At 34.0% G+C, this 288,358-nt stretch overlaps 1 long non-coding RNA gene and 1 other non-coding gene across 2 annotated transcripts; one reads left to right on the top strand and one right to left on the bottom strand.

Annotated features, from left to right (window-relative positions):
• Positions 1-58,583: 58,583 nt before the first annotated feature.
• Positions 58,584-211,721, bottom strand: LOC105711840 (uncharacterized). Its single transcript, XR_010343922.1, has 3 exons — positions 211,697-211,721; positions 150,661-150,723; positions 58,584-58,633 (listed from the first exon to the last, which is right to left on the bottom strand). It is a non-coding gene; the product is annotated as an uncharacterized LOC105711840 (long non-coding RNA).
• Positions 211,722-248,970: 37,249 nt separating this feature from the next.
• Positions 248,971-249,040, top strand: LOC135276423 (small nucleolar RNA SNORD74). The gene has a single exon (XR_010343965.1). It is a non-coding gene; the product is annotated as a small nucleolar RNA SNORD74 (small nucleolar RNA).
• Positions 249,041-288,358: the final 39,318 nt, after the last annotated feature.

Below are 288,358 nucleotides of genomic sequence, written 5' to 3'. Positions count from 1 at the left end.
ATTTCTTTTAAATTCTAAACTTTAAACTTTAAAAGTTTGAAGAAGTCTACTTAAATATAGAATTGCTCCATTCTATCACACTTTCCATTTTGTTTAAAAAATTTTTGCTCATTCACCAAAAAGTTCTTGAATCAATCCTATAAGCTAAACATTACGGTAGGAGCTATGAGTTTGAAACGGACATGCATTAGGGGCTTAGAATTATTACAAATAATAGTGATTAGCTAGTTTCCTAAATCATTTCAAATGGTATATCACACGCTTAATCAAGAGTGGCCTGCAGACCTAGACACCATTAGCAACTCCTAATACCATAATAATATATTCCAGAGAGTCTAGAAATATCTTGGGTAACACAGGACCTTACTGCTGAAGCAAATTTATTGTAAGGCGTATAGAGGTTCTCGTCCTTGCCCATAAACGATCTGAAGTTCAACTCAAGATGACAGGCATTGATTCAATATATCTATAGTTAAAAAAGTAAAGCATGTATAAGATGTACCAAGGCAAGTCACGGTCCCTTTGGACACTTGTAATTACTACGTATAGAAGTCAGAGAAATCCCCGTGGGAATGAAAGTGGCAAGGGTCTTGAGGATTCAAAACTGGGAAATTCTTTCTTAGAGAATCAGTAAAGGATCTGTAGACGAACATGGTATTATCAAGTTAAAAGGCATGTTAATAACAGGTACTAGCTTTGCTTGGGCAGTAGGAATTAAAGCAAGAGTAAAGCATTCTCCTGGTATATCTTTCACAAGCATTCTCAAAGGGTTTTAGAGGTGAAGCACAGGTAGAGTCAAGATCAGTTACCTCAGGAGTTATTCATCTACTGTGTAGCAGAGAAACTAGCCATGGGTGTGAAATAATGCTCAGGATGATGGAATCCTGGATCAGATCATTTGAGTAACCTTGAGGAATCACCTGTGCTCATTAGTCAGCATTTGGTAATAGGGAATAAGAGAATCTAAATTATTATTTATAGAAAGTCACTTATTTATTCTAATAACATAGTTCATGGACTGTTGGATTGTTTTCAAAAAGACTCAGTCCAATTGCCAATTTATCTGATTCTCTCATAGTTACTTTCTCTCATTAGTTCTTATAAACTAATATCGGACTTTTCTGGTAAGGCTCAATTTATTGCTTTGCACTTGGTCTTACTTTTCTTCCTTCCTTCTCTCCCTCCCTCCCTTCCCACTCTAAAACTCCTTCCTGTTTCATCCCACAAAGCATTTGGGGTAAATCAACCAGTATGAACATAAAGATATATCCAACTTTGTGCCCCAAAATATCAAAAGAAATATTGGATAAATGAATTATGATTCACTGATATTTAATAATTTCCTGAATTGCCGTATTCTGTTACCAGATGTGAAAACCTCAGTCTACAGTTAAACCTGACCACTTAAAATTCTTAAGGGAATTATTCAGTGTGTGTAGTTGTTTCCCCATAGCTGAACGTAAGCCGTCTATATGAACAATCTTTCCCTTTGATTTCTTAGACATAATTTAACTATTTTTAATTATTGACATTGGCAGTAGTCCTATATTTGGTTTCTTTAAAAATCCTATCAATTTGTGCTGGGCACGGTGGCTCATGCCTATAATCCTAGCACTCAGGCAAACTGCCTGAGGTCAGGAGTTAGAGACCAGCCTGGACAACATGGTGAAATCTCGTCTCTACTAAAAATACAAAAAAATTAGCCAGGCGTGATGGTGGGTGCCTGTAATCCCAGCTCCTCAGAAGGCTGAGGCAGGGGAATTTCATGAACCAGGGAGGTGGAAGTTGCAGCGAGCTGAGATCGCACCACAGCACTCCAGCCTGGGTGACAGAGACTCCGTCTCAAACAAAACAAAACCAAACAAAAATCCTATCAATTTGTGTATTTAATATTTGCCATTTGTTTGTAAATATGTAGCAAGTTACATATCCCTCAAACCTGGAGTAGCAAAATTTTATTACGAATCCAAGGCAAATATACAATTCTTCCATGTATTGTTCTCATCCTACAGAGAAGTTTTAATATTTGATTCACTGGTACTAACTATATCCTCCGCCTTGCAGATTTTTCTGTTTTTGTTTTGTGTTTTTGAGAATGGAGTCTCACTTGGTCACCCAGCCTGGAGTACAATGGCATGATCTCAGCTCATTGCAACCTCTGCCTCCCAAGTTCAAGTGATTCTCCTGTCCTAGCCTCCCAAGTAGCTGAGATTACAGGTGTGCACCACCACACCCTGCTAATTTTGTATTTTTAGTGGAGATGGGGTATCACCATGTTGGTCAGACTGGTCTTGAACCCCTGACCTCAAGTGATTCACCCACCTCAGTCTCCCAAAGTGCTAGAATTATACTGTGAGCCACCACGCCCAGTCAGATTTTTTTCTTATGATTTCTGCATGACTAACATAATAAATCATAGCTACAGCCTCACCATTCTTCAGTTATTCTTCAGTTATACTCCTTCACCTTAGATGATAGTATTTAAAAGAGATGGTAATTCTAACAATTCATTATAGTACTTTTATAAGATTATCCTTAAACTGCACATCTTACTTGACCTTTGTGAGGCACTTAACTCCATTACACCGTAAGAAAATGGACATTTATTGGCAATCATATTCTTTTTGACCCATCAATAGATTTGGCTTCTAAATAAACACACCTAGTATGGGGAGACACACATACATAGAAACACATAGGAAAGGGATCCTAGGCTCTCAGGGAAAAATCTATTTATAAAGATATAATTGTTTACCCATTTAGTTGTCCCTTTCTTTCACCTGTGGGTTGAACTGCCATCATTAGACACAGTGGTGTTTCTCTTTGCTATGGGTCACTTTCCTTTTCATCTCTTCATGTCTTTTTGTGTGTTTGTGTTAGGTCTATGTCTACTGCTTCTTATCCATTGCTTCTTGATTAGTCCTTCACAAAGAGGAATAGTCTTTACTACTGGACACCAGTCAAATGATTTTGGTTGAAGTGATTGGTATTCACTTTCTAAGGCTCACATTTTCTACATGTTGGGGGTAGACGTTCCTTCTTCACTACATTGTTAGCAAATTCTAGGTAATAAGATATTTTGGATGCCTGAGTATTCTAGAAAGGCCATCACCACATAGCCAGTATCTTAAGATTCATTATATGTATTTGCACCTAAACATCTTTTTAATGTATTCCATGTTTCATACTTGGAGTTTTAAATTAAAGTTCTAACATCAACAACTACTTAATCCTGTGTTTGAAAGATGATCTATGTAAGATAGCATCACTACACAAATTATACCACTAACTGCTGCTAAAGTTGACAGCAAACTAAAATTCCAAAGAGACACATTTACTTTGTAACATAAAGAATATTACAAGTTGCCTTTTCTTTAGGCAAAACTGTGTTCACATCCCCAAATTATACTTTATATACATATTTATTATTAATTTCTTGACATGTTTCTAGTTTAGTTGCTTCTCGTTTATTCAACAGACATAGCTGCACAAAAATAAAGGGCAGGAGATGAGGGAAATATACAAAACACAAAAATCTAATTTTAAAAAATTATATTGTTAAATGAGACTTAGAATATTTAGATAAAATTGATGCTAAAAGAAAAACAATTCATCTGGAAACAGGTACTTAAAATTCAACAGAAACATAAATTATCTAAATTTAGGATCATAAACTATCATGAACTAATTAGTAAAAATGAATTTGCTCTTTTTTAATTCTAGGTAATAAGTATTTCTTAATATTAAATTATCTGATTAGGATGAATGAACACATTCAACACAGTCAAAAATTGTCACATATATTACTGATGTGGAGCAGTCCAGGAATTAAATTTAAACAATTTTAGGAGCAATAAATAAAACTCAGATGTTTGACCACTGCCGTAATTCATTCAAATATTCAATAGAAACTCATCACAGAGTGAGATCTTACACTCCATTCATTTATCCAATAAATATTTAGTGCTTATTATGCATAAGGCATTGCAGGGGATACAATGAAAAATAAAGCATGGACTTTGCCCTCAAGGGGCTTACAGTCTAGTATGGGAAAAATAAGCAAGCACATAAATAGCCATAACATAAGGTAGAAAGTGATGTGTCATAACAAAAACTCAAATAATGTGCTACAGGAGCTATTAACTCTAGCAGACAGGTTTTCTTATAGTGTCTAAGCAGTCAATATAAATAGACCCATGATCAATTTGAAAATTAAGGGCTGAATTTTAATCTGTAGATGATAAAAAGCTTTAATATTAATGCAGTTTAAGTCACTACCCACAATTTTCTTAAAATGTTTGAACATGGAGTGACAACCCATTAGAAATACCATTTTCCCAATGTTCATAAGCAGATGCAAATGGAATAATCTAACAGGGCTGAAATGATCATTTTATTGTAATAAAGCCTCAAGCCAATGATCCAAGATACTCATGACACATTACCTTCTTGCACAGAACTTGGCTCAATCAGATTAAAGTGATGAAGAATTCCTCGATGGCTCAAGTGTGCTCCAAGGAAAGCTAGAAGGTTGTACAGTTAACTCCCAGGGTGTAACTCTAAACCATACAACCTACTACCTCAACCCGGATGCACACAGCTTCCAATGTTGCTTCAAACTCCTTATCATATCTTCAGTCAGCTCCTCCAAATATGGCAGCCATATACCTAAGGGCTTGGCAAGGATGTAGATATAATATTCTAACATTTTACCAGTAAACTTTAACTGTTTCTCACAGGATTAACCTAAACATGTGGCTTTTCAGCGCAGGTCACGTAAAATGTCTTCTGATATCTCTCTTGCCATAGTTCTACTAGCAATTAATATTAAAAATCAATTGCATTCAGCCTCATTTTTTTCATGAGAAATAGGCTCAATAAAAACATTTAAATCCAGTGGTAGTCTTTAATTTTCTTACTGAAGTTGAAGAGGTACACTAACACTACAGTATGCACTGAAGTTTCTGAACAGGATCTATTCAGATCTTGGTCCAAACCCTGCTATAAAGATTCAATTTTATTATGCAATTTACTGCATATGGAATCGAACTTGAATGGCTGTGCTATAAACGCTTCCAAGTTGTTGAGAATTGAAGCTTGCCTTGTAAGATAGATGACGATTAAAATATACATGAAAAACAAAGGAAAATATAATTACTTCAAAAGTATATAATCAACTGGAGTTTAACAGGATTTTACTGAACTGATTGAACGGCATTGTGTATAGCATTTTGTCAGATTACCACACTGACACAGACCCATAGAAGCGAGCTTGTGCGGTCCACTTCACCACAAGATCGGATCTACGGGTTTATGCCAATGGGCAACATCCTGCATGGGCTCCCTATTAATATAGAATTTGTTGTAAATAGCTGATGCACTTAAAAGACGAAAATAATATTGATCCCTTAGTGTAAATGTTTTAAATGCTGAATTCTAAGGATGCATATTCTCCATGAAAGGCCTTCATAAATATTTGAAACTTAACACAAATTTATATGCATGAGAATTTAAAAAGTAGTCTGTTCAAAAATTGTTCACGAGTTGCTTTTGTTTCAATAGTAAATATTTTGGAATTAAACTATCCTAATTGATGATGGGTTTTAAAAGAAAAAAAGAATCCATACATGCATGTATGAATTATGTAATTGTGAGGCATGAATGTAGTATTACGAGCCTATAATTAAAACCAAATTAACTACTAAGTGAATTGTGTATGAGTTAGACTGTGCTTATTTTAATTTTTATAAAAGTAGTTTAGTTAATGGTTTCAATGAATTGGTAACATTTTAACTTTCTCATAAAATAAGTAATATCTTGTTCACTAGGTAGAGAACACAGGAAGTTATTATCAGCCTTAAATATATACATCCACGTCTACAGTTGGAATGGTGCTAAAATTTACAATATTTGGATGAGTTAATATAAAACTAAAATAAATGGCACAATAATGGCATGATTACTAATACTCCACACTAACATCTATACTCCAGATAAATTACATGACATAACATGTCTTCTTTTCTAAATAAAACATATTTAAATTTATTGTTCAAAATAGATACACTTAAAATACATAGCTACATACAACTCTCATCTGGTCAACAGGTTGGGCAAAAATAAAATGTAACTAAAAATTTTTTTAAACCATCAGACAACAAGCAAACGCACAAACAAGTAAACATAAAGCCAGCCACATGCATTTTTTTTTAAGATTCTAAACTCAACTGCAACAAAATTATAAGTTGTACAATCATTAATCATTTCACTTACATCTATAATCATTTAGCATTTTCTAATTATATCTTTATTGTGTAAAATAATACTACATACTAATTACTTAGTGATTTTGCATATTTTGAAATAAATAAAATGTTTTATAGACTTTATATAGCTACTGTGTTATACATAATTTTTAACCATTATTTATTCTTAAATTGTCCTTATAATTACTAAAAACTATAGTAAATAATCAACAATCATACATTCAGTTGTAGTAAAAATATTTCAACATATATTTATAAATGCAAATGTGAAATAAAAGGCAGCATTGGGTTTAATTTCACCATAACTATAAGAATGCATATTTTGATTTCATTGTCTTTTCAGGTCACGTAAAAAAGATTGAAAAGTATCACCTTATTCCCCTCCTCCTGATTTCACTTCCTTTTATATGGCACAACAAATAAGAAAATATAATTTTTTCTTTTCTTAAATAGCTTTCTAGTAAACCATATTGCACTTATCTTAAGCGTATGGATACACAGACATATATTCAATGGGACGCGAACTGTCCAACTGACCACAAGAAATTTTTCACAAAGGCAGGTCATATTACACATTTTTAGATGAAAACCTTCAAAAAAATTCAACAGCCAGACTCATAAAGAATATGAAATGAATTCTTATAACAAACACCATCAAAAGGATGTTTTCTTTAAAATATTAAATATTAATTGCTCTTTATTTTTTATTTTTACCTGAAATGGTTTTCTCCTATGATCATTTTCTTCACTTTTCATATCCATTTTAAGTTTTTCCCTAAAACAACCACAAAAGGAGAAATATCAGACAACTGCTGTCTAGGAGGAGCATCTGAGTGGATGGTGGGAATGAGGGTAGATGATCGAGAAGAAAACATGGTATCAAAATGGGCAAAACCTTTTAAAGTATTTTTTTTAAAAGGCTTGGAAGACTCATAGGGCCCCACCCAGGCTACTCATATGACATATAAAGTGGTTTCATAGTTTGCATTTATGCATTCATTTTGGTTGGTGTTATTTTCACAGTAACAGTTTTGAAAGTGAAAGGACGATGGCTGTTAAGGAAGCGACTAGGTTTTGCACAATGAAGTAGTGAAAGCTGAAAAGAGATTTGGATTTGGCATGGAGCTTAATAAGATAATTAAGAGTGTAGAGATTAATGGCTGCTAAAATAACATTTAAAATAATGTTTTTAAACTAAAGGATCTTGAAACATGGAAACAGGTTATCAATATTAATTAAGCCTGTGAAAGTTGGTGTGCCATTAGCTGAGGCAGCATGGAGGAATAAGAGCTATTTTGTAAATAACTAGTGAATAATAATCAACAAAAAAAATAGTGAATAATAATCAACAAAATGTTTTATTTGAATGTTATCAGTATATAGGGATTTTGTAATTTCCTATAATTGTTCATAGAATAGCAAACACGAAGGCAGAATTATTCAGTTCAATATTCCTCATTGTTTACTCTACATATTTTTAATATGATTTTAAAATCATAAGAGTACCAAATGTATTTTTTACCAAAATATTGTAACATCAATTCTTAGTATGAAAATTATAGTCTTCACTGATATATGCTGATTTTTTCAAAAGCATTCTCTTTTAAAAATATTTTAAACACATGTTTAGAAACATTTTGAATCAAAATTAAAATAACCAAATGCATCTCCTAATCCTTTCACAGTGAACCAGGCAAAACTGTTTTTTTAATAAAATGCTTAAATTGCTTAGCAATTTACTTTTACAGACAGACACAATAATTACAATGCAATGCATTTATCTGCTGAGCAATATTGCTCTAACTTAAAACAAGTTTGTATGTACTTTTTCTACTAATACACTTAATGAATATTTCCAATGCTTTTTGCAATTGCTCTAGGACAAATACTACTTTTAAAATGTATTTTAAAAGAGATTATTATTACAAAAGAAGCTTCTTTTCTACCTAGCAACCGAGAACATGCTCTTTTCATTACTATTTTTGTTCTGCTGAAATCTTTGTAAATAATTTGAATATAACTTCCCCAAAAGTAATCTTATTTATCAGTAATTTAATGCATATTCTAATATAACCTTTTTCTACAAGTTTAAAAAGTTTCTTTTTTCACATTTCAAATTATAAGTCACATGAAAGATTTACTTTTTTACCCACTAAGTCTAAACATTCACTTTTCTTAGATAGCAAAAACTAATTCTGGACACAAAAAGCACAGATACATTAATGTCCTTCCAAAACTTCTGTGTATACCCCACATAAAAACATGTATTGTCTTTTTCATAGAGATTTTTCTATGTTTACTTAAGTTTCTATTCTAATCAAGATTAGAGCAAGAGAGGAAAAGGAAAAAGTTAACAAGAGTAAAGTGGGCAATGAGTTAAATAAGAGTAAATGGAAAGTTCAAGGATTCCCTTTTCTATAACAGTAGTCTTTAAAAGGAAAAAAAACAAAAACAAAAAAGTTATACCTGATATGAAAGGTGCGATTTCACCAAGTGCAATGTATTGCTAGTTATGCCATATTGTTTGAAATAATAAAAATAAAGAAGGCTCATTTGGATATATTGCCTTAAAAAGCTGCTTTACAAAGCCCGATGTCTCTGTAGTTATACAGCCAATGTTTGCTTTTTTTTGGTTTGTTTTGGTTTGGATTTTTGTTTGTTTTTGTTTTTGTTTTTGAGCAGGAGCGTCTTTTTTTTTGTTTTGTTTTTTTTTTCCCCAGCACTCTTGCATGTAGTAGGACAAACTCAGATTTTTTTCTTCAAGGGCGCCTGTAATTTCTTAGAAAAGGACCAGGGTGCTTGTCTTCTTTTTCCTCCTTCTCGGTATTCCAGGCACAAAGCAATGCGCAGAAGCTGCACCAATCCTTGCCGTCACTGGCAGCAGAATGGTAGATGGTGGGAGAGACCAGGAATCCTTCCAGGCTGTGCTGACTTTAGAAATGAGGATTGCACACGTTTGTCTCCTGAACCAAAGGGGTGCAAAGGCAGGGTGCCAGTTTGCTACACTGCTGCAATGCAATGATCTCATGCTCACTGCTGCTGTCGTCCCGTTTGCCCAGTTCAAATGCCTGTTTCATTATAAACCAAAAAAAAAAAAAAAAAAAAAAAAAAGACCCAACTACTTGGGTTCTTCTACAAGCAGAAAGGGTACTAAATTAACACTTAAAAAAAAAAAAATTACAGTCAGAAAAGGCAAAAAAACAAAAAGCACATACAATTTTTGAATTCACTTGTTATGCCTCAATATTCTGTTATTATTTTCCTTTTTTTTTCTATTTAGAGATAAGCAGCAGAATTTATCAGGCGTGAAAGGGACAGCCTCCTGGTGGCCTGCCAAAAACCCAGAATAAAGACGAAGTTGTGCTTCAAAGCTCAGTCGCTTGCTGAGTCTGGCTAAAGTCAAGTATTAAGATCCACCATTTTCTGAGCCATGTTAGAAAAGAAGAAAAAAGTCAGGACGGTTGCTGCTTTCCAAGTCTCCGTTGGCACCATCACAAAATCTCTGCCGTAAGGTCACATGATTCTCTGCCAAATGTAGAGTGCATTCCCATCAACCATTCTGCTGATACTGCGAAGGCAGCTATTGTCTCGTTTAGACCCAAAGTTCAGCCCACTCTTCATTGAATTAGCTGAAAAACGCATCACCTTTGGGGGCTGGGAGTCATGGAAACGTCTACCTGGCAAGCTGCCCACTTTTTCTGCCCATCAACCAGAGATGGAATCGTGCTGCCTAACGCAATGATGACTTGGAATGTGAAGAGTCGTCCAAAGTGAATCTGATTCTTGCAATGCCTGTTTCGTTTGCACAGAAAACTCTGGCTTCTTGTAGTGAAGGGGGGGTGGGAGGAGGAAATCTTTCCTACCAAATGTAGCAAATAAAGGTCTGAACATGCCTACTCTGCAACTTTTTTTCCCAACACACCCAAGTGGTTCTCAAATGAAAAGACTGAGAGCCCGGCAAGTTTTCTGAGTTAAAGGCATCCCTTCATCTGTCTCCTTTTCCTTACAAGTGAATGAAACAAGCCCAGAACATTTGTTTTCGTCTCTCACTTTAAGATTTAAAAAAACTCCGAGTTTTCTTCTTGCTTTTTGTTACTTTCTGATTTTATCTGGCACTGATTTTGTAGTACATGATCACAATGTCTTCTAGCAACAGTGGGGATGCATTATTGCTACAATCTCCAACAAAGTGGTCCCCTGAGAAAGCCAGTTGTCTCTTTATCCACACAAAACCCTGCAACTGGGTCCTATAGTCATCCTCATCAGTACCTAGCACAGCTGCTGTACAAGTTTCCTGAGATTGACATATGTGAGAAGGGCTCTTTCTGTTTCTTCGCTGGCTACAGTTTGCCCGTGTGGCATGAAAGATGTCTTTGAAAGATAAAGGGACTGTATCAACAGCTCTTAGGTAGTAAAATGAAATGGTTTCCCCCCTCCCCAACGAATTTCCATTCTAGCAGGCAATGAAAGTTCCCATGTACGAACATTTCTATACTTCATAATAAAAGTAGAGTGAATTAAAATTTTCACAATTTCCTTAAGCAGAATTTAAAGCCAGGCAGGAAAGAAAGCATGATTAGTACTGAAACCAAACATACTGAGTAGCACTAAAAAGAACTGTGTCCTTTGACTTTATTTTTTTTAATGCTCCAATAATTGGATAGTCTTTAACATACGATTATGTTTGCACAAATTTAACATTATATTCAGTGCCTTCCCAAAATGATGAATATTGCCCCTCTTCCACATATAAACACATATGCTGCACAATATATAACAATGACTTTCAAAGATATTCAAACTGTGACTTGTCTAATAAAAACAAATCTGAAAAAAGGAAAAAGACTCAGGCATCTAGGAAACATAACCTAAAAATGATTTGTGGTTGTTTCTGTGCCATGTCCTTCAGGTGACTTTCTTTAACAATTATAGGAGTGAATGTGCACACACACATATACACACGTAAGAACCATCATGTTTTCCTTCCCAATTGTAATTCAAAATAATGCAATTCTAAACCATAAAACAAAAATTTTCACACTTGCTAAAATTAAAATTGCTTTTTTTCTAGATTGCAAAATTCTGGACAAATCTGCTAGTGTCCTGAGCACATGCTTAAAGAGTGTTTGGTAGGAACTTAATTAAGCCCATGCTTCAGCAAAACAAGAAAGTAGATGACCCATTCACTGAAATAAAATTTTAAGTTTCCAATTCTCATTCACTTATTCAGTAGATTATTTATGAAGTACTAGTATGTGCCAGGCCTTCTGATAGGCATAGGGGAACAGCAATGAAGGAAACTGACATAACTCCCAAGTGGAAGTCATTCAGTAAGTACTTTTTTTTTTTTTTTGAGACGGAGTTTCGCTCTTGTTACCCAGGCTGGAGTGCAATGCTCTATCTCGGCTCACCTCAACCTCTGCCTCCTGGGTTCGGGCAATTCTCCTGTCTCAGCCTCCTGAGTATCTGGGATTACAGGCACGCGCCACCATGCCCAGCTAACTTTTTGCATTTTTAGTAGAGACGGGGTTTCACCATGTTGACCAGGATGGTATCGATCTCTTGACCTCGTGATCCACCCGCCTCGGCCTCCCAAAGTGCTGGAATTACAGGCGTGAGCCACCGCGCCCGGCCTCAGTAAGTACTTTTAAGTGAGAAAAGCTCACTACTTAACAGAAATGTTACAGGTCCTAAAAGAGACAAACTTGTCAAGAAACAAACTGATGACAGAAATTGGAAAGTAAAATGGATATTAAAAATAAATTACAGATAGTGATGTTTTCTCTGTCTGAAGGTTTCCTTTTTAATATTACATTCATTATTAGTTTTGTATAATTCTGTTGAATTTTCTGAGAGAATCTAATGTGAAAACTACATGCCACCCTCCCAATTAAAAACAATTTTTTTTTTTTTTTTTGGAGATGGAATTTTGCTCTTGTTGCCCAGGCTGGAGTACAGTGGTGTGATCTCGGCTCACTACAACTTCCGCCTCCTGGGTTCAAGTGATTCTCCCTGCCTCAGTCTCCTGAGTAGCTGAGATTATAGGTATGCACCACCACGCCTGGCTATTTTGTATTTTTAGAGACAGGATTTCTCCACGTTGAGCCTGCAACCTAGAAATGCCAACTGGTGCAGACAAAAAAAACAAAGTTCCAACAAAAGCCTGTTCTCTCTAGTCAAAGGAACAAGAAAGGGGCAGCTTAGAAAGACAGAAAGCAATACCATTTTGCTCTAGTTGAACACCAGAGAAAGAATTACGGTCCCATTGCCATGCACACCTGCAAAGACAAAGTAGAAAACACAGATGCTGACCCTTGCCAGGATACTCCAACACCCTCTCTGTCCAGGACACAGAGTACTATAAAAAAAAGTCTGAGCAGGAATCTAGGAGTTTCATCCTGTTGAGGGTTAGCAAGATTCTTCTCTTACCCGACATACAGTGTCTATGTTGACTAAATGAACAGTCTGCATTTCCACTCCAAACTCAACAATAATGAGGCATCCATCTCCCTCTCCACTGAGGCAGTATCAGAGGAGGCTTGGTGGAGATTCAGAACATTTGAAACTGTCCAGCTGTAACAAAGCTACCCTGCTATCCCTCAACTTCTAAAGCACTGGTAAAGACCACAATAAAGCATCAACAAACTACTCCTTTATTCCTAGCCAGGAAGATATCAGTGGAGGTCAGTTTGGTAGCAGAAACCAGTGGAGGTTTACTGAGGAGCATGAGATACTTCTATCCATATCTGGCAGTAACAAGATGGCACCCCCCACCCCTGACTTTTCCCAGCTGCAGTGGTGGAAGAAGAAGCCAGATAAAACAGAAGGTTTAAATAAGAACCATAGCCTCATACATAATACCTAAATGTCCAAGTTTCAACTGAAAATCATTTGTCACACAAAGCAGAAGGGAGATCACAAACTAAATGTTTACAAGACTGTTGATACATGTGAACATCAAGATGACAGAGGTGTTAGAATTATCTCACAAAGATTTTAAAGCAGCCATCATGAAAACACTTCAAGGAGCAATTATAAACATGGTCGAAACAAATTAAAAAGGTTAAAGTTGTGACAAAGAAATAGAAGATACAAAGAATAATCAGACCAAAATTTTATAACCAAAAAATAAAATAATTGAAATTATTAAAAACTAAAAGGATGTACTTGACAGCAGAGTGGAAAAGGCAGAAGAAAGAATCCGTGAACTGGAAGAGAGAATAATGGAAATAACTTAATTTGAACAACAGAAATAAACTATACTTAAAAATGGAGACTTGGGCAACTGTGAAACTGTAACAAAAAATAAAACATTTGTATCTGTGTCACTAGCATCCCAGAAAGAGAGGAGAAAAAGGGCAGTGCTTAAAATATCCTCAAAGAAATGGTGGCTGTAGTGGCTGGAAACTTCCAAAGTATAGCAAAGAAGACACAGAGTCAAGAAGCTGAGCTAACCACAAACAGAATAAAACCAAATAAATTTATACCAAAGTGTATCACAAGCAAACTTATAAAAACTAAAACAAAGAAAAAGTCTTGAAAAGAGCAGGAGAAAAATACAGTCTTACCTATAGGGGAAAAATGATTCAGATAGCGGGTTTCTTGTCAGAAACCACGAGGCCAAAAAGAAAGAACACAACCATTTCACTTGCTGAAAGAAAAGAACTATCAACCCAGAGTTTTATATCCATAGAAAATATCCTTTAGAAATAAAGGGAAAACAAAACATTGTTAAAGAAAACTACAATAATTTTCAACTATCAGGCTTAACCTGACAGAATGGCTAAGGAAGTTGTCCAAACAGACTGGAAATGACAAAAGAAGGAATCTTGTAAGTTTAGAAAGGAAGAAAGAATTTAGTACATATAAATATGGGTAAATAGAATAGGCTTTCCTTTTCTGGAGTTTTCTAAATTATGTTTAATTGTGGAAACATAAACAGAGCACAGTTTGGTATAGTTCTAAATGCATGTCAAGGAAATATCTAAGACAATTATAAGTGGGTAAGAATAAAGGTACAAAAAGTAGGTAAGCTTTTTTAACTACTTGAAATGGTAAAATGAAGATACCAGTAGACTGTGATAAGTTATGTATATGTAACATAATACATAAAGCAACCACTAAAACATTACATAAAGAAATTTAGTAAAAAAATTTCTAGATACGTCAACATTCTAAAAATGTTAAAATTTGTTCAAGTATCCCACAAAAAAGGCAGAAGAAAAAAACTCAGAGAAATAAAAAACAGAAAGAACAAATAGAAAAGAAATATTTAAATGGCAGGCTTAAATCATACAAATAAGCTATTGAATTAAATGTTAATTGTTTGAATACACAAATTAAATGGCAGAGATTTGCATAGTGGATTTAAAAACCATGGCCCATGGATGAATCTGGAAGCCATCATTCTCAGCAAATAGACACAAGAACAGAAAACCAAATACCACATGTTCTGGATCATAGGTGGGTGTTGAACAATGAGAACACATGAGCACAGGGAGGGGAGTGTCACAAACTGGGGTCTGTTGGTGGGGCTAAGGGAGGGACAGTGTGGGGTGAGGAGGTTTGGGAAGGAGAAGGGAGGGGAGAAATGTCAGATATAGGTGACAGGGGGATGGGGGCAGCAAACCAGCATGCCATGTATGTACCTATGCAACAATCCTTCATGATCTACACATGTACCCCAGAACCTAAAGTACAATAAAAAAATAAAAACCATGGGCCAATTATATGCTATTTACAATAAAAGTTTAGATATAATAATATAAACAAGTTGAAAGTAAAATGATTAAAATAAATATGTTAGGCAAACATTAGTCAAAAGAAAACAGGAGTGTCTTTAATAATATTAAATAAAATATACTTCCAAGCACAGAAAATTACGAGAGACACAGGTAGACATTAGACAATGATATAAGAAACAATCCAATAAGAAGACATAGCATCTCTGAATATGTATGCACCAAAACAAAGCTTCAAAATATGTAGAGTATGAAACAGAAAAGAGAAATAGACAAGTTCACATTTATAGTTGTATACTTTGACACACATCTCCCTATAATGGACAGAACAATTAAACAAACAATTATCAAGGATACCGACTCCAACAAATCATTCATCAATAGAATCTAGTTAATATTTATTAACCACATCACCCAACCACAGAAGAATACACATTATTTTCAAGTGCCCACAAACATATTCCAAGATAGGTCACCTTATATAGCATGCAAAGCAAATCTCAACAAATTAAAAATAACTGAAATCATACAGAAAGCATTTTCAGACCACAATATATTCAAAACAGCAATCAGTAACAGAAAGGTAACGGAAACATCTCCAAATGCTTGGAAACTAATTAACATACTTTAATAAGTCAAAAAGGAAGTCTCAAGTGAAAGAAAAATAAATTGAAGTGAATGAAAATGAAAGTACAACATGTCAAAATTTGTGGGATACAGGTACAGCAGTGTTCACAGTGAAAGTAATAGCAATAAATGCATAAACTAGAGAAGCGGAAAAGTCTCAAATCTATAATCAAAGCTCCAATGTCAAAAACCAAGAATAAGAAGAGCAAAATCAACCTAAAGCAGAAGAGAAAGAAAATAAGAGCACAAGTACACAAAAATGAAAACAGAAAAACAGCAGGGAAAAATCAAAGAAAAAAATGTGCGTTTGAAAAGATTAATAAAATTGGCATTTTCTCAACAAGACTGACAAAAAAATACACAAATTATCAATACCAGAAATGAAATGGGATATGACTACACACGGCAAAAGATAATATGGGAAAACTGCAAATTACACTAAACACATAAATTAGGTATCTTAGATGAAATGAACCACTTCTTTAAAAACACCTATTACCACAACTCACCCAATATGAATTAGATCACTTTATTGATCCTTATAATGAGCCCTGAAATGAGTCCTATTACTATTAAGTAAACCGAAGGCCAGGCATGATGGCTTATGCCTGTGATCCTAGTGCTTTGGGAGGTCAATGCAGGAGGATCACTTGAGACCAGGAGTTTGAGACCAGGCTGGGCAACATAGTGAGACATCATCTCTACAAAAACTAAAAAATAACAATTAGCTAGTTATGGTGACACACATCTGTAATCCTACCTAATTAGGAGGTTGAGGTGGAAGGATGGCTTGGGCCTCAGAGTTTGGGGCTGCAGTGGGCTATGACCATGCTACTGCACTCCAGCCCTGGTGACAAAGCAAGACCCGTCTCAAAAGAAAGAAAGAGAAGAAAGAAAGAAAAAGAGAAAAAGAAAGAAAGAAAGAAAAAGAAAGAAAGAGAGAAAGAGACTGAATATGTAATTTAACAACTTTCTCAAAAAGAAATCTCCAGTTAATTTAACTGGATAATTGCAACAAATATTGAAAGTTGCTTTTTTTTTTTTTTTTTTTGAGATGGAATTTTACTTTGTCACCCAGACTGGAGTGCAATGGAGCTACCTTGGCTTACTACAACCTCCACCTCCTGGGTTAAAGTGATTCTCCTGTCTCAGGCTCTTGAGTAGCTGGGATTACAGGCGCCTGCCACCACACCCAGCTAACTTTTGTATTTTTAGTATAGATGGGGTTTCACTATGTGGGCGAGGCTGGTCTCAAACTCCCGACATCAGGTGATCCACCTGCCTGGGCCTCCCAAAATGCTGGGATTACAGGCATAAGCCATCTTGTCCAGCCATTATTGAAAATTTTAACACCAATTCTACATAAGCTTTTTGAGAAAACAGAGGAAGAGGGAACATTTCTCAATTTCTTTCATGAAGCTGACATTACCCTGATACTTAAATCAGACAAGACAGTGTAAAAGGAAGAATCTACAGACCAATATCTCTCATGAATGTGGACACAAAATTTCTAAACAAAATATTAGCAAATAAAATTCATCAATATATAAAAAAATTATATTAGGTAAGTGCATTGTTGGAATTTGCCATTTGATATTGAAATACATTCTTAAATACATGTGGTTATGTTATACATCATTTTAATAGGCATTTCTTGCTTTATTTTTTATTTTGCTAATGACTTATAACTTGCTATTTATTTTAGAATATGAAAATAACATTAATCAACAAGCAAATTCAAGCAATTTTCTTATTTGAGTTCAAAATGAGTAGTACATCACCATCAACAATGCATTTGGCCCAGGAACTGCTAATGAACGTACAGTACAGTGGTGGTTCAAGAAGTTTTGCAAAGGAGACAAGAGGCTTGAAGATGAGTAGCATATTGGCCAGCAGTTGGAAGTTAACAATGACCAATTGAGAAGCTGATCCTCTTACAAATACATGAGAAGTTGCCAAAGAACTGAATGTTGGCCATTCTACGGTCTCTTGGCATTTGTAGCGAATCGGAAAGGTGAAAAGCTCGATAAGTGGGTGTCTAATGAGCTGAGTGAAAATCAAAATATCATCATTTTGGAGTATCATCTTCTCTTATTCTATGCAAAAACAACAAACCATTTCTCAATTGGATTGTGATGTATGATGAAAAGTGAATTTTATATGACAGCCTGTGATGACCAGCCCAGTGGCTGGACTGAGAAGAAGCTCCAAAGCATTTCCCCAAGCCAAACTTGTCCCCACAGATCATGGTCACTGCTCTGTGGTCGGCTGCAGGTCTTATCCACTACAGCTTTCTGAATCCTGGCAAAACCATTACATCTGAGAAGAATGCTCAGCAAATCAATGGGATGCACTGAAAACTGCAAGGCCTGCAGCTGGCATTAGTCAACAGAGAGGGCCCAATTCTTCACGATAATGCCTGGCCACACGTTGCACAACCAATGCTTCAAAAGTTGAACTAACTGGGCTATGAAGTTTTGTCTCATCTACCAAATTCTCCTGACCTCTCACCAAGCGACTACCACTTCTTCAAGCATCTCATCAACTTTTTTTGATAAAATGCTTCCACAACCAGCATGATGCAGAAAATGCCAAAAGTTTGTGGATTCCAAAGCTCGGATTTTTACACTTCAGGAATATACAAACTTATTTTTTGTTGGCAAAAATATGTTGGTTGTAATGGTTATTTTTATAATAAAGAGGTGTTCAAGCCTAGTTACAATGATTTAAAATTCATGGTCCAAAAGGTCAAGTACTTTTGCACCAACCTAATACACAGTGACCTGGTGAGGCATATTCAAGGGATGCAAAGCCAGTTTAATATTCAAATATCAATCAATACAATTCACCATACCAACAGGCTAAAAAAAAAGAAAGAAAAACAAAAATCACATGATAATATCAATCAGAGCTAACATAAAAAAAGCATTTGACAAAAATTCAGCACCCATTTATTACTAAAAATTCTCAGACAACTAGGAACAGAGGTGAACTTTCTCAACTTGATAAAGATCTTTTACAAAAAAAAAAAATCCTATAATTAACATTATGCTTAATGGTGAAAGACTAAATGCTCTCTCCCTAAGATCAGCAAAAAGGCAAGGAGATAAGAATACAATACTATCTAGAATGGCTAAAAAAAAAAATCAACTGGTTAGGTGTAGATAACAGAACATGTACAGGACTTTTGTGATGAAAACTGCAAAATGCTGATAAGAAACTTAAGAGAACTGGAGAGAGATACTGTTATGTTCATGGATTGCAAGTCTCAACAAAGATGTTAGTTCTCCCCAAATTGACATATAAGTTTAATTTGATTCTGACCACAACCCAACAAGATTTATTATAGGTATAGAAAAAATTATTCCAAACGTATTTGGAAAAGCAATGGAACTAGAATAACTGAAACCATTCTGAAAAATACATAGTAGCAGTAATTAGTCTATTTGATTTAAAGACTGATTTTTAACTAGTATAAAATACTAACATTAGACATAATATACGTAAAATGAATTAGTACTAATAAAAATAGATTACTATTTGAGTCTAATCAAGACCGTGTGGGAGTATTGGCAGAGAGACAGACACATCAATCAATGGAACAGAACAGGGAATCTAGAAAGAGACTCATATATACATGCCCAACTAATAACTGATTTTTGACAAAGATATAAAACCATTTTTTTTTTTTTTGATACGGAGTCTTGCTCTGTCACTCAGGCTAGAGCACAGCAGCATGATTTCAGTTCACTGCAACCACCACTTCCGGGTTCAAGCAATTTTCCTGCCTCAGTCTCCTGAGTAGCTGGAATTACAGGCATGCACCACCATGCCGGGCTAACTTTTTGTATTTTTAGTAGAGACGGGGTTTCGCCATGTTGGTCAGGCTGGTCTTTTGAACTCCTGGCTTCAAATGATCTGCCCACCTTGGCCTCCCAACATGCTGGGATTACAGCCATGAGCCACCACCCCCAACCCAAAACCAATTCAATAGAATAAAGATAGTCTTTTCAGCAAATGGTGACACAGCAATTGTACACTGAGAGGGAGAGAGGGAGAGAGGGAGAGAGAGAGAGAGACCAAAAAAGAGAGGAGGGGACCGAAGGGTAAGCGAGGGACAATCTTGAGCTATATATCACTTCTTACATACCAATTAAATCAAAATGAATCACAGGCCTAAATGTAAAACATAAAACTATAACACTTTTAGAAAATAATAAAACAAGATCTTTGGGACCTGGGACTAGGTAAAGAGTTACTGGAATTCATACCAAAATCACTATTGATATGTTGGTTAATCAAAATTAAACACTTTTGCTCCATAAAATATTCTGAAGGAAAACAGAATAGGGCACTGCAAAATATGCCTCTGTGACATCAATATTCTTGAGCTAAAGACAATCACGAAACAGCTAACAAAGGAATAGCTCTGTCTATTCTCCCCCTTTTCCATGTAAAGAGAAGATATAAATTCTTTCTGGAGACAACTTTTATCAGCTCAGAGATGGCACCGGAAGAGTCTACAAACAAACCTTACTCCACTAGTTTTTTCCCCCATATATTTACCATCCCACAGTTTCCTGCCTCTGGAAGCCTAAAACTGCTTTTCTTTGTCATGTCACTTCTCTAAAATGTATTGTTGTTTGTTGAAGATGGTATACAAGCCAGAGTTCCACGCCACTCCCTTGCGTTACCTTTCACTGAAGTTTCTCCCGCGTGATAGGCACTGTGCATGTTAATAAACTTGATGGTTTTTCTCTTGTTAACCTGTCTTTTGCTACTGAAGTCTGTTTAAACTATGAATTTATCAGAGTTAAGGAGAAATTACACTTCCTCCCCACAATTCCATTAAGAGAATAAAAAGAGAAGCTACAGATTAGAAGAAAATATTTTCAAACCATATATCTGAAAAAGGACCAGTATCCAGAAAATATAAAGACTTTTCACAACTCAATAGTAAGAAAATCAAACAGTCTAAATGGCAAATGGGCAAAACATATGTTTTGGTTAGAGGCATTCTAACCAAGAGGCTATCTGAGTGGCAAACAAGCACTTCAGGGAAATGCAAATTGAAACCACAACGAGATATCACCACGTATCTGTTAGAAGGTCTAACACAAACAAACAAAAAATAGTGGCAATACTAAATGTAGGTGAGGATATTGGATCACTCATATGTTGCTAACAGAAATGTAAAGTGATACAGCCACTCTGGGGATTGTTTGACAAATTATTTTAAAAACTAAACAAACACCATATGGTCCAGCAATTTGACTCATGGGAATTTATCCCCCCAAAATAAAAATTTCTATAAAACTGGAAACCACCTTTATGTACTACAAATGATGAGTGGTTAAAATGTAGTATTTACATACCTTGGAATACTACTCAGCAATAAGAAGCACACTATTGATAAACTGAGCAACCCGGTTGATTTCAAAAGAATTATGCTGAGTAAAAAAGGCCAATCCCCACAGATGATATTCTGTCATTACATTTCCATATTTTTGAAATGACAAAATTATAGAAATGGAAAGCGGGTAAGAAGTTAAGGAATGAACGCAGGGACAAGAATGAGTAGGTGTGTCTAATAGTAATGGAAACATTCTGTATTCTGTGTTAACATCTGGGGTATAACATTGTTTTCAGTTGTATTGTTGTGTACAACTGTTTCATTGTTTTTCAATTGTACTACAGTTTCCAAGATGTTAGCACTGGGGAAACTGGATAAAGACTAATGCTATCTCTGTTTTATTTCTTACAACTGTGTAAGTCTACAGTTATCCCAAAATGAACAGTTTATTTTTTTATAAAGTAACAAATACACAAAGGTAACTGCTCTTACTGGTTATTTGTGCCCACCCTGTGTTACTATAAAGAAAAACTCTAATGGAAAAATCTGAAGATACTCCTTGGTTTATTTGAACTCGAAATTCCAGAGCTGATAGTCAATAAACAATGATTTAATCAGCTGGGAAAACTGACTTGGGAGAATGTTCTAAAACTGGAGACAGCAAGCTTTTCTATGAAGGGCTAGATAATAAATGTTTTATATGCTGCATGTCATATGGTCTCCATCCCAACTGCTTAATTCTGCTGTTAGAGCATAAAAACAGCCATAGACAATACATAAATCAAAGAGTGTGACAGTGTTCCAATAAAACTTTATTTATGGACAACAACATTTTAGTTTTATCAATTTTCACATCTTAAAGTATGACTTTCTAAACATTTTTCTAACATGTATCATTGTAAAAACTATTCTTAATGTGTAGATTGTACAAAAACAGACCTTGAATTTGGCCCATGGGCCATAGTTTGTGGAAGGCTGAGATAAATTGCCATTTTTTTGGACTCTTCTATGGTCTCACGATTCAGTTTTGCTTACTTTCTCTTTTCTTCTTGAATATCTACATTTCCATAGCTGTTAACTGCTCCTATTTAGGAATTCCCTCTCAATGTTCTTCCATCTGTGTTTTTCTTTATCATGTTGTTAAAAGATAAAACAGAATTTGTACTGTGAAAATGTAGAGCTTTGACTAAAGTAGAAAATTGGATAAAGTTATGTCTTTGAAATCACATTTGCTTCAATTTCTTCAAATTTTAGGAAAAAATAATGCTTCCTTTTTATAAGTCCTCTTTGATGGTTCATGCCTTGAGAATCAATAAAGGAGAAAATTTCATGAGGTAAACTGTTGAAAAATTCATATTTATTTAGACCAGAAGTTGGGGGTGGGGGGAAAAAGATTAATAAAAAAGGCTATAAGAGGCTGGGTGTGGTGGCTCACACCTGTAATCCCAGCACTTTGGGAGGCTGAGGCAGGCGAATCACTTGAGGTCAGGAGTTCGAGACCAGCCTGGCCAACATGGTGAAACCTTCTCCCTCCTCAAAATACAAAAATTAGCTGGGCATGGTGGTGGGCACCTGTAATTCCAGTTACTCAGGAGGCTGAGGTGGGAGGATTGCTTGAGCCAAGGAGGTAGAAGTTAAAGTAAATCAAGATCGTGCCACTGCACTCCAGCCTGGGCAACGCGGGTGGGGGTGGGGGTGGGGGTCGGGGAAGGCTATAAGAGCCGGGTACGGTGGCTCACACCTGTAATCCCAGCACTTTGGGAGGCCGAGGTGGGTGGATCACGAGGTCAAGAGATCGAGACCATCCTGGTCATCATGGTGAAACCCTGTCTCTACTAAAAATGCAAAAAATTAGCTGGGCACGGTGGCGTGTGCCTGTAATTCCAGCTACTCAGGAGGCTGAGGCAGGAGAATTGCCTGAACCCAGGAGGCGGAGGTTGCGGTGAGCCGAGATCGCGCCATTGCACTCCAGCCTGGGCAACAAAAGCAAAACCCCGTCTCAAAAAAAAAAAAAAAAAAAAAAAACGCTGTAAGAAACAATGTGCTGTGGTGTGTTGTGGTTGTAGGTGGCACTTCATAGTGATGGAAGGAAGAGCAGAGATGGCATGAAAAGCAGGAGGATAAAGTAGTTGATGACAATAATAAGGATATTAAAATTAAATCAGAAAGAAAGAAAACCATGTCAATCACAAAGAGAAACTTAAAAGCAAGGGCTAAATGCAGCTAACAATAGTAGTAATAATGTATATTTTGAAGTCACAATATTCCATTGGGGTCATATGAATAAAACGGTAGACTTCTAATGCGATTCTTATTTTTAATTAAAAATAAAATTTGCCACAATTATGTTTAATCAAAGACATTTTATGAAGCTTTTTTAAAGTAACTTAAATGAAGAATATTCCAAAGTCCTCAGACAATATTGTCTGGATTTTCTTTAGAAAATTAAAATGTACAGAGAAGAAGGCCTTTTTTAAAAACAAAAAAATTAAATGACTCCAAATAATTAATGTAGAAAACTAAACTGCATTATTTTTATCCTTATGGTCAATTAAACCTCAAAATTCATTAAAAACTCATGACCATTATTTTTTGTATCAAATGAGAAATGATGAAAATAATTTAATGAAATGAGGAATTTTATTTAAGTTTTGGGATACATATGCAGGACGTGCAGGTTTGTTACACAGGTAAACATGTGCCATGGTGGTTTGTTGCACCTATCAACACATCACCTAGGTATTAAGCCCCACGTGTATTAGTTATTTATCCTGATGTTCTCCCTTCCCCGCCACCCTCAACTGGCCCCACTGTGTGTTGTTCCCCTCCCTGTGTCCATGTGTTATCATTGTTCAGCTCCCACTTATAAGTGAGAATATGCACTGTTTGGTTTCCTGTTCCTGCATTAGTTTGCTGAGGATAATGGCTTCCAGCTTCATCCATGTCCCTGCAAAGGACATGATCTCATTCCCTTTTATGGCTGCATAGTGGAATGAGGAATTTTAAATAAACGTAAGTTCTTAAAATACCAACTAGAAAGTAAAATAAGGTTTTATCATTACTGATATGAGTTAATATATATTAACACACTTAAAAGTTATAGTTCAAACGTTTTAGTGAACAAACACAAATAGAAAAATAGTAATGTTTTTAAAGCAACTCTAAAGTATAGATATTGTGCCAAGCAATTTATGTGAATTGATTCAGTTAATAAGAATAGTTTCCCTAATCAACTTACACAAGTATGAAGTTCATAAAGTACAGTTATCTTTGCTAGTATAATGCTATCCATCATGCATTGGGGAAAAGAGTTCTGTGCTTAAGTGTGTGGTAAAACTGGTGTTTTAAGTGGTTTAGGGTTTTAACCCTTACTTTTGAAATAACTATGAAATTGAACACTTAATTTTTAATTTTCCAAAACAGAGAAACTGAATAATATGTAATTTTTAATATAAGGGTCTTTTCAAAGTAATTTTGTATATTGTCTCTTTTGCTACTTTTGGATGTTTGGGTCTTTTCACATCTAGGATTTGGCCTTCATGTAACTGGCAGATTCAGTGGGGTTTTGGCTGGTTCAAGGATTTGGGGTTCCACAATCATCTCTTTAGAACCATATAAGCCAGATTACAATGATCTGAAATAAACTAATTTGAAATTAAAAAAGAAGTTATCCAATAAATTTTAAATATGTCATAAATCCTTTCCTTCCATGAAATTGTAAAGAGGTTCTAGTGCTATATTAAGGGTTAAAAATGATAAATCATGTCAACTTCAAAATGAATAAATTTGGGTAGTCAAAGATGTTGCAGACCAGTGAAACTATTAGTTGTCTTATTAATTGGACTTTGTTTAAGAAGACATTTATGGTAACCATTCACAATATTTCATTTTCTGGTTTACACATCAAGTGAGGTTTACGTATTAAGCACAGTAGTCTTGGAAGTCTGGCATCTTTCTTGACCACTTAGGAGTTATGCTTTCTGTATTAACTAATTTCAGATTTAAAGGAAAAGGCTATAATAACCATTTAGCAAAATGAAAAGTTTTATTCAGAGTTAAATTTAAAAAATCATAAATATTCAAGACATTTCGATTTAATGGGAGGCATCATCAGGGCTTTCTTGATTCAATATCAAATGTACGTATGACTTCATCAATTGCATCACCTGAAGTAAGTGGAAAAGCCTTCAGAAAGAAGTGAAGCTTGAGCCAGAGCTGCCCAGTCAAGAACCAATCCCCTAACTGAGGCATTAATTGGGAGTACTGCTGGGAAGTGTATGACCTTCAGAACTGAAAATATCTGTTCATAAATTATTCCCTTATTGCAACTGGATTATTTGATAAATATGTTTCTCCACAGTCAAATGAATATGCTCAAGTAATATCTAGGTGTAACATGAGATGTTTTGAAAAGTGAACAATGAATAATAATTAATTAATGCCATCCTAGAAAGGTAGAGTGAATCCTGTCTACAGCCCAGTATGGTGTCTGAGTACACAAATGGGGCTGCACCTCGGGTTCTGTTTACTACATTTCACCAGGCACTCTTACTCTTTCTGTTCTCAGTTATAGATAGTATATTCTGTTTTTGAAAAGTCACGTATGACCTCACTTTACCCTCAAGTACGTACTTTCAATTTTACAATAATTTTGACTTCAGATGAAATAATTTTGACTTCAGACTTTAATCTCCCCACTAACTTGAGGTTATGCTCATATAGTGATATCCTCCAGGCCTGAATGTCTTCTGCATGTGTGATGACAAATTCTTCTTCAAAAGCATGTGGTTGAACCAAGAACAGGCAGAATTCGCAAAACACATGGAGTTTTCATACACTGCCTTCTGTAGTCAATTGTGTTAGATTTGTTCCAGATCCATAATGAAATATTCCAGGTTATTTCCATATTAATGGCCATTGGACTGAATACATCAGTTTTTAAGCCTCCCTTATCTCCAGGAGAACCAAATGGAAATCTCATAAGATTTGTACTTGCAATCATCTCATGGGCTACAGTTTACTGTCCATGTTCTGCATATAAACTTTTCTAGATTACCATACTAATATGGGTGAAAACGCTGATTTTTGCTATGACCTTCATTTTTAGAGTAATGCAAGGAAAATTTTATTCGTATTATGTTCGTGAATTAATAACTTCTTTATTTTACAAAATACCTATGTAACTAAAAAGAAAAGGAAGAATGTACGTGATTTGTACATAAATTCATTCAGTAAAGTTTCAGGATACAACATCAACACACAAAAACCAGGAGCATTTCTACAGTAACAATCTGAAATGAAATTTTAAAAATTCAATTTACAATAGCCACATATAAAATTAAATATGTGGAATAACCAAAGAAATACCTAGAAATTAACTTAATCAAAGACTATTTAAAATAATTTTAAAATTGTTTAAAAAACATATTTTTAATATGTAAAAAATACATAAAATTATTTTATTTAAATATATATGTAATATATATTTAGAAAGCATTGTACATTTGCAGTTACAAAACAGAAAACATTATCATAACTTTAGCTTTCTAGGTCAATTTAGTTTTCTAAGTGTCATGATTATAAGCTTTGTTTTTACACTTTGGTTGAACACAATATCCCAGCTCCTTAATGGAGCAAGATTGTCTTTCATAAAAAAGAATGTGCTCCTTTAAAATGCTGTGATAGTCAATGTCTGTGTAGCCTACTGCCCAGAGTAGAAGGTCCATACAGTCTTTCAAAAACAGAATTTGTTAATTCACCCCTACACTGCATTGTCTTTTATATTCTTTATTATATTACATGTTATATTTATTTTTTATTTATATTTTGAGTTTCATTATCTTCATTTATACTTCTTTCTTTGTCTCTGTTAGGATTTCAACTCTCTCCTATCTGTCAAGCTTTGTGCCAATGCCTTGTTTACTCAATTTAATTTTCTGTGGCCCAGAAAAAAACATACAGATAACATAACTATAGAATAGTGTCAAGAGGGCTTTCACTCCTTTAATATTTAATAAATAATGAGTACTGCCTATGTGTAAAGTGCTACACAAGAAATAGTTCCATGTCTTCATAAAGCTTTAAATCTTGTAAAAATGATAAAATACGTGAAAAAGTTCTTTAGCATAAGGCCTAATGTTTTTCCTCTGATGATTTATGTTAAGTCATGTATACTTTAAAAAATGTAAAGTGCTGTTCATAATTGAGAGCAGTTGCAAAAAGAAGGTTGGGTGAGAAGGGGTGAAAACAAAATCTGAAGGAGTTTCATGTACACCTAGACACTGGTGGTTAAAAATGAAGAACACTTGTGAAATATTTTAAAATTTATTCTGTTTTTCAAGTACTACAAAAATCACATACTTGATGGAATATGAATTTCAAGGCTTTGCCTGACATTCCAATGATGTAATATCTAGAAGGCTTAAAAAAAAATAAGCAGTCACTGTAGTGTCTATTTTGGACCTTAGGGAGTAACATATCCCACTTTGGGCAGAAGACAGAAAGGAGAAAATACAAAGGTAGGTGTAATGTATATACATCAATACATTTATTATTATTTGCATATTTTCGATAGAATAATTAAAGTATGCTATCAAGTGCATTATGTGTCTTGACCATGTTTTCAAAATAGTTTTGAAATGTATTTGCAATGAACAAATCCCAGCACTACTTGGTCAAATCTGTGTTTCCTTATTACTTGAAAATGGAGCCAGGCATAGTGGTCCAGCCTTGTAGTCCCAGCTACTTGGGAGGCTGAGGTGGAAGGATCACTTGAACCCACGAGTTTGAAAAATGACTGGGTGATACAGTAATACCCATGTCTCAAAAAATGTTTTTAAAGAAAACTGAAAATGGAAAGTTATATGAAAGGAGAAGAATTTATGTACATATATTTGTGCGTGTCTATATGTATATATGTGTGTATGTAGAGTTAAACAATTACAACATTTTATATTATGCTTTCAATTTAAAAAGAATAATATATTCCTATTTGTTATTTAAAGATAGAAAAGAAAACTAGATTAGCAAAGCAAAAAGTACTATCTAGATATGCTGAGTATATACTTTGTTGTTGTTGTTTTTTTAAACCGAACAACTTAAAATCGAACTTGTATTTGAAAACGATTTTGTCTATAGCAGAGTTGGGGTCAGAATAGACTTCTGAATTTCATTTGCATTATTCACTTTACAGACAATGCATTAGTGATCATTGTGTTTAACTACAGATATGTGAATTTGATGATAATTATAGTTCACCAAAGACAAATTTCTAGGATGTGGAGAACAGAACTATTTTAGTATTTAGTCTGAGCTTCTGAAATAACACGTGCATGTGTGTATACAAAGATTTCTTACATATGTTGAGCAAGCATGATTAATATGTTTCATTTCAAAATGTTTATTGCTCAGATTATACTACAAAATGCCTTTCTCCATGTACATAATACCAAGCATCTAATTTTACATTTATAAAGTCTTGTTGTGATGTATCAGAATTTGTTTTAGAAATATCCCCTCCTACTCCCTTCACTATCATTTGTCCAAATTATTACTGAAATTTCTTTTTTCAATAGAAGTGATATATGGTAAAAGTGTTTTATTCTACAGTTTCAGATATTTATGCTTGTTAGTAATAAGTGAAAAATAAGTATCAACTTAATTCAAGAAAATGCTTCTTTAAAGCTTTTGGTAAAATCCAACATCCTTTCATGACAAAAACCCTCAGGAAACTAGGCACTGAAGGAACATACCTCAAAATAATAGACGCTATCTATGACAAACTCACAACCAACGTCATACTGAATGGGCAAAAACTGGAAGAATTCCCTTTAAGAACTAGATCAAAACAAGGATGTCTACTCTCACCACTCTTATTCAACATACAACTGGAAGTGCTAGCCAGAGCAATCAAACAAGAGAAAGAAATAAAAGGCAGCCAAAAAGGAAAAGAAGAAGTCAAGCTATCTTTCTTCATATATGATATGATTCCTTAACTATTAGAATCATAATTACTATAATAATTATTGTAATAGTGATTACTATAATAATCATAATCATTTCCATCATAAGTAGTAGAAAACCATAGAGGCCACCAAAAGACTCTTGGAACTAATAATTTCAGTAAAGTTTCAGTATACAAAATCAATGTACAAAAACCAGTAGCATTTCTATACATCAATAAAGCTCAAGTTGAGAGCTGAATTAAAAATAAAACCCCATTTACAATAGCCACACAAAAAACGAAATATTTCAGAATACATCTAACCCAGGAAGTAAAAGATCTCTACAAAGAGAACTACAAAACACTGCCAAAAGACCAAGATTTGGAAAAACATTCCAAGATCATGGATTGAAAGAATCAGTATCATTACAATAGCCAGACTGCCCAAAGCTATCTATAGATTCAGCACTATTCCTATTAAACTACCAATGTCATTTTTCACAGAATTAGAAAAAGCTATTCTAAAATTCATATGGAGCCCTAAAAGAGCCTAAATAGGCAAAGCAATCCTAAGCAAAATAAACAATTCTGGAGGCATCACAATGACCTGACTTTATATTGTGAGGCTATAATAATCAAACCACATGGTCCTAGTAGAAAAATAGACACACAGATCAATGGAACAGAATCAAGAATGCTGAAATAAAGATGCACACCTACAGCCTATGTGATCTTCAACAAAATTGGTTAAAAAAATAAGCAATGGAGAAAGGGCTCCCTATCATGATGCTGGCTAACCATATGCAGCAGAATGAAACTGGACCTCTGCCTTTCACCATATACAAAAATAAACTCAAGGTGACATAAAAATGTAAATGTTAAGAACTCAAACTAAAAGAATGCTAGAAGAAAACCTAGGCGACACCATTTGAACTTTGGCCTTGGGAAAACAATTTATGACTAAGTCCTTGGAGGCAATCACAACAAAAACAAAAATTGACAAAGTGGGACCTTAAGGGCTTCTGCACAGCGAAAGGAAACTATCAACAGAGGAAACAGACAACCTATAGAATGGGAAAAAAACTCAAAAATTACTCATCAAACAGAAGTCTAATACCCAGGATCTATTTGGAACTTATACAATTGAAAAATCAAAATAATAACCCTATTAAAACGTAGGCAAAAAACACGAACAGACACATTTTAAAAGACATACAAGTGGTGAAGAAATATATGAAAAAATGCTCCACATCACTAATCGTCAGAGAAATGCATATTAAAACCACAATGAGGTACTGTCTCAGGCCAGTCAGAACAGCTATTACCTAAAAGTAAGAAACAACAGATGCTGGTGAGGCTGCAGGAAAAGGGAACACTTATACACTGTTCATGGGAATGTAAATAAGTTCAGCCACTGTGGAAAAAAGCAGTCTGGTAATTTCTCAAAGAACTTGGACTATCATTCTACCCAGTGATCCCATTACTTGCTATATATCCAAAAGCAAACAAATCATTCTACGAAAAAGACACATGCATGTTCTAAAGGAAGGCATGTTCATCAGAGCACCATTCACGGTAGCAGACATGGAATCAACCTAGGTGTCCAACAACAGAGGACTGCATAGAGAAAATGTGGTTCAGGCCGGGCGCGGTGGCTCAAGCCTGTAATCCCAGCACTTTGGGAGGCCGAGGCGGGTGGATCACGAGGTCAAGAGATCGAGACCATCCTGGTCAACATGGTGAAACCCCGTCTCTACTAATACAAAAAATTAGCTGGGCATGGTGGCGTGTGCCTGTAGTCCCAGCTACCCAGGAGGCTGAGGCAGAAGAATTGCCTGAACCCAGGAGGTGGAGGTTGCAGTGAGCCGAGATCGTGCCATTGCACTCCAGCTTGGGTAACAAGAGTGAAACTCTGTCTCAAAAAAAAAAAAAAAAGAAAAAGAAAATGTGGTTCATACACACCATGGAGTACTATGCAGCCATAAAAAAGAATGAAATCATATCCTTTGCAGCAACTTGAATGTAGCTGGAGGACATCTTAAGTTAATTTACAACCAAATAGAAATAGAAAACCAAATATCACATGCTCTCATTTATAAGTGGGAGCTAAATATTGGGTACTCATGGACATAAAGATGACAATGATAGACACTTGGGGTTACTAAAGGTGGGAGGAAGGTAGGTGGTCAAGGGTTGTAAAACTAACTATTGGGTACTATGCTCAGTACTGGATGATGAGATCATTTGACCCCAAACCTCAGCATCATGCAATACAACCAGGTAACAAATCTATACATGTAACCCCTGAATCTAAAATAAAAGTTGAAAAAAAGAAAACAAAAATGTGTTTTAAATCTACAGAATTACTGTGGAAGGCAGTCTTCACAGAACAATGAGCATACTAGCATGTCCTGTTTCATTTACTGGAATAAAGTTCAAAAGGGGCTGGAACATTGTGTAAAAGGATTCTATAGAAGAGATTACCTGTTGAAACTAAGAGTAGACAAGATAACCTGAATCCCTTTTTGCACTGTAACCTGGGGTAAGTAATTTAATCAACATGTGTTCACTTTCCTCTACTTTGCAATAGGAATAAAAGGAAATAATTAACTAATTGGGTTGTTGAAATAATTAAAAATATATCCATCTAAAAGAGTCAGAACATGTCTAGCACATACTAAAAATTAAATAATGTTAGCCATTATAGTCATTTTTTAAGCCTCAGGACTTTATACCAAATTGAAAATATTTATAAACAGAACGCTATCTAGCAAAATTTTTCAGCATCATTTCTTATAAAGGGCAATGATGCTACAATTATTATTATACATTTATATGATGTACACTATTGTACATCTATATGCACATAGTATATCACGGTACATTTATATGATGCTATATATGTTATGTCAGTTAATATCTTTGAAGGTTTAGCAGAGCAGCTATTATTTTCTTTTACAAATCAATAAACTAAAATAATACTTAAAATAATAAACTATAACCATGATGTAAAACTCAGGATCCGTGAAACCCAAGGGCTAGTTTTGTTCACTGAGTGTGCTTTTCAGGTAAAACTTATATTCGATTGCATTTATCTTTCTTTCTCTTCCTCTATTTCTCTCTCCTCTCTCTCCCTCCAGCCTGCCTGCCCCACAAGGCTAATGGAGATAGGAGAAGGCATACAATATAAAATTATTTTCACTGTATAATTTTATAGAACACTTTTTCAGTCTGGTTTAGATCACTAGATTTTTTAAGGGGGAGTAAAATTCACTGACAGTAAGTAAAAGTAAACAGTTTTGAGTTTGGTGAAATATGGATTATCTGGATGGACTGTTGCTTGGGCAGAGACGAACAGGAAGAATGTACACAGTGCTGTTTTGCAACAACTTCTGGAAAAGCGTTCAGTGAGAATTGAAGTGAAATTGTAATAAACAAGCATACCAAAATATGGCTTTAAAAAAAAGAATTATTTTCCCAGCCTAGGCAACATGGTAAAACCCTGTCTCCACCAAAAATCCAAAACTTTTAGCTGGACATGGTAGTATACACCTGTAGTCTTAGCTACTCAGGAGGCTGAGGCGAGAGGATTGGCTAAGCCAGGGAGGTAGAGGTTGCAATGAGTCAAGAGGGTAATACCGCACTCCAGTCTGTGTGACAAATTAAAAATTATTTTTCACAACAAAAGGCCTAATTTTGAAAAGCATTTTTATGTATAGATTTTATTACATAATTTGGAATTGTCATTAAATTTTATTTTTTCAAATGTAATTCATTTTTGTTGACAACTTCCCCAAAGATCAAATTAATTGTATAAAGAATAATAGGACTGTATGTATTATTAAAGAGGACTACATGAACCCAGATGTCTGTATAACCACTTTCAATGGAAACTTGAGGTTAAGACCTAAATTCAACCAATATCTCTATATAAGCTAAGGTTAAAGTTTTTGTAAGCCACAAATAACATGTAGGATTTTTAAAGATTCTCCAACAAAATACCCACTTTACATTGATTAAATAACATTTTATTTATTTAAAATATATGGTGTTGTCTGATATTTTATTTGTTAAGAAACTTCATTAATCTCTAATACATAGTCACCTAAGCCACATTAGAAATCCAGAATAGTCAAAAGAAACATACAATTATCCTATAAGACTACATTGCATGTATTTAAAGAATAATTACAACTTAATATTTTGATGGAAAATTGTGACACTGAAGTTATCATCAGATTTTTTTCTTTCCTAGTGGAATAATATATTCTCTGTTGTAATCTACATTAATCTGGTATGGTTTAAATATTATGAAGTCTAGACAAAATGCAGTATCAAATTTATGTCTATCATGAAACCTCAAACTTGGACAAAATGCTGCAGTTATCATTAATATATCTGTAGTCATTCATGCTGAAAATAACAATTGCAGCTATGCAAATATACTCCAAGAGTCTTTCTGTATATATCACAACAGAGTAAAAAAATAAAAAACAGCATCTACAAAAAGCTGTTAATTATTATTTCTGCAACAACTGAAATGCTATTTCTACTTAATACACCGTGAATTTATAGCTTTTTAAAGCAAACATCATTTGAGGATAAATGATCTATTTGTCATTATTAGGACACTAAACATCATAAAACCTTACTACAAGGAACTTGGTCACATTACGGTTTTAATTAGTGTTTCCTAAACTTAAATTACCAAACACCAGTTACATGAGATCATTTATCCAAGTATGAAAAACACTGTGATAAAGTTAAACATTAAAAAGATGAAGTGCATTGTGAATCCCTAAAGGGAATGTATCCCACAATGTTTAAAGGATATATTTAACAACAGAACATTTTTTTAAAAAAAGCAATAAGCTATCTCATTAGACTAAATGTTATGTTGAGTTTATCATTAATGATAATGAATTGGTAAATGGATGATTTCAGCAAAATATTTATTTTTGGTTTGGCCCTTCCATCATTATTTGTAGGTATTTCCAAATAAAGCATTTCTTTAGGGTCATGATATTTGTGATCACAATATGGCAGGCGACATCATGAGAATCACCTACTCGCAGAAATTTGGGAGACCGTGAGGGAAGACCACCACACTGCAACAGAGATACACTGATTCTCAATAAGTTCGCAAGTTTCTCTCTACCACAATGAACATACAGTTTAAGCTTCAGTTTCTGGCACTTTTCTTGTTTTTCATCTTACACTGGCCATTTATCCAATTAAAAAATAAAATGTTTAGTTGAAGATGGGGGTGGTAGGAATTATATTCTACTCTTGATGTTTTCTTTCATATGGAACAATCCAGGCCTCTCTCTTTCTCTCGCTCAGTCTTTCCAGTGGCCTAATTTATATATTTGTAAGAAAATAAAACTGTCCATGTACGAATCAACACCCCATTTGTCCTCCCTTTTTTCCCTTGGAGATGACCTTCCTACAAAAAGAGTTATCAGGCCACAAAGTAAGGCCAGTCGCATTCGGGAGACCTGTGTTTTCTCAGTCTATGTGAGTGGGTAAATTTCTCTAATTCTGAGGTTAGTGTTAAGGAGCCTATTTACCTGTGGATCTAAACTATCCTCTAGTCCAGTCTTTATCTGCAACAAATGTGATATATTGGCCTTCCATCTGCCTTCTCACCTCCCTCCTTTGTCTTATTTCACAGTTGATTTAGAAGTCTTCATCCAACCTCCTAAAAACCTTTACAATCTACTAAGGAAAAATAAACACGTGGGAATGACAGGGGTTTTGCTTCCCTTGCCATTTGAAATAGATTCTATTTGTAGTTATGAATTAGTTATTTCCCATGCTCTCTTTAGGTAATTCTTAGTATTACTTATTCCTCGATGTGTCATTTGAGGCCACAGAAAGTTTCCTGTGTGTCTTTTTGTAGGAGGACTGAGTTCATAACTAATGCTTCTCTTCATAAATTAACAAGCAGATACTGTGTATAGTTTGAAGATCTGTTCCAGACTTGTTGAAGTTACTTTCTCTTGCCCAGTTTCTTATGGTCAGTGGCATGCAGCCATCAGATAGTTGGCCTGGGCTGAACTGCAGTCTATGACCCAGGAATAGAGCAAAACTCACCAGCCCACGCAGAGATCAAACCCAGGCTCTGGCCTCATTAGCTCCATGACTCAAACAACTGAGCTAATTAACCACAGATGCACAATTATTATCAACTGCTAATTCCACTTCTTGAAGAAGTATAGGTTGACAAATTGTATCAAAATGTATTTAGAATAAATTTGTATGAGTTGTATTAAATACATTTGCAGAAGTAAAAAGTTCTCATTTCCCTCCCAGAAACTTGAATATCTTTATGGTAACCACATACAAATAAAAAACTGACCTTGAATAAAAAATACACCGATGTCTCCCTCCTTCCCAACTCCTCATGACACACACACACACACACACACACAGATACATATACACACAGGTGTGTACAAATGTCCAGTGGCACTTATAAGCTCTCCTGTGGATATCTGGTATTCTATGGTTATATCAACAGCATGTTGAAATAAGTTCACTTTGTTCTCATTATCATTTTCTCCTATTTATGAATCAGTTCCTTAATCTCTTCCTAAAAATCTTACACTCTACAGTTTCTTCACTACTCACTCACCATGCACCTTTTAATTTCTGTTCTCTCCATTTTTTCTTCTTGCTATTATAAACTGATGGAAAAATTTTTTATGACAAAATGTACAATTTCTTGAAAAAAACAGCAGTAACTGTAAATCGATCTAGTAAATTAAGTTTTCCAATACAAATTACTACTGATAGAGTGTCCTGAGAATACAAATCTACACATCTGCAATTTGTAGAAACAAATAAGCATAAATCAAAATATATTAAGTGGTTGTCCATGATGCTTAGGTTACTTAGAAGACCTCAAGTACATTATAAGCCTTAAATTGAAGGTGAAAAATGCCTTGAACTCCTATAAATTCTTTTGTTTGTCCTATTTGTTCTTTGATTACAAAAAGATTTTGCGCCCTTTGAGCTTAAGAAACACATACAAGTTTTTTATGACATTCTCTGAATGAAAATTAAATTATACATAATTATAATTAAAATATAATAAATTATATTAAAAGTTCTAACTTGTGAAATTTTAGTTTCTCACACTGATTTTAATGATCTGAACTTTTCTCATGGAAGTAGATTATTTATATGAGCAATTTTCAGATAAACTTTATGTTCCTATTTAGGGTGAGAATTTCTGTCAGGTGCAAGTGGCTCATGCCTGTAATCTCAGCACTTTGAGAGACTGAGGCAGGCAAATCACTTGAGGCCAGGAGTTGGAGACTAGCCTGGGCAACATGCTGAGACCTCATCTCTACTAAAGATACAAAAATTAGCTGGGCGTGGTGGCACACACCTGTAATTCCAGCTACTCAGGAGGCTGAGGCATGAGAATCACTTGAACTCAAGAGGCAAAGGTTACAATGAGCAGAGATTGTGCCACTGCACTCCTGAGTAACAGAGTGAGACTCTGTCTCCAAATATATATAAAATAAAAAAATCAATAAAAAAGAATTTCAAATTCCTGGTTTGAATCTATACCAACTTGTATTAATTCAGCATAGTTGGAATTTTTTTAAGATACATCCACTTTGAGATTTTTTCTCTCAAATAGCTATTTATTTGTTTTCTTTTTAGTATGTATAATCTGGTACTGTCAATTTTTGGTCTTTGTCGTTTGATTCAATATTTTAAATATGCTTTATATTTTGTTCATTAATGTTCATTTTCTGAAGTTGCCATCAAAGATATCAAAACACATATTAAATATTGCTATGCTATTTATGCATCACTTGTTATGCTGAGTGTTGAGGAAGCCTGTGATACCTTCTCCCTCTATCCCAGGATCCCGGCACAGCTTCACTTCTTCCATCTTTATGTTCCTCTAAACTACTTACAACTTTCTCTTCATCATTAACAAATAAGTCCTTTTTGTTCTTTAGGTAAGTCATTGCCACTTTGATGATTATGTTTCAATTATCACCATATCCACAGGAAAGTGATAAACAAGTTGTACCCAAAACAATGAACTCTCCATAAAATTCAAGTCTATTTTCCCCCTCAAGATTTGTTAGGTATTTTAGAGCCAGGGATGATGAAGCTACCTGTCAGGATCATACCAAAGCTTTCGTGTAGTTTTTCTATAGACAAGTACAATTCAGAAAGTGAAGATTTATTCTCCCCTTTTAAAAATGAAAACACTATATTGCCATGAGAAAATTCCTAGAGATTTTCAAATGTGAGTCCCTAATGTCTTTCTAAAATAGAAGTTGCAACCACAAGGTCAGAGAGCTCTAGTTGCTTCATTCAATAAAATTCACACAATATTTTACTTACATGTCTAAAATTCCTCCCTGATCGACAAAATAGAGATAATTTGATTACAGCAATATAACCAATAAAGATCTATTACATAAAAATCATACTTTTCAGGGAGGCTTAACTGGCCAAAATATACTAATAATGAATATGCGGAGACTTGGTATAAAGTTGTCTAAATGTTCAAGGAGAACAAAGCATATTAAAAGCAATTTTTAGCCAGGTTTGTGGTTCATGCCTGTAATCCCAGTATTTTGGGAGGCCAAGGCAGGCGGATCATGGATCAAGAGATCGAGACCATCCTGATCAAAACGGTGAAACCCTGTCTCTACTAAAAATACAAAAAAAAAAAAAAAAAAATTAGCTGGGTGTGGTGGTGTGTGCCTATAGTCTCAGCTACTGGAGAGACTGAGGCAGGAGAATCACTTGAACTTGGGAGGCAGAAGTTGCAGTGAGCCGAGATTGCACCACTGCACTACAGTCTGACGACAGAGCGAGGCTCCATCTCAAAAAAAAAAAAAAAAAAAAAAAAAAGAGCAATCTTTTTTAGATTGGTAATCTGGATAACTTACTTGTCAATTTACTGACAGAAGGAAATCAGTTATCAAAACAGGACAGGTGGAATTGACCAGGCTGTTGCTGACAAAATTTATGTAACATTGTTACATGAAAACTTTCCTATATTGACACTTAGGTTAGAGGCTATATAGCAAAAAATAATACACAATGGTTAAGCTCTGTGATACAGTTCTAAAAACAAACAATAGCAAAACATTGTTTACAATGTTCACACTCCAATTACAAAATGGGCCTCATCCTTCCAATGAGCAGGAAAGAATTTTTCCATTTAATAGAAAGAATTCACATGCTTGTATTACTGAACCCCATAACATCATAAATGACCCCTAAATGGCATTCCAATTAATTAGTATGAATCAATACTTTAAATATATACAATGTATTCCTTTATCATTCATAAGACTCATATCAGAATCAACCTTATGTCTTCCTCAGATTTGCTATAAGTTTAATTTGGACCTTGTAATCATTCTTACAATCTACAGAATTTGTGAGAAGTTCAAAAGTGCTGAACAACAAAGAACTCAAAGATAAATTCTGTTAGTTTACCTTTCTGCCATCTTCTGGCAGCTAACTTGCCTTCCATACTATACATAGATTGGTTCAGCTGCTTAGAAGATGGCATTAATAACACCACTGGAATACGGTATCCATTATGTATCAACTGCCTTTTTCTATATGATAGATGCAGAGCTTTTAGTCCCAAGCCATCAAATGGGTCACCAATTCTTGCCAACAATCTCAAAAATACCAGCTATTGTTTGTAATGGGAATGGATTGAGAGCATGTGTCTGTTTCAGCAAATTCTTCTGCAACAGTTGGAAAATAATTCAAAGTACATGCTCTTAGTGGATTGTAATAGTGGACAGTATTATGTAGTACTATCTTTATATAAGCAGGACAATGTAGATTTTCAATAATGCCTTTAGCTGAAAGATAAGGAATGCATTAACGGTAACCTATTTTTCTCATGGAACCAAACCAACTTTCAGACCAAACATGAGGGTAGTTATAAGACTAAAATATAAATATATAGTGTTATTATGAATTAAATGCCTCAAATGTACTTTTCAGTGCTCTAATTGCCACCACCTAAAGCTAAAAGCTTGTCACTCACTTCACACCTGCATTTCTGGAAATGCTTCCTATGGACTTTAAGGGCTGGAGCTGCCTCCAGATTCTTTCTCCATCCTCCAACTGTCACCTGTATATTGCATAGTGCTTCTGGAATAATCCATATTAAATGCTGCTTTCATTATATTTTAACTCTGCTTAAAAATCAATTATGGTACCCTATTACAGACCACATCAAACACAAACCTTTCTATCTAGATGTCAAAGCCATACATAAGCTTTTTCTACAATTCTTATCTGATTTTTTTTTTTTTTACTGGAACATATAAAGAAATACTTCAGGGTTACCTTCTCACTGCTCCACCACCGGAAACTGCATTCTTTCATTCATGAGATTCTCTCATACAAAATGGCCTCCACTTTTACCCTCGTCTCACTAACAAAGCTCTACATAATCTTCAATACTATAATCCTGATGCTTCTATGAAGCACTCAGTCATTATTGCCACTATTATTTGGCTCCATCTCCTGTCAATTTCTAAACTCTAATAACACTTCCTGGTGAATGACTTTTTTATAATTCAAGATTCTTTTATGTCTTTTAGAGACATTCCCATAATTATATCAAAACATATCTGAGGAGAACTATTATGTTAATTACCAGTAACTTTTATGATGATAAAAATGGTACGGAAATACAGGAAGCACTCAAAAATTATTGATTACAGTTCATTGCTGCAAGCAATAAAAAACAGAACATGATATTTCTACCCATTTTTGAATTCATAAAACATTTTCATCTTGCTTTTCCAGTAATAAAAGTGGTTTTCAAAATATAACAAAATAGTCTTTGTTATGAAAGTTAAAATTTGTTACAAGGTACTATAGGAGGTACAACCCTTGCATATAAAAACATTTAAATTTCCATACATATGTGTAGCTCAAAATTTCAAGGCAATGAGAAGATATGTAAACAGCTTAATTTCTACTAACCTCAAGAAATATACATGTCCCTTATTTAAAAATGTAGAAACTAACCCCCAAACACTACATATCACTTACAATCTTTGCTATTTCCCCCAAAGTAGCACAACTCTTTCAATAAATACAAGGAACTTGGCAATAAATTAACATTTAATAATTCTATACTAAAGAATTATTTTTGGATTTCTGAAAACATTTATTTTCTGATTCTTTTCATTCTTTTGAACCAAATAAGCTAGCAATTAAGGTTTTTCAACCACTATAATGAGTAACAATACCACAAACCTCAAGGGTGATCAATTTTTGTTAAACTACACTAATAGGTATTGGATAGGTTTAACCATTTTGAACGTGTTCTTGTTTTTTGTAAAATACTCAGTGTATTATTTGATCTATACATTTCTTTAAATGTCACTTGCATTTCCAGAAATGAACTTACATTGACATTCTTGTATAACTTTTACAGACTTTTTATTTTTATTATTTTTTGAGATGCAGTCTCACTCTGTCACCAGGCTGGAGTACAGTGGCATGATCTCAGCTCACGGCAACCTCTGCCTCCTGGGTTCAAGTGATTCTCCTGCCTCAGCCTCCAGAGTAGCTGGGACTACAGGCATGCAACACCAAGCCTGGCTAATTTTTGTATTTTTAATAGAGATGGGGTTTCACCATGCTAGCCAGGATGGTCTCAATCTCCTGACCTTGTGATCCACCCGCCTCAGCCTCCCAAAGTGCTGGGATTACAGGCATAAGCCACCACGCCCAGCCAATTTTTATAGACTTTTAAAGAAGTGACATACTAAAGTCAAAAGGCAGAACACTTCTATTTTGTAATTACTACTTTAAAAGCACAGGGATCACTGCTAACTTATCCTGCCAACCAAGTATCTCATCCGGTAGAAACTCTCCTCGATAAATATCCAACTTTTCTGGACCTCATTATTGCACTGTGTACACATGGCTTTATTCTGTCCATTATTCCTTACGATTTTAATCTTCCTGTCCAAATACTTATGCATATATTTTAAGAGTTGCACATATTAACACAGTTAATATTAATATTGATAATTGATATTTTGATGATAGATTTTATTAATACATATATTAATAGTGAGATGCCTAGTACTCTGAAATGTAGCTTAAAAATTGTTCAAAACACATAGAAGTAGGAGTAGAGAAATATGAGCTCTTACATGAATATATAAAATGTAAAGAAAAGGCAGAAGTCATAGGATGGTCTAGGGAAACTAATGCAACATGTTTTTTGGTGTATGTTACATAAAAGTGAAAAATAAAGAGGAGAGCTGTGGTAACCAATTTATTTCTTTATGCATTCATTTCAATGTTGTAGGATTATTTTCAGATACCTGATATTTTTCTCACTTCAAGTTTCAATTAATAATTTTCAAAAACAACCTCAAGTGAAGGTATCTGTTTCTTCATAGAATACAGGGCTACTGTTTATTTTTTATAAACTTTACTGCAGAGAAAAAGCTCAGGCACAGAAATAAATCAACAAAATCCCATCAATCTACAATCACCAATCTAAAATATGTCTCCTTTGTACTTTTTTCAAATTACTCTGGGTGTTAAATTTAAAATTCTCTTCCTACTTATACTGTTCTTAATTCTCTAAAACAACTTATTTCTATGTCAGCATTAAAGAGAGAAGTTATATGAGTATTTCTGTTCTATTTGCTTTGAGAAAAATCTAAACAATTAACAATGCAATCACTAACATCCCCTTGTCTTATCCTAAGTTCAGCTCAGCAGCCTTTTACCGAACACCCAAGATCAGTAACACGAGGGCATCCACTTCCCTGGAACTGCCTACACCTAAATTATTTCTTTAATAAACTAAATGTACTGGTGCCTGAAACTCAGATCAATGACTTCGTGTAGTAATGAGTCTGTCTTGTTCCCGGCAATATTGCACATGTTTTTTTTTTGGACGGAGTTTCACTCTTTCACCCAGGCTTGAGTGAAGTGGCGTGATCTCGGCTCACTGCAACCTCCGCTCCCCAGGTTCAAGCAATTCTCCAACCTCAGCCTCCTGAGTAGCTGGGAATATAAGTGTGCACCACCACGCCTGGCTAATTTTTGTATGTTTACTAGAGACAGGGTTGCCTCATGTTGGCCAGGCTGGTCTTGAAATCCTGACCTCAGGCGATCCATCCGCCTCAGCCTCCCAAAGTGCTAGGATTATAGGCGTGAGCCACCGTGCCCAGTGATTATATTCTTGAATTTCATTTTGTGAGCTCTATTTCATTCTCTCTTCACATGAAGAAGGGCAACATTCAGTTATGTATTATGAACTCAGTTACCATTTGCAAGTGTCAAAGCAGAGAGGATGGCAGCTTGGGCCAAAAGACACTGTCCTTTAAGATGAGCGAGTGCCAACCTCACTGCACAGTTTCTGCATGAATGCCCTGTTCATTCTGAAAGGTTTCATTTTTTGCTTTGCTCTATTTAATGAGCATCCTCCACCTCTGTAAGAAAACTATTTCTATGATTAAAGTATATGCACTTGATGCCAAAACTACCAACCAAAAGGTAAAACAAAATATTTTTGGTGGGTTACATTTTATTTGGTTTTGGCTATAGAATTTATATGCAAAAAAAAGGTCCTTTAACTTAAGCGTTAATGAACATTATGTGGCCTGAAGTAATGTGGTTTGGTGCCACCTAGCCAGATGACTTTGTACTCTACTTAAACCCTCAGACCTCTCTATATTTCCCGAGTCCAGAATGTATTTCCTACGTAATATCTTTTTAAAATAGCAGAAGTAATTCATAGTGATATGAGATGAAGCACTAGAAACATGTAATTTAAAGATGGAAACTGTCGCTTCTTTGAGAAGTAGGAAAGGATTCTAATGTTCAACATCTGTCAAATTTAAGGATATAGATAAACAACACTCCAAATTGATACTGAGAATTACAGGAAATGTAATTTTTATGTTGAGAATGTTTACTCCAATTACACCTACTATGGTTTCATAAATTATGAAAATAGTAGAAACGGAACTGAGAAAGGTGAACAGTTTTGTTTGTGCATGCCTATTCCGAGCAGGCAAAAGTGCTAGAGCGCTAGGAGGTCTAATCATTAGATTCAGGAAGGAAGACATAGGGGAGGATGAAGAAAAAGGGTGATGGAAAAAAGAGACTAAAGAGAAAAAAAGTAAAATTAAAAGAGAGTAGAGATCAAAGAAAATAAAAGCAGGAGACAGACTGTTTAAAAAGAGAAACGCTATTATGAAGAAAACAAAAAAGCTTGCAAAACACAGTACTTAGGTTTGGCAAATTTCGTTTTCTTTCAAATGGGAGTTACAGAAAAAAAAAAAAAAATGAGGTTTGAACTGTTGAAAAGCCAACCTGTGAGGCTTAGGATTTAATTTCAGACTCAGCTTTTCCCCATTTTCTAGCATGGAGGTTTTCTTTTTTTCCTTTTTAAAAAGAGTCTTTGATCTTTTGGCTTAATGAGTTTAGTCAATATGTAAAGAATCAAAATTGTGAGTGTTAATGCCCTTATTTTGTTAAACCAAGTATTAAACATTGTACTATTTGTGTGGTCTGAACACTATTGGAATTGAACCTTGCGTGATTGAGGTGTTTGAAGACTCGGGAAATAAATGGTCTAATCAAAAAGGCGAAGTCATGTCTTGCCAGAAAACCATTTTATTTATTTTAGATGAATTAAGCTAAATAAGAAAAACATCACTTCTTTCCAGCTAAGAGTTAATCAAGAATTATATTTGACAAGGCAAAGTCATTAATAAATATGGATCCTTACAACTCAGCATATGGTCTGTTAATCTAAACCAATAACTATACTTTTAGTCCATTGTTATAAATTAATAAACACTTGAAAAAATTCAAACTCTGCCACTGGTTATTAAAAAAAGGACTACCACAATTTGCTGATTAACAAATGTAAAAACTATGTTAAGACATAAGTATAAATAAAAATGCAAATGTAAATATAAATATGTGTCCAAACGACATAGATGATATCAACATATGGAAAAGAAAAACCTTTTGATTCATTTTCTAGTTTTGAAGTAACAACCCTAAACATAAGCTAACTGATTATGAAACCAATTGATCTATTTTTTCACTCGTTATTTACTTATAAATTGAGTGCATATCTTATTATGTTCTCAATTTTTTCTTTGTGTACAAACATATGTTTGGCTGAACAGAAAGCAGAGTATCAAAAATAAAACACTTGTATTCCAAGAATGCTACAAAAATAAATAGGGTTTAATGACTACTATTTGGTTACAGTTAAGCAAAGTTAGTTTGCATAATTTTTAAATTAAACTTAAATGTAGATGTATATAGAACATAACTACCATATATACATTATTTTAAATAATCTTAATTTGTTCAAATGCTTAATATTTATATATCTTTAAGCTATTTTTTGGTGACTCAGCAACCAAATTTTATAAACATTTCTGAAAAGCTCTGTACATGTAGACCTGAGGTTATTTTAAAACACAAAATATTAATGAAATTGAACGGTTTGTAAATTATATCTTACAACAGTTGAACATGCTTTCAATAATCTTTTAAAATGCCTGTCTCTCTCTTTCTCTCTCTCCTCTCTTTTCTTTCCACCTTCCACCATGATGCAGCATAAAAGTCATCACCAGATGCTGGCACACTAATCTCAGACTTTTCAGTTTCCAGAATTGTGAAAAAATTAATTTTTGTTCATTATAAATTACCCAGCCTATGGTATTCTGTTATAGTAGCACAGAAGAGACTAACGCAAAATTTTACATAAACGTTGGGGCATATTTACCAAATATTAAACCATAGGTAGGATTTCAATTAGTAAAAATGAGAGAAATAAAGTTATAGGGAAAGGGGACTAAAAATTATACCAGCTTGAAACAGAAGGTGTGGAAGAAGAGTTGAGAAATTAAGTGAAGAGAAAGGAGATTGGTACTGGGCTGTAAAGAACCAGTAATCTGGACCATGCATTTGGAATTTATTTTGTGAACAACTAGGAATCATTCATATTCTCTGCACAATGCAGTCAGAGGGTGCTATAAAGAGAGTTTTGTGGGAGTAGTGGATTAGAGGCAGTAAGTGGAAAGTCGAGAAGCTAGAAATCCATCACAAAAATGGTGTAAAACATTTTTAAAATTTACCACTAATTAGTATAAAAAATCTAGTTTAAAATGACAAATTAACATTTTAAATACTTGTCTAATTAGCAGACATTAAACATTATGAGAATTTCCAATATTGGTGAGAGGTAAATTTGGAAATCTCACAAATTTCTCATAATAATACAAATAGAATACACGAATAGGAAAATGAAAAACAAAAACATTAGCTATCTGATTCCTTTGAATATGAGGAAAAATCTAATTTTTACAGATAACATTTACTTTTCCTCATGTAACTTATTGTTAGTAGCCTTCTTAGAAATTTTCATCTTTCATGAATACACAAATTCCTTATTTTAAATCTAAGATATCAAAAGCATGTATATTTTAATGTGTTCTTGACATTAAAAATACAAACTTTTGCTCATGAAATTCTAAGCTGGAAAAATATGTTAGTAATTGAATTTAAGGAGTGATTTATGTTTAGGTACTAAATTAAAGATATATTCCATAAAAATATGATAGAAGTCTCTTGGTAAAAGTAGATCAAAGCAATATTAAAATAAGCAAACATTTTAATTATATATTTCATCAAGAAATGAAGAGAGTTGTAGATCTGGGATGGCCATAGGAATGGGAGAAAGAAACCTCTCAGAAATGACAGTCATGAATAACTAAGAACCAGATGGAATCATGGAATCCTTGGTGAATAGCTGAGTAGACAGATGACTGAATGGACCTGAGGTCCCCTACCAGAATTTAGACTAGACATCAGGCAAAATAAGGAGAAAGTCTGAACTGATTGCGGCGGTTTTTACCACCTTGAGGACAAACAGGAACTCGAAATAAAAATTATGTCAAGATTTAATAAAAAATAAAGTCAAATTTCTTACAGAAGAAAATTTCCTCCTTTAGAAAAGTTTTTTTTTTTTTTAATTCTCTAAGTTTTTTATTTCCATAGGTTTTAGGGGAACAGTTTGTATTTGGTTACATGACTAAGTTCTTGGTTACATAAGTAAGTGGTGATTTCTGAGATTTTGGTGCACCTATCACCTAGGCAATATATACTGAACCCAATTTGTAGTCTTTTATTCCTCACCCCTCTTCCACCCTTTCTCCTGAGTCCCCAAAGTCCATTGTATGTGTATGTCTTATGTCTTATGCCTGTGCCTCCTCATAGCTTAGCTCCTACTTAGGAGTGAGAACATATGACGTTTGGTTCTTCATTCCTGAGTTACTTCACTTAGAATAATTGTCCAGCTTCATCCAGGTTTCTGTGAATGCCATTAATTTGTTCCAATCTATGGCAGAGTAGTATTCCATATATCTATATCTGTCTGTCTGTCTGTCTGTCTATCTATCTAACTACTTATCTATTGAGAGAGAGAGAGAGAGAGAGAGAGAGAGAGACACCACAATTTCTTTATGCACTCATTGACTGATGGGCATTTGGGCTGGTTTCATATTTTTGCAATTGTGAATTGTGCTTCTATAAACATGTTTGTACAAGTATCTTTTCCTTTGGGTAGATTCCTAGTAGTGGGATTGCCGGATCAATGGTAGTTCTACTTTTAGTACTTTAAGGAATCTCCACATTGTTTTTCATAATGGTTGTATTAGTTTACATTCCCTTCAGCAGTGTAGAAGTGTTCCCTTTTCACTGAATCCATGCCAACATCCATTATTTTTGATTTTTTGATTCTGGCCAGTCTTGAAGATGTAAGGTGGTATTGCATGGTGGTTTTAATTTGCATTTCCTTGATAATTAGTGACGTTGAGCATTTTTTCATATGTTTGTTGGCCATTTATACATTTACAGCCAACTGATCTTTATCAAAGCAAGCAAAAACATAAAGTGGGGAAAGGACACCCTACTTAACAAGTGGTTCTGGGGTAATTGGTGAGCCACATGTAGGAGAAGGAAACTGGATCATCATCTCTCACATTATATAAAAATCAACTCAAGATGGATCAACTACTTGAATCTAAGACCTGAAACTATAAAAATTTTAGAAGACACATCAGAAAAACCCTTCTAGACACTGGCTTAGGCAAACACTTCATGACCACGAACCCAAATGCAAATGCAACAAAAACAAAGATAAGTAGGTGGGACTTAATTAAAGAGCTTCTGCCCAGAAAAAGGAACACTGTAAACAGGTAACCTACAGACCTACAGAGTGGGAGAAAATCCTCACAATCTATACATGTGACAAAGGACTAACATCCAGAATCTACAAGGAACTTAAACAAATTAGCAAGAAAAAAAAAAAATCCCATCAAAAAGTGGGCCAAGGACACGAATAGATGATTCTCAAAAAAAAAAAAAAAAAAAAAAAAGATATATACAAATGGCAAACAAACATATTTAATTTTGTTTTGAAGGCATTCAAATGCTCTTAATGTTTGTTGATCATACACAAGTCAGAGCTATTGTTCTGCTGGTCAAGAGAATATTTTACTAAAGGGAGAAGTGGATAGGACCTGAAGGAGAATGAGGTGAGGATTTGGGTTAATAAAGGATCTACCAATCCAATATACTTATGAGTAATAACTGACCTTCAAATTATCTCAAATTACTTTGTTGGCATTGTAAAATTTTTAAAAATTCAGCGTTTGAATGTGACTATAAATGACTGTTATAAAAGATAGAGGCTTTTATATGTTTATCACTTGGACATGGCTCAACACATACATTTTAAAATGACAGTTCTATAATAAAATATGATATAAAATTTTTTGTAGCATAAATTAAAAAATTAAGTAATCAGGTTTTTATCTCTGGTTTTGTTAAAAGTTTATTGATTTGCTTGCATAATATGGTGATCATGATGAACTATAGTAAAACCTGAGTGATAATGAATCCTAAAAGATTTCTAAACAATGAAATTGATGCATCTTTGTAACATTCAACTTCATTTTCCTTTAGTAATATTGATCCCACAGAGTCCTCACTAATGCTTATAGTTCTAATCAAAAGTCAAACAACAGTTTAACTAAAATATTGGCCTAAAGTATACTTTCTAAGATTTAATGACTGCTTAAAATCTATTTAATTCTCAAAGAAAAAAATACCTTCTCAGAGTATATTTCTTTCTGTGGTTATTTAACCTTACTGTAACTTTGGTTCACAATGTAGAAAATAAAATAATTCTTATTTCTTAATTATGATAATTCATACGAGGGTGACATTAAACATAATAAGAGTTGAGCAATATGTTATTAAGGTCAAATATTTAATTTATTTTGGCTCCAATTTATTTTTATGTCATTGGCATTCTTTCTGATGAGCTAATGCAGGGAAACATTGCTGTATCCGGGCTAAATCATTGAAAATTTCACACTTTGAGAAGGCTGTTCTTCAAGCAAGTTGAGTGCTATAAAATTATATTAAAAAAAAATCTGGTAGGAAGGAGTGAGATCCTGAGTGCTGAGAAAACTTTAATCATGTTTTCATGTTTAAACTCACAGTTGAACAGAACTGATTTGAAAATTTACGAGTCAAAATACAAAGTGGATTTAAGAAAAATAAGATTTGCAGAAATACAACAAGCATCAAGATTTGGATACTCGTTCTTTTATTTAAAAAATATTTTTCCTAGACCTTGCATTTTTGTCTTTAAAAATACAAGGCATCTACTAAAGAAATCATGCCATATTAACATTCAAAGACATTAAGATTATGGTTGAGAATTTTGTCACATAGATTCTGAATTTGTAATTTTATGTAATTTATTGGCTCACCAGGTTTCAAGCTCTGTTCACTTCTTGCCATAACCATAGTGCCAAATTATCCCATTTACATCAATGAATTAACTTCCATCTACATCATTATAATGATTACAGTCTAAGTTTCTCTAAACCAGATTTGTCTATTCAGAACAATCTACTTACATAACTAATTGAATGTACCCCAGCCATACTAATCTCTCCATATGTTCATAATTGAACTTATCATCTATCCCCAAAATCTGTCCTTTGTAAGAATCTTCATCTACCCAATCTTTGTTGCAAATCTTTGGGAGTTGTAAGATTCCCAGCTGTGCTAACCTCCTACAAACGAATGGCAAAGTACTGTCAATTTGATATTTAAAACATATTTCTTGACTAACCGACTCGTCTATCTTCTCACTCTTCTCTTCTTTGGCCACACGCTTCTTCCTTTATCTTTCTTGCTTGATCAACTTACACAGCTATCGCAATTGCACATGCTTCCAGATACCAGTCTAAAATGTAAATTTGATCAATTCATGCTCATTCTTAAATTTATTCATTTGTTCTTTGCTGTCTTTAAATTTTAGTTCAAAGTTGTTATTGCACGTAAAGCTCTTGTGATCTGGCATATTCTTACTTACCCTGTCTCTCCTCCTCCTACCCTCTATATTTCAAACACATCATATTGTTATTTCTCAAGAGCATTACTATTTGTTACAATGCCTGGAACTCTCTTATCCATTTTGACCAAATGCCTGACTTTTGAAATCTATTCCTTCACATTGCCTCCTCTGGGAGGCTACACCTGAAGCTTTCACTCAAGGTTAGGGATAATGCAATTTCCTTTAGGACAGGTAATATAACTTAGACCTACTGAGTCTTCAAAGCCTACTAAAGCGCCTAATACATAGTATATGCTCATTGCTTTTGATTTAACTCATAAACTAATAGACACTTTAATAGATCCAAATAAATGATGGGGACTACTTATGTGTTTTATGACATAGGAATGCTAAATATTTTTTATTTTTAATGTGCTCAATTTAGGTTTATATATGTCAGATTCTACACATTTTAGATATTTAAGTGATTTTGACCACTAAAACTTAACATCTGTTTTACTGACTGTGCAGGGAAAAGGAGTCGCATTACATAAATTTTGTCTACTTTCAAAAAGATCCAAAAAGGTATTTTGAGATGGTCCTAATTTATTCATGCACTACCTTACTGTTCTGGCTTTTTCATTAACTAAATTGAAATAAAAATACTGAGTAGGCATTATGGATGAAGTATGTAACAAGGTCTGCGCTGAAGAGTCTCCATTTAGTTGAAATCCTTAGGTTTTGGGCTGCTAAATAGAAAAGCTGAGGTTGTGGTTGGGGGATAGAGGAGTAAGTCTTCTCTTCCTAAGGATTCAAATTCATTTTGAGTGTCGCTTGCAAGTGCTTGAATTGACTGGTGACTTAATCTTCACAATAATGACCCAAATATATGGAGAATCCAAAAGTGTATTTGGTCTCTTCAGACATCTTAAATCAGGAGATGCTCAAAGGTCACTACGTATAAGATTGAATAACTAACATTTGTTGTGAAAAAGGAGTAAGAGGTAACTTAACTATCACATGATGACTGTGAAGTAAATACTAGTTAACTGTTTTTCCTTTCCTCCATATACTACTCTCCAATATAGAGGCTTTATAAAATGTTAGTTTTTTGAATTGTAAAATATATTTTAAAGCTTTTATGAAACCACCAAAAAAGGAGATAAATTTTCCTTTCTAACAATGGTATTAATAGAACATGCCCATGTTCCCAAAACAAGTTAAAGCTGAAGACTAAGGCAATTATGAACATACATGAGGAACGAAGATTGTTTCTGCCTTGATAATCCAGGTAATTGAAACCGAAACAGGTTCAGGCATTTAATTGACACAATTTTCCCATTGCTTTGGTAGTAAAGACACAAGATGTTTTTACATCTTGAACCAGTTTTAAGCTATGTCTTCTTCTCTGTCTATAATACATTTTGAAATGTGGGACAAATTGCTGAAGTTTCAAATGATATGATCAGGCAATAAATGAATATGATAGCAATAAAGGAGAAAGTAAAGCTTTCATATGATTTTGCACAGGCAGAACTTGCACGCAGAGCTCTTGTGATATATGCATAAGCTGTATATTACAATTACATACAAAAATACATTCATACGTTTCTCCAGTTTGAACTTCTCTCTCTTTTTTTTTTTTTTTGAAACAGAGTCTTGCTCTGTTGCTCAGGCTGGAGTTCAATGGCACAATCTTGGTTACTGCAATCTCCGCCTCCCTGGTTCAAGCGATTCTACTGCCTCAGCCTCCTAAGTGGCTCGGATTATAGGCACGCACCACCACGTGCCACCACGCCCGGCTTATTTTTGTATTTTTAGTAGAGATGGGGTTTCACCATTTTGGTCAGGCTGGAATTGAACTCCTGACCTTGTGATCTGCCTGCCTCGGCCTCCCAAAGTGCTGGGATTACAGGTGTGAGCCACTGCACCCGGCCCCTTCTCTCTTCTTCTACAGCACCTCAAATTTAATGTCCAAAACTGGACAGCTAAAAAACTAGGTAAGATCAAGATTACCCAGTTCTGTGAATGTATTATGCACATTCCCAAATATACACATGCACATGCAAATACACATATGCACACCCATGTCTCCCCACATGTACAATATATGTGCACATATATAAGACTACATGTGCACAGATAACAGTGCATAAAATGTTCACATATACAAACATGCATACAAGTACACACATGAACACATATATACTCTTACATTTTATTATGCATAAATTCTTGACTTCTATACTTTATACACTAGGGGGATTCTATCCATTCTTAAAGTCCCACGTAAAATCCCACCACGGTCTAGATCTATCTAGACCACTCTAATCCCCCTAAAGCAATGAAGAATGACCCCCAACTGTGGTAAATATTTACATTTTAAAATTTCCACGCAATTATGGATCAATATAATGGAAAAATACAATGTAAATTAATAACCAGCTTAGTATCATAAAAATAGATAAAATGTGAGATGATTTTGGAATTATTAGACAGCAAAAATAAAATTATTTTATCAAAATGCTCAAAGGTTTCTAAATTCTTATCTCCAGTTTCTCTTCTTATGTCATCATGAATCAGAAACAACTTGTGACCTGGAAGCAGACCACAACCACATTTTGAGAAGCCCTGCTCTAAAGAAACTAGTGTTAATTTACACAGTGGCTAGCATATGCCTGTTCACTGTACACATTATAGAGCAGATCCCAATGCTGCTAGGAGAAGACACCAGAGTCTGTGTTTCTCAGGGTTTCTTTTTCTATTTTAGAAGTGTGTTTCCTATTTTTGACATTTTTAAATAAAGTTTGAAATACTTGGTATTAGCATTAGCCTGGTGATTCAGAGTCAGAGGTGCACAATAGATATTTTCAATCGTAAGTCCATTCTTCAGTTATGAAACACAATCTCTATACCAAATACTGTCTCAGATGCTAGGATTCACATTAGCATAAAATTTGATCCCTGAATTAAACTCAAATTAAAATCATTTTAACAAATAGTTGGCATGTAATCTTGAAAAGTGACAGGGTCAAGAAAGTCGAGAAAAGTCTATGGCACTTTCCTGCAATGACAGAAACTAATAAAACAATACTGCTAAACAATGCACATTGCTCAGAAACAAGTTTCTTACACCTTAAAGGACAGTAATTGGAATTCACTTGGACAGCCCATAAAATGTGAATGGAATCTGTGGATTAAATGGCAGTCAATGTTATTTCCAGACAGGTTGGACTGTCCTAGCACAATGCCATAGCTTAGGTGGCTTAAGCAACAGTAATTTTTTTTTTCCCTCAGTTTTGGAGGTTGGAAAGTCCAAGATCAAGATACTAACCAATGAGATACCCCAGTGAAGGGCCTCACTGATCCTGCTAACATTGGCTTTCTTGCTGCATCTTCACATGGGAAACAAGAGAAAGAAAACAAGCCCTCTTGTATCTTTTCTTATAAGGGTGCTGATCTCATCATGAGGGTCCCTCATAATCTTGTCTAAACCTAATTATTTCCCACAGGCCCTACTTCCAAATGCTATTGCATTGGGGGTTTAGGGCTTTAACATATGAATTGCAGGGCAGGGGGCATAATTTAGCCACCAGCCCTTGATATTGCTGATTTCATTTTAGTTATTACATAGAAAATATCCTTGTTTGCAGGAGACATACCCTAAAGTAGCTGAAGATAATGGGACATTAGATTGGCAACTTCCTTTCAGTGGCTCAGTGGAAAAAGTTTTCTGTGCTAAACCTGTACATTTTCTGTAAGTTTATGATTGTTTCAATAACAGAGTTAAAGATACTGTTCCTGGCCTCAAGATTCTCAATTCTACTGGAGAAGAGAGTTATGTGGGCAATGATAAGTATCATCAAATAAAGTAAAATATGAAGTAGTATAGCACAGGATTAAAATAGAAGATAGAAGGATGAGCCTGTTCAGAGGAAAAGCAGGAGACCTCACAAAGGAAGTAAATCTTAAATGTATCAGAAGGTAAAACTACCCTGTGTCCATTGGACTCAGTTTATTCAGTAATGATTATGTGACAACATTTGCATGTCTGATTTTTTATTTTCCCAGGGCATTTTACTTCCTCTTAATCCATTATCTTTATTCATGATTCTTTAAGGAATAATAAGAGAAGAAAGATTTGTAGAAAACTTGAATAAAGAAAAAGATGGCAATAAATTATTATCATAAGGTACACTGCTGGTCAGATAAAAATGTGTCCAAAAATGATGCTTCTTACCCATCATCCTTTTGCATAACATGATGCATTTTTACAACATCCTCTTAGCTTACTTGATTCACTCTTGCTCTCCCCCTTCTGGTATTCCTGGCTTCAGAAATTCAGAGATAGGCTTACCTTAACTCTAAATTCTCTGCATTTGTTGCTATAAATATGGCCCTCCCTAAAATGCTGTATGAAATTTCTAATAAAGAAAGGAGCACAAGAGTTAGGGTGTTCTTTTATTTCCTCATTTAGCCTAGAGATATATGATCCATTCATTGATGGAACAAATATTTATGGACTATCTATGCAAAGGTGGCAAATCTTCTATGTCTTCCTTCCTTCTTCCCTTCCCCTTCCCCTTTTCCTTCCCTTCCTTCCTCCCTTCTTTCCTTCCATTCTTTCTTTCCTTCCTTTTTTCCTTTTTTTCTTTGAGCCAACTTTCAAAACCATGATATTTTACACAAAAATTCCAATACGCAACACCATAAATCTTCAGAAGTGGTAGTCACTGGAACACACAATTTGTCAAACATATGACTAGAATATTTATTCCAGTATTCTAGAAGTAGCCCTTATAGCACAGATGTTAACCATAAGATCACCTGTTCCTCAGTACCCACCATTTCCTATTATCAGGTATTTGTTGTTACACTCATTTTTTTTTTTTTTTTTGCATGCCATAGGGGCTAGAGGTACTTGCATTTGTATCCTTACCAAAATAGAAAACAATGAGATCAGAGCTTTAAAAAAAAAAAAAAAAAAAAAAAAAAAAAAAGACATTGCTAAGATATGCACTTGAAACACTAAGTTTCAGGCTCTGGGTTTATAAAGTTCAGCAACAAGCTAAAAAGAAAATTAGAAAAGACTGACCGAGATACTTGCCTTCTTTCCAAAGACTTACTGACTTGACCAGTACAAGGTATGTAAAATCAGAGTTGGAGCTAGTGACTTTTGCAAGTGAGATAAGAAAAAGAACTCACTAGGCATTACATTCTGTTTCAAAAGGGATATTTTTCTCCCACTAATTTCTAGTTTTTTCTTAAATGAAATTGAAATTGTTGCATCTGTTCACTGCTGTTTTTTAAAATTTACATTACCAATGAATTCAGCCTAAGGTGGAAACAGGTTCTTTCAAGCATGATTCAAATGGTAAGCCAATTTCAGAGATTTAAATGGCACAAGTAGCAATCTGCATTACACAAAACACTGAAAACAATATTCCCTTTTTTTCCTTATAGAATCTGTATAAATAATTTTTTCTTTTGGTATTACTGCTTTTTGTTCACAAATATCTACATTTTTAATCCACAGAGGCAATTTTATTACAGTATTAACCATAATGTCTTACACTTGCAAAATGCTTTGAAGCTGACACAATGTTTTTATATTTATATGCAGTAAAATATATCCATGTTCAGCACCATACAAATAACTTTTTCATAAATTTATTAACAGTTTTCTAAAATGCTTGACTTGTAGGTATGGTTTTGAACATGAATACCACAAAGAAGCATTAAAATTCAATTTAAAATAATTTCCATTGTATATCAAACCCATGTGTTTATACTATTTGTGTCTCATCCATTAAGATAATTGATTATAATTTACTCCAGGTATAACAGCAAAGTATAGAGAGGCATCTTATAAAATCTGTGTAAGATTTAACAGTTACATTTGATTATTTTCTTTCTCTTTTTCCTTTTGTTTTTTTGAGATGGAGTCTTGCTCTGATGCCAAAGCTGGAGTGCAGTGGTGCCATCTCGGCTCACTGCAACTTCTGCCTCCCGGGTTCAAGTGATTTTCCTGCCTCAGCCTCCCAAGTAGTTGGGATTACAGGCTCCTGCCACGACGCTCAGCTAATTTTTTGTATTTTCAGTAGAGACAGGGTTTCACCATGCTGGCCAGGCTGGTCTCAAACTCCTGACCTCAGGTGATCCACCTGCCTTGGACTCCCAAAGTGCTAGGATTACAGGTGTAAGCCACTGCACCCTACTGATTACTTTCTTTTCTTACACTTTGTTCCAATTTAATTGAATGAGTATTTTTTCTGCATCTATTAGGTTCAAAGATAAATAACATACAGTCATTACCCTCTGGGGGTTAACAGCCTAGTGAGGGGGAAAAAAAAAGATGCATACAAAATGAATTTGTACATGGGACATAATATGAAAAGGTATATTTTTCCCTGAATTTCCATGGAGATGTAAGACAACTGGTAAGAGTTGGAATGAAGGGAAAAGTCTCCTAAGTGCTTACGGAAGGAGGTGCCATTTGAGGTAAACTCTGAAGAAACTGGTAGCTGTTCCATTTTACACACCTACCACACACTTGCATGAACATCTGTATTATTAGCTTTTCTTTACCCTGCCCACTGATACAAACTTACCCAATACTATTTTCTATGACTTTTTACTGTAACACTTTGTCCTTATTCCTTAATTTCTTGATTCAATATACAAATGGGAATTATTCTTTTGTATGACTGCCAAACATGTAATTTAGAGAGGCCTCTTTCTATTCTATTTTAAACTTCTCTTTCTTAAACAAAAGCTTAGAGGACCTATTAAATAAATCATGATACATTCAAAATATTGACTAATATGCAGCCATTACAATGGATGAAATAGAGAATGTATATAGACTTAGAACAATGCCCATAATTAAAATGATAAATAAGAAAAAATCCACAGGATCATGCATATGATATGTGCATATTGATGTGTCTGTGTATAAAGAAGGAATCTGAAAGAATAAATACCCATATTCTTTCAAAACTTTAGTAGTAGCTAACTTTGAGGGATATACCATTTTCTGTTTAGTATAATTCATTATCTTTTATCTTAAATAATTAAAACAACAAAGATACTCATACTGAAAGAAGCACAAAGGATACACCATCTATTTCACCCACTTTAAGAACGAAACAAACAATTGCCACTTTTTTCAATAATTTTTAGAAAATGTTAAATATCATAAATTATATGCAAATATAAATTCAAATCCTTGAACAATCAAATTGCAGTGATAAGTGACAATAAAAATTATGTTTATATTAAGGCAAAATGATAATTTTATTATCATTAAAGCCATAAAGTACTTTTCATCAATAGGTAGCAAAACTATTTTCTGTCACTATATCAAAAACATCAGCAATAGTCACCTAAAGATAAATAACAACAGGCTGGGCGCAGTGGCTCATGCCTGTAATCCCAGCACTTTGGGAGGCCTAGGCAGGTGGATCACAATATCAGGAGTTCAAGACCAGCCTGGCCAACTTGGTGAAACCCTGTCTCTACTAAAAACAAGAAAATTAGCCAGTGTGGTGGCGGGCACCTCTAATCCCAGCTGCTCAGGAGGCTGAGGCAGGAGAATTGCTTGAACCTCGGGAAGTGGCAGTTGCAATGAGCTGAGACTGTGCCACTGCACTCCAGCCTGGGTGACAGAGCAATACTCCGTCTCAAAAAATAAAAAGCAACAACAAATATAACACATTTATGCAATGTGCTTTATGATTTTTTAACATATCTATAAATGGAAATAAAATATTTGAAAGTACAGCAGACAATAAATAAAGGTGAAATAAAATCAGAAAACTTTAGCCATTCCTCAGAAAATAATACAACGCTGCATCACAAAGGCATTCATAGATTAGAACTATAATGTAACAGCTCGAAAAATAAAAAGTTTATTTAGTTTCTGCAATTGCTCTGTATCTCAGTTGGCCTCACCTGGAGCTACACAAGGCATTCATGCCATAAATAATCTTTGATTCAATCAGAACAAGAAAAACAGCGTGTTCCTCCCATATGGGATTTGAGGAGTCACATTCATTTTACAGTCCTTGGTTTGTTTAATCCTTATTTCAGTTCAATGAATAGACAATAACGATGCTATTGCATGTACTTTACAGATGAGGAAACTTAACATTCTAGAAATACCACGAGTTTGCTAGCCACAAATCTCATGAGCAGTGAAGAAATTATTATCTACAAACATGTAAAGCCTAAGAAATAATCAAGCAAAGTCTAAATGAACACAATCTGCCTAGTCATTATTAGAGAGACTTTCTAACTCCTGGTTGGTTTTTATGTTACCATTATTTTGTTTTTTGTCTTATGTCTTTAGCCTGTACTGTTCTGCTCTTTTAGGCACCACAAAGTTGTCTTGAATTAGAAAGAGGTACTAGAATGTGGGAGTGGGTGTTGACCTACATCTGAACAATCTGCATATGATTCATCACAATTAAGCAATTTGGTTTGAAATAGCTACAATTAAGTCATTATCAGAGAAGTATTTACTAGGCTGGAAATTCTAAATTTATCTTCACATATACTCTAACTGAGAAAAGGGCCACATTTTCTGCACTCTAGTAAAGCAAATGCTGAAGTAAATGCCTTCATGTTAACATCTGTATTGTTAAGTCACTGACAGCTAATTATATGAATGATAACTTTAGTTATTTCTTTAAAAATTATAGGTTTGGAATAGCAAGAAATATATGACATGATGGTAGGCAAAAGAGCTTCAGTTTCTAACTATATACGTACACACATATACACACACACACACACACACAATAGCAAGAAATATATGACGTAATGGTAGACAAAAGAGCTTCAGTTTCTAACTATATACGTACACACATACACACACAGAATTGCCTTCCTTATGAATGGAAATTATATATAGTAATGTCAATGCATGATGAAGATAATATCAAATATTATCAAGGAGAAGATAATAAAGATAATATCAAAATTCAGGATAAAGAGTAAATTCTGTCTATAGTAAAATATAAACTGTAATAGTATGAAAGAAAAATTCAAACTGACAATTAAACACAACATGTTTCAAATTGAGCAGTAAGTAGAAATAACACATCACTTATTCAGAGTAAGCAACATCAATTCTATGTATATCTAACAAGGGGAATAAATTATTGAAACACAGATGAAAGAAGTATATTTTTTAACCACAAGAATTTTATTTTTCCTACCTTTGTAGCTCAGCAGTAAAACACTCTCTGATGAATTTTTATGGATATCCTGGAAAGGAAACAGAAAATAGATGAAACAGAGAATTTTTTAAAAATGGCTAACTGCTTTAACATTATTATCCACACTGAGTGTTAGTGGTCTATTTGCTGGGTAACCATACACTGTGGCAAGGCATTCTCTGTTCCTTCTTATACATACATGAGACTGGCAACACTGATAGTGACAAAGGGCACATGAGTATTAGAATAAAAGCATGCGTATGTTTGTGCTCTGTAGAGCATGAATATAGTGATTAAAACTTGGTTGGGCATGGTGGCTCATGCTTGTTGGGAAGCTGAGGCAGGTGAATTGCTTGAGCTCAGGAGCTCAAGGCCAGCCTATGCAACATGGGAAACCCCATCTCTATCAAAATACAAAAAATTAGCCAGGTGTGGTGGTGGCACCTCAGTTACTCAGGAGACTGAGGTGGGAGGATCACTTGAGCCCAGGAGGTAGAGGCGTCAGTGAGCTGAGATCACGCTACTGTACTCCAGCATGGGTGACAGAGTGAGACTCCATCTCAAAAAAAAAAAAAAAAAAAGAAAAGAAAAGAAGAAAAAGCAATTAACAACAACAAAAAAATGATTTGTTGGCTGAGCATGGTTGCTCACACCTGTAATCCCAGCAGTTTGGGAGGCTGAGGCAGGTGGATCCCAAGTTCAGAAGTTCAAGACCAGACTGGCCAAGATGGTGAAACCACGTCTCTACTAAAAACACAAAAATGAGCCTGGGGTGGTAGCAGGTGCCTGTAATCCCAGCTACTCAGAAGGCTGAGGCAGAAGAATGGCTTGAACCTGGGGGAGTGGAGGTTGCAGTGAGCCGAGATCACGCCACTGCACTCCAGCCTGGGCAAAAGAGTGAGACTCCATCATAAATAAATAAATAAAGACTTATTGTTCAAAATGATTAGCCAATTTAGTAATTTTTAAATTGACAGTTGATAAAAAGAAAAAGAAAAAAATCACTCCATATTTCTCAAATGAAACAAAATAACAACTAAATAACAAAATTATAAAACTAAGACTTTTAGATTTCATAACATCTTTTTATATTATTAAAAAATAGGTGCTGAGATTGAAATCCATTATGTGGACATGTTCATAAGATTTCAGCTCAAGTGGAACAAATTTTACGTCCTATAAATGTAATAGGCTATTATCTGGAATAGAGAATTACTATAAAAAATTCTGATGCTCTTAATTAAAACAGAATTAGTCTTATAACTAGAAGGAAATTTAAAAGTCAACTGGCTCAACTTTCTCACTTTACAGATAAGCAAAGCACGAATGTTAGTTCATGGCAGAACTAAGAGCAAAATTTCCATCTCTCTTTCTCATACTAATTTCACAACATTAAGTTTTTTAATCTTTCATAATTTCCAAGACTGGAAATAAGTAGACGAAGTAGAATTATATATTCTGTTCTTGGTAAGTTCCATCCACTGGATAAATCATATTTCTGTTCTGCCTGAACAATCTATGTCATCAACATTTACTGTATTCACCTCATCTAAAACTTGTTTCCTTGGCCATTCTTGGCTGGCTTTGCTATCTGCTGATTGTTGGCCCTTGAGGGAACATAGACAGTAGGCAGGGAGTGGTTACAGCAGGTCTGCAAGACCTAGCAGAATGCTATCTTTGCATCTGACTCAGTGCAATCACAGTGGTGGTGGCCACAGGGGTGCTTGTGTCACTCCATCCCCAGTTTTAGGTGGCTCAGAAGAGAGAGAGAGACTCTATGTTTGGGAGAAAGTAAGGAAAGAGGGAAAGAATTTTTGCCTGGTAATCTAGAGAATTCTCCTGGATCTTGTCCAAGACTATCAAGTTGGTAACTCTATGAGTCTGCAAGAACCACAGAGTTGCTGAGCCTGGGGTGCTCCCTTTAGCACAAACACCTTAGATCATAATACCTAAGTCCTTTCAAATATCTGGAAAGCTTCCCCAAGAAGGACAGCTACAAATAAACCCAGACAGTGAAGACTACAATAAATACCTAACTCTTCAATGCCCAGACACCAAAGAACATTTACTACCATCACTGCCTTCCAGGAAAACATGATGTCATCAAATGAACTAAATAAGGCACCAGGGACCAATCCTCAAGAAAGAGAGGTATGTGACCTTTCAGACAGAGAATTCAAAATAGCTGTGTTGAGTAAACAAAGAAATTCAAGGTAACACAAAGAAGAAAGTCAAAATTATATCAGAAAAATATTAACAAAGATCAAAATAATTAAAAAGAAACAAAGTCTTCAGCTGAAAATGCAGTTGACATAATGAAGAATACATGAGTCCATTAATAGCAGAATAGATCAAGAAGAACAAATCAGTGAGTTTGAAGACAGGCTATTTAAAAATACACACAGTCAGAGGAGACAAAAAATAAAAGAATGGAAAATAAAGCATGCCTACAGGATCTAGAAAATACCTCAAAAGGGCAAGACTTTAAGGCCAATATCTAAGAGGGTTTCTGAAAAGAAACCCTACAAACTAGAAGGGATTGGAGCCCCATCTTCATCCTCATTAAATAAAACAATTATCACCCAAGAATTTTGTATCTAGTGAAACTAAGCTTCATAAAGGAAGGGAAAATATAGTTTTTTTTCAGACAAACAAATGCTGAGAGAATTTGCCACTACCAAGCCAGCACTACAAGAACTGCTAAAAGGAGCTCTAAATCTTGAAATAAATCATTGAAATATACCAAAATAGAACCTCCTTAAAACATACATCTCACAGGACCTATAAAACAAAAATACAATTTAAAAAAACAAACAATGTACTCAGGCAACAAATAGCATAATGAAAAGTACCACAAAGCTCAATACTAACTTAAATGTAAATGACATAAATGCTTCACTTAAAAGACACAAAATCAGAGGATGGATAAGAATTCATCAAATAAGTATGTGCTGTCTTCAAGGACTTGCCTAACACATAAGGACTCATATAAACTTAAGGTAAAGGGATGGAAAAAGATATTCTATGCAAATGAACACCAAAAAGCAAGCAAGAGTAGCTATTCTTATATCAGACAAAATGAACTTTAAAGCAGTAGCAGTTAAAAAAGACAAAGAGGGACGTTATATCATGATGAAAGGACTAGTCCAACAGAAAAATATATAAATCTTAAATATGTATACACCTAACACTAGGGGTCCCAAATTTATAAAATAAATACTACTAGACCTAAGAAATGAGACAGGAAGAAATGCAATAATAGTGGGGGACTTCAATACTCCACTGACAGCACTAGACAGGTTAACAAGACTGAAAGTCAGCAAAGAAACAATAGATTTGAACTATACTCTACAACAAATGGACTTAACAGAAATTTACACAACATTTTATCCAATGACTGCAGAATATACATTCTATTTATCAGTGAAGGAAATGTTCTCCAAGATAGACCATATGATAATTGAGACAAAACAAGTCTAAATATTTTTAAGAAAATTGAAATTATATCAGGTACTTTCTCAGAACACAGTGAAATAAAATTGGGAATAAACACCAGAAGGAACCCTCAAAACCATGCAAATACATAGAAATTAAATAACTTGCTCCTGAATGATCATTGGGTCAATAATAAAATCAAGATGAATTTTAAAATTCTATGAACTGAATAATAGTGACACAAAACCACTGCTCAAGGAAATAAGATAGTACACAAACAAATGGAAAAACATTCCATGCTCATGGATAGGAAGAATCAATATCATAAAAATGGCCATAAGCTAGTTCAACCATTGTGGAAGACAGTGTGGCGATTCCTCAAGGACCTAGAAATAGAAATTCCATTTGACCCAGCAATCCCATTACTGGGTATATATCCAAAGGATTATAAATCATTCTACTCTAAGGACACATGCACACAAATGTTCACTGCAGCACTGTTTACAGTAGCAAAGACCTGGAACCAACCCAAATGCTCATCGATGATAGACTGGACAGGGAAAATGTGGTACATATACACCATGGAATACTATGTAGCCATAAAAAACGATGAGTTCGTGTCCTTTGTAGGGACATGGATGAATCTGGAAACCATCATTCTCAGCAAACTGACACAAGAACAGAAAATCAAACACTGCATGTTCTCACTCATAGGTGGGTGTTGAACAATGAGAACACATGGACACAGGGAGGGGAGCATGACACACCAGGATCTGCTGGGGGGAAATGGGGAGGGACAGCGGGGGGTGGGGAGTTGGGGAGAGATAGTATGGGGAGAAATGCCAGATATAGGTGATGGGGAGGAAGGCAGCAAATCACACTGCCATTTGTGTACCTATGCAACAATCTTGCATGTTCTTCACGTGTATCCCAAAACCTAAAATGCAATAAAAAAATGGTCATACTCTACAAAGAAATTTATAGATTCAATGCAATCCCCATCAAGCTACCATTGACTTTCTTCACAGAATTGGAAAAAAAACTACTTTCAATTTCATATGGAACTAAAAAGGAGCCCACATAGCCAAAACAATCATAAGCAAAGAGAACAAAGCTGGAGGCATCATGCTACCTGACTTCAAACTATATTACAAGGCTACGGTAGCCAAAACAGGATGGTACTGGTACCAAAACAGATATATAGACATATGGAATGGAACAGAGGCCTCAGAAATAACACCTCACATCTACAACCATCTGATCTTTGACAAACCTGACAAAAACAAGCAATGGGGAAGGGATTCCCTATTCAATAAATGGTGATGGAAAAACTGATTAGCCATATGCAGAAAGCTGAAACTGGACCCCTTCCTTACACCTTATACCAAAATTCACTCAAGATGGTATAAAGACTTAAATGTAAGACCTAAAACCATAAAAACGCTAGAAGAAAACCCAGGCAATACCATTCAGGACATAGGCATAGGCAAAGGTGTCATGACCAAAACACCAAAAGCAATGGCAACAAAAGCCACAATAGACAAATAGGATCTAATTAAACTAAAGAGCTTCTGCACAGCAAAAGAAACTATCATCAGAGTGAACGGGCAACCTAAAGAATGGGAGAAAATTTCTGCAATCTATCCATCTGAAAAAAAGCTAATACCCAGAATCTACAAATAACTTAAACAAACTTACAAAAAAAAAAAAATCAAAAAATGGGCAAAGAATTTGAACAGAATTCTCAAAAGAAGACATTTATGCAGCCAACAAATATATGAAAAAAAGCTCATCATCACTGGTCATTAGAGAAATGCAAATCAAAACCACATTGAGATACCACCTTGTGCCAGTTAGAATGACAATCATTAAAAGTCAGGATACAACAGATGCTGGAGAGGATGTGGAGAAACAGGAACACTTTTACACTGTTTGTGGGAGTGTAAATTAGTTAAACCATTGTGGAAGACAGTGTGGCAGTTCCTAGCAATCCCATTACTAGGTATATACCCAAAGGATTATAAATCATTCTACCATAAAGACACACACTTATGTATGTTTATTGCAGCACTGTTCACAATAGCAAAGACTTGGAACCAACCCAAATACCCATCAATGATAGACTGGATAAAGAATATGTGACACATACACACCATGGAATACTTTGCAGCCATAAAAAGGATGAGTTCATGTCCTTTGCAGGAACATGGATGAAGCTGGAAACCATCATTCTCAGCAAACTAACACAAGAACAGAAAACCAAACACTGCATGTTCTCACTCATAAGTGGGAGTTGAACAATGAGAACACATGGACACAGGGAGGAGAATATCATACCAGACCTGTCAGGCAGTCGGGGGATAGGGGAGGGATAGCATTAGGAGAAATACCTAATGTAGATGACAAGATGATGGGTGCAGAAAACCACCATGGCACTATGATTAAGACTCCCAGCAAAATTGGCATACAAGGGACATACCTGAACGTAATAAAAGCCATCTATGACAAACCCACAGCCAACATAATACTTCATGGGGAAGAGTTGAAAGCATTCCCTCTGAGAACTGAAACAAGACAAAGATGCCCACTCTCACCACTCCTCTTCAACATAGCACTGAAAGTCCTAGCCAGAGCAATCAGACAAGAGAAATAAATAAAGGGCATCCAAGTCAGTAAAGAGGAAGTCAAACTGTCACTGTTTGCTGATGATATGTTTACCTATAAAACCCTAAAGATACTTCCAGAAATATCCTAGAACTGATAAAAGAATTCAGCAAAGTCTCCAGATACGAAATTAATGTACACAAATTAGCTTTTCTATACACCAAAATCGACCAAGCTGAGAATCAAATGAATAACTCAACCACTTTTACCATAGCTGAAAAAAAAAAAAAATAGTAGTATACCTAACCAAGGAGGTGAAAGACCTCTACAAGGAAAACTACAACATGCTGCTGAAAGAAATCACAGACAACACAAATGAAGGGAAAAACTTCCCATGCTCATGAATGGGTAGAATCAATATTGTGAAAATGATGATACTGCCAAAAGCAGTCTGCAAATTCAATGCAATTCCCATCAAAATACCACCATCATTCTTCACAGAACTAGAAAAAAAAATCCAAAAATTCATATGGAACCAAAGTACAGCCCAAAGCAAGACTAAGCAAAAATAACAAATCTGAAGGTATAGCACATTACCTGACTTCAAACTATACTATAAGGCCATAGTTAGCAAAACAGCATGGTACTGGTATAAAAGAGGCACATAGACCAATGGAATAGAAAAGAAAACCCAGGAATAAAGCCAAATACTTACAGCCAACTGATTTTTCACAAAGCAAACAAAAACACCAAGTGGGGAAAGGACACTCTATTCAAGAAATGGGTGCTGTGATAATTAGCAAGCCACATGTAGAAGAATAAAACTGGATCCTCATCACTCATTTTATACAATGATGAAGACAAGATGGATCAAGGACTTAAATCTAAGAACTGAAACCATAAAGATTCTATAAGTTAACATTGAAAAACCCATTCTAAACATTGGCTAGGCAAACACTTAATGACCAAGAACCCAAAAGCAAATGCAACAAAAACAAAGATAAATAAATAGAACTTAATTAGAAAGAAACAAGTGTCAGATTAAACAGACAACCCACAGAGTAAGAGAACATCTTTGCAATCTATACGTCTAACAAAGGACTACTATTCAGAATCTACAATAAATTTAAACAAATAAGCAAGAAAAAAACAAAACCATCAAAAAGTGGACTAAGGACATGAATAGACAATTCTCAAAAGAAGATATACATACAAATGATCAACAAACATATGAAAAAATGGTCAGCATCATTAATGATTGGGGAAATGCAAACCCAAACCATAATGTGATACCATCTTACTCCTGCAAGAATTGCCAGAATCAAAAACTAAAAAATTAATAGGTGTTAATGTGAATGTGGTAGAAAGGGAACACTTTTACTCTGCTGGTGAAAAATGACAACTAGTACAACCACTATGAAAAACTGTGGAGATTCCTTAAAGAACTAAAAGGAGAACTACCATTTGATCCAGCAATCCCATATGGGATATCCACGTAGAGGAAAAGAAGTGATTATAGGAAAAAGAAAGATACTTGCACACATATGTTTATAGGAACACAAATTGCAATTGTAAAAACTGGAACCAGTACAAATGCCCATCAATTGATGAGTGGTTAAATAATTTCTGGTATATATATATAGATCATTGAATACTATTCAGCCATAAAAAAGAATGAAATAATGGCATTCACAGCAACCTGGATGGAATTAAAGACCATTATTCTAGCTAAGTAATTCAGGAATAGAAAACCAAGTATTGTATGTTCTCACTCACAAGTGGGAGCTAAGCTGGGAAGATGCAAGGGCATAAGAATGATACAATGGACTTTGGCAACTTAGGGAAAATGGTAAAAGGCAGATGAGGGATAAAAGACTACACACATTGTACACTGCTCGGGTGATGGGTGAACTAAAACTCAGAAATCACCACTAAAGAATTTAATAGTGTAAGCAAACACTGTCTGTTCCCCAAAACTTATTGAAATTAAAAAAAAAAAAGAACTTACACCTGTCTTACTCAAACTATTCTAAAAAATAAAAGCAGAAAAAATGCTTCCAAATGCATTTTATGAGAGTGTTATTATCCTGATATCAAAACAGAAAGAAACATCAAAAAAAGAAAACTACAGGCCAATATGGCTGATGAATATTGATGCAAAAATCCTCAATAAATTACTAGAAAACAGAATTAAACAATACATTACAAAGATCACTCATTATAAGTGGGATTTATCCCTGGGATGCAAGGATGGTTCACCATATGCAAACCCATCAATGTGATACATCCTATCAAGAGAATAAATGATAAAAACCACATGATCATTTCAATTGATGCTGAAAGAGCATTTGATAACATTCAGCATCCCTTCATGATAAAAACCCTAAAATAAACTGGGGATAGAAGAAATATATCTCAACATAATAAAAGCCACATGTAACAGACTGAATGGAGAAATACTGAAAATCTTTCCTCTAAGATTGGGAACATCTAAGGATGCCCATTGCCATCACTATTCAACATTGTACTGGAGGTCCTAGCTACAGCAATCAGACAAGAGACTGACTTTTCCAAATTGAAAAGGAAGTCAAGTAAAATTATCCTTGTTTGCAGATAATATGATCTTATATCTGAAAAAACCTAAAGACTCCATTGAAAACTATAGAATTGATAAACGAATTCAGTAAAGTTGCAGGATACAAAATCACCATATAAAAAACCAGTAGCATTTCTATATACCAACAGTGAACAATCTAAAAAAGAAATATAAAAAATAATCTCATTTACAATAGTCACACATAAAATTAAATATGCAGGAATTAACCAAATAAGTAAAAGATCTCTATAATGAAAACTATAAAACACTGATGAAAGAAATTGAAGAGGACACCAAAAAAAAAAAAAGAAAAAAAATGCTCTTGGATTGGAAAATCAATATTGTTAAAATGTCCATTCCACCCAAAGCAAGCTACAGCTTCAATGTAATAATCCCTATCAAAATTCCAATGACATTCTTCACAGAAATAGGAAAAAAATCAATCCTAATATTAATATGGAACCACAAAAGACCCAGAACAGCCAAAGCTATCCTAAGCAAAAATAGCAAAACTGGAGGAATCACATTACCTGACTTCAAATTATACTACAGAGTTATAATAACCAAAGCAGCACGATACTGGCATAAAAACAGACACATATTAACAGTGGAACAGAATAAAAAACTCAGGAAAAAAATCCACACATTTACAGTGAACTCATTTTTTTTTTTTTACAAAGGTGCCAAGAACATTGGGGAAAGACAGACTCCTCAATAAAAAGTGCTGTGAAAACTAGATATCCATATGCAAAAGAATAAAACAGACTTCTGTCTCTCTCAAATCATATCAAAATGGACTGAAGACTTAAGTCTAAGACCTCAAACTGTGAAACCAATAAAAGAAAACACCGGAGGAAAATTCTCAAACATTGGTTTAGGCAAAGACTTCTTGAGCAATAGCTCACAAGCACAGGCAACCAAAGCAAACATGGACAAATGGGATCACACCAAGTTTAAAAGCTTCTGCACAGTAAAGGATACAATCAACACAGTAGATAGACAATTCACAGTATGCGAGAAAATATTTTCAAACTACCCATGTGATAAATTAATAACTAGAATATAAGAAGCTCAAACAACTCTAAAAATAAAAAACTAATAATCCAGTCAAAAGATGGGCAAGTTTTGAAGAAACCTTTCTCAAAAGAAGACATACAAATGGCAAAGAGGCATGTGAAAAGGTACTCAACATTATTCAACAGCAGAGAAGTGCAAATTAAAACTACAATGAGAGATTATCTCATCTCAATTAAAATGGCTTCTATCCAAAAGACAGGCAATAACAAATGCTTATGAAGATGTGGAGAAAAGAGAACCCTTGTACGCTGTTGGTGGGAATGTAAATTAGCATAACCATTATGGAGAACAATTTGGAGTTTCCTCAAAAAACTAAAAATTGAGCTACTACATGATCCAGCAATATCACTGCTTGGTATATATCTAAAAGAAAGGAAATGAGAATACTGAAGAGATATCTGCACGCCCATGTTTGTTGCAATACTATTTACAACAGCTAAGATTTGGAAACAACCTAAGTGTCCATCTACAGATGAATGGATAAAGAAAATGTGATACATATACACAATGGAATACTATTCAGCTATTAAAAAGAGTATCCTGTCATTTGCAACAATATGGAGAGTATTGGAGATCGTTAAGTGAAATAATCCAGGCACAGAAAGATGAAAATCACATGTTCTATTTTTGGGATCTAAAAATCCAAAAGATTGAACTCATGGACATAGAGAGTAGAAAGATAGTTACCAGAGGCTGGGAAGTGGTAGTGGGGGATTGTGGGTAGAGGTAGTCATGGTTAATGGGTAAAAAATAAAAATAAAAAAATAGAAAGAATAAAAGCTACTATTTGATAGTACAATATGGTAACTATACTGAAGAATAACATTTTAAAATAAGTGTAATTGGATTGTTTGCAGCTCAATGAAGGTGATAGATACTCCATTCTTCGTGATGTGCTTATTTCACAGTGTGCTTATATCAAAACATCTCATGTACCCCATAAATATATGCAGCTATACCCAGAAAAACAAATTTTTAATGAAATAAAACTCCATTCCTTGATGGAGGGAGATACCAATGAATTAGATGACAGCATTCTGGTATTAAGCATTCTGGTATTAAATCAATGAGAGAAAGCAGGAACAAAAAGTTAAAAAAAAAAAAAACACATGAGCTACAGAGCTGGCAAAATCAGTCAATAATACTTCTAGCTGGATATGAAAGAAGACATCCAGTAGTTCTTCACATAAAATCTGTTTTCTGGGTAGACTTCAAACAAAGAAGTATGTACCATTTGCTCTTTAACATATGTTTCCTCATTCTAAATTGATCTGTAAAATTGTAAGCAATAATGGAATTATTCTTTTCCTCTCTGGCTACAATTCATATTTTAAAAAATACATAAACATTTGTGATTATTAAATAATTTTTGTGACGATTAACAAATTGTTTCTGATGAATGGTTCCAGAAGATGCATAATAACCCTTGGCCCAGTTTGTTTTGCTATTAACAAATAGTAACCTCTATGTTTTCAGTGAGTACAATAACAGAATCAACATTATGTAAGCATAGATTCCACCACTGTACTATCATAACCTAGAATTCTAAGAGACTGGGAACTGAGCAAACAGTAACACAATAGCTGTGGGAATGTCTGCTTGTACTATAATCTCAGAAACAGCTTGTGTGTACCACATTGGAAGCTCACAGTATCAGGAAGATGCATCTTTCCTTGTTGGACAAACTCAATGATTAATTCATGTTTCCCTTGCAGAATGTCAGAGGATAAATGTAGTAAGCTTAAAAGTCATATCAGATATAAAAGAGAGATTAGATTTAAAACTGTTTTTCAAATGTAGGCTTTAAATTATTTGAGAGTTCTGGTCAGGGTACCCAGCTAGAGTAGCTAGTATCTGTAAGAAGAAAAAGCATTATTTAATAATAAGGTGTATTCACTGGATCTTATGACTCAAGTTTTTCAATTCTGCCTAAATCATTAAAAAAGAAAGCTGAGACAAATAGTTTTTGTGTCAAAATTTAAGTAACTTGACCCAACCATATTTAAGAGGAATAAAGTCACAGAATGAATTACAAATAAATGTGTTTTTTGAAATAACAGTAATTGGTAAAGTACAAAGTGTGTCTATATTTTTCTATAAGAAGTCACATGAACATAGTTCAGCACTCTTATTTTATAGGCATACAAATTTGTACACGTGTGTGTACTGTAAGTGGATACAAATATGCTTTGCACAAGCAAATATGCTTAAATACTGAAATTAATATGCTTAAAGACTGAAATTAATTCTTCTAATCCATCATCTCAAGTTAAGAATATTTGACAACATAAAACACATAATGGACTAGAAGAATATTTTTCTTAACTTGAGGTGAGATTTTTGGCTTTTTCACTATCTCCAAAGTAAAGATTATGATAAATAAACACATCTGCAAGTTTCAAAGTGACATACACGGTATAAGTGACTACCAATTTAAGACAAGATTACCATAATGTGCAAGGCAAGATTTTTCAGACAGTTGAAGGGCAAAGAGATAAATCAAGTTACTAGTTTATTATATAAATTAATTAGAAACCCTCTTCCTGTTCTCTGCTCCCTTTCTCTTCCACTGAAGAGACAATTATTTATGAAGATGCACCCAAAAACATCTTCAAAACAATGTCCTGTTTTAAAGATTAACAATCTCCTATTTTAGAAAATTAAAGTTTGAACAATCAAAAGAATTTAAAATATTGTGTAACTGTATTCTATCTTTCATTGCAAAAGACTTTGGTTTTTTCATCAAGATAAGAAGTCATAAGAAGTTTATATTCTACAAGGAGAACAAATTTCTCACAGCAGTTGAAGAACAGGAACAAAATAGACCTTAGCATTTCTGCTAAAAGTACATAGGAACAAATAAATAATATTAAATGTCTATACTATGTACCTTTGACATACTCTTTATAATGAATATATAGGAAATTATACTTAACACATTTATCAAAACAGAATTTTTAAATATATTACTCATAGGTTGAGTTAAAAACCCTTTGATTGTCTAGATAAGTCCTCTTACAGATGCATAAATGAAATAATATGTGTATTATGCTATTTATGAGTAAAGCCTCATTTTATTATCACAGCAATGCTTTCTTTTGATTTTCCAAAAAGCTCTGTATTGCCATTTTAGGAATGATGATTATTAAAATGCTCCAATTTTTCAGTTTTGACATTCACCTCCCAGCTCCTCTTCATAATTCAAATCAAGTAATGCCTACTAGAAATATATTTTTAAATTCAAAGCATACACTCTTCTATTTAATTAACACAGAAGGATATACATGCAAGGTTAAAAAATAAAGCTTAATTTAAAAATATAAACTTTCCCACATTAATTAACAAAGCACATGAACCAATTGTGAATGTCTGTTCATAAGAAGTAAATATATTTTTTTCCTCTTAGCCTTTTGTGCACTCCATTTTCTCTTGAATATTCTACAATTTGAATAACCCAATTTTGCACTTTAAATCCAAGTCCAGGATAGGATTAGAGTTAATATTAGTCTCTTACCATTGATCTCTCTGATATTTATATCAGGAAGTTGTGGTTAGTTAATAACACAGTTTTCTGCTCATGAAAGGGTGTAAGATTCAACACTTTTAGAGTATTATAACTATCTTCACTTCATAACAATCATAAGATGGTCTAAATCATTATAAGGCCACTTCTGACCTTTCAGAAGCTGCAGCTTCTTGGCATGGTGATAGAATGGTTTGAGACTAGAATGGTTCCAACAGTAACTTCATGTCCAAAGAATGCGATAAGGCCTTTTCCCCACAAAGGCTCTTTTGGAGAGAATGATATGACTGGTTTTCTGCCAAAAGACCTGCTGTACAGATTGATCTCAAGTGATCTTTTATTTCCTAGTGACAGTTGGAGCATGCCCATTAGGATGGTTCTAGAAGTGTTCTTAAGCAACTCACAGAGGCCCAGCTGAGGTCTTGTCAGCTGATCTGAGAATAACAGTGACAGTGTCCCAAGGACAGATTGCCAGATTGTCATGTTCAATACCTTTCTGGAATAAAAATCTCCATTTAAGTAAAATGTGCTGTATTTTTAAATCACAGTTTTAGTATAGATTTTAGCTATGTTTATTTTGTATATTACAAAGGAAGTTTAACATTACTTGTTGAAAAACACACATACACATATCCTCTTTTAATGCATTTTCTTTTGACTGCAATTAATGGAATGTGTGATATTTCATTTCTAAAAAGTATCCCAAATTATATCACCGGAAAATACAAAATAATTAATAATTTTTACTAAGAGAAGGCTACATACAAAATAAGAAACTCTTGCTTTACAGAGGTTATATACTACCAAAAATAGTAAGTTTATAAATAAATATGTACCATTGGTGGTGGTGAAGTGCTATGAAAAGAAATAATACAGGCAAATGTGGAAGTGAGGGGTGGCAGTCATATTTTTAGAAAAACTAGGAAGATTAGGAAGGAAAAGAACAAAAGAAGAGGTCACAATGCTTCCTAAAGGCTATCAATTATCATTTTGCTTCTACTATTTTGGACATTTGGACCTGAGATTCTCCTTTATGTCACCATCTGATCTCTCTGTGAAATGCAATCAACATATACTTTAAAAATTTTTTAACACGTGTTTGATTGAAAAATATCTGATAGGTGGAGCACGGTGGCTCGCACCTGTAAAAATCAGCACTTTGGAAGGTCAGAGTGGGAAGATTACTTGAGCTCAGGAGTTTGAGTTTGGGCAACATAGTGAGATCCCATCTTTATTTAAAATATTAAATTAAATATCTCATCAAATACTACATGTAAATATCTTAAAAAAAACAGCAATGGGGGATGCGACATTGGTTAATGGGTACAAAAATACAGTTCGAATGAATAAGATCTAGTAATTGATAGTGCAATTGTGTGATTACAGTTAACACAATTTATTGTACATTGTAAAATAACTAAAAGAGTATAACTGGAATCTTTGTAACACAAAGAAATGAAAAATTCATGAGGTGATGGACACTTCATTTACCCTAATGTGATTATTATGTCTTGTATGACTGTATTAAAGTATCTCATGTACCCCATAAATATGTACAGCTACTATATAGTCATAAAAATTAAGAATAAAAAAATTAAAAAGTAAAATATAATAAACAGTGATTAAGGAGAAGGGATTGCAATAGTTTCATAGCTTAATAAGCTTCACTGAATTTTGGACACTTAGGACACTTGCATCTGATAGTTAAAACTTGTAAATATTATGTCCATTATATAGATAAGGAAACAGACACTTAAAAGAATTAAGTAACTTCCTAACAAAACAAAAATTGTAAAGGAGAACAGCAGAGTTTTGACCTGGGTCTCTGTCACTCTCAAGCCCAGTTCCCAAGCTCCACCATTTTGAAATAGAAAAGTGAGGCAAAGCCTCTGCAAATGAGACACACAATCCTGTTTTTCCCTTGGGGTTGAACCTATATAATAACAAATAAAAGAACTGAAAATCAAGTTTTTTTCTAAAATTAGCATTCTCACTCTTTCATAAGCTCATTTTATTCTTCCTTTATAATATATATATTTAAAGAAACAAATGAAATAAACCAACTTAATTCTAATTTGGAAACACATAAAGTTATCTTTGATGTAATTCTACCAATGTTAGACTAGATTTAATCCAACTTGGTACAGTTCTGCTAATAGTTCTGGCATTTGTATAAAGACATATATGATTTGTTGTTTCTATCACCCATGATTATCTTAAAAGCAAACATCTATATTAGTGTGTAAATATATAATTTTAAAATATAAACAGTAATATTTATAACTAAAAAGAAATAGTAATATAAAATGAAAGATAAACTCAAAGAAGTATTAAGCTCTAAATTGACTCCTAAATTTGTTTATTTTCTCTTGAAAACTAAACATTTCTTTTCAATTTTAAAAACAATTTTGTCTTTACTTGGCATTCCAGATTTATTGTAAAAACATTTAGTTACTAGACTATAAAAATGAAGAAGCTTTATCTGCCTGCAGTTATCAAATTGGTAATTAAGAAAAGCATAAATATTTACTGGCTTTTTTCTTCTTCTTCAGAATTAATTGATAGATATTATGGTCTGAGCACTAACATCTTTTTTCATCATATGATAAACTGAATTTTAGAAGAGCCATATATTAAGATAACTGCTTTTGTTTTACAATGAATATAAGGAGCAATTTGAAGTACTTAAATAAAATTTAAGTTGCTACCAACTTAGGTCCAATAAATCACTTGAGACACCAGAGTAACCTGTAGTCCCATTTTCGATGCAACTAAAGAGAAAGAGTCAATAATCAAACTTGACTATGACCCACATTCTCTCCATGGGAAACAATGGACCTCATTTGTCTCTAGAGATAGATCAATTAAGTTTTGTGGAAAATGACAAAACTCCAGGAGAATGATGTCAGATCAATGGGAAATATCAGAGGGAACTGCTCAAAAGAAAATCCTAAGCCAATCTTTTAAACTGGATGGCATTAACTATGCTCATATTTCTTCATTGAGAGTGAATCTTTATCACTTCTTCCAAGTCCTCAATAATAACTAATCATTTAGAAGATATTTCTTGTACAGAAGACACAGACTGCCTCCAAAATATTAAAAGTATGCTTATCATTAAGACTTGAATTTTAAATCCACTTTATGGCAAGTGCTGAAAATTCCAGTTCTTAAATGACACTCTAAAGGAGTGTGTTTTTTGGCTCGGCTTTAGCAATGAGCATGCACCTGATATGGTTCTTCTGTCCTAGGCCCAGGCCTTCTTGATGTAAATTATTAGAAGCCTTAAGCTTGGAACAGAATCACATAAAAATTGCAGATACAATAGAAACTGATAAAACAATATAACCACTTTACAGACACAAAAACAGATTTTTCTCACTAATAAATGAACTAGTGAGTTATCAAAATTCTCAGTCATTAGAATCAAGATAGTTGCTCAATCTTTGTCAAAGGGGATAATACACAAGTTGTGGAAAGTGCAAAGCAGCTTATAAGGAGATCTCAAAATATTTAGCTAGATCCATAGATGACATCAAAAGCTTCATCTACCTCTGCACTTCAAGTTCTCTGAGTGTAAAGGCCTACCTGGTTTTTTACAAATAGATCCCCATATACTTGGAATAGAACCTGACAAATGGTAGCTGCAAGCTTAAAATTTCTTGAATGAATGGAAATTTTTAAATTCTTCATTGCAATCATATCATTGTTACCCCTGCATAAAACCATTCAACCTCTTTCCATTGTTTCTAGAACAAAGACTGAACTTCTTAACAATCTACAAGGACCTGCTAGCTTACTGCCTACTCACTTCTTTTGTCTCATCCCACATGGAATTCTTACCTGTCAGTGCTAAAGTGCATTCTTTCAGGACCTTACAGACACCAACTTCCCTCTACCTATCACAATATTATCCATCCTACTAGGTGGCTGAGGGGATTCAACCAAACACGACCATGGAAAGTCCTAACCTTCTCAGTCACTCACATAGGCTGAATATGGCCCCAACTGGTCACAAAGATATGCATAAGATGACTTTTTAGGCCAGGCGCAGTGGCTCACACCTGTAATCCCAGCACTTTGGGAGGATGAGGCGGGTGGATCATCAAGTCAGAAGATTGAGACTATCCTGGCTAACACAGTGAAACCTTGTCTCTACTAAAAATACAAAAAATTAGCCGGGTGTGGTGGCATGCACCTGTAGTCCAGCTACTCAGGAGGCTGAGGCGGAAGAATTGCTTGAACATGGGAGGTGGAGGTTGTGGTGAGCTGAGATCATGCCATTGCACTCCAGCCTGGGCAACAAGAGCAAAACACCCTCTCAAAAACAATAAAAAAATTACTTTTTAAGTACTTCAAGATATAAAGGTACAGAAGAGTCAAAAATAATAAAATGCAGGCTCTAAGTATAAAATCTAGAATTAATAGGTATTACCATTTTTCCATGCTTGCTTTTATTATCTTTTTCTCTATCTCTTAAAAAAAAAAAAAAAAAGAAAAGAAAACCTAGCTCACTATTTACTATCTCACTTGATTCAGGTATCTTCTCAGAAAGGACTTCCCTTAACACTCAATCTAAAACGGCATCACTCCTAACCTTTCATCTTCTTATTCTGCTTTCCTATTTTTTGTATCATTTATTGCTATGTTATATATTTGCTAAATGATAAAATGTTTATTGTCTGACTCTCCAGAATGTAAGCTGCAAGCTGAATAAATGTCATATTATAACCAAAGTTTCACCCAATGCATTCCATTTTCCCTCTATCCCACCCAAATACCAACAATATGTAGCTTTTACCTTTCCTGAGAAAGCATGTATCCATAACAAAGTTACTGTACAGCTCTCTTCCCTTTTGTTGCCTGGTTAAATCCCACCCATTCTCGAAATTTCAACTGAAGTGTTTCTTTCTTAGGCTTTCCCCATCACCCTGATTATTCACTGTTTACTGTGCTTTTCTTCTCAGCAGTGTGACAGTAAAAATTTTACTTTTGTTTGTGTGGACATTGAATAATCTGCCTCTTTCTGCCACTAGACTGTAAGCTCTACGAAAGTGGTAAATTCTGTGTTTATTATTCCTAATGTGTAAAGTACTCAGGAAATACTAGTGGATAAGTGAGTTAAGCTGTAACATATAAGAAGTGATTCCTGTCTGTTCTATCTCACATGAAGATACATACCTAATAAGAACAGAAATCAGTCAAACTCATGGCCAAATATTTTTTCTCCATTTTCCTACAGATGAAATTCGTTTGTCTGGCTAACTTGAAAAAAGGATAATAAAGTACTATTTCTATTTGCCACAACATTATTTTTCCCCATAATTTTTTATTTTACTTCTGGGGAGTTTTTCATTCATCTCTATGAGTAGACCAGTTCACATGGTATTTCATATTTTAAAACAAACAAATTTATTTCAACACATTCTAAATGTAGTAGTCAGCAAATTACATTCAGGCACCTAAGAGAAGACTACTTTGTTCTATTTACTGATGTTTCAGTTAATCAAGTACAAGTATTTCAAATTGCTGTCTCACAATTCTTACAAAATTTCATGAAAAATATGGGATCCTGTTCATTTAAGTTCCTGCTCACAATCTCATATTACTGGATCAAATTACAGAGCATTTGTATTGTGACACTGAGCCGTTTTTCTTTTGGCTTCTCTCTTCTTATACTTCTTTCAAACAATGTGTACTCACACATACACAACATACACATATACACACACACCTTGATCATAATTGGGACTTGGACAATATGGAAATCCTTTTATCAGCATATAATTATTTCTGTTTAGTTTTATAAAAGCCAATTGAGTAAAATTCAAGAAAACTAAGAAAAAATTCTTAAAACCTAAGGACTCTAAAATATGTTGATATATAACAATAAACTTTAACAGCAAATTTATCCAGGGCATATAGACTTGTTTCATGTTTTTCTTTCTTTTCCTTTTTGGAACAGTGTCTTGCTCTGTTACACAAGCACCCAGGTTGGAGTGCAGTGGTGTGATTGTGGCTAACTGTAATCTCAACCTCCCAGGTTCAGGAAATCCTCCCACCTTAGCCTCCCAAGTAGCTGAGACTACAGGCACATGGCACAATGCCTGGCTAATTATTATTGTATTCTTTTGTAGAGATGGGTTTTCACCATGTTCCCCAAGCTGGTCTTGAACTCCTGGATTCAAGTGATCTAACACGTTGGCCTCCCAAAATGCTGAGATTAAAGGCATAAACCATCATACTCAACCCATATAGAGATCTTATACCTAATTCTAAATCTGCAAATCATGTATTTTATGACTAAGAAAACCAAAAAAGTAGTATGAATTACAGTATAAAAATTTTTGAAATACTTTTATTAGATATTTCTCAACCATACGAAACCAAAGCATGTCTCTGGAGTGAATCAATAGTATATACACTGCACAAATACTCAAGTGAATATGCATTTTATAAACATTGGGAAGGAATAAAATAAAAACATAAATGGCTTTTAATATATAATGTATAATAATAATTCATGAAAAAAGAAAACAGAATTTAGGTATTTGGGAACAATTTCCCAAAAAAGCTTGTTTTCTTTACAGTCTTTAACTGTTATTGTTTTTGAAAATACATAATTTTCTTCAGAAAATGTATTTAGCATTTCTGTGCTTTATGCAGGAGTTTAAACCTCAAATTCCCACAGTATTCTAGCAATGCAAATTAATTACGTGGATTAGGGGTAGACTGGATTGCCTGAAGAGTGAATGTCAGAAGTCTGTGAACTGTGCTTTAGGAAAAGACAAACAAATACCTCTCCTAAATAAATCTGATATGTTACATGTGCAGCAATATTTTCAAAGTTAACTGACTAATCTTATATGGTGTTGCTGATGTGCCTGTTACTATATAAGTTTTCCAAAATTGCTAGGCTAACAAAATTGTGTTTCTAGGTGCCTAACTGTAGGCTAAACACATAATTGGAAAAATAACTAAGTATAGATATACTAAGAACAATAACAGACATTGATAGAGATATGCAAAGATTATTACAGGAATATGGATTAGTGGCATAACCTTTGGCTGAACTCAAGAAGAGGGTGAGAACTAGGCTGACTCTATCAACACAGGTAAAAATTAATTGGAATTGGGATTGGCAAAAACGTAGGAGTATAAGGAGAAAGCCTCCGAACAAAGGGAACAATATAAGTAAAAGCCCAGAAAGAAGAAACAGCACGGTGTAATCAAGAAACCATTATCACCAAAGTGTTTCATAGAATATGTTGCAGAGAGTGGCTGGAGACAAAGCCGGAGAATCTGACCAAGGTCAGAATGTGGATGACATAGTGCTGCACTATGGGGTTTATCCTAATCAATGTGGCAAATGCATTTACTCTTATTTGTCAAATCTTATACATTGCAATTGGGTGGCTTTTGTTTTGAGACGAATTCCTCAGAATCTTTCTTAAAAATATTAAAACCACAAAATATAATATTTTAATTAATTAGTAATATTTTTCATAGATAGAAAAATAGAGAGTCATGGCATGATGCTATATGTGCGATTTTTGCTATACGAGGATGGTGGACTTTCAGTGTATGTTACAGTTACTATGTCAAGATTTTTCTTTAATGTAGATTGAAGAAAAGGCAAGAGTTGGCATGGAGAAAAAATTTAAGAGGGCTTTGTAGTAGCTCAGAAGAGAGGTGATGAGAGTTCTAGACCAGGTAGTGGGAATACACAAGGAGAAGAGGGAATGTTTCAAGAAATATTTAGGAAACTATATTGGAAAAAGTCAGATATGACTGATGAGGCTTAAGAAGGAGTCATGGATGACTCCTAAACATCAGCTTGGTAAACTTGCTCATTCTGAAGATATCACCTAGAATAGAAGGCATAAGAGTAACCATAAACTTGAAGAAGAAAATGCTGAGGTATGACTTTGAGATTTAAGACATACTGGTAGAGCTACCTAGAGGAAATGGCCATGTAGCTCAGGTATGAAGTAATTTTGTTAGCAATAAAAATTGGGAGAAATAGCAGCATACTACTAAGAGTTGAAATTATGGAATCAATTTGCTCACCTAAAACCTGTATTTAGAATGAGGGGATGAAGAATCCAAGAATGATAAATAATAAATTATTCACAGTAGAAAGCAGCCCACGATGAACACAGAGAGGAGGAATGATGAAAGATTAGAAGGAAAAGAGTAGAGAGACTCACAGAAGCCATGGGAATTTCAAACAGAGTGGTAGACCAAGTCAAACACATAAACGAAGTCCAATAAAGTAAAGACTACTTATGCCCCTTGGGTTTCACAATTAAGACCTTTTCAGGTGAACATAAGATATGGGAGTAGTTTCGATAGCATCTTACATACAAACATACACACTATACATATATATATATATATATATATATATATATATATATATATATATATAAGAATATATTCTAATATAGTGTGTATATAAGAAAAACATTTTTCTCATATTTATTGGTTTGTTGTTCTTTGTATGAATATTAATTTGAAAATGGTTCACTTCTATGCCATTTTAAATATGCAGCAGATACATCACATGTTAATAAAAGTATGAGCTTGAAGGTACCTATAGTCAAGGGAATTAGACACCAGATATAAAGATGCTGTATACCTATGATTATTATGTGTTTATTTATTTATAACTATTGTTATTTATTTTATTATTATTGCCTTTGGAAAATACTCTTTAAATTATTTCTCAAAGACACATACAGGATATGCTAATACATATTATTTAAAAAACAGTCTTTCAACATAGTTTGAATTAGGAGTTGGAGATATTTTATGTTATAAAAATTCTCTTTGAAATATTATTGGGCAAGAATTGGGCAAGAAATTTAGGGCTTTAACTTTTTTTTTAAGGTCTGAATCATAGGTAAAAAAGTGAAGACAGGCAGGCAAAACTAAGTCAATCTACATCCCAAATCCCAAACTCATAAGGAAGCAGGCCACTTTTCTAAAGAATGGGGTTTCTGAACATTTTGTCCAACAGTGAATCCTTCAAACATTAGTGGTCCTTATAGCATTACTGTGAGAATATAAACCTGGTTTGTTGTTATTGATCCAGAAAATACACTGGGACGACCTGCAAGTCCTCTAAAAATGCACATGCCACAGCCCCACTCCAGGCCTGCAGAAAGAGAAGTATCCAGGAATGGGTTCAGGGAACATGCATTTTACAAAGTCTCCCTAGCCAGCTCTGATGTGCAAACATAGGTAAAAATTAGTGTCTTGCATGGGAGCAAGGATTGCTTACCCAGAGAATCACAGTCTTCATTCTTAATCTAAAAAATGTCTTGATGTAGATGGAATTACTCAAGTTTCTTCGTCCATCAGAAAAATGAAACTTTTATTCATCTGGCCCAGAAGAGCTACAAGGTGGGGAATAGATTGGTATGAATTTTTTACTTTTCTAGTAGGAAACTGAAAGAGATCCTAGGACCATCTCTGATAGGTTTCAGCTACTGTTTCTAAAATTTCAGTTTCTAACCTTCCAGGTTTCCTAGTTAAGCAAAAGTTAAATGGGTGGTTGTATAAGTTCGTTTTCATGCTGCTGATGAAGACATACCCCAAAATGGGCAATTTAGAAAGGAAAGAAGTTTAATAGAAAACTCACAGTTCCTCGTGTCTGGGAAGACTCACACTCATGGTGGAAGGCAAGGAGTAAGACACATCTTATGTGGATGGTGGCAGGCAAACATGTGCAGGCAAACTCCCGTTTTTAAAGCTATCAGATGTCATGAGACCTGTTCATTATCATAAGAACAGCATAGGAAAGACCTGTGCTTTTCCCATGATTCAATCATCTCCCACCAGGTTCCTCCCACAATACATGGGAATTATGGGAGCTACAAGATGAGATTTGGGTGGGAACACAAAGCCAAACTGTATCATTCTGCCCCCAGCTCTTCCCAAATCTCACATCTTCACATTTCAAAATCAATCATGCCTTCCCAACAGTCCCCCAAAGTCTCTACTTATTTCAGCATTAACTGAAAAGTCCACAGTCCAAAGTCTCATCTGACACAAGGCAAGTCCCTTCCCATCTATGAGTCAGTAAAATCAAAAGGAAGTTAGTTACTTCCTAGATAAAATAGGGGTGCAGGCATTGGACAAATACAGCTGTTTCAAATGGGAGAAATTGGTCAAAATAAAGGGGCTATGGGTCACACGCAAGTCTAAAATCTAGCATGGTAGTCAAATTCTAAAGCTCTAAAATGATCTCCCTTGACTCCATGACTCACAGCCAGGTCACACTGATGCAAGAGTAGGTTCCCACTGTCTTACAAAGACCTGCCCCTGTTGCTTTGCAGGGTACGGCCTCCCTCCTGGCTGCTTTCATGAGCTGGTGTTGAGTGTCTGCGGCTTTCCCAGGCACACAGTGCAAGCTGTCAGTGGATCTAACATTCTGGGGACTGAAGAATGGTGGCCCTCTTCTCACAGTTTCACTAAGCAGTGCCCCAGTAGGGACTCTGTGTGGGGTCCCCAACCCCACATTTCCCTTCCTTACTGCCTTAGCGGAGGTTCGCCATGAGGGCCTTGCCTTTGCAGCAAACTTCCTGGGTATTTAGGCATTTCTATACATATTCTGACATCAAGGTGGAAGTTCCCAAACCTCAATTCTTGACTTGTGTGTGCATGAGCAAGCTCAACACCACATGGAAGCTGCCAAAGCTTGGGTTTCCACCCTCTGAAGCAACAGCCTGAGCTGTACCTTGACCCATTTTAGCAATGGCTAGAGTGGCTAGGACACAGGGCACCAAGTCCCTAGGTGGCACGCAGCACGAGAACCCTGGGCCAGACTGACAAAACCACTTTTTCCTACTAAGCCTCCAGGCCTGTGATGGGAGAGGCTGCTGTGAAGACCTCTGACATGTCCTGTAGATATTTTCCCCACTGCCTTGGGGATTAACATTGTTTCCTCATTACTTATGCAAATTTCTGTAGCTAACTTGAATTTCTCCTCAAATATTGGGATTTTCTTTTGTGAGTCTTCAAATTTTCCAAAGTTTTATGCTCTCCTCCCCTTATAAAATTGATTGCCTTCAACAGCACTTAAGTCACCTCTTGAAGCTGCTTAGAAATTTCTTCTGCCACACACCCTAAATCATCTATCTCAAGTTCAAAGTTCCATAAATCTCTATGGCAGGGGCAAAATGCCACCAGTCTCTTTGCTAAAACGTAACAAGAGTCATCTTTGTTTCAGTTCCCAAGAAATTCCTCATCTCCATCCGAGACCACTTTATCCTCGATTTCATTGTCCATATCATTATCAGTATTTTGGTCAAAGCTATTCAACAAGTCTCTAGGAGTTCCAAACTTTTCCACATTTTCCTGTCTTCTTAGTTCTCCAAACTGTTCCAACCTTTCCTGTTACTTAGTTCCAAAGTCACTTCCACATTTTCCAGTATCTTTCAGCAACACCCCATTCTATTGGTACCAATTTACTGCATTAGTCCATTTTCATGCTGCTGATAAAGACATACCCAAAACTGGGCAATTTATAAAAGAAAGAGGTTTAATGGAGAACTCACAGTTCCATGTCACTGGGGAAGCCTCATAATCATGGTGGAAGGTAAGGAGGAGCAAGTCACATCTTATGTGGATGGTGGCAAGCAAAAAGAGAGCTTGTGCAGGCAAACTCCCATTTTTAAAGCTATCAGATCTTGTGAGACCCATTAACTATCACAAGAAAAGCATGGAAAAGACCCACCCCCATGATTCAATCATCTCCCACCAGGTCCTTCCCACAACACATGGGAATTATGGGAGCTACAAGATGAGATTTGGGAGCACAGAGCCAAACAGTATCAGTGTACACCAAGATGAAACAAAACAAATAGCATGTTTTAAAAAGGTGAGCTTAAAATAATTGAATTTAGTCAATATTACAAAAGCTATTTAGAAACATAGTACAATTGTATGAACTATATAAAAAGTAGATTTTAAGAATATTGGATATTATATGAATTATTTCATGTAAAATGGACAAATGACTGAAGCAGTTTATTGTTTATGCCTGTATCTTAGCCACACTCTTTTTCTGAATAATAAAATGGAACTTTAGGTGGGTATAGATAAACACATAGCTACATGTCCCCTCCTCCCTCCTTTCACTTCCTCACTTACTCTCCCAGTGTAATGCCCTGAAAAGTGGCTGGCTACACTTGTCCTCATGGGAGAATCCATTGGTAAAATGTGTGTGTGTGTGTGTGTGCGCACGCATGCATGTGCACAGTAGAACATAGTTTCCTTCCTGACGAAAGGGAAGCTGTATTTCCAGTAATCACAAATAGGGTGAACTGCTTATAATGCAATTAGCTAGAGATACAAATAGAGAGAGAGGTTCTAATATGTTGGTGTTTTGCTGATCCATAATACTCTTTAAGATTTTTCACAAATGTAATCACTATCATTATTTTTACCATGTTTAACCCACATACTGTTTAATACTTTCCCTGTCCATAAAGAAGAATGAAATATAATGTAGGCATCATTGAGAAATGTCAGACAGGGAGCTGTGAGCACTTTAACAGCGAGACATGGCCTAATCTCTGGAGTCAAAGCACACTACCTGAGAAAGTAATGTTCCACTTTTTCGTTGACTATAAAGGGCAGGAAGAGAGGTTTGGACAGCTTCTTTAAAATATTCATCCTATTTCTGCTGCAGCACCTCACCCACCCTACAAATACTCCCACAAGAACTCCTGTTCTGATGAATCCAACCCCTCCCAGAATCATCTGCTCTTGAATACAAATTTGTCTAAGCTGCTAAACGATCCTTCCTTGGTGCTTTTTATTTAAGCTGCATTCTGAGAACTTGGGAAACATTAATCAACAAAGACAAAAAAGATAAAGTTTGGACTTCTTTCATGGAAAAAAGAAAAGGATTGGATTTATGTAAACATATACAATGTGTTCTCCATTGAGAACAGAATAAAAATGAATTATTTGAAATTTTAAAAGGAATAATTTAGGTTTTACCTGTAAAATGATGGAAACTTGCAAATAGAATTGTAAATATCAAGAAATCCATTCTCATTGATTCTAAGTCTGATTCTAAGACCCAAAGCATTATCCTGACTGTATAGATTAATATTCCTTGGCTTTGTCTATGAGAACCAGGAAGTAAATGAGTTAGGAAATGACTAATTACAAGCAACCCAAATCTTTTTCAAATCAGAGATGAACAGCATTGCAAATTACTATCTAGATCCAAGTAGCCTATGAGGAAACAAATGAATCATTCTGTAGGTTAAATGGCATATTAGTCCATTCTCATATTGCTGTAAAGAACTACCTGAGACTGGGTAAGTTATAAAGAAAAGAGGTTTAAGTGGCTGTGTTCCAAAGGCTGTACAGGAAGCCTGTCTGGGGAGGCTTCAGGAAACTTACAATGATGGAGGAAAGCAAAGGAGAAGCTGGAATGTCCCACATGACTGAAGCAGGAGGAAGAGACAAAGTGATTGGGTAAGTGCCACATACTATTAAACGAGCAGCCACTAGGGGCATGCTGCTAAACCATTAGAAACCACCCCTATGATGCAATCACCTCCCAGCAGGGCCCTCCTCCAACACTGCAGATCACAATTAAATGTAAGATTTGGGTGGGGATGCAAACTCAGACCATATCAGATGATATTCTGTGATCTAAATTTTGGAGATGATCAAAATTTCATTTGAAGGCTGAATATGCAGAACATGAACACTGACAATGGAGTGCCAATTTGATCAAAATTAACTTTTTTCAGCCAATATATGTTTGTTTAGCTAATAATATTCCTGCAATATGGCGCTTTACTGTGAAATCAATGGTAGGTTTCAAATATAAAAACAGTTTTTTAATCTTAAGGCATTTGTTCTTCAACCACGTTAATTGACTTAGGTTTTAGAAAAGGTTTAGAATCCAGAGCTCAATAAAAAACTCACCAATTACCTTCTAATCATTAATATGTGTTATTTTCTCATTATTTTATTCAAAATTGTGTTTTTCCTAGTGATTGATTTCATAATTATTTTTAATTTACTTTCACTTCTCTTCTAGCCATAGTGTGAGAGAATGTTCTTCCATAGGCAATCAGCGTGAATCTTTGAGATGACTAGAGGCTGGGAAAGAAGTTTGAATCTATCTTAATTTCCCAGACCAATACTTCTTAATAAGATTAATATTATTATATATAAGATGGCACCTAAAAAAATTAGGAAGATTTAAGGTTAATACCTTATTCAAGTTCTAGTCTTAAGATTTTGTTTACTATCTTGATATTAATATTCATTTTTCTTGAAATATTAGCATTCAATTCTGTGATTTTTAGAATTACTAATGAATATTTGCTTTTGATTCTTACATGTTATAAGTTTGACAATTTTATTTCACATAAATCAATATCCCCTTTAAAAGCAATTCAGGCTAATTCGGTTTGGCTGTGTCCCCACTCAAATCTCATCTTGAACTGTAACTCCCAGAATTCTCATGTGCTGTGGGAGGAATCCAGTGGGAGATGAATGAATTCTGGGGTGAGTCTTTCCTGTGCTGTTCTCCTGATAGTGAATGAGTCTCACAAGATCTGATGGTTTTAAAAACAGGAGTTTTCCTGCACAAGCTCTCTCTTTGCCTGCCACCATCCATGTAAGACATGACTTTCTCCTCCTCACCTTCCACCATGATTCTGAGGCCTCCCAAGCCATGTGGTACTGTAAGTCAATTAAACATTTTCTTTTGTTAATTGCCAGAATCAGGTATGTCTTTATCAGCAGTGTGAAAATGGGCTAATATGCAGTCCACCTACCAGAAATGCCTTTGTAAAATTAAATGCTTCTAACTTAAGATCAACCTATAAAAGAGTACTTGTATCTTCTGAAGAAAAGGATTTTCTTGTTATAATAGTAAAGTTTACTGCAATCTCCCTATTGCTCCAGTTTATATTCTTTTTATTAAGTGATTAATAGCTAAATTTTTAAAAATTTACTTTCATTGCTTTTCAACTTCCATCTGCTCAGAATGTACCTGAGGACAAATTTATCTTGAGACTTTTCTATCTAGTTAACAAAATCGGGTTCACACAAGTTTCTGGTCTCTGAATTTCCGAAGAACTTGTACACTTTGTCACTCATTTAGTATTTATGTATGTAAGACCTTAAATTGTTTAACATTTCAAAGATTTAATCTTATTTCTTAACATAAAATACAAGCCATGAAGGTCAGAAACCTTTTTCTATTTCCTTTCATCTTAACAACACTCAACACTAATGAATACAGTTAGTGCTCAGTAAATATTTGTAAAGAAGATTAGCTAATTTGACCATGAACTGATTTAACCAAAATGAGATTAAACTATCTCCACTTAAGATCAGCATCAGAATTAATATGATCAAAGCATTGCATTGTTTGCTACAAACGAGGTTTAATTTCATTCAAATCATTAAAACAAACCTAATAAATTCCAAACACATTGGAATCCAAATCCAAAGCACAATTCCAAATACATTGGAATCCAAATCAGTTTTTGCCAAAACATACTATTTTAGGACATGAGAGACAGTGTGAGATGAAAAATGAGAGTCTGGAACTCTCATGACAACCAGTTCCCCTCAATGGGTTTGGCAGCAACAATGGCAGGATGGAATTCCATCCTGGGCAATTCTATTCTAGGAAGAGCTCCCTACTAAAATCCCTCTAGCAACCTTTGCAAAAATTATGGAAAAAAAAACAATGTTTGATTTTCTTCTCACCCTAAATTCAAACAAAATGTTCCTGTTTTGGGGGGATCTCTTTTCTTATTTGGAAAGGAAAATTAGAGGGGAAAATCCTATGAAAAAAATGCTTTGAAGTCAGGAAAAAAATAAGTATTATTGTATTACTCTTTTAAGTTCTCATGTTTCCTCAAGTTGTCTATATATGTGATATATGTGCAAACATGTACACACATACACATTATATTGATTTGAGATATGTCTCAAATACATATATATTTGAATGTATACATGTATATATTTGAATGTATATATACACACACATTTAATAAACATTGCCAAAATCTTACTTTGATTATTGTATGGGTTACAGGATAGAAAAGTGGAATTTGTGAATCTGCTCAAGAACATTTGAGCATTACAAAAACTTGCCATTTCATTGATGAATATTTAATATTTCAGTCTCTTTATCTTCTCCAAAGTTTGAAATATAAAAACAGATAACATGAGATCTGTTTTTGGGGATTATACAATCCCCAAATCTTGTCTTTATCACATGCTTAATACACGTCTGCTTTCTGATTATATATCGATTAAATTATTATAAGAATCAGTTTGAACTCAAACACTAAGAAGCAAACTAGAGAAAAGTATATGGCAAAAAAAAGCCTTCTTGAAATTAAGTTGAGAGCTTATATAAGCTGGTCAAATGCAAATATGTAGTTTGTATATAGAGGTATGAATATGTAAATACATAGATATACTTCTTGTTTTAAGAAGAATTACATATACACAGGTTATATAATTGCTACACATTGAATTAGCTACTACTAACATTTTTTATATCCTGAAAAAAAAAATGAAAATGAAAGTATCGCAAAATGGACCATCTAAGAGTCGTCTTCAGTGGTTTTTAGGTTCAATACCTTACTTTAGAAGCAAGGAAACTGAGGTCCAGACAGTTTAACTGACTTTCATTTGAAACCTGAAATATAAGTCTATTTTTGCATTCCATTTCTAACAACTAAGAAGTCCGTTTGGCAATTCTTTAAATAGTAGTGTTATTTACGGCATCCATTTCATTCAAAGTGATAGCCTTCATCTGCCTGGCAACTCATTTTCCAGAGTCATGAGATTTCACCAATGCTGACCCCTGTCTGCAGTTTTTGCTTTGTTCCTGTGCCCATTCTTCAAAGGCTTTCTCAAATGGTACTCCTTCTTAATGATGTCTTCTTTGGTCCTCCCTGCTGGAAGTGATCTTTACCTCTTCTGATCCACTACAGTAATTATCACATTATGCCTTGTAATTCAACATGGCTTAGTGCAAGTGAATGGATGAGCTCTGAAGTTAAGCAGACAGGAGTTCAAATTTTGATTTTGCTCCTCACAAGCAAATAAAATTTGGACGTGTCTGTCAGCTCCTCTGAGCCATAGTTAAGGGTAATTGTAATTATCCTACCTATATTTATTTTTGCCTTTGTTGTAGTATGGTAACAAAGCATACTAATTGGATAGATAAGTTATAAATAAATATGTCATATGTTTAAAAAATATTTACTAACTTCAGTGTACTGAACACTGAACTAGACTTTCCTAACACTTGAACTTTCGTCACATGGTTATTTATATAACCATATTTCCTATATCCCCAATCAGAACATTCACAGCTTAAAAACAGGGACTACAGATATTATCATATAGTATGTATCATATAGAACCATGGTGCTATGGAGTGTATTTACAAAATAGGTGAAAACCTAAATAAATGAAAAATTAAATTTATTATTATTGTTATTGGAAGATAGGTTGGCGAGCTGTCAGATAAATTGTTGTAAATTGTTTAATAGCTCATGCTACACAAGAATAAACTATTTTATTGCCAATGTTAATGTATCTAAAAATGACAATAGACTTGTTCTCAAGATGTAATGAATTTATCTTTTCACCAAGAAATATATATTTGATTCATTAATATATTGTATATGAAATTGTATTAAATGACATTAAGCTTATTAAAGTTTCTACATGAATTGAATAGTCACAATATAAATATATTTGAGTTCTCTGCAAAAAATTGCTCAAATAGAGAAACATGATTTCTACTGTTAAATATATCTATGATTTATTCTTCTCATATCAGCAATCATAATTCCTTCAATACCCAGAGCCATCTAGTAACTATAGATGAATTACAAATGTCTGACATAGCATGGCCTAATGCTTTGCTTGCTTAAATGCTCTAATGCTCAAACCCTACAACTGTAAAGGAGCGCAGTCAACAGAACCAGATTCATCTTTATGATGGCTTTTATTTTCTAAAAGGGTTAATCTCAAAGAATCCTTTGTTTTGTGACAAGTGTTATGTGAGGACCCTCAAAACCCTGATTTATCATTGCTCCTTTTTTTCAGTTTCTTTCCTGGCGTTATTTTCTAAGTACTTACAATCCACGTTGGATTAAAAAAAAAGACATTTGAGGTCGAGAGCTGTGGAGGTTGAGGGTGGGAGGGAGAAGGCTATTTTGAATCCTGTGACAGTGAGGTTTCGTTCACTAAGGAGCTCTCTGTGGGTTTCTGGCATTGTAAGTGTTTTGTCTGCTTGCAAGCGAGCAGCTGATGGATGGGGAAAATGTTCATTGATTTGTAGTGCCTGCACTGCAGCCAACCAGCACTAGAATGAGGAGGCACCATCATGAATCTCTCAACTATGCATATTTATATGCAGCTGCTGTACTTCTAAACCTCTAGTGAATACAAAGTACTTGTGTGGCCACCAGTTCACACAATGCCTTCCTGCCGCATGCTCTGATTTAACTACTGTATGAAAGAATAGACTTGGGGGGCTCCGTGGGTTATAGAAAGGAGAGGTAAGCACGGAGAGAAAAAAGACCTTTGCACAATTCCTTTTTCTTGGATAGTCAAGAGAATGAAATGAATGTGGGAACAAGTAGGGAACGTTCTAATAAATGCTGTCTGTGCTTGAATTTCAAGTTCTAAAATTGATTAATGGAAACTAAATCCTTTTAAAGATGGTGTTTTCAGTGAGCAAGGCTTTGGGACTACATGATAATGATGTGGTTAAAATATGCTGCCACCATTGAAATCATCACAGCACTGAGCAGTGTGTATGAGAAAGCTCCTCCCCTGGGTAAACCACATCTTCAGTACAGAGAAATAGATGAGATGCTATACTTGGGTGAAGGGAGAAATAAGGAATCTTTAATAGTGTTGGAAATAAAAATTAAGTAAAGTGCAGAATATGAGGTTGTTAAAAAAAAAAAAAAAAAAAAAAAAAGCAGATGAAAGAGAACTCCTTTTGGAATGGAAATGGAGCAGGAGGGGAAGTTTGGAAGCCTAAAAGCTAAAGGGCGAGGTTTGAGAGCTGAAAGCTGAGAAGAAATAAAGGGGTCTTGTGCGCAGGAAAATGAAATTAAAGGAATAAAAGAAACAAGGCAAAAAGAATGGTTAATGTGAGAATTCTTTCTTTCATATGACATAATCTGTACTTGAAATATAAAGATATATATTTGGGATTATAGATCCTAAATAGTTCTATAAAATGACTCAATTTTATTAGATTACAAAGTTTTAAAGCATAATAAATTTCTAAGGTTGGAGATTTTTAGACTTGATTAGTAGAGTTCATTTTCCCAGCACTTAAAGAATTAAAGAGAGAAGAGGGGAATAGGGGGAAATGTAGGGGAAACTGAAAAACATATAGACCTAATGCCTACTATGGAATTATTCTCATTCATAAAGTCCTGAAGGCCAAATTCGGGTAACTGCTATGAACAATAATAGTCCCACAGAGCATCGGAGAGAAGCTCATTTTATTATAAGATTAGGCTCAGCTCCAAAATAAGCTATATCAAAGCAACATGAAATAAAAAGTCAAACTCAATACCGGGGTACAGTTTGATTTCATTATCAAAAATAAGCTTTATGCTTTTCCGGTAGAGTAAAACACTAAATCAGACTGAATTGTAGTTGTTCTTTTGACCAGAATATAAAATGGCCTTCATCCACATAATTATCTCTAGAGTCTTCTAGGCATATCTCCCAAGGGTTTAAGGAAGATGGATTGAAACCTGAAAGTTATAATGCCAGAGCAGTCAATGTTGGTATTATATTCTAGTCACTTAGCCATTGTTAAACATGTCCAGATTTTAGAAGCAATACACAAAACCTCAAAATTGATCATGAGTTTCTCTCTCCTGGCACAGAAACACTTACCTTACAATACAGTAATATTAGTCTCTGGGCTAGCAATGTACTCCACCCAGTGGTGTGTGAGAGTAAAAATGTCTTTTATAAAGGCTAAACCTGACCTAATTTCCTTCTATTTTTCAGCCCCAGAGTTGCAAAATGTTAGATAAATACATAAAGTGTAGCATGAACTTTACTCTTCTAATGAAAATATAGGAGTGGCACATTCCCTTTTTCGAAAAGATTATGTCTTCCAATTTTTAATTAAAAATAAAAATAAACTCTTCAGTACTGTGCTCATATATGAATAATAAGTTAATCAACTTTCAAGTGTATACACACACACACAAACACACACACACACATGCATTGCTAAAAGTGAGATTCTGAGTTCATTTAAGAATGCACTAACCTACTATCCTTTGAACTAAGAGCAGAGAAATGCCATTTTCCTGCAAGTTTTTAATTATTTCCATAGAGAAACCAAGCCTGAGTGATTAAAAAAAAGAAAGAAAGGAAAGCTGGAGCACCTATGACTTGAATGCATGGAGAACAGGTTCCTTAGGTTTGTAATAATACCTGGTGTACAGGCTTAACAAGAATATCTTGTCCCAATCCTGTTGAAATATCCAAAATCATTTCTTTATGCCCTTGACCTAGATGGCAGAGCATATAGTAAATACAATGGAATTTTTCTTTTGTGATTTATCATTGTCATAATCAATGATCATTAGATGTCAAAGGTGCTGTGACTTGGGTAAACAATGTTCTGAGACTAGGTCTGCCCTGGGAAATTACATTGTAAAATTCTGGTCACCATTTGCTTCTTATAGAAAATGAGCCAAAATAAAAACTAAATTAGGATTTGGTTGTCTAATGCAGGTTTGGGATTTTTCCCTATTAAACATGGAAGCACATAAAAGCCGATGTTTACATTTAATGAGAATGTAGAAAACAAATACTTCAGGCTATCTGGCTAGAGTTTGAAGAAAAATGAAATAATGTCAATGAGATAAAAACTGTATGGTAGAAAACAAGCCTGGACTAGGTGACAAGACAACTTGCTATTCTTATTCTAGATCTGCCATTAAATAATTACTTGACATAAGTCACAATACTTCTGAACCAAAATTTCATCACATATGGAAACATATATCTCTAAAACTAGTTTATTTCCATTGCCAAGAAGAAACAGGGTTAATAATTTCTAACTTTGTTAACATAATGAAACTTTTGAGAATCTGAAAAAACTGATGAAATCCATGAACACCCTGCGTATGAAAATGTTTATATCCACAGACAAAAAATGATTTGCATGTAATTTTAGGGTTTTGTGAGTCCCTTAAAACCTAATCATAGACTTCCAAGAAGACCATAAATTTCATGTAAAAAAAAAAAAAAAAAAAAAAAAACTTGGATAATCAAGTATATACTTGTATATCTCAATCAATATATTAAATCATTTATTTCTGTCCTCAAGTGTCAAGCAGAGTATCTGACAGAGTTGGTACTCAACTAAAGCATATACATTTTTTATAGTTATTTTAAGCTCATTATCATATTTTTTAGTTACTTTAAACTCATCATCATCTCAATAACTTGAGTAAACTGAAAAATAAAAACTAGGAACCATATAGACTTAACTCAGTGGAAATTTAGACTTTCCCCCAGTTCAATTAGACAAAAAGAGAACATTGGAGAAAGCGCTCATATGTATAAAAATGTAAGGAAGGTGGCATCTTTACTCCATTTTGTCATCTCTTTAGTTTTTATGTGATGTATTTGTTGTATAATTTTATCATTAGAAAAAATGTAATTATTCTGTTCATCACTTCACGGAATGTAAAAACTTTTTTCTTATGAAACATTTTCAATGAAAGGCAACATAAAACGCTTAGTCATTGTTCATTAAGTACTTCTGCCATGGTTTGCATATAACAGCATCTGTAGTATCATGTTTTCCAATCTCATCATACCATTGTGATTCTCATCAAATCCACACTCCTGCTCATTGCAGCAATGTAGAAAACAAGGTACAATCAAAGCCCATTACCAAGTAGCTCCCAATTACACTGGACTCAGTGAAAGAGTCCAAAGATGTCCCTGTTTAGAGTAATTTTCTTACTATTATCCAGAAAGCCCAAATAATTGACACTACACTGTCATATTACAGCACAATTACATTGCATGATCAAAGCAGATTTTCAAAAATTTAGCTTAACTAAAGAAAGAAGGCATTATTAGAATTAAATTTAAATTATGTAAAAGTTTAACCTTGGATGTTACCTAATTTTTTGAAACTGGTTTCTGCATATGAAAAATATCTAAGATAATAGTAGTTTTGGTTTCTCCATCCCATCATCATCAATCTAAGGTACATTGCAACATGCCTGACCACAAGTAAATACTGAATACGTGGTAGCTAATACGTTACTATTCTCAAAATTATGATTACAATTACACAACTAATTATGATCATAGCAGTATGTAGGCTCCCCCAAATTTTCTTTTCCCTCTACAGTAAAATAAAAAAAACCTGAAACTCTCTTTAATAGATAATGGTTATTGTAAATCTAGAATATCTTCTAACCAAACTAATGTTTCAAAAATGATTATACATGACCAAGTTTAGTTCCAAAGTTGCTTAAAATTGTATTTAATATGTTCCTGCCTACAAGGTTTGTTTCTAAGAGAAACAATGTAACAGTCACTATCACTTGCCCTTTGCACTAAGTACAGCTCAAAATATTAGTTTCTTAAATTAAAAACTGCTAAAACATGTATAACAGTATTATAACTACACTATCTGGTGTCTTTGAACCAGGATCTGATAACAATAACCTTGACTCAGATCTTTGTGCAAATCACTGTTTACTAGTTGTAACTACTGAGCAATGTACCAGGACATTTTTGACGCATTCAAAACTGAAATGAATGCATTTGTGTTGTGTATGTCCTTATAAGGCATCTGTTGAATAGCAAAACATGGATATATTAATTGATATTTAAATATTTATAAAAATGTATGATTACCTAAGTGAAATTTTTTTTGATCTTCCTTTAGTCTTGGTTATAGTAAAGAATTGTAATAAAATAGTGGTCAGACATTCCATATTATTCCAAATTATGGAAAGAAACTGTAATTTTTCCTTTCATTAATGTTAATATCTACTATGTATAACTTTGATTTTTTTAATCTTCTAAATCAAAGTATAAACTGATAAGATTTCCTTTACTTTCAGTGAATTAAGATATTTTCATTGCATAAGAACAATTTTGCTGATAATTCTTCCATAGAGTTGCTTCCACCCTCTCTGAAAGATACAGTAATATTAACAGAATATTTGGGAGATGGAGACATTACCAGGGGACATAAAATGACTTGCTGATAAACTCCAACTGTGTCCTACTCCAGAGCAATAGTAATTTGGTCATTTTCCAAATTAGTCTAATTTTCCTGACATTTGCTTTGCCCCCAATAGCATAAGGTGAGGAATTCTGAAAAGAAAAAAAAAATGATTAAAGAACCCCTATGTTTATAAACATTATGAAGGAAAATCAAGAGTTGCATTTCTATCTAAATTGAAGATGAGTTTTCTAGAGAAATCCTGGCCTGGAAAATTAAGATGGATTAGAACTTCTTTTTCAGACTCCAGTTATCTCAGAGATTCACACTGATAGCTTGAGGAAGAAGACCATTCTCTAACACTCTTTTGATTTCAACCCTGGAACAATGAAGACCAACACTTTATGGCTTCCACACCAGCTACACCAAAATAAATCTGTAGAAATAGATGCCAATGTGCAGTGTACAGACAACTAGTATCAGTCTTAAAGGATACATTAAGTAACCTCTGAATTATTACACTGCATCTTCAATATACCAGCTTCACAAAGAAAGTACCAGCCAAATGTAATATAGACAGCGAAATTATCCATTCTTTTCCTTTGTGTTTTATGGATAATTATGGGGAAGAGTTGCTTTCATTAGTCCATTTGTTCAGTTACTTGATGAGACTTCAGCCTAACACTTGTATAACCTAGGCTCAGTTGAAATAATGGCTTTAGCAAAACCAAAAACTCAAAGACTTTTCAGAATATTGCTCTATCTTACAGGAAGACGTGAGCTTAGTAGTTTCAAAGTCCTGGGAAACCTCCAAAACATTAGAGCGTGGCTTCTAACTAATATTTTTGATGCTTGAATGAGTTCAAGGGTTATAGTTTTATAGCATAATTTTTCAAATAATTTATTTTCATATTATTTGTATTTCTCTCATCACTGATAGTCTTTACAAAATGTTCACTTAGTGTATATTCAAAGGTATTTTTAAATATTGTGAAAAATTTATTAAAAATTACATTCTTCTATTTTAAAATGTTATTTAAGATGTTAGTATTGCTCCTCTGAACTCTCTTGCCTTAGAAAATAAGAGTGACAGATTTAGGAAATTGTGATATTTTATATAAGTGAGGCTCTTGATATTGCCTATTGTCAACCTAAGAAAGTTTTAAATGGTTGAATATGTGTCATGATTATTAAGTCAAAATACCACAGGTCTAGGAAGGAGGACATTTGCCAGCAAAACACCGTAACAGGTTTGAATGAATCTGAATAACAAAATGATTGGATAAATAATTAAACATTCATTAAGAGGAACATTTACAAAATTTTAATGCTCCATTAGTGGTTCTCCAGTGTAGTTCTAGATATGCTGCTTCTGGTCCTCAGGTAACACCTAGGCCTACTGAAACTAAATCTCCATACTGGGCGGGGTCCATCCATCTATATCTTTAACAAAATCCTTACCAGGATGCACAGTTGGTTTTATTAATCACAAAGAAATAATAAAAGGCAATGAATTAAATTCCCTTCTCAGAAAGCTTTAATAAAGAACAAGAAAGGAAACAAAAACAAAGCATCATAATGAAAGAATAAAAATAAAAGAATAGAGAAGATAATTGAAAAACGGTATATCTAATTAATATAGTATCCTATTTTTAAAGAAAATTAATGAGAGAAAAACTACTAAATTGATCAAGAAAATGCAGCAGTAAAGTATAAACATTCAAAATAAGAAATGACAAAAAGAGAATAATCTTTGAAACCAAAGAAATTAAAACATACAAACACACACACCCCGCCCCAAGGACTACTTTGTAGAGTTCTAGTCAAACAAATTTGAAAAGCTAGTTTCCCTAGAGAAATAGGTATTACCAGATTGACTCCACTTCACTTATAAATCTTAACAGATCAATGCATAAAAACACAGAGAGCTATCAAAGAATTACTTGACAAAAAAGCATCAGGCCAACATGGTTTCACAGGAGATTTTTAAGTACTTTCAACAACTATATAGCCTAAAGAGTCTAAAAATTATTACTGTGCCCTGAAAAGGAATTAAAGTTTCACAGTTCCTTCTATGAAACAAGTATAATAGTGATGTCTAACAAAATAAAGACATCATAAAGAAGAAAAAAAATACCAATATCACTCATAAACAATTCCCAATACCACATAAAAGATTAACAAACACAATTCAATGATCTGTTTTTTTAAAAGAATGTGCCATGACTAAATGGGATTTATCTCAGGAATATAAAAAAAATTTCTTACTATCAGCTGGGCGTAGTGTCTCATGCCTGTAATCCCAGCACTCTGGGAGGCCAAGGCAGGTGGATCACAAGGTCAGGAGATCGAGACCATCCTGACTAACATGGTGAAACCCCATGTCTACAAAAAAATACAAAAATTAGCTGGGCATGCTGGCACGCGCCTGCAGTCCAAGCTACTCAGGAGGCTGAGGGAGAAGAATCATTTGAACCCAGGAGGTAGAGGCTGCAGTGAGCCAAGATCATGCCACTGCACTCCAGCTTGGGTGATAGAGCAAGACTCCATTAAAAAAAAAAAAAAAGTCTTACTATCACACTGTATTATAGAGCTAAGGGTGAAAAATTATGACTATCTCTATAGATGCTGAAAATAAATCTTCAACAAATTTAAACCTCTATTTGTAATACAAAAAGAGTCAAGGACATAGAAATGGAGAGATGCTTTAAAACCCATACTAAAGTAGATACAGGTTTTGGACTAACATATATGTATGTATATATTCCAGAAGCAATATATACATACGTGTGTGTGTGTATATATATATACATACATATATATGCTATGTATACACATACATATATATGTTAGTCCAAAATCTGTATCTTCTTTAGTACAAAAAAAGAGGAAGCATTTCCACTAAAATTGGGACCAAGGTAAGCTTGGCCATTATTTATGCTATATTCAGTACCTGAAATACTAGCCAATGTAATTAAATAACTAATATTAATTGGTGGCTTAAGAATTAGTAAAGGAGAAGCAAAAATGATGTCTGTTTTCAGATGATATGACAGTATGCTATGAAACCCCTACAGAATCAATGTTAAAGCAAACTCAATTAAGGAACCAGTAAATAGCTTGATGCACATTAACATACAAAAATAAGTAGCTTCAATATACCAATAAATGAATAAAGGGTGTAATGATAGCAAAATTCTTTTTATAATGGTAATAAAGAAGTTTAAGTACTTAGGAAATTAATATTTAGGAATTAACATATTTAAGGAACTTTTAATGGTTCTTAAAGACATAAAAGTAGACTTGAGCCAATGGAAAAGACATATCCTGCTTTTGTCTAAGACAACTCGATCATTATAAAGATCTCAGTTCTTTCTAAGTTAAATTATAAACTTGGTGAAATTTCAATAAAACCTCCAGCAAGCTATTTTTAGGAAGTTAGGTTGATCTAAAGTTTATTTTAAAAGGCAACATAAAAAAGTGGCCAGAAAAACACTAAAAAGGAAAACTATAAAAGGAATAAACACTACTATACTTTCAAAAATACTATGAGGTCTCTGTTATTGGCATATAGACAAATAATACAAAAAAAATAGAATGCAGAAACAGTCCTTGTGTATACTGAAACTTACCACATGTTAAATGTGACATCTTAAATCCTTGGGGCAAAGATAAACTTTTTCATAAATGTTGCTGAAACTACTGGCTAGCCATTTGAAAAAAACAAAGATAAAATTAGATTCATATCTGATAGTATACATGAAAATAAATTCCAAACAAATTAGAGGTCTAAATGTAAAAATGAAACAACACAAGTACCAGAAAATATGAATGAAATGAACTAGACTATAAACAGACTTTCTAAATACAAACCAAAATTCAGAAGCAATGAAATAAAAAATTCATAAATTTGACTACATACAAAATGTAAAAATCTGCAGGAAGAAATTTGCAAAGTTAAAATAAATCTGAAAAACTGGGAGAAAATATTCACAACTATACCACAGACAAAAGGCTAATATCCACAATATATCAAGAATTCTAAAAACTTGAGAAAAAAGCATCAAAAATATAAAAAACTGGAAAAACATATAAACTGAAAATTTCTACAAAGGGTATAAAAACAGCCCACATATATATGTAAATATATTTACGTATATATAAAATATAAATATATTATATATATATATAATTTATATATATAAAATATAAAATCTATGTGAAATCTCTCTCTCTCTCTCTCTATATATATATAAACCTCTCTCTCTATATAAAAAACTCTATATATAGAGAGAGAGAAGACAGAAGTACTTAATGAACAATGACAGTAAGCATTTTATGTTGTCTTTCAAAAATATCTCTCTCTCTATATATATATAACATATATAGAGATAATTTATATATTATATATATAATATATATATAATTTATATATATAAAATATCTCTATATGTATGTATATATACACACACAAACTGAGTTTGCACTCTCTGTGTATATATACATATGTATATGTATACATATATGTATATGTGTATATATACACACACACACACACACACACAGAGAGCGCAAACTCAGTTTGTGTGTGTATATCTATATATATATATATATAGAGAGAGAGAGAGAGAGAGAGGGAGAACAAACTCAAGAAACCAGTAAGTAGATTTTATATATATATATGTAAAATGTATATATATATGCATATATATACATTTTATATATATAAAATACATATATATATGTATACATATATATAAGCTATTTTTATATTTATGTATATATGTATATGCATATATATATAGAGAGAGAGAGGTTTTTTTTGTTTTTTGTTTTTTTTGAGACAGAGTCTTGCTCTGTTGCCCAGGCTGGAGTACAGTGGCACGATCTCGGCTCACTGCAAACCCTGCAATTCTCCTGCCTCAGCCTGCTGAGTATCTGGATTACAGGCAACACCACCACACTAATTTTGTATTTTTAGTAGAGATGGGGTTTTGCCATGTTGGCTAGGCTGATCTGGAACTCCTGACCTCATGAGTTGCCCACCTTGGCCTCCCAAAGTGCTGGGATTACAGGCGTGAGCCACTGCACCTAGCCAGCCCCACAAAATATTAAAATATTTGAATTCAATCATAATCAGTGAAGTGAAAATTAAAACACTGTGATATTGTGTCTCAATTCTCAGATCGACCAAAAATAGTGACACTGTATTCTGTTCATGAGAGTGTGGAGAAACAGGCACTGTAGCAATAGGCTGTACAAATAGGGTTAAACAGGCCATGTCTTTTCCATTTGCTCAAGTCTACTTTTATATCTTTAAGCATCATTAACTCAGTTATATGTACTCCTATGCATTACTGGTGAGAATACAAATTGGTCTAACCCTTTTGGAGAGAAATCAGTTCAAATTCTAAGACTCTATCCTAAAGATATTGTAAACAATTAGAAAATATACAACACAAGGATATGCTTTGCAATATTGTTTTTCATTGTAAAATATTGGAAACAACCTATTCCTAATGGAAAGGAAATTTGTTGAATATACAGCCATGCATCACTCAATGACAAGAATATTTTCTGAGAAATGGTTAGGTGATTTCAACATTGTGCAAACATCATACTTGTGTACTTACACCTATTGGTATAGCCTACTTAAACCTATTTGTATAGGCTACTTAAACCTATAGGTATACCCTACTTAAGTATTCATACTTAAGTATATTGGTATAGCTGACTTAGATATATGTGTGTATGTGTGTGTGTAGCCTACTACACACATGGATATATATATAGCCTACTACACACATGGATTATATATATATAGCCCACTGCTCCTTAAACCTAATGGTATAGCCTACTACACACGGATTATATAGTATAGCCTATTGGAACAAATCTGTACAGAGTGTTGCTGTATTCAATACTGTGGGCAACTGTAGCACAATGGAATCTGTATATCTAAACAACGAAAATAGAAAAGATACAGTAAATGTATGGCATAAAATATAAAAAATGGCACACATATACAAGGCATTTACCATCAATGGAGCTATAGGATGAAGGTTGCTGTGGGTGATCAGTGAGTGAGTGGCGAGTGAATATGAAGCCAAGGACATTACTGAACACTACTATAAACTTTATAAACACTGTACACCTATGTTACACTAAATTCATTTTTAAAATATTTTCTTTCATCAATAAATGAACCTTAGCTTACTGTCACTTTTATTACTTATAAACAGTTTTTTAAACAGTATGACTCTTGGTATACTAATGCACTGTATGCCTACACAAAAAAATATTTTTCCTTATAAGCTTTCTTTTACTTTAATTTTAAAAATAAAATATTCTATAAGCTTTCTTTTACTTTTTTTATTTTTAAACTTTTTTTTTCTTTTTTTTTTTAATTTTTTTTTTTTTAAAGATGGGGTTTCACCATGTTGGCCAGGCTGGTCTTGAACTCCTAACCTCAGGTGATCCACCTACCTCAGCCTCCCAAAGTGCTAGGATTATAGGTGTGAACCACTGTGTCCGGCTATTTTTAAACTTTTTAATTAAGACACATTAGCCAAGGCTCTCACAGAATTGGAATCATCAATACCATTGTTTTTCACCTTCACATCTTGTCCCGTAGAAAAATCTTCAGGACAATATCATGCATGGAGCTCTCATCTCCTATGATAACAATGTCTTCTTCAGAAATGCCTCCTTGGAGGACTTGCCTGAGGCTGTTTTACAGTTAACCTTCTTTAAGAATATTACCATAAGCATACTCTAAAATCATGAGAAAGCATATAGCATAGTAAATACACAAACCAGTAACACAGTTGTTTACTTTCAAGGGTTACATATTGTACGTACTGAATGTGCTATCCTTCTATTCAGCTGGCCTCACAGTAGGTTTGTTTACACCAGAATCAACACAATCTCTTGAGTAATGCTTTGTGCCATGACATTTCAATGGCTATAATGTCATCAGGTGATAGAAATTTTTCAGCTCTACTGTAATCTTTTAGTACCTCTCATATTTGCAGTTCATAGTTAACCAAAACATTATGCAGTGCATGACTGTGCTATGTTAAATCAACACAACAGGGTAATGTGCAGTTGTAAAAAAGAAAGGAAGAACTCTATGAACTGATTTGGAGTGGTTTCCAGGATAATCTCTTAATTGAAGAAAGCAAATTGTAAATGAGTATCTATTATAGTAACTTTTTGTATAAGAAAGAAAGGGATATAAGAAAATAAATACATTATCTTCTCATTTGTGCAGAAGAAATACAGGAATGAAAGCCCAGAATCTACAGGGTAGAAAAGAGCAGGAAAGAGTGAAATGGGAACACGAAGGTAAGGATTATATAGGGAACAACACCTTTCTGGGTGTAACTTTTAAAAAATAGTTTTGTTTCCTAGTACCATAGCAATTTTTACATATCCCCCAAAAACTTTATTAAAAAATAAAAATGAATCAGGATATCTGGTGGATATGGAGTGGAATACAAATAGTAAAAAATGAAGCTTCATTTATAATACAATATAAATGAATGACAAAAGCACATGAATGGGATGGGAGGAAAATAACAAACTAAAGTAATTATTATTATTTTAAATATATTAGTACTTAGTATTAGTAAAAATATGTTGAGATACTCCAAGGCAAAAAGAACTGCATTCTATTGCATTACTATGATCAGTCAATCTGCTTTTACAGAGGCAAAGTTTAGCAACTTTGTAACCACTTGATATGTGGACCAGGATTGGACAAATAAATTTGTAAATATATTGTAGATAATGAGAACTTAATTTTTCATTGTTAGAAAAACAATAGAAACAAGGAAAGGTAGAAGACTAGAATAAACCTATCCCATTAGAATAAAATCAGAGAGGCCAGTATTAACTTGTATTTGTTAATATATTTATAGACAAAGAGATACAGAAGTAAATATGGATGAACAACTATGCATGGAGTAGTATAAAATCCTATAGTCCCTAAGTCTATTCATTAACAGGGTCTAGAAGAAATAATACTTCAGTAGCAATAAGTATATTTAGTACTCAGATCTTTTCTAAATACTTTTCTAAGTAATCTTCTAAATACCATTTTCCAGTAAAAAAACTAGATCTCCTTAGAAATGTGGTATATTCCAGGTCTGGGCAGGAAAAATACAAAATGAATCTGCAATATCTTGTGATGACAAGGAATAAGAAAGTGTTAGAAAAAACAGGGACATGTTGAATGGATATTGAAACTGGACTGAAAAACATTGCCAATGACAGAAGCTGAAATAATTTGGAAAACAAAATACATAATAATAGTATTTAAGTATTATAATCCCTAAAATAAATAAACAGCTATGTGTCCACACTGATGTAAATTATATAATTAAATAAACAAACAAATGGGGGAGAAGAACCACCTCCTTTAAAATAATAACAAATAATGGCCGGGTATGGTGGCTCAGGCTTGTAATCCCAGCAGTTTGGGAGGCCGAGGTGGGCAGATCACCTCAGGTCAGGAGTTCAAGACCAGCCTGACCAACATGGAGAAACCCCATCTCTACTAAAAATACAAAATTAGCTGGTCATGGTGGCATATGCCTGTAATCCCAGTTATTCGGGAGGCTGAGGCAGGAGAATTGCTTGAACTCGGGAGGTGTAGGTTGTGGTGAGCTGAGATCACGCCATTGCACTCCAGCAGTGGGGCAACAAGAGCGAAACTCCATCAAAACAACAAAATAGAATCCCAATTAAAAAATGTAAAAGGTACGAACAACACAATAAAATCACATTAAGCAAACACAAGATTAATAATTTTTACAGACAAGATCTACCATTTAACATTAAAATCAGTGGGTGAAAGACTGAAGAAAAACAGACTATTTCCTCCATGTATATTAACTATGAAGGGAAAGACAGTAACCCTACATGGGAAAAACCTGACAGGAACCACCTCACTCAAGTGCTGAAAGTTAACATCTTCAGTAATAAGATATATTGAAAAAATGTACCTGCTGATACAATGCACTGAGTCAGGCCGATCAGTTATTCTTTCACAAATGCGTAACTTCAAAGTACTCATGAGAAAACATCAGACAAACCCAATTTGAGGGACAGTCTACAAAATAACTGACCAGTACTCGTCAAAAGTGTCAATGTCATAAAAGACAAAGACTGAGAAACTATAACACAGTGAGAAGACAGAGACCAACAAACGCTGGCAATGTGGAATCCTGAATTCCATATTCATTTCTGGTTTTGATAATTGTGCTATAGTTATGTACTGGTTACCATTAGGGAAAGTAGGTAAAGGATATATGTAAACTCTCTATGATTTGCACAACTTTTCTGTAGGTCTATAATTATTACATGAAAATAAAAGTTAAAAAAGATGTTGCAGAATTTTAAAAGTAAGGATTTTAGTTTTGACTTGGCATTGTGATCTGGGTTCTAGTCCTAGAACAGATGCTAACAAATGTGACTTTAGAATGTTATTTCCAGCCTCTAGGCTTCAGTCATACATTTATTTTCAATGTCTCTTCATAATGTAATTGAATAGAATGTCTTATAATGATATTTTTTCTATTCTAATTTTCTATTGTCTATGAAAAAACAGAGTTTGGAAAATTTCCTTATGACTTTATTTTCTCATAGTATTCTATTTATACTGCTCTGGCTACTTTATTTAAGTTATTCGAATAAATAGATTTCAAAGAAATCTCGTTTCATTTCTAAATTTGATGCTGTGTTTTTTCATTGCTATTTATTTTTATGGGGAAATACAAGGCAACAGAAAGCACAGAGTACTGTTTGGCATCATATATCATTTCTCCGTAAATATACTACATTATTTTTCTAAAAGCCTGGTTTAATGCTTAGAAAAATTAACCAGTCTTTCATAGAATACCAGCTGTGAAAGGCATAATAAAAGGTGGTGGAAATACAGAAATGAATAAGAGATAGTCCTGGCTGTAAGGAGCTGACAAGTTAGCCTGAGAGCCGACATATATGTAAATGAATATTTGTAAGTCAATGTAAAAAGCATTATGATACAGATATGTATCATCTCAGAGAGGAACAATCAACTCTGCCTGGAGGAGTAAGACACGCTTTTTCAAATGACATGTCAGGGTATTAAAGGACCAGCAGATTTTTTTTCAGGTGAAAAAGGAATAAAAAAATTTTTATGCATATAGAACAATATGTGCAAATGCAAATGAAAAGCCAGTGAGAGTTTCACACCAACTGAATCATACACTGAAGAATAGCGGGAAGGTCTTTAAATGCTAAGCTGAAGTAGAAGGACTGACTAATCTATCAGCTTCTAATTCTTATCCTACTTACCACTTCTCTTTCCTGCTCTCTATTACACCACAGTTCATATAAAAAGCAACAAATAACCTAGACTTATTCCATGAGCTTTGCCTTAGCCCTGCAGGCAATAAGAAGCAAAAGGCTCATTCTTGTTTCTAATGTCTAACTTTATTCTATAAACATTCATGAGGAAAGGATCCTCTATATGTCCTCTATATATAAGACTCTGAATAGATATAAATAAGAAACAGTCTCTACCCTGGAGGTGTTTAAGTAGGTGAGAAACACAGTCAAAAAGATTTTTATAAAAAAATAACATTTTGGAAATATTTTCTCCCTGTATATATCCTGAACCAATCTACATCACTTTCTACAACACATTCATGGAGACTTATGAGCTGGTTTTAGGTTGGGGCAAGACATTGGGAAGCTGGGTGAGCATTTTAGGCAGGTCCTTATGTCATTCATCACACTAAACTGTAACATATTGTAAGAGTTCATGGGGCCTTAGGGAAGCTGTCTGGATTTTGTGTAGACAAAATACTCTCTCAACTCCACCAGTCGGGCAAAGGCTAGACTGTGCTGACCCAATTTCCATTTCTTCTAAGCAAGCATTTTTCTCATGTATTTGTTCAACTACTTATACTTCATGCTACAACCATTTTTTAAAGAAGCTATACCTAGAGTCATATGCAAAACTATCAACAATAAGACACATGTAATTCCTAAACCATATTTAATATTGTACTAAATTCAGTTCAAGATTTAAGATTTAATTAAAGATTACGAATATATATATGAGACACTGTGATGACCTATTTAAGAATGAACATCCTGGCCAGATGCGGGGGCTCACATCTGTAATTCTAGCACTTTGGGAGGCCAAGGGATGTGGATCACCTGAGATCAGGAGTTTAAGGCCAGCCTGGGCAACATGGTGAAACCCTGTCTCTACTAAAAATGCAAAAGTCAGCCAGGCGCAGCAGCACATTCCTGTAATCCCAGCTGCTTGGGAGGCTGAGGCAGGACAATCACTTGAACCTGGGAGGCGGAGGTTGCCGTGAGCTGAGATTGTGCCACTGCACTCCAGCCTGGGCAACAGAATGAGACTCCATCTCAAAAATAATAACAAAACAAAACAAAGAACGGACATCCTGAGGAATTGTTGGTATTGAATAAGGCCTATAAGGAAGAAATAAATAAGAGAAGGAAAAAACGTCACTTATAAGCTACAATGACAATGTTTAAAATACTAAAACCCCTACTTTTAGGTATTGCTTTACCGAAGATGAAATTGGTCATGCCTCTAAATACATACAGTTTTAGGTCTAAAACGTAACTTCAGAATTACCATGCATCTACCTAATATCGTAACTGCATTTAGATAAGAGAAGCCTTTGATAGCCAAAAGGTCAGATAAAACAATTTGTATGGTTTTCAAAAATTACATGCAGCAGTCAGGTACAAGGTAATGGCATTATTTTGACCATGATCTAGAAATCTGTCATTACTCCAGCTAGCTCTAATTGAAGTTATTTTTTTGCTTGAAGCAAGTATCATATCTGAAGAACACTATTTTCCCCCAATAACATTTAAATTCCATTGAGCATTATTATTATTTTTTTTTGAGACAGGTTCTTGCTGTGTTGCCCAGGCTGGAGTACAGTGGTGCAATCATGACTCACTGCAACCTCCACCTTCTGGGCTCAGATGGTCCTCCCACCTTAGACTCCCAAGTAGCTGGGACCACAGGTGCCCACTACCACACTACCACACCTAGGTAATTTTTTTTATTCATTGCAGAGTCGGGGTTTCACTATGTTGCCCAGGCTAGTCTCGAACACCTGGGCTCAATCTATCTGCCTGCCTTGGCCTCCCAAAGTAAGAATTATAGGCATGAGCCATCGCACCCGGCCTACATTGAGTATTTTAATATATAAATGTGATAGTCCAGGATGGTAAGGCTTTGCTTTTCTGTTTTCTTCATTGTATCTTTCCGTAAGCATATAAAATTTCAAAAATTGTATCCTCTACTGACTTTTCTTGGAAAGTTTGACTTCTGTTCTTAATCAGAATATTCACTTTAAATCCCTTATTTTCATTATTCATCAAGGCTGCCAGCAAAAACATTTTACAAGCAAACTCATTTGATTTTTAGAAATGTTTTAAATGCATTATTCTGAATTACATTTGCACAGTGAGTTCAAATAATACAAACTTATTGCAGTTATTAGCACTGAAACAGTTTAGTCAATACTTTATAGAGCAAATAACTAAGAGAAAAATGTTAATGGAATGATGGGAATTTTGTCTTTTTTAAGTTGAACTCTTAAAAAATAAACATACAGCTAAAATCACAACAAAATTTCTGAGTTATGGTAACTAAATAGTTTCTTATTCTTTTCAATCTTTAAGTACATATTTTTAAGGATGAAGATAGTGACTCTAAAGAGAATTCCTAAAATTTCAAAAGCTATGGTTACTGGCCTTGGAAACCCAATGAATGGCTTACATATAGAGTTCTTCTTGGAAACCAATCCTATTATCTTTCCTGTTATTTGTGGTGGTCATATTTTAAAGGATGGAGGCTGGGAAAGTTCGGCTTATTCAATAAGTCAAGTTAAAAAAAACACAACACTAAATTCCATACAATATATTTCCCTTTCAGAATGCCATCAGTTTTCTCTTTGAACTTTATTCTTCACTCATTTCCGTACACCTCCTAAAGATCTTTCAGAATTTTTCTGCAACATTTCAATTGAGCTGTCATAGGTGCCTATAAATACCTATAGGCAACACTAAGTAACATTCCTTCACAGAAAGTCCCTCCAAGATCAATTTATCAGTTAATGATACTCACTATGCAAGCTTTGGGGAAGAAACAAGTATTAATAAAATGAAGGTTATGCCCACAAAGAAGTTATAGCTACCCATACTATTAGATCCTTTCCTAATTTCAGTTGAACTCCACTTTCATCTCTTATCATATTACCTTCCTAACTCCAAACAACCTAACTGATTTTCAATTTTCTCTTCTTCATTATACATCTAATGAATCAAGGGGTTTTTGTTTGTGTCAACCACAAAAGTTCTACATTTATCTTTGGTGTTTTAATACTCTGAATCAAATTATTCTCCTGAACAATATTTTACCTTCCCAAATGAAAATTTCAAAGAATTTTGGAGGTCTATGCATAGAATTTTGAGGATTATGTATATCAAGTTGTGAAATCAAGTTAGAGTATTTTAGATAATTGGCAAAAGCAAACTGATACTAAAAAAAAAAAATTCAGACCCTCACAGTTTAAGTCTCCATAAACTTATTAAGAACAATGAGAACATATGGACACAGGGAGGGGACCATCACACACTGAGGTCTGTCGGGGGGGCCTAAGGGAGGGACAGTGGGGGATAGGGAGCTGGGGAGGGATAACTTGGGGAGAAATGCCAGATACAGGTGATGGGGATGGAGGCAGCAAACCACATTGCCATGTATGTACCTAGGCAACAATCCTGCATGTTCTTTACATGTACCCCAGAACCTAAAATGCAATTATATATATATTTAAAAAGAGAAAATGTCGTATTTTACACTCAACTAAAAACAAAATTTATTAAAATTTAAGCATTCTTTCTAGAATTTGTTTAATGATTTTAAATATATGTGAGAGTTTCTTCAAATTCTATCTGAAATAAGAAAGGACTCTATGAAAGATACTAAGAATTATTACCCATGTTTGAAGGCATTTACATTCTAGTAGCACCTAGCTTATCAGCCAGAAGCAGAGATCCTGTTTCAAAGAAGGAATGTTTGCCTCTACTGCACATTAATGACAAGTTCCTGTATGTAAGAGGCAAAATGGAGGAAGTCACAATTTCTCTGAATAAAATTAAGTTTTTCCAAAAAATCAAAATATTACTGCTTTTTTTTTCCACTGGAAGTGAAGGACAAATCAAAACGGAAGAGATAGAGATGCTATGGAATGTAGCTGGGAATGTGATGTGGATTTGAAAACATTAAATACTATTGTCATCAAATATTTTGAAGTTTGAGGTAAGTAAAAACAAACATGTAAAAAATGAATCATACAAACAGGCAAAAAGTAACATCTGTATTATTCTTATAAGAATTGTATAATAAATTCTGATTGGCTGTAAGGAATTTTTTCAGAGGACAAGGTATTTAAATGAAATACTAGAAAGATAAGTGATAATAACAGTTGCAGATTAATGATTGTTTACCATTTGCAAATTCTTTTTTTTTTTTTTCTGTCTTTTTTGAGATCTAGTCTCACTGTATTGCCTAAGTTGGAGTACAGTGGCACAATCTCTGCTCACTGGAGCCTTTGCCTCCCAGGTTCAGACAATTCTCATGCCTTAGCCTCCCAAATAGCTGGGGACTACAGGCGCATGCCATCACACCTGCTTAATTTTTGTATTTTTTGTAGAGACGGGGTTTCACTATGTTGGCCAAGCTGGTCTTGAACTCCAGACCTCAGGTGGTCCACCCACCTCGTCCTCCCAAAGTGCTGGGATTATAGGCATGAGCCACTGCACACAGTCCACAAATTCTTTAAGTGTCACCTCACTTAATATTTACCTAAAGTCTGTGAGATTGGCGCTAGAGATATATGGCTCTTTTTGGAATCTGAAATTCCAAATCAAAATAATGTCTAAACATGAAAGACTTTTCAAGTTTGGAATCAATTAACATTTAGGCAAAAACTACTTATACTATCTATTAACTAACTTTAATGCTATTACTCATACATATTAATGTCTTTGGCCTCCCAAGACCTTGGTGGCAATATTACATAATGTATAGCATAACCACTCTGTAACTTTTCTAAAATTCAAACTATTCTAAATACATCTGGGATCCAAGAGTTTCACAGTGAGGCACAAAGCAATTTAATAACTTGCCCAGGGCCAGGCGCCGTGGCTCACACCTGTAATCCCAGAATTTTGGGAGGCCGAGGCAGGTGGATAGCCTGAGGTTGGGAGCTCAAGACCAGCCTGACCAATGTGGAGAAATCCATCTCTACTAAAAATACAAAATTAGCTGGGCATGGTGACACATGCCTGTAATCCCAGCTACTCGGGAGGCCGAGGCAGGACAATGGCTTCAACGCAGGAGGTGGAGGTCGCAGTGAGCAGAGATTGCACCATTGCACTCCAGCCTGGGCAACAAGAGCAAAATTCCATCTCAAACAAAACAAAACTCTGTCCAAACTGATATAGTTAATAAAAATCAAAAGTAGAATTATTTTAGGTAAAGACAAAGAGCAGTAAGAGTTTTTATAGCAGAAGCACCATGAACTAAAATAGATGGAAGTTAATATGATGTGTTAAAGAAACAAGTGACTTCCTGCAGTTCTAACTGTGGAAATAACTGTCCAACAAATAAGACCAGAAAGAGGGTTTGGTAAGGCTATGATGAACATTTAACTGTGGAGGTGGAATATGGACATTAAAGCAACATAGTCATTAAAGATTCTTAGAAAAGTAGAGATTTGACCATAATTTTTGAAAGAAAATTTAGGCAAATGGAAAGAGTACACACAACATACCTGAAGGAATAAATAAAGACTTGAAGATCAGTTGGAAAATTGCTGCAATATTCTAGCTACAATACTTTAGCTAAGGTATGCATGATGAACAGCACAGAGGAAGTCTATCTTGAAAATAACCTTCAACTTGTGTGAATAAAAATTTTACTTCATGTTGACACATGGTTAGAGGGTTGTTGTGAGAATGGAGTAGCAGTGCATAGTGATGGGTGACTTGGATTTATTACATTGGATAGATTGTATACAGATGTTCTAAGGAATTGCTAGATCATCTGGATATTATTCCTTTTTTAAATCAAGAAACATCTGGCAAGGCGCGGTCGCTCACGTCTGTAATCCCAGCACTTTGGGAGGCTGAAGCGGGTGGGTCACCTGAGGTCAGGAGTTCGAGACCAACCTGGCCAACATGGTGAAACACTCCTCTACTAAAAATACAAAAAATTAGCCAGGCGTGGTGGTGGACACCTGTAATCTCAGCTACTCAGGAGGCTGAGGCAGGAGAATCACTTGAACCTGGGAGGCAAATGTTGCAGTGAACCGAGATCGTGCCACTGCACTCCAGCCTGGACAACAAGAGTGAAACTTCATTTCAAAAAGACAAAAAAAAAAAAAAAAAAAAAAAAAAATCCATACCCTAGGCAAGGACCCTCTGCTATATCTTAGTTTGTTTTACTGAATTTAAGAATTCTGGGCACCCTTCATTGTACTTCAACTCTCTAGTTTCTTTAACCTGGTTGCATTGACCTAATCTAAAAGGAACATGCTTAAGTATCACGCCATCAGGACTGAAATTTGTGTGAAAATTTTACAAAAGGGAAACATTTATGTTTTCAGTATCTGTAAGGCAAGAAATCTCAGATTGGAAAAAACTTCTTGGACTTAGATCAGCATACATCAGACACTGTTCTCCTCTGAAAGATATTCATCTTAAAAAGATCTATCCTGCTCTAAAAACGGATCTATTGGACTTAGTATAAAGAGACTGAATTAGAGAAAACAAGATTTTTCCATACTAGAAATTCCTATTACCTTTTAAAAATTAAATAGATTAAAACATATAGCATTAAAAAAGATAGTTTTAAGCAGGGCAAGTTACTCTGAAACTAATACATCTTAATTAAAAAATGGGTTAACTTGACTTTGGAACTTTATTCCATGTCTAAACAGTTGAATTAACCTCAAAGTTTGTTTCAAATGTAAATACTCAGACCTGTACATAAAAGATGATAATTAAGCTAAATACTGATTTATTTTCAAGACTCTAAAAGTCATACCAAGTTTCATCTGTTATTCCTTTCCCTTAATTTACTGAACAACTGAATTAGCGTCAGAAGTAGCAAGAAGATAATTGTGAACACCATTCAGCCTTTTGATGGTAATCAAAATAACCGGTTATTCCAGAAAAAAAAAAAAAAGACAGAATGAAAAGATTGAGTTCAGAAAGAAATAGGAGAGTAGAGAATGTATATTTCATCTTCTCCCAACCAGAAAGCTAGGAATACATGAAACTTGGATTTCAAATTAATCGCTTTTTCTTATGTGAACTTGCACAAAGAAAAGTGAAGTAGGTCCTTTGAAGTTTTGCCCTAGTTTAATTAATGTACTTATGGTTCCTTGAAGAAATGTTTCCAAGGAAAATATTAATGGAAGATATAGCTGGCATACCCTCCAGTTAATGATGATTTAAAAAAACATGAAGCAGTCAACATTTACTACTTTTTAATATTCATAGAAACTTGTCGTTCTGTTTTCTGTTTTGATCTTTATGATGGCAACATGTTGAATACTTTGACACTTTTTTCAATGATGTTATACTAAAAACATGTAGCATCTCAAAGGAACATGCTTCTTTTCCCATTTCATTCATATTCACTCCTAAATCTGGATTAAATTGTATACATCTTCATATAATTGGAAGAAACATTAATTTTTGACTGTTTAACAAATATCATGAAATGAATTTTGTTATTATTACCAATTCACATATAAAAAAGAAAGGTAAGAAATGTCAAGATTTGATGACTAGTTAGGGGTAGAAGTGAGATTTGAATTGTTGTTCTCTAACTCCAGCATCAGTTCTTATAATAAAGCTTCTCTACTAGAACTCAGCACACTCTCTAGAGGTGTAGTACCTGCTAGTATTCTTTTCATTTTTTTGCTATTAACAACTATTTGTTCCCAATTATCTTCTATTTCTTTCTTTTTTTAGTGGAGGAGGAAGGGAGAGAAGTCATGGATTTTCTATCTGTGTTAACAATATGTAGTCAAATAATTCAATCGTTATATACTTAACTTCTCTCATTCCCCTAAGTGTACATTAGTTGGTAACTAAACTGATTCTGATTAAATCTTCACAGTGATTAGTTAAGAAATTTCCTGATGAGAAGTTGTTACACAGAAAAGCTAAAAGGAGCAGACATGAATGCTAGAATACTACTACTAGGATCTGGAGGATTTACCATTACATCAAGTGAGAAAATACTTTTAGAAATAGCAATCATCTGCTCCATTTTACTACCTTCAATAAAAGATGCTCCAGTATAGGTGCTCTATCAACTCATTATTGATTATACCATTCTCTGTGCATCTTCATTAAATATTAAGGTTTCTGAATAACTGAATGCAAATATATATAAGTTCATTTGAATTTATGAATGGCAAAAATAAAAGTTCTCATTTTTATGAAGATACTGAATATGAAGTCTGTATGTATCATGTTCAAAACATGCCCAAAGAAATGACTAAACATATAGACACACAATTACGTTTTGAAAACAGAATATGGGACCATATGCAACACAAAGAAACCAAAAATAGGTTGAGTGCCATCTTTACATCTCAGTTTTTAATGTATTTTTAAATTGTATTACACACTAAATTATTACATCCTTGGTATCAATCTTCATTCTCTTGTGGACCAGATATAAGCACAATGATTACAAGTTGCCACACATGTATCTTCAGGAACTGCCATCTTCACTGACTGATATTATTACAAAATGATAAAATGATTTCTCTGGATGCTTAAGATTTAATTAGATGCTATTCCTTTGTAAAGTAACTGAATCCTTGAAAGATAAGTGACCCAAAAGGTGCTATAGGTATCTTTCGGTGTTTAAGAAAATGAGCCACATTGAGAAAGATAAACCCAGTCAGACATACAAATATTCACTTTATTAGGGTTTTCATTCATATATTCATTCAACATGTATTTGTTGAGCACCTATTATATGCTATGTTCTGTTCTTTAAGAGAAATACAAATAGGCTGCTAGATGCATTATCAGGAAAGGTTTCAAACGGAATATCAACTAATGGTTTTGTTGAATTCAGTTACCTTTTCAACAGGCTCATGTGGTAATTAAAAGTGTATTTTTCCTAGAAAGTCACTCAAAGACATTTGTGGTGGCTTCAAGTTTTGGCCATGATTGGCATGTGATAAAGAAAATCTAGTCGCTTAAACTAATTTAGCCTATTTTCCATTTTTCTCCTGTTGGTTCATTTCTGTTTAATATTCCCGACTAAGTTATAATTTTCATGAGAACAGAAATACTGACAAATCATGTTTTACTAATGGTACAGAAGTGTATTCATTACATGGAAGACAACTGAGAGCTGATTAGCTACTCTGACTGTAAATAGGGCAAAAAGGTTTCTCAGTTAATTTTGTAACATTTCCTATTATGAGTACTTGCTTTTATTTGTAATCAAATTGTAAAAATCTATGCAACCTAGAAATAGAAATTCCATTTGACCCAGGAATCCTATTACTGGGTATATATCCAAAGGATTATAAATCGTTCTGCTATAAGGACACATGCACACGAATGTTCATTGCTGCACAGTTTACAATAAATACCAAAGACCTGGAACCAACCAAAATGCCCATTGATGATAGAGTGGACAGGGAAAATGTGGCACATATACACCATGGAATATTATGCAGCCATAAAAAACGATGAGTTCGTGTCCTTTGTAGGGACATGGATGAAACTGGAAACCATCATTCTCAGCAAACTGACGCAAGAACAGAAAATCAAACACTGCATGTTCTCACTCATAGGCGGGTGTTGAAAAATGAGAACACATGGACACAGGGAGGGGAGCACTACACACTGGGGTCTGTTGGGGGGAAATAGGGGAGGGACAGTGGGGAGTGGGGAGGTGGGGAGAGATAGCATGGGGAGAAATGCCAGATATAGGTGAAGGGGAGGAAGGCGGCAAATCACACTGCCACGTGTGTACCTATGCAACAATTTTGCATGTTCTTCACATGTACCCCAAAACCTAAAATACAATTAAAAAAATAAAAAAATAAAAAAATAAAATTACATAAGGCCTGCACATGGTGACTTACACCTGGAACCCCAGCACTTTGGGAGGCAGAGACAGAATCATTTAAGGCCAGAAGTTTGAGACCAGCCCAAGCAACATAGTGAGACCCCATCTCTATAAAAATAAAAAATAAAACAATAAAATTAAATAAGTTTTTATTTGACCACTAAGGGGAAATCATTTAATGATATGCTGAATTTCTCAACCTTATAGATATGATTGAATTGTCTTTAATTAAATATTGCATTTATATCTGATTACATATTAATATTTAATAATAAAATATTGTTTTATATATTAAAAAATCTAATGCAAAAAAATGAGATAATCTATATCTCTTTCATCCTTTATGGCTCAAATTTTACTTAATTTTTAAATATAATTCAAATTAGCCATGCAGCAGAATGAAATATTATTTCTTATCAAATGGTCATCAGGGCCTACAATGAATGAATAGTTCTAACAGGGCAAGATAATATTTCACATATCACAGTTTTCTTAGTGGATTTGAGAACTCTTATGATCCATGTTGACCAGAATTCTCACTTGGTTTTCTATAAATGAGGCTTTCTTAGTAAAAGACAAAGAGAAAATTTTAAAAATTAGATGTATCCCTTCTGTTCAAAAGAAGGTTTATTGATATATTAATAACTTATTACTATAAGATAGCTATTATAGATAAGTACTATGCATTAAAATGTTACACTTGGTAAAAACTTTTGTATTTTATCACTTCACAATAAGTCTAGACCAAAAAAATGTTTAGTTATTTCATAATTAAATATAAATTTACTTTTTCTTACCAAAAATAAAAAAAATACAGGGAAAAAATGATCACCTATCAATGTACTGTTTCTTGCTCTATGTCAAAAAGATTTTCAGATTATATCAATGTTTCAAAATAAAAATTACTATTAAAAAAAGAGTGAAATATATTGTTCTTTACTCCAGAGATCATTGCCGAAGCTTAAAATAATTTCCAGGAATTAAATTTATCTCAGTAAATAAAGGCACAAACACACACAGGCACACACAACTATATTTTTACTTGTATCTCTGCAAGGCATGCTAGTTTTATGAATTATATTTATTTCTTCATGAACATTATTGCTTTTTATAGCAGTTGTGTTAAAGCAAACAACATAGAATTGCAAAAAAAAAACAGAAGTGGAGACTGATTAAGTAATATATCATTAAAATAAAATTGCTTAATTATTACAAAAAGAATAATAGGCATATTTTAACTGAGGAATAAAAAGAAGTATTTCTAGTGAAAAGTTCAACACTTTCTTCATGAAAAAATACATATAAAGTTGAGAGATTTAGCCAAGGATACCTAAATGGAAGTCCTTTTAAAATATCCTGAAGTAGGCTGAGTGCAATGTCTCATGCCTGTAGTTCCAGCACTTTGGGAGACCAAGGCAGGCAGATCACAAGGTCAAGAGTTCGAGACCAGCCTGATCAACATGGGGAAACCATCTCTATCTAAAATACAAAAATTAGCCGGGTGCGGTGGTGCGTGCCTGTAATCCCAGCTACTCTGGAGGCTGAGGTAGGAGAATCGCTTGAACCCAGGAGGCGGAGGCTGCAGTGAGCTGAGATCGCGCCACTGAACTCCAGCCTGGGTGACAGAGCAAGACTCTGTGTAAAAAAAAAAAAAAAAAAAAAAAATCCTGAAGTAATTCTATACTTGTTTTCATCTTGATCTCTACCTAGTTCTGATGCATTCAATGTAAATAGATATTTTCTTTTTTAAAGTCAGCTTCTTCCTCAAAGTTGATTCATTCTGCTGTTCTCAAACCCAAGCCATGAACCTGACCTTTCTACATGGTGAGATCAGACTAATTGCAGCCATTTTCATGGGTCAATAAAAACCAATAGATAGACGGTGGTATCCAGAGTAAAAAAGAACAATACCATGAATTCACCTATATTTTTACAGAACCAAACATATATAGCACAGTAGTAGGACAAACAAGTATGCATTCTTAAATGTCCACGAGTTTGTTAATTCAGAAGGCTTCAGTCATTGCATAATTTAAAATTTAATTCCTAGGATACAATTACAAGGACAAAGCATGGTAGAAAGTTAGTCTTCTCTTCCCGTTGGATGCAGATACATCTGATTAAGGAGAAGACTAGCAGTGGAACTTTGTAGTATCCACTGCATGTTTGAATTATGAACAGGCCAACTATGACTTCATCTGAGAGGGATGCTTATTGCCAACTGGTATCAGGAATAGAATCAATATCAGGCATTCTATAGTTGTCAAAAATAATAAGATTTAGCATCACTGACCTTGGCCAACTTCGAACTGATTATTTAAAACAAACAAAAAAAACTAGAAAGTGATATTATCATTTTTAGGGGCTCAAATGTATTTAATATACAACCTCCAAGAAAATGTGTTAAATGATAAACAAATTGTTTATCATATATGGTTGAAAACTTTCCAGATCACGTGAGATTTTTGTAGCATTATAGATACAAATAAAAAACATTTTCTTTAAAAAATATTTTGAGAGATGTATTAAGCCACTAGTTTACCATGGATCTCTTGAATGAAGTTCCATTATTTACAGAGATGTAGTCAGTTGTAATAAAAGATGACAGATTTAGAGTAGAAAAATAATTTCAGTACAGGTCGTAGCTCAGCCTTTATTAACTACAGGATACTAATTATTTTACTGCTTGAGGTGGAAGACTGTGATATCTTCTCCCTCTCGGTGTTAATGTGCATATGTATTTATGAAAGGGCTTTGCAAACCACATTGTAATATATTACTTTCATGTTATTTTATTAAAGCATTTGCTTACTAGCAAGTGTGAATAATATCCAGATGACAACCCCAGACTGTTTATCAATAAAGCCAATGTAATAAATACATTCATTAGCACTTGGGGGATGCACTCAATAGAAGCTTATAAATAAATTCAATTGGTGACTTATGAACTTCTAAGTAACTTAATCTTTTTTACATAATAAAAATCTTTTCAATTTTTTATTATTAATATGTGTGTTATTCTAGTAGAGGAAAAGATCTTAAATTTGAGTATAGTCACACCAACTGTGGAACTGTTAAAACTATTATAGAAAATAGAAAGTTCTCTCTAAAACTATTCCCATTACTTTCAAACAAATATTTATCCATATTGTCAAAATATTGGGTTTCATTTCAGTCATATCATATATGAAATGTTGAGTTTAAATTTTTTAAGAATCATCCCACATTATCCTATGTAAAATACAATAGCTTAATTATTTTGCTTTAAACTAGAAAATTTTCGCCGCCCAGAAGGACTTTTAGAAAATAAAGTGATAATTGAGTTTAACAACATGGATATTTGGGCGAACCTATAATTATAGTTGTATATATATAATAAATAACAAGAGCAAAGGGGGAGATGATAAAAAAGTTTAAATATTATAGGACTGTTTCTTGAGCATCTACTTAGGATAACACATACTAATTCTTTTTTCAAGGACTTTTTTCATAGATAACTCAGAAATACTGAGTCATCACTTTTCAGAGTTCAAATATAAACGAATTTTAGTTAGAATGGGACCATGTAAAGCAATAACTGCCTGTAGTAACTTAATTAAAGTGATCCTATTTTTATATTTTATCTATTAAAGAAAAAACTATTATATTTTTGGTACCAGTTCTGCATTTTAAAAATTATGTAAACAGACAACTGAAAACAACCAAAAAGTATACTAACACAGTAGAATGGAATAATGCCATAATCACACAAATAAATACTACAAAGCAAAAAAGAACCACCAATACATGTGACATGAGGAAATCACATGGACAAAATACTGAGTAACGTAAGCCAGACAAAAATATATACATACTGTGCAATTCTATTTATATGAAATCAAAGACTGGCAAACCCAATATATATGGTGACAGATGTCAGATGGAGATGAGAGAGTCCTACGGAGTGCTGAAATTTTTATATTCTGATATCTGGGAGAAGACGCATGAATGCATATAATTACATAAGTATGCATATGTAAAACACTCATCCAGATGTATGCTCAAGAATCACGCATCTGAGAAACTTTTATTTAAAACTTTTTAGATCTCATAATAAAAGAAAAATCCAAAAGACAATCTTCATTTTTCAGAAAGTATGCTTAGTGGGTGTTTCAACAAAATTCTTTAAAATGCCAACATGTCTTAGAATAAACATCAAGAATTAAATTACAAACTAGACATTTTTAATAGTGTGCATTTACAGAAACAATAACTTATGGGTAAGTTTATATTCAATTATATATTTCTCTTATTAGTTATTTCTGCTTTTACTAACAAAGCTAAATCTCCTTCAATTGTATTTCTATACTACTAAAGTTTTAGGAAAATTAAAACAAAATATTTTGCAACTAGATACAAATAATGTAGAGGGTAAATGGTCTTATATTTATATCCTTGAAGGAACAGAAAACTGGAAGGACAATTTGTAATCAAAGCCAACTCTCCAGGCACCAGTATTATGAGCATGAGCAGAAAGGCCATTTTTCCATCTTTAAGTCTCCATTTTCTGTTGCATAAAATAAGGGTGTGAAGAAGTAACATTCAATGATCCCAGCTCTAAAATCAACAACTCAAATGTGCCAGTGTTAAAAAAGTGACTGTGGCCCAAAATGTTCAGTGTTCATCATGATATCTTGACTCATAACAGCCAGCATTAAATAAAACTGAAAAAATGTTTTTAAAAAGTATTTTATACTCACATTCTCATTTCAAGTTTAGTGCTATTAATAGAGGTTAGAAATCCAATTTTTATAACAATTGCCAACAACAAATTACTTTCTACCTAAGCATGTGATATGGAGAAATTCTGAATTTTAAAGTAAACAGACGTTGTCTAGTGGGAAACACTTGTTTCAGGGCAGCTAAGCAGTTTGAGAAGGCTTCTGAGGATTTGCTTCTGTGGAATGCCACAGTAGAGTCCTGCATGGAATGGTACAAATGGCCACAGTGAAAACTCACCATGCCTCTCCAACTCTTGCCTGTTTCTGGGAATAGTAATGTATATGTTGACAAAACAAGCTAGTGCAATTTCCTGTCTGAGAGGTGTTTCCCCCTATTGTGCTATTATTCCACTAATCATTATTGCAAGCCACTAAGGTGCAAAAGAGCCTCACGTTAGAAATAAAACCTCTGTTCATAGATATTACAATTTTTTTTTTTTTCTGGAGAGAAACTGGCTATGACCAAAATTGTTTTGTTGGACACTGCTTATTGCTTACTTTAGAACAATACTAAAAGTACTTCAGGAAACCTTCTATATTAAAAAACAAGTATATTTCTCACTACTCTCTGTCTCTGGCTGATCTTAATGCTTTTAGAACTCTGTTTCTCCAATTGTTAGAGGAGAGAGACAGAATATTTATATCAGAGAGTTATATTTAATCTTCCTTCATACTCTGAAAGTCCAAGATTATTAAAAATGCGGTGCAACAGATAACAGCATGGACTAGAAACACCATTAACACAGGTTCAGACATCAACACTTACTAGCACTGGAACTTGGGGAAAATTAAACATTCTTAGCCTCCTATCTGTACAATGAGATAATCATCAACTTTCATGGTTATTTAGAGGATTGAGATGAGATATATGAAGCACTCAGCATAGGACCTGAACAAGTCCATCAATCACTGGCCATGGATAAAGCTTTCAAGGGCAGGAGTCAATCACTTGAAAGAATGTTGTAGATAGGATAAAGTGTTCTATCATCATACTCATAACTAATGAGTGAGTTTTCTAATTACCTCCAAGGTTAAATTGTTGAAATTCTTTCAGTAGTGTGCTTTGAAAAGAAAACTGTTGTGGAAATACTAATCGATTGTTTATGATAAATTTCTGAGCTTACATAGGGTAAAAGCTCTTTAATTATCTGGTCTAATGCAATGCCCCAACTTTTTACCTCCCCTTCTTTAACCATCCACATGCCTTCCCATAAGAGTTTTAGAAAAACTTGGCTATTCCTAGCTGCAAAGAAAGGTCTATTTCAAGCCCAAGAAAATAGTCAAAGAAAGGACTTTGCTTAATGGGATAATAATTATGACAGTAGCTCATTGCTGTTGGGGATGTAAGTAACTCTAAAATAGATGAATGTTTTTTAAAGTTGATATTACATATATGTAGGTTCATAGTCATTGCTTATAATTTGATATGTAAAAACAATTTAACAGACTTGTATATTTTAAACAGTGTACTTACATCTTACTCTTGATATTTTCCTTAGGCAAAGAAAATGTAAAAATTTCTGTCACACATACACACTCACACCTCCCCCTTACACACAAACCATTTTATGAACATATATACATGTTTCTTTCAGCTATAGCTGAATAATTTTCATAGTGTCAGATAATATATAATATAAATCTCATAAAGGCATAGAGTATATCAACACACATACTAATCAATTTTTTCAAACACATGTAAGTTTTGGTCATATTATAATTTCCAACACCTTAATGGTTCTGTTGCCACCTAAATGAAAATTGTACCAGGTACTCATAAGCATTAACTCCCTTCATCTGGTAAACCAAGTAATGATGTTTCAAATTCAATTTAAAAACCATTAAAATGTAGTGACTTTTAAACCCATTATAATTTAGCTCATTTCTGCAAAATTTAGTTTAGGAGAAAGCAGCTGTGCATTTGAACATCTGGAAATTACTTTTAATTGCACTTTTCTCAAGTGAGAAATGAGAAACTCTACCTGCGATTCTATTTGTATCTCTGACCACACAAATCCTAGTAAACACCTGCACTTTATTTATAATTTCATTTTGGGCTACATAATCTCATTTTGCTATTAATCCAGACTTTTATGTGATTTAGGAACTGCAAATTTGATCTTGCACAGGCTTTAAGAAGGAAAATGGAAATTGCAAGATATTTGATTACTCATAAGTTACTTATCTAAGGAGAAAACAAATTTCAAAGGTAGACATGACTAAAATGAAAGTTGAAAATATGCAAATAATATTACATTTACACTTAATGACTTGCGTATTGAAAATAAAAACAAATTCCAGATATGAGATGGCCTAATGGCTTACATTTTATCTAAGACCTATTCATTCAATAAATCAGACTTTGGTTTGAATAAAGCATTTTAAACTACCGATTATCAAAATTCATTACTGCCTTCTAGGAACAAATACCAGTTTCCAAATTAAATTTGTTGGCACAAAAATATATCAATAGGAAAATGTTATCATTCCATAAATATTCTGAACTGATTATTTCTCTGTTTATCTGCCAAGATTACAAATCATTGTTTGTTTCTATATCACTGATTTATTTCCTGACAACCAAAGATGTTTTAGAGATATCTATATCCCTCTTCAGTAGGAATTTTCTTTCTACCAACCTTTTCAAATGTTGTGCTATCTGAATATATCTACAATTGGTGGTTGAGGTGGGAGAATCTCTTGAGCCCAGGACTTCAAGGCTATAGTGGGCCATGATCACACCTGTGAATAGCCACTACACTCCACTAGAGATAGGAGAATCCTGTCTCTAAAAAAATTAATTAATTAAAATAAAGACTAAAATTGGCTGTTGACAGGGAAAAAAAAATAACTCTCCATAGACTACTTATGAATGGGCTCAAGGAATGGAGACGAAAGAGCATGTAATCAGGTTAGAATTAATCCCACAAAACATGCAATAGTAATAAACATATATTTTTCCAAAACTGCTGCATTAGCAGAAAATTCATATCCAGATCACTATACTTCATGAAGAAAGTAATAGAAATTCAAAGCAGTGCTTACATGGGGAGAAATGTCAGATATAGGTGATGGGGGGATGGAGGCAGCAAACTACCTTGCCATGTATGCACCTATGCAACAATCCTGCATGAACTACCTATGTACCCCAGAACTTAAAGCATAATAATAATAGTAATAAGTAATTTTGGATGACATCTCAAGTAGAATTGGAACAAAGCCAATCCCATAAGTTAAATTTCAGAACAACTGTTTCTATCACTGTTTAAATATTCTGTACACAAAATGTGTATTTATACATACTATTTTGAACACAAAACACAATTTAGTAACACATAAGTAGAACGTGCATGTTCTATCATTTTTAGCAACTTGATCTTTCATGCATAACTGTCCATATTCTTCAGGAAAATGGCCAGGTTTAAGGTAAAATGAAAAACTAATGATCTTTGCTAAGGCTGAGTCAGCTTAGTTATAATATGAAGTTGCGTAACTGAATGAACTGAATTACCTAAAACTGGGACCAAAAAAAAAAAAAAAAATCATTATACATAGAAGAATCCTGCTTTTGCCAAGGAAAGCCCATCACAGATCCTCCAGTGAACAACAATGGGTGTGTTCTAATGCAATTCCTCTCTCTTTGTAAAAATATCTGAGATTGGCGATTTGAGGCTCTGAGGCAAGACTCAGGGATTTAAATACGGGAAATGACTGCATAAGCTTAAAGCATCACGGGCCATACAGACTGGACCACCACCATCCTTTTGACACTATTTTCACAAGAGTTCTTGCAGACTGAGTAAATGAAGGCTGTTCTCAAAACCCACTATCTGTCTTTCCAGTGTGTTGTTTATGTACGAACAGCAAGTTGTAATTAGTTGCTACAAAAATATATCATTTCATTAATCTCCATCTTATTTTCTACTTTAGTTTTTAAACTGAAGTTCACAGAAAGCCCATATATTCCTCCCATTTATATAAACATTCAAAGAAGACAATTACTCCTTTGAAACTTTCTGCAAATAATAAAGTAGTTGATTACCACAGTAAAGAAAATGTTTTTGAAATATTTTCAGACATTTCTCCTTACAGAGGCTGACCTCAGATGTTAGTGAGAAATGGAAAGTAAGGCACGATAGCTTGGTCTCATGAGATTTTTAAACAAGAGATTATGTAATATTTCAATAATATCAGAGCAGAGACAATTATAACTTTAGTAGATATTAGTTCTTTAAGCAAATGATAGTACTCCAGATTTTCAAAGAATTAGCAAATCTTTAAAACCAATAATAGTCAAATATTTAGAATCACTTCATAAACACATAAATTAGCAGTAATTTGTGCTGAATATTCAGTGCTTTAAATGAAGCAAATCTTCAGATTTCACGTGATCATTAATACTGATTCATCTATCGACTAACTCTCAGTAAGAAACTAAATAAATTTGTTTATAAAAAGTAATATGGAGTAGGAATAAACTTGGAGTCTGCTATCAGACTTTTCAACCTTGAGCTCAGAAGACGTATGTCTCAGGATGTAGGCAGAAACACAGGTTGGCAAATACACATGAACACATAAAGAAGAGAAAACTAAAAAAAGGTCTTACAGTTTTTTAAGAAAAAGTTTTGAGCGTTAACAAAAGAGGTTCCTTTACTGATCTATTCATCTTGACGGCGAGAGAAGAATTTATAGCAAGATATAAATCATCATTGTTTAAACAGCTAATAGGTCAGGTGGCTTGTAAAATGAATGTTTAAGAATGATATCAAACAGTAATATTTACTTTGTGATAATTTTAAAATTAAACCAATATAAAGTAAAAAAATTGCTACAAGTGCAAATCAATGCTACTTTTATTTGAACAAGACTTAAAATCAGCTAACATGAATCTTTTTATTCAATATTAATTGTATATAAATCAAAATAACATTAAAAAATTATTTGGTTATATAAGCAATAGTTGTATGTTGGCTGCGTGGAATATGACATTTGCTCATCTAATAAAAGAGTAAAATACGGCAGTTAATTTTATGAGAAAAGCCTTATAAATGCATTACAAATTGTAATTACTGTTTTACTATTTCAGGTTTAGTGTATTAATGAAATAACAAAGTATTATTATCCACAGTTTACATGAAAGATATCATCTTTTATTTTAGCGAATACTTTCTCCAAAACAACAAAGGTTGATGTCTTCACATGCTTCTAGTTTTTTACTGCAAATTCAAAACCATCCTGCCTAGACTAGTTTTTTATGGCCGAGGTCACTGAAGTTGTGCCAAAAATTCAACAATGATGTTCAATCTAACGTAGCAATGCACTTATCTTACTGCTGAATTTTAGATCCCTCAAAACAAAGCACTTCATTTAAATGATAAATGCTCACCTAAAATACCCTGTTGTAAACATTTCTCACATTTAAACAATTTTGGATAAAATACTGCAATGCTAGAGCTTTCTTTTCAATACAGAATAAATGTTGATGTTTAATTATTTAATGTGTCTTTTAATTGGAGGGAAAGAAAGTATTTTATGTGCCTGTTGCATAATTAAAATAAACAAAAAACCCTGTCACATTTAAAATGGTAAAAGTCCATATTCTGAATTGACAACTACAAAAGAATTTCACTTTTTCTGAAGAGTAAAGAAGATTCCACATTGTAAAATTTCATAGATTTTAATATTTCCAACAAGTATGGGAAAAAAAGGTGAATGAAACAACTTATTCAAGCTATTCTTTATAAATTGAAGAAATTCAAAAAATATTAAAATATTTTTCTTTTTAAAAGTGAATGTATTTCCATATATTATTTTTAAAATGTTAACTCAATGAAGGAAAATCAATGTTTTGCATTTATGGTCCTAAGGAAAGTAAGCTAATAATTCTGCTAAAAAGCGTGCATTATGGAAATAATTGCAACTCATTGCCATAGCAAAAGAAAGTAAATTTTCTAGCTATTTCAGTAAGGAACATAATTTAAATTGTCCTTAATACTTACTTGCTTCTACCTCAACTCAAAAATATTTGTCAGAAATCATGTGTACAATTAAGTTTCTTCTGAACTCTCAAACTAACCTTTCTGTGTGCTCTAAAAGTTCTGTATTTGATGGCATTTACTTTGCTATGGCCTCTAATTAACCAAAAATATTCTATAATTTTCTGTTAAAACACTTCTTAGTAAATATTAGAAAAATAATCTACCAATTTCAAATGCTAAGTACAATAATTGATTCAAAATAATCAAAAAATATAAACAGAAGATGTGTGTAAGAGCTAAAATTAAAATTGTTTTCAAAAATAATTTTTAAGTGAGAATCATGCTCAATGAGACAAGCTATCTTATTTTTCCTGCACCTGTTTCATGACAATAAATGTGAAAAAGTTTCGTTTTTAATCCAAGTTTTGAAGTATTTACCTTTGTTAATTTCTTTGATGTAAATTAACGAAGACTACATTAAATGAGAATTCAGCTGTGAACTCACATACAAAGAAAACTTACCTAAGTAAATTTCTCTTAATAACAATTTATAACTTCTATAGATTTTAATGTCGATGATACGAAAATTCTAAACACTCCATGCCTCAGTTAAACTAATAGCAAGGTATTTTACAGTACCATAATTCAGTCCACAGCAAAACAAATATAAATCGTATATTTACAAGGATGACCTGAAGGAAATCAGGATGCATTTTCTAATCCTAAAATTTACCTAAAATTAACATGATCTTTTCTATTACTAAAATTAGCAGCATTCTATACTGTAAAGGGAAGATAAATACAGTAATAAATACAGGATAGACATGCCTATTAAGAAATCTCTTAATTTGATTGCTCTTTTAAAAAATCTGATTTTCATCAATATTTTAAAGAGAAATATGACTTTTTAGAAAAATAAAGTTGCACTCTGGATTACTACAGATTAACATACAAGGCACAATAGTATTTAGGATAGTGTTGTTAACATTTCTTAAAAAAATTGAGCAGGTGATATTCCACTTTTTCTACTTTTAATTATTCTGTAGTGTACCTACTATTTTTAATGTCTAAAGATATTACTGAAAATGGCTATATAAAAATTTGAGGTTGTTAATATTTGATTACTATAGTATTACAAGTCATGAATTTCTCTCTTAAAACACTAGAATATGAAATCGGCTTACAGAACAAAATTCAGTTATAGTAATACCAACATTAATAACAGTTCCAGAAATTAGATGTAAGTACCTTTGAGCTTCAGAATTTCTTTCATGAAAAATTATCTTTTAATTGCAGAACAGCAATTAAACGCAACTACTTAAAGTTATTCAGCCATGTTTATATATCAAGCATTTCTATTAAAACACTTGTTAGAAATAATATCAAGGTGTTAATCCGTTTTTTAAGTTATATCACAAATGCTGACATTTTTTAAAATCACAAATGCTACATTTTAACATAGACAAAAACACTATAAAATGTTAAACTTAATTGCGCGCACAACGAAACTTCTAGAAAACTTCATTACTTACTGTTCACTGAGTATTACTTACATAGATTAACAGTTTTAAGAATTCATCTGTTATTTATCCTGTACTGTTTTAAAAAACCTTTTTGCACTGCATACTTCTCAACAAGATGATCATCCCTACTCTGCTCTGCTGAGAAAAACAAAAAATCAGCAAACCTTTAAGACTGTGCTTGTTCTATCGTATTTTCGATGGCAACAAGCAAGGAATTCATAATGATAATAAAAGCAACAATATAAGAAAAAATATTTAATGCGTGTTTCATATTTACTGTATAAAGTCATTTTGACATGCCTATACAACTGGTTGTGGCAGCTTTCAGACATGATTTCTGATAAAAAAAAAAAAAAAAAAAGAAAAGAAAGAAATCGCTCCAGGTTCTTTAGAGAAAGCTTGCTGCTGGGAAGTTGATTTTGGCCAAGTGCCAAAATCATGTGCAAAGGGGCCTCATTACGGATTCATGGCAGCCTTCAGCACTAACAAAAAATGTGACCCAACAGGCTAAATCAGCGACTAAAATTAAAAAGTAAGAGACAAAGACAACTTACTTAATATTCCTTCCAAAGCAACATTAAACTTTTTTTGGTAATTAAACCCTTATTAGTATAATGCAGTGTTCCTCTGTCCTCAAATGATTGTACAATTACTCTTTAAAACTTGTCAATTTCCCTTCTAAATAACACTTTCTTTCTGTGGCAGTTTACAAAGATTTCGCTATATAATAAAACTCTATATCCACTGTAATCCATTCAATAGAAGAAAACAAAATTGTAAAAATGCAGACGACAGTATTCCTTTAAGATTTAAACAAACAAACAAAAAAAAAGCAAACAATAGTACATTTTGAACTTCTACAAAAGTGAACATGCACCCTCTAAACTCACATTGGTTGGGATTAATCAGTCTCACTGCCCTATTTTCCCCCAATAAAGTAGATTTGATATCGCAACCTTACCTAGATGTCTTCTGGCTTTTCTGCAGATCAAAAAGTTTCCTGCCTAAGCACACAGATATTCTTTCACAAACCATAAAGGCCCTTTTATGAATCCAGCACTGTAACAGGCTACTTTCCACACCACGTTGAGAGCCTAGTGCACAAGCTCTCAAGATAAAATACGTTGCTAATACACAATTAGTGGGAGAGGTTGTCTACTGGAGAATTTATCTTAACGAAAGAAGGAAAAAAAAAAGAAGCTTTTTTTTTTTTTTAAATAGCAAAAAGGGTGCGGTCAGATGTTAGATTTTGCCTGAGAAAAGGGTTCTACACTGCACTAGTACCTAAACACTAGCAGAAGCTGCCTGGGAAGAGAGCCAATGGAAGGACTTTGTTTGACCCAGCTGCCAATCTCCCCTGAAGCCGTGCGCCAGACTAAACACTCACACTATTTTAACTCAAATCAGGCTACAGCAGCTGTTTGCTTTCCGGCTCTGAGCTCTGCACCCACCATGGCCTGTGCAGTTCACCCGCGAGCTTTGCTAGCTGCCTGGCTGAAATCTGTTCCGGGTTGAGATTTGTCATTGGGGAGCAAATATTAACCCTATTCCTCATGGTAAACCTGGAATGTTTGTTGTTCAGCATTTGGATCTGGTCATTGGGGTAATTTCTGATCTTTTAAAAGAAGGCTGATATTTTATATCATGGAGAAAATTTGAGATTTTAACAAGGATTCCTACATTTCTTTGAAATTGCAAGGTAAACTCTTTTGATATGCTCAAATTAACACGAAAATAGCCTTTGTGTTCCTACAGAAACAAGGACCCTAGAGTAGACCTCTAAGAACAAAGATGGTGCCCATTCACTACAACCTGAAGCTCTTTGACTACATCGAGATGGAAAGTTGGCATCACAGAGTCCGAGAGACTCACATCGTTTCAGGAGTTAGTATTGACTCCTCAATGCTCAGAAAAGTTCCTCCAAAAGCAACACCTAGGCACACAAGAAGTTTCCTTTCCTTGTATGAAAAGGTACCAAGTGACCTAATTTACTGTACCTAAATTTCTAAGCTTGTTTAGTTATTAGGCTAAGTGTAAAATTCACTTTCTGAATTGCAAAACATTATTCCCACAGGTAGTCTGAAGGGAAAAACAAACTAGAGAGAAGTTAGTTAGGGAATGTACAATTAAAGTAATACTCGAAATGATCTGATTGTAGGAGGGGCAGGAGATCCAATTATTAAGATTGATTGCACGAGATAGGAGCCAAACATTATGTATGTGGCAAAAATAAAACAGTAAGTCATTCAACATGTGGAAAAGAGAAAGCAGCTCAGAGGAGTGTAATAACAAGGACCATAACTGAGTTATTTTTACTCCTGACCGAATTCCTTCATATTGGACAATGATGGTGAGAGAAGTCAGCACATTTTTATTTAGAGATTTTAGTTTCTGTTGTTGCATCCGGCAAAAGGATGTCTCTTCACATAAGGCAAATAGACAGAATTTTTGTTTTTGTTTATTAACAAATAATTTTGATCTAGCTGTGATGGTTCACAATGCAGTCAGAAGATGAGCAAAAGTGAAATGTTTCTGGAATACACGAAAGGTGTGTCTTCAATTTTTTTTCAGAAAGTTGTTTCCACTGCCTTGAGAGTTTATTTTGTTTCTATTCTTGCCCCAAATGATAGGTCTGTTTTCTTATCTTAGAAACTAGAGATCTAAATTACAAAAAATGTAATTTTATAATAAAATGTTATTTCCTTAGATAGGAAGTAGCAAAGATGGTTATACAGAGGCTGAACTATTAGGCTTTACAGATGCACAAAAACTGAAAGACCCAATTAATTAAATATGCATGTCATGATAATACTGCATAGCTAATAGGCTACTATCCTTATTTTGAAAGTGATCCATATATAAAATCAAAAGATTCCCATTGGATCTGGCTTCATATATAGCATTGTACAGTTTGATGCTCAGAATTCTTATGGAATCTAATAAAATGCTGGGAAATGCTTTCTTTTGTGCCCCCCCACCTTTTTTCCAATATAAGAAAATATTCATCTTGTTTCTCTGAATGGTCTAATCTACAAATCATCCACTATCACATTGCTATGTACATATATCTGTAGTAGCTATAGAATGGCAGTCCTATAGGAACATTCGTTGATCTCGGTAATCACTTCTCTTACACCTCTTTTCTGTCTTTGCCTTAGACATCTCATGCACAATAGTAGTTAGTTCATATCATGACTGGTACAGGCTGAATTGTGTCTCACCCATAATTCAGATGCTGAAGTCCTTACTCCCAGTACCTCAAAATCCTACTGTATGTGAAGTTAGTGTCTTTCTTTTGGTGGGGGGTGGGGGAACAGAGTTTCACTCTTGTTGCCCAGGCTACAGTGCAATGGTGCAGTCTCTGCTCACCTCAAACTCCACCAGCCAGGTTCAAACGATTCTCCTGTCTTAGCCTCCTAAGCAGCTGGAATTACAGGCATGCACCACCATGCCCAGCTAATTTTGCATTTTTAGTAGAGACAAGGGTTCCCCATGTTGGTCAGGCTGGTCTTGAACTCCTGACCTCAGGTGATCTACCCGTCTTGGCCTCCCAAAGTGTTAAGATTATAGGCGTGAGCCAACGTGCCCAGCCAGAGTTAGTGTCTTTAAAGAGGTAATTAGGTTAAACGAGATCATTAGGATGGGCCCTAAACCAGTATGACTGGTATCCTTATAAGGAGAGGACGTTAGGACACAAAAACAGAGAAGACTATGTGAAGACATAGGGAGAAGATGGCCATCTGCAAAGCAAAGGATAGGGCTTAGAAGCAACCAACCCTGCCAACACCTTGAGCTTGGACTTCTTGCCTCCAGAATTGTGAAAAAACAGTTGTTTAAGCCATTCAGTTTATGGTTGTTATTTGTAGCAAACTAATACAATGCCTAAGTTAAAAGGAGTGAGAAATTTTCCTACTACCGGAATACAATTCATTTCTATACTCAAGTGTTTCTGTACTCAAGTGCTTGATTTTGTCCAAGACAGCATGTAATACAAAGGAAGTGTACTTTATTCATATTTTCCAGAAAAGAAGAGAAACTGTGTGTGCACCAGAGTTTTATATAAAGGAATAAGGTGTTAAAAATGACAGAACATAAAACGGAGTTGTCACTTTTCCGTGATACTTCTCAGTTTCATATTTTGAACAGGAATACTGTGCTTAACTCATTTTGTAGATAATAAAATAGTATGTGCACAATTAACACACACAGATTTTAAAAATAAGTGTGGAATAAATAGGTGCCTAGCTTTTCCTTTGGGATAATCAAAACTGGTATGTGAAACTTTTGATTTTGAAAGACAGTTCTGACACATGGACAACTCACATTTAAGGTCCGATGCTAGATAAAAACTTTATATCAAGAGTTGGAAGCAAAAAAGCTAGTCTTTGTAAGTGGAGAGTTCTGATAACCTCTGAAAAAGGGAAGAAACCGTAAAGGAAAAAGGAAAAGAAAAGTAGCCTTGCCATAAAGTCCGTATAAAGGTAAATGAAGTAAGACTGAAGGTATCAAAGATACAAGTCAGATGGTTAATCAAATATCACCCCCAAAAATAATCTTTGCCCATAAGCAAAGTGACAAACACTCCACTCACGAGGTTGGAAGCTGCAACATAGTTATGGGAAATAGATCGGAGTAGGAATATTTTGTTGCTTGTGGTGGGCAGGATTCTAAGATGGCCCCAAGATTTCCACTCCCTGTATACTTGTACTTCCCTAACAGGTCGGTTAGAACCTGTGAATATGATAAGATAGTTGCTTTGTTGTTAAGACTCAATGAGACTTTCATCTAAAGTTAGTCGAGTGAGAAAGAAGAAAAGAAGCCAATTGCAAATTAATACACCTGCCCAGAAGAGGTAAGGGATAGGTGACTGAAATCATCATTGTAACAAGATATCATCTTACCTAGCCACAATTCCCACCAGATGCGAACGTGAGTACACATTCACTCATGCTTTGGCTCACCTGGTCCTCTCAAAAATTCTATTTAATGCTGACCCTGTGTGGGGCATTGGGCTGTCATGTGGTATAAAAAACACAGGCTTTGATCTCATGACGATAGTCTAGGCAGCAAACTGAAAGCAAAACAACCAGTTCTAAAGAAAATGACACTGGGTAGAGCACTTTAAAATGCTGAGGGGCTAATGTCCAGTGGTTTCATAAATCTGACAGAATATTATGACAATATTGGTAATTATCACATATTCAAATACTTAAGTTATGGAGAAAGGCACTATTACGAAAAATGCCACTTTTTGGTCATCCTACAGCTACCTGATGTCATTGTCTTAAAACAACTAAATATAATATTGGTTGCATGAAACTATGATTATTAGCCTGTTATATTTTTTCATGAAAATATTTCCCCTATACTTCTCATGCTAGTTGAGACCAAGAAGGCTATTTATCTCTTGAATTCTAACATTTTAAAATAAAATCTGAGATGTAATCTTTCTGCACAAAACCCCACTGTTACTCCAAAGTAAATTGCACAATGCTACAATAAGGAAGATATACTAATAATGACATGGTATTTTAACACCTTCTTCTAAATGAGAATAACCATAATAGACTAAGAAACAATTACAAATAAAGTTAAATTAAGTTGAACATGGTCATGGACACAACTAAAACTATTATAAGGAAAATAAATTTAAATGATTAAGAAAATATTATCCACAAAGGTCATAGGGAAATAATTTAAAATAAAGCATAATATGACATCTAATTGTCAAAATTGAAAGATTTTTTTTTTTTAATTTCTTACCTGGAGTAGCAAACAGAGATGCACAAAAACACATGCAAACAAACAAACAAACAAAAATATGGTGGATTGACATAATGGAGGGAAGATATCTATCCTTATTAATTTGACCAAAATTTCAAAAATGATTTTGCATTATCAGTATAATTTTTAAACCATTACCAGCTTCACTCCATTTTCTAAGCCTCTATATCTGCTTTTTGAGGGAACCTCTAGAGGCACTTTTATATTTTATCAAATGTATTTTTTAGTTTCAGCAAGATTAAGAACAATCTAAACACACATGGAGAAATTGATGACATGAATAGCCATATATCTAAAATAAATTGAGATAGTAATTCATAATCTTCCCTCAAAGAAACCACTGAACCCAAATGGTTTCACAGGTGAGTTCTACCAAATATTTTAAAAAGAACTAATATCAGTTTCCCACAATCTTCTCCAAAACATAAAAGCAAAGGAACACTTTCTAACTCTTCAATGAGCCCAGCATCACTCCTAATGCCAAAGTTAGATAAATATATTACAAGGAAGGAAATTTGTACACCATTATCTTTCATGAAGATAGAAAAATCCTTAATAAAACATCAGCAAGTATCATTTAGCAACATATTGGAAAAATTATACACAAAGACCAAGTGGTATTTATTTTTGTATATGCGAGGCTGATTCAATATTTGAAAGTCAAAACAAAATATGATCATCAACTGACACAGAAGACACAACATTTCACAAAATCCAATGGTCAAGTCAGTATAAAAACTCGTAGCAAACTAAAAATAGATGAAAACATCTTTAGATTGATGAGGAACATCTACAAAATACCTACTGGCATCATACCTAACAGTGAGAAACTAGATGCTTTCCCCTAAGAGAGAGAAAAGACAAGGATGTTCCCTGTCACTACTCCTATTCATCATCATACTGGCAGTCCTAGCTGGTAAAATAAGACAAGAAAGGGAAATAAGACATGAAGTTTGGAAAGGAATATATGTAACTATCACACATGATATGTCTATATAGAAAATCCAAAAGAAATTGCAAAAAGTAAAGTAGATATGGCAAGATTTTAGGACACAGTCAAATGCTTTCCCTTTAACCAGAAATAAACACCTGAACTTTGAAATTAAAAAAAAATTATTATTTATAATAGCATCTAAACATTTTGTACTTAGGTATAAATATAACAGAATATGTTTGGCATGTATATGTGCAAAAGTACAAAACACTAATAAAAAAATTAAAGAAGATCAAATAAATCTATGTTTCTGTTCTGCCAGCTGAGCGGGTCTAGAAGTAATGCCAGCACAGTGGAAATGAGCATACCTAGAAGCCAGATGTTAGTTTCTAATACCATTCTCTGATCAAAGACACTAGGACTCCTTAGAGAAATGCTTGATTCTAGGAGTTGACAAGAAATATATAAGATGGACCTGGAGCATAGTGCCAAAAAGAAAGTAAGTGATAAAAAATAAAATAAAAATAAACAATAGTGGGCTATAGAAAAAGGCATTTAAGTGATAACTGAAAGAAGTTCCATTGACTAAAGTTTAAACAATTTAAACAACAAAATAAAGTAGTATTGAGTCATAACCCAAACACAAAATAAATATCCATGAGTCTATACTGATGTAAGTAAATGATCAAATAAGCAATAAACATACAGAGAATAAACAGATATTCCATGCAGAAAATTATATGTGTGTGTGTGTATATATATATGTATGTGTGTATATGTGTTTATATATACATATATATATATATATTATTTTTTTGAGATGGAGTTTCACTCTCGTTGGCCAGGCTGGAGTGTGATGGCACAATCTCAGCCCACTGCAACCTCTGCCAACCAGGTTCAAGCAATCCTCCTGCCTCAGCCTTTCAAGTAGCTGGGATTACAGGCATGTGCCACCAGGTTGGCTGATGTTTGTATTTTTAGTAGAGACAAGGTTTCACCATGTTGGTCAGGCTGGTCTTAAACTCCTGACCTCAAGTGATCCACCTGCCTCAGCCTCCCAAAGTGCTGGGATTACAGGCGTGAGCCACCACATCTGGCTTTCTCTCTCTCTCTCTATATATATATACACACATACATATACACACACACACACACACACATATACGTATATGTATGTGTATATAGTGTATATACACATATATATGTGTATATATATATTCTTAAAGAGGTAGAACATAATTTTTCACTCATTTGTTAACTGGGTGCTGAGTATAGTGACCTCTTTCCAAAAAGCATGATGTTAAAAGAGAGAGAAAGAAAATGAACAGCTTTGCAGTGGGGAACTCTGGTTAATGTCAACATCAGTAATAAGTTATTTTGATAGTATTCACCTTTGATAATAGGTGATGAGAATTGCAATTTATCTTTGTGGTCTTCCTCCCAAAATGCATGAATGCAGTCTAAGCATGAGATAAATTCCAATTGAGGGATGTTATACAGAACAAGTGACCAGTAAACCTCAAAATTATAAAGGTCATTAGAAGCAAGAAATGTCTGAGAAACTGTCACAACCAACAATAGACTAAGGAGATTTAACTACTAAATGGAATGTGGTGTCCCTGCATGCCATCCTGGAACAGAAAAAGGTTGTTGGGAAAAAACTGAGGACATTTAAATAAAGTATAGACTTTGGTTTGCTACCATGTATCAATTATGTTTCATTAATTGTGACAAATATCACACTAATGTAATGAGAAACTGGGTGTTGGGAGCTCTCTGTATTATCTTTTCAATACTTTTGTAAATATAAAATTATACTAAAATTAAAAGTTAATTAAAAGATAAAACAGCAAAATGTTTTAATTAGAAAAAATGATTAATGTGAACACTTCATGGGTATGCTACAGAAATATTTTCTCAAGTATGGAAGTAATATCCAAAAAGCAATCTTTGGCTCATATGCATTAAAGTAGTAAAACTACTCTCTTCATTTCCAAGACACTGTTTCTCCTGTTTTTGTTTTTCTTTTTCTCTTATATCTGATTTTCTTTTATTTTAAATCTCATTGACTCTTACATATAGATTGTTTGATGATCTACAAATCTTCAGCACATACACCAGTATAGTGCCCTGACCTCATTTCTAAATGTTCACAGGCACTCATCTCCATTCATAAACCCAAAATCTGTTTTTCCCTTCTAATCTTCCCCTACTGTGTTTAACAGCCAATCATTCTCATGCATAACGAGTCAGAAGAGATCTCAAGACACCTCAACACTTTGTGAATATTGAGACAAGAAACATGATATACAATTATGTCATCAAAAATTCCTGACTGAAAGAAAAAAATAACTCAAAGTAACTTCTTGGTTAAAACTTGAAGACAGTGACAACACGTATTAAAATGCGGAGTAGGCCTCTCAAGAAAAAACACTGAGGGCCAATTCCTCACACCATAAAACATATTAAATTGTAAATTTATAACCTTCAGAAGAAGTCTGAAATACTCAATAGTGGGGAAAAACAAGTCCATTGTAGTTCTGAAGTGTGGAGTCTATCCTTTACAAGTCCCATGTGAATCATAAAAATGGAATGTTGATGAGGCTTTAGAGTTAAAATCTTAAGTCTGTTTAAAAACCTAATTATTACATTAGCCTTTTGGAGCAAAGGTCTAAAATGTAATGAATTTTGGTTTACAAGGAAAACTAGTATGATATAAAACTGAACAGAAATGCAGGGATAAACCTACAACCTCCAATGGTCCTCTTGAAGAATTCCATACCTCTAATCTCAAAAATATCACTGCTATTAAATGTAATGAGAGCAGATATCCAAAATGTGCACAGCCATGAGGGACCGTAGCCAAAGTGCAAAGTATGCTGTTTGTCTTGGAAATGTCCCACCTCTTGGTAAATTCTCTTAATCTTTGCCCAGGCATCCAGTACCCTCATGCTTCATGCTTCCCTCTGCTATCTCAGGCTCTCCTAACTCACTAAGCACCCCCATTCCCTCCTCCTCCAGAAAGAGCTCTATGCTTTCAAACCAAATTTCCTGAAAGTTCCACTTTTCAATCAGAACTCCAATTTCCTCAGGCTGGCTGATTTTGGCAGTCACTAGGCAAAATCCTGATCTGATAATCTGATTAAATTAATTTAAAGTAAGTTGTAACTGGCTAATAGACTAAATTTTTGAAAGAAGCAGAATATTTGACAAATCTAATTTGTAGAATATACAAAGGAGATATATTGAACTGGAAACCTGAGTGGCCTCTGTTAATACTCAAATTTCTTCCATTACTTCTTTCTTTTCTTCCTTCCTCTCTTTTCTTCCTTCCTTTCTCTCTCTTTCCTTCCTTCCTGCTTCCTCCTTCCTTTTTTGTTTTTCTTTCTTTCTTTTGCACTCTGTTTTCTTTTTTTTCTTTCCTTTCTTTACCTCCCTCCCTCCTTTCCTCCCTTCCTTCTTTCCTTTTTTCTGTCCTTCCCTCCCTCCTTTCTTCTTTCTCTTCAGTTTTTCTAGACTCTCAAAATTCTCCTTTGCTAGTCATTTTTTAAAATCTGTAATGAGAAAAAAAATTGACTAAGATTTAGGATTATCTTTTCTATTGCTTGTAATAATCTTTCACCAGCTTAAATTGTGAACAGTGCATTTGGAAGTATCACAATGAGCTACTGCTTTTTTATAAACTCAAACACTTAACCTGCCACAAATAGCAACTATTGATTAGAGTGTCTTTCCCAGAAATGTTAGCCATCTTTTGTAAGTAATTACTGCTATTTACATCAGGACATCAATGGAAAGCACATCAATGGATATCATATATTCATTTTTACTAATTATTCCTTCAACATATTTATTAATAATAAATAATACCATAACTTATGTCTATGAAATAATCAAAATAGTCTATCTTTATTTCATGTTTTCCTGTGCCAGGTGCTGTTCTAAGTGCTTTGGGTGCAACAATACATTTAATCATCAAAATGAAATTATAAATTGGTAATTTTTATATACTTTCTCTCAACATATTTGGAAACTAAGATTTGGAGAAGCTAAGAAACTTGCCAAAAATTACACAACAGATAAATTGTATTTAAAACCCACTGCATGAGTCTATAAAAATATACATATTTGGTCTACTTCTCCAGGAATATATATGTATGCATGGTTCCTTTAAAAAGTAAGTTATAAATGAGTATTGATACTATCTCAAGCTCAGTCTCTAGTAGAAGGTGTGAAGTTAGACTAATGTTAAAAGATTGCCTTGCACAGAAAACATTCTTAGGGTATCTTGGATAAACCTGGAAGAAGGTGAATGGGGTACGCTAGCCAGGAGGATCAATAAGAAGTAGTGTTACTTTCAGGTCTTTTCATCTAAGGAGTAGGCGAGAGTAGAGATTCAGACTTCACAGTCAGGCTTTGCCAGGCTTGTGAATGACAGTCCTGGTGGCAAAATGGTGAACTCAACTGACTAGGTAAGGCAGATGGGAAGTAATGTCCCCACAAATCCTAACAGCAGGTGAAAAAGAAAATCAGTCAACCTAATCACTGTGAAATAGGAAGAGAAAAATATAAGAGATTCTTATCAGAAAAAAAACCTTTATGTAATCCCATAATATAGTCTAATAATGTAGTATATTATTATTTCATTTATTTATATTGAATACATTGGGACCTTCCAATACTTGGTGCCGAATACCACCAAGTAGCAAGCTATGCAAAGGAAATATCTGAACACTTGTTCCATAAACATCACAGCAGACTGTTTGCAAAGGTAATACCTTCTTGAAGTTTAAAACATCTAGTCATACAGAAGCATACAAAGCATAAAATAAAGATGCCTTCCTTTCCATAATGATGGTATTCTGTTCCCCTGATATAACTACTAAACTGAGTGTGTTTTCAGGAAATATACATTATATGAACAAATACATAATCACTTGTACTGTTTTTTTCCGTAGTTTTTATTTATTTTATTTATGTATGTATGTATGCATGTATGTATGTATGTGTCAACCAGGCTGGAGTGCAGTGGTGCAATCTTGGCTAACTGCAACCTCCAGCTCCCGAGTTCAAGTGATTAGAGACAGGGTTTCACCTGTTGGCCAGGCTGGTCTTGAACTCCTGACCTCAAGTGATCTGCTCATCTCAGTCTCCCAAAGTGTTAGGATTATAGGCATGGGCGACTGTGCCCAGACTATTTTTATTTTTTAAAAATTTACTTATTTATTTGTTTGTTTACTTATTTAAGACAGTGGTATCACTATATTTCCCAGGCTTGTCCTGAACTCCTGGGCTCAAGCCATCCTCCTGTCTCCACCTCCCAAAGAGTTAGGATTATAGGTGTGAGCCACCACACCCGGTCCTCACTTTTAAAACAGATTAAATTATATTCCATAAATGTGACTTTAATTTGCTTGATATAGTTGGTCTTGTAAGAAAGGAAATCTTACTGCATATGTTATGTTGATTTACTTACATACTTAATATGATTTGTGTGTGTGTGTCACGTTTGTGTGTATGTATAAACCTTCATGTAATTAGGGACCTACGTTCTTCCTCATTATCACTCCTGTTTAACATTCTAAAAATTCAAGCTGTATCTGGTGTGTTTAATTAGGGGAATATTTTATATTTGTTCTCTATTAAAATCTGTCAGAAATAAGATACCGAGGACTTTAAAAAGTTACTTTATCCAATTACTTCTCATACATTTCACACTGCTGTACATTTGGGGGTGGGGCAAAAAAGCAGATCTAAAGCCACATGGCAGAGTTTGAAATACCCTGTAGGCCATAGTTAAGTATGTAAAAGTTTAATAAACTTAAATTTCCAGTTACTCTGGCCAAAAGTTTATGTTCCAGAAATATTAACTGACCATCTTAAAAGTAAATCCTAGATGTTGGGGTAGGTGGTTAGGCAAAGCATTCCTCTGAGAATCCTAAGGATAAATGAAACTTGCTGAAGGAGTCAGAGTGAATGGGGTCATCCCTGTAACAGCAGCTATATTTTCATCTCTTTCCACTTATCCCCCTTGGCACTGAAGAATTTCAGTACAGAGAAATGTTGCAGCTGGGGAGAAGAGACAAGCATCTGGTTAAGAAATAACCCCATAGCTCAGGACAACTTTTGGCCTTCTATGTTGACCTTATTAAATTTCAACTCTTTTTTTTCTGGAAAAGAAATTCACCGAGAGAAGAAAAAATATTACAAAATATAGTTCTGGCACCACGAGTGCAGCTAATGGGCTTCAGACGTCTTTTTAGGTGGGGAACATATTTACTATCAAATAAAGACATGGGATAGCATGAGAAGAATTCTTGGGCTTGTCAGAAAGCCACATAAGCTCCTTGTGATATTGTGATTTTTAATAACATATACAACTAAACCTTGAATAACACAGCCTTGAACTGTGAAGGCTCGCTGTTATGCAGGGTTTTTTTTTTTTTTTCAATAAATACATTAGAATTGTTTTTGAAATGTGTGACAATTTGAAAAAACTCAAAATGTAGTACAGAAATATTGAAATATTTAAGAAAAGGTTAGATATGTCATGAAATGCATAGAAATATGGAAATACTGCTGTATTTTATCATTTAGTACTATAAAACATATACAAATCTATAATAAAAAGTTAAAATTTACCAGACTGTAGAAACACACTTACAAAGACATTTGCAGTCCAGAGAAATGTAAACGAATATAAAAATACAGTGTTAAATAACTGCATAAAATTAACAGTCATATATGCTGTACTATTTTAATAATTTTATAGTCATCTTGTTGCCAATTCATGTTGAAATATCAAGTATGCATTTAAAGCACCACTGCCACATGAAGCTAATCATCTTCAAGTGATCAGTTCATTTATCCAGTAAAATGTGTAACATAGTAAACAGTGATCTCTTGCAGTTTTTATGTATTTTTCATGTTTAGTGCAATACTATAAACCTTGAATAACAGCATGGACCCATAAGAAGTGCCATTAGTGTTACTGAAAGTGCTCCCAAGGAAGAGAGAAGTTATATTACAAGAAAAAGTTGAATTGTTTGACACATATCATAGATTTGAGGTCTGCAGCTGCAGTTGCCCAGCATTTCAAGATAAATGAATCCAACTTAACAACCATTGCAAAAGAAAAAAAAGAAATTCATGAAGCCATAGCTGCAGTAACATCAGCCCTCTCCGCAAAATGTTTTTCTAACGTATAGAATATGCACCTTTTATGTGGTTTTAAGATTGCTGTGAGACAGACATACCTATAGAATCTAATATGATTTGAGAAAAAATGAAATCATTATTTGAAAACTTAAAGCAAAAGGAAGGTGAAGGAGGTGAAACTAGAAAATTTGATGCCAGCAAAGGATGGCTTGATAACTTTAGAATGAAGTGTTGCTTGAAATTGTCAAGATAGCAGAAGGTGGCTGGGCGAGGTGGCTCACACCTATAATCCCAACATTTTGGGATTACACTGAATCCCAAAGTGATAGGCTGAAGCAGCAGATCACCTTAGGTCAGGAGGTGAAGACCAGCCTGGCCGACACGGTGAAACCCTGTCTCTACTAAAAATAGAAAAATTAGCCAGGCGTGGTGGTGCTTACCTGTAGTCCCAGCTATTCAGGAGGCTGAGGCAGGAAAATCACTTGAAAATAGGAGGCAGAGGTTGCAGTGAGCCGAGATCATGCCACTGCACTCCAGCCTGGGTACAGAGTCTGTCTCAAAAAAAAAAAAAAAAAAAAAGTAAGTAAAGATAACAGAAGCAGCAGCAGCTTCTGCTGACCAAGAAGCAGCAAATGAGTTCCCGGACACCATTAAGAAAATCATTGAGGAGAAAGGTTTTCTGCCTGAACTGGTTTTTAATTCAGACAAAAGTGCCCAATTGTCAGGGGGGAAAAATGTCACAAAGGACATTTTTTAGTAAGGAAGAGAGGCAAGCGAGCACCAGAATTTGAGGCAGGAAGGCATAGGCTAACTTGACTGCTTTATGCAATGCAGTCTGGCTTATGATTAGGACTGCCCTTGTCCATAAAGCCGCTAACCCCCAAGGCTTGAAGATAAAAGAGAAATACCAGCTGCCAGTCTTTTGGTTGTACAACAAGCACACCTGGACAACAAGAACTCTTTCATTTTTTCTGGACTGGTTCCATGAGTGCCTTGACCCTGAATCAGAAAGTACCTTTCCAGTAAAGTGCCTTTAAAGTTCTTATGACATATGGCAATGCCACCAGCCACCCAGAACCCCATGAGTTTAATACTGATGGTATAGAAGCAGCCTACCTGCCCCCAAACATAACATCTCTAATTCAGCCTCCAGACGAGGGGGTCATAAGAACTTCTAAAGCTCATTATGCATGGTAATGTATGGAAAGCATTGTCAGTGCTATGGAAGAGGACCCCAATAGGACACCATGAAAGTCTGGAACAATTACACCACTGAAGATGCCATTGTTGTTACAGAAAAAGCTGTGAAAGCCATGAAACCTAAAACAAGAAATTCCTCCTGGAAAAACTGTGTCCAGATGTTATATATGAACTTACAGAATTTACAACAGAGACAAAGAAATCATGAAAGAGATAGTGGATACAGAAAAAATGATGTGCTGGAAGGGGATTCAAGATATGAATCTTGGAGAGTCTTGGAGCTAATAGACAGCACACAAGGGGAATTAATGGAAGCAGATTTAATGGAGCTAAGTGGTTCTAAACCAGTACCAGGTGATGAGAAAGAAGAAGTAATGCCAGAAATCAAAGAGGCATTAGACAATTTGGCAGAGGGGTTTCCATTATTCTAGACTCCTGTTGACTTATTTTATGGCATAAACTCTTTTGTGATATGGGCACAAAAATCAAAGAAAATGGTGGAAGAATTGTTCCCACATAGAAACACTTTTAGAGAAATGAAACAGTAATTAAAGTCAGGATGTATTTTCGTAACTCAAGTGTACCTGCCTCTCCTGCCTCCCTTTCCACCTCCTCCAACTCTTCTACCTCGGTCACCTTATTCAGCAGAGTCAACTCCCTCTCTTCCTCCCCCTCCCTCAGCCTACTCAATGTGAAGATGAGGAAGATGAAGAGCTTTGTGATGATCCTCTTCCACTTAATAAACAGTAGATACATTTTTTCTCCTTTATAGTTTTCTTAATAACTTTTTCTCTAGATTATTGTGAGAATACAGTTTATAATGCATATAACATATAAAATATGTGTTAATTGACTGCTTATGTTATCAGTAAGCTTCCAGTCAACAGTAAGCTATTAATTAAGCTTTTGGGGAGTCAAAATTTCTAAGTGGATTTTTTTACCGTGCCACCCCTAATCCCTGCATTGTTCAATGGTCACTTGTATATATATTTGGTCTTCACCTTGTTTCCTGATACATAGCTCTTATAACTTTTGGAATCTCTAGTGTCATAAGAGTACCTAGTATGATAATAAGATGGCCAGGGGGCTGGTCACAGGAAAAACCAAGGCATGATTAGAGCGTTTGGACTTTTTGCCCAACCCTCCAGCTTTGAGGGAGGGAAAAGAGGCAAGAGTTTAAGTCGATCACTAATGGCAGATAATTTAATCAATCATGACGGTAACAAGACTTCCATGAAACATGAAAACCTAAAAGGACTGGGTTCAGAGCTTCCAGAGAGTTGAACAAGTGGAGGTTCCTAGGAGGTGACAAACCCAAAGAGGGCATGGAAGCTCTGTACCTGTTTTTTTGTTTGTTTGTTTTTTGAGATAAAGTCTCACTCCAAGTTGGAGTGCAGTAGTGTGATCTCGGCTTACAGCAACTTCCAGCTCCCAGGTTCAAGCAGTTTTGGTGCCTCAGCCTCCCAAGTAGCTGGGATTACAGGTGTGGCCACACCCAGATTGCACCTGTTCTTATATGCCTTCCCCTATGCATCTCTTCCATCTGTCTGATCACTGATACGTATCCTTTGTAACATCCTTTATAATAAACTAGTAAACATAAGCTTTTCCTTGATTTCTCTTGAGCTGCTGTAGCAAATTAATCAAACTCAAGGGAAGATCAGCCAGGTGTGGTGGCTCCTACCTGTAACCCCAGTACTTTAAGAGGCCAAGGCAGGTGAATCACCTAAGGTCAGGAGTTCGAGACTAGCCTGGTCAACATGGTGAAACCCTGTCTCTACTGAAAATACAAAAATTAGTGGGGTGTGGCAGCATACACCTGTAATCCCAGCTACTTGGAAAGCTGAGGCAGGAGAATCACTTGAACCCAGGAGGTGGAGGTTGCAGTGAGCCGAGATTGTCCTATTGCATTCCAGCCTGGGTGACAAGAGCAAAATTACATGAGAGGGGGGGGGGGGGGTGGGGGAGGACTGTGGGAACCCTGATTTACAGAGAGTTGGTCAGAAATATGGGTTCTATTACTTCTGACTGGTATCTGAAGCGGTGTGTGGGGGCAGTAAGAGGACTGAGCCCTCAACCTGTGGGATCAGAAACTATCTTGAGGTTGATAGAGTCAGAATTAAATAGAATTAAAGGACACCCAGCTGGTGTCCACTGCAGAATTAATTGCTGGATAATTGCTTAGTGTGTGTGGGGAAAAAATCCATACACATTTGGTCATAGAAGTGTTCTATGTTGTAAGGCTATAGTATGAGAATCTAAATTTGTTTTCTCCTATATCCTTACTCTTCTCTTCTCCTCCACCAAAGAAATTGTCAAAATATCTAGAGTTTTTTCTTTATAACTAGCATATGTAATAAAAATGATAAAATTGGTGATTAGTTGGTATAGACATGGGCTAGAGAATCTTTGTTAATAGAGTTTGATGAAAATAAAATATGCTGTTGTAATACCAACGAATAAGTAACTGAGTATAAACAGAGGTAGGAGGCAATGCCTTAGCATTAGCAGGGAGGGAGATATTATGTAGGAGACAAAGCAAATAATTTCTAGGTAAGTGAAGAAAAATTATAATTGGGTCAGAACTGCTTTTTCTATTTATAATTGTGATAAAAAGCAAGCAAGCAAGCAAACAAACAAAAAACAAAACAAAATAACCTGGAGGTAATAGAGATCAAAATTCAGATAACAAGGCCAATATCATGGGTATACTTGTAAAATAATAGATATCTTCTAAAAACGTACATTTAGCCATAGATTAACTAAAAGCCTATTTTAGGAGTTTGTAAAATGACTACAGAACAAACATGAATAAAATTTTATTTTTTTTTGTTTGCAAGAGTAACTATACATATTTGTTTTAGGTTTCAGAGGATGACAAAAGGGAAAGTGTGAACCAAACTCTTCTGAAATATTTTTATTCCTCTAAAAAAATCATTAAAATTAGTCATAAGGGTGCAAATTTTACAGTCAACAGTATCTGGAGTATTCGTGATAATAAAATATAAACTCCACAATTCTTTCAAAATCTTCATAAAATCTTCATTTTAATCACATCTATTCTAAATTTGTAAAACCACCTTAGACAACTTTTTCTGTCATCACTATCATTGAAAAATTAATAAAAACCCATTGACGGTCTCTACAGAAAAAAATGTATACACAATGTATTGCATATAATTTCAGAGTGATTATTGATTATTTTGTGTAAAACTTACTCTTTGATCCAAATTTAAGGGCTTCTAGTGTAGAATAATGGTTCTTATTGACTAAAGTAAGACCTACAAATGACTTTTGAAATTTGACTTCTACCAAAAAAAAGGTAGTTTGCGCCTGCATAACACTGTAAACATGGGGTGGTTTGGTGGCGGGAGGGGTGGAGTACACAACTAGCAGTGTGTCTATATTCATGCACCAGAAATGATTCTGGAACTCTCTGCTCTTATTTTTCTTTTGCTCTTTCAACTGTCTTACTACTCATTCTCTGGGAGGCCCTGTATAATGGCACAAGAAGTAAAAAGGAGACGTAACTAATAAATACATTCCTAATATACTGCCTGTAGTAAACACAGCAAGAACAGAAAATAACCCAGCACATTAAAGATTCTTATAAACTACATTAAACTAACTTATTATTGTAAACAAATAAAAAGCCCTGTAAATATCAGGATATATTTATTTAACGGTTGCATATGTGTGTTGAATAGTCTGAATAACCTAAAGTAGTAGCCACATTTTAAGACACTGTAAATTCCTAGCTTGTTATTAAAGCCAGTATTATAATCCTAAATGTCATCTTAAGAAAATCCATGGTTGTAGGATAACAAATACGTATAGTCTAATACTATAAGCAATCTTAATTTTCGCTATTTAAAAATTAGAGTAAAATCACCTGCCATGAGTGATAGCCAAGTATCTTTTACACCAAATTTATCAAAAGAAGCTTTTAGGATAGAACAGTTTTGATCAACTGTGTTAATATTTCAGAACTGCTTATAACAGTACCATAAGTATGCATTTTTTTTTATGCATGCAACTGACAAGTGATAACTACCCAATGGAACGCTAGAAACTTGGTCACATTGGTCTATTTTGCAAGTCACTTACCATATGTGTATTCCATTCTCTTCTTGTTCAAATCTTCACATTAAGAGTTCTCTTCATCTCAGAAAGAGCTCGCAAAAAGTGTTTTTAAAAATAAAAGATTGCATTTATGCATATACATACAAATATTTCCCCTAAATCATGATCAATATCTTTTAGCTATTTTCAGTATTTATTAGGAGATGCGGGTCCAGAAACAATCAGCAACTTAGATTATCTCTTAGCACACTTGATTTTTATTGAATGTTGTCAAGGCATCAAAATGTGTGTATTCACCTTTAAAAAGTGTTAAATTTGCATTTATTCTTTCATCAGCCGGGCTAATAGCTGGGTGTTACTGTTGTTTGTGTTGTTTTAAGCAACTGAGGTGTTAAGAGGTCCTAATTAAGTAAATTAAACAAACATAGCATTAAGTTACAAAATCAAACTGTTAGAACAGATACCTGTTTGATCTGCAGTTAACTAATGAGAGCAGCAGTACATCACAAACACATTTGATGTTATTCCTGGCTCAGCGTATTTGGTTTGATTAAAAAAAAAATCTCACTCAAGTAACTGCCCAATATATTGCTCTGAGAGACCGAGAGGAAATGAATGATTTATTTCTGGCTCACTTGCCCATATTTTGCAAATAAATCAATACATGGATGGATGGGTTTTTTGGAATGCCAATGATCTATGTTGCAGTGTAGCATTATCATGGGAAGAGCACGGCGGTGTTTGCAGGGCTGAATCACAAAGCACAATACAACACAACAACAACAACAACAACAAACCAAGGGTAAATCGTTTTAGCACAATTCACAAATCATTACAGAAATAAGGTAATGGCTGGCTTACAAGTTCCACAAACATCACTTGAGACTTATGTTCCAGTGAGGAAAACAATACAGATAATGATAAACTAATAACCACAACTAATAAGAAAACATGATCCAATGAAGTTAATTACATGAGAGTTCTTTCATTCTTTCTAAATTGAACAGGGTAGGTATCACTGAGAGAGAATTTAAGCTGTACCTCAATGAAAAATTATCACATTTAAACATAAAGTGAGAGAGAGAGAATAATCCAGATTAAAATAATATGGGTTGGGAAGCAGAGGACAAGTAGGATGGGAGAACCTAAACACTGAATTTAACTTCAGCCCAGATCAAGGAAAGTAGGAGAAATAAGTTGATGTTTATAAGGGGAATTAATAATCTCAGTTTAGTGCCTAACTGAATCTGCAGTACCTACGGGAAATTCAGAACAAAAAGTTCAGGATGAATATCTAAATTTAAGGTATAGATTGAGTCAGTTGCATAAAAGTGATAACTGAAGTTTTGGGAGCATTTGAGATGGCCCAGAGCATATGCACGGCATGGTTAGAGAATAAACCTGTGGAATGCCTATATTTGAAAAGACAAGCAGCAGAAGATGAGAATAGAAGATATGTTCAGAGAGCAGTAGAGGAACCAAGAGAGAATATTTCTCAGATGTCACAAGAGGGTAAGAGTTTCACTGAAAAATAAGTGACCAGCATTGTCAATGATGCATATTAAGTAGCAGATTCAGCTTAGAAGACTATTTGCACTTTTTGAGGGAGCAAGCAGTTTCATCAAGTGGCAGGCAAAGAAATCAGATTGCAAATTGATTACGGTAAATTGATCAATGCAGGAGTTGGTCAAAATGAATAAGGAAGTTCATGAAAAAGCTGGGTCTGGAAACTTTTCCAGAGAGAAACGTACATTGGAAAATGGAAGAAGGCAGGCAAGTGTGTCAAAGAATTAACATGTCACTTTAAAAATATCATATTTTAATGTTATTTATCTGTGCTATTCATTAAAGAGGTATATCAATCAGGCGTGATTTTCCAACCAGGATAATTAATGGATAACTTGAAACAATTAAATTTCAACATCTCAAGTTGTCTAACACTACCTAACTAGTAGTTACTAAGAATGAAAATGTGTAATGTGTGTGGTTTAAAATAAAAGACTGTGATGATTAATTTTAGGTGTCAACTATATTGGATTAAAGACTACCTGGGGAGCTAGTAAAGCATTAGTTCTGGGTGTGTCTGGTAGGGTGTTTCCAGAGGAGATTACTGTGTGAGTAGGTGGATTAGGCGGAGAAGATTCACCCTCAATGTGGGTGGAAAAGGCAGAGGAAAGGTAAATTCTCATTCCCTCTCTCTCCTGGAGATAGAACACCCTTCTTCTTCTGCCCTAGTGTCAGAAGCTTTCAAACCGGAGCGACTCCATCATCAGTGAGGGATAGGAAAATGAGGCTGGGACTTGCTGGGTTGCATTCCCAGAAAGGTAGGTATTTATAGCCTCTAGATGTTTACGGGCAAGGGAACAGATTGATAATGTTTACTAAACAGACCCAGACTTAGAAGTGTCCTGATAATCTGTTACCTTAAGAAAAGAAGCATTCTTAATTTTGCTTTCAAGATCATAATATTGATTCTTGCAAAATATACTAATTAAGAAAAGGAATCCTTTATCATAAATTTTGCAGCAGAGCACATCTCCATATAATCTTTTTTTATTCTATACATAAACAAGTATTGTACCTAGTGTGGATGTGTTTCTCCTCTTACTTTTGGGAATACCCTATTCCGTCTATGTCTATGGAGTAGCTGTACTTTCACTACTTTACTTTATGAATAAACTTGCTTTTGCTTTGCACTGTGGACTTGCCCTGAATTTTTTCTTGCACGAGATCCAAGAACCCACTCTTGGGATCTGGATTGGTACCCCTTTCCTGTAACACTCAGACACCAAAAGTTCCAGGCTTTCCAGCATTTGGACCCTGGTATTTGCACCAGAGGCTCCCCAGGTTCTCAGGACTTCAGTCTCAGACTGAAAGTTTTACCCTCGACTTTGCTGGTTCTGATGCTTGAATACTTGTACGGAGCCACGCTACAGGCATCCCAGGATCTCCAGCTTGCAGATGGCCTGTGTCAGGACTTCTCAGCCTCCATAATCACATGAGCCAATTCCCCTAACAAATCACCTCTCATTTATCTATCTACATATGTGTCTTATTGATTTTGTCTCTCTGGAGAATGATGATGTAAATAACTTCGCATTTTAAAAATATTGTTTGATAAAAGATGTATACTCATGTGAACAGAGGCTTACAAAGCTCTGAAACTCAATCTCATTATAAATCTTTCCAAAGACTATTATAGGACAAATAATCAGGAAAGGAAAAATAAGATATTTCTGCCTTTCTTGTAGACTCTAAAACATGCATTTTTCTCACATGGAAAGTAATGATGTAAGTCAACAAAGCATTTGGGAAACGTTTTCCACCCAAATAATCTTCAGAAATATTCCCAAGACTATGAATGTATTTTTCAAAGGCCATAGTGACTACTTACATCGCAGACAACCTGAAACTGATGTTCTACAAAATAACTGGATAGCTCTTTTGATAAGTGTCAAATTCTTGATGCACAAAGAAAGATTGAAGAAATGTCAGATTGGAGGCAAAGTGCCTGACAGCTACCTGCAATGTCGGATTCTGGATTGTATCCTAGACTGAGGGTAAGTCCTCAGGGAGACAACTAAGGAAACTTAAATAGGTCTATGGATTAGTTAATAGAATGGGTTCAATATTAATCTTTTGTTTTCAATAACTGTTCCCTGATTATACAAGACGTTAACCTTTAATGAAGCTGCTTAAAAACTGTCAAGGAATTTCTGTACTACTTTTGAAACTTTTTCATAAGTCTGAAATTATTTAAAAGTTTCCTTTAAAGATTTCTAACTATGAATAAAATGGATGAAGAAACAATTATCTGGAAAGAATATAAGAGAGCTGGATTTAACAATATAATTGTAGGTGTCATATTGCTTTTTAAAAATTTCAACCAGTTGAAAAATGGCCAGACCCAAGCGACAAGAAAACTTACCAATAATGCTGGGATCCTGAAGAAAGTAATTCTTTGTTTACATGTGAAGTAGTCAGTGTGTATCTTAGGAAAAACAAAACAAAAAAACCTCAGAATGTGATTTTCAACCTGCATTTTCATGTGACTGTCCTAAGGTAAAAGCGATGGTCAAGGCCAAATTTTAAGTTTCCATGCCATATGATTTTGCATTTCTACTCTGTGAAAGACACTAGTTATCATAAACAAAACACCGTCTGTGATTATGAAAATGCTGGTGGAATGTTATACGTGTTTCCCAGTAACAGTATTTCATAGAATCTGTTATGACAAAGAGGCAAGCAAAGTTCTGTTTAGAAATAGAGGAAATAGGAAACCTTTGGATTACCTCAGCAGAAGCCTGGACAAACAGCTGTCACCATGGAGAGAATGAGGAAAGGTGTAGCGGGGAGGGCGTGGGGGGAAGGGTCATTTGAAAGTGGTAAAGAATTATGAAGGGCACTGATTGAGACATAAAGGAGAAGGACATTTTAGGAAGAGAAAAAAACCTAAGCAGAGGCACAAGATAGAAAATGGCAGAGTTGTTTTCATTATCTAATTCCAATGAGAGGTGGAGGAGCTCCAAAATGGGAATTTCCTTGAGTGATAGGATGTGAGGAAAACACTTTAGGGTTTAAAGAGCCTTAGGACTCCCATCAAATTATGTGTTGCAAGTAAACACTAACTCCTCCCACATTTAAAACCAGTTTTACTAAATGCTGCTTAATGCATTTCTGTCTCCAAATTCAGCAAGTTCCATATAACCTAATATATGAAATGCATGCTTTATTTGCCATTTCCAAAGTATTGCTGGCAAATTTCCAAGTGCTGGAACGTAAAATAATGCTCTAACTGCATTGTTTTGTATGTAGCCAATTGTAATTCACCTGCAGACTTCTTAAAACGTCAATAATTCAAGACTAAACCAGTATCAAGTTGCCTACTAAGGTTCCAAAACACTGAAAATCACTGTTAACTGGATATGGATTTCATTCTAGCAGCAATTGCGAAGGTATTTTAGCAGCATTTGCTTCCTGAAACACTAGTCTCAAAATATGTTAATTGGTCTAATGTAAAAAGTATTCTGTTAGTAAATACATTTGGTAAACATTGGGTTAAGCAAGGTTAATCAGATTTCTTTGCTGTAGGAGATATTGAAACCTTGAAACGATTAATGAGAAATAAGGTATTTAATGAAGTGAGAGATAAGATGCACTGTCACAGAAACCCAACAGAAATCTAGTGATGAAAGTGTTCTAGAACACATACTTTGGAAAACTGTGAACCAAATGCATCTCTGCTTGGCCTCATTTTAAATATATCAGACATTTGATGGAACAGTTTATCCAAATGTTCATGAAGAAAGAGAAAATTTCTCCTAAACAACTAGATTTCTGCATACTTGTTATTATCATTACAACATTTCCAATCAATGCCGTCTGTGGGAAAATTTTCTCTACTTGAGAAAATGTCTCTTAAAGTAGAAATTGGTGAGGGAAAAAAAATCGTGAACAGATATATCCTTTTCTGCCAATTTATTCAGGGAACAAAAGCTAGTTAGCCAACTAGAAGCCTGAATTTTATTCATCTTATAATTAAATCACTTGAAATGATCAGTTAGATGATAATGAAACACTGCAATAGGAAAAGCAAATCACTAGATAAGTTTCAAAAAAGGCATAAGAAATGGAGCAGCAGTTTGAAGATATTTATATATTTTACAGGTTTCTTTGTCTTATAATGCCAGCCACAACATGCACATCCATGAAAAATGACTATACAATGTCAACACTTTGGAATTGGTTCACAATTTCAGATACTGGGAGCTAAATGCCAGCCATAACACGCACATCCATGAAAAATGACTATATAATGTCAACACTTTGGAATTGGTTCACAATTTCAGATATTAGGAGCTAAAAAACAGAATAGATATCTATGCCAATCATGTTATGGTTCTCTGGCTTGAGAAGTGAGAAGCATATAAATGTCTAACACTAGAATCTGGGGCAGCAGAAAGAATGATACTCAAACAAAAACATTAATATGTCAAACCTAATTTGAAAACGCCAATACAAAGTCATCAGATTGTATCTCTGAGAATGTAAATTTTGTGATTGTTGTAGGGATTGAGATTAAAGCTATTTATCATATCTACCATCATAGTTATCTTATTTCTTAATCATGGAAGTGTTTAAAGTTTTCTTGGTACTTTCATCAAGCTACTTACATAATAATTTTCAGTTTACAGCCATCCCTCAATTGACAAACAGATTATCCTTTCTCAAGTGGATGATCAGAATTCCCAGTCATGGGGAAGACATACTCTTCAAAAGAATAATGTATGTTTTAACATAACTTCTTGTTTGGGGGATTTATCAGCATCCAAAAGCACCTTTTTGTCTTATAGAGTTCTAGAATTAGGTCCTCCCACACAAATAAATTACTTAATTGGGGTAGGCACCTCTTGTCCAGAAGTGACATGTTTTAGAAACATGTGAATCTTGGAGCAAATGCTGGATTTTATTGCTTTTACTACTAGTAAGAATGTATCTAACTTCAGTCCAACTATCTCTAAGTTGCTATTACATTATTTTTTCTCACTATTTTTGTAAACCTTCTCACTCTCCACAATATTCAGCAAACTCATGAGGAAGATTGTCACAGTATATACACAAAGTTTTCAGTAAAGATTGATGATCAGAATAATACTTGATTTGAAAATATTGTAATGCTTAGATATAATATTATTTAGAGTACAAAAATAACAGGTTTGCTAAAGCAAAATTAGTCCTTTTTTCTTCTCTAAGCAGTAAGTGTTTGCATCTTGTTCGACACTCCCTACCTTGAAAAGGAAGCTCTAGCCTTATATGGCAACCACCTGCAGTGAAGGAAACAGCCTTCAGTTTTCCTGCCTCGAAGGTTCTTCCCCCAGATATAGACTATATTAGCTTCATGTCTTCCAACTTTTTACTCAAGAATTATCTTTTCAGGGAAGTTCTCATCAACTACCCTACCTACAATTGTTATTAACCTTCTGGGCTCAAATGGATCCTCCCACCTCAGCCACCCAAGTAGCTGGGACTAGAAGTGTGTGACACCATTCCTGGTTAATTTTTGTATTTCATTGTTGGTACAGACAAGGTTTCACCATGTTGCCCAGGTCTCGAATTCCTTGGCCTAAGCAATCCACCACCTCAGCCTCCCAAACTGCTGGGATGACAGGCATGAGCCACTGTACCCAGCATCTCTTAATTATTAATCATTATCAACATACTGTATATTTTACCTACTTGCTACCTAATACAGAACTAAAATGTAGTCTCCACAAAGATAAGGAGTTTTGTCTTTTTCTTTCAGTTCTACATCACCAGCACCTAGGGGAGTCCATGGCTTAAACAGATGCTCAATAAATAATCATTGAATGACTAAATCACCATCATAAAACATTTATTTTATGTATACAGATAATTCTGCTAGTTGGTGCACTTTGTTAAATAATTACATACCCCAAACCCTTTAAAAGCTCAACAGAAATTAGTAAATGCTGATATAGGCAGATGTCAGTGTTGGGCAATCAATAAAATGAATAACCAATAAAATTAATATTGGACAATCAATAAAATGTTATAAAATATGCATTATGATGAGTGGATATTCATGTAACATAAAAAAAACTAAAATAAAACACCTTAAAAATAGTAAAACAAAATGGATATTGAAAGAAATATTAGCAGTCTATGTTATATGTATACCTCTCTAAAATTTAAAACACAGGCTCATCTTTTTTTTCAAATTTTTTTCTTTGTAAGTCCCAAGAAGCACACTCAAATTGGTCATCTAGTTATTACAGATTTTATATTCATTTGCTATTATTTTATTTTATGGCTCTTGTGTTTTCAACTTGGTTGTAAGTTTCTGGAAGGCAAGATTACGTACAACAGTGGTCCTACAGCATCTAACTCAGGAGTAAATGCACGGCCAACCCTGATTACATATGTGCTGACTGATTGGTTGATTGACTCATTTATGGTATCAAATCTAGTATCTATAGATATAGAAGTAGATCTCTGTAACCTTCAAGTCAATGAGCTCTATAGAATGACACTAAGGTAACAAGCAAAAGAGATTAGCACATCCAGCCCTTACTCTGCAATAATATGACATTTAGGGTATCATGGGAATTTTTAATTGAAAAGTTGAAGGAAAAGTCATATTTTACAAACAAAGGACACACACAACTATGAAAACAAATGCACTATCTTGGAAGCAATTTTCAAAGACATTCAAAATTTTTTATATATGAAATGTCAAATTAGGAAAATGATATTCGGCATCATTAATAATTGCACAATATGAAATTTACTTAAAGAAACTATTGTCAAACATTTGGATTATTTTTAAATTTTGTTATATGTAAGTCTATAATGTATGTTAGCTAAATTTCTGTATGATCATAGAATTTGTTCATTCATAATTTTTTTTCTTCATCATCTCTTGAGTAGCTTCCACGCTTAGGCTTGGACTTCCAAAAAGCCAATGAGTCACACTGGGGAAGTCTGTAGCACAGTTTAAACATGTGATTATATCAGAACCCTAAGAGCACTCTGATTTTTTGCTGGGAGTAACAATCCTTGCAGTGATTAAAATACATAAAATATGATGCAGTTTCCAATGAGTGAAACGAAACCATTACCAGAGACACACTACTTTTTCCTGAAAGACAGTGAAGTCCTCAAGTAGCACAACATACGACTTCTTGAGATAGTGATATTTAATATACTTATATTTGGAGTAGCACCATGAAAGTCATAAAACACCTGCCTTTCACTCCAAAACAGTGCTCCACTAATTAAATTCAAAACCTGAAGGAATTAAGCTTAGTTTCAAAATTATCTCCCTAGTCAAAAGTTTTGGAGAATAATCTAAATATTGTTCAGGGCCACAGTAGTCTGAAAGTCAAAGAGAGAAATCAGACTAAAATGGGAAGGTCATTTATCAGTAGCAAAAATTACATACCAAAACATAAAACAGAAACTAATATGAAAGCTGCAGTTAAGTCATGACTGATTTGAGAAGAATTGTGACTATTTAAAATATGTAAACCATCTTGAATGTTAGTTTTTCAAGCAATAAATGACAAGTATTTAGGCATTTAAAGATTTTAAGATGGTCAACATTTTTATTGGCATGTTTAAAATGCTCCCTTTTTAATTAAGGAATGTAATTTTAAAGGCTAATAGAATGAATGGAGCTATATTAAGTTTTGAGCCACTTTTAAAAATGTAATATCTACTTATATAATTTCATTTAACACAATGAAATTAAATACATAAACATATATATTATATGAATATACATATACTTATATATGTATATTTATATGCATATATTTTTAAAATTTTACTAAGTTTCATTAAAACATCGCATTTGGATAATTAGTGAGATTGCATTAATAGATTAATGTATGATCTTTCTATCTGTGAACATGGTATGTCTTTTAATTGATTACATATGTTTAGTAGATCTTATTTCAACCAACTTTCAGTATAAAAAATCAAAGTCAAACATCAAAAATGTTAGTGCATCTAAAAAGCGTTTCTGAGAAACATACTACATTCAAGTAAATGAAAAAAAAATCCAGAATAATTTCATAGAAATCTTTCAGAATAGACAATCAATTGGAAACTACCTCTGTCAGAAACAGGAGAAAGAGTATCCTGGGGGAGGAGATTAAGTTAAAAAGGGTGATGTCAAATTTTAGATCATACATTCATGTTTCAGAGAGAATAAGGAATCGACATGCCCTATAAATATCTGTTCTAAATCTAGGTAAAATACATTTCAGAGAAACTTATTTTGATAATACAAAGTCCTGTTTTCCTCCCAATCAGAAAGGTAGCACTCATAATCTCACAATTTTAAATTCAATAAAATCAACTTTTAGCTATGTAACAAATATTGGTTAGAACACAGGTGAGATAGTTTTCTTTGCTATATGCTTTACCCATCTTTGTTTTGGGAGGGAACAGTTTTTAAGAAACAAATTATGTGTCACTTGACATGTCTTCTAATAGAAAAGGAGTTCTGGCCAGGTGCGGTGGCTCAAGCCTGTAATCCCAGCTACTCAGGAGGCTGAGGCAGGAGAATTGCCTGAACCTGGGAGGCAGAGGTTGCCGTGAGCCAAGATCGCGCCATTGCACTCCAGCCTGGGTAACAAGAGCGAAACTCCGTCTCAAAAAAAAAAAAAAAAAAAGAAAAGAAAAGGAGTTCTTTACTTAAAAAATTGAATTTGCATTGTTTGTATAAAGTTCTAGCAGCTATGTACTTATTCACAGACTAACCTTCAAAAATTACCTACAATTTGTTTTTACTTTAAACTCTTACCAGTTACCAATTTACAATGTATACTTTAATCATTTAAGAGCCATTTTATAGAGTTTATTCTTAACAAAGATCAATAACAATATCATCTATATCCTATATATTTCCAATAACTGAAATTAAAACCTTTGGTGAAACACTATTCCTAAAAACAAATATATTTGGTAAATATATCTTATAAATTTATCTTAAAGGCACTTTATGAGCAAAGTATGAGTACGCATTGTTATTAAAACTCTCCCACAACCAAACAATTTAAATTGATGTAGCCAAGGTCTTGATTTAGGGAGAAAAATATGAAAGGAACCTTTCAAACTTTTGTCATGTCCATATTGTTCAACGGTATCATCCTCAAAACATATTAAATTTTAACTTGCAGTATATATACAAAGGGATCATTTCAATATGAAAGAATTCTAGCATTTGCAAACAATAAAAGAACAGGTTTTCTCATGTTGAAACATCAAAGCAACCAGCCTTTTTGTTATACTGGATGTCCAAGGTTCAAAGGCTTAAATCACCATAACCTCATGAGACCACCTGGCATTTATTTCTTTTAATATCTTTTGTCAAAAACAAGGCAGCGATCAGGCATGAAACACCACAGTGCACTCTACTTTAAATGCCCCATCTTGTCATAATTGTTCTTTTTAAAGAGAAGGGTCCTTAATATATTAATGAGCACTATTGTGAAGTAGAAAAGCCTAACCACAAAGGATAGCCATGTCCCCTGAACTGATACAGATTTCCGCTTAGAAACTAGAAGGTAATTTAAATACTTAATCAATCAATAGTCACTTCTCCAAAAGCAAGACTGTTTAATAACGATAGAATAAAATATCAGATTTAAGTTTAAAACTTTGTTTAAAACAGTATTTTTAATTCATCAAGGTTCTCATCTCATTACTTTGTACAATACACATAGTATAATTCACTAGGTATCATCTGGGTTTTGTATTATGTTCTCACATGTAAAACATGTGTAACTGTGCCTGCTCCTTGTTGAGCTGGATATCACCAAGGGACAAGAACTGGCATTGGGTATAGCAAGAGGACCTACTGGGGACATAGAAACAAGTCAGTGAAACAAACCACAATTACTTTTGCACCAACCTGATACATAGAAAAGGAAAATAATGCTTCTTTTGCTTCGTTTCTTAGTAGCCTCTGGCTAAATGTTTTATAAATATCATAAATGAAGGAATTCCTGTTATAGATGGTGGTAGAACCACTGTTATCCCTGGAGAGGTATATATGTTCACCAGAACGTCTGATTCAACAATACCACAACAAAAGCATGCCTTTGTGGTCAGCATCACACAATACTACCAAAAGCAGCTTTTATAAATCGGATTGGTGTTAAAGTACATGTTCTCTTGAATACACATAGCTCAATAACTTGATCAATGCAATTATCTTGAAAATAACTAGAAGCCAAGAATACAAAGATAGAAGACAGATACGTAACTATTAAAGTCTCTGACAGGGCTTTTTGAAAATAAATTGCTATAAAGCAAGCTATTACTTGTACTGGTAGTTGCTACACAAAGCAGAAACGGGACAGAAAAGAGAAAATATGGAAGTAATCACTGAGAGAACCACAAAATTCCAAGAAACGTATTTGAAATTAGTAGCAATCAGGAGTTGAAGGATGGAGCAAAAATCGCTACTCTGAGTGGCACATATAAGGAGTGTCTTTTCAGGAGACACTTCTAATGCTATAGTCTATAGAGGAAGGAATGTCTTCTGCAAGGAGCTGCTCTCACTCCTCCTCTGTTGACGTACATACTTTCAAGGTTAAATATAACTCTTTTCTGGAAAATATCCTATAACCTTCCCAAGAGAGTTAATGGCTCTTGTTCAATATTTTCAAGAATTTGGGTCATATGTCTGGATTGTAATTATTTACTCATTACTTTTTTCCCCCCAAAACCAGCATGTGCACTCTCTCAGGGTAAGAACAGGATTTTAATCATCTTAGCATTTCTCAAGCCTAATCACAGCACAGTATTCAAATTTTTCTAATTTTTTGCTTAGAAAAGACTTATGCATTTATTCTGTTTCTCCTTCACAATTTTTAAGGATACTATTCTTTGTTCTCACACTAATTGCAACTATTTTAGACTACATCTGAATTATGTAGAATAAACATATTAAGGGCCTTTTATTTCCTTACCTCTTCCTAATAGGTAGAAAGCCAGACTTTACCTCTAACTAATGTACCTTATTGTTTATAGGCACACTTCCTGGTTCCCTGTTCATGTTACACAGTCTCCCTAATTGGCGATTAAATAGTCATGCACCTAGAAATGGTTATCACATCCTCTCTCTATTATCTCTTAGCCATTTAAACCTTCCAGTTCTAGCTCTGAGGTGTTAAAAAAAATAAAGTAACACAATCAATATAGCAGTTACTGTTAAACTTTCACATTACCAGAGTGAAGTCAGAATAGTATGATTCTCACAATAAACATTCTGGAATGACACTGAACTAAATGGCCAGGCTGTTATACTTTTGTCATTGGACAAAGAATGACATTAATCAGAAGTCAGCCTTCAGAATAGGTGTCTAAAAATAGCTGTTATCCTCACAAAATCAATGTCTATATACTTTTATATTTGAGTATTATGTGTATGTATACACACATGCATGCATTTGTATACATATTTGTGTGTATATGTGTACATATACATATATACACATTGATGTATTTGTATACATATCTGTGGGTTTATGTGCGTACACATACGTATAATATACACTCAAATATGGAAGTGTGTATGTTGGATCCCCACCTGAAAAGACACTTAAATAAGTACTAACACAGGGTAAAAAGAGGGGGAAAAGGATAAGATAAGGGAACATTTTCTGCAAAAATTTAACAGCATGTAGAAAGCCAAAAGCATAGACAGGGTTTGGCCTAGTGGAAGATTTTTTCTTTCTTTCATTCTGTATTCTTGACCCACAGATTGAGGGGTAGAGTGGAGGGGAGATGGTGCAAGGCTGCAGGGGTAATGGTGAGAGAGGCTGCAGAGGGTTCTGACTGTTGATGTTGGACTGCTTCCTTCTTCTGGACGCTGTGGCTTTCTCAGAGGTGGTGAAGGAGGAAACCCACAAAAGGGCAAGAATGGAACGTAGTTGAGTCCTTTAAATCCTGGGAGCTCAGATGTGGTACTGGCAGGCCACCATCTGCGGGCCGTGGTTAGAGTGGTGGAGTGCCTGTCTTCATCTCGGGAGCCCCAAAAGCACATCTGGTGAAGGCTCTGACAGGAGGGCAGTGCCATCCAAATGGCAGCATCCTGAGGTTTCGCCCATGGGCGTGGAATAAAGAGGAAACATTCTCTCTGGTCTGCTTACCAAATTTTTTTGTACTAAAAATAACCAGTTTTCTCATCCTGAGAACTAATGACTTAAGGCAGTTATAAACAAAGTATCTGTTTGAAATTCAGAGTTTAGTCTGTATGGCTAGGGGGCAACCTTATTTAGCAACACAAATTATGTCTAAATATGGAAAAAGACAGGTGGTCAGGGTAGAAAATTATACTGAAAGATCTTTTTCCCTTGGCTGACAGAGTTAGCTTTTTGAAAATGAGGGCGAGTGGGTCAGTTATCAGGGAAAGGTTGTTCAGGGACAGTGAGAAGACAGGGACACTCTTTAGATACTCTGGAATGCTCTCTAGAGGCGAGAAAGAGGGTCTGGTTTTTGCTCTGCTAGGTTCTATTTTTAATCTTTTGTTACTGTATTTTCCACAGATATTCCAATAAAAAATATAAATTGTGAATATAAACTTTGTTACTTGTTTTGCAATATTTGGTCACATGGAGTGTGTGGCCCCTAATAATTTTCCATAGCAAATATTGGTTATCACAAAAATGTAGTACAGACTTCCAAACTTCCTGAGTCTCCCCTGCCTCATGTATAAAAGGTGAATAATAATGATGCCAGCCATAAATGGTTGTTAAATCTGGTACTATGGATATATGCTGTTATTTGGGAGAAGAATTTTGTTCTTCCAAAAGCATTTGGAATGGCCTGTGAATAATGAGTTTAACTTCCAAACAGTTAAATGTAGTTGGAAAAAGAAGAAAACAAATTTATTTTAGACTGTAGCATTGAGCAGCAGTACATACAACCTAAGCTGGGTATAATTCAGAAATACCTAGTGTACTATGTGCCATTGCCAATGAAACTTGCAAGAAGGTGAATGTAGCATCTTCTATAGGTTCAAGCCTCATGTCTATCTTAGAGGTGATAAACCACAAGTCCTCAGACCTCAGTTTTATCTGATGTTATATTAGCACAGTAAGGGCTTAAGATATGACTGGTTTGGTTGTCTGGAGTCTAAAATCAATACAACTGACAAGCAGGTTGGGGGGACTAGTCAGTCATAAATATTGAAGTTTATGGATGATGTTCACTGTCTCAGTTACAAGTGAAGCTGAACAAATGGAGAACAGAGAACAAATTCCAGGAGGTTGCATGAGATTCTACTTCCAGGGAAGGGCCAGGAAGCAAATCACTATCAAAGAAACAGCTTTGTGTGCTCATATAATTTTGACGCACTCACCTGGGCCACAAAAGACAGATGAATCTCTGTCTTGTGAATTGTCTTGTCAATTGTGAATTGTCTGGTGTCCTGTGAATTGGTATATTTTAAACTATATTTGGCAGTATTATCCGTTAGATGGAAAGTTCTCTTCATGAACACAGAAAAACACAACATATTTTTCAGAGAGAGGAGAGCTTTATACCTGATTGAACTTTGTCCTGACTGACCAAAGTAGTTGCTCTTTTCCCACAGATATTTAACAGGCAGATGAATAGCTCCACCACAATAGCTCCTGAAGGAGGTTCTTCTCGACTATCATTTTCCCCAGCGGATCTTTCTTGCCACTGCCAAAACTCAGAAAGTGGAAATCTCTTAGCCTCTTGACTACTGGAATATGGGCATGTGAGATAGGAGTAAAATACCTTCAAGCCACAGTAGGATATTCAACCCTCACTGACATTTTAAGCCCAGGATTTTATATCTGTTAACTTTCCATTTTTACTGCTATTGCATTTGTTCACTTGTGAGTTCCGTTAAGAAATGTCTAAGTATCTACTCTGTTAGACAAATTCTAGAAAAAGGAAGATACAATCCCTACCTTCATTTTCTATACAGTCATCTGTCTTACAAAATTGGAGTCTGATGAAATGGTTAAAAGTGTCAAGATTTACAAAGACCCACCTGTAGACTGCCTTAGCTCAATCTGATGTCATAGCCATTTACCATTCCAAGCAGCTCTCCGAGAGCAAAGATAGAGGGAAAAACACAGGCTTCTAGAGGTTCCGAGATGTGCCCAAGATTGCACAACCTTCAGTGGAAAGGCTGGCCAGACCAAAACCCAAATGCAGCAAGATACTGCTCTAATTCTTCTCCTTCTACACAAGGCTTTTCAAGTGTTTTTCTCATTTAATGTGAATAGTCCCTTTGCTTAAATTACATGTTACTTAGAAATCACAAATAAAAATAGACAAAAGCAAAAGTTATTCAGGGTCTTCTAGGTGTGCTTTTCCTGGGAGGTCACTGTGTCACATGGAAGAATTTTCAGGTTCTTGCAGACAGGGTTCTGCAGTACTCCTTGTGTAAAGGCCAAATAAGACGAAAGATCTAATACTCTTAGAAAATTTAAAACATGTGCTTGGTTCTATGGTTTTTTTTTCTGCTTATCTACATATGGGAATTGAAGAAAGGAAGAACTGTACTAAACATTAGAAAGAAAAGATACAATCTTCATGCTATTAAAACCTGCACAATCTTTTTCTCCTCCAAAGCAATTTTTTGTAGAATTTTAAACCTTTTCAAAAGAACTTCAGCCTTTGCATACTGATTCAACCTTTTGCATCTACAACTATTGTGTTAATATAGCAAAGGCATTCTAAAGCCCAATTAAATTTAAATTCATAAGTATATGTCCTTTAGAAATAATCAAAATGAAAGACCAAATAACAAATTGATATAAAAGTATAAACCAGGAAAACAAAAAGTTAAGTTTTTAAAAATATTTCATACAAATACTAGAAAAAAAAGGATTTCAAATAATTCATATTTCTCATTAGTTTTGAAGCTTAAGGGATTTGGGAACATCTTTAATCCATTTATCTCTTTTATGTAAGAATTTGAACTTAGAAACAGTATAAATATTGTAGATGGTATAAATTTATACTAGACACTGATTTTTAGAGAACAAGTAGATGTTCATTGTCAAGAAATTCCTTTACACATCGTAATTATATACACATCCCCTTTGCTTGTGAATGAAGGTTTTGTGTATCCTTTTTTCTCCCTTAATTAAAATGGAAAATGTTTTGAGTCTTTTGTTACTTTATATTCCACAGATGTTCCAATAAAATTTTTAAAATTACAAAAACAAACACTGATGCTAGTTTTGCAATATTTATTTACATAGTGTGGGTGGTCCCTAAAACTTTCCATGGCCAATATTTGTTATTGGGAGAACTATTTATTATTCCTTACAAAGATATTTAAAGGGAAAAGACACTTTAGTTTGACAGACATGCCTGGATCGTAGCTAGTACCCCTATATCTCCATTATGAATAAGATGCTCATTGGGTTTTTCACTGAGATGACACCTAGTTCTTGGTATGATTCAAAATCACCAGTGAAGCAGTTTGGAAACTTGCTGTATGTTTTAGTGAGAAATATTCGATGGGACATGAGAGTTTATGTGTGTTTTAATTTGAATGCTGACACATTTGGGGTATTCTGTTTAAAAATATTATACTCTGAACATATACGTTACAGCTCCTAACCCTAGATTAATCATCTGTGATCTTGGGGATGCCATCACATCCTTGAATCTGAGTTCATATAAAATAGAGTTGAACTAGGCTGCCTATAGGAATATGCTTGAATCACTCTTATCAGGGAGGGCTACATGAAGGGTAGGGTTCTTAAGTTGGGCTCTAAAGAAATGCTAGGACTTTAGTACATCCATAATTTTTCTTTTGATTTTTATTATATCAATCTTCAGTTGTAGAACTTTACAAAAACCAAATGCTTGTTGGAGAACAATTCCAAATTACTTTGCCTAGAAAGAATAGCCTACACTGTGACTCCTTTCTGCCATTTCAATCTTTCTACCACTACTAGCTTAAAGGAAACTTATGCAATAAATAGATTCAGCTACTCATTTATCATGTCCAGAACACACATCACCTCTTATGGTATCTTTGACCATCCTGTCATTCCAAGACCTCCCCCTTCTTGTGTTCTTCAACTCACGTCTTCCCCTGCAAAGTTTTCATAAATACATAAGCCAATCTTCAATTTCCTTTTTTCTTTTTTCTTTTCTTTTTTGAGATGGAGTCTCGCTCTGTCGCCCAGGCTGGAGTGCAGTAGTGTGATCTTAGCTCACTCACTGCAACCTCCACCTCCTGGTTTCAAGCGATTCTCCTGCCCCAGCCTCCTGAGTAACTGAGATTACAGGTATGCATCATCACGCCCAGCTAATTTTTGTACTTTTTAGTAGAGACAGGGTTTCACCATGTGGATCAGACTGGTCTCGAATTCCTGACCTCATGATTTGCCTGCCTTGGCCTCCCAAAGTACTGGGATTACAGGTGTGAGCCACCACGCCCAGCCTCAACTTTCCATCTCTGATGGCTTCTGTTACTTCTGGAATACAATTCCATTTCTACAACACGACAAAGAAGACTCTTTGTGATATGGGTGTTGCCTCTAGCCTAACTTATTAATTAACAGATAATAATAATATATAATGTAACAGGCAGTGGGCCAAAATAACAAATCAGACACTCATGGCTTCTGTCATCATGGAATTTGCATTCTAGTGGGAAAGACAGGTAAGAAGCAAATAAACACATTGAAATGATGTCAGACAGTGATATAAAGAAAATCAAGCAGGAATAATGTGTAATAGAATGGGGAGGTGGCAGATCAAGGAGGACTTTGAGGAAAGTACATTTCAACAGAACCTGAATGACAAGAAGATGTCAACCAAGTCCAAATCCAAGGGAAAGCATTACAGGCAAGAATAGCAAGTGTCAAGGGCAGAAATGAAGTTTGGCTTCTTCAAATCACAGACGCCACTGTGATTTTGTGTAGCATGCCAGCTAAAACATAACGGTTTCAAATAGGTCCAGAGTAACAGGCAGGGCCAGCGTAAGTAGGGCCTGATTGGGTAGGATGGATGGAATTTGGATTTTCTTCTTACTACAATAGAAAGCTACAGGAGGGTTTAAGCAAAGTGAGAAGGCTGCTTTGACTTATATTTTAAAATGATTACTTTCACTGCCATGGGGAGAATGCTTTTCAATGTTATAAAAATGAAAGAGGAGGCCGTTGTCGTAATAACTTTATCTCCAGCCATTTTGAAATATCTTCCCCTTCCCCTGGATGTGACTTGCAGAGTAGTTTTTCTACTGACTAAATAGAAGAGTTAAAAATGAAATTTTGTTTTGCAAAGATTATGTTTTAACCAGTAATATATTATTAGTGTGGAAGTCAAAGAGATGAATGTTCTAAAAATGTATAATAATCAGTTGTGTTAAATGCAGGATTCATTAATTCATTTCAGTCATTCCTCCATAAAATATTAGCCAAAAATTAATATATATCAGGCATTGTGCTACTTTCAAGGATTACAGAGGTGGCAATAATACCAAGAGCTAAATAACAACATTAGTTAAAACATAGGACATGTACTGTGTATTACTTTCTGTATAACACTCTTTACATATATTAACTTATTTTTCCTCATAACGTCTCTATGAACTATATGTTGTTATTTGCCTTTCTTTTTCTTTTTTGAGATGTAGTCTTGCTCTGTTACCCCGGCTGGAGTGCAGTGGCACGATCTCTCTTCAATGCAACCTCTGCCCCACAGGTTCAAGCGATTCTCCTGTCTCAGCTTCCAGAGTAGCTGGGATTACAGGTGCCTGCCACCAAGCCTGGCTATTTTTTGCAGTTTTTTTTAGTAGAGACAGGCTTTCACCATATTGCCCATACTGGTCTCAAATTTCTAAGTTCATATGATCTGCCCATCTCAGCTTCCCAAAATGCTGGGATTACAGGTGGGAGCCACCCGTGTCTGGCCTATTATTTGCCATTTTACAAATGAGACAATTTTACAAATGAGACAATCTACAACAGAAGGGTTAAGAAACTTCCCCACGATCATTCAGCTAGTATATGGCAATATAAGGTATTGAATTTACAGAATCTAGCTCCAGAACCTACACTTTGATTAGCTACTTCATAGGTCTTTAAAAAAATAAAAATAAAATAATTATTGAAAAATAAAACAAATATTGTCTTTATTTTTAGAAATTATTATTTGATCATTAAGATATATATTAAGCAAAATTATGAGGAAATATAGTAAAAGCCCATGGTCACAAATTTTGCAAGAGTAAATTTTTAATAATCTGAAATACTGACATTCCTTTAATATTATCAATGAATTCAAAAGAAAAAAAATGTGAGGACACATGAGCAATGAATTTAGCCATTTGTTTGAGAAATTGCCAATGAGAAGAAGAACATCTAAAAGTAAGAGCAAGAATTAGAAACACAATGTTCTTTAAGAATGGAAGACTCTGAACACTTTTGGAAATAGAGCGAAAGTGTCAGTTGTAAAGTAAGAGTAAAAACTTTAAAATGGAAAGAAATAACATGTACACAAGTCCTCCCAGGCAGGGATGATTGAAACACAGGTAAAGGGATTATATTCAGAACAGGAGAGAAATTTTTATCAACAAAGCTTTAAAGCAATAAGGAAGAGGGTAACCAGAAATAAAATTTAGAATAGAAGAAGTAATTCACATTATCTAGTCATATTAATAGAAACACCATATAGGATATAGGAACCATATATAAAATAACAAAGAACATTAAATGACATAGAAGTAGCAGATAGGAATATCATTTATTCCTTGCTGAAACAAGACTGAGAAATAATGTCAAAACTCTATTGTTTGTAATTTGTCACCTAATATTCATACTTATGTTCAATATTTTATGTGTTAAATATAAAACACACCATCATACAAGTTCAGGTCTTTTGAGATTATCAAACTCTCTTTAGGCATTGCCAAACTTAGAGCTGATCGATTGAGATGCTTGATAATCTCAATCAATATCAGAGCTGAGTAGGCTAACTTAACAATGGTGTTCTAGAAAGAATTATCCTGGTATGAAAACATATTCGTCAGTTGCTTAGGACTTGTGTAACCTAATATGTCTCATGTAGACCTTACATCTGGATATCTATAGCTTAAAGCCAACTCTGAAGTTATGAATGAATGAATGAATACGGAAGTAATCAGAGAAGAGATAGAGAGACAGAAAGTGAGAATGCTACCAGAACGGCTCCGCAAACCACTGTAATCGGCGAGATGTGCACCACTGTGTCTTAGCGCTCATTACTCCACCCGGGTTGGGTGTCAGGCATCATCATCAAGAACAGGTGTTGGCATCGCTTACAGCTCATTCATCATTAGGCTGCAGCAGTGTTAACATATGCTGTGTTAGTGCTAATCATGTTTGTTTTTACAATCAATGTTGATCTGCCCTTCATCATGCCAAAGAGATAAATGTTAGCTGAGGAGAAACAAACCTGAAGCATCATCTTATTTACTTACCCAGGTTCCTGTTCTCCCTCCCCCATACCTCAGGAAAATTCTCATGCCTAGAACCTGTAAATGTCTAAAGATTTCAAATTCAAGATTTTGAGATAACTTAAAAGTATGCAGAAAGCATTTGTTTAGAATTATATTTGACGTAGACTTATTAGAGAACTCCTGGTTAAGACCTTAAATTCTGATATTGATTTTATGTCATTGATTTAACTGTAGATCACTTAATCAATGACATTCTATTTAACGGACTACTTAGAGATTAGGATTTAAAGACAATTAAATTTGAATTATAGACAGCCCATCTTGCTGTTCAATTGTTAACGTGTAAGATCAGAATAAAATGTTTAGCATTTTAGAAAAACCAGGAAGCATGTAATCAGACCTATATAGCAATGTTACACATATTCATTGATTAGGTTCTGTCTGATTTAATGAAAAGACTTAAACACAGAGTTGCCCTCTTCAGTATATCTGTGGTTTGCATTAAGCGTATCACTTAACTTCAGCTTAACAAATTCAAGTTTGTTCATTCAGGATCTCTAAATTGCAATTTGCATATTAACTGTTAGTTCTTAAATAGAGTTCTTAAAATGCTTACAGAAATTTTCTTCTTAAATGTTGTACTCTTTACATTGGCTTTTTTTTTTTTTTTTTTTTTTGGAAAAAGAGTTTCACTCTTTCACCAAAGACGGAGTGAAATGGCATGATCTCTGCTAACTGCAACCTCTGCCCCCAGGTTCAAGCGATTCTCCAGCCTTAGTCTCCCGAGTAGTTGTGATTATAGGCACCCGCCACCACGCCTGGCTAATTTTTGTATTTTTAGTAGAGATAGGGATTTCACCAGGCTGGTCTCAAACTCCTGACCTCAGGTGATCCAACTGCCTCAGCCTCCCAAAGTACTGGGATTACAGGCATGAGCCACCAAGACCGGCAGGTTTTTTTTTTTTTTTTTTTTTTTTAATGTTGCCAAAAGTTTTGCTGAGTAAAAGTACATTTTAATTTAAACTTTTTGCAAATATGATAATTTCTAAATCAGAGAGTAAACAATTGAAGCTGTACAGCCAAGTAATTTTTACAGCTAGATAATTTTTTACAGTTGTTTTACATTTTGTTTTGTATTGTGTTGGTGTATGTGTGTGCTATGACAAGAGCTGCATCTTTTTCATTTTGCTTTCTGCTGGCTCTCATCACGCTATTTTTTCTTTAGGGCTCTGGCTTGAATTCTACTCTTTGTGGCTTTGGCATTTTACTTTCAGGTCTCTGACTGTAGCCAATTTAGTATCTTTTTATTCTTTCTGTCCTTCCTGTGCACTAGTATAATTTATTCTTGAGACAGAAAATTGTTTATCTGATAAGCTTTTAGTATCTTGAACTTTTCCTTCTCTGTTAAACTTTACCCAGTTAGTTCCTTCTTTTGTAGCTGAATTTTATTATATATATATTTTTTTCTTTGAGACAGAGTCTCACTCTATTGCCCAGGTTGGAGTGCAGTGGCACAATCTTGGCTCACTGCAACCTCTGCCCTCCACCTCCTGGGTTCAAGATTCTCCTGCCTCAGCCTCCCTGGTAGCTGAGATTACAGAGGCATACCACCACGCCCAGCTAATTTTGTATTTTTAGTAGAGACGGGGTTTTACCACGATGCCCAGGCTGGTCTCGAACTCCTGATCAAGTGATTCGCCCACCTTGGCCTCCCAAAGTGCTGGGACTACAGGCATGAGCCACTGTACATAATCCTGGCATAATTGTCTTTCTTAAACATAATTATTTTTATTTTATTTACTCTTCATTATCTGTAATATTGCAGTTACATTCAAGAAGACTTTATGCATTATTTTTCATTGTCCATCAAATATTAAATAACCATTTAAGCAGAGTTTTGTCTTAGGTCATTTGACCACTTATTATAGTCTTGAATTTTATGAGGTTCAGCTGGCTGAGAGGCAACCTGGAATGGTGATTGAAACTTTGGAGTTAGATTATTCAGATTCAAACTCCGGCTCTTCCATTACTACCTATTTATCCTTGCACATAGAACTTAATCCTGCTGTGTCTCAGTTTCCTCATCTACAGAATGGTGATGCTATTACCTAATATAGGGTTGCTGTTGAAGATAAATTTAATCAATAACAGTGCTTGAAATATTAGAAGTTTATTATTGAAAGTATTTACTTAGCTTTTAGTTTTCTCATTATTATTATCCTAGTTTTTCTAGGATGAAATGCATTTTATGTTACCTCTGTGTACACACACACAAGATCACACATATATATGCTACTCACAGTGCCTTAAAGGTAACCATTTGGGAATCCAAAATATTCTCTAAAATTCCAAAGGAGTCTCTGTCCATAATCGTATATTTTACCTCAATTAGCCTGAGTGTCCTTTACTTGCAGTCCCAGGGATCTGCATTTTGCTTAATGAATGACAGTGCTCTCAGGACAGAGCACTTACATTGATAGGGATAGAAAACATGGGGCAGTGGGTAGTAGACCAAATACATTGTGTCTCTAGCCTCCTAATAGTTTCTCATAGGACTCAGTAAAAAAAAAAAATCAGCAACCAGAAGAAACTGCCAATGAGCAGCAACATGAATTGGAGGAGGTCAATGATGATGTATTGACAAGTACATGTTCACTTGCCAACTTCCCACACATTCAGGTGTCAAAAAATTCAGGGTGAGTAAGTATATGGAACACGTATTTAACCAGTTTCTTCATGAAATTTTAAATTTTAGAATATATTGGCATGTAATTCTTTATACAAATGTTAAAATACCACTGTAACTGATAGTCACTCCCTGCAGTTCAACCATGCCCAAATTAAACCTGAATAATGCACTGTCTGTGCTTCAGACTATTTCTGAATACCACCATAAGAAGAAAAAAAAACTGTATTTAAATATAATGAAAAAAATAAGTCATGTCACTAAGTTGAGAGTGAGGCATTCTCTCCCACAGTTCTTTGAATTAAATCAGCCCCCACTGCTTTTAGCAATCTTAATACAAATTACATTATATGAAAATAACCTTGTCCCCTTTACTTAGAATGAATTATAAAAGCAATAATAGCTAAAAAATAATTTTAGCCCTGAGGGAAATTTCTTCTGTTATTTTGAAAACGCATTTACCATACAAGACTGTAATCTCCCTGAGAACATGGAACCATGACTAGGTAGTCAGTCACTATAATCAAGAGAGATATCTACTCAGTAGGTATTTATTGTCCAGGTGAATGAGAAAACAAAAGCAATCAGGTTATCAGAACGTTCTCAGTGGTCACTAACTCCTTAGTAAGGATCAGAGGTTGCCATAGTAATGTCTATCTACTACTGTGTTACATATTTTATTTCAGTTTTTGCTTTTCTCATTACATTCAGCTTCACCTTCATGAACCCTACTTTGTATTTTCACATCATTCTATTATTCATAAAGCATGGAGATATCTGTATGAGGAATGGATTTGACTTACTAGAATAAACCTGTTATAAAAATGTTCATTTGTGCATTTGAGATTTGTGAACATATTCGATTTGAGTTAATGAAAGCATTTTTGTTTTTTTCTTTTATTTTGTTACCCTACAAAATGTTGGGAAGCCTGTTCATGGCTTTCATTTTAATGTGTTTGGTATGAAGTGACAGAATGTCCTGGTTCCTTTCTGAGAGTCACCCAATTTCACAGGACAGAGAAAGGTCTGAGTAATCAGAGAGTGACATAACATAAAAGTAGGATTTGACAGAAATAGAGTCAACTGTCAGTTCAGTATTTTCCATTCAACAAAGTTGACATCATTGACATTAGCCTTTAGACACTGTATTATTGTGCAAAAAAAGACTAGAACTTTTCTCATTTTGATTCTATAATTTATTTTTATTGTAGCTGAACATCGTTTTTCCTCTTGGGGAGTTTTATATTTAGAATTTGTATGTTCCTTTTTGGCCCTCAGTCACTGCTTTATGAAAAGAGCCAATCATTCTGATATAAGGAACAAGAAACAGAGAAAGAAATATTAACATAGTGTAAAAATCTATGCCATCTTTGATTTTTACAGCAAATCTCTGCAAATGAAGCAGCCCAGTTTTTTTTCAAAGATGGAGGATAGAGAGGACTTTGACTACTTTTAAAATTTATACTGCATTATACATGTTTATTTAAGCCATTAAAGGCTGTAATGTGTGATGCTATTTCTCACCAAGGTAAAATTAACAGGATTAAAAAGAAGATTTAGCTTTGTTTAAAGGGGACAGTGGGGGGTGGGGAGTTGGGGAGACATAGCATGGGGAGAAATGCCAGATATAGGTGAAGGGGAGGAAGGCAGCAAATCACACTGCCACATATGCACCTATGCAACAATCTTGCACATTCTTCACATGTAGCCCAAAACCTAAAATGTAATTAAAAAAAAAAGAAAAAAGAAAAAAAAAGGATACTATTTTTTTCTGAGAAATTTTCTACTTTTTCCCTAAAATGAACTGTTTTTAATTAGTATGAATTACACGCAGCATGCATAAAGATGCTCTTAATACTAATTGATGAAGGTCATGAACAATGACTTCCACTGACCTTATAAACATCAATTTGTTGTGGAAAGCAAAGTAATACATATAAAAGATTTAAATTGATGATATGTCACATATGAAACAAAAAGTTTTTGGTTTGGTGACAGGTTAACAAATAAAAAAAACTTGAGGAAAGGGGGAAAAAAACAGACTGATTTAGAAGGAAAAATGATTGAAATTTTAAAGATAAAGGGGCTAAGATATCAGGAGAAAACAAAAGTAAATCGGAAGTAGGTAATTAAAGTTAATAGATATATAAATATGTATATTTACATGTTTATATATAGCATATGAATATAAAATGGCTTTGGATATCTAGGAGTCTGTGTTTCATCTTTTTATCTGCAAAGGTAAAAAATATTCGTTAATGTGTGATTATTTACATATTAAATAGCAGAAAAAGGAATGTTGTGTCTTAAAAAAAAAAAATTCTTTAGGTATATAGCCTTCTTAGCAAGTTGAAAGCCTGACAAACCATCTTAGGAGAGAGAAGTTCTTTCTTGTGAATACTCATATAAATTTGTATTGCTATTAACTTGCTTGCATATGTTCTCATTTATCCTCAGAATGGGAAAATACTAACTTTATAAGTAGTAATTACTTTTTTCACTCTTTTTGTCTCAATAAAAAGCAATATATTAAAGTAAATGTTAGTAGCCAATTAATCTGAGCACTCAAAGGAAAGGTGTAACAGATTGTAAAGATTAATGCATATCTTATGTATTTAATATATAATTTATATTAAATATGTGTTTAATATACATATTTATCTGTGAGTCTATATATACATATACACACACATATATACACATGTGTGTGTATGTATGTGCACACACATATACAAACACACACATATTGTACCAGGGACCTCCATTTTCTTATGTTGGGTGCATGTATATAGTGGATACCACATACTCCCAGGAAAAAGGAGGAGGAGAAAGAGGAGAAGGAAGGAAAAAAGGATGAAAATTTTCAAATGACAGTTTCTGTCAGGACCCATTTTCCTATTGCATGTTTGGAATATTTGGAACGCTTATAATCAAGTTGAAATCTCTACTATTTTGAAATGTATTCTCTTAAATATTAAAGGTTACTACCTAGGGAGATTCCATGTTGACTGGCAAACAAAGCATACCATTTTAAGAATGACTCTTGATAAAATATGTGTCTAGGAATTAATAATGTCTTGTAACATACACAAAATACTGAGATTTGGAATATATTACAAGACATAATTTTAATGTTTCACACTTTTAACTACAAAATTCTTTGTTTTCTTAAATATTACCAAAAATGTTAAATATTAAAATAAATCTTGAAAATCTCACCCTACATTTAGGAAATAGTTCAAAAGTCATATTGCTAATATACCTCTCAATTCTACTATTCTTACAGCTTAAAATCATTTATGGCAAAACACAGATTTTACTTTGTCCTTCTGTCTTATTACATTACAACACCTGATGTCTCTGAAACTAAATATGAAAATTTATTGGATGCTGCAGTTCATCTCTTTTCTCAAAGCATTTGTTTGAATAGTATGAAACAACCAAATTGAAATTAATCTCAAGGAAAAAAAACATTAAAAGCAAAAACCAGAGTAGAGCCAAAAATAACGTAAGCTGGTCCTCCTGCACTCAATCTTTCTTAAGTGTTCTGCCAGTGCACTCTCAATGTGTATATTCAATTACTACCAAGGGGCTGTAAATTATGTGACACATTTTGAGTGGTCTAATGTCCACTAGGGAAATGAGATGCTGCAATGATTTCCATTTCCTCACTGATTTTGAACTCAAACTACCAATGGATCTCACTTGACTGAATTTTCTCCTTGAAAGATTTGAATTTGTATGTCTTAAATAAAAAAAGCTTATCTACAAGTATGTAAGATTTTTTCAAATGGCTTTTCAGTTTTGTGTTTGAGAGTTTCACTAAATTCCAAATGCTTTAGATAGGACAGTTAATGGCATCATACCTCTTGTATTTTTATGTATGAAGCTTACAAAGACTTCTACCGCCTTCCCTCTGCAGAAGAGTACATTCAGGGCTTTTGGGAATTGTATGCTAGAAAACCTTGAAGTGAAGGAGGTAAAGAAGAAGCTGCCAGTCAGACCCAAGGGTTTTGTTCATCACAAGGATAATGTAAAGGCAACCATCAGCCTTGCTGATGAGGTTCCTTGATTCATCTCTTAGACGGCTATTAGGACCCATCTGTTTGATTGCCTCCTCCATCCAGAGACCACAGGGAATAGTTCTGCAGCTACTAGTTGTACAAAACATTACTCTGATTCTGAATTTGACAATCCATGAGTCATGGACCCTATGCATTTGGCACATAGAAGCTTTGAGTCTCAAGATTTAACTCAGACTTTGAATTATATTTTATTTGCATGTTCAATGCCTTCTTCAAATTAATGTGAGAGTTGTTGTGGAAGATATTCTAAATTCTATGTTATATATTGCAATAGTGATTTTAACAAAATGAAAATCACCATTTCCCAAAATAATTATGAAAGAGCTAAAATGGGGCTCAATGAGTGACTGTAAAGTTCAACACTATCATTTTATAACTGAGGACATTCAGTGGAGTCTTGATTTGCTAAAAGTTGTACTATGTTACGTTAGGTTTCAACATCATATTTACTCTAATGACTTAGTAATAAGTCATTCCTAACCTTTCTATCATCAGCTCTAAGAGGATCAAGAATACCTCAATAATTTAACAGTTCTTTTTATTGGAACACTATTAAACTATTCCTACTTGAAATCAAGGTATAATTTCAATGAATTTGAATTTATTTTCAAATTATTCATCAATAATAAGCAGAATGATCAGGATTAAGAGCTCAACTAAATCGATCTAGATAAAACTTTTATGGTTTTTTGTCAAAGATACAGCAATTTGTAAAGTATTGACAATTTGTATTCAACACTCAGTATCACAATCATTATTATTAATGACAAAATTCTCCTTTAATCTATACAGAGCACAGGAATAAAGGAGGGTCGTCCATCCCACAATCGGTCTTCCTCGTCATTTGTAAATAGATCAGATAGCCCAATTTCCTTTAGATACTCCAATTCAGAAAGCAATAGGCCCATGGTAAAATTATGCTACTATATTAGTGTATTTTTGTGTTTCAATTCATCTATGAAATAAAATAGGTCCTTTATTTTTCTGATATTATAAGACAGAACTACTCCTACATTTTAGCCTATTGTCCACATGATAATGATCCAACCCCTTTGACAGTAAAGTAAAAACAAAACTCTTATGTACCCAATCATTTTTTTGAAAATGTAAAATTCTCATTTAAGGCAGTTTATAAATGTATGCATGTATGTATACACATCTTATGTATCTAAACTTTTCTATTTTCAGTTTCTATTAAAATGATAGCTGTATATAATACACAGGTTAAAATGAGATATTATAACTGCCTTCCTCTATAAAACTCACTTTTATAATATACTATGAACTGTTGTAATTGTTATAGAATTAAGAACATGAAAGACAAGTTATAAGTTCAAACTCATGTTCCATTAATTATATATCAGATATTTTGTACTTATATATTAAATACTCATTTCAAACTGAAGAAATATTTTGAGTTTTTTATAAAATTAAACATTTAAAAAAATCTTTTAAGACCTAGAAATAGTAAATGCCTTTTTTAAAAAAAAAAATTTATCAATACATAATAATTATATATATTTATTGGCTACAAGTGATTTTTTATTATTGTATTTTATTTTTTTAAATAACAATTGTACATATTTATGGGATACATACTGATATGTACATATATATAGTGTATAGTGATCAGATCAGGCTAATTAGCATATCCAACATCTCAAACATGTATCATTTTGTTAGGGACATTCCTCTTTCATGCTATTTAAAGTTATATAACATATTATTGATAACTATAGTCATGTTATTATGGTATAGAACCCTAGGACTTATTCCTGCTGTCTAGCTGTAATTTGATAGTCTTTAAAAATTTCCTATCATTCCCTTCTTCCTAAGTGTTCCAGTCCATAATGACCTCTGTTCTACTTTTCAATTCCTTTTAAACCTGTATATTTCATCATACTGCCTGACTTGAAAATACACTACAAAGTTATGGTAACCAAAACAGCATGGTACTGGCATAAAAACAGACAGATAGAACAATGGGACAAAACAGAAAACCCAGAAATAAATCCATACATTTACAGCCAACTGATTTTCTACAATGACACCAAAAAATATACATCAGGGAAAGGACAGTCTTTTCAATAAATGGCTCTGGGAAACTAAACATCCACATGCAGACAAATGCATGTAGGGTGAAACTAGATCTCATCTTTCACCATTTACAAAAGTCAAATGAAAATGGATTGAAGACAAATGTAGGAACCCAAACCAGGTGAAAACTGAGGAAAAGCTCCATGACATTAGTCTGGACAAGAATTTTTTGAATAAGATTCAAAGGCACAGGCAATAAAAGCACAAATAGACGAATGAGATTACATCAAACTAAAAAAACTTCTGCACAGTTAAGGCAACAATTGAGTGAAGAAACAACCTATAGAATGGGAGAAAGTATTTGCAAACTATGTATTTAACAAGGGCTAATTTCCAAAATATGAGGAACTCAAACTAAACAGAAAAGAACAACAACAAAAATCCTATTAAAAATAGGCAAAAGAATTGACCAGACATTTCCCAAAAGAAGACGTGCAATTAGCCAAGATTATATATATCTCAACATCACTAATCATCAGGAAAATGCATATCAAAACCACAATGAGATATTTACCTCAACCCACTTAGAATGGCTATTATCAATAAGACAAAAATAACAAATTTAGTAAGACTGTGGAGAAGGGGAAACTGTTATACACTGTTGGTAAGAATGTAACTCCATATTATGGAAAACAATATGGAGATTCCTCAAAAAATTAAAATTAAAACTACCGTATAATTCAGCAATCTCATTACTGGGCATATATATTCAAAGGAAAGGAAATCAGTATGTCAAAGAGATTCTGCAGTTCCATGTTTATTGCAGCACTTTTCACAAAAGCTAAGATATAGAATCAACCTAAGTGCCCAATTATAAATGAATGGATAAATAAGAAAAAATATGTATGTAAATAGACATATACAATACTATTCATTCATAAAGCAGAATAAAAACCTGTCATTTGTAGCAACATAGACAAATCTGGAGGACATTATATTAAATGAAATTATCCAGGTACAGAAAGACAAACACCACATGACCTCATTCATATGTGGAATCTAAAATAGTTGATGTCATAAAAGTAGAAAGTAGCATAATGGTTACCAGAGGCTGGAGAGGGGAGAGCATGAGGGGATAGGGAGAGATTGGTCAAAGGGTACAAAGTTACAGTTAGGAACAATAATTTCTGGTGTTCTATCACACCACAAAGAAATGATAAATAATGGATATGCTAATTTCTTTGATTTTATTATACAAGGTATACATGCATTGAAATATCACACTGTACCCCATAAATATATTATGTGAAAATTCTAAATAAAACTCTAAAAACCTAGATATTTCACATATTCACAGATTTGTTTATAAATTAATAACAATTTTTGTCCAATATACATATATTTGGATTCTAAATATACTGGCTTTCTAAATATATTATTTTGGAGGTGGGTCTATTTCTTAGTTTATGTGAGGTTTAAATTAAAATGTACAGTAAACTGGGAAGAAAATACTTCATTCAAAACTAGCTATCTTAATAACTGGATTAAAATTTTACAGAACCTACAAATATGTATGGTGAAACGAGTCTTCCAAACATGAACACTTTATAAAATGGTGGCAGAGATCATTTGAAATGATCAAATATGTTTAGCACTTTGATGTAAAATATATCACAATAACATGCTCTGCAATATTAAACACTTCATTAAATGATTGAATTCTGGGTTTCTTCCAGTGTTCTAATTGGCACTGTTCCTGTTTTCTTCATTTATTTCAGCCACTTGATGGTTCTTGCCAAAATCCCTAAATTTAAGTTTCTGAGACTTAGAATCAATCTAGATTTGACCAAATGTGTTACCACCTTTAATTTTTGGTGCCAATTGTGTTATTAATTTCCTACATCTACTTTTGTAGATATAGATGTGCTAGCACATAGCTGTTTAAGAAAAACTAGAAGGAAAGGCTATGTCTGAGGCTTATTTCCAGCTTTCAAAAAAAAAAGAAGAAAGAGAATGAATAGCAATACAATTTTCCTTGTTTAATCATTTATGCAAACAACATAAATCCCGCTTTAAACAAAGAAAGAAATATTTTCATCATCCTGTTGGAACTGGAGTCTCTGATTATATTACCTGATCTTATAGAAAGGCAGGGAACTACTCTTTCAACAAGCTCAACAGAGAAAGGAAGAGAATGATGAGCTTAATTGAGAAAGGAAGAGAGTGATGATTTGAAACATTTCCTTTGCCCAGAAAACTTCTGACATCTTAAATCATAAAGATGTTCTTTCAAGACTCCCTGGGATCTACACCCTACCATTAGTGTCAAATGCATAGAAGAACAGCATATTTTTTTATTGTGATGTGGTGTGGCTTTGCAAGATTTCTCCCCTCTAGTACTTATCACCTATATGTGTGCGTGCGTGCACACACACACACACACACACACACACACATGGCTGAGGAGTCAAGGGACTATCTCTTGCTTCCTTAAAATTTGAGATTCTACAACAGATTGTGTACACTTTAGTGAGTTAGCTACTTACAGGACTCTTAGTGGGGATTACCTTTACATGACACTGTGGGGAATGAGGGAGCACTGATTCTTTTTAAAGGATGACTGTTTTAAAAAATTATTATGGTCTACTCTGTATACAATTTATCTGGAATCCATCTTCTAAATAAAAGACAGTAATTCTTTTTTATTATAACTCAAATCCTCCACTCCATTAACCAATGACTATCACATTTTTCTACAATTGAAAGTGTGCTATCTTTACCTCCAATTGACATCTATTAGCATATTGATAGGATATCAAAATTTAACATTTAATTTATATTTTCCAGATGGATAAACCTCTAATTTATCCATTTAACTTGATAAAATATCAATGTACTGTACAGTAAAATATCAATGAAATAGAAGAAAATAGGAATGAGAAGAATATGGTGTCCTAGGAGCTAAAAACCTAATGTCTAAAACTAACTAGAGCCAGTGTCTTTTGAAATATCAGTGTTATAAGAACTCACAAGATGAGGATGTTTTTACAGAAAAATGTTCAATGTTTGTAGAAATTAATTCTCTCCTTGTGTATGCAAACTTCTGTGGAATGCATATAGAGGGTCAGGCATGAAACCAGCATAAGTTCACTTACAGATATAATAAATAAAATGGTTATGAAACAGGCTGGGTGCTGTGGCTTGATCCTGGGACTTTATAGGCTCCCCTCTTTCCTGCCTGTAATCCCTCTGCACTTTGGAAGGCTGAGGTGGGTGGATCACCTGAGGTCAGGAGTTCTAGACCAGTATGACCAACATGGCGAAACCCTGTCTCTACTAAAAATACAAAAATTAGCCAGGTGTGGTGGCATGGGTCTTTAATCCCAGCTACTAGGGAGGCTGAGAATGGAGATTCACCTGAACTAGAAGGTGGAGGTAGCAATGACCCAAGATCGTGCCACTGCACTCCAGCCTGGGTAACAGAGCAAGGTTCCATCTCAAAAAAAAAAAAAAAAAAAAGTATGAAACATTTTAATATTATTTAAGAGTAGTGTCCAACTGAAAGTCGAGTAGAATTCAAATCATCAAATTTAATATTTGGAGAAGATTATTAAAACACATCAGGAAATACAGACATGAAATATTTTAAGACATTGCCATCTGTAGTGGAAAGTTATATTACAATTTATGTATATATAAACAAAATGACTCTGGTGCCCTTGAAACACATATAAATACACATTCCCAATGGATTCCATATGCTGCACAAGAATAATTACATACATTGTTTTATTTACATGAACTAAATAAGAAGTCTCATCAGCATTAAATTTATGAACTTCCACCAATCTTTGTCCTCATTCTTTTTCTCAACTATATAAGAAAGCTATGAAGGACAGTAGTCCTTCAATGACATTAAATTCACTCATAAAAAGACACTTTAAAAGAAGGTATTACTATATTACTTTCCATCTCAGAACTAAGAGTGCTCTCAAAAGTTAGTCAGTTGGGGAATGTTCATGATTAACTCTCAAGCCAAGTGGTAGTTTCCAAAAGGGAGAGTTATACCACAGAATTAAAAACAAAAATAAAAATTTGAGCTTTCACTTAATGTAAATGAAATTTAAATTTAGATTGAATATTACCCTAGAATTATCAAATATGACTTTCAAATGAATGGTCACATTTCTTAGGCAACTCCATAGGGACTGACTTTGCTGACAGTTACAGTTGATGATGTCTATTACTTTTTAAACACACCTTTGGAAATCTTGGTCTGTAAGTATTTTAAAATAACCTGTCAAACTTGGTTATTAATTATGCATCTTCTGAATAGTTATTTTGAATTTAATGACTTAATAGGTGTATGTATAAGATTCTCAAGTAATATAAGTTAAACTATTAAAACTTTACCACACAAATTAAAATTTAGATTCTCTGAATGTTAATTTAAAGCATTGACAATTTCTTTCTTTGTAGACAATTGCAAGCATTTGTGGATTCTTACATAAACAGATACAATATATGTTTTTCCTCTGGCACATTTCACGATATATATTACCATCTGTCTTGTTATGAGGAGACACATTCACATAGGCATATATTGAAATATATATACATTCACCATTGTACACGTGTACATTTCCACTATACACACACCTACATATATATTTATTAGATACAGAATACTTGAGTTCTCATTTCATCATGAAACTCTGTACCTTCGATAGGACCAAAAACTTGGAGTCTCAGTTTTTTAAGGTATATAAATGGGGTTCCCACATCCTGCCTACCTCACATGGTTTTTATGAGCATCTAATGAAGCAATATATTTGAAAGCACTCGAGAAATCAGGTCACAACTACAAACTAAATAATATAAGGCTTATATGCTAGTCCTGTTAGTCTATGTTCAACATATAGCACCCAATAATAAAAAAGGAAAAATTCATGAAGCACTCTTAACCAGATACACATAAACGTAGATTAAATTTAAGGGTCAAAACACCATGAAGCTAAAGATTTTCTCCACCAGATTCTCTTCACTAGTCACTTTACCAGTGATATTTTCAGTAAAGAAAGGGCCATTATGGAGGTGAAGGTTAGGATGGAAGTGGGGAAGGAGGTTGGACATGTGAATTGAGAAGATCTTTATCCACACACTTTCACCTGGACTGAGGGATATTACAGATAGGAATGTGTCGTACATTGGAAAGACAGGAAAGCAAAACTAAAATCAATCAATCAATCAAGGTTGAAAATTATATCATTAGATTTTATATACACCTTAAAATGAAAACAGATGATACAAGGGACAAGGTGACCTTGAATGACTTAAATCATAACATTCTAATAAATCTTACCATTGTTTTTAATAGCTGCTTCACATTAATATTTAACTATAAACCCACATCAGCTTATGGGACTATATATAATGATAGCAGAAAATCTAAACTTGTTTTCTCCACATCACCATCTTTCATGTTGAAAAGTAGATTTCCAGAATATCTTACTAAAACTGCCCTGCTTTCCGACCTCATATTCTGAACTAAGCAGCTAAGCTAATGCTGTTAAAATGGAAATTACATGTCACTTCTCTGCTCAAAACTTCTAATGGTGTGCTAGTTCATTCAGAATAAAAGTCAATTCCTTAAAGCCAGTAGGCTTGACAAAACTTCCTCCTATTAGTACTCCTTTTGCTTCCTCTGCTTTACCTATAACCACCCTTCTGTGTCTTCACAAACACACCAGTAGACAACTGTCTACTTGCTGAGATAGTATTGCTATATACAAGACATATTTTTTTGTGAATGCGTTTATTTACTATTTCTTGAGTCTAACAATGATAATTATTAATAGCTTCAGTTTATAGCTTTCAGTGCACTCTACAAGCTGACAAAATCCAAGTAGGAATCTCCAGCAGGGACTTCTTTCCTAAATTCCACACTCCAAGCAAATGCCAACTAAAAATTGCCATATACCCTAACGTATCCAGTTTTGGATTGTGATTTTCCATGAGACCTTAAAACTACACTACTGCATTCCTCTTTGCATTAGTCTCTTTCTATGCTGCTGATAAAGACATACCTGAGACAGGAAAGAAAAAGAGGTTTAACTAGACTTACAGTTTCACATGGCTGAAGAGGCCTCAGAATCATGGCAAAAAGCAAAAGGCACTTCTTACATGGCAGTGGCAAGAGAAAAATGAGGAAGAAGCAAAAGCAGAAACCCCTGACAAACCCATCACATTTTGTGAGACTTATTCACTATCATGAGAATAGCATGGCAAAGACCCACTCCCATGATTCAATTACCTTCCACTGGGCCCCTCCCACACACATGGGAATTCTGGGAGATAAAATTCAAGTTGAGATTTAGATGGGGGTACAGCCAAACCATATCAATTCTCAACTTAGATGATTGCAACTCTATATTCCCAGTTAACTCAGGCCAAAAAGTTGCAGTCATACCTAACCCCACCCCATCCACTAATAAAAACTTTGCCTCTATCTCCAAAATTTATGTCTTGCTTTTCAACACCTGTACTGCTAACAACCTGGGCCAACACATCACCATCTTTCATGTTGAAAAGTAGATTTCCAGAATATCTTACTAAAACTGCCCTGCTTTCCGACCTCATATTCTGAACTAAGCAGCTAAGCTAATGCTGTTAAAATGGAAATTACATGTCACTTCTCTGCTCAAAACTTCTAATGGTGTGCTAGTTCATTCAGAATAAAAGTCAATTCCTTAAAACCAGTAGGCTTGACAAAACTTCCTCCTATTAGTACTCCTTTTGCTTCCTCTGCTTTACCTATAACCACCCTTCTGTGTCTTCACAAACACACCAGGATCACTCTTCCAATCCCAGAATCCAGTTTTGTTTGTTTTTTAAAATAAAATGTACATCATTGGCAAGTTAATTTCTTTGTTGAATAATCATGACACCCACTAGAAAAGTTGATGAGTTTAACCATTCTTGACTAACAGAAATCCCTGGTCTGTGATCAAATCAACTCTTAAATGGAAATACGAATAGTACCAATTCAACAAGTTGAAGTTCTGGATTTTTGCCTTCTTTCCAAATACAGTTATTCAACAATCTATCCTGTTATGTACAAAATTGATCAGTTCTATCCTCTAAGTGACATCATCAAAACTCATCTAAACCTTAAAAATAAATATGCTATTAGCCAAGTTATTTTTATCAGTGGAAGAGATCCATGTTACATCAAGATTACCATGTTGAATCCATACGTGTGTTCAGCAACTTCAATTCTTGCCTGCTCACAAGAAAGAATTCAACTGAGGGGCATAAAGCAGAAAAAGAGACTCAGGCAAGTTTCAGAGAAGGAGTGGAAGTTTATTTAAAAGGTTTCAGAGGCCGGGCGCGGTGGCTCAAGCCTGTAATCCCAGCACTTTGGGAGGCCGAGGCGGGTGGATCACGAGGTCAAGAGATCGAGACCATCCTGGTCAACATGGTGAAACCCCGTCTCTACTAATACAAAAAATTAGCTGGGCACGGTGGCGCGTGTCTGTAATCCCAGCTACTCAGGAGGCTGAGGCAGGAGAATTGCCTGAACCCAGGAGGCGGAGGTTGCGGTGAGCCGAGATCGCGCCATTGCACTCCAGCCTGGGTATCAAGAGCGAAACTCCGTCTCAAAAAAAAAAAAAAAAAAAAAAAAAAAAGGTTTCAGAACAGAAAAGAAAGGAAGAACCCTTGGAAGAGATCCAATTGGGTGCCTGAAAGTAAAAGGGAGAAAAAGGAGAACCTTCAGCCTTGATCCTGGGACTTTATAGGTTCCCCTCTTTCCAGTGATTCCTCCCTTAGGGTGGACTTGCGGCAGTGCCCTCCTTACCCTTGGGAATTGAGCACATGCAGTGCGTTTAGGGAGTTATATGCATGCCCATCTAAGGCTTTCTTCCTTTTTCCAGTGGAGTGTACCTGGAAGATCATACTGAGGGACTGTGTTAAGGAACAAAAAACTTCTCTTCCCGAGTCCACAGGGGCGTGGTTTCCAAGGCAGAAACTTTCTAGCTCCATACCTCCATCCACGTCCCCATCCTGGAACCTAAAGGTCTTTGTCTCACTTTCCCACGTGCCACAGACTAGGCAGAAATTCCAGGTGAGCTTCTTTGTTCTAAAAGGTCCACGGAAAGCTCTGGGAAGAAGGGGCTCTGATTGTGGGTGGGGCAGCCAATCCCATATCAAAGTCGAAGATCAATCACTCCAGAGGAATTTTGAAAGAACTCCTCTCTTGGACGAGAACATGAATGGGGCAGGAATAACTCCAATGATAAGACCCCACTGCTCCTTACCTATGATTCCTCCCTTGCATCCCCTCCAAGGCAGCGTAGGAGAATGCTCTCTCCTTCTCTTTCTCTCTCTCTCTGCCTAATAAATCGCTCTTTGCAAAACACTTTGAGTCCACAATATTTATTCAAATGGCAAGCTCACGGCACCTCTGGGGCCCTTTTCCCCATTCCTGGGGCAAGAGAGGCCAAGGACCTGGGCACGTAGGGGAAAACATCTGATCCGAGGCCTCTTCGGGACGCCCCGCAGCTCTGCTCCCCTCCCCACCCAGGTTACATCTTTGGCAAGCACAGGGAGGGAGCTGAGCCCCTGGGCCCCACCCCGGTTATAATACTTAATCATTTCTGTTTCTTAAAACACATGCCCAAGAGTTGTGTCCCCCGAAGGCTGTCTTTAATTAACACTTTAATGTTAACAGGTGTGGACCCTTAGAAAATGGTCTATTCCTGGCACTGGCTGTCAATTTATCACTTTTAGACAGGCAATGTAGTAACTGCAGAACCATCACTTGACATTTCCAGTGGACAGGGGTCAGAGGAGACTCCTCTCCTTTCCCCCATTCAAGTTTATCTACCTGTAACACTATTATATATTTTTAATTGAACTTACTTACATAAGTGTTCTATTTAGTAGATGTATTAGTCCGTTTTGGGACTGCTATAAAGAAATGCCTGAGACGTAATTTATAAAGAAAAGAGGTTTAATTGACTCACAGTTCTACATGGATGGAGAGGCCTCAGGAAACTTACAATCATGATGGAAGGCAAAGCAGGCATGTCTTACATGGCAGCAGGCAAAAGAAGTGAAGTACAAGAACAGGAAAAACTGCCCCCTTTAAAACCATCATATCTCATGAAACTCACTCACTTTCACAAGAACAGCATGGGGGGAACTGCCTCCATAATCCAATCACGTCCCTCCCTCAACATATGGGGATTACAGGTCCCTGCCTGGACATGTGGGGATTACAATTCAAGATGAGATTTGGTTGGGGACACAGACAATTCATGATTTGATTTGTTTGGGGGCACATAACATCCAGTGTATATTAATTTGTTATAACAGCCCAAACCATATCAATAGAGATACAATAGAAACTTGTAAAAAAACAAACAAAAGGAAGTAGTGAAGATACTCTGAGAAACTCCAGAACAAATTAAATGAAGCTAATCTTACATAAACTTTCAAAGCAGTTATAAACACTTTAACCAGTCAGCTGAAATGAACCATGCAAGCTCCAATTAAGAAGACAGTACTTCTGGTCAATTATTTTAGCTTCAAGATCTCTTTCTACCAGGAACATGTGTGTTTTACTTGTACAATACCTACATAACAATTAAGGTCTGCTCTATGCAACATAAGAAATATGAATGAAAATGAAAACCTAAGTATATCATATTACTTACACCAGGGTAGAAATTTGATCCTTCCTGACCACATACACTGGTGTTTTCCAGAAGTAAAGAAATGGATGAAACTTTACCTCTGAAATAGTAATTTTCCTTACAGATAATAATCCATGTTAAAGAAGTAGAACTACAGGCTTTACATGCATATGTGTTCATTGAAGTGTTATTTATAATAGTAAAAACTTAACCAATATATTCAGCAATTACAGAATTATAAAATGAAAAATGATAGAGCAATAAATATTCAATTATATAGCCATTGTAACAGAATATTAGACAATGTCCAGCATTCATGTAATTCATATAATTATGTTAAGATCAAAAGGCTAATTATCCCAAGATTTCCTTTTTGCTTCTAGATGAATAGTATCTTGAGTCTCAGCCACATCTAATTTAGATGATTTTTAAATACCTTGGACTTTAGATTTTAGAGGTTGGCACATCAGGGCTGTAAAGATTGAAAGAATGCCTTTGGCATGTGAGAAGAACATACATTTGGGGCGTGGGCAGTAAAAAAAAAATGCTATGGACTGAAGGCTTGTGTCCCACCAAAATTCATATTTTGTGGGACAATGCTAATTCCCAATGTAGTATTAGGATTTGAGGCCTATAAAGGTAATTTCATCATGACAGTGACACCGTCATGAATGGGATTAGTCCTTTTATAAAAAGACAGGAGAAAGCCTGCTTTTTCTTTCTCTGTTCTCTGCTGTGTGAGTGTACAGCAAGGAGATTGTCCTCACCAGAACCTAGTCAAGCCAACACCTTGATATCAGATGTTCAAGGCTCAAGAACTTTAATACATCTCTGTTGTTTAAGCCATCCAGTGCATGTGTTAATTTGTTATAGCAGCCCAAACTAAGACAAAATGCACTTATTTACTTTTAAAGGGCTAGAATGAATGAAATCCAATGTCATTTTTTTCTAGGTAATAAAATTATGGGTAATTTTAATTTTCTATGTCTTTAAATTCTTTCCAAAGCTAAGTTTTACTTTGTAATACCTTGCATTTGGGTTATCTTTGCCAGATACATGGAGAAAAATTAGCAGTTATCACAATAAATTCTGAAGAAAGGAAAGTTCCACTAATAACAATACCCATAACAGGCTGGGTGCAGTGGCTCATGCCTGTAATCCCAGCACTTTGGGAGGCCAAGATGAGTGAATCATCTGAGGTCAGGAGTTCAAGACCAGCCTAACTAACATGGTGAAATCCTGTCTCTACCAATAATACAAATGTTAGCCAGATGTGGTGGGGCATGCCTGTAATCAACACTGGAATCTCAGCTACTTGGAAGGCTGAGTCAGGAGAATTGCTTAAACCTAGGAGGCGGAGGTTGCAGTTAGCTGAGATAGCACCATTGCACTCCAGCCTGGGCAACAAGACTGAAAATCCGTCTCAAAAAAGAAAAAAAAAAAAATCCAAGATTTTTTTTCTGGTTTTCCTTTCTTTTTTTTAATATTTCATACTATAAATTTTGAAATAGATTTGATTAGTTACCAACAGACTTCATTCTACCTCAAATAAAATCTGTTGCATAAGATTAGAAATAATAAAATATCTTTTGTTGTATTCAATTTAAATTATTTTTAGCAATCCATTTCTCAGTCAGCTTAAGCTTTAAAATATCAAGTAAGTGCTAACAGAGATGAGTTATAATGTTCCTAAGCAACAAAGCTAAAAAAGTAAAGAATGAATGATCTGTACTTGGAGCTAGGATAAAGCTTGTGCTCTCAAGATCCTATATAGCACCATCAGATACAGTATGTTTTATTCATACATATGTTACTACTGCATTTAATCATCAGCCTTCATTTTCCAACGAATCAACAGCAGTAAGTTCAGAGGAGATGCATGTTTTATACATTTAAGTTAAAAGTGCATACAGCTAGGAGGCATGGTGGCCCATACCTGTAATCCCAGCACTTTGGGAGTCCTAGGGAGGAAGATCACTAGAACCCAGGAATTTGAGATCAGCCTGACCAAGATAATGAGACCCTATCTCTACAAAAATAATTAAAAATTAGCTGGACATGGTGGTGTGCACCTGTATTCTCAGCTACTTGGCAAGCTGCAGTGGGGTGATCACTTGAGCTATGGCAATCAAGGCTGCTATGAATTGTGATTGCATCACTACACTCCAGCCTGGGTGAGAACAAGACACTATCTCAAAAATAAAAATCAAAATACATGATAATAAAAATCTATATAGGGACTGGGGGAAATTCAGAAGAATGAGGTGATTCTTAATGATCATTATGCCTAAACTTTACAAGAAAATAGAACTGAATCCAATGTTTAATAAACATAGGTCACATTACTAACCTCCCTAATTCAGGAAATGAATAGACTATTTTAAATTGTTGAAACATCACTTTGACCATCTACAATGGTCAAAAGTATCTACAATGACTGCACTTGATGGCTCTTGTATATATGACAAGAAAACAAAAAGTATGAGCATAACAGGATAGTTACTATTTGGAAACATTTTATTGGAAAGTCCTATATTACAAAGTAGTAATGAATATTAACTGTTAAAAGAAACAGAAGCAAATGCCAGTGTTTGTCAGCTATAATAAATGGGGATGACCATAAAAAGAGGCAACACTAACCAGGCCCCAATTGTGTATTCATTTTACAGCTAAATATTATATTAATTATCTTATTCTTTTGGGGGGAAACCAAATGCCTATTTTATACCAGGCAACATAGTGACATAAAACTTCATTATGAATTTATCTAAGTATGTGAAAATAGGCATATTTTAACTAAATTGTTTCATGAAACCTTATAGATTAATCATAAAGTTGTATATTATAATGCTTCTACCTGCATGATGCTGAGGATATTCTTTGTTAGAAGTTTCTATGAAATTAAATAAACAACCTATGCAATATTTTAACACTATTTAGATTGCATCTTGAAGGAATTCAGATCCAGAACAGGAACCAATTACAAAAGGCCTAGAAGTTCAGGTCAAGAAATGAAAGTTAATTCTAAGTGTAATGGAGGCATCATGTTAGACATAAATAGATAGAATTAAGAGCTATTTAAGAGTTAGAGTCAATTGACTAATTAAAGATGAATTCATGGGTTGAGACAAAGTTTAAGGGTGTTATCCAAGCTTCAAACTTGCACAACTACTGAGCTAGACACAATAAAAGGAAGACAGGTTTTGGGGACAGGTGATGAGTTCAAGTTTGGATGTAGAAAACAAGTGCAGAACTTACATGATGCAAGAAAAAGAGGAAATCATACCAAGTATAGAGCAGAAATGTTTAAGCATTAAACCAGCTATACAATGAGGAAGAAGCTGAAGTACACGTTAACTTATTATAATTGTTTTGTAACACATATGGGGTTTTTTGAAAGTGAAATGTTAATTACTGCAAATCAACTCTTTAATTCAATAGATTTTTAATTCAGCCTCCCCTGAATTTTCTATAGATTGGTGATTTGCAAAGTGTTCAGGGATATTTGAGAAGCTAGGCAAATATTTTATTTAAATTCCATGCTTTGAAAATTACAACATTGAATGACTTAAATACTTTAACAATATGAATGCTCACTCAAAGTTGATAAATGTATGCCACCTTGATGACAGATAAATGATAAGGTAACTAGAGTGTTAGGTTGTCTGTAACTTCATTTTGAGCGACTGTCAGAGTCAAGTTTCTACTGCCATCTTAGCAAAACATAAGAATGTCTAGTAAATGTGTTATTGACTAAGTAGCTACATATTTATACTGATCTATTTTTGAAATCAGACCATCACCATCCTTTCTGTCTGTCACTGTAGCAATATTCTCTCTCCCCTGAGCATCACTGTCAGGCAACACTAGGTATCTCTGCCTGATGCTAGCCTGCCTGGTGGCATGACAGTATAATAATCCTCTGAAAACCTTATAGAGCGGCTTTAATGTCAAAAGTTTCCCAAATTACGTGTTCTTAGTTTTAAGACTTAGTTCTTAAAACTGATCTCAAAACTCAGTTCAAAACCAAGTGTTCTTAGTTTTAACAGGTTTTCTTTCTGATTTTCAGAAAGTCAGAGCCCTTCCCTGGGCCAGAAAAATGAACACTTGGGACAAAGCTTATCTATGGTAGAAGAGAATAAGGCTAGGCCATGAAGAAGCAGAGACAGCAGAAAGAAGAAATGGACAGATTTATAAATTGTGGAAGAACTGAGTCTTCAGTGCCATCTAATCCAAGATTCAGATTTTCCTTTGAATGTATGAAAGTATAGTAACTTTTTCCAACTCAGTGGTCTAATAAATCACCCCCACCTTTTTTTCTTAAGCTATTTTAAGTTAGATGTCTCTCACTAAAGATAGCAATTCAAGCCAAAAATCAAATAGCTGCAATGTGGAACTTCAAGTTTGAACTGGTACTAATCAACAATAATCAATAGATTTTTACTGGGCATCCATTAAAAATATACAAGGTACAGTCTAAGCATGTTCTAGGTGTCAACTCATTTACTTATCACAGATACCCAGTAATGAACCTTGCTATCCCATTTAACAGATTTAAAAAACTGAGACCCAATCAGATTTCTAAGTTGCCCAAGAGCATACAACCAGCCAAGGGTAAAGTCTGAATTTGAAGGAAGACCTTTTGTCTCCAAGGCTCTTAACCTTGATATGAAGATTCTTAACTTCTGCTATATACTACCTCTCGTGACATGACAGAGCTCTGATTCAACCATCTAGTAGCTAAGTAATTTATTCTTTCTGAAACTAACTTTTTTTCATCTCTAAAAGAGGGATATTATTTCCCACTGTAAAAATTATTGTAGAAATGGAAAGCAATAATGCTTGTGAAAGCATTTTGAAAACTGCAGAGCACTAGAGAAATGTCAGTTTATATTATAAAATTATAAACTACGTTAAAGCCTTACTATCTCGGAATCTTGTAATTAAGTTACTACAAAATTTAATCAACATGTTTCAGCCAGTATCTCAGAAAAATAGATACAGGAGTCAACTCATGTCAGAAAGCGGCTTTTAATCTAAACTAAAATAAATAATCCTGGTGGATAAAATCTGCTTTCCTTCAATAACAATGATGATAATGATGCCTAAGATAAAATTAACTCATTTACATTTCAATATCAATTTAAATTTTCAAAATTACTTCACATTTTTTACTTCATTTAGCATATTTTAGTGTCTTGGGAAATAAATCGATTATGTTTATTTTTCCCTTTTAATGTCAATCTACAGTTACTGTGCAAGTTTTAGTAATAAGTATTCCAGATGACAGCTTTGTGTGATTTATTATGAAGCTCACAGAAAGATAAATACAGAATATCTATTCAATTTCCTTTTGAATCCCTTCCTTTAACCTATCTTGAGGACTGTTCAACATCCCAGAATACCCTCATACTATGTGTAAATGATGTTAAGATAAACTATTCATTATAAAGGTCAAATAATACATCTATGCCTAGTTCTTTCTTCTTATCATGGAATTAAAGTTCTATAAAATATATATATTCATTCATGTCTTTAATCATTTCTTACTCAGCCTGGTACTTTCAGATGATCTTTATGCATTTAACATGTTCAAACTCATGTTTATTTTTATTTATGTTGGTAGATACTTGACAATAAGAGCTATAGTGATTTATCTTAAAATAAGCAAGTAGATTCTTATTACTAAATATGATTTTAGTACTGATTCTAAATATTATATTTATAATATTTATAAATATCAAAATATGACTAAATTCTGTATAGTCTACTATGACTTAGAGATTTTGGGTTGCAGAGAAATTTAGTTTGGTTTGCATCAACATTTACTCTAGCAATACAATGTTTTATAAGGTTCATAAAAACATTCTAACTGGACCAGTACCACTAATAACATTCAATTTATCTAAATCTTAAAGACAGACCCAAGAAAAAAATCTGAAGAAGGAATCAGACAACTGGAGAATGTCAGTAAAATATATATTGGGCTATATGCGTAAGAAACAACAATAACAGCAAAGTTATGAAATTAAATATATATGGTATATGAATTTACATGGCAATATATTTGATCTCCACATAAGTTCTTACCAATTCTGAAATAGTTTACCCAAGCCGATTCCTTATTTTCAATAACACTTATCAAAAATAACTTCTTTCCACATTTATGTAAGTCATGAAGGCCTATGTTAAGAGAACATATAATCAGGCAAAATAAAATGCTACATAAAATGGAGAAAAAGTATGATTTGCTTTTTAGTAGTGTGTTAATGAGCCACAGCAGAGTAATTCTTTTATCAAAGCTTAAAATTAAACAGATACAAGCATAGCTGTTGATTTATATTTCCCTTATTTGACTTTTTATACATATGCAAGATTATTTTTAAGCTCATTTGTATTCATGTGAATTGGATTGCAATTTAAAGTCTAGAAGGTTTGATTTCATTAAATATTTTTTGCTTCAATCAAAAAGTCTGTATACATATGAACATTTCAAATCAAGTATTCATTTATTTTAAGATTTTTTAACATTGCACTATTAAGTATAATGGAAAGGAAAATGAAAAAATAGGGTTTAGCATAAAACTTAGTGAAGAGGTTTATTGAACAAGCTAGACTTAGGTAGGAGCCAAAGTTCAAAATAGACAAATAGACTTTTTTTTTTAACCATTGTCTTCTCCTCAAGTGAATTTACATGCTTTGTTCCTGGAAAATGTCTTGGGAAGATCCACAGTTTGGTGGATATTTTTAGGCATTGAAATTAGATAAAAGTCTAATACTTTTATCTCTTCTAGCTGGGCTTGACAGGCTTGGGAACTGCAATAATAGAGAAAGAGGGAAAGGTGTGCATAGTCACTGCTTTCCACAATTCATATCTTGAATTCCTTTCCCCTACTTGATATGCTGGGTCATGGTTAGAGAAGAGAGATGGAGAACTTAAGGCACAGAGAGGATCTTATTTAATTAGTGCACTGTAACCTGTGTTGGTGCCACTTCTCATGGGATGTTTTTGTGAGTTCTTGTGGGCAATGACTTCAAAAGAAATAGAGATTATGTTTGGTGAAGCTGCTTACATTTTCCTGTTGATTCCTACATTCTATTCATATCCATTTAAAATCTAACTCTAAAATGTCACACACTATCTCAACTAAAAAAAAAAAACCAAAAACATTTTCTAAAACCTTCTCACAGTTTTTTGTAATAGTTGAGAAATGATCATTGGTTTTCTCATAATTACTTTGAAAATAAACTACATGCTTTTTAACTTTAAAACAAACAAACAAACAGCCAGGTTACTTTCTCTAGTGTCTAGTCTGAGGATCTAGTAATGTCTTTAGAATGTGTGGGCACCCATAACATTGTTTTCAGATTTGGAGCCTCACTTAAAATTATAGCCCAGGAAAGTCATAATTACCATCCTGTTAAATATACAATTTTTTACTTAAAGAAACTATACTTTAGGAGATCCCAATTAAACAGTCCTTTTTAAAGAAAACATTTATAGATTTCATTTGTACAAAAGGAGAATTCCAGTCAAGATGGCACAGCGTTCATAACTTAAAATAGTACTTCCACTTCAAACACATGGTAATGTAAATAAAGTATAAGATTAAAAAAAAAAAAAAACCCAAAAGACAAATCCAGGCTTAAGAACAGAATGAAATTTCATTCTGTTTGACTGAAAACGAGAAGAGAAATGCAAATAGGCAAGTGGAACTACAGGGCTAAGTCCACAGTGAACAGAGGTGGCCAGAACTTCAGCCTCCTGTGGTAAAAGAAGGAAACAAAATATCTTCCACATAAGTTGGGGGACTAGAGACATTCATGCTGTTTGCTTGAAACCAGAGATTGGGGTAGAACCCCGTCGTTGAGTGAGAGGTTGAACAAGAGAAATAAGCAAAACAAAACAAAATATTCACAGCTGAAGCTATTTGGAGAGCTAACTTTATAAAAGGACCGTGGCTTAAATCCAGATAACTTTTAGTCAGAAGCTGAACCAGGCCACCCAACAGCTTCTGCAACTGGGATGAAGGGGGTTCAACTCAGATGTGGGAAGGGTTTGGGCTAGGCAACTACAAAAATTCTGACAGTCAGTCAGAAGAAAAAGTCCCATAACTTGTCCTTTCACTCAGAATAAGCTTGTAAACCTAAGTACCTAAACAAATGACCTAGTATAAGATAGAAAAGACAACCAACAGCCCCAAAATTGTCACTTTAATTTACTTTAGGTTAAATTTATTTGATGTAACCACCTAACAAAGACAAAAAATAAGTATGCTTAATAATAATGTCAATTTTAAAAGCACTTATGATAGCAAATATGAATAAAATAGTTTGATTTTTTAATTAGAAATATTAGAAATTAACAATATAGACATCAAAATAGAAGCCTCAGTAGATAGATGGTATTATAGATTTGATATCAATTAAAGAGAGAAACAGTGAATTGAATGACACTCATCAATTTACCCAACTTTACAGGCAAATTTCGTCATTCTCTTCAAAGGATACACACAACCTCTATTTTTCACAAAATACCTTGCAGATTTAAAAAAAAAAGATGGAATGCCATCCAATTTTCTTTATGAGGGTAATATGACTTTTATAGTAAAACCAATAAGAATAAAAATTCATAGGCCAATTTGCTTTATGACCATAGGTGAACTATATTAAATAATTGTTAAAAATCAGAAATATATTGATTTTAAAATATTAAAATTAGCATATTAAAAATAAAAATTACCATTGTGAATAAAAGGCTATTTTCTCCTCAGAAAATCTAATTTTGTCATTTAAAAAATAGACTACAAGAGTTAACCTAATGTAATCACCATTATAGAGAAGTGATCATTCATTCATTTGTAGGAAAAAATGTTATACCACGGATCAAAAGAATTGGCCTTAAATTTTTCTTGCAACCCCTCAATTTGTTATTTCTATCCTTTTTGCCTGCTTTATTTTTTCCTCTATGGAATTTATAACCATGCAATGCACTACATATTTTACTTCATTTAATATCTGTCATTCTCTACTCTGAGAACTTCGGTCTGTTCATTGTTGTATCTATCGAACCTAGAAGTTCCCTCTTTCTGACTCAGTTGTGCCTTATTTTTATGTGCACTAACACAGTGTTGTTCTGAGTGTGAACTGAGAATGGTGCCTCTCAGGAAACTCTTCATTACCTATCTAGGACAAAGCAGTATATAAATTAAGAATTTAGCTTTTTCAAGATTCTAAACTTAATACAAAAATTTGTGGATTAAAACAACAAATAGAGATTTGTATCTTAAACAGCATATTGCACACATCTGTAATCCCAGCACTTTGGGAGGCCAAGGCAGGTGGATCACCTGAGGTCAGGAGTTCATGACCAGCCTGACTAACATGGTGAAACCCTGTCTCTACTAAATACAAAAAAATTAGCCAGGCATGGTGGCACGTGCCTGTAATCTGAGCTACTTGGGAGGCTGAGACTGGAGAATCACTCATACCTGGGAGGTGGAGGTTGCAGTGAGCAGAGATCACACCATTGCACTTCAGCCTGGGCAACAAGAGTGAAACTCCATGTCAAAACAAACACACACACATACACACACACGCACACACACACATACACCCCATATTTTTTCTAGTAATTCTTTTTTTTGTATTTTCCAAAAGTATTAGTCAGTATAGATTTTTAAATTTCTTTTTAAAATTTTCTTCACCACAAGTAGTTTGAGAAGCACTATATGAGAGGATATAATATTGTGTTATTTTTCTTTTCTTGGTTTCCTAGACATTTTGTTCTTTAGCAAAGGTAATATCTTTCATTTTATTTTCTCTTGTTAAAAAATTAATTGGGAGGCCAGCAGAGTGAGGTGGCTCCAGCACCCTTGATTCCTATGTAAGCAAATAAAAACCCCACTCAGTGTAAATGGTCATATTTTAGGTCAGTCATACCTCTAACTAGGGATTTCCACTGTAGTTATCCAAATAAGGCTACTGCTCCACTTTAAGCAATCAAATATTTTATTTACCTTGCTTCCACATTCACCCTATAAAAACCTTCCACCTAACCCCATTGTCAGAGCCCTGAACAGCTTGTGGTCTGGAGCTGCTAAATTCACAAACTGCTAAATGCTGAAATAAATTGAGTATTTTAATGTGCCTTCTAACATACTAGTACATAATATACACTTATAAAAGCATGAATGGGGATGCTTTCCAAGTTCTTTTCAGTTTACTTTATTAATAAAACTATAATATTATATCCAAGTCATGGACTTTTATTTCAATAGACATAAATAAGAAACATCGGCATGGATACATTCTACTGCACTTTCTTGTGGGGCCAAGAGAAGGTTAATGCCATTGTTAGAATTAGGAAAGAAATACTAATACCTTATAGGGAAAAACAACTTAGTTTAAAACTTCACTGAAATAACATACTACTTTAAAAGTGTAAATTAGGAGAGTATTAAGGATCTAAAAAATTTATCACATGAGGCACAACAGAAGATTGTTGGAAGTCTTCACATGTGAATATTTAAGGCATGGTTTTAGATATGCAAAAGGTTTTGATTAGTTATAGGAACTAATTTTAAGCTATCATTTAAGACCAAGTTTAAAAATTAAGGGGGTTGCTTTGCAAAGTAGAGTTCTCAGTATGGGAAATACTCAACTATAATCTGAAGACTCCATGCCTTTTAGGTAAAAGATTAGACCAAATGCTATTTAAGGCACTTTCAAGTCAAAGCTGTTATGATTTTATGAACTAAACAGGGACGGAATGATCATGGATGAATTGGATGATAGCTAACATTTGGTATTCATTTGCATTAAAAATCATCCTGGTGCTACATAATTTGGAATAAGGCAGAGAGAAGAGAGGCAGCTGGCATTTATTACAATTCTACACCACCAAATACTATAATGGCTTTTCTAGCATTTCCTCATTGGAGACTTTTAGCAGCCTGACAATGTAGCACCCCCATTTTTAGTTGAGAAAACTGAGGTTCAGGGAAAATGAGTTAATAAAGTGATTACAGTTGGAAAATAGCAGGGATATAATTGAATGTAGCCTACATTCACACTCAGTCTGAGACCAGAATTAGGGCTCCTTTAACCAAAGCAGGCTGTCTTAGAACTCAAGATTTCCCCTAAAATACAGTTTTCACTATGTGTATGTGTGTGTGTGTGTAAGTATACACACACACATACAAGTACATACGTAGCGAAACCTGTATTTTTAGATGCATAACTGTATTATTACGATATATATCTATGTTACCAAAAAATTATCTAAACATGTGACAATACTGCTACCCTAACCATCCAATATTTAATATTTTCAGCCATAGTATAAATTCCAAAACATATAATTACAATGACAAACACCTCTGTTTAAAATTTTCAGAGATATCCTTCCTTAAAAGGTGAATGTAAGAGTTCCTTTAAATATATACCATGTGATTCTAAATTTAAGTTTTCAACAACAAAGTCCTGGAGCTGAATTTGGCTGATACTAAAGCCATATTGATATGACACTAGTGGAGGCAACATGAAATGTAAAGTATCTTGGTGAGGACCTACTATTGAACCAATGATGTAATCATATGAAAGCTGAGGAAAGATGTAGAATAGATGAAAAAATCTCAATTGTGCAGCATAGCTACTCCATGTTTTGTGAAAACCTTTAACAAAACAAATTGACATAAAGGACAAAGATGGTGACAGAGTTTTGAATGATCAAAGAACCAAATGTCATATAACACAACAGAGGAATTCATTTTAAAATACAACTTGAAATATAAAATTTCAGACTAACCAAACAGATAATTCATTTCTAATTTTAGAGACCTAAAGTCTGCCTTGAACTTTGGGCCCCTGAATTCAAGCATTGCTGGACCCAACATACTAACTTGAACTCAGCAGACAAATAGGAAGCAACTTTCAATGATGCCTTTAGAAAAATGCATGTCAATAAGGAAGTATCTTTCTAAGTATTAGCTATAGAGAAATAACAGGGAAATCAGCACAGAACTACGAAATAAATTAATAGTTTCTTCGAAGAGAACTTTCAACAACTTTGTTGCTTCTTTTCATGCTTCAGATTTAGATATTTCTCTCCAAAACTGTAGTTTACTCTCCTCTATTTCAGAAAATCCATGCTCCAGCTAATTATCCTATTTCATTTTATGTTATTCCTCAGCTAAAGCTGACAAAATAATCATAGTGGATTTATTTCTAGACTTTAATTAGAAGTAGAATTAATTTTATTAGAATATTCTTTATTATTTTCTGTAACAAATTTTTAAAGAAAGACTAACATATAAATGTCATTTGATCAGCACTATGAACTTCTAGGACCACAATTCAGTTTCATTTATTATAAAATTGCTCCCCAAACAGAATCTGCCATACCTTTAATATCAATTTAAATACAAAAAGAAAACTATTTCCCAGCTCTTTCCACATGAGAATGAAAATTAAAATTTCTGGGAAAGATAAATTGTCTGGTGTATTTGATAAACAAAAACAGGAAATAATAATGAATGGTAGAATATCCTTGGAAATACTTGACTAAGAAAAGTCAAACACATACAACACACACACGAAGTCCTTCTCTTTCTTTTGAAATGATGCAAATTCAAAATGATATCTATGCCTAAGTAAAAACTGCCTTAATATATCACAGGTCCAGAGAAAGCAAAATGAAATGAAACCATGGCATATTTGAGTGCTCTAAAAGTGGTACCTCCCCCAGTACCTTCAGTGCCCCAAATAAACTAAGTCATATTCTTCATAACACCTGAGGCCTGTACCTCACAATTTCATGATTAAAAAAAAATAGAAAAAATCTTTCCTGTCCACTCACATAGTTGAGAGTTCCACCCTATTCTTAGTGAAGTTCTTGGACATCATTTTCCATGTTAATAGGCTATCATTGACTCTGGTTTGACCCTATCAATTTTACTTCTGAGTTCTTTAATAGGTTCTCTTCCTTGTGGCTAATAATGCAATGACTTCTGGATCTAGGCCTTTTTATATATGTTGCTTTTTAAAATATTATCTCCCTGCCAATCTTACTGTTAACTTTACATAGAGATTGCCCTAATCTCAACTTCCATTCCAACTCTCTACAGAGTTCTGGTCCAGGATTTCTATTTCACAGCTACACATTTCACCCTGAATGCCTCTTCACCAGTTCCAATTCAAGACATCTTAAATCTGACCTTTCCTTCATCTGACAACAGCAATAAAAACAACCTTTCCTAGTCACTTCTCTATTTCACTAATGATTCCAGTCACCCATAATCAAAATCCAAACTATCTTTAATTCACTCATGTCATGCTTAAAGTTTGAAACATAAAGTGTCTAAATTAAGAATTCAAGTTCAGGTAGGAGAGAGGTATATTCACCCCCAGCTCCACCATTTACTACCTGCATAACTTAGGTATATTACCCAAATTATCCAAACCTTCATTTTTTTACCACAAAAGTAAAATTAATAACAATAACTAACATTGGTAGAGCTATTTATAAGTACTTTATAAAGAGGTTTAGTATTCACAATAACTAAATGAAAGATACTACCCTTATTTCTTTCCTATAGATGAGAAAACTGAAAAATAGATAGTTAAATAAAATGCCAAAAGCGATTTTTAAAAAAAGTAAGTGTCTGAGATTCAAACCCAGTCTGGCTCCAAGACTCTAACCACCACCATAGGCACTGTCTTCCTGAAAATAATAATTTATCTCACAGTGTTGCTGTGAACATGAAGTCTATAAAATACTTGTCAATATTAGCTGCTATTATCATTATAAATTTCTACTTCACAAAAGTCAGAAAAAAACCATCCAGTATACAAATTCCTATAGCACTTCTTCTTGGACCACATGAATTACATACTGCCTTTTATTACTTGACAATCATGTTACTACATTGTGTATGTTATAAGCTGTTTTAAGCTAGGAATGGTGTATAAAACTATCTCATGCTTAATAAACATTAGTGGAATTAATGTATGTCAAAGATTTTTTAATTGATTATTGTGACCCACATCCATTTCAGTCTCTTGCAGCCTGGTCTTTTGTTATCCTAAAGTTTATGGATGTGTGCTCATTCGGAGAATTCATGTTTCTCCAATTTTTAACCTCTTTGCTCGAGGTCATCCTTTCTACACTGAGCTGTTTCCTAGACCCCATTCACTGGCTTCTGAGTCTGACCTACTCCTGAGTCCTTCTACATCCTACACCTCACCACGGTCTCAGCTTTCTAGCATACCCAATGTCATCTGTTCCTACTTGTTCTAGGGTGTGCTCAAGTTCCTAAGACTTAAACACATGAAGCCATGCTCAAAGGTTACACCCACAAGTACCTAGACTGTACACTAGGAGCTTATGTGGAGTTGCTAGGAGAGCAACACTATGTTGGAGTGTTGATTTCTATAATTTCCAAACATGTATTTTTGTGAAAATCAAGAGGAAGGAGCTAAGCTTTTCTACGATAAGAACATTTCTACTATGTAAAAGTAATACTCAAAATTCTCAAAAACTATTATGACACGAAAAAGCTATTTTCAATATTTATGTTAAAGGTGTGAATTTTAAGATACTGTACAATATGGACTAATTCATGTATGCAATAATGTATATATGCATAGAAAAATGTATGGATGTTTATATACTGAAATATGCATAGTTTATATTAAAAAGCAGAAGTTATGAATAATTTCCCTCTGTCTTACCTATTTTCTATTTTTACAATAAACCATTATTTGTGTAAGAAAAATATTATTTAAAAATCTGTTGAGTTAGAACATTTTCATTAATTCTTGTTATTGTCCCCAATGCCATATAATCAGCAAATTATCTGGCAGTATTTTATACAAATAATCTGGAAAACTAAATTTTACTCATATATTTTATATCTTAAGATCTTAAAAAAAAATCTTACCTAAAGTCCATCTCTAGCTAATCTTTTATTCTTTCTTTCTGGCATCAGCTATACAGATCCTGAGACCACTAGTAACTTAAATGGATACTTTAAATGTCATCTAAATTTAAGGACAGTATGTATTCAATTTTCAGTTAACTGTACATCTTGCTTAGTCTTCTAATTTTTCCTGGTGCCTGGAGTTGTTTCCTAAAACAAGTTTTGCTGTACACATGCATGTTTTTGTTTTTGTTTTGGCATTATCCATCTAGAATACAGAATACTCTAAAAGCAAGTTTAGTTCATTTATATTTACATAGGTGTTTTTTAAAGAATACAGTTGCCATTTCCTTTGGAGAAAAAATAAATTTTAATGTGTTATGTAGCAACTAAAACAAATGACATGTCGTCTATATACCAATACTGCAAAAAATTCCAACCCTATAAATATGAAAACAAAATATAATAAACTTTCCTACAATAAATAGGGTCTTTAAACCATTGCTCACTAGCATTCATTACAGCAATCCAGTTATATGTTCCCAAATAAAATCGAACCCGTTTGGTTTTTAATGTGAAGTAGTACTGATGGTAGGAGTTTCAGTCCAGAGCACTGACCAAATATGAATAATTTTAGAAGGAGCTATTAACGGTAAAAATCTGCCTGTACCTTGGTCAAGCAAAATCTTGGTGAACAGAAACAAAAGAGACTCTACTAAAATTTAAGCAATCTGTAATAGGAAGGTAGGCAGGCGATATGGTCTGAATGTCGGTTCCCCTCTCTCCCCAACCCCATCACCACCAAATTCATATGTGGAAACCTAACTTCCAATGGCATGGTATTAGAATATTAGAAGATGGGGGTTTTGAGGTGGTGATTATTTCAAGAGTGAATCCCTCATGAATAAGGCTGGCACCGTTATAAGGAACTGAGGAAACCAGAGTCCTTTCCACCAATGTGAGAACACAGTGAAAAGATGTCGTCTATGAACCAGAATGTAGGCGCTCACCAGACAATTCATGGTGTTTTGTTTTAGTAACCTGAAAAGACTAAGACAGGCACTGAGGGCTAATCAACTTGGCCTAAAGTGATGAAAATAGTTGCTTTCCAAGTTATTTTTGGTAATTATATTAACTCTTATTTCTTATCATAATAGACTGAAAATAGGTGTGTAGGTATGAGTGTTTTTTCGTTGTTGTTAATTGCATGGTTCCTAAAAGACACCTTTATGTCATATGATGACAAGTAGCCTGTTAGTGTTTTTGTCTAACAAATTATTCTCTATGTACTAAAACGAATATGCACAACAGTATAGAATGTATCATTTTAGTGATTTTAAGTGTAAAGGTTAGTAGCATTACGTGCATTCACACTGCTGTGCAACCACCACCACCGTCCATCTATAGAACTTTTTCATCATCTCACACTGAGACTCTGTACCTGTTAAATATTAACTCTTCATTTCCTCCTCTTCTCAGTCCCTGGTAGCCACTGATCTACTTTGTGCTTTCATGTGTTTAACCATCCTAGATTCCTTACATAATTAAAATCACAAAATACATGTTTTTCTGCATCTGACTTATATTACTTACATAATGTTATCAAGGATCATTTATGCCATAGCATGTATCAGAATATCATTCATTTTTATGACTGAATAATATTCCAGCATCTGTATATACCATATTTTATTTTTCCAATGAACATCTGGATTGCTTCCATCTTTTGCCTGTTACGAATGATGTTGACATGAGCCTAGATGTATAAATGTCATGTTTTCAATTATTGTGTGTATATACCCAGTTTTTGTTGTCATAACAGAATGCTAATATTGCATGTTTGGAAAAGATAATTCAACAAAAATTAGTCAGGCATGCTGGTGGGCATCTGTAATTCCAGCTACACAGGAGGCTGAAGCAGAATTACTTGAACCCAGGAGGCAGAGGTTGCAGTGAGCTGAGATGGTGCCACTGCACTCCAACCTGGGTAACAGAGCAAGACTCCTTCTCAAAAAAAAAAAAAAAAAAAAAAAAAAAAAAAAAAAAGGAATTCAGCAATTCCTTCATCTCTTTATATAACATCACCTTGAGTTTCATCATTCAATACATATACTCTAATAATTTTATTCCTTAAGTGTACTGTGCTGCCCCTGTGGAATTGATTATGCTGGCTTAAATTCTTTCTTCTGCTAGTCTCGAAACTTACAAGTTTAGTCTCTGAACTACATGGTAATAAAAATTACTTTCATTATAAAACAGGTTTATAACAAATATTTCATATATATCAAAAGGTTGAAAAGATTTCAAATTTTAGAAAAAGGACTTTTTGGAAAGAATTACAATATATTATACCTCAGTTGATAGCACGTATACATAACCATTAACATCAATTTAAGTTATAACAACCTGATTCTAACCCATTATTTAAAATTTTATACTTTTGTAGCATTTTACATGCTTCTCTGTAGTTCACCAACAATACTTTATAAGAGCAAAAATTAGTACATTTCAAGCAAAGTTTAAAACCTGAGAGTCAAAATAAGGAAATATCTACTCATTTAAGCAACAAAGTGACTAAATTTACTTGAAAGAAGCAGAAATGCTTTTCGTCCAAATGAATGTCCCTTCATCAAAGCACAGGCTAAATGTCATTACTCTGAAGCAAAACTTTATAAATATAAATAATTTATCACACATTTTATAATTCACCATAAAACTAAGAAATGTAACATGGCTTTAAATCGTGTAAAAATATTTACAGCATAAGAATGACAAAGAATTCAAACACATGAAGTATGTTTGCTCTAATAATTTAGAAAATAGATATTTTCATGGCCTATTTTCTTCAGAACAGGCTTATCATATTAATTTTATCCAGTCTTTTTCTATGCCCTTATGGTTTATATTTGGTAGTACATAATGTGTATTTGATGTCAAAATTATCTTCATTGAATGAAATTTACTAGGGTGTGAGTACATTCTATAAATTTACCCAGTGACAATTGTTGGTGATGCTAACATTTATTACTTTCTAGATGCTACATATTATATTAAATAATTTACATATTTAGTTTCAACAATATAAAATTGTGGATGTTTATTTTTAATCTATAAAGAAGGCAATTTCATACTGTTCATCCTGAGATTTTAGCATTCATTTCCCATAAGAACCATGAGATAGTTACTTATATATGTATATTTAGTTAGATAAGACTTATTTTACAGATAATGAATCTGTCATAGAGATGTTAAATATTTTGCCCAAGTTTGCCTACATAGTTAAGCAACAAACTCAAGAAATGAATTTGGCAATTTGACTCTATAGGCCACTGAATGAAATAGTCTATTACATTATAACAAGATAACGTGCAGTGAAATATACTCAGTGTGGGAGTCTGCTTCATTTCTGGACTCCTTCCCTTTGATAACTTACTCAAAGCCTGTACCTACCTAAAGTATAGTCTGAGTATTAACAGGAGAATGATATCACGTAACAGCTATTAGAAAGGCAGACCCCAGGCCCTAACTCTAGGCCTGTTGATTCTGAATTTGCATTTTAACAAGATTCCCATGTTACAGTGTTTCATATGCACCTTACCTTTTAAGAACTGATCTAAGCTGTGTTAATTTTTGAGACTTAATAAGCATATGCAAAACAATAAACCTACATTCAAAAGGTAAAGACAAAGTAAGTCTACATGTAATAAAAATTTCCTGGTTCAGGTAACCTGTGTTCAATAAGAAACAATATTTTATATATAATTTTGGGTAGACACAAAATGAATTCTTATGAATGCATGCATTCCCCATGCCTTTTCTTTTCATCCTACATACCTCTAACTTATTTGGTGAATAGATGTCTATTATGTCTCTTTTTTCATGAGATGGTGTCTTCGGTTTGCCATTTTACTTTCTATATTTCACACAAGCTGTGGCTTTCCCTTTACACTTAGAACTTCAGGGCTTGATAAACAATCTCTGACATAGTGACATGGAGTATTTCTTCCCACTAGATGGCAGTAACGGCAATTTAATAATACATATAAAGCCACTTCCAGCTTGCTACAGGGCACTGCAAACAATGACTTTGGGTGAGGGTTTCGTGAATTGCTGGTTTTAATATAGGGAGCAATGACTTGGTGACAAATTGGAGAACAGTTTTTCTCTTTTGATGTCTATGTTTAAATTTCGTTTTGCATGCTTTTCGAAAGTAAAAGCAGTCTTGTTTGCATATCTCTTACCCCTAGCTATATAGAGCAGCTATTTTATGAATAATTTTTACTGGTAAGAGTTTGAAAATAAACAAGTGGTTGCTAAAATAAGTTATTTTGCAGTACAACTATATAAAACATTTTCTTATCCCAGTTTTTAAGGAGCTCTTTCCTTTTTTTCTATAAAAGACCATATAATTTCTAAATGCAGATATTCAAAAGGAGATCTTTCCCTTTTTTTCTATAAAAGAACATATACTTTCTAAACACAGATATTCAAGATTCTTATGAGAAATCACATCTTGGATTGATAAATTTATTTTTTAGTAAGTTTCTTTCCAGTAAATGTTTTAAGAGGACCACATACAAATACCCTAGAGAAGTTAAGCAATAACGGCAAGGAGAGAAGAGGTTTATGGAAAAATGATAAGATTTTAGCATATATAAATGCAGTTCTATTGACATTCTACATAGTGTTTGAATATGACTTTTTACATTCAGAATGTTTTTACATAAATACTTAAGGATTGGAAGAAGACAAAGCTTATTAATAAAAATCTAAGTTTCTTTGGGACTTTACAGACTTCTTTAGGGACTCATTGTAGCCTTGATGTTTCAAAGGATTGAAAATAAATTTGCCATTGATCACATTTGTCATATACTGATCTATGCTGAAACTCTCAAAGTGCTACCCCAGTGCTTCTCTGATCTAAGTCAGATTATTTTTTTCTATATCATGAACTAATGCTTTACAATTTACAATAAAAGTTGAACTAGAGAAATTAAATGTGAAAACATTAAAACATTCGTATTTTATTATTTGAATCAACAGACACAAATGTTGGGTTGATTTTCTATGAAATTATCTAAATGCTTACTTTCTATTTTTGTACTTCCATGTATCAAACCATTCTCAGAAGGGCCTGGCCCATGGACCCCACTTTGTATAGTGCTAGACTGCTTCCTAGCAGAATGGAGCCACATCTTGCTGAGGAGTTAGGTTCTAAAGCAACCATGCATAGTGAAAACCTGGGGCCTCTCAAATAGTCTAACAAAGGCAGGATTTTTACTTTTATTTTTAAACTTAGCTTCTTTGTTATCCGGAATGATGTGATTGGTTTCTATTTAGATGCTATGCAGTATGAAAATTGCATCTATCTTAATGCTGGACTTATACTGAGCACAAGATAGGTGCCCAAGATGTGATGTTCCCAGGCAAAGAAACTGATACATGTCTCCCAGCTGGGACTCGGGTCTCTCGCCTCTGGAGAGGGAACACCGTCTTTTGCCACTATTTTATGACCCTGAATCTGCATCCCCCTTCCTCCAACCGCAACTGTTCTTATTCTTCCCCAGAGTGAGTACCAATGACTATATTCCCTTCCAGAGCCACACCAAAAGATTAAACAATGGCAACTTATACTATTAGAAAGAAAAACAATCTCTGCTCATACAATCTGACAGTTTGTAGACATCAGTTGAGCTATGCACACCCATTTTGTAGCACGATGAAAGGCCAAACAGCCTTCTGTGAGGATATCTTTCAGAAGCACTTTAGTAATAGGTCAATGGCAAATAGGCCTAAACACAGTTGTTTGAGTCTGAGATCTCAATTCTGTTTGGATATTGTCACATTAATTTTCTAAAAATAGGTTATTTAATTTCATTATTATCCCACAAACATGTATGTCTGAAGAATATAAATATTCATACATACATTTTGTAGGTGTTTGACACATGTCAAACTAACATTGGCTACATACGCTTTACATCTAAAATCTAAAATGAGTTCAGTGTCAACTTTTATCATTTGATTTTATGTAATTTAGCTGAGATGGATCTGAATCTTAGCTTTAGACCATTTTGGATTTGGCTTTAGATACATAAATTCATTTATCACTAAACTGAATATATTTTCTAAAAAACAAATATTCACAGAATTATTTTAGTTTCAGAATATCACTAATACTTTCTATGATTTTAAATATATTTTCTTTTTTTTCCACTCTAATATAAAGTCCAAAATGGGGAATATGTTAAAATTATCCAATTTATGTATCAGATAGGTAAACATACCAAATTTTCCTAAGTACATACATTTATTTGCCAGGCATAGATCAGAAAACTAGAACATTTCATCTGTACTAGTTTCTCCGTTTGACTTAATACTCCGTTTTGTTTTGTTATTTGTATCAAAGGTGTATGTTTAAAAATATCAATCGGTATTTGAAGCTCAAGTAAAAATTAGCATGGTTTATCACTCTGCCAGACTTTAAAAAATACACACATAAAACCAACAAAACAATAACAAAACAAAAACACTACAAAAACTGGTTTGCATATCATGTAAACCTGTTTTTAGGAAAGCAGTGCTCAGGAAACCAAGAACCAACTAGAAGAAGAATAACTTACAAAAGAACTATTTTCTAATTTTCTGATACTATCTATTTCCAAACTAACACTTAATGATTGTATAATTGCCTATATGAGTTTTTATTATTATACATTATTTTATATGAATATATGTGCGGTAGGTGATATTTTTTGCAAAACATTTATATTTTTCAAGCATAACCAAATATATTCATATTTGAAAGATTAATATGATACTCGTTATGTCCTAAGCCATGAATTTGAAAGAGTACAGTTAATATTATACATGGTTGTGTATATGTATGTACATCAATTAGGGCTTAGCACTGGAAAAAAATCGTAACAACAACAGTACACAGAAGACATTTCTATCTAAGAGTAATGGGCTAGGAAACGTCAACTGAGAATAAATGTACACAGACACAATTTTCATATAAATGTAGGGGGAAGTTTGATTAGGATTCAATTTTTTTAATGTAAACAGAAATAATGCAAATAGGTTTATTTTAGTTTTCTTTTTAAATTCGATTTAATTATAACTCATGCAACAAGTTAAGGATGAAAAAAACACTGTTACACATAAAATTCTTAAACAACTCTATAGTACAGCACATCCCTAAATCCTTTAACTTACATTTGACTTTAGCAGGGAAAAGAGGGTCAAATTTGTAACATCATTTGAGAAGACTACATTTTTCCCAAGAGCATCTATTAAGATTTTGGATAATGATGATGTTGATTATGATGACAAAGAGGATAAATAGTTAGAATTTCCATGGAACTTACTGCATGCCAGTATTGCTTTAAAGACTCTACATATATTATTCTATTCTGTTGTGAGAATTTAATAAATTATAAATCAAATATTGTTATTAATATTCTGTTTTGAAGCACCTAGTGTCTACAAGTTCACTCTTCTAAAATACTGCCATTAAGTGTTTAATCAATTTCCACAGTTCCTCTCAGGCTGGTTTTCATGTAGCAGAGTAAACTCCTAAAAATATATATTCACTTATATATGATATGAACTGAGAGCTCACTGATGAAAAGCCTCCAAGGGCTTCCCATTTGACTTAGGAAAAACAATCCAATATTGTTGATGTGGCCAGCAAGACCTTTCATGGCCTTACTTCACCATCTTACTGTCTTTGGTATAGCTCAAATATGCCACACTGTGCTCTCCTTGAAAACCTGACCGGCTCCTCCCTCTGCCTCGGGCTACCCTTTCCCGAGATATGCATGGCAGCATACTCCTTCACTTCTCACAAGTCTCTTCTCAGATGCTACCAACTCCCAAAAACCATCCGCAACCAAAAATTAAAGAATCACTCCCCATAGCCACCCAACCAACTTTATTTTTCTTCACACTATTTGACACTGTCAAAAAGTCTGATTTTTTTTATTTGTTTGATTTTTGTTTTAATGTCTTCCCCTCCTCTCCATGTGCCCCCAGCACCACCTGTAGACTATAAGAACCATATTTGCTTGGGACTTTTTTCATATTTGCTTGGGACTTTTTGTGTTCACTACTGTAACCCGAACTCCTACAAGAGTACCTAGTATATAGAAAGCATTTAATCAATGTTGATAGATTGAATTGAATCATTCTTGTCAATTTTCTTCTTATATTTCAGCTGAACTAAATCTGCCTGATCCACACTGTTTGCTTGGAATTTAGGCTCAATGCTAACCACACACACACACAGCACACACATGTAACAGACATGTATACTAAGACTTTTAAAGACTTATTAATTTAAAAAGCTTCCCAAGGGCATGATCTACCTTTGCTATATTATTGTTAGGATTTAAATTTTGTAAAAGATATATACTTTGTGTATGCAAAATTTAAGAGGGAAAAAGTCACATACACCTAACAGTATGGTAGGTATATCAGTTTACTATATGAAATATGAATACGTAATAGATATAATATCAACGAGTCTAATGTTAAATATGTAATAGATGAGTATACAATATACAATACATATATATAGCTTTCTGATGACCTGTGCCAATCTAAACAAAATAATGTTTACATCAAGGAATATTATTTACTCTTATATATGACTGTATCATGTTTATTTTACTTGAATTGTATTCACTTGGATTAATCCATGGCTTAACTTATTTTTGCTCTCTTCATTATATCCAGTCTTAATCTAAAGAAAATCCTGCATCCACCTTTACAGGATTGGTAGAAGCTTAGCAAATCTACTCCCTAACTCATTCCTTTCTAATGACATATGGTTTCATAATATGATTTTTTTTTTCACCAAATATGGTGACTGAAAAGTTCAAATATTACATCATAGTGAAGCAGCATACATTATGCCATAGGGATCAGATATTTTTGGAGATTGATAGCTCTAGATAACAAATAGATCGGTAAAAGAACACAGTCTACAAATTGCAATTGACTTTGTAAATCTTAGTTTCCTGTTTTCTCGTAGACATCAGAGTCATTTTCATGTAATTATCAGATCTGGAGTTAAAATATCACTGAGATTTGCAGTCCATAATATTGGTACTTTTTACTACGGCTATGATAGAAGAAAGACAATGAATATACAGATTTTTATTTCCTTAAATTAAAAATAGTGAGCCTTAATATGGAATATTCTGTACATTAATTTAAAGGGATATCTATAAAAAACAAGATGAAGAGGAATGTGTTTGATAGTTTCTCTATAAAAACAACATAAACAAAACCACATCTCTCTAACAAAAGAGATGTACAAATGTGCATCTGTGCTTTGAGTTTGGAGAAGCTCGTGAGTGAGGTAGAGAAACACACACCACATTCTGACATTGGCTGCCTCAGGATGAGAGGAGGAAATGATTAGTAACTTTCTCTTTATATGTGTCCGTTTTGAGTTTTAGAATCTATTGCCTTCCTAATCATATTATCTATATCATTATGTCTACATAATTATATGTACTTACATAATTTACTTACATATACTTATATAATTTACTTAAATATATATTATATATCTGTAATATACAATTACATGTATAAAATATATAATGGTATATTATTATACTCCTGTACAAACTCTGTGTGTAATATGCACATATTAACATACACACATACATATATGTATATTCAAATTCACCAGTTGTTTTTAATTTAACATTGTTTTTCTACGTTTTATTCTGGAGGCAATTATTAAGTTTACTACTGTGTCAACTGTCTTTGGGTAAGAAATATTATATAAAAAAGTATATTTTACTTTCAAGAAAGGTTGTAAATCTGTTCCACTAAAATACTGATTAGTCATTTAGCCAAAACCAGTATTTTAAATATTCTAATAAGTAATGAGAAATACTACAGTATTTCCACCAATCCATTGCATATGCTATGTACACATTTCAGAAGAAAATGTATGACTGATTTAAAACTTTTATTATAAATAATAAACATTAGGATGCATGGCTTTGAGACAGCGATGGTACTATATACAACATCTGATATAAGTGTGTATTGCTTGCAGAGATAATCTGACTTCAATAAAGAAGGTGTAGTGTTATACCTATTTCATTTATTTTAATAACTAGATCTTCTGACTGACAAAAGTTTAAATCTGCCATAAATGTTAATTATTTTTGGCACAGTAGAAAGAAACAGAATATATTAGTGTTACTATAATAACAATGAATGTATAAGCATTTACATACAAAAATCTCTTTAAGGGAAAAAGAACACTGAATTGCAAGAGAAATACTTTTGTTGGCTTTTCTCGAAGTAGGGCTGTACTGAAGCTTGCCAAATCCAAAAATTATTAACTGGCAGAGTCAAGTTAAAAACATTTCAGCTTCACATAAAAATATACTTGGATTTCTAGGGGTGCTACTCATTCTCTGTCATATAGGAGCATACAAAACTAGAACACTGAAAAAAATCACCAAATATGGTATGGCATGTTACAGTGCAATATTAAAATAATATGTCTTTCAAGTAATTAAGACTTACTGTTATTTTGGAGCTATCTCATTTCAGTGCCATTTTAATAATCAATAACCTGAAATCAAAAGTAATAAATCAATATATAGTTATAAAAAATTTCCATAAACGAACATACATCCAAATCATTCATTTCACATTTATTCTTAAAACTTTAAAACCAAAACATACTTCTTAAAGTGGGATATCTAAAATGCTTAAACATTTTACTTTCAAATTGGTCAGTTCAAATCATCCTCCCTATAATAAAAACAGTCTTCTTTTTAGATTTCCTAAAAACTACTACACAGTAATATCAATAATGTTAGTAAAGTACTTCACTAGGAATAATCAGTCTAATTCATTATAGGTCTCTTTTCTCAGTTTGAAAACATATAACTTCCAAACACCAAAATTCACAGGAGTCAAAATTAATATGCCTGTAGTCCCAGCTACTCAGGAGGCTAAGGCAGGAGAATTGCTTGAACCCAGGAGGCGGAGGTTGCGGTGAGCCGAGATCGCGCCATTGCACTCTAGCCTGGGTAACAACAGCAAAACTCCGTCTCAAAAAAAGAAAAAAAGAAAAAAAAAAAAAAATTAAAAGAAGTCCAATCACAGTTAGGTTTCCATGAAGTCAAATTTTACTCTTGCTATTTTTATTGCTGTTGTTTACAAAATACCACAAATATTTTAGAGACAAAAGTGAACAGAAAAAATACCACCATTCAATTTGTTTAATAGCTATAAATTTATGATTTTTTTTTGAGTCACAGTGGCTATTAGTAAAATGCTACTTTTAAAAAAGTTTTATTTTAAATGTTGTCATTAAATATATCATCATAAAAAGCCGAATGTATAAAATTATAATACTGGAGACACTATTTTAAGTTTTTAAGAAATGTTTGAAAATAAGTAATTTTATATGCTCTATTTACAATTCATTCCTTATAAATCTTATTAGCTGATATTAGCCAATCCAGAAATTCTTTATTCACAACAGTAACTAACAGAATTTAAAATGAGCTAAAGATTTTGAAAACCATATGTTTACTTATGAGGTTTCACAAGTCATATTCCAACTCTGAGAAGCTACAAATATTAACAAAATGATTGATGGGTTAGTCCAGTTTTTCAAACAGTAGAATATTAATGTAGGCTGCAGAAAGAATGTTTTTCTTCATTGACCTAGTTCATTCATAGTTGGCAAAATATTTGGAAACTAAAACAGTACGGAAGTCTAGTCTCCTCTACAGACCATGAATATGCAGAAAGAAAAGTAAAAATGAAACTTATAACCCAATGTCTCAAGATTTTAACTTTATCATCTACTTTTTGTTTAAAAAATTCTACACCATATATAAGCAGTTCAATTATGCATACATATACAAATACACATCCATATACATATATGTATGTTTGTGGTTTAACAATTGTTTAAATAACAAATGGTTATTGATCCATGTAATATTGAAGTAAACTAGTTAAATATTGATAACAAAGTCTAGAGTAAACTGTTAAAAATCAAGCACCTCATTACCTGATTAAGCAATACGTCTACATTTATTGAATAAAATAATGTCAAGTTTCTGGTCTATTTTATGGTTTTTGTGGTCCTAGTAGAACATAGGGAAAAATAAACAAGAATCCATAATTAATTCTGTAAGGACCTATACTTTAAAATGCTCCAGTAGAGAGATTTCACAATACATTGGTTTTTCTTTAATGTATACACTAGAAGTTATTTAAGATTTAAAGAAATCTAATAAGAGATTCACTCTCTACATTGGTTAGAATTTGCCATTTCCTAATCAGTAGTTTATACTCTAGTGGCATCTGTTGCAAATGCTTCAAGTCTCCAAATATTGCCCCATGAAACTACACATGGGAGCTTGGTAATTTAAAAGACAGTTACAAATAATTTTTCACTGATAAGACAAGTAATGATCAAGATATATGATTGGCAAGAAATAGTGGGTAATCTCCCCATTGTGGGAATGAAGTAAAATAATCACAGGAAAAGGTTAAGAGACTATTATCTTTGAAGTGGTACCTTCAATCTAAAATCTATTCAAATTGGTACCCACTCCTGGACATATAAAGAGGGTCTTCCACCTGTTACTACTAGAAGACTCATTGCTCCTGCTACCAGAAGACAGTCAAATTTGCTCTGCAGTGAACTTTTTCTACAAAGTGCTGGAAGGCATGCCTAAAAGACAAGGAACAGAGACTCCCTCCAGATTATTTAGAACAAGCTGTTTTTGTACCTGATTGTTCGTAAAAGTTTGTACATTTGCAGAAATTGATCAGTAACATTTGTTTCTTGGTTTTTGTTTTTGAAACAACCTACTTAGCAGCAAAGTTGTAAGAGAAGAGACATTTACCTCCTACCTATCTCTCATTTGTCAAAGGTCAAAATATTGACAAAAAAATCTCTAATTTGTTGAAGCAATGAATTGCCTTAGATCAGTTCCCACTCTCAGCATGTTAAATAGGAGATAACTCAGGTTAGAGTAGTCTATTTTTGCTAGAGGAAGTCACGATCAGTCAGGATGCTTTAGATGATGCTAAGTACCAACCAGCTTAAAATCACAAAGGAGTATTTCTCTTTCACATTAAACATTCATTACATGTTAGCAGGAAGCTTTGCTCACCATAGCATCTTAGCTAAGCAGGATAACAGGGCAGCTTTCACCTCAAATGTGGAGAAAGATGCAAGTAAGATGAAGGAACACTAGAAATTAAATGCTCTGGCCCCAGGCACACTTGGCCACAATTACTTTTCTAATCCCATCTAAATCACGAAAGCTGGGAAATACAATATGATTCTGTCACCCAAAACATGAGGAAATCAGAAATATTTGCTATTTATCATAGCAATTTAATACCTCAGTTGAAAACTCAGGTTTCCTGTTTTGAACAGTATATCTTAAGTTGTAGTATGCCCTAAAATTGTACTTTTCTTCAAAAAAGAAAAAAAAAAGGATGACTAAATTTGGTTTTGCTATTTAACTAAGATTGAAATCTGTATGGCTGAAATTAAATCTCTTCTAATCTGAACAACTTTGAATATGTGTAGGCAGATTTAAATATATAAATGATATAAACAATCATTAAATTTTTAAGCCATGGAGATCCTTACAAAAGGATAGAAAAGATATTAAACTTTATATCTAAATATTACAACAGGAGTGGCCAAATTGTTACGTGCATACTATGACAATGGGTATTTGTTAAAATGGAGATTTCCAGGTCCCTGGACTAATATTAAGATTTAATAGGTCTGGCACTTGAATGCAGAAATTTACATTTTACAATGCACCCACTTAATTCTGATGTAGGCAATACTGAGACCACATTTTGAGAAGTAGTGCTGTAGCTGATTGGTTCCAAGAACCAAGAAGCATAAATATGAAACTGAATTGGAGAAAAAGTAAGGGTTCAATCGATCCACGACAACTTTTATTTGGTTGCTGAAATTATATTAAAATTACAAAATTCATTAAGAAAACACCTGACTCATCAGTCTCAAAAAGATGCAGTAGCAATGCAGTGGTATTGCCTCTCTGTTCTGATATGCAAATAGTCCCCATTTAAATTAGGGAGAACAGAATCATACTATTTTCTTTGAAGATACTTCCCAAATTGACATCACCAATACAGACTCCTCTCCTGAGTGCTAAGCTCATATATCCAACTTTCTACTCAGTATCTCCACTTGGCTACACCCTAATATGTCAATCTTTATATGTCCAAATCAGATTTTATAAATCATTTCCAAAACTGCCCATTTTTTGAAGTCATTTCCATCTTAATCCACTATCACTATTCTTTCAGATACTAAGAGGAAAGCCTGGAAGCCAGGCTTGATTCATCTTTTCTCTACAGTTTTGTTGAGAAATGTTTCCTCAACCATTTTCTTAGTCATTCATTAAAGCCTGTCAGTGCTTTCTTTGAAGATTCCTTGCAGAATCACCACTTCCTAGCACCTCCTTTGTTACCATCCTAGTCTAAGACACCATCTTTTACACAAACGGTTAAGAAACTTCTAAAGGTCAGAGATGTGCTGGTTTATCAACAACTTAGTTTATAAATAATAAGTATGTATAATATTGTAAACAAAAAAAGAAAAGAAGGAACAGGAGGAGGAAGAAGAAGAAAGGAAGGAATAAATGCAGAAAAGGAGAAAGGGACGAAAGAAGAAACGAGAAAGGAGAAAGAAGAAAGGCGAAAGGGAGGGAGAAGAAATCCTCTATAGTGTTTGCAGATTTCCACATGCAAACACTTTCACCATGGCTAATTTCAAGTGACATGAGGGCATGGTTCTGGAAGAGAGGCACACAATGGCTTCTGCTGAGTTGGTATGAGCCCCCATTCCAACATAATGTGGGTTTCCCCTTCTTTGACCCTAGCAACCTATAATCCTCATCACCACATGGCAGCCAAAGTGACTTGAGTTGGATGATACCACTCTTCTGCCCAAAGCCTCCCAAGAGGCTCCCCAGGTCAGACAGAGTAAGATCCCAGATGCTAACAGGAGCTCCAAAGCTTATTTGATGGTGCCCAATCCCTGTCTTTTACCCTCTGGTCTCACTGCCTGTTACTGTCCCTGGCTCACTGTACTCTAGCCACCTTGGCCTTCTACCTTGTCTTTCAACATACTAAGCATGCTGCTACCTTAAAGCTTTTGCATTCCCAATGCCTTCTGCTTGGCACCCTTTCTCACTTCCTCTTGGTCTTTGAGTAAATAGCACCTAAACAGGGAACCATGCCCTGAGCATCTGACAAAAAAATGGAATAATAACTTTTAGTCTCTAATCCTTCAGCTTGCTTTATTTTTCTTTATAGCACTTTTTACTTACTGACATTTATACACATATGTAAATAGTTATTAGTATCGATATTTATGCGTTTTAGCCAATTTTTATTGGCTAAAGAGACGTGTAGTGTAGACGTGTAGTATACAAGCAAATAAATGAAGAAGGCAATTCCATAAAGAAAATAAAAAGATGGTGAGAGAGTCCATGAGGGATACAGTGGCTGTGGCCAGTGGTGGTGGACATCTCAAGTGGTGATATTTAAGCTAAGGTCAGAATGGCAATACAATTAATATAACCTGCATGTGAATAACAATTCATTACAGGATCAAAGAGGAGTAACAGCTTTCTGGATGATTTGGGGGTTTTGAAAAAGAGCTGGTAAAACAAAACAACTTTTAGGTGTGTTCTCAAAAAGTATGCCCTGAGTCCTGGAATGATGGAGTAAAAAGATAATAATTCATTGAAAGGAGGAAGAAAAGAGGCAGAAAGAATCACCCTCTCCAATCTTTTACCCCAAAATATACAGGAGCACTGCAAAATGTAATGAGAAACCTTTATACTCATATAAGCTATTACCCTTTCAAAGTTTACATTTTCAAAATGCATTTTTATTTCATATTTATCTCTCATCATAAACTTTGAAAACAGGCAGAGTTTATTACTCCCATCATTGAAAGAAAGAACCTAAGACTTGCAGAGATGAATGCCTTCTCTAAGGTCAAAAGGCTAGCAAGTTAGTGAACCAGGACTAGCAGCCAGGCATCCTCATGCAGTCCATTATATTGTGTCCATTATGATATGCTGCCTTGATGAAAATTGGCAAAAGACTACCTGTAGGTTGCCAATCTGCTCTGTATGAACCCAGACCCCGACAGTTGACTTACATTTAAATTCCAGAGTTGAATTAAAGGTTGACTTTGAATGCATGGCAGGAAGGTCAACAGTAACATTAACTTTCAAAGACTTCTTAATGCCCCCCAAATTAAGTACAGACTCCCATAGCTAGCATCCAAGGCTATCACAGTATGACTCCAATGAGAGCTTCCAGCTTTACCTCATATAGTTTTAAGACCTTTTTGCCTACACCAGACCATTTCCCAAGTCACTCACCATGAACAAAAGCAAAGGGAGGGGAAGGTATAATTTGTTCCACCTGTAATATCTATCCTCCTCTTCTTCTCATCTATTCCTGTCACAATTTCGCCATCTTTTAAGGAGTCTTTTTCAAACCCTTCAAGCCAGTTGTGATTTCCTCCTTTAAAGTCTTTCTTATGACACCAAAAATCTCCTGCCTGGTACTACAGTTCATTGAAAAATTATTAAAAATAATTTTTAAATAGAATTATTATATTCTATTTCTTATTTCCGAAATAGAATATAAATTTTTTTTTAAAGACTGGTCGTCAATTCTGTATCCTTTTTGCAGAGAATCTGCTATATGATATATATATAATGGGGAATCAATAAATATGCATGGAATTAAATACAATTGATTCAAAGAGATGAATACAATCTTCAAGTTAGTGTTTCCAATATTCCATTGAAGGCAGAAGTAAAAGATATGGGAGACATAGAGCAGAGAGTAAAATCAATAAATCAAAGTATTTGAGAGAATGAGAAAAAGTAGAAGTAAATGGAAAGAGCCAATTGTATCAGCAGCAGCTGGCACAGTGTATTGTACACAGTAGCTACACAATAAATGTCTGATGAATGAATAAATGAGCAAAACGAGAAGAGTAAAAGAGGATACAGAACTACTGAAGACAACCTTAAAACAGGGGTCACCATTTTAAGCTAACTGGGCAAACTAAAATAAATTAGGTTATTGGTATAAAATATACTCTTCAAGAAATAAGGGGAAATATCTTGCTACATTACCTTCTATTCTCTTGTTATAAAGTGCTTTCTTAGTTAAGTTAATCTGAAGCACAGAACAAGTCTGTGGGTGGGTAAAAGAAACATGATTCCACCCATTTTATAGATAATGAACAGGATCAGGGAGGTTAAGTCTCTAGGTTAACATCAGAATTGGGGCAAAGTGAAAACCTGAAGCAGAGTCTTCTAACTCTCTGACATTCTAATTGTAACCAATAGACCAGCATTATCACCTCCTGGAATCTTATTGGAAATGCAGATTCTCAGACTCCACCCCAGATGCCTGCATCTGCATCTTAATTGAATATTAATAATATCTCCAGGTTACTCTCATTTAAAGAATTATTAAAGTTAACTGTTTAGCTGATATAAAACTAGAGAAAATCTATCTACCTTCAAATATGTATAATGATATATATTAGACCAGATAGATAGCAATAGAAGAACCATCACATAGAAATGTTATTCTTCTATATATATATACACACACACATATTTAACTATGTATATTGTTTTTATTTTGCATAAATTATAGTCAAATACATATAACAAGTATTTTTATATATATAAATAACATATTTTACTATATATATTTCTTATATATAGCAAAATTGTATATATTCTTATGCATTCTATATATATAACATATATAACTATATGTAGTCAAACTATATATATTTGACCATATATATAGCAAACTTTGTATATTTGACAGTGTATATGTATAGCAATATATATAGCAATAGAAGAACCATCACACCATACATATTGAGATATATATATATATAAACCAATAGAAGAACCATCACATAGAAATATTACTTAATAAAACTAAGTATTAATATAAATATTTCTATATAAAATAACTACAATTAACAAAGCAATAATATATAATATTCTCTATATTATCAAATATGATTTATATAAAATATATGATCTTAAGTATGAATTAAAAAGGAACATTTTAGGTTATGAATATGGCCCTCAAAGTATAAAAGAAATTTAAAGGATTGAGCTTCTTTTTAATTGAAGCAAAATTGAACAGCCTGGAAGTAAATGAAGATGGATTCAATCACTTGTCTGAGAAAAAAAGAATACAAAAGAGAACACAAACTAATGTAGCAAGCACAATAGTTGGCATCCATCTGTAAAAACAAAGTATTGAGGGTTGCTTATTTTAACACATGTTAACATTAGGGGGTCTGCATATACACAGAGACACACCATGTCTAAGTAAAATGGATTTGACACTCAACAGAAATATGAAGGTTATGACATGCTAATTAAAGGAATTTGCTTTGGGTGATCTTATGATAATAAAAACAAACAATCATTTTTGGAAAGCTGGGTAATATAGAGCCTAAACATGGTTTTTTATCAACACATTCACCCCTCGTTGCTCAGATAAAAGAATAGACAGGAGCAAGGTCATTTCCTCTTTCAGAAGGGAGGGAGATTGTTTTTATTTTGCATTTTTTAAGGTTCAAACACAGCATTTTTAAAAAAGTGATTCAAAGTTCAGAGCTGAGTTTTAGACTTAATACAGCATCCCAATGTAAAGATTTCTATATATATTTTAAGTTTTTCCCTTTGCCACCTACTTATTATTTGTTCCTCCCTTAGTAAAAATGTATATGGAACAACAGTGAAGGTGATTGTATATAAGGGGGAAGATATCCCAATGAGAACAGTCATACAAAAGAGAATAGTTAAACTAGGTCCAGAAAAAAAAAAAAAAAAAAAAAAAAAAAATCAATTAAATTTTTCAGATAGAATTTTTTTTAAAAAACACTGTTATCAAGAGGATATATTCTTTAAATATATATAAAAATTATCTAAAATTGAAAGATAATAGTGCTTATAAATTTATCAAGTAGCAAAAGTATTAAATATCTGACATTCAATAATTTACTCAACAAGCTTTCATATATAAATATTTTGCAGTAATATGTTTTCAAATTTGGGAGGTGCTGTGTCAAAGAAAGAAGAGTTCCAGGTTTCATGGCACAGAGAAGAAAATTTTCCAGTGATAAAATTGTATGTGTACTTCCAGTATGGTTAATGTAATGAAAAATAAAGCCTTGTACAATTTTATATTCGCTTTAGAGTTTTCAGAAGTATAATGTTAGTACGTCCAAATTTTTTCCCAAATAAAGGAAACATCTTATCCAATGAGTATTCAAACACATATTTTATACATAAACACACAACCACGCAATATTATCTAAGCTGAACATCTGTGAGAATTTGCATTGGGTTTAGAATTGCTTATATTTAATATTGAAATATCCTTTGAGAATCTTCACTTTATGTGAAATGCTTCCTTATGTTTATAAATAGGATGGACAGCAGGATTCCATAATGTATCCTGTGCTTACTCTTCACTAAAGACTATATTAAGGATCATATCATTGCCATCTTGGTTGTACTATTCATTAAATGTTTTGTGACTATGGAGCTCTCTTTGATGTACCAACACCTATTATGTGATGAGAGTAGAATCTGAAAAGAATATGAGATTCCGGGATTAAACCGGAAGAATTCTGGGAGTTAAACATACAGATATATAGCTGATTTAAAATGATTTAAAATGATGCAGTTATATTCAGAAAATTTTCTCTTTCGATAACACAGTTCAGCTGCTCTCTTCTCACATTTGACTGTGGGCTCCACAATGACAGAAACCATGTATTAGTCATGTTTTAATTTCTAATAAATAACAGAAAAATTCGCTCAAAATGGATACCCAGATTAACTAATTTGAGGGCTCTGAAAACTGAAGTGCCTAGTGCTTTGGGTTCACAGGTTTGGGAAGGTAAATTAGAACCATAATATAAATCATCTCATGTACTCTCACAAAGTAGATCCCAGAGACCCTTCAAAACATGTCACCATATAACTCATGGCTTCAAGCAATAAAGCCAAAGAAGAATCCATTCATGATTTTAAGTCCTTTATTTACCAAGAACTATACTTATACTCCACCTATATTTACAGATTTTACCTATAACCTACTCACAGAAAGTTAGTAGGTAAAAGATTAGTTGGGAATTAAGTGATTTATCAGTGAAAAATGTGTTTTTCAAATTATCTATTCATAGATTTTCCATTTTTGTTTTTCTCCTAAAAATCTCACACAAGATGTCAGACAGATAAATATTTCTGATAAGATACCTTAAATTACATGATATGGAATAAAATGTATATATTGCTTAAAGATGCTTCATCTCAGCATTATACAAACTCAAAGGTTACAAAGTGGGGCTGAGTTAGAGACACTTTTAAAGAAAGTCTGGCAATTTTCAGAGCCTTCACATCAGGAACTCAATTAAATATGATTAGACAACTATATATCAGAGTATATAAATGTTTTGGGGGGGGTTTTTGTTTTTTTGAGACGGAGTCTTGCTCTGTCGCCCAGGCTGGAGTGCAGTGGCATGATCTCGGCTCACTGCAATGTGCGCCTCCTGGGTTCAAGCAATTCTCCTGCCTCAGCCTTCTGAGTAGCTGGGATTACAGATTTTATGCCACCATGCCCAAGTAATTTTTGTATTTTTAGTAGAGATGAGGTTTCACCATGTTGGCCAAGCTGGTCTCAAACTCCTGACTCTGTGATCTGCCCACCTCAACCTCCCAAAGTGCTGGGATTACAGGCATGAGCCCCCATGCCCAGCCAGATTATGTAAATGTTTTGACAGAAAACGGATAAATGAGTAAGAATAGATGTTTATCCAGGTAGTTTAAAGAAATTAGAAAGATAAACTACATAAAATCCTGATATAACAGCTAAATCTTTAAAGAAAAATTAAGAGTATCCAATATTTTTCATGGCTATCCCTTTCTTTAATATCTAGTCTTCACAATTTGATTTAAGTAGTTTTGTACTCTTGACAGTTTGATAGTTTAATGACTAGAAAACCTCTGAGCTTACTGACCTCTTAGCGCACAGCTTACCTACAAAGATAGATTCAAAGACGAAATTAGGCAATGGTGTGCTGGTAAATGTTCAACAACCAATCTCAAAAGAGGGAAAACAAAAGCCCTAATAACATTTGCCAATTTTCATGGTGCAAATACCCCTGCCACAGCTGATTTCAAGCTAAGAAAATGTCACTAAAAATGGAATATAGGAAGAGGTAGTTAAAATTGGTTTATTCAATCTTGTTTAAGTCAGCTTGAGCACATCAGTGAAATTAGGTCATATTGCATTATGTATTTTATGAAAAAAGTTGATTAAATACTTCTGCGAAAAGATGTCAACTATATACCCTTCTTAGGTATACACTATATACATTAGTCTTTTAAATGCCTAAAATCTACTGTACATAAGAAGTCTAATCTCCATTGTTTAACATAGCATCTTTTTCACATTGATTTGACTCTTTCCCTCCCCCCAGAACACCTTCTAATATCTTTCAGAATGATGTTTCATAGGACCCTGTTTAGGAAATGTAGGTGTAGTCGCACACTTTTAGTCTTACTGGACATATAGTAGGCATTTACTAATTGCAAATTACTGACAAGTATTCATGCATATAGAATGGTCACAAGAAAAAGGTTAGAAATGATATACAAATAAATAGAAGGTATTCTTTCCTGATTTCCATGAGGTTGGATTATTCTGAAAATCGTTTCATTGGTGCAACCAGTTATATTTGTTTCTTAGAACAGTATTTATTGAGCATATACTATATTCAGAGCACTATCGGGACATTAAGGCACTGCAACATTTCAGGTTTTATATTTTTTTTTCACGTTTTGGGATAAATGCTCCATTAGGCAAGGCCAAGTTTAGTTTAGTTTTCCTTTTTTAAATAAATTTTGAAGTGGAAAGGGCAAAACGTAATAACTATTCTAAAATTTAATTTAAAGGAACATATAAATCTAACACATATTAGGAGTGGAGTTTTTTGCAAACTACATGCAGGATGTACATTATACACAGCTATTTAATAACTCAGATATAGAGAATTTTTGAAAGGCAAGAAGCTGTCATCTCCCCCTAACTAGTCAATATTACATGTTTTTACCTGGATACTAAAAGTCTAAGTAATAGCATTTTATTAACCATCAATCTGACTCTACTAGAATGTCTCTAAGTGTTTAAATATGTCCACACTAAGAAAGTTCAGATAATTTGTGTTCACATATAAATATTTCTAAAACTGAGTATGTTTTTGAAAAACAAAAAAGCAGGAGTAGGCTAAATGCTAACTGAACAAAATAACAAATCCAACTATCTATTTTGCAACAAATTTCAGGTTATAGCCACATTTTCCTTTAATCACAGCTCACATATCATGCAATGTATAAACCTTAGTGTATTTCTTTTGTTTTGTTTCCTTTTGGAGAACTGACAGGTAGATTTTTTCACTGGAGGAATATTTGCCACTTGACCTTTGACAGAAAGTGTAATCTGTTGTTACATCAAAGAGACTCTGATGTTGAATTATCTTGGTAGTATGTAAATTATTTAAAGCAACTATAACACGGCTACTTTGAGATAATACATTCATTGCTTATACTAGTGTATAGATTATTATACTAAAATAGTGACACTCCAATAGCTCACTGTTTTACCCCTTAAGTTATTCTCACCATGCAAGAACAGAAACTAATATATCTCAACACATTCAAAGAAACCAAACAAATAAGCCTATGTTTATCCATGAACCCAACTCAAAAAGAGGCATCTATATGAGAAACATACCAGCAAATACTGTTCTGATTTCTTAATGGAAAGCGTAAAACTGTTGCTATCATTATCACCAACACTTCATTGCTTTTGTTAAGCTATAAGGATATTTTCCTACAAGGTCAGTATTTGACACGAATATCTACACACAAGACTATATTGTGCTTACTTATACCAAAATACATAAATTCTGAAAAATAAATTTAATGAAAGTTGTTTTCGTACCTTGTCTTTGAAGGATTCTTTCCTTTTTCATTCCCTAATTTTAGTAATATACTTGCAAACAAAAATTGCTCAAAGGATACACTGCATAGAACATCTATAGTTAACTGCCATAGTTAGATCATAATGCAATATTAATTCTTCTAATATTGAATTGTAGTATATTGTCAGAGGAATGTCTTATCCATGTTGATTATACATATGTGTACATTTTGTGAGGTTACTATATAGTATGGGACTTCCTCAACAATACACAATATGTTACATTTCATGCTTGTCAATTTATTAAAATAATATTAGCTACTAGTATATCATATTACAAAATTCAACTTCAACTTCCTTGTAGAAAAGAAAAAAAACTTATATTAGAATCTATAGACTCATTGATGTATTACGCATCGAATAAACTACAAAGGCATGAATTAGAAACAGGAGGACTGTCAGAGGTGAATGGTTTTGCTGCAGATTTGAATTATCTGTAAGATTTCACAAGGCAGAGGAAAGCTCACACTGTCTTAGATGAGTAACACCACACCAGGGAAGTTTCTCACCAATCCTTCTACCTCTCCTCATAAGATCTAACATCAGAAATGAACGTGAGATCTAAAACACAGAAAATCCTGGGTAACAAATCAAAGAGAATCAGGTCAGAGAGAGAAATTTCACAAGAACATATATTCTATGTTTTAGTCTGCCCCAAAAAGGAAAATATCCATAATAAAGCTATATTAACAATAGGCTGTATGGTCCTGCCATTGGGGTGGAGGGGTGTCTTGAACCCTGACCTCTGCTCACATAAAAAGCCTGAGAAATGAAAATCATGTTTATCATCGTTGTTTGTTTTACACAAATTAACTGTCTTTCTTTATCGAAACTGGTACAAGAAAAAAGAAATCTATTCTGAAATAGCCCAAGTCTGGTTCTTAATAGTCATGTGACTATTTTTTCTGCCAGCCATGTGCTCCGTATCATTTTACTCTGAAATAACTATGCGGATTTCAGCTCAACCTGCCTTTGCTTATAATGCATGACATACCCCGTGAGGGAGCCTGAGAACAGACTCCCTTGAAAAGCAAGGTTCTCATAGTTGGCCTGTAACCATGGAAGCAGATGCCGGTTTTCTTCTCACCCTGCTTACCTCTTTGCAGCCTCGAGCTGCTCCCTATTGTTAAAAGGGGTACGCCTTGATTTTTCTTCATCATGACCGAACTTGCCTCTTCTTCAAAGGGCATGATGTTGCAGGTCATTGGTCTAGACTGTTTGCACGGTCCAGAGAACAGCCTTGATGTAACCCTTGCTCCGTCTGAGCCACACCACCAGCCGTGCATCTGCAGACTGGAGGGGGACATTGGAGATCTGTATTTGAAAAGAAGTCTGTCTGATTTTGCCATTGTGCCTTTTCACTCATCGATCGAATGAATATCGAACCTTCTGTCGTTGCATGTGTGAAATAGATAGCTTAGCAAGCACTTTTGTGCCCAACCTGTGCAGTGGGCCAAAAGGTTTTCCTTTTAGTCTCAAGAATTTTTTCTTCAGACTTTATGAATTTTGTGTTAGCTTAAATTATTTCTGTGCTTTTATCCAACTGTTATGATGACCGTTTCAGTTACTTCATCAGCAGTGACTTTCTCTTGGTATTAGAAGGAGCATTTTCTTTTCTGTCAACTCTGTTTTCTTTTTAAGCTTTTTAAGATCTTCCAGATTAACTTATCTGTAACTAGAAATAGTGTAACTTTTACTGTAACCTATGAAGCCAAAAAGTTGAGGTGTCCTTTCAAGGAGATAATGAGATGGTGTCTATCATTTAACAGGTTTATTCCAGAAAGGTGAACTTGAACTGCCGCCAGGTAATTTCAGTGATTTGTAAGAGTAAGTAAATCAAATAATCACATTGATTTTAAATTAAACAAAATTGTTTGATAAGTTCTGTTTCAAGGGAAAATTTTTCTTTGTTTTTTCCCATTTAAAAATTTGCAAAAATGTTATTCTGGAGCATTAAAACAGACTTGAAAGCACTTAAGTTCATTATGATCTGTTAAATGTACATAAAATCATGGCAATTTTATGTTAATACTATTTATGATATATATCTTGTGGCATGATGTAATTAGAAAGTACACAATATAAAAAGATGTTTACACTTCATTTTTAGTACAATTATAATTCACAGCTTGTCATCAATAACTAATGTTGACAATAACTAATAGCAACTATACCACCTGCTCATTCTAAAAAGCATTTTTACTGTGTTCTTGTAAAATCAGAATGACTTTAAAATGCCTCTTCTACTGATCTTCAGTATATTGCTTAGCAAGAACTGTGTGTATGTGTCATCAGTTTCTGTTTTTGTTTTGTTTCATTTTAAGAACCCACTATTTCATACTTCAACGCATACCTATTTTCTCTAATTGCCACAGGCAAAGGGGAGGTCCCTGACAGAATAAAGAAGGTTATTGTGACAGATGAAACATAATTCACAATGAGTACTCTTTTCATCCAGCTCCAAGAAGCAGAGGATTACTTCCAAGCTGAATTTTGTGGCAGAATGTATGAGCCGATTTTATTAACACATAAGGATAGGGCAAAGGCAGAAAACCTATTTCTCCTCAGCTGGATGGTGGTTATTTTGTGTGTGTCTGTTTGGGGACCTTATTTTGATGCACCTCAAACAGAAGATAAGCTGGCCGGAAGAGACTCTGAAGAAATCCAGGGAGTAGGCGGGGAGGGTAGAAAATAAGAAATTTAAAGCAATAAAAGTTGTGGGTTTACTATACTAGATAATGAAAAATGATGAACTAAATATACAGTATTTCTACATTCTTTGGCATGCACATGAAATAAAGTCATACTTTTTTTTCAACAAATACAACAGCTGCAAAAGTAGGTAAATTTTATTTCATAAACTTATCTTTCTTTAGATGATTTTTTTTCTGCTTTTTTCATTTCAAATGCTTTGTTAGAGCTCTAGATGCCGTTTAGCTTTATAAGAAGGTTTAATACTAAACTATGGTTAAATAGGTATGTGTTTATTTGGGCATTTTACTTGCTTTCAATTGTTTGTTTTGCTTTTAATGACAAGGATTTTACTTGTTCTTTATAAAAATTTGTATATGTAAATACAAAAAGTATTTTCCTTTCTATTTCTTATGAGGTCAAATTTTAAATTAACTAAAAGAGGGGCAAAAACTTGTACTTGATAAATATCTGTGCATAATAAAAAAAAAAACCCAGACTATAGCATTTATTGCAATTCATTTGTTTTAAACAGATTTTTGCTTACACTAACCATTTGGATTTAGTTATTCTTGAGAATTGTTTGTATTTTCTTTCCTAATACTTCATAGAAGTTGTAGATGAAGTAGTTTTCTATCTGTAAAAGGGAAAGTATAGGGTTGTTCTGTCTGTTAGTATGCCTACTATTATAAGACTTACAACAAAGTGCTATTTCCCTATGTTCTTGTCAGTCATGGTTTGTTATTCCAGAAACTTAAAACTAAATTGAAGTCTTTCTTAATTTATGATCCATTTCATATTTCAAATATTGTAATAATTCAAATGAACTTAATTTAATTAGGTGTTCCTGGAAAAAGGCATAAAGACTATAATCCACAACTACTTTTTTACATTTTTTTCTTAAAACAAAATAATTTGTTTATTTTGATATACAAATTATACAATTTGTATTAGCCGAGATGATTTTAGGTTGACTTTGTAGCTATAAGTTAAATTAAATATGCAATAATATTCATCTTGAAGTTTAACACTATTCACAAATACTTGTTACTTCCTAAAGATTTACTTCTATTAACTGATTTCTTGGTGAATGAACTGTTAATGTTTAAAAAGCAGCAATCGAAGGAGGAGAGTGCTTATTCTATAACTTTAGGAAATATTAAAAGATTATATAATTATGATTCTCTATCTGTTGATGCAAACAGAAACTCTTCTCTGTTCTCCCTTTACACACACACACATACACACACACACACACACACACACACACACACTGATTTAAAGCATATGGCTTGCAAATGTTTTAGATTATTTTATTATGTTTTTGCTAACACAGCTAAAAGATACTATTTAAACAAAATAAGAATTTCAAAGGAAAAATTATTATATAGCAATTATCATCAGATTATTTATAGAGATTTCCTAGTTACAGTTTTTTTATATCTTCCTAATAATTACAGAAACAAGCCAATTTATCTACTTTGGTATTTGGTGAAATTTTTCACTTATTTTATGATTATCGTTTTACATAATTTGTTTGAAATAGCTGCACAATTTATCTTTAAAAAATATAAATGCCTGAAGTTACATTTATAATTAAACATAGGGGAAAGAAAAATTTAATGATGATGTGATTATATAAATTGTTCAAATGTGTGGTTCATAGTATAGATTTTTTTAAATAATAGCTTTTGTTTTATTCATAGTTGAACTTAAATGGAGCATGCCGAATAGTTATATCTAAAAGTAAAATCCATTTACACTCACTGAATATTATGAAATATTATAGGAAAATAACTGTATAAATCTGAGGATGACTTTGTTTTGCAATTACATGATAGCTTTTAAAAAATATCATGCAACCTGAAAATGATATTATATTGTTTTTATTAAAAATTTGCCTGAACACTCAGCATAGTGCTACAAAAAATAGAAATAGAGGCTAGTGTATTTTATTTTGGGTATAATCTTTGCAGAGTCAACCTCTGTTTTATCCAAAATTTATTTCCTGTGTTTCAGGCCCAGAACATTTTTCATATTGCTTTCTTCCTCTCTCTCCCCAAAACACATTTTGCTATAAACTTCTGCACCAATCACTAGGAAAGACACAAACAGCAGTAGCAGTTCAGGAAGCAGCCCCATGAATGTAAAAATCACAGACTTTGATTTTATAAGACAAGTTGGATAGGAGTCAAAACTGCCACATGCGGTGTGAAAAAATGCCACCCTGGTGTGAACAAAAGGTTTAAAATGGAGTCAAGAAGCGTGCAAGCTCGATGTCTAAGCTTTTCCTGTGAATTGTCTGCCACAACCTGCAGGGTATCAAGTGGGCTGGGAAGAATAGAGAGCTCTTGGAAGCTACAACTGAGAAACATCGGCAGTCAATGCATTAGTTTTTTTTTTAATTTATTTTGTTTTGTTTTGTCTCATTTAGGCATCATTATACTAAACTGTTTTACCCCAAACATAAAACAAATCCAAAAAAAGTCACATAATGTGTGAAGTAACTGTTGCTTACAAATGAATTGTTACTTTTTTTGCACTCCTTCATTTATAGCAAAGCAAATTTACCAACTACACTTTATATTTTAAATTTCCTGTTTTGTGGGCTTGAGTTTTGTTTACAAAAGGGTAAACAGGAATAGAGGCTCATAAAGTCCTAACAATTAGAATATAAAATCTAACTATAACACCCATATTTGGTTAACTTCAAAATTATCAAGAAAAGGTGGAGAAAAAAGATTGAGCTCATTAATGGAAACAAGCATTTCATTTCTTAGTAAATACAATAATAATTCCGAATTCAGCAGCAATAGTCCTTCAAGAAACACTACAATATACTGCTACAGTATGACAATTATACCTTTTTCTAATATTTTGCAATGTAAGAATTTACTCATAAATAATCAGTCATTAAACCATCATCCTTTGCTTAAATAACAATAAAAGAATTCAATTTTAAGGACAATTAAAGTATATACCATTGTATCATAACCTTCACTTCAGTAATCTTAATATGTGGATAAAGGCACAACTCTATGAATGCTAATTACATAATAAATTATGAATAACATTTAAAGAAAGTAACATTTCCTAGGTGATTGTGATGTAATCAATACAACACATCTAAATGCATCAAGAAACATCTTTGATGAGCATTGAAAAGATCCTTAAACTTCGAAGCCAGTTTTATTACATTTGCATCTTATCTCTTATTAAAGATTGGGTCTAAAGCCAGCAAATCCCATTGGTTATGAATGCAGGTCAAGACAGGAACATTTTTCTATTTACTCTTTGTAACACTGCATAGAAATCAATCTGCTACTTTCATTACAACCACACAATCAATTCCGTTTAAAGTATAATACAACAGCCAAGTCCAAGGACAATACGGATCCTTGGAAAAAGCTCATACCATTTGCAGGGCTGGACTTGATACAGTTCCTGGTAAATTGTTTTCTTTCTAATTACTGTACCTGGTCATTTAAAGCAAATATGCCTAAACTAGTATTGAAATGTAGGACCCAAACAAAAATTGAGAGTACACTCTTCATTTGTGTTTTTAAAAATCCTTTTTAAATAAAAACCTTAGGAGGAAGAATGTTTTCTACTTTTAATCTAGTATGATGTAGCCATTTTGATATTTCAAGCAAAATTTGCACACACCAAAACTTCTACCTTGAAATCAACATATGAAATCCCTCATTTAAACACCAGCTTCCTCCCATCTCTCAATAAAATGACTTTATTTGGATTATGCTTACTTTACATAAAAATGACCAAGACTACTGCTTCTAGAATTTTTCTTGCACAAACAATATCACAGTAAACAAAAGAAATATGCCCACTGTATAATCCATTTACACATAATAGAATCACCACTTCAAATTCTTTTTAAGCACTAAATATAAGATAATCTTCATATATGTAAATCATTAGAAAGCCCATGATCAACCACTGTATACTAACACTAATGTGGTTCAATGAATTCTTCTCCCTTTATTTTTTCCCAGCTTTATTTAGAATGACAAACTTAAAAGTTTTATATATTTATATATACAGCGTATAAATATATATATTTATATTTATATATTTATATATTATATATATATTTATATATACAGGTATACAGTGTCATGTTTTGATATATATATTTATACATTGCACAATGATTAAATAACCTCAGATACTTAGTTTTTGTGGTGAGAACATTTAAGATCTATTCTCTTAAAAATTTTCAAGTATACAATATAATACGTTATTGTTAACTAATCATCATGCTGTACAATAGACCTCCAGAACTTGTTCATTCTTATACTTTATACACCTTGACCATCTCCCCCCTTCTTCTCTCACTTTATTTTAGAAATTAGGACATTTTCCTTTTTCACATCAGTTTTAAGCATTTCAATTTACAGTCTCCTGATTTTCTCAAACATGTAATAAATGGATGTCTTCAAGAAAATCACAACTTAGAGCTCTCTCAGTTATAATATTAAAATATATTCCTTATTAAAAATGCAGTATGCCCCTTCCATAGAGGAGGAATAATTCAAATTCAAATAATTTGGTGGGTTTATTTAAAAAAAAAAAAACTATTCGTTTAATGCAAATCATGTGACACTGAAATTCTGAAGTTTGGAAAGATTTTATCCACTTAGAAAAACGCAATTTCACATTTTGCTTTAATATTTTATTCTACAAAACCTTATGCCACATTTCTCTGTCATCTTTTAATAATCTGTTTAACTATTAGTGAAGTTCTCTTTCTAGTGATAAGAAGTGAATTGTTTTTAAGCAAAGCCTATAGACAATGGCCGAGACATGAAGGTACTCCCACATCTCTATGGTGCTCTAGATGTTTTCACCCAGAAACAGGCACCATTTTTGCTACATTTCTTGCACACATTAGCAGTGGCTAGTGAATCCAACGTCAAAGCCTCCAGGCAAACTGTCACTGCCCAGGAGACATCCAGAAGACATTCTCCTCCAACCCGCCTCAAGAACTCAGTGTCTGATGGCCTTGCATAGCCTTCAACAGGCTACTGCTCAGTTTTGTTTCCTTCTTTACATTGGCCTCCACCACTGACAGCAGCTGAGTCTATTCCTGCTTCTCTCTGATGTATCAGGCTAAAGTCCTTAGGCTGAGCAGGCACCACACTCAGATGACTTGCACAAATTATGCTCTAGACCCCATGAACTTCATCAGAGCAAATTCAGAATGCAGAGGTCAGAGACAGACAGGCCAATTACTCTGACTAACTCAGCTGACTCGGGTAGACCAGGACAGAGTGAATGTTAAAGTAAACTTTAGCTTAGGCTATTCATTAGACAATCACTTAGAAAGCAAAAAGGTCATTTCAAGTACATGGGCCATAACTTCAAGGAGAGATGTATATCACTTTCACGTTTATACACAGGCAAGCAAACCAAAAACAACTTACATGCTCATTTTTATGTTTTAAAAAAATTTTTTACTTTCATGTCATGTTGTTTTCATATGTTTCTAAAGCCCCAAACCACCGCTGTTAACCTTGCATCCCTGACATGGTATTTAACATCTTCTTTATTTTAAATTTTGTATTCCACCCCATCAGATATCCTTTTAAATGAAAGATAAACTTCCTGAAAAGTCAGAAACGGGTTAATCCTTCAGAGTCTATCCAAGTTTCTCTGGAATGTCAGGATTTCCTAAAGGAAGATCAAAAATCTCTAGCTGTATTTCCTCAGCTTCTTAATTTTTCTCTAACATTTGAAACAAACAGGGCTAAATGTGATTTACTTTTTAAAAATTTTTTCATGGATGCTGTTTCATATATCAAATGATATAAAACATGATGCTTTTTTATGTTGAAAGGATTTTTAAAACAATCTAACACAATTTATTATTATTTTTCCATTAGATATACTACATTTTGGTAAAAGTAATGAGCTTGAGTTAATATTTTTTTAAAGTAACTATTTAAAACTTATTTTTAAATGTCAAAACCTTATAAACAATATTTTATGTCACAAAATAGGCCCATGCTAAATATGCTTAAAATATATCTTAAATAGGCAATGAAAATTTTACTTGATTTCATTGTTGCTTTGGACTGTAAGTAAAACCCCATCTATGAGCCATACTATTCACTAATCAAAGAAAACACGTCACTGTAGGAAAAAAATCTATCTTATTTTATATTGTCCTTTAAAACAAAGCCTCAAGTTCAAATCTTGAGCCCAGTGCACTGGCTCATACTTCTCAGTTTCTATTTAATAATGTCAAAACACAATTTAGACATTTGTAGTATTATAGCCTTTGCTATCAAAAGCCAATACATTTCAGTTGTATACATGATTGTGAAACTTGCTCTAAAAATGAAAAACTATTGCCCTCTAAGCATATTTTACTTTAAAAAACATTGAAAAGAAGTTAGAAGATGACAATATTTCTAGAAAGAATCATTTCATCCATACATTCAGAAAACAAAAAGTTATATACAGTTTGAAAGATAAATATGATATACTGTGAAAACTTGAAATAAATTGGCAACTGTTCTTTGGGGAAAATGATTATTAGAGGCCTGCTCCTAAAAGTCATTTCTACATTTCTGAAGTAACTCAAGTAACTCAAACTAATATAGACATTGACAACATTTTACATCAAATAGTCCTTTGGTCTAAAATCCATTTTTCATTCATGTAAGGTTTTTTTGTTTGTTTTGAGACAGAGTCTCACTCTGTTGCCCAGTGCCCAACCTCAGCTAGCTGAAGCAATTCTCCTCCCTCAGCCTCCCAAGTAGCTGGGATTACAGGTGCCCACCACCACATCCAGTTAATTTTTATATTTTGTAGAGATGGGGTTTTTGCCATGTTGTCCAGGCTGGTCTCAAACTCCTGGCCTCAAGTGATCCATCCACCTCAGCCTCCCAAAGTGCTGGTATTATAGGCATGAGCCACTGCTCCCAGTTCAACTAACACATTTTTATTGCCTTTGTGCTATCCTGGGTTTTGAGGGACACTTGTTAATTCAACATATATTTTCTATGTATCTATTTAGCAATATTCAAGCTGCTAAAAATGTAATATGGATTATTTTAAATGATTGAAGGATTATATGTTATGATAGAGAATAATGAGAAAGAGGAAAAGAATTCTTGCACAGTTAGAATGGAGGGAAAGGCCAAGAGAAAAGGTCTTCAGAAGGCAACATGTGAAACGAGTTTTGAAAATGAGAATGATCCCATTATAGGAATAAGAATACACCAAGTTTCTGCACTAGATGGAACAGCTGTGTGAGGGACCAGGGGCAGCATTAGGAAGGGTTAGGATCTTATTCCCAAGGCAGGGACACCTGAGGTACCATCTCTGAGGAATGATGTAGGATGTAAGTTTTTTAAATCTCCTTAGATTTGAGGACCATCAATTGCAACCCAATATATGAGGCAGTAGTTTTTAACAATATCAAAAACTATCCTTGTGGTATTATTTGGTGAATAATTTGGCCTTCTCATTTTACTTAACTGAAAATTTGCATTCATGGGACACTGGTTTTTGATTTTTGTTTTCAGGAGCAAATGCAACAAGTTCCTTCCTATAAGTCGATGCTAACAAGTCAATTTGGCTATTGGTTGAGGTATGCAATTTTGTAACAAATATATATCTAACATTCTCAGTTGAGAACAGGTGTGTCCCCTGAGTTTATCTACTTACATGGCAAAATAATTCACCAATGAAATTATTTACTTTAATTATGTCTTTTGTTTAAGTATTCAGCCAAAAACTTTAAGGGCATCCTACTATACCTCAAAAGGACTGACTCAAGTAGTTTCACTATACTAGCAACTAAAAGAATTGAGTAGCACACATGTATGCTGCTGCTTTGTGTTACAATTAAACATGATACTATTTTCTACTTAAACAGGAATATTCAAATACAATATGATTGAAGTTTTTAAGAAAAATTTTAAGTTAACTGTTTAGATCTCTTTTGGGAAAATAAAATGTACTCATTAAATGCTCTAAAGACTGAATAGGCAGTTGGGATCATTCTTAATAGGCTGTTGCCAAAGCAGGATAAGAAATTAATAAAACACAACTATTAAGCTAAATTACAAGGTGTTTCTGCTAAATGAGATAATAACAAGTTTCATTGCATTTTTATAGCCGCTTAAAAACAAATTATTGCAGCACTGTAAATTTTGGATATTAGAACACAAGATTAATAGCAATACGTTTTAAACTTATCATGCACATACAATAGTTGACATTTTTAACTGGGGCTTCCCTTTACTGAACTTCTCCCAAAACAAATACCTTGCTCCTTTTCAAAATCTAATTTACAGATATACCCCTTTTTGGAAATTTATGTTTAACCATGTAGAAAATGAAAATAAAGCTACAAAGAATGCTTAATACACTTAAGTGTAGAATTTTTTTACTTAATATTGATGGGACACTTTTCTAAGTGCATTAGATATTTTGGCTTTTAAAAATTCTTTTGACATGGGTCATCTGTACCAATAATTACAGACTGAAGTGCTCTTTCAGTATTCAATTTGATAAGTCTAATTTAAAACCAGAGTGAAAGTTGTCACTTTATATGAGATTTTATTTATTTTGCATATATGTCAGTGTTTTACATTAAAAGCATTTAACTGGAGTACCATTATATAAGAGGTATTAAGTGGCAAGTGAATTTTGGGATAGACTTCGTTGCAGAAATTTCAAAGTAGGCAGCTGTGAACACATGGAAACTATATGAGGCTTGAAATGAGGAGATGTGAGAGGGTTTTCTGAGGAAGATTTCTTTGGGGAGCACTGTGCCTGCCTTTCCACTCAATTTTAATGAAAGAGATTTCAGTAGGACCACTTGGGGAGCCGAAGTTTGAAGACAGAGTGGAGTTGACTTTGAATCCTGCCTGGACCAAGTAAATGTTACACTTGGATTAGCTAACTGCTTCAGCTTCAGATTCAAGAAGAGCTTCCTACAATACTGATATCTGCTTAATTCTCAGAATTTATTGGTGCAAAAATAGATTATTATAGTCTGTGGACCATATTCATAGCTCTAAGCATGAAAAGAAACTCTTAACAGAGCACCTGGAAGAATAACGGACATCATAAGGGAGAAAGTTGTGTGGAATAGATCCCTAAAAATGTGAGCTGAGGATGACACAGCAATGAGAGGAAACTCTATTATCCAATACATAGGAAGTACAGTCAAATGTTCCCAGTGAGGTCCTCTAATATGCACCCAAAAGCATCCAAAGAGCATCAAACCACCCTCCCTAGAGAGTGGGAAGTGCAGTAAAGACAGTAACAATAAAATGGGGGTTCCCTGATATCCATACTTCACCCCACTGCAACTTTAATCACTGTGCAGTAGAAACTGCCCTTAAAAAGATGATGAAGGTGGAATACAAGCCTGAGGTGGGGAAGGACAGAAGGTTCTCCCTTCTGCTTCTCATGCCAGGAATATCTTCCCTGCAGCAGATCCCTTCTGGGCAAAGGAGTGATTAGTTGAGAGATACATTAGTCTGTTCTCACACTCCTAATAAAGACATACCCAAGACTGGGTAATTTATAAAGGAAAGAGGTTTAATTGACTCACAGTTCTGCAGGGCTGGGGAGGCCTCAGAAAAAACTTACAATCATGGCAGAAGAGGAAAGCAAATACATCCTTCCTCACACGGCGGCAGGAAAGAGACGAGTGAGAGCCCAGCCAAAGGGGAAGCTCCTTATAAAATCATCAGATCTCGTGAAAACCAACTCACTAGCCCGAGAACAGGACAGGTGAAACTGGCCCCATGATTCAATTACCTTCACCTGGCCCTCCCACAACAAGTGGGGATAATGAAAACACAATACAAGATGAGAGTTAGGTGAGGGCACAGACAAACCATATCAAGAGAGATGAGCAACAGCCAGTTAATACAGGACCTTTGCACCTTTTTTTCAAAGTTCAATTTGTGTATAATGAAAAGACTTTGGAAGTTTTTAAGAAAAGAATGACATTATCAGATCTATGAGTTAAAAATCTAAATCTGATTGCTCTATGGGAAAGAAGTTAGAGAAAGAGAAGGATGAAAAACCGAAGAAGAACAGTTGGGGTGTTATTCCAATAGTTCTGGTGTGAGAGGAGAGAGTTGCATTCCAGGGTGGTAGCAATTGAGATGAACAGAATGGGATAGTTTAAAAATATATTTGTGAGGTAAAAGTAACTCCTTGATGAATCAGATTGGGGTAATTATAGAAAGAAAAGTCAAGTATGACATCTGGGTTTCTGGCCTGAACAATTGGGTAGATGACGGAATTTAACATGGGTAGATAGTAAAATAAAGCTGGAAGCCCAACAAGACTGAGTTGACGTCAGACCAAAAACAGCATCTCCAAAATTTTCTATTAGAGGAATATACAAGTCTTCCCCATACATAAATCTCCTTTCCTATTCCTTGCAGAATTGTTGGTCACTTCTTCCAGCCTCCAGGGATATGACTATTTCCCTTAAAAATATCAAAGAATTTGCATCAATCCTAATTGCCAATGATCTGTTTCTACTATCTTCATTATCATTTTCTTGATGGTATCCCCAGCCTCTACTAAACTTGCTATTTTACATCCAGAAATACACTTTCTCAGAATTTTTTAGCTTTCTTTTTGTTTTTGCAAGCTATTTTTTAAATGATTTATGTCAGTTATAATGGTCAAAATTAAAAGTTTTATAAATCAGCAACGCGAGGGTATTTAAAAGGGGTATATGTATACAAACTCTCTGAAAGAGAAAGATATTCAAATATCAGCATTAAGGGCTGTTATTCAGTGTTATGTCTTTATTTTTGATTAAATACATGCGTTCATTTACATTTGTAAATCAAATATGATTGCATTACATAAGATAAAACAGAAATCTGTACATAAATATATGACTTCATAAGATGTCTTGGAGCTTAATGAATAAACAAGAATGAATGTTATCTTAAAGAGTTATAAAAAAGCTAAGACTTTATCATGAATCTCAGTCAAAATCTGCTTATATTACAGGCCAACTTCCACTTTTTGTTAAGAAAAAGTATTGAATAAATTTCCAGAGTTCTAAGAAGGCCTCTTAGCTTTACCTAATTTGTTGGCTCTACACCCTTTTATCATTTACTCAGGCACAAAATGTCAGTCACCTTTAATCCTTCTGTTTCCTTTTGCTGTTGTTGTTGCTCTTTCACCTAAACACTAAGTCGTGCCAAATTGTCACCTTCATTATATTCACTTTCGTCTCTCTTACATACTACATAAGAACATCCTCTTACACACCATTCTCACACTCCTTGTCTCAAAGGATACCTTCTACATACATATGGCAATTCATTCTTCATAGATTATAGGCCTGATCATGTTCAAAAGACTTCAAAAGATATATATTATCTGACAAACAATAGGAAAATAGAAAAACAACACATTCCCCTAGAATCTAGTCTACAGGTGAACACTTCCATATCTTTCCAACCTCAACTCACACCCCTTCTTTCCATGTATACACCCGGCAAATCCCTGCTAAAGTGGATTGTCTGCTGTTCCCTAAAAAGGGCCCACTCTTCCCTTTTTCCTTTTTATTCATGCTGTTTTCCTCCAGCTGAAAGTTTTAGTGCTGTCATTCATTCAAAGGACCAGCTTTAATACGGAAAGCCAGGATCTGCTTACCAAGCCAATTAAGATGACAGAGTGGACCTGCTCTTTACAGGCTCCCAATGCAATAGCCCACTTTTCCCATGCAACTTTTCTGATTCACCTATCAGTATGTAGATTTTTTTTCCTTTGACCTGCCTTCTTTGTTGCCATGGCTTCTATATTACTGTATTCTGTATTATAGACATACATACACTGATATGGTGCTCCTAAGTATTGCTTCCATGAGGTCCAAAACTGTTTGCACACATTTTTCTACAACTCGAAATGTCCAGCAGAGGAGAGGATACTCAGTAAAGACCATTAGAATTAAGTTTAACACAAAAGATATTCTCTAAGAAGCAGGGATTACTCAGTTCCTGATCAACTCCTCCCTTTCCTACCCTAACCTTACTACAACTTTGTCAAATTAATTTTTAGGTTTAAAAAACTGACAAGCATGCTATTTGGACAATAATGTTTTCTAGAGTTTGGGTCAATAATAATCAGTGATCCACATTTAAATGTGACATGCCTGTAATTGCTTTTCTGTTGTAGAAACTGCATGTCCTTTTTATTCTACATGCTGTTAAAAATTGCCAACTGAAGAAAGGCATAGCTGACCTTTGTCTATCTTCAGTTCACTCTATTCAGAATCTTTTTCTGTCTTTGTATTTATTATCAAATATTTACAGGATCTTGCATATGGTTGTGTGGACTGAGCCCTGTGAAAGGAAGATTGGCCAGGTGGTGAGTGAGATTGAAATAAAGCTCAGGCTTGCTTACCAAGCCTTAAGGATGAGTCCAATTACACCTGCAAGGGTACATGTGTTCATGTGCATAGAAGAAAGGGCAACTTTTTGTAATTTACACAAAGTGCACGTGGGGATTCATCTGGTCAATGAATGTTAATATATTGCACAGAAGCATTTTGGTACTAAAATCCTTGGGTTTTTTAAAGTCCAATTTTGTTGATAGGAGTGTAGTTTTCATGTAAGTGAATTCCAACATACAAACAGTAAAGAATTCTATGAATTAAACATACAAGTTCTCCCAAGAAATAATAAAAAGATACATTAGATCATTGGGTTGATTTCTTTTCCAGTGTAAGATTGTTCCCTCTGGTGTGTTTTCACTGTTTTGTCCCATATGAGTTTAAACTATTGAAGCTATGGTTCTCACTTCATTTCCCAAGGGTGCATATTCAAGAGTCTGATAGAAGTCACTGATAATGAGTTGAAGGGTTGGGAGTGGGTGTTTATATTTTATGTTTCTTTGGTGAAGAATTCTGGCTAGAATCCGGGGCACTGAGTCATTACTTTTTCTTTTTTTTTCTGATGGAGTCTCCATCTGTTGCCTAGGCTGTGCAGTGGCGTGATCTCGGTTCACTGAAACCTCTGCCTCCCAGGTTCAAGTGATTCTTGTTTCAGCCTCCTGGGGTTATTACACTTACATTCACTACTTTATTATTATATCAGTAAACATCTTCTATTGGCCAACCATTGTGTTGATAATGTTTATTATCTCTAATTTTCTCTGCAAACCAGACTTATAATTAGTGTTTTTCCATTTTTTATAGGCAAAAACTGAGGTGTTTAGTGATTTCTCCAAGTCCAGAAGGAAAGCATGTGTCTAAACTGAGATGATAATCCAGGCCCTCCTGGCTACAAAATAACTTTTCACTCCTTCAGAAGAAGTCTTCCAAACTATGTTCCACTTTCTTTAATGAATTCATTCAACAAAAACTTGTCAAATACTTCTTTTGTGCCCTAAATTCTTCTAGATCCTGGGGATGAGCAAAAGAGACAATGTCTTTTTGCTATTATGGGACTTACATCAGGAAAAAGACAATAAGCAAATACATATAAATAAACAAATAAATATATAATGTGAGTAACAAGTCCCACGATGCTTAACAAATGAGGATAACGAGATGAGAGTAATGAGTTGGAAGTAATGGTTGGGAGGTCAGATAAGGTCTTTCTGAGGAAGAGATGCTTTAGTGGTAGCATGAACGTAACAAAGAGAAACCTATATGAAGGTTGAGTATTCTAGGCAGATAGAATAAGTGTAAAGTCTCTGAGACTAGAAGGATTAAGGCACGTTAGAGGAATGTCTTCAAGGCCAATGTGGCTAGGGCATGATACTCTAGTGGAGAGTGGTAGGAAATGAAGCCAGACATAGGCAGAAGCTTCATAATGCAAGCTCAAGTAGGCAAGGGTACGCAGTTAAAATTTTTTCGAATGAGAGACTATTGAAAGCTTTATCTAATTTGCATTTTTGAAAAATCACCTTAACTGGTGTGAGCAAAATTAACTCTAGCGGGAGAAGACTGGAAACAGAAATATCATTTAGAGGGTTATTGTAGCAGATGACAGTGGCTCCAGGAAAAGCGGTAGTTCTGGGGTAGGGAGAATTGACTGTACTAACAGAGTTGAAAGTCAAGTTGGCAAGACTTGCTGACAGAAAGAATGTGGGTGTCAGAAAAAAAGAGAAATGTATCACACCTAGGTTTTACACTTGAGATACTGGGTGAGTGTTACTGCCATTTACAGAGACGGGAAATTGGAAAGGAGCAGGATTTCAGGGGTAGATGAGTGGGAAACTATGAGGCCTGTTTCACAAGTTATTGCATTTTGTTTTGAAGACAAGAGTCTCGCTCTGTGGCCCAGGCTGGAGTGCAGTGGTACAACCTCGGCTCACTGCAACCTCTGCTTCCCAGGTTCATGTGATACTCCTGCCTCAGCCTCCCAAGTAGCTGGGCACATGCCAGAATGTCTGGCTAATTTTTTGTATTTTTAGTAGAGACGGGGTTTCACCATGTTAACCAGGATGATCAGGATCTCCTGACCTCGTGATCTGCTGCCTCAGCCTCCCAGAGTTCTGGGATTACAGGTGTGAGCCACCGTGCCTGGCCCATGTTATTGCTTCTTATGATATTTTATACATCTGTTTCCCATTGTGAATATATAATGTTTTAGTCTACATCAAAAAAGATCTAAAAGGTGTTGGCAGATAAGTACCTCTCATGAATTTATACAAGATGTGAAAATAATGTTTCCCTACATATGTTCACTCACTCACCTGCCCAACATATTAAAGTGCCCCTATTGTTTTATATTCATTGAGACACATAATTTCATTTGGATCATAAAACCACTGATTAAGGTCAACCAGAGCACAAACATACAATGAATGTTAGTCTTTTTTTTTTTTTTTTTGCTCTAGATAACCCCTGTGATGCCCTGGGGCAATTTTTTGTGGGTCCATTTTCTCCATCTATAATAAGTATTTCTCCATGGTCCTGAGATTGTGAGCAGAGATATAGAGTTCTCTGGAATTTTTTTTTCTCTTTTGGTTTGTCTGTCTCTTTCTTTTAGAACCATTCACAAATCACATTTCCTCCAAAAATCTTTCTCTGATTGCTCCAGGCTACATAGAAAAAAAAAAAAAAAGCCCAATTCTCTTTTGAATTTCCGAAGAGGGTATGGTTTGCATCACTTCTTTAGCACTTAGAACTGACTTAAAATTCTTAGTTTTCCTTGTATTTCAAGATGATTTCTACCTAGCTGTATTGCAAATTGCTTAAGGTAAAAAGTGGTCTTTTGTACACTCACGTCACTCTCTGCTGAACGTAGAGCTCACATAAGACAACTTTGATTGGTTTTTGATGATAAAAGAAAAACAGAAAATCTATCTTCCAAAATTTAGAAAGTTAGTAAAATAGTAGAGTTGTTCAGGGACTTTTTGCATATATTTGTGAAATCTGGAAGAAAAATTACAGGTACTCTAATCCCACATTGTTTTTTTCTTGCATTTGAAACTTTGCTAGTTAAACTGCTACTTGCTAAAATAAAAACAGACTGATAGATAAACAGAGGACCAAAACAGACATCTATGCCTATCAGTGACATTCTTTCTTTTGTTAACTAGTTTGTACTTTTCTGATTATATTTTGCCTAGTTACCTTCATCTGTTTTTAATGATACCAAGCATTCCATTGACTTATTTTACTTATAAGCAATGATAATATGCATGAGTATAAAAATGGGACAAGATAGCAGAGTCCATTTGATGGGAGCTTTCCACCAACCATGTTAGAGACTCCTGATTCCTATTCACTTGACTGGAAATTCAAGTGATAATTATCTGGTGATAATCATTAGGATTAATGTATACAATTTATTTTGATTTTATAACCTGTAATGGTCATACACACACTAATATGATTTCCTGAATTAACTATTCCACTGGGAAGAAAATGTTTTGACCAGTTAGCAAGTATATACATCCTCCATTTATCCATGGTAGGTTTCTTTTTTCTATTGTTGGTTTTCTTGTAAATGTGATTATGTGAGAGTTAATCCTCAAGGACTTTTATCATCCTTGAGTACAATGACCAAATAGGCTTTCTGACCAAATGCAACAGAGTCATGGAACACTTGGACCCGGTTGAGGTTTTTTATGGCTTAGCCCAAATAGTGAGCTTTTCTCTTTATGAACCTGCTTGAATGGATAAAACATAAATAATATAACATGATAGGAAACAAGCCAAGAAGATATTTGAAACCATCTTTAGTTATGGGTAAGCACTCCAAAATTATTTTTTCCCAAGTGACATGTGAAAGCAGCATGGCTTTGTTGCCTTACCTCTATTCTCATTGACCAGCTTGCCCAGATAATTCCACTTCCCTTTCCCACGCTCTTAATTCAATCTGTTACAAGTCAGTCTTTTAGAAAGCTTACTGTGCCTGGTGGCCAGAGACAAATTTGGTTCAATATTCAACTATGTAATTCAAGTGATAGCCAAAAGGCTGACATTATACTCATTAATGACTGAAAACAAAACACAACAAAACAAAAAACCCATAAGAGATGAATCAGATTTTGATGAGAGAGGAGGTAAAATACTTCAGTGGGAATATAGTGAGAAGGTTGATCCACATGAAGAATTTCTAGGTTTCATTCAGGATATCTTTTTCAATGTGTGATTTGAAGGTATATCTTCTATTCTTAACAGAATATTGTTCAAACTTATACTACCAAAATAGCTTATCAAATTCCTATGTGTAGCAGACACCAGTTATTCTCAAAAAGAATCTTACTCAGAAAACAAGCTTGGATATACCTTCTTCTAGTATAAAAATTATGAGAATATTAATGCTAATACTAATCTCTAGAAATGATCTGAAGAGAAACAGAAAAACAGGGCCCCAACTCTTTCCTCTAGGAGTAACAGATCTCAATAAAGAGAAAATTATCAACACATAGTTATAAAACATTCAAATTCCTCCTCATGCTCAGAAACCATAATTAGGACATCTGCATTTGGGAAGATGAAATTTAACTCATCATGTGTTAAAAACATCTTCAGATATGGCATAAAGATTTCTGACTATTTTAACTCATCATATGTTAAAAACATCTTCAGATATGGCATAAAGATTTCAAGCACACATTGGCCTCCTCCAAGGTGCCAGCTACTGTGGGCAGAAAGATGAATAAGACAAGGAACTCTGCCCTGCAAACTCTAAGATAAGATGATAGGGTTGACCCTCAGTAAGGCATCTAGAGGCCTCCATAGGGAAAAGACCTTTCCTAAACTTCCTCTTAGATTTAAGCTCTCGTAGCTTTTCTGAGCCTCAGGACCTTCACCTGTGAAAGAACAGAGATGAAGTGTGTGACCACTAAGATTCATGCCATATTCAAAACTCCAGTGTTAGCATTCTAAAGAGTTGCCAACACAAACAGAGAGGAAGAGATGAGTAAGGTGTGAAAAGTAAGAGAGAGAGAGACTCAGACAGAACGAGCCAATAGAGAGAATGGACTTCATTGAATCGGAGTCTCAATTGGAGAACATCAACTTGAAGTTGTCTTAGGTTGGAACTTTAACAAAAAAAGATATTAAGAAATACTTTGATATTTCAAAAGAATAATCTATTTGAGATAAATCGTAGTGGACTGCTGAGGAAGTATTTCAAACCATGTTGCTATGGCCAGAAAGCCATGCAGGAAAGATATGAAGACAAAGACAGAGAGACCAATGGAGGCAGATACTCGTCAGAATCCTGCAAACATAAAGATAGGCACACAATGATTACGAAACTTAACATAATCCTGTATACAGCTGATAAATTTGAAATTGTTTATATCTTGCCTGCAATAGAATGCCTAGAACATCTTGTTAGTTCAATAATGTAAAGTAGAGGGTTAAGTGTAGAAGAGAAGGAACTGCTAGGGTCTAAGTGATGACATCTTCCTTTAAATCCTCTTTGATGAACGGAAAATAAGAAACAAGAATATAGAACCCTTCTGTTTCTTGAGGGCACTAAGTATTGTCATCGTGATTACTTCAACCTTCCTTTATCATCTGCAATTGTCTTTTACTTTACAAAGCTTGTATTCTAATTGGAAAGAAAGCCTATAAAGAAATGGAATGTAAACAACAACAAAGTTTTTAATATTAGCTACAGGCAGCAAAGAATTTTTAAAAAGAAAAACATATATCACTGGCAACTCGTGCTTAACTATCTTGTAAATTGCCATGAAAACAGTTTTTTAAGAATTTAAGGGAAGGCAATATTGCCACATGATTAGGTTATATGTTCTTCTGGAACTGAACACTGAAACTTACAATGTATTAGTTAAGATCCCAAACTAGAGCCTCTGTTTCTGTAAATTCCGCAAATCATAGTTACTCGTAATTTTTTAAAACCTACCTTATGGAATATTTAAAATCCCATCAGTTAGCTGTTGAATATAGTACAACTTGGAAAGTTGCTTTTCAGTAGCACCTTCTTGGATCCAAGAGAGTGGAGAAGCACCCCGCACCCAGATTAGACCTGAACTAGCTCAAAGGATATGAGAACGACCAAACATACCACTGCAATTCCTACCCTACATGGGAAAAATTATAAAACTATCCCAGGACATCAAGGAGTACTATTCATACCCTCTATGAAATGAATAAAATGATTCGCACTAATTTCCAACACAAGCACACAAATGTGTTCCTTACCCAGTAATACTTACTGAGTGCACAATGATGACGTGAGAGTGTAGAAATTTGTTCTCATTACATCTTCAGTCAAAGTGTTGGTAGTGTTTTTGTAAAGGATACATTAAGCAGTCTTAGCACACACAAAGTAGACAATTGAAAAAAAATCATGTGAAATATTTAGGATACATCCTTTTCTTTTCCCAGCCCTGCTCTAATTATGTCTTATGTTTGGATCATGTAGAAAAACTTCTTTATATACTACCTACATCTTATGGATGTATTTTCCTTAAATAGATGTCAATTCTACTTTGATGTATATCTGATAAGCCTTGACTCATAATGATGGTTTTCTTTAAACATCCAATTTAAAAATGCAGAACCTCAGAAGGAAAAAGTAAAAATAAAGATGGTCAGGTCCCACCTCACATATATATGTATAGTTTTTAACAATACCTACAAGGCATATGCCAGCAGCATGAGATTTTGTGTTTTCTACACTACTGAGAGGGTTACAATGTGGGTTTTCAATTAAATTCCCACCTAAATCATTTCCAAGTGCTGTTTAACTAGCAGCTGCTCTTTAATTTTAGGATCAAAGCATAATAGTTTAAAATCTTTGATAAATCTGGATTAAGACAGAACACACTGAGTGCCTTCCATAAATAAAATTTTAGGATAAGCTTTTAGTGACAATTAATTTTTTTTTTTTTTTTTTTTTTTTTTTAGGAAAATGAGTGAAAAAAAATCACACAGATTGGTAAATTAGCTTCTGTGAATTAGGATCTGGAAAATTTTTGACTCACAGTGGTAGGACCCAAGTGTATTATTTTTCTTTACTTACATTCCTTTCCCAAATGACTGAGCAAGCTTATTATAGGGCCAAATTACTCAATGTCAAAACCATAAAGGGGGATTCAGAATAAAACTAAATGTGTTGGATGTCTCCCATGGGCCAAGTACACAGGACAAGCATGGAGCAATCATTTCCATATTCTTAGTCTCATAATTCTCAGAGCAATGCTATTTATTTTTCAGATAATGACATTAAGATTTCAACTACAGGCTGCATGCATGTTTTCCAAGGTCACATACCAAGTATATAAGGGAGCCTGGACATTAACATATTGATCTAATATTAAAACTCCTGCTTATGTTTTTATTCCATACTGCCTTTTAGTGTGGATTAATTATCAGAAGCCATAACCTCGATTAGAAAATTATGAATGCTCAATTTGAACCTGGCATTGTTTTGAGAAGGACAAGGGAGTTTGCTTAACATATCTTGCTTTTATTATATACAGTAGCTATTTTAATGTCTTTAAAAAACACACTGCACACATGAATTGTTACTTTTAGAGCTTCTCACATCCATGAATTCCTACTATCCTCATTATAACGCTGGTAGCAAATAGAGGTAGCAATATAGTTAAGGAAAAATACGTCATCAAGGGTAAGAATTAGAATTCATACCATCCTAAATTCTGAAATTTACTCACAATAGTACACTTCTTGATAATATAGGAAATATTAGAATGAATTGCTTATAAACTAAAAAAAAAAAAAAATTACATACTATTTTCATTGTATCAGCCTTAAAATCTATTTGCAAAAAGGTCAACCTAGAATCACAGTCTCATAAAAAAATGAGAAAAGAATTTCTCATTTTTGCAAACTTCAAAATGGCATGAGTTGGATTCAAGTGTCTTTCTATGTGGCTCATTTTTAATTATCTTGAGCTGGTAGAAGAGTGATGTTAACTCATAGGTCTTTGAAAATAAATCAACAATAATTAACCCCAACTTAAATTCTAGTAACCCATCTCATACATCAACAGAAGTACTCTGTGTATGTGAAAATATAAACATGGCATGTTTGACATTTTGGAGCGTCCTTAGAGAGACATTGATTTGTAATTCAGATCACATAGCATCTTTGATTTCTCCCACTTGCCCATGCCCTTTCCCCATCCCTTCCCCCAAAATAAAACACAAAAGCTTTATCTGCAATGGATGGAGAGCAACCCAGGAATCTGTGCAGAGACTATCCATCACATTTCTGTCTTAATTGAATGACACCAGAATGAGATCGATAAAATGTAACAAGAGACAGCTTTGCATTTCCACACTCACTTATTCCCCCTCTCCATTACTCTCAGCCACCACCGTGACCAGAAAGCCCAAGTAAAAAACATGAACCCTGCTGCCAGACAAGCTGTTAGGATGTGAATAAACTTGTCAGAGAAACAACAAAACTTAAAAACATTAGAAAAGAGTTAGGGAGACAAAAAGTTATTAAAGGAATATTGAACAGGCTTCTTAATAAAAGCAATTTCATAGACATATTCTCACTCCTAAATAACCTCCTCAAATGCAATGTTTCAGTTAAATAATCTCAACAGCTTTCCCTATGTGCCCAAGATTACTTGAGACTGCATCAATGGCTCCTCAAACACAGATGTGGTGACAACTCAGCTCAAACCTGCAAGTCCTACAGTAAATGTGGGGCAGCTGTGATATGTGCATGTCGAAGGTTCCCAAGATCTCCAATGCATTATTGATAACCTCATCACTCCACTAAAAGCAAAAGCTGACATTCTTATAATCTCAACCTTCTCCTGAAGAGCTCTGGCTTTGCCCGGGTATTGATCACAGGAAGAAGTAAACCAAAGAGCAAAACAGCACATGTAAAATTCCAGAAGGTGAAGGTTTGCCTACGCTCAGTATGAGTGTGTTAACCACAATCACATGGCCTGTTCTAGTGTGTTATACCTTTGATGGTTTACAATGTGGTCCTACTTCTAGGCTATATGTTGTAATAATTCATTTAATACTCCACATCTTGAGCTTGTTACAAGTTATTATGGAACAAAAGTCTGTATTACAAAATAAAAATAAACCTTCAATGTAGTTGTCTGAAAGGCAGATTTTTTTCTTCATTCCAGTAATTTTTTTCTTTATCATTTTGAAATTTAATTACATATAAGTGACTGTTCTTTCTTCATAATATATCATCTTTACATTGCATGTAACCTTCATGGAAAAATATGTGCCTACATAGATACTCTATATCACTTTACTCTATTATTTTAAATAATAATGTAAGACTATGATACATATTAGTGCCTAAGTTATTTTAAAAATTATATATTGGATAATATGTCAAAATATAAATGCCACATCTTATCACAAGTAGTTCAAAGTGAGAATTAGAACGTATATCCAAAGCATGATTTAGAGCTTGAATATTTTATATTTTCATACTTGGAGATAAAATCTTAAGTAGTCTATCTTTGCTACTAAAAAAAAAACAAACAAACAGAAAACAGTCTCTGGTGAAGCCTATGTTGGTAGGGACATCCAAGGTTGTTGATGGATGCTAACAGTTCTAACAGAAAAAAGAGAGAGAGACCATTATTTTCTTTGCTGGTAGATGACTAAGTAGTTTGCAAAATGATCATTAGCGGCTGGTTGCTCCTGGATTCCAGAGCAAAAGAACTTACAATTCAAACATTATTTATGACTGAAAACAACTCATCCTAAGACACTAAGAGCAAAATGTACAGTTTGGTTTCACCTGCAGACACTGGTCACCTGAAGCAGGAGCTGATGGCTGCCTGCCAGGTAAGACACATGGCATGCATCAGTGAACCTGTTTCATCCGCCTTTGACTTGCTGGGCCTTGTATGTGATGTCATGTAAATTTGCCCCAGTTACAGATTGATATTGTCTACCACGGAATTAAGGCCCCAGAAAATGTGAATACAGTAACAGTAATTTTAAGTCTTTATACATGTATGCCTCTATTGTGAGACATAAAAAATTGTTAGTACATTCTAAAATAAGTAAAAACAAAACATATCACATTGTTTTATTATGCTTTGTGCGTTTTAATGCAGTCATTGCTCACTTTCCCAAGTGCTACAGAAGTTTAACCCCTGGGAAAAGACAAGTTTCATGGAATGTGAAACTTTTTTCAGCAACAGAAACTAAAACTATCTTGCATTAAATATTTTCTACATCTTATAATTTTTTATTTCGTTTATTGCTCTTTGATTTAGTTGGTGGGCAGTCTATTTAAGCAGTAAGAAGAAGTCAGGCTATTTCTGCTATGCACAAAAGTATCACTTAAAAAAAACTCATGAAAATATTAAAAATGACAGCTGATTCAGGTAGCATTAGAGTGGGCTCTGGTCCTCTAAATGTGTGTGCACCTCACCGTGGGGGAATTTGATTAACCAGAAGTATGCCAAGTAAATCAGAGCCCAAGAGCTGGGTGCAACTGCTCCATAGTGTGAGCTCACACAGAGGACATAGCTTAGGCTGAGGTGGTTGTTATTGTTGATGTTGTTGAATGTGGATTATTTTTAATTTTTAAAATGACACTATGCCTAATTAGGGGTATTGGCACAGCTTGGACTGATGAAGAAACTGACTAGAATTATAAAGACTTCTGGGGCCAAAACAGTCAAACATACTGCCTGCTACTCATGATGGCCCCAGCAATGTCTATATGGTTGTCAAGTATGATTAAGTAAGAAGCAAACTAGATTTTTTTTTTCTGTAGGATTTAGATGCCCATGGAAGTGGCTTATAGTATCACCAGAATCCTACTTCTTTTCTGGTATTTTCCTTGAACAGTCAGAAAACTCAAGAAAGAGAAAAGAACTCCATCCTATTGCATTCTCCAGCGTCTATGATATGGGAGGATAAATCAGAGAAAAATCATCTTCTCTAAGTAACTTTCACAATACTTTATCACTCTTAAAATTTGAAGTCAGTTTCAGACTTGTTTATTTTTCACATTTTATATATTTGAAACTGACAAAAAAATAAGAAAACATATTGGAAATATACCAATAAGATGAAAAACAAACAAATGTAACTTAACTTTGGGAAATTTATTTTTTAGTGCACACACAAAAAGAAAAATAAACTTTGCTTAATCCTATGGGGTGACCTATTGAAATGCAGCATCTAAACATAGGTTATGTTTGAGTTTTGTCCCCTAAGAGTATTTTTTGGGAAAAGTGCACTCACCACATGTTACAAAAGAGCCTGAATGGGTATTCAAATAACTGCTGTAATCAAAAGATTCTTTTTCTCAAGGAAACTACCTTAGATTTTTATACTTATTTTTGCTTTGCTATGGGCATTCTAGAATGATAGAAAGATTCTCATTTGTTTCCCCATCCCCTGGCCCCCCGGAAGCTATTGAATTGTTCTGGTTTTATACAGTGTAGAACAATCCTTCAATAATAAAACATTTCAACTTTATACAAAAGGTGAAGCTTTCCATTTGAAGTTTTTCTTTAACAGGAAAAAAAAATAGAGAAAATGGACTGACAGCTTTAGAAAATTCAAACAATTCCCCTTGCCAAGATACGTATTTTGTGAGTTTTCTTTAATTTCGGATTTGGTGCGTATGTTTCCTCTAACAATGAATGCTTTCAGTTTCAGAGTTCAGTTTCTGCTCTCCCTACTCAAACCAATCTTAACCTTTTAATAGGCAATTATTTTTCTAATTGCTTTGTAAAAACTTTTTTCAGGATAATTGTGAGACACTCAGCTCTAAGTTATATATTATGGATGCATTTAAAACAGAGTGGGCTATAAACTGTAAAATGCACTTGATTGGTAAAAGCATCTTAGAATAAGAAAAAGAAGCAAGAAGACTATAATTCTTCAAAGTATTAGAAAACTTCTATAACTTACAAATTCATAAAAATCATAGGGGAATCTGTTGAGAGGAATTCTTTTAAGGAACAAAATGAGCAAAGCAGTATCGGCTGTGATTGTTTTAACGGGACAAGCACTGTTGTAATATTTTCTCCCATCGGCATTAAACCTCACTTCACAAAACAGAATACTCTCCCATTGTTTTTTTCTCTTTATAACCTATTACTTATATGGAACACATTTTTTTTATGTTGAAAAAAATACATAAAACCAACCTTTCATGATCTCAACTGTTTTATATATATTCATTTGAAATTCAATGTTTTGAAAAACATTCTCATGTGGCAAAATGAAACAGGAAAAACTGTTAAAAACAAGAATAAATAATATGCTATATCGAGAATTTAACCATCAGGTATGAAAAGAAAAGCAATCCCATTCAGCTCTGTGATACCTCACAAAAGCACTTTTAGCAATGCTAATTTTAGCATTACCTACACAAATAGAATAATAAAAATACATGTGGCTAAGCTGTTGAGATTTGTAATGACAATATTGCATAGATGATTCCAATACGATTCAATTCAAATCAGGAAAATTAGTTGATATCTCATGAAACAAACTAAATCAAAAATAAAAGCTTCCTTCAATCTTGATGTTTTAAAATTAATTTATGACAGGCTGTTTAAAAGACTTGTTTAATTATTAATTGAAACGTTTTATCTCATGGATCTCTTAAAAAGTTGCATTTGATATTATCTACCACTGACTAAACACAGAAGGTAAAATACACAACATGGCTGGGCCAATATTGCAAAGATCCTAATTAGTATCATGCTATAGAAAAACAATGAAGTGATTTTGTCACCAATTACTGACAATTAGCCTAAGTACAACAGTTAATTTCATGGAAATAAAACCACTATAAAATGAAAGGAACAAAACCTATCATAATTAATGGCATTTGCCTGAATTCCTCTACTGGTTATTTAATTAATGAACCATAAAAGTTTGAAGCAATTTGAACAGCTAAACACATATGCAAAATTCAAAAGCCTGTGTATCTGGATTTTCTGAATTTTAAGTATCTGTGGAAACACGTATTTGAGCAGCAGAATTATGTATATCAAGTTTTTATCTCCTGAACCTAAAGATGTCATACTTTCAGACAATGCATTCGTCAAACAATAAAACCTATTATATTAAGCTACAGAGAAATGTCTTGTGAGAGCTTGTCATTATCCTGTTATAATGCTTATAGATATAAAGAACTGCCAATAATTCCAAAAACGTTATCACGTTAGAAGTTCCTAGTTTCCTTCACTCTTTCATCTTATTCAAACTTTTCTCTGCACTTGCTTCTTCCATGGTTTTTTGAATGTAGCACTGTGATCTGTGCTCATGAGCATGGGGATGTCCACTTATGATCCCATGTCAGTTTTCTCTCATGCATTAACTCCCTGCCACAAGTTTCAGAGCTTGCAGTGTCAGGATGTATTAGGAAGTCAAATCAAGATTTAAGATGCTGTTCTGGTCTCTCCCAAAGCTGGAAAGGACTCATTTTGCAGGCTACCTACCAATTGACAAAGTAAAAACAATTCAAGTTCAGTGGCTTCTAAAGCTAAACTTCAGAAAATGTACCCTTGCAAATATTTTTCCAGTTTCAACAAGTTCAGAAAACAAAAATTTTAAAACCCAACAAAACCTCTCTACATACTATTGCTTAATGAACAGCCACATGGATTTTAAAACTTTAAGTACACAAATAAACATTTTAGAGGTTTTTGACTGTGCAGAGATAAGATCCTCTCTGGGGAGACGACTAGAAACTGCTGGGCTCCTTTGTGCAGACTCCTGGAATGTGCTTGCTTTTCATTTCTTTCTTTGTGTCTGGCACACTGGCCTCACAGGCAATGTCTTAAGCCATGCAGGGTCAGGGCAAACAGAGAACTGCATTCATGGACAGATCAAGTTTATGTGAGAATCTGCTCCTCCACTGCCCTCAATCTCCATATGAATTGTTAATAAAATCTCAGCCTGAAAGCTCATCACCCCAACAGTGGGGAAGTCATGCAGAGAATCCTCTCGTTCAGAAAAACAAGATTTCTTTATCTTTTTCATCCTTCGCCAGCATTCGTGGGAATTCTGCCATGTAACCTCCTCCTGAACCAACCCGCACTCCCTCCCCAACCAATACCCCATTCCTCTCCGCAACTCTCTAGGTCGCACCTGATCATCAAGGGGGAAACAGGAGCCAAAAGACAAAAGAAACATTCTTACACCCACAGCAAATCTACCACAATATCAACTTTGCCTCTGCAGTATTTTGCTGCTGTAAAAACCTTCAGGCAAAGGGAATATCAATGCTTATTTATTCTCCAGTTTGTGTCAAACACTAGAAAGACTTTCCCATAGCTTTTATGACACCATATGAACTAGAGAACCACAGATATAATAAAAGGTCACATATAAAGCGAAGATCAGAGTCCTACCCTAATTAACTTGATATCTCCATGCAAATACTGGACAGGAACAAGACCCGATGTGTGTTGCAGGCAATCTTGCATGTATCTTCTAACCCTGCCACAGTCTAGCTGGGCCTCTTGATTCCTCTGCTTTTGCTCCTTGAAAACTGTTTTAATATCGAACGCTTTTCAGAGGGATGGGCTGATGAACGAAAACATGAATTTCCTGCTTGCCCTTTAAGGTGGGTTAAAGGGGGTGCTAGCAATCAATTACAGAACAAAAGAACAAAAAAATGACTTAAGAACCTACAAGTGAATGTGTAACATTCTCTGCAGTCTATTTTTTTCAACTAAGTCCTTCATCTGTATTTATTTACCCTTATCATAAATATACAATATCTATTTCATTAAAAAAAGGATGTTTGCCCAGCAGCTCCTAAAGAAAAGCTGTTTTCTACTGAAAATGCCTTTAAATGCACTTAACTTTCATTTCAACTTGATGAGTTAACAAGGAGTAAAAAAGTTTAAAATTTTTTCTGAATTTGTGCTTCAGATTTTCAGATTGCTGTAACACACCCTGTTCTATCTGCAGAATAAAAAGTTACATCTTCAAGGCTAATTAACATTCGGGCCCTATTAAATCTTTATTTTCTAATTTTATTTTCGTAAATAAGACAACATTAAGTTTTAAACGCTGCACACAAATAATTCTAAGGTATTTTTCAGTCAACGTCTTTTTCCTGCAGCTGCATATGTCAGAGAAAGTTGAACACTGTTTAAAAATAATACTTCTAAAGTACACATAAATAAATCTGATCTGACTAAATATTATGCAAACCCCTATCACCATATATCCAGAAACATTGTTAATAATATTTAAGAAGATCAAAATATAAATACTCTCAAGCACATACAGAATTTCTTTTTTAAAAAGGCAAAATAAAAGAAATACAAAATCATTCCTTAACAATTCACATAATAAAGTCATACAAATTTATTATTTCACTCAATTTATCTAAAACACTGTTGCTATTATAAATAAAACATGCATTTGCTTTATACCCATAGGTATCACTCTTTGTATATGAATCATAGGAACCAGTACTTCAAATAATAGTCTTCCACCAAATCTGAGTCATAGAAATTTGACAAATTTTCAAAAGAAAGAGAATTTAGTTTTATGTTAAACATCCCAGTACCTCATAGCATTCCATTTAGATATTAAGGTTTAGAAATTTATAAAGTACACATTGGAACCATAATTGTAATACAAAGTTCAATATTATTCTTTAGCATTGATATAAATTTTTATTATAATATGCATTCTATTGTTTCTGAAAGCATAGAAAGTCCAATAACTCTTCAAATATACCTAAAAAATTTGTCTCAAAATATTTAAAATCAGTAAATCAATAGATGCTGAAGACACACTTGCAGTTACGCAAATATGTGAAGAGTCATTTTAGAAAATGAAAAATGATCTCAAATATATATTGGTCTTTCGTGAAATAATTAAACAATAAGCTAATTTTATAGTAGTGAGTTTAATATTTAGCATGGCTACATAAAAATCAGTAAGTTTTATTCATAAGGCTATATGTTAATGAGTGATATCACATAAAAACATTAATGTGATATTTACTTTTATTAATGCCCAAAGGAATCATCATATTGTAAGACAGAATCCATATTATCAAACCTCAATTTCTATTGTGACAAGTATTTTCTGAGAAGTGGAAATTATTGGTTTGGCCATTCCCTTTAAGAATTTGCTCTTTGAAATATTAGTGAAGTTCTAGAGTAGGGCTCCCCATTTTCTAAGGAATGTGTTTCATTAATTTTCATGGGGTCTTACAATCCATAACAAGGTGAAGGAGGCAAAGTTGAATGCAGATGTTACTGGAGGGCCTGAGAAGTGGCAACCAATCGTACTTTCTTTTCTGTCTGAAACCCTGGGAGCCAAAAAGAGAGAATGTGGCCCCAAGAATAGCTTGGAGGTGGTAAAGAGTAGAAGCAATTGAGAACTCTAATCTGTATGTGTGTGTTTATATTTAGAATACAAACAGCAATGTGATTCCATGATATGAGGTTTAACAAAGCTTTTAGAGAGCCTCTGATAAACCTAGGGACAAGTTGAGGCTTTTGTATTGTTATGGACTGAATGTTTGTATCCTCTTAAAATTTACACGTTGAAGCCCTAATCCCCAGTTGTGGTTGTATGCATGGAGCCTCTAAAGAAGTAATGAAGGTTAAATGAGGTCATAAGGATGGGACTCTAATCCAACAGTATTAGTGTCCTTATAAGAACAGACAACGGAAAACTCACTCCTTTACTTTCTGTGCACACACATATAGAGGAAAATCCATTAAGGATATAGGAAGACAGCCATCTGCAAGCCAGAAAGAGAGCCCTTACCAGAAACCAAAGCCCTTGATCATGACTTCTAACCTTCATAACTATGTGAAAACAAATTTCTGTTGTTTAAGCCACCTAATCTATGGTATTTTATAGCAGCCCAAATATATTAATGTTATCACATGTTAAAATCAGCAATAACAACAATAGCAAGTTGAAATAAATCCAGAACTGCATTCTAAGGATATTTTTGTTTTCCTTGGTATCTTCTCCCTTCCTGTAGAGCCAGATCAAGTAGATAAGAACGTCAATATTTGTCCCTGCTTCTGTTATAAAATGTTAACACTACCACCCACCTGCTAGATAGCATGTAGATCTTTCTTTAATCAGAATTATCGATTACATACCTAGAGAGTACAATGGTTAATTTCTCATGTAATCATTTTCCTTCAAAATATCCATTTGAGAAAAAAAAATCTATAGTGTAATAATGAAGAGTATAGATTTTTGAGTAAGGGTCTAGATGCAGATTGAGCTCCAAGTACCTGCTTGCTCTTTGATCTTATGTGTCCCTTGGTCTGTCCAAACTCCAGTTTCCTGAGATCTAAAATAATATCACTGACATCAAAAGGTTGTAACTTACACGTGCTGCTAATAAACTGGCAAGATTCTTCTTGATTATGACCAGCATCACTATCATTTTCATCACACTTTTCTAGGCTTCCTAAAATTCTTTCTGTTTAATAAAGGCAGCAGAAGTCTAAATATTTGGATTTGCACAATCTTAATGTCCTCCTAGAATCACTTTCACAGAATTTTAAAAATATAATGTCCAACAAATTCAGTTAAGATCAGTATGAGAAATAGCAGTATCTTGACCTGATGCTAAGATGTTTCTAAGGACTCTGCTCATTATATGGTGCTGTAAAAGTGACTAGTATGCATCTTCCTCTCACATCACAAGAAGTGTGTGTGTTTCCAACCTTGCTTTTCACTCTGGATTTAGGTGGCTTATGTTAAATTACTGTGTGATTTGCTTGGCTGGCATACTCGCAGTTTTATTCCCTTTGCTCAATCTTTTCTTTCTCTTTTATACTTTATACTGCTCTTTCAGGAGGGTTCAGGTGTGATCATATATTTAGGAAGATGAATTTAGGAAGTCTAAGGGAGTTAAAAGCATGGAGCCCTGGAACCAGATTGTGGGGGCTCAAAAATAACATGACCGCTTAGTAGCTGATTGGTTTTGGGAAAATTAATAATCATTCTTCTTGGTTTTCTTATGTGTAAAATAGGTGTGATCTCAAAGAATTAGGATGAGAATTAGATGAGTTACTTCACATGCCAGAATCGTTCTTGGAAAATGTTAACCACTCAATATATATTAACTTCTATTAATGCAATGTTGAAATAGGCACCATGCAAACAAAAGTCTGGCATAATCAATGAAACACAAAAATTTCATTGATCATAATAGATAATAAAAAAAGAATAATATGGGTTTTGCCCTAAAATATATCAAAATTTAACTGGTACAGTATTCAACTTATTAAAGAACTTTTTAAAGAAAACTAGAGAAAAGCTCTTTAGGCAGAAGGCTATGTTAATGAATTATTTTTAATGTTCTGAAGGTGAACCAACACGATGGTGGAGACAGTATGTTTCTTTGCTTATAAATGCGTATTTAAGGAGGGTTGAAGATATTTCAAGGAAAATTTGAAAAATTATTTGAGCCATAAAAATACCAAAATGATGATAATCAAAATAACATCAAAATATCTATATCAAAATAAACATAATATTTGTCAATGATGAGCTGCATCTGCAGGTTCTATATGTAATATTGTGAAGCCATTTAACTGCTCAGTGAGACATAACAGAATACTCTATTTCTAGCCCAATTTCTGTTTTTCCAATTAATACACATTCCTTTGAAGCTCATAGTGAAGATTTCTGTTCTCATTTAAGTAAGAAAATACATTATATATAAAGAATATACAATGCCAAACGAAACATATAAAATCTTATTCCATTTTATAATTATGCTTTTGCCGTGTATACTATTGAAATGAGGTTTTTTGTTTGTTTGTTTGTTCATTCTTTGAGATAGAGTGTCGCTGTATTGCCCAGCTGGAGTTCAGTGGCACAATCTTGGCTCCCTGCAACGTCTACCTCCTGGGTTCAAGTCATTTTCACGCCTCAGCCTCCCCAGTAACTAGATGTTACAGGCATGCACCACCACACCCGGATAGTTTTTATATTTTCAGTAGAGATGGGGTTTCACCATGTTGACCAGGCTGGTCTGGAACTCCTGAGCTCAATTAATCCACCCACCTTGGCTTCCCAGAGTACTGGGATTACAGGCATGAGCCACTGTGCTCAGCCAAAATGAGTTACTTTAAATGAAACTCTAGGAGTTAATTTGACATAAATATTTATAATGACAAATGAGGTATGATTTTTCCAAACTGAAGCTTAAAAATAGATCAAAATGACTAAAACTATGCTCACTCAATGCAAGCACACCTCCAAAACTGTTTAACTTTGCATAACTTGTATCCTTGCCATAGTTCTACAATAAATTATTTTCTTTAACTTGTAACATTAATGTTGCTAATGGGATTCTATTCAACAATCACTCACTTCTCAGAAATAAATACATCTAATGATAGAATCAAAGTATTCCATAAGCAAGATCAAAAGTTACATACTGTATAAAACCCAACAACATTTGGGATCAATAAAATACAAAGAAAACTTAGAAACTAATTACTTAGAAACCAAAAAACTTGGAAACTAATTTTTCACAAGATATTTTTTATTGGTTAAAAAAAAAAAAAACCTCTCCAATTATTTTAGAAATATTTTGAATGTGGCAGTTCCCAGCACATAGTTTCCAAGGATATTACCTTTTCTTTTTGAATACGCATATTGTTGAGGTAGTATTCAATCACAAAAAGTGCTCTAGATTCGGGTTTACTCAACTCTGGAGATAACTGCTCCTTAGGGAGTGCCAGGGCTTTGGACCTTGAGCACTGTGTCAAGAATACATGAGAATCAGGTCACAATAGGCTCATGTACAGAGTCCAGGCATACTCTCCCACATTTAATTCTTCCAACTACAACTCAAAAGTAAGCTCTAAATATAGATAGTAATGGAAAAAAATTCTTTGGCAAAAATTAAAGAAGAATCTTTAGGTTTTAGCACAGGAGAAAAAAAGCATATTTTATGTATAATAATGAAAAAAGTTCTATTATCTTTGTGAAATATAAAGTTTGCTAAAATACAGGTTTTATAGATGTATCGTGTATAACAGTTTATGTTCTATCTCAATAGCCTATCTAGCTGAAACAGAAATATAAGAACTAGTTGAAGTAGAATTTAAGAAATAAAATAATACACTCATTTCATATAAAATGTAGTTTAAACAATGCTTACATTAACAAGAATAACTTAGTAAGTGGAAACATAATTAACTATCATCATTACCAAATAGTCACCTGCTGGCTGTTGTCTGAGCACCTGTTGGTTATGTTATTCAATTATATTCATAAATATTTTATTTTATTATGAATATTCATATTCATAAATATCCATAATATTTTACTCAATTTTTCTGAGATAGAGTCTTGCTCTGTTGCCCAGGCTGGAGTTCAATGGCACAACCCAGATCACTACAACCGCCACCTCCCAGACTCAAGCGAGTCTCCTGCCCCAGCCTCTCAAGTAGCTGGGGTTACAGGCATGTGCCACCATGCCCAACTAAGTTTTGTATTTTTAGTAGAGATGGGGTTTCATCATGTTGGCCAGGCTGGTCTTGAACTCCTGACCTCAGGTGATCCACCTGCCTCGGCCTTTCCAAGTGCTGGGATTACAAGCATGGGACACCTTGCCCAGCACTTTATTCACTTATTTAACTGCTGTTTATTTCATGCTTATTATATGCTAGATAGAGTACTTATCTCCAGGAAAAGATAAATAAGGCATGATAAGATCTTTGCCTTTACGGTGGAATTACTACTTTCTCTGTATTTAAAAAGTAGGAAAACCAAGACCTATACTGGTTAAATGACAGTAAGTAAACTTAGAGATGGGATCCCAATGCATGGTGCCTGCACCTGCCTATATTTTTGTAAACTGACAGCACAAAGAGGTCAATTATCAGTTCAATTTCCTTTGCTTTATATCAAGATCTTGGACATTTATTCAGTCCCTCTGTTCTCTCTCTCTCCCCCCCCGCCGTGTGTGTGTGTGTGTGTGTGTGTGTGTGTGTGTGTGTGTTTTGCCCTGTATTTTCTTTGACTGAAAGAAAGTTTGGGAATTTGGCAAGGAAGAAAAATTATTTGAAAGAAAAATCTTTTCACTCTATTTAAAACTAACAGTTCATATGAGTGCTTATTGTTATAGATAACTTTAAGGCAATGTTCTAAAGTGATCATGACTCTTAATATTGAGACTTTTGTAAAAGGAATGGCAAAGGCTCTTAAGAAGGAAGCAACATTTATCCATCAAATATCCTTTTCTTTTCTCTCAGTATATGATGTTTTTATTCAAGGAAAACGTTAACTTAATTATAATAATGTCAACCAAACTTGACAAGAACTTTTCCAAAATAACCTTCAATATGAAGTATTTGTTGGCATTATAGAGCATGGCCAAATGTTAGCCTGCATTTAAGGAGATTAATAACAGAGTAATACTCTCTTATGGTGGAGCATACTAGACAGAACATCATGCTGTAGCTCTGCATTTCCTACAAATATAAGCCATCACCTACACTGTCAATTAGAGGTAGAATGGTGCTTTTCCCTCAAATTTTTAAACATAAAAATTTTACTAACGTTATCTATGACTCAAATACAGTTGAGATATTGCTCCAGTGAAGATTTAAGTTTAATGTTGTACAAGTCAGAAATGTGCTTGCTAAGAGATTTGCACAATAGTATCTTGGAAGGTCATCACTTGGGGAGAAAAATAGAAATAAAGACTTGAACCCACAAGAAGAGCTGAAAGCTACTTGATGCTGCAAACACAATCTTCATAAGGTTATCCAACAGTCTATCAGTTTGATTATTCCTTTTTTCCTGATGCTCCTTATTTACTAATACTGATGAAAATATTGCAGTTCCTTCAAGTTTATTATTTTATCACATGCTTTCTAACAGTTGTTTGTAAAATATTTTTGTTATACTTGTAATGTGGCAGAGATATACTCTAATTCATTTTGTTGCTTATGTAACTTTTGACCAAATTGATTATTTTGTTTTGTTGACCTATAGAGATATGTTTAAATATAATGAATATTATCTGCTTTCTAGTAACTATTAGTTATAACATATTATATTTGTATTGTCTTTATAGCTTTACCAATTATCTAATATGGTTTGTTACTGTCTTCATAACAATATTTACCAATTCCAGCATTTTTTAAAGCTGTGATATTTTACACTTTATTTCAAGGTTGGTAGAATATTACCACATTTTCAGAGCTTGTAAATTCCTACTGGATTCAATTATACAATTTACTTGATTTCTATAAAGAGTCACTCTACCAACACTATTGCATCATTAAACCACTTGAAAATCGCATTCAATACCTGATTTTTAAAAACCCATATGGCATTGATATAGATCAAATGTAGCAGCATTTCTTAGTCTCAAACATGTACAATAATGTTTAACTAGACCTTTTTAGTAGGTATACCGTATTGTTAATATGATTGTTAATACTGTGTTCCCACAAACAATCAAAAGGCCGAATGGAATAGTACTCTCTGCCACCATATTTTAAACTTGAACGTCATTTATTGCTATAAGCTGTGCTATTCAGTACATTAGCCACTAGTCACATTACATATTAAATACATGAAATAGTAACTACAGGAACATATTGCTTTACATTTAAATAATGCAATTCAGGGGTTGCTATGGTTTGAATATATACTCTCCAAAATTCCAAATTTAAATGTTGAAACTTAATGGTCAATATGATTTATTAAGAGGTGGGGACTTTAAAAGGTGGTTAGGCCATGAAGGCTCCTCCCCTTGTAAATGGGACTAAGGGGATTAAGACTTCATATAGCATTTGGATTTCTTGCCCTTCAACCTCCTGCCATGTGAGGACCCAGTATGTCTCTCCTCTGGAGGATGCAGCAAGAAAGTACCATGTTGGAAATGGACAGCAGCCGTCCCTGACAATTGAACCTGCTGGAGTCTTGACCTTGGACTTCCAGCCTCCAGAATTTTGAGAGAGTAAATTTCTGTTCTTTATAGATTACTCATTTTGCTGGTATTTTGTTATAGCTGCACTAACAGAGATGCCAAAACAAGAAATCATCATTCTCTTTTGCTTTATATATGTTAGTAGGGGTGGTTTTAAATATTCTTGGATTATAGACACCTTTGAAAGGAAAAAAATTAAAACTCTAGGCCCCGCTCAGAAAAAAAATGTGTTTATGAACATGAATCCAATGTTGCAGGCAATGTTTGGTTCACAGACCTTCTGCAGCCAAATAGCAGATCCAAGTCAAGAACTATTATAAAAGTCATTTTGCTATGTAGCAACATTCTGTATGAAAGCCTTTTGGAACTCAGAACCAAGGGCAGAGGAAGCCTGGACAAGGAAAGCCAACACGGATTAAAATAACCAGAATTTAGATTCTAATGTGGGAAACTGTTCCATGTAGAATGTCCAAATGGGGTGCCGGGAGGTTGGGCGGAATGCAGCAGCAACTGAAACCCAAGAACCAACATAAGGGTGACACACGACACGACAGGCAGTATAAAATTCCAGAATCTAGTCCTATAGGTTCAAATGATAAAAAACTTTTAGATCAGGCCTCTATCAGAGATGAAAGGTTAAAAATACCTGGTTCTGTCTTCTCCTAGATAGAACATAACAAGAATTGTAATGCCCTGATCAAACTGGCTAGTGTTTAGTGTTGTGCTGTAATACCTAGTATCTCAGGGTGATTGGATTAATACTGCAGAGGTTAAGGAGAGAAACAGCTGAAAATGTACCCTGCAGAGAAACAGTTGTGCACTGTCTAGAATTTGTCATTTTATCCTAAAGAGCTGAACATGGTGATTGCAGTGTACTCCAATAACCCAAGATGCTATCCCAATTCCACAATTAACTTACCTAAGACCTGTGAAATATAATTGAAATATCTTATAATCATAGTTTTCTTAAAATTATAGCTATATGTTAAGTATGCAAACCCTGGAGTTGGTTTACCTGGGTTCAGAGTCCAATTCAACCAACAACTAGCAATGTGACTTTAGGCATTACCTTCTGAAACCTATTTTCAAACCTATAACATAGAAATGATAATACTACTCAACCCATAAAAAATTTGAAAGGTTAAATGAAACTATATTTAAAGTATTTAGAGCAATACCTGACACAAAGTATGTATTCATCCAATGTTAGATTTTTTATATATATATAACATTTATATGTGAAATATATTTATATTAAAACATATATTTAAATATAGCATATATTTAATACATTAAATATATTTTATATATTTAAAAATATATGAAATTTATATATATGAAATATATATATTTATATTTCATATATATGAAATCTAACTACAGGGTCTTATAGTTTTCAAGGATCTGGATTCTATGGCACATAATTTTCATATGACAGAGGAGCTGTGCTGAAAAAAGTGATCATTTCACATTGATGATGACAAATGTAGAAACATGTCATCTAGGTGATTTTACATCACAAACAGACTATTCGACCTATAGAACTGCAAGATTTTAAAACAGGTCTGAATGACAAACACAAAAGAAACTAGCCAATCTCATTATCATAGTCATAGTTTCTGCTTGGCAACAAGTAGACAGTAGCCTGTCTTAGAGAGTAGCATGTTTTCAAAGAAATTTTCTTAAAATTTTGTAAGACTAAAACACAAACATTATCATAAGAAAAAAAAATTTCTGAAGAGACCCCATGACTATCAATGTGCAATAGAATATTAAAATTATTCTTTCTGTGGAAAAATGGAAGACATAATAATCTCTAGAGAAAATTTATTTTTTAGGTAACGTTATGTTCTGCCATCATTATATTTTCCCTATCTTCATTTCCCAACATGTATGTTTTAGTATATAAGATTAGACAGCTGGGAGACCATCTATATAATGTATTCTACGTCAAGCTCGTTATTAATAAACACTAATCAAATTTCATCAAATAATCACAATTCCAATGATAATATACTTTGGAAGTTTTTGCAGAATATCTGTTGTATTCTTGTGTCCCAGGAGGAATATAACTTCAGGGAAGATGTTATGAACAGATTAAAACTAGTCATATCAGCAAAATATTAAATCACATGCATTGTAGCATTTCGTGGAGAAATTGAAGATCAAATTTAATTGGTCTTTTTAAAATCCTTTTTAAGAGGTTTTAATCCCAGATTGAAACTTTACTTTGCTATGTCTTTTTCTGCTTATGATCTGACTTGAAAAACTAATATTTGTATCTTGCCCAATTTTTCTAATTCTATTTATTATATTATTTAGCATTTTCTCTGTAGATAATTACCCATTTGGAATGCCAATTATTAAGTTTTTCTTCTTTCATAATGCCCATGTTGGTGGTTTGTTTTATGTGTATTAATTCTTTCCCAACTAAATTAAGATCTCCTAATTGGAAAAGCAACTTTAAACATGATTTCGAGCCACAACATCTATAAAGGTACAATATATGTTATCATGGCTCCATGAAATATTCCAGCCAAGATTGATGGCTATAAATGTACAAAATGCTCTAATTTCCTTGAAGTAAAATTAACACTAAACACTAAGCTATTTCCTACCTTAGCTCTGCATTATTGGTAGCCAATTTATTCCACCGGTCATATGATGAGCTACAATTACTTAAGAAGCTGGCATTTTGCAATGGAAGTAAGAAATTTTCACCAATTTTCTTTTCTTTTTTTTTGAGACAGAGTCTTGCTCTGTCGCCAGGCTGGAGTAAGAGGCATGATCTCTGCTCACTGCAGCTACATCTCCCAGCTTCAAGCTATTCCACTGCCTCAGCCTCCTGAGTAACTGGGACTACAAAGGTATGCCACCATGCCCGGCTAATTTTTTGTATTTTAGTAGAGACAGTGTTTCACCAGGACCAGGATGGTATGGATCTCCTGACCTCGTCATTTGCTCGCCTTAGCCTCCCAAAGTGCTGGGATTACAGGCGTGAGCCACTGTGCCTGGCCCAATTTTCACCAATTTTCAAATCAGAATGATAGGCATATAATATTATGAATGTGCTACGGTTCTTAAAATTCTGGAAAAAAGTATTAAATGTAATAGGATATGTTATTAGTAATAATGTAATGATAGACTATAAAGTTTTTAAGATTTAAAATGTCCTAAGTATAAGAAAATAAAACATAAAATAGAATTATGCCAATAAATTAAATAACAGCACAGATCTGTCAAAAACTGTAATCCAGACACAGCACGTGGTCATTTCACATGTGAGTTTATTTCACATTGTGTATGTATGTTTTCTGCTAGTGTGTGTGCCACGCGTTCATGGGCTGGTTGGGGAGGATAGTAGAAGTAAAACCTTTTTTTTTTTTAATTTGAATATTGATGTTTAAGAGTCAACAGAAAATATGGTATGCGTTTTTCAATGAAAATAACACTTTCCTTGGAAATATCACAGAGCTACTTTATTGAAGATACATTTTATTTGCATTTGGGAAATAAGAAAACATTTAATATGCTTTGTTACTGTCTTCATAACAATATTTACTGATTCCAGCATTTTTTAAAGCTGTGATATTTTACACTTTATTTCAAGGTTGGTAGAATATTACCACATTTTCAGAGCTTATAATTTCCTACTGGGTCAATTACACAATTTACTTTATTTCTATAAAGTGTCACTCTACCAACACTATTGTATCATTGAACCACTTGAAAATCACATTCAATACCTGATTTTTAAAAACCCATATGGCATTGATATAGATCAAATGTAGCAGCATTTCTTAGTCTCAAACATGTACAATAATGTTTATCTAGACCTTTTCAGTAGGCATACTCTACTGTTAATATGATTGTTAATACTAAGTTCTCACAAACAATCAAAAGCCCAATTGGAATATTACTCTCTCAAGTGGAATATATCATCCACTTGGATTAATTGCTTTGTGTGTCCTACTTACCTATGGTGCAAAACATAAATGATAACCAAAGACCATTTAGTCACCAAAAGTAAGAATCGTGCCTTCTTGTGCTTACAACTGTATTCCCAACATGTAGTAGGGCTTTAAAATGGAATATTTTATTTAGTCAAAAGCAAACACTGAATATGAAATACCTTATTTTAAATAATTTTATACAAACATTCATTGTAGGTAAAGTAATATGGATATGTGTATGAAGCATCAATAAAAATAAACACTTCTCACATCACTCAGATTTCTGTAAATTTGTAACAGAGGAGAATGAGAGCTTCAGGACTATCATGCCTCACAGATTTGAGTTCAAATTCTTGTGCTGGAATTGAGAAAACATCAGCTCCTTAAATGTGCGGGTTTATCCTCATCTGACAAAAAGAGACTAAATCCTTTTCAAAGAGTAGCTGATATAATTGGAGTATATCGTACAGGGTTTATGAAAGCCCATCAAATGGGAGATACCGTCTTCCCATATTATTATCTTTCACATCCATGCTGATATTTTAAATAAAAGGTCTGATGTTTCAGATTTTGAACAACAATAACTGACAAAATTAGTATGAAATCTGATTTTCAAACAGAATTTTTTAAAAACTGGGATAGATTTTAGAATATTATTTGGTCCAAACCCATGAATGTAAATGGGCAATGGGTAAACTAGCTATAAATGAAATCCCTTTGAAGATATGCAAATAGACAAGATTCTATGCTGCCTTTTCCTTGTTCAAAAATGACTCCCTATATTTCAAATCCCCTAATTGGTTATATACTGACATAGAGCATAAGTAAGCAGTCATTATACTAAAAAAAAAAAACAAACCAGCAGCAATAATGTTAGTAATTTGAAGAGAATAATTAGTTCATTATTTTTTGTCCTACCACTGGAAAATTTCAAATTGAATTTACCCTCTCCTAACTGGCAATGTATATTACCAATCTGATAACTGAAATAATTCAATCTCATCTCAGGTTTTCAATCACTTGGTTTCCCTTAATAAGAATCAAATTAGGAAGGGTACAGTGTTTTGCTAATTTCAGTGTTTTTTGGCAAAGTGACATTACCTCTATTACAATCCAGAAGTTCAGTTAGGGTCCTATGAATTGCTTTTCCAGAGAACACTTGTGCGTAATACCAAAATCCACCCTAAAATAAATACTTATCTGGTTAAAAATAATACTTTTTTTAATTTGGATGTTTCTGAATGATAACTGTAACACAATCTTTTCATTTATTTCCTTCTATTTAGTCCACATAGTGACTATGACATAATGACTGCCCATTATTGAGATCTTTTCTTTAAAATTACCATTATCTGCATAAGATTATCTAAATCCTTCCAACTCTTCTAGATCAAGGAAATTACAACTTGAAATCTGCATGAACGTCATACGCTTGCTTTCCTTTCTCCCCTTATTATTATATATTTTTGAGAGTATACTATATAGCAGAAGTGCTCCAACACACACAAGAAATTTTCCTGACACCAAAGAGTTGGAAACTAGTGGAGACAGCATTACTGAAGGCAGCATTTCTAAGTGTTTTGTAGCTACAGATTCCCTAAGAAACCTTAAAGTTGCCTTCGATATCTGATTTGTGTGAACAGAAAAAAAGACAGATGATCATTAATTTCTGCTTATATTCTATTACAGGCATAATACGCAGACAGTTCAGGAAGCTTCACACGATCATGTAAAAATGGTTGATAATAAGACAGAAGGAATCTGAGACTGTGATGTCCTTATGTTGATGAGCCACATGTCTGCTCTGGTTGACCTATCTTCCTCCAGACAGCTTGTGAAAGAGAAGTAAATTTCTGGGAAACCATCATTCTCAACAAACTAACACAGGAACAGAAAACCAAACACTGGATGTTCTCACTCATAAGTGGGAGTTGAACAATGAGAACACATGGACACAGGGAGGGGAACATCACACATGGGGGCCCATGGGGGAGTGGGGGGCTATGACAGGGATAGAATTAGGACAAATACCTAATGTGGATGATGGGGTGATGGGTGCAGCAAACCACCATGGCACATGTATACCTATGTAACAAACCTGCATGTTCTGCACATGTATTCCAGAACTTAAAGTATAATTTTAAAAAAAGAGAGTGAGAGATGTAAATTTCTATCTTTTTTGGTCCACTCTATGTGAGTGTCCTTGTTACCTTTGTTTCAGGCTATATGAGTGTGCTTCTAATTCTTGATGCTGAAAACTTTTCAGCCAATGAAATTTTTATCTCTACTTCCAGCACCCAACTATTGAATTATAGTCCTTGTAGATCTAATGGCATTTTCCCTTCTTCATCTGGAAAATTCCTACGTAAATCTCAAACACTGCATCCTGTTAGAAATCTTCCCCAGTTCAATCAGAGTTTTTCACACAATCCACTGAGCTCCCAAGACCAGTTATTTGACAAAGAATACTATGATACAAAACAAATTTAAGAGATAATAGTCTCAGGAAGGTTGAGAAGGATACTTTTTTAAATTACATAAAGAGAGACCTTGTGCTATAGGAGAAACAAGTGACAATAATAAAAAAGCCAGCATAATATTATAAGTTGTACTAGTTTGGAGAAAAGTACAACTCTTTCCCTTGCTCCTTAATTTAACTTTGTTGTTATGACACATAATATAAATTGCAGTATTCCATGTAAGTTAAGCACAACCCAATTATTTACCTGAATAAATTAAGGACAAACAAAATGGAAAACTCATTTGCCATCTAATCTCTTCATGGTGGGTGTTTAGGTCTTATGAGGTTGTCTTAATAAAAGAAAGAATCAGAATGGTAAGACAAAAATAGTTCTAAGGTAAGAAAGAATGTGAAGTTTTTGAATTAAGTTGGATAATGGTTAGTCACTCAAAAAGGAAAGTTAAATATAAACTAATAAGTCTTTTATTATGGTAAGACAAAACCAAAAGATGAATGGGCAAACAATAATAGTCAAAAAGCAACAATTTGAAAAAGTACACATATATGGCCATCTTCTTAGAAAGACATTTTATCCAATATTGCATTGACTATTGAAAGCTATGCAAGATCTTGTATTTGCATCAATCAGAATATGCTAAAAATAAAAGTCATGTCTTTAAATGATTTTCTTGGGATAATAGAAAATATTCACAATTAAAAGCAGTTACCATGAGACTTTTTTTCTGTGATATAGGAAATATTAGGAATGAAAAGAAAATCATAAAGTTTAAAAACAGAGGATGAGCTAATTTCTTAACAGCTTCTTAATTCAGTTTGGTCACATTCACATTTAACAACTCATTGAACTCATCTGGTTCCAGCTTAGAGTCATGTGTGTTGAAACTGAAAGGAGCCTTACAGGAAGCCCAAACATCTCCAAATTATGGGAGTGTATAGGCTGAAGAAGTTGTGACTTGCTTATAAAACTTACCACTACTTTGAAAAGATATTACAATTGATGTAATCACTTCCTTTCCACGTTCTTATTAGAATCCATGGGAGATTCCTGTTCCTAATATCAAGAAAATAAGCATTCATCTTCTTTGTGACTGTTTAATTCGTGGTCTCGAAGATATTCTAAACTTGTGTAATTTCACCAGAATTTTCTTTTTGCATTGGCTGCTAGAAATCTTGAAACAAAAATTATGACCTGTTTATAGCAAGGGCATATAACATTATGTTATCTTTTTAGCCTCATTCCTGGCACTTTGTTTTGTTTTCAAAGCTATTTTTCTTTCTTTTTGAACTTTTATCTTTAATTACAGATCTTTCCCAATATCCTTTACCAAACAAGGGCAAAAATGAATAAATGAATGAAAGAACACTCAATTTCAAATGGCACATTTGGGCCCAGAGTGCAAATATTCTGTCTCCAAAACAAGTGTTTGTGTCTTCTCTACATTATTCAGCATTCCTACTTAAAATTGGATAAATTTTACCTTTCATCATTGAGCACTGTAAGAATGACTTATCCTTTATCAAAAAAGAAAAAAAAAGGTTTTGAGGGAAATTGCTTTCTAAATTCAGTTCCTTTTTAAAAATCAACAAGTGTCTACTATTTGTAATGAAGCATTCCATATATCTGTATATCTGTCCATCTATCTATCTATCTATCTAATCTATGTATCTCTCTACCTACCTACCTATCTATAGTTAAGATGCCTTAAAAATAGTGTGAAGAAAACATTTAAAGGTATTAATACTATTTCAAACTTTATGTGGTAATTTTCACTCAACAAGCCTTTTCAAAGACACATAATAAAAACAGAAAAAAAGAAAAAAATAGCTATTTCAGTCATTTTGAATAAAGACCAATCTCTGGCTATCTAAAAGGTTAGCATACCACATAACAGCCCTCTAACAGAAAAGCAAGGTAACATCATATAGAAAAAAACAATCATATTCTATGGCAGAACAAAAGGAAAATGCAAGGAATTAAAAAAAAATAATTTGGGTTAGGGACAGACCTGTCATAGACACCTACCTAGTTTCGAATTCCTACCAAGGAATCCTCAATTGGTGTACGACCATAGCCAAGATTTTGGTTAGTTTACTATAACCAAGTTCCTAAACCATCTTCTAAAAGTTTTGAGGCCTCCTATTTAGAACTGAGCAAAAGAGAAGATTTTGTAATCTAATGAATGAATAATTAATGAGACTAGCTAACATTTTAGAGTGGTTTCTTTGTGGCAGGTCCTAAAACAATTGCATTATCTCTAATATTCTCAAACCTAAGAGGCAGTAATATAATTATTCTCACTTTTACAGATGAATAAACTGATGTTTAGGAAGGCTTGTTCAAGGTCATAAAGCCAGTAAGTGTTGGAAGTTAGTTGGCCTCCAAACACCACACTCTTAAGCCTTATCCTATATTACCAACTGTGGGTATATATGGTACTATTCATGATGGGTGGCTAACATTTCATATTGCTGGTATTAATGTTCATTGATATTCTTAAAGACCTTCTTCAAGCTGAGCGTGGTGGCTCACGCCTGTAATCCCAATACTTTGGGAGGCCGTGGTGGGTGGATCACCTGAGGTCAGGAATTTGAGACCAGCCTGACCAACATGGTGAAACCCCGTCTCTACTAAAAATACAATTGGCTGGGTGTGGTGGTGCATGCCTGTAATTCCAGCTACTTGGGAGGCTGAGGCAGGAGAATCACTCGAAACTGGAAGGTGGAGGTTGCAGTGAGCCAAGATTGTGGATTGCACTCCAGCCTGGGCAACAAGAGTGAAACTCTTTCTCAAACAAACAAACAAACAAACAAACAAAAACTTCAAAGGGCTAACTGTTTTAATGCTATATACAAGGAAACATTAATTAAAATCTAAAATATTTATGCTGGAGTCCACAATTCAGTCTTAAATTTCAAATTAAGTAAATAAAAATATCCTACCAAATATAAGTTATGTAGGGAAAAGTAGTATCATTTAATTTTCCAAATAGGCCAAGAAATGAGAAGAGGCTTCCAAGTCCACCTTTGCAAACCAAATCTTGTACGTTACCCACACTTCACATATTTTTATATAAGCACTGCCAAGAGACTACAACATTTTTTAAAGGTGGAAGTAAAACTGCAGACTTTGGAAAGAAGAATTTTATTAGCTATCTATAAAATTCAAGTTTACAAGAGAGCTGGAATATATTTATGCTATGGTAACTTGATCATGCATAAAAGGGGTGATACACTCAGTGACTCACATTACTCTTTAATTAAAAACCTGGTTGGGGTTACTTTAAGTTGGAAAAAAGCATAGAAATAGAAGTCACAAGGGAAGATTTATATTCTTGGGATGCTGCATAATATAAAGAATGTTTTATTTCCATGTCAGAAAGCAATCAATATAAACTAAATGTGAGATGTATAATATTTTTATTAGAAGGAGGGAATTGTATTACCCATTGATAAAATTTCTTTCAGGGCTGACTCAGAAGTTCCTATTCAATGATTTCCACAAACATAATATTTTATCTCAAATCAATGAATGCAGTTTGCAATAGAAATTATTTTACTTAAAATACAAGTGAGGAGTTCCCCCATTGAGAACTATATTTTACAAATTATTACATAAAATATCATAGACTGAGGTCTGAGGGAAGGAAATGTTGACTAAGAGAGTTGGATTGGAGCACTCTCGCAAATAATCAAAATGTTACCTTCTAAAACTAGAACTGAACCAAATAAAGGAGGCAAAGAAAGTGGAAATAGATTTAACTAGTGAAACAGAATTATGAAAATCAGAAAAATTACTCTATACCCATATCCACTGATAGTCAAAACACCTTACACTAGGATACTACTTCACCTTTTTCCACGTTACATTCATTAATTCTTTGATTTTAACAACCTTCAGAATTGCAAAAGACAGATAATCTCATCCTCATTTAACAACTCAGAAATGGGCTCTAAAGAACTCAGATGCCACCCCTCACCTCAATCCAAATTTACAAATGGACAGAAGAGATCCTCAAACCTACAATTGCTATTTCAAGTCAAGAATGCTTCCCAAATAATATACTGTCTCATTAATATAATCTAATGTCAAAGAGATAATTGATTTTGGTAAATGAGACATTAATTAACCTTTTCAGCTTGGGGTATGTAATAATAAAGACTTATTTTCAAGAAACCTGTGGTGGGTTCCAGATATTAAAAATATCTGATAATAAATCGAAATATAGGTGAATATAATACTTAATATTGTTCATAATTATGTTATGTCACAATAGACTAGTAAAACAATTTAAGCAATTATTTTTTATTTGAGCTCTTGTGGATTAAGATCAAGCCACTTTCTTGCTTGCCTACAATTAGAAAATAGACAACCCCACATTGGAATTGATCCATTTCCTACACATAAGTCAATTCTAACTTCAACAAACACTTTTGTCCCACGTGGTAACATCCTGTCACTCGGCAGGCAGGAAATTTGCAAAGTACTGGGACAAAAAGATAATACAAGAATTATCACTTTCATAAAGTACAATCTACTGATTCTAAATTTGGTATATACCAGTTTGTTAATAAATTTATGGCATGTTAACAAACCACAGAAAAGAACATTCTATCCAAACATTAGAGATGGCTATTTCCAAAAATATTTTTCACATACTTTGCCGTTTCTATTTCTAACATGTACCTAATTCTATTCTCTTTCTTCCCAGATTTTACTTCAAAGAAAAAAGGTTGATTAGTTTTTCATTCGTGAGCACTAATTCTGCCACTATTATTCTACTGATTCTACTACTCCTATTACTAATTCCATTATTACCAATTCTCTTTGACATTAGGCAATATTGATAACATAAAAAGGGGGTGGAAATGACACTTACATTACTTCCTTTTTGAGCACAAATACATATGGACTTTTCTGGGTGCTTCCCTTATAAAATGAAATGGGCCTACCCATTTTATGTGTGACATCTACTTTTTAAATTTTAAAAATAAGACATATACATGTTTCAGAAAAGTTTGTAACTGTCACAATTATAAGGCTACTTATTTAGTCCATCAATATAAACAACTTTTATTGGTCAAAAATCCAGGGACAGAAAAATCTGTGAGTTATTCTTAAAACTGTACCTTGGAACTTTGTAGATAATTAAACCAAAACACAAGACAGAATGACCAAAACCACCAGATGTTTTTATAGAACCCAGATATTGCTCTAATGAATTTCATCCCCATGAAAAATCCTACCCCATTTTATAAGGTTCATAATCTGCTCCCTAAAGGAATGGAAATATTATTGAGATTGCTCACTTAACAGGGGGTATATAACTCCACGTGATGAAAATAATTTGTTCAATTATTTTTTCTTTGAAATACCATACCTTGCCAATAATAGGTTCTACAATGATTTGTCTTTCGTAATTTTAAAAGTTACATTTTTTTTAAATTGAAAAAAACACTAAAAATGTATAAAGAAGTAAACAAGCCACCTATATCATACATATTCTTACCACCTAGAGTTAACCATCAATAATATCTTAGCATATATTTATTAGTATTCTTCTAAGAAAAAGTATTTTCTTGCTTTTTCTACTAAGAGTCATGTTCACTGAAAAAAAAATCAAAAATTATTTGTCAGGGAATAAAAAGTATAGCAAAATATTTTTAAACACAGAAAGTCCTCACAAAGAAATAACTGGAATTACTATGAGGGGAAATTCATTTCAGAATCTTTCTGTGCTTAGATATGGTTGGAAGGATGAATGGATGGATAGATAGATGGATGGATATCTTTATGAATACTGAATCATTATACACAGTTTTTTAAATCTTTAATTTTAATAGACTACAAAAAAATAATAAAACTGAAAAAACACTAAAGATAGTGGTGAATTTCTAATATTTCTTTATCAACAAAGATATGATTTCTTTAAATTTCCTTTTTGTTTAAGAAAAGAAGTTATTAAAAATATTAAGAAGTGATGTCAGTTTGTTTTAAAACCATATCTCACATGAGTATAATTCTATAGGATTCTGTAAAATATAAAGACATTAACAGCTCATACGTCCGTACCTCACTTCTTTGTACTTCCTAATTTTAAAATGTGAATATTCTTATACTTGTCTTCTCTAGATTTAAATGTTTGTATACCTCTGTTACAATACTACCCTTGATGGCTAAGTTTTAATTTTATATTTAAATAGTTGCAAAGTTTACTATTATTTTTACAAGGTCTTTTTTTTGCTGCATTCTTTATTTTTATTCAACTACTAATTGGCTTAATGTATTGTTACAATGTTTTTAGAAACAGACATCACTACTCTCTCACTCTCTTTGTGTGTGTGTGTGTGTGTGTGTAAATATGTGTGTATATATACATATATACATTTATTTATAATCATTTTAAAAGCAAACAAACTCCAAATACCAACACAAAGAAATTTATTAAAATTGTGCTGTCAACTAATTCAAATTCTGTAAATGCCTCTTTACTAGTTAATTTCAAAATAATTTAACTAAAGGGAATTCTATGTGGACAAGCAACTTCTAATTTTATTTTAAAAGGTAGTTATATTAAGCAATAAAGTATTTTTAAGAACAGCTATTTTTAAGATAGCTATGCTGTATTGATGCTGGAACTTTGTAACCTTCTACTCCTTTGAATTACAGAGCACAGGCAAAGTTACTAGATCAAAACGATTTCTACTAACATAACAGATTTGCTTTATAATAGATGTACTAACGTTCAAGTTCGAAGGGGGATGACTACTAGAATTATACCCAAAAAAGCACAGATGGGTTTCAGCATTTGTCACAGTTGATTCAAGAAGTTTGTCGTCTCAACAGACTGCTTTCTTCAAATCTTCAAATGCACTCCACAGTAACTTAACCCAGAACAGGTGACAGAGCCTGCCCCAGCAAGAAACTATGCCCTTCAGTTGATTTAACTTATTTGCAAAGGCTGATGACGGCAACCTAATACTCATACATTAGGCCCCAGGTTACCGAGTAAGAAAGGAATTAGCTGTGACTTAACAAGATCCTCGTTTAAATTTCACAGCTCTGATTTTAAAATTATGTATTCAGGTTCAAATGGTGTTATGGTTTTGACAAGCTATATGACACTCTCAGCTACTTGCCCAGCAACATGATAGTCACATTAAAGCTCAGAATGAAATAACATGTCTGACAAAATGGATAACCCGTGACAAAACAACTCATTGGGAAATGTCACATTGAGCTTATGAATCACCTATCATCAGACATGCTTAGTACCCACGAGGGTAGTGGTATCACCAGAAGAACATTCCCAACCAGGAATAATTAGATTTCTCTAGAAGCAGCTTTCAGAGTAAGCTTTCAGACTGTCACAATTAGCAAGCTTACTACTAGATACAGTAGCCTTACAAAACAGGACTTATCAGAGAAAAGAACTGGGTAAATATCATATAGAAGTAATGGGGTTTGGAAGTTTTCCAAATAATTGAAAAACCCAAAATTTGCTTATTCTTGGAAGACAATGAATAATTGAGAACCCACATTCAGATCACTAAGAATATGGGGGAGGAGAAACAAAACTGTTTACAGCTTTTTGTTCATAACTGGCATTGGCTCCCAAAGGAGAGAGGGCATTGGTTTCTGACACAAATGAAGGCAAAATCCACAAATTCAGCTTCACTTAATCTGTCTTCAAGATGTCGATAAGGGAGATTGCTGCCACATGCAATCATATAATTCAGGGGTATGTGCTTAGCCACAGAGAAGCAAAGGTATGCACACAAACTCCAAGGGCAGAGGAGTGAAAAAGAATTAGATCTTTGGATGTGCTATAAAGAACTTGGTACAGTGATAATTTACAAACACGTAAAGATACATATACACACAGTTTGATTTAATGTCCATTATTTCTTAATTAGGCTATGATTTAGAAATTAGTCAATCTAAGTATGTCGTAAATGACAAGTAGACCTGTCATCCCATATATGTTTTAATGCAGTTAGATTAAGGAAAAAAAAATTAATGTAATCAAACTATGAATATTAGCTTTCTAATAAAGCAATCTGTAGTAAGGAAGAATCTGGGAAATTTGTTAATGATTATCTCAAAACATTCCCCTCGTCTCTATAGATATGGCCAGCAAAGATATTTAGAACTGAGCAATAACAATTTTAATTAATTATTGCTGATTTTTTAAAAGGACCAATAAAAGACGGTCAAGATTAATTTAGTCAACGTCTCATGAATTCAGGGCTGCAAAAAGCAACGGTGGAATTTTTATGGAGGGTTTGCTTTCTAGTAAGAAATCCACAAAATTTACCTATTTCTTTTAAATGGCATCTTGAAAGCAAATTAAAAAAAATCATTTTTATTCAGATATAAGCACCTTCCAAAGAAGACTAGCTTGCTAAGAATTTACCTATTCATATCTGAAAATGCTTTTTTGACAACAATCTTTAAATTAAATTACCATACGTTTCATATCCTGATCACTTATGATGGAAGTTATTTCTTATAACGCTAACAGTGTCCTGTGCACTTTTACTTGTCTTTCTTGCTTTTAAGGAATGTATTCAGCTTCAATAGCAACTCTGTTAGTTTTAGAGATAAGTAATCATTCAAGAAGGGACCGACAATTGATCCCGTGGTTTATAGAAAAGGATTTTACATGCCAAATCTGTGAATTCTTCAGTTAATTTTTTTTCCAGATTTGTACCTGTGTTGGTAAGAGACATGGAGATTTGGCAACTGAATCCATATAAATGTCAAGGTATTTCATATTTGTAAACTTGGTTTAATTTACTCACCAAGATACATTAAAAAGGTTTTCACTTACCTCGTGTAGCATTTGCATTTTGGTATACTACCTCTTTCCCTCAAAATATCTCAGAAGATCACCTTTAGTAAATCAAAATGTATCCTTTCCAAGTCATACAATTTTAAAATATGATATTTAATGGAAAAAGACAATAAAATCAACTAGAAATGGCCATCCGGAGTTTCAGGCCACCAAATAATGAAATAACTGTTAAATGTATTAGTCTAGTCCTCTGAGTGGCATTTTCCCCTGTGTCATCATGCTAAGTACTAGGGGATGTATCCATCCCATAATTTGAGACATCTAAGCCTGCAGGCAAAAAGTAGATAGAAAGCAAATGAAGTTTAAAATACAAAAAATTGATTAGAAATAGAATTGAATTAACACCTAGAAATTAGATTGCTTATTTAATTATTTCATTTAGTTTTCATTTTCCTTCAACTACTTTGCAATCCTTTGCAATAAATGAAGCCAAATCATAGACAGAAAAAGTTTAAGCTTTCTCTTTTTTAAAAAACTAACATTATCCCATTGCATAAAGTAGAAATGTGAAAATATCTGGTAAACCGTTAACTTTTTGTAGGACACATGATTGAAGTTTGAAGAAGACCCAGTTAAATAAAAATGATTTTCTAACGACTACATTTCTACAATTTTCAATGTAAAGAAAATGCCAAATGAAAAAAAGAATGTTTTTGAGGCAAACGTATTTTAGAAAATCAATATCAACTGAAGTGTAAAATGCTATTACAAATGCTACTATAATTCAGGCTATGGGAATTGATGCATTTAAATACATCTTTGTATGAAAAATATAAACTAGAAAGTTTTAAATATATATGGCCAGAGACAAACACATCTGATCTTTGGGAAAAGAGAAATAGTAAACAATATGGTAGAATTATCCCACACACTGGTAAACATGTTGACAAGTATTAGATCTGAAGTCACTGCCAGTGGACAGTCGATTTTTACTGGTAGGCAATGCATCATTTAAGATCAGATAGCAAAAAAGATATGCGGTATCTAATAATAAAAACTGTATAATCAAAACTTTTGTTTACCCAGGACCAACACTTTGAGTAGAAAACACAGATGAAAAAGTAGGCATTTGCTCTTAAGCTTACTATGTGTGTGTCTTGTCTATATACACAACTGTACATGTTAGTGTGAAGATTGGCCCAGGAGTCTCATGACTGCATATGAAGTAAACATGTATCTGCTGTAGAAACTCATGGTGGCAAGGTCCTAAATATAGTACCAGCCCCAAAATGTCTTCTCTCTTCAAGGGGAACTGAAATTCCCTTACTAGTTTATTTTATTATGTTAGAGTGGGGGATTTGATATTCAACGATTCCCTATCAAATACAAAAATCCTAGAAGAGGATTGTCCAAGCTACTACCAGTGACCAATATCATAGTTTACTGTTTGCCAATCTTTTTCCATCCCAGAATCCTGAGACACAACATATTTCCATCAACAGTTTAACACCATTAATGATTCTATCATTAGCATTTCTCTATAGTAGAAATTATCTATACCATTCCTATTACAAACTATACAACCAAACCCCCAGAGGAGAATTACTGCCTTAATTTAAATGAATGTATGAGGGTTTTTTTTTTCTCCATGAAAAACATTTAGAATAGGCTCCTGTGTAGCATGAGACAGGTGAGTTGGAGAAAAATGGTCCAATTCATGGATATTATCAGTGAGTAATACAAGCATATTGATTGAATTAGACTTGCTTTTTATGTAGTTCTGGATTATTTAATATTTTTATTTCTATGTGCATTTCTATTTCTTTATTCTCTGTACAAAAAAGAGATAATACCTGTTTTGTATTCTGTAATTTCTATAAGATGACACAATAAAAATCATATACTAGCATATTTCAACAAGATACTTAGGGGAACTCAAAGGTGTTTTATTTAATATCGGATTCCTAAGCAATATCCTGCAACAAAGGTTAATTGTCCTGTGTTATCCTATGTTTTCCCCCTAAATAGCTGCCACAGGCTGGCAGAAATTATTGTAAATAATATTTGCAAAATTTAAATATATTTCCTGAAATGTTTCCCAGTTATATTTTACACTTCTTAAAATTAACTATAAAAGTATAAATACCAGCAGAATATTTTAATAAATACTTGCTACTAAATTCAACAGAATTATTATTTTATGATTAGGAGATTTTTATAAATCGTGTCATTTTACAATTAATTTTATTTATATAAATAGAAATAAATGAGTGTGTGATTGGGTCACACACTTATTCATATGGAACCAGTTTGAAGGAAAGAAAACATCAAATCTTGAAGCCAGTTCAACTTCAAGAAGCTGTCTTTAAGGAATCTAAGAAAGTCCAATATCAGGAAGGGACACAATGAATGAAATGTATTTGCCACAAAATCTTCAAACAAAGGGAAACAAATTCTGTTTATTCTACAGATAAACCATTTGCAGTGAAAGGTAATTGGCTAGCTTTCTTTTTTCAAGCTAATTCTGAAATATTTCTTTCAATGGAATTAACAAATTTGACATTTTAAGAGGAATAATTTATGACAACTTATCTATTGTATTAGTGCCTCTCTGGGTAAACCTAAGTTTGAATCACAGAACTTTTCATTCCTAAGCCATTAATTGCCATTAGTAATATACCCAGATACATGTAAACTGAAGTACACATAACTTATTCCAGGGCAGTGAAAAATAGAAATGATTTGGTATCTAGTACAATTGGAGAAAAAAAACGACATTTTAAGAAATTATTTAGTATAGATGACATGCTAGACATACTTGTGAACAAGTATTCATTGGAACTTTATTGGAACTATTTATTCTGGTAACTGTCACACTCAAAATAAGTTACATGGTAGCACTAAAAAATAGGAACAGAAATACAGGATCTTTTATCAATGAGGGATTTATTCACGTTTATCAAAATAAATGGAAGAATTGAGAAATGAATTCTCCACCAGCAGTTATAAAAATAACACAGGGTGATGTCAAAAGTCTTTATTTTGTTGTTTTTTGCTGGGTTCATCTGGCTTAAATAAATTCATACTTTCTATTTTAAAGAGGGCTACCAACACAAAAATATGGGGAAAAAACTTATTTTTCATATCTCTGAAAATTATTAAAGAATTATGAGTCATTTCCAAATTTAGTAAAAATTAGTAAAATAAAACAATACTACATTTCATAATATATGAATTAGTCTTCAAAATTATCTGAGGACTTTACATAGTAAAAGGGAAAAATGCTAATATAAGTGATCTGTTTGATACTCTTACTAATAATTTTAGGGGTGGAGACTAGATTGATATCCACTTGCAGGAAAATCTTGTGATAAAGGCAGTACAGAATATCTCCATTAGGTCTGTCAACCTGACAGTAAACCAGAGTATCAATGAAATACATACCCAGAGCTGTCCTATAAGATCCACACTATGGCACTGGGCAACTTTGCCTGCTTCTAAGAAAAGAGACGGGGGTGAAAGAGTGATTACCAGGCAATCTACTCTCCAAGTAAAATTTAAGGGAATATGAAAAGAAAATTATTTTCTTTTATTTACCATTGAAAATATGTATCCCCTAGTGGAAAGCAGTCAGTAGATTTAAATATTGGTACCTAACCTATTTTTAGCCTCACTGGCAAAAATGTGTACAAATGCAATGACAAAAAATATTATTCAAATGAAAGTTATGCCTCAAAGTTATATAATACACTGTGCCTCCCAGTGAGTGGGATAATCCACATGACGAATTAGTGGATATGGTTTGGCTCTATATCCCCACCCAAATCTTGCCTCGAACTGTGATTCCCACAAGTCAAGGGAGGGACCTGATAGAAGGTAAATAAATCATGGGGGCAGTTTCCCTCATACTGTTCTCCTTATGATGAGGGAGTTCTCAAGAGATCTGATGATTTTTAAAATGGTGGTATCCCCTGTGTTCTTTCTCTTTCTCTCTCCTGCCACCATGTAAGATGTGACCTGCTTCCCCTTCTTCTTTGACCATGATTATAAGTTCCTGAGGCCTCTCCAGCCATGAGGAACTATGAGTCAATTAAACCTCTTTCTTTTATAAATTACCCAGTCTCAGGTAGTATCTTCATGGCAATGTGAAAACAGACTAATACATTAGTAATCTAAATTACCTTTATTATTCTGTCCTTGGAAGATCACTAAACCTCTGTGAAGTTTGTGATTTCCCCTACTGTCTCAATGAAGCCAATGATTATTCATTTCAAATAATCTATTAGAATGGATGCAAACTTAGAAAGCCGTAGATATCCAAAGCATTATCTAGATGACATTCCAATATGAATTTCACATTAAAGAAAAGTATGTTTAATCTAAGAAATACTGTAGCAATTCTGTTTTTAGGTATAATTTGAATGATGTGAGGTTAGCTCCAAATATTGACATTTTTCATATTATTTTAAATTATGTAAAACGAAGGAATGTGTAATTTTGTTAGAGACTCAGAAATAATTTCATTCACTTTAGTTAATTTTTATCACAAAAGAATAACCATAATTTAATTTTAAGTGATATGACATATTATAATAATATTAATCCCAGTGGCATGTCACAGGGGACTGAATTAACATGCTTTAAAATTGAACCAGTATATCAATTCACATTAGACCTACAAATGCACCAAAGTTTCTAATAGATTTCAGTGCTGACTCTGGTATTTAAAAGTCTTTTGAATTTCACAGATACAATATTTCATAATTGTAATCATAATTTAAATCAGCTACAACAAAGTGTTGAATCTCTCTGGATGATACCCTAAAAATGATCATTAATAACTAAACTTCTGTAAAAGGTAATTTATGCAGTCTAATGTCTGTTTAAGTCCTATATTATAAAACGTTAAACACAATATTCATAGGGTTTATAAAATTTTCTGTTATTTTTAATTTGTACATAATGACAGTGAGTATTAGTTATCACAAATATACAGAAGCATGCAGTGGGTTTTATTTCTGGTGTGTACATTTTATTTTATTTTTTTAAATTTCTTGTCTCTATTGCTTTTATATTCTGCAGCATACTTTCCTCTTATTTTGCTTAGTACATTTCAATGTAAAATCTACTATGAATCATTTCTCTCTTTCCATATACACACACACATTCAGACCATCCACATACATACTTATATCTATATACATAGTACGAACATATGAATGCAGTATTAGAATCATTTTACAGAATTTGTCATGCTGAGACTACGACTACCCTGAAACATATTTAACTTTCCATGAGGTACACTGGATCAAGTAAAAAATGGGGATAATTTTAGTAATTGTTTTCATAAAATTAAAACGTCTAAGGATCGGATATGCTGAAGTAAAGATTCCATTTTAGGCTCAGTAACTGACACAAATTTGTAAAACTTTTCATTTCTTTATCTTGCACGGGAGCAATTATCAGTCATATAAATATTATCCACATAACAGTAATAAGGTGGAAGCCAGTGACCAAATTGGAGTGAAATTAATAAAGGTTAATAGTCCTTTTATATAAAAATGAACAAACTTATTTGGATGCTATGATTCCAACTATGTAAAATCAGTACCTAGGAAAAAATAAATGAAAATGAACACCAAAGTAATGGTAGTGATAACTGTATGGCTTCATACATAGTAATACTATGTATTTTGAAATGGTAAGCTTTTCAGCATGAAATTTGTTTTGTTTTTATTTTTACAGTACACAAAGAATTAAATAAAAAGTCAGATTTGCCTGAAGCTATTTTATTACAACTGAAAGTATAGTGGGGTTTGGCAGATTTCCATAAGGGTAGAATGAAATTAGCTTGTCCATGTATGATCATGCTTATGCTAGAACTACCATAGTGTATTAGAGTTAATCAGGGTCTCTCTGTCTCACAACCACATCCCATTCCTTCTGAGGTTAGAGAAATTCCTCGTGAATAAATACAGATTACACAGATTTTTTTAAGTCACTTAAAAGACGCATAGACATTAATGACAATATTATATTTTCATAATCCACACCATGACAAAATTTTAAAACTCTTCATAAACTATGGGACTGATAGAAGTTTGACAAAACTGATGTTAAAGGGTTACATTAAAAGCCCAAACTTCACCACTATGCAGTATATCCATATAACAAAACTGCATTTGTAGCTCTAAATTTATATAAATTTATATAATTTTTATATAAATTTATATAAATTTTAAAACATATGTTAAAAATGCTTATCACCCATCTCTACTAAAAATACAAAAATTAGCTGTGTGTGGTGGTGAGTGCCTATAATCCCAGCTACTCAGGAGGCTGAGGCAAAAGAATCGCTTGAACCCAGGAGAGAGAGGCTGCAGTAAGCTGAAATCATGCCACTGCACTCCAGCCTGGGTGACAGTGAGACTCTGTCTCAAAAGAAAAAAAAAGAAAATGCTTACCAATTCTAGTCCAAAGGGTACTTGCAGAATATTTAAAATGTTATATAAAATATTGCTATCTTTATTTTATAGGAACCATATGTGTAAATACATACACATATATATGTATATGTATATGCATGTGTGTGTGTGTGTGTGTATATATATATATATATACACACACACACACACACACACACACACACTATAATAAAAAATAATGGCAAAAAAGTTTAACTCTTTTTTTGGAAAATCTGAGCTCCGTGAAAATAACAAACCACATGCTATCTGACAAACTGATAACTAAGACAAAACAAAAATCGATTAAGTAAAAAGAAAGAATGGAAGAATAATATCAATTGTTCAATTTTCTAGTGTAAATTGGTACATAGGAGATAGGTTCTTCATTAAATGCAGACAAAGGTCTTTTTAAATATTCTTAATGATCTGTTACGGTTTCTGCAGGTATTGCATTCTTTTTCCATTAAACCCTTTTCGTATGCACAGATCCGAACTGTATCTTCCTGAGAATTCTTTTTTTTATATATTTTGATCTTTTCTATAAAATGATTCTAATACATATGGGATATATAACTATTATATATGCCAAAGCATTATTAATATATATTTAAATGTTTAAGACAGTTGTGCAATACATTTATCAAGTAATATTGATTTATGTATCACATAAAATTACTTTTACATTTTATAGTGGAAAATTTCTCTTGAGAGGTTTTCTGGTTATTCTTCCCAGAACAAATGCAGGCACTTAACATAATATGGGGTGGATGCCTTTGTTGGATTAGGCACAAAACACATCTTCACCTATAAAAGTAATTGAACCATGGTATAAAGTAATAACCAGGATTATTTCTGACCTGATTAATTTTGAATAATCTGAATTCCACTCCAGCCTCTGCCCAACACCAGGCTTGCCAGAGGAATCTCTGCCAGTGAACACTGAAACCTCCCTTTCATCTTGAGGATATCCTTGAGCCTCTGTATCGGCTCTGTGGCCTAATCTCAGGCTTCTTTCAGTACAAGACAAGTAAATATGCTTCTATTGAAGCCACTGTAGTAGGGACTTCTGTTACTTGTACATGGATTCCTAACAGACTGACTGCTTTTAAAAATGATTCAAGGCCGGGCATGGTGGCTCACGCCTGTAATCCCAGCATTTTGAGAGGCCGGGCTGGGTGGATCACAAAGTCAAGAAATCCAGACCAGTCTGACCAACATGGTGAAACCCTGTCTCTAATAAAAATACAAAAATTAGCTAGGCATGGTGGTGGGTGCCTGTAATCCCAGCTATTTGGAAGGCTGAGGCAGGAGAATCACTTGAACCCAGGAGGCAGAGGTTGTGGTGAGCTGAGATTGCACCACTGCACTCCAGCCTGGGTGACAGAGCAATACTCTGTCTCAAAAAATAATAATAAATAAAAATTAAAAAATAAAAGTAATTCAATATACCTCTTTGGGACACCACTCACCCTAGACCACCATAGCAAAACTTCAACTTTCGAGGTGCCAAAAGTGACTAGAGTTGTTGAGGATGTTCATCATTTGAGTATTTTAGTAATTGTCTACTGTGGAACGACAAGAAATAAAAAATCAGGATCACTCAGAAGTGAAGCAACTGCAAATTTAGGACATTCTCAAAGTCAGTCTTAAAGGTAAACTGATAAGAACAGTGCAGAGGGTGGGTGCAGTGGCTCATGCCTGTATCTCAGCACTTTGGGGATGGAGACAGCGGATAACCTGAGGTTAGGTGTTTGAAACCAGCCTAGCCAACATGGTAAAACCCCGTCTCTACTAAAAATACAAAAATTAGCAGGGCATGGCGGTGGGCACCTGTAATCCCAGCTACTCAGGAGGCTGAGGCAGGAGAATCTCTTGAACCTGGGAAGCGAAGGTTGCAGTGAGCTGAAATCTCACCATTGCACTCCAGCCTGGGGAACAACAGCAATACTCTGTCTCAAAACAAAAAAAAAATATGACGTGCATATTGGCAAATAATAAATTATGTCTTTATGTCTATATCAATTGTTCTGAATCTTTTAGACACATTTTTCTTTATAGATACACTATCTGTAGCAAACAATTCCAGTTTCTGATACAATATGTATTCTCACTTTTTTCCTGTCAGAACGCTCATTTAGTTTGGGACATCAACGTACAAAGCTAAAATTACTCAATTTTTTAGCTTCTCATAAAGCCAGAGCAGATAAAATGACACAATTCTGGGTAATAAGTTGATGTTGAAAGGGAATCTCTTTTCAAATTGAAAGAGAGAGAGAGCATTGCTTTTCACTATTTTGTTATTTCCTTCTTTCCTAGGTAGTTATCGGGGCCTAGAAAGTGTAGCAATCATCTATCGAAGAAAAAGCTAGCATGAAAATAAAAGTCGCCAGTGGAACACGGAGCAGAAAAAAGAGGAGCCTGAAATCTTGAAGGCATTCTTGAGAGTCTATATTAGCCCTGTGGCCTAATCTCAGGCTTTTTGTAATATGAGACAACTAAATATGCTTCTATTTAAGCTACTGTACTAGGGACTTCTGCTACTTGCACATGGATTCCTAAGAGAATGACTGTTTTTGAAAATGATTCAATATACCTCTTTGGGATACTCTAGAACACAACACATGTCCAGTGCTTTGCTAAAGAGTGAATTCATACATAGGACAAGGATGGACCAATATTCTCTGTAACATCTTTAGCCTCTAAAATATTATGCTTCTATAGTGGTTTATTTCTAGCTCTTGCAATCATGCTTTATGAACCCCAAAGAGGGACAATTTGCCTGAATTTTTTATATGAATGGGAATCTGAGGGACAGAGTCTAGATTCTAGATGTGTTCAAAATTTCTGGGACATTTCAATTTTTTATGTTACAAGCACAAAAAAAATGATTAAAATCAGAATTATCCCAGTAAATCTACAATAGCACATTACAAATATAAACATAGAATGACCAAAAAAAGAGAAAGAGCTGACAGACAGACTAATGATCAAGTTCTTATGAAATGAATATGAGTTTTTTTGGTATGTTTGTGTTGCTTTTGAGATGGAGTCTTGCTCTGTTTCCAGGCTGGAGTGCAGAGGCATGATCTCGGTTCACAGCACCCTTTGCCTCCCCATGGTTTTAAAGGATTTAGGCTGGGCGTGGTGGCTCATGCCTATAATCTCAGCACTTTGGGAGGCTGAGGTGGGTGGATCATCTGAGGTCAGGAGTTCGATACCATGCAAGACCATCCTGGCCAACATGGTGAAACCCTGTCTCTACTAAAAATATAAAAATTAGCTAGGCGTGGTGGTGTGTGCCTGTAATCTCAGCTACTCAGGAGGCTGAGGCATGAGAATCGCTTGAACCTGGGAGATGGAGGCTGCAGTGAGCTGAGATCACACCACTGAACACCAGCCTCGGCTACAGAGTGAGACTCTATCTCAAAATATAAATAAATAAATAAATAAATAGAAAGGAATTTGGAGTTCTTTTAAACATTTTTTTTTTGCTGTCTAAAAAGTATAAATTTGTATTTGTTAAGAAAAGTCTAAAATATTTATCATCTAACCAATATTTTTAAAAAAATACTTATGTTCTACAAATATTTTTAAGCTGTGGATTACCTATAATAGAATAACTTCGATTTGCTGGTACGAAATGTAAATTTAAAAGACACACTCAGATTTATTTTTTAAAAAATCTGTCCTCTCTTATTTCCTTGAGCAGTAGTTTGTAGTTCACCTTGAAGAGGTCCTTTACATCCTTTGTTAGTTGTATTCCTAGGTATTTTATTCTCTTTGTAGCAATTATGAATGGGAGTTCGTTCATGATTTGACTCTGTATGTCTGTTATTGGTGTATGGGAATGCTTGTGATTTCTGCACATCGATTTTGTATCTTGAGACTGCTGAAGTTGCTTACCAGCTTAAGGAGATTTTGGGCTGAGATGACTTTGGGTCTTCTAAATATCCAATGATGTTGTCTGCAAATAGAGACAATTTGACTTTCTCTTTTCCTAATTGAATACCTTTTATTTCTTTTTCTGACCTGATTGCTCTGGCTAGAATTTCCAATACTATATTGAATAGGAGTGGTGAGAGAGGGCATCCTGGTCTAGTGCCGGATTTCAAAGGGAATGCTTCCAGTTCGTGCCCATTCAGAATGATATTGGCTGTGGGTTTGTTGTAAATAGCTTTTATTATTTTGAGATACGTTCCATTGATACCTAGTTTATTGAGAGTTTTTAGCATAAAGGGCTGTTGAATTTTGTTGAAGGCCTTCTCTGGATCTATTGCGATAATCATGTGGTTTTTGTCTT

Source organism: Aotus nancymaae, unplaced genomic scaffold (genome assembly GCF_030222135.1).
Source record: "Aotus nancymaae isolate 86718 unplaced genomic scaffold, 86718_ANA_hifiasm-v0.15.2.pri h1tg000022l_1, whole genome shotgun sequence".
Classification (NCBI taxonomy): Eukaryota; Metazoa; Chordata; class Mammalia; order Primates; family Aotidae; genus Aotus; species Aotus nancymaae.
The sequence above is the reverse complement of the archived record's forward strand: the minus strand, read 5'-3'. Positions and strand labels throughout refer to the sequence as shown.